The sequence below is a fragment of the Danio rerio genome, chromosome 25 (assembly GCF_049306965.1).
Source record: "Danio rerio strain Tuebingen ecotype United States chromosome 25, GRCz12tu, whole genome shotgun sequence".
Classification (NCBI taxonomy): domain Eukaryota; kingdom Metazoa; phylum Chordata; class Actinopteri; order Cypriniformes; family Danionidae; genus Danio; species Danio rerio.
In genome coordinates this window covers 21,480,664-21,769,021 of record NC_133200.1, presented here as the reverse complement: position 1 = coordinate 21,769,021, position 288,358 = coordinate 21,480,664, and the positions used below count along the sequence as shown (strand labels likewise).

Sequence of the window (288,358 nt, the reverse complement as noted above, 5' to 3'; positions counted from 1 at the left end):
AAGATTTATTTTTTAGATACACTTAAACACCCGATTGGTTGGATGGCCCAAAAATTACGGTTACAGCACATGTCAATAACCTATTGTTACTTTTGTCAGATGTCACTATTGTAAGGACTTTTTTATTGGGTTATTGATTTCTTTAAACTGATGTCATATGAATTGTAGTTGTAGATAGTTGAAAAGGTCAACCAATCAGATCTGTAACAAAACAAAATCCCCACATCAAGGGGCGATACACACAGTTAAATGTTGTCAATTACATTTTATAACACTTTTTACAACACAAATTGATTCAAAGCAGCTTTATGTAAATTCCGGATGTCAATAAACTAGCTTCTTTTCATGCTAGATTAATTTTCTGTTAGATAACAGTTCTTTCTACAGAGAAAGATGGTAATTGTGTCTCTAATGCATTAAAAAAGTCACCAAAGTGTGTGTCTTTTGGAAACGTGCCTAGAATAGATTTGCCATACTTTCAGGCAGTCACACATACCAGTTCATACATTGCATGGCTGATTAATTAAACAACTGAAGAACAAGCATGATGTGTTTTCCATTGGCAAGGCAACTGACATACAGAATAAATATAAAACCCTTAAATAAGATGTAGCAAGATACTGTATATACATGTGTTGAGCCACAAACTACAGGGCTTTTGTATATTTAAAATTGTTTTCTTTTGTAAAATCACTTGGAGTCAGCTTTTTCTTTTTCACTAAGGCAATGGAAGCTGATAATAGATTTATGCATCACGCATGAGGTGTGAGATGATGTTGAGTTTTGCTCAGTATTAAAGCAGAGAAAAGCATGTGAAATGTTTGGTGGGACTGTTGTTTAAAGATCATCCCAAGTAAACATCTGTCTTTGAAGAAGCGTGCCACTGCACAGTAATATTAGTGTGTAATTTATTTCCCTCCAGGGCCGCAGCACCTCATGTGTAAGAGAGGTCAACATATGGTGCTGAGCTGTACGGTGTGTATGTGTGTGTATCCGCGTGAACGAGAGGGGAAAACACATGAGCTGTTAAAACAGAGTCAGAATTACATTGGCAAGCAAGCAGGGAGTGTATTACGCATGTACATTGGATGAGTGGCCGAGCGCGTGTCCGCCTCAGTGCAGTGGCTGATGTAATTTACACTGTCACAACAAGAGGCCGGTCGCAGGATGACAGGGGAGCAAGGGAGAGCAAGGCACAGTGATGACTGACCTGTCAGCACTGATCATTTTGTTTGTCATGTGCAGCTTGGTAAAAGACGAGAACCTGTAGAGCTGGAAGGAGACCTGGGCGAGAGTTTCTTCTGGCTGATGGTCATTCGCGGTGAGCGTGATTCGGTCAAGCAGGACATGTTATTGAATCAACATCATATTAACATGGAAGCCAGGGTCTAAAATTAGATCCTGCCAAGTAAGTAAGTAAAGGTCAATGTTTGCAACAATGTTAGTAGCAATTTAGATGGTGACTTTTCTTAATTATTTTAAACAATGCCGGAGCACATGATATGATTCAGCATGATTATCCAACTGTAAATATGTATGTAAATCTGATGTTCCGCATGCTTCAATGGTCTTTTGATTCAAACAGCTTATGATAACAGTGTTTTCAGAGCCTCTGAGCAACTCAGATTGTGTTGACTTAATACTGTGCATGTGAAAGTGCAACACGGACAAAACATCTTTCCAAGTTACAAATGAGAATGTTTAAAAAAAAATCTGTTGTCAACAACATAGAAGTACTCGAGAATATAAATGTTTTCTTGCAGTTTACAGCGAAATAAAATCTCTATGGTTTAAAGATGTTTTAACCAAACACATTTTGCGAATTTCAATGCTATCTGTGAATGTTTTTCGTAACTATGGATTTGGCTTCATAAGATCATTCTGAAAACTTAGCCCTATATACATTTCTGGAGATCGTGTATTATGTATCCAGAAGTACATTGGCTGCATTTCGTCTTTAAAATGAATGCTACGGGGCGCCATGATGTCAATCCTTTTTATATTTATCAGCTGACCGCTTACCTCTGTATGGTCAGCATTCCTGCTGTTACCAATTTTTCCATTAGCTTGCCATGTAAGATGGCGGACTTCAGACATGGAGAGGAGTTGATCACGATGATGGTCAAATGGTACCAGAAAGTGGGTAGGACGTAAGCAGAAGTCAAAAATAATTTAAACGAGTAAATAACTTTAAGACTATGGTAAAATCTGAAAATGGGGTAAAAATCAGGTGAGAGCTTTTTAAAACTGTCGGTTGGGTTTAGAGAAGTGGATGGGCGGGTTAATCTGAGTTTTTGAAAACACTATTGGTTGGGTTTAGGGAAGGAGGAAGATGAGTCAGTCGATAGGTCAGTCAGTCAGTCAGTTCACATCGGCCTCTGGTGGATTTCTGCAAAAACAGCAGCAAGAGAAATTTGAGATCTAAAAAAGCAAACACATTGACTTCTGGTGGATTTGCGAAAACAAAAACTGCAAAAAAAAAAAAAAACTTACCTCCCGGGACGTTTTTGGCACTTTCCAGAAATGTATGTAGTGGTACGTTTTCAGAATGAGCCTGGGTTAGGATTTGGGATACACAAAATTGTTCAATTATCTTGGTTAATGCTGAAACTTGGTCATTTCTCCTTAGAAAGTAACTGAAAGTGTTAAGAAAATAATCACAAAAATAATCGTTAAGGCGCCTTTCCACTGCACACGACATTTGGACACAACTGTTGGAATACGTCCCCTTGTGGTAGTCGCACAGAATTTTCATGACTGAATGTTCTGACGTGCCTTTATTCTTTGTGCGTTTATCATGGTTGAATGAATGAATGAATGAATACTAGAAACTCATAGACCTCTAAAAATATTGGAGGGAATGTGGAGACAACATTAAAATAATATTTTTATAACTCATTTATAAATAGAAATGTTTTTTTTTAATATAGACTTTTTCTTATTTAAAAAAGAACCAAAAAAAACTACTATTTCTCATCTCGCGCACATGGACCTGCTTGGACAACACCAGAATACATCACATCCGGTCGACTGGTCGCATACGGTCTAATCGCAGGAGTTCAAATATTTCAATGGATCCGCAGCTCACTTCAGTTCCGAATTTTCCGCATACGGAGATGATCAGAACTCCACGCAGCTCCCGGACTACTCTCCATTGGAAATGAATGACTTCCGGCCTGTCGCTTGTCGTTTGTCATGTGCAGTGGAAACAAGGCTTTAGACTAATTTATGTTAGCATGTAACATATTGTCAATATGTTTATTGCAATAATAATAATAATACTATTAAATGTACCTGCAAGCAGCAATTCGGGGCCAAGTAGTCCAGAGCCTGAATGAGCAAGCTAGGCAGCAAACACCAGAAGAACTAATAAAACAACATTTTAAGTAAAATGTTTTAAATGGCTCAACTGCTTATTTCATTTTACTAATAGATGGCACTCTTACCAAATGTGGGAGATGTGGTCAGTGTGAGGAGATTCATTTTGAAGTTTGAAAAATGTTGTTTTTACATCATAACAACATTTTAAACCTTTTGTGTTAGTTTGAATTGGTATGAGCCATAGATCGAGTGAAAAAAGGATTTTGATTGTGCTTATGGCTCAAAAGTTATTAGTTTTTAAAATTTGCAAATTTGGAAAAGTAGTGGTGCTAGAGAGTTAGAGGCTCCGAACTGGCTGTGGTTAAGATTGAGGCTATCTGTGTGCCAAACTTTATATGTTTCATGCAAGCGATTATATAGGCTGCCATTCAAACTGTGGCTGAATAAGTGGAATAAAAAAAAAAAAAATAATAGGAATGCCAATGCTCCTTGACCCCTAATAATAGTAGTAATAGTACTGCTGCTGGCACTAAAAGGAAAAATAACAGCAATATTTATTCATCCATTTTCCTGCAGCTTAGTCCCTTTATTCATCAGGGGTCGCCAAAGCAGAATGAACCGCCAACTTATCCAGTGTGTGTTTTATGCAGCAGATGCCCTTCTAGCCACCAACCAGTACTGGGTAACACCCATACATTATGGCCAATTTAGCTTATCCAATTCACCTATTGACCTTATTCTCCGCCGATGAGTGGGCGCTGCCATTTGAATCTTTTTGGCTTGAGACTTCCGGTCTCATTCACTTCCATTCATTTTTAGACATTAAAAACTGCTCATTACGCTGCTTGATGTTGCAATTTGACAATTCCTTGTTATATTATTCTACTTGGTCTGTGTAGTCATGCAAACATTTGTTTGTAGACCAAGTAGTTTGACCGTTTTCTGCCGTTTATTATTCCTAGTCATTTCTCCCATAGGCTACTGAATCGGAAGTTCTAAGACAATCGCGAAAACAGGCGCACTTCTGCATTTTAGAATAAGGTCAATAGCGCATGTCTTTAAACTGTGGGGGAAACCAGAGCACCAAAAGGAAACCCACGCGAACATGGGGAGAACATGCAAACTCCATGCAGAAATGTTAACTGACTCGGGGCTTGAACCAGCATCCTTCTTGGTGTGAGGCAACAGTGCTATCCAGTAAGCAACCGTGCCACCCTAAACAGCAATATTGCTAATTGTAAAAAAAGATAAAAATAAATATAAAGATAAAGATAAATCTTTTAGTCAATATAATATTTTAATGGAATCTTGACAGGAGTGCATTTCCATGTTCCAACAATAAAAAAAACATCATGCTTCCAAAAACAGTACTAAGCTTTATGGTTAATAGAGGGATAAGAGGACCCGAGTGAGAGCAAGTGAAAGACATAGCATCTGGAGACCCGCATGGGGCCGGTTACTATGGCAGTGAGTCTCTCAGGACCTCAGGGAGAGCAGCAGGTTGCATCCTAGTTGAATTAGGCATCATTTTTAATTTGATTCAAAAGGAAATGAGGCTGTTACAGATTTTTATTCTTTTATTAAGACATTTATAAAGGTACTTGTAGATATGTAGACCTAAAATGGAGTCGGAAATATGAGATTTTCTTACAGGACACAAATAAATTGCATTGTTTTATTTAAAAATGTAATTTAGGAACCTATTAATATACAATAATGGTGCAAAATGAATACACATAATAAATAAATATTAATAATTCAAAAAATGGAAAAATCAAAGAAGCTATAGAAAATGTTAAATTAAGTTAATTTATTTGCTGATTGAGTTAAATATATGACGTTACTTAAAAATGACACTTCCCACATATTGCATATAATCTGTATATACTGTATGTGTGATTCTGCACACTGCACAGCTCTTTAATGACTGATGACAGATCGTCTGTACCTTTCGACATGCCATTTTGTGCTAAACAGATCAAACTAAATCCCAGTTTAACAATTCACATGCTTCAAGCAATTACTAATGGGTGACAGATGTGGATTTTAAAATGGGGCCTACAATGTCAGCAAATACAGTGGCAATATTCACAGTATATGAAATCAAAATGGGTGGGTGTTTTAGAAGCGAGATGAGATTTGAGAAACTCCTGCTGTTTTTATAGATTCTCCAGTATATGCATGCAGAAAGGGGCTGATGGATGAGGGTTTTGCACACCCAGGACCAGGTTCAAACTCGCTCTCTGTCCTTTCTCTGATCCCCAAGTAATCACAGCCCTTCCTCCATCTGTCATGTTCACCAGCGAACAACCACCAGATGTCGCTGGTAAACACTCACTCATAAAACTACATATCTGCCTTCTTCTGGACTACATATGCATACATGCACTTCTCCTAGACACTCACACCTGCTCACTCATCCAGCTTGATTACATTTGCACACCTGAGGACTTTCAGAGACTGATTAACACACACTATTTAAGCCACACATTCACCCCTTCAGTTTGCCGAGTCTTGTTTATCTGTCAGGTGACATTACAACGCGTTATCCTGGTCTTGTTTTCCCGTGTTTTGTTCTTAGCCCTGTTTATCCTTGTCATCCTGTTTAGCCGCCTGCCTTACGACCTATTGCCTGTTTACTGACTACGATTCTGGATTGTCTACATATATCTGTTTGCTCCCGTATTGACCACTGCTTGCCTGACTGTGAATAAAACCTGCATATTGGATCCTACCTTCTGTTGTTGGTGTCACTCCCCGGCGTTACAGAAGACTCGGCCACACAATGGATTCAGCGGGTATCAAGATCATGTGTCTGCGTCAGGAAGCCCGGTCTATAGAGGAATACGTGGAGGACTTCATCCAGGTAGCCCATTTAACATCTTTGGATGACTTATGCCTAATGATTTTCTTTCGTGGAGGACTTTCTGAGCCCCTATATTCCACAATGCCTTTGCATGACCCCCACGGGACTCTAGAAGGTTATATTGATCTTGCACTTCAAATGAGTGGGTCCCCCTTCACTGTAGGAGAGGTGGAGGACACCCCTAAATATTTTTTTGGGGGGGGCAAAGGACAGCAAGACCCGCTGGCAACGGGGCTTGCTGCTCATTCCATCACCACACTCCCAGCTCACAAGATGGCCGACTCCAGTCCTCCAGCTCACAAGATGGCCGACTCCAGTCCTCCAGCTCACAAGATGGCCGACTCCAGTCCTCCAGCTCACAAGATGGCCGACTCCAGTCCTCCAGCTCACAAGATGGCCGACTCCAGTCCTCCAGCTCACAAGATGGCAGACTCCAGTCCTCCAGCTCACAAGATGGCCGACTCCAGTCCTCCAGCTCACAATGTGGTCACAACCAGCCCTCCAGCTCACAATGTGGTAAGCGCCAATCTGCCACCTGCTCACAAGATGGTTTCCTGTTCCTTGTCCGTTCCTGCCATAGTTCCTGTTTCAGTTCCTGAAATACCATCACCTGAGCCACCAGAATGGCCACCACCACCTGAGTTACAAGAGCTGATGCCACCACCAGAACTGTTACTGCCAGAGCTGCCACCACCAGAGCTGTTACTGCCAGAGCTGCCACTGCCACCTCCAGAGCTGCCACTGCCACCTCCAGAGCTGCCACTGCCACCTCCAGAGCTGCCACTGCCACCTCCAGAGCTGCCACTGCCACCTCCAGTGCTGCCAGACCCTCCAGTGCTGCCAGACCCTCCAGTGCTGCCAGACCCTCCAGTGCTGCCAGACCCTCCAGTGCTGCCAGACCCTCCAGTGCTGCCAGACCCTCCAGAGCTGCCAGACCCTCCAGAGCTGCCAGACCCTCCAGAGCTGCCAGACCCTCCAGAGCTGCCAGACCCTCCAGAGCTGCCAGACCCTCCAGAGCTGCCAGACCCTCCAGAGCTGCCAGACCCTCCAGAGCTGCCAGACCCTCCAGAGCTGCCAGACCCTCCAGAGCTGCCAGACCCTCCAGAGCCGCCGCCACCTGAACCTCCTGAATGGCCGCCGCCTCCTGAGCTCCCTGAATGGCCGCCGCCTCCTGAGCTCCCTGAATGGCCGCCGCCTCCTGAGCTCCCTGAATGGCCGCCTCCTGAGCTCCCTGAATGGCCGCCGCCTCCTGAGCTCCCTGAATGGCCGCCGCCTCCTGAGCTTCCTGAATGGCCGCCGCCTCCTGAGCTTCCTGAATGGCCGCCGCCTCCTGAGCTTCCTGAATGGCCGCCGCCTCCTGAGCTTCCTGAATGGCCGCCGCCTCCTGAGCTTCCTGAATGGCCGCCGCCTCCTGAGCTTCCTGAATGGCCGCCGCCTCCTGAGCTTCCTGAATGGCCGCCGCCTCCTGAGCTTCCTGAATGGCCGCCGCCTCCTGAGCTTCCTGAATGGCCGCCGCCTCCTGAGCTTCCTGAATGGCCGCCTCCTGAGCTTCCTGAATGGCCGCCGCCTGAACTTCCTGAATGGCCACCGCCGCCTGCTGAACTTTCTGAATGGCCGCTGCCGCCTAAGCTTCCTCAATGGTCGCAGCCTCATGATCCAGAGCCTCCGCAGCTCCACGCTCCAGGCCCTCCGCAGCTCCACGCTCCAGGCCCTCCGCAGCTCCACGCTCCAGGCCCTCCGCAGCTCCACGCTCCAGGCCCGCCGCAGCTCCACGCTCCAGGCCCTCCGCAGCTCCACGCTCCAGGCCCGCCGCAGCTCCACGCTCCAGGCCCTCCGCAGCTCCACGCTCCAGGCCCTCCGCAGCTCCACGCTCCAGGCCCTCCGCAGCTCCACGCTCCAGGCCCTCCGCAGCTCCACGCTCCAGGCCCTCCGCAGCTCCACGCTCCAGGCCCTCCGCAGCTCCACGCTCCAGGCCCTCCGCAGCTCCACGCTCCAGGCCCTCCGCAGCTCCACGCTCCAGGCCCTCCGCAGCTCCACGCTCCAGGCCCTCCGCTGCTCCACGCTCCAGGCCCTCCGCTGCTCCACGCTCCAGGCCCTCCGCTGCTCCACGCTCCAGGCCCTCCGCTGCTCCACGCTCCAGGCCCTCCGCTGCTCCACGCTCCAGGCCCTCCGCTGCTCCACGCTCCAGGCCCTCCGCTGCTCCACGCTCTCCGCTGCTCCACGCTCCAGGCCCTCCGCTGCTTCACGCTCCAGGCCCTCCGCTGCTTCACGCTCCAGGTACGCCCCCGCTGCATGGTCCTGGTCCTCCATCCCTCCCCCAGTTCCGCCTCCGCTCCACCTCCCGCCTGAACAGTATTAGGAGTGTCTGGAAGCCACTCCTTAGAGGGGGGGCTCTGTCATGTTCACCAGCGAACAACCACCAGATGTCGCTGGTAAACACTCACTCATAAAACTACATATCTGCCTTCTTCTGGACTACATATGCATACATGCACTTCTCCTAGACACTCACACCTGCTCACTCATCCAGCTTGATTACATTTGCACACCTGAGGACTTTCAGAGACTGATTAACACACACTATTTAAGCCACACATTCACCCCTTCAGTTTGCCGAGTCTTGTTTATCTGTCAGGTGACATTACAACGCGTTATCCTGGTCTTGTTTTCCCGTGTTTTGTTCTTAGCCCTGTTTATCCTTGTCATCCTGTTTAGCCGCCTGCCTTACGACCTATTGCCTGTTTACTGACTACGATTCTGGATTGTCTACATATATCTGTTTGCTCCCGTATTGACCACTGCTTGCCTGACTGTGAATAAAACCTGCATATTGGATCCTACCTTCTGTTGTTGGTGTCACTCCCCGGCGTTACACCATCATGTTCTCCAAGCGGTTTACTTAATGAAAAAATGCTGTGATCTGTAAATGAAAAGGCTTTGGCGGGTCTCTAATCATTAATCCACGCAGGTTAATATCACACATGCCCGAGAATCAATACGCTTCTTCCTTCTGCAAGCACAGAAAGATTGGCCCAAACTTTTTATTCAGGACTTTTATATAGTGCTTTTTAAACCCTTTTTTATTTTATATGTCCTCACATGCCACTAGCAAATGCTCAGATGAAAAGTGCTGTCCTTATTGAAGCTTTAATTTAGAATAGAATGACTTAATAGTCATTTTATAGTTTTATTATAATCAAGTTGATTTAATGACGGATATCCTTATGAGACGTATGTATAATGTAGTTATTTTCCTGCTTGAATTTAGTTAAAGCAAAAAATATTGTGAGATTGGTATACTTTTTGTTCATCATTTTTATAATAGTAATATGTCACTAAAGGCAATTTTTGCACTTCAGATTTTTTAGAATAGTTTGTTATAGTATTTAACAATGAAATGGTGTATTAACATTTTTATTATATATAACATTAACAATTATTTATTTATTTATTTTAATTAATTATAATAATTAAGAATACTTCTGTTTATAAGTAAGTTTTATATAAATTCTTTATTTTATTGTATGATTTTATATGTTTAATACAACTACTAAATACTGTTATTACAACCCAGGCTCATTCTGATTACATACCTCTATGTACATTTCTGGAGATTGCGAAATACCTTCCAGGTGCTACATTTTTTTGCAGTTTTTGTTTTCGCGAATCCACCAGTGGCCGCTGTGTATGCTTTTTCAGATCTCAAATTTCTACCGCGTGTGCTATTCGTGCCTGCTGTTCTCAAATAAATCCACCAGAGGCTGCTGTTGACTAACTGACAGACTGACTGATCAACTGACCACTATCCCTACCCTTCCCCTTCTATAAACCCAACCGATACTGTTTTAAAAACGCACCAATTGAGCCACCCACCCACTCTCCTAAAGCCAACCACAGTATTTTGAAAAGCAACCCAGTAAAAGAAAATTCTCACCCTATTATTTACTTGTTTATTTTATTTTTTGGCTTCTTTTTGTATCTTACCTGATTTCTGGAACCGGTTATCACTGGACTTGAACCCTGTTGTCATGGTCAGCTCCGCTCTGTTTCTTAGGTCCGCTGACGTATGTGTCAAGCTACTGGTAACAGCCGATAAGCCATCCACATGCAGGTAAATGGTCAGCTGGTAAGTAAGAAAAGGAACATTGTCATACTGCCCTGTAGCGTTCGCTTTAAAGATGATATGCAGCCATATTGTGCAGCCATATATCCGGTGTGTGACCTGCATAAGGCTGCATTTTGTCTTTAAAACAAACGCTACAGGGCGCTCTTACCAGCTGACTGCTTACCTGCACATGGTCGTCTTTTCTGCTGTTACTAGTTTGTCCAGTGGCTTGCCATGTACGTTGGAGTTTGTTAATCAGTGCTTTTATAAAGCAGGGAAGGAGGAAGGTCAGTCATTCAGTTGAAAGCAGCTTCTGGTGGATTTATACAAGAAGAGCAGGTGTGAATGGCGCTTGCAAGAGAAATTTGAGATCTCAAAAAGTGTGGTGCATTCGCAAAAACTACAAAAGAACGTAGCTCCTGGGATGTTTTTGTCACTCTCCAAAAATGTATATTGGGGAACATAATCAGAATGAGCCTGGGTTGATAATACAGTATATTATCAGTTTGATTAGCAAGATTGACATTAAAGTCTTTTTTTTTAGAAGTTAAATACTCTCTGGTGTATACAAAGCACTTTTTGGAAATCACTTTCCTAAAAGCCTGTATGACTGGAAAGCATGAGCCGTGAGTCATGCAAACTGCAGTATCATTTTTATTCAGTGTGAAAGAATCACTGTAATGAGACATCTTTCATTCACTCTAGTAATACCTAAGGAAGTGGGTTGGAGAATATTTCAAGGATAAGCTTTTTTTCCTTTGATGTAATGTATAGAAGATAAATGCGCAAGTGGGCATTAAAGCAGATTTTCTGATAGCCAAGTTAATAATGCAAAGACATCCCATATCTCATTTATATAAAGATCAATTGATTTCTGTCGGTGCAGTGAGAGTGATTTATTTCACCATTTCAGTATGATTAGGGAAGAAAAGTTTTTTGTAAAATCAAGTCATTTGTGTAAGCATAATGTGCAGGCTTTTCGCTTTCAATTTACATTTCAGTAGAAAAGGGTGACTTTTTTCCCAAAAGGGCCAATCATTGTAAAAATAGTATCAGGTTTAGTCTTTCTTTTCAGTGATTTTTCTTTTATTCATACTCTACATTTTTGGGCTGATTTGAGTAAAATGCTAATAGTAATAAAGTAGTGCGGAAGTGTGGCTCAACTTACACTGAAAAAAATAATGTCTGCAAACTTGTCTCAAACTATTTATATGTGTTAAATTTAAACAAACAATATCTGTTGAATTTGAATAAACTTGAGTAATGTTCAAATTGATTTGTTTAAATTCAGCCCAAATAAATAGTTTACAACCACTTAAATAAAAAAAAGTTGAGTAAACCAAGGAATCATTGAGGAATATTTTTTTCTGCATATAAATTTGTAGAATTTTCCCTTTTCAGAAACTAAATTTATGGGAGGATTTATCAAAACATTATCAAAGGTTTAGCGGTAGTCATATTACGGGTATTTGCATCATTATTTGACTTCCAGAAAAAGCTTGCCCTTGACCTGCTGTGATGGTTCCCATAAGAGGAGGGACTCATACAATAAAGAGAATTTATTCCCAACCACAACATTTATACCCGTCCAATTGCATTGATTTTTGGCCAAGATCTTGTATTGATGACGGGAGAGACACAGCACTGCCCAGTCTTCTCCAGCACATTCCAAAGATTTTCAATAAGGTTAACATCTGGACTCTGTGGTGGCCAATCCATTTCTACAATTTTACATATTGAGCCCCATGAATCTTGCCATTGTCATTTTGGAATATGACCATGGCATCACGGAAGAAAATTGATGGAAAATACTGGTCATTCAGTATATTCACGCAGTCAACTTACCTGATTCTTTAGGCACATAATGTTGCTTAACCTAGACCTGACCAAGTGCACTATTTCCAGGCTTGTATATAGGCACTAGGCTGTATGGTGCATCACTAAATTCTCCTCTCTTCTTACCCTAATGCCCCATTACACTGAAACAGGGTAAATCTGGACCACACACCAGACCACACAACCTTCTTTTATTGCTCCAGAGGACAATATTTATGTTCCATAGCAAATTAAAGCATTTTTTCAAATAACTGCACAGATTTATTTTTTGTAAAATCAAGTAATTTGTGTAAGCATAATGTGCAGGCTTTTCGCTTTCAATTTACATTTCAGTAGAAAAGGGTGACTTTTTTCCCAAAAGGGCCAATCATTGTAAAAATAGTATCAGGTTTAGTCTTTCTTTTCAGTGATTTTTCTTTTATTGTATATAGGCACTAGGCTGTATGGTGCATCACTAAATTCTCCTCTCTTCTTACCCTAATGCCCCATCACACTGAAACAGGGTAAATCTGGACCACACACCAGACCAATCTTCTTTTATTGCTCCAGAGGACAATATTTATGTTCCATAGCAAATTAAAGCATTTTTTCAAATAACTGCACAGATTTTTTTTCTAAAGGCTAAATGGCTGTTTAGTTCCAATCAGTGAAGTCTCATGTGCATTGTGTGTGTGTGGAAATGCTCATGCTCATGCTTTTTCATGGTTTTGACTTCACCAGATGTTTATGTGATCGCCGATCTCCATCATTCTGTTATTTCGACTACATTTTGCTCTCAAATATGATAGTTCCCACAATCCTTCCAATTCCTAATAAAGCACTGGACAGTTCTTAACCCAATTTTAGGAGTTTTACAATCTCCTTAGATGTTTTCTTTACTTGAGGCATGTTAATAATTTGAAAACTAATAATCATCCATGGAGTTAATATCCAATGGGAATATCTTGTTTATTTGCTTAGTTAAATCCAGGTGGTGACTCTTTTTTGGACAAGCAGTTTGTATACATTGTATAACATGTTTATTTGTTTGCAAAAGTGAGGTTTGCACTAGAGGAACATTTTCGAAGTTATTTAACTATTTGAATTGCAAGTCATAGGAACTCATAGGAATTTTAGGTATAGGAATGCCTTTTTGACGAAAGATAATAAGCTCCAACTTTAGCATAGGATCTAATCCAGCACAACAGGTACAAACAGTGGCATTAGAGTGAAAGCGTCAGCTAAATTTTCAGCTGCCAATCATCATCACTTATGTACAGTTGAAGTCAGAATTATTACTGTTAGATTCTCATAGAAATCAGTCAAGTTTGGTGAAGGAAAAATTATGGTTTGGGGTTACATTCAGTATGGGGTGTGTGAGAGATCTGCAGAGTGGATGGCAACATCAACAACTTGTGGTATCAAGACGTTTGTGCTGTCCATTACATTACAAACCAGAGGAGAGGGCAAATTCTTCAGCAGGATAGCGCTCCTTCTCATACTTCAGCCTCCACATTAAAGTTTCTCAAAGCAAAAAGGTCAAGGTGCTCCAGGCCAGCTCAGTCACCAGACATGAACATTTTTGAGTATGTCTGGGGTAAGATGAAGGAGGAGGCATTGAAGATGAATACAAAGAATCTTGATGAACTCTGGGAGTCCTGCAAGAACACTTTCTTTGCCGTTCCAGATGACTTTATTAATAAGTTATTTGAGTCAGTGCAGAGATGTATGGATGCAGTCCTCCAAGCTCATGGGAGTCATACACAATATTTATTCTTTTCCCACTGCACCATGACTGTATATTCTATACTGTACATTATTTCTGTTAAGTGACAAGAATTTTGTCTAAGCAAAGTCAGACTTTACTGTCCTAATTAAAGAATTAATAATTGAGGCATGATCATATTTTATTTGGATAGGCGACAAGCCTTTTGTCAGGTAGTGTACTTTTGCTCTGATGTTTTAGACATATTTAGACAACATTTGATATGCTGCTATTGAGATACAGTGGTTAGTCAACATCATCAAGCTTGCTAAATGTGTTTCCACCATAATTAATGTGCATATTGTTTCATAGGGGAAAAAAGAGACTTAAAAGAGCGCATACAATTTTTAAAAATAAGTACCTTGGCATTTCTATCCAGCATTTTTCTAAATGTGCTTAAAATTATGAAGACGCAGACATAGCTATGACCGACTTGTAATTTTGGGCTGAACTAACCCTTTAAGTTTCTAGGACAAATCTCAAAACAGCTAAAATGCAGCACACAAACTACCCGTGCACAGAGAATCATCAGCATGCACTAAAATGGTTTTACCTTTGAAAGTGAATTAATAACATAAAATAAGCATGTGGTGACAAACGCCGCTTTTTTAATAAGATTACACCGAGATTATGTTGACAAATCAATGCAATACGGTTGCTATGTTTGAACGTCGTAAACTGGATCAATGGTTTTAATCATTTCTAATTTCAGAATAGCGATTCAACAGGGTAATAATTGTGAAAGTGAGGTGTAATATTCAGAGCAGTGATGAATGTGCGTTCGGTAAGGAAGGACACGGGGGAAAGAGACGGTGGGGGAGCTCACAGTCGTATTGATTCCCGAGTATGTCCTCCATCTGTCACCTTAATGAATGTTAATGTGACACTACACACAACACGAGCTCAAAGGATTGGGTGAACCAGTAGCGTAAGACTCAAGGCTCTTTTTAACTAGTCTTCTCATTGTTTAGTTTCATTAACCCATATCATTCATTCATTAATTCATTCATTCATTCATTCATTTTCTTTTCAGCTTAGTCCCTTTATTAATCAGGGGTCGCCACAGTCTGAAAAAAAAAAAAAAAAAACACCAGAGAAGAAACACAGAGGAACATAAACACCTACTGTCAGCTAGCATTTTGAAAGTAATATTGCACAGATCACTTGACGTAGAAGTATAAACCAGGCTTAAGCCAAAGGAAAATTAATGAATGGATGTACAGAATCATGTACATATATATATATATATATATATATATATATATATATATATATATATATATATATATATATATATATATATATATATATATGGTTTGTTTGCATTTTTTTGTTTTTAAATGTATTGTAATCAATTAGTTATTGCTTACACATATCTGTTATTGTAAATTAGCTCTTTAGTTTCATAAATAGTTTTTGTTTTCTTTAGTTTAGGTGGAGGCTTTGGGTTTTCTGCCTCTCTCTTCAGAGTAAATGGGCTTGCTGTACTTTTTTGTTTCATTTTTATAGAATTGATTGTCTTGCAAAAATAATTAAACTTGCGCAGAACTCAATTTATGTCCATCTACACAACCTTGCATCTTTCGTAATTAACATCTGTCCTAACAAATGAGTCAAAATTGATTTTGTCTGTTTATGTAAATACAGAGATTTAATTTCTGATACCTAATTGAGCACATCTGGTCTTCGTGAGCCTGTGATGCGGTTATTACTTCTAAATTTCCACCCACTTGCAATCAAACTTGATTGAAACAGGCAACTGTGCTGTATCTGAATTACCCAGTCATTAACATTATCATATGACTTAAGACTCTACTGTAAATTATGACCGAACGATTTAAATCAAGCCTATTTAGTTTCTTAATCCATATTCCTGGTGTAACTGTGTGTAATTTACCAGTGTTATTTAAAACAAAAACAAAAAGGTTTTCTTAGTCTTTCATCAGAATGTAATAACCTGCTCTCCCTCTGAAATTGCTTTTCTTTTTGGCTCACTTTACTAAGGCCAGGGGTTTTCAAACATTTTGATGCTGTAGAAAGCGAATGCACAGAAAAATAGATTGCAAACAAAACCACATAGAAATTGCTAGTAAATTTGAAAAATTAGTACAAGAGTATGGCAAGTGGCACAAAGACTGAAATAGTATTTATTTGTTTCTATACCTTACATAATGTATGATGTTTAAAGAATATTTTTATTACAAATTATAAATATTCATAAACCAATATTTTATACTAGTCATCAGAACTTTCTGTTGTGTTTATACATACATATATATAATAGTACACAGTGGTCGTCACGATGGCTCAGTGGTTAGTACTGCCACCTCACTGCAAGAAGGTCACTGGATTGAGTCCTTGCATTTCTGTGTTGAGTTTGCATGTTCTCCCCATGTTCATGTGCTCTGGTTTCTCCCACAGGCAAAAAACTTGTGCGATAACTGAATTGAATAAGCTAAATTGGTTGTACTGACAGTGCTTCCCACAGGTTTGAAATATACTTGCGGTGGAGGCCCAATTAAATTTATCCCCATCACATAAATATATGCGACAAACAAAACAAAATACAATTTTTAACAATAATTTGTTAAGAAAAAATTATTATGGCTAAGAAAAAATTATTGTTAAAATAAAAAAGAAATCCATTATTTCAACTGACAGGTAGAATCTGGTAAAATCTGCTTCTCTCTCTTTCAAGTTCAAAGCAAACTTTAATGCCAAAGCATTTTAGATTTGTATATAAAATAGCCTGTAATGCAGCCTAATGAAATCATCAAACTAAATAAATATACAGCAAATGAGAAATAAATGACAGAAGAATAATAAAAACAGACAGTATCTCTAAAAATTATAATAATTACAAGATTAAAATGTGTAGATTATTTAAATAATGCAAATGCATTAATTAACCATTACTGATGATGTACATATATTTTGCATCCACTTTTAGACCAGTCATTTTATCCTCTTTGAGTATTCATTCATTCATTTTCTTGTCAGCTTAGTCTCTTTATTAATCAGGGGTCACCACAGCGGAATGAACCGCCAACATGCGGAATGAACTTGCCCTTCCAGCCGCAACCCATCTCTGGGAAACCTCCACAAACACATTCACACACTACGGACAATTTTGCCTACCCAATTCACCTGTACCCCATGTCTTTGGACTGTGGTGGCGCAGTGGGTAGCACATTTGCCTTACAACAAGAATGTTACTGATTCAAGTCTTGCCTGCTTTTTGTGTAGAGTTTGCATGTTCTCCCCGTGTTTGTGTGAGTGTCCCCTGGGTGTTCCGATTTTCCCCACAAGTCCAAAGACATGTGGTACAGGTTAATTGGGTAAGCTAAATTGTCTGTTGTGTATGTGTGTGAATGAGTGTGTATAAGTGTTTCCCACTGAAAGGTTGCGGCTAGTAGGGCATCCGCTGCGTAAGACATATGCTGGATAAGTTGTCAGTTCATTCTGCAGTGGCGACCCCAGATTAATGAAGGGACTAAGCTGAAAAAGAAAGAATTGATTGAATGAATATACTTTATGTAGATACAAAAAGTACAAATGAACTAAACTAAAACTAAAAATTACTAAAACTAAATTACAAGGAAAATAATAAAATAACAGTTTCTATGCATAACCTAAAGAGGAACGTAAACTAATTATGATTAGTCTTTTGATTTCTCATTCCTATAAAAAGTTTTCAAACTAATTTTATTATTATTATTTTTTCTCTAAACCTGTGTAACAAACAGCACAGTTTATCACAAGATAATAAGCTAAATGATTATTAAATCAAACTTAATAAATAATAAAATAACTTCTAAGAGATCCAACCCTCTAATTTCCATATTTCACATGAATATTAAAGCCTCTATGACAAAAAAATGGCAAAATAAGAACTCACTTAATAGAAGCCATAATTACTTAAAACTCTGATTTGTTTTAGCCCTTTTGACCTGAGTTTGAATAAGAAGTATAATCAGAAGTGGAAGTCAAATGTAAGCCCTTAAATGGCAGGGTAGCATCTGCCGAAAGAGCTGTTTTCATTAGCAGAAGATCCTCTGGCTTTAGATTTCATCCACAGGTTTCCTGGTGCTACTCAAGACCTTTTTAAATCCCACTATCATACAGGTCAGGGATCAGCAATATCCTGGGACTGGGGTAATGGGGGAAGTGGTCCAATCCAGGGAAAAGCAATCAAGCTCGGATAAAAGGAAAGGAGGCGTGGATGAAGGAGCAGGTGCACGGGGTGTTTTTTTACTCAAAGCTGTTGTTAAAGAAATCTACCCTCCATCACCTCAGCTGTGATTGCCTGCAAAGATGCGACTGTACACATCAAGCTGCAATTTCGGTGTTTCGATGTGGGGAAGAAGATAAGGCCGCTTTCTATCTGGCAAAGGCTTGCCGTTTGGCTTTACAGTGGAAAAGGCAGCACTTACATTTAAGTGCTGGATGGAAAAGGCTTTCAAGCAAATGAAAATGACTTTGCAAAGCAAATGAAGCCACATTCACAGGGCTACAAATAATTTCTGTAATTGCATGGCTTTGATTTATTCTGATGACTTGAGACCAGTTAAAAGTATAATTTGGGGTTTGTCACGTCAGGGAATTTTAGACTTTCAGAAGTGTATTCAATAAACTGTGCAGGCAGGTTTCTCTAACCCAAAATCACTCATTCATGTCTTTATGAACCTTTGCTTTATGAACTGGTGCCCTTTTTCAACGTTGGGATTATGCAACTGTCCATAATGTCTTAAAATGCTAAAGCTCTAAAAGTTTCTTTTACTGGAACTGTAAGATGAAGACGCCCAGCGCAACCTTTGAAAAGCAACACCATAGTTCCCTCTCTACCAAATTTTACATTTGACACAATGCAGTCAGTCAGGTACCAATTTCCCTGAAACCACCAAACTCAGACCTGTCCATCAGATAGCCAGACAGAGAAGCGTGATTGGCCAGAAAACATATGTGCACTGTTCTATAGTCCAATAGTGGTGCACTTTATACCACTGCAAGGCTTGGATGAAGCTGCTTGGTCATAGAAACCCATTTGATAAAGTAATTTTCTGGAGCACTCTAAAGGCTACATGGAGATTAGAGGTCTGTACTGTACAGTAGCTACAGCATTGGATGCAAAAAGTTGGTGACTTCTGTACACTGTGCGCCTCAGCATGTGCTGCCCTCACTCTGTGATTTTACATGGTCAATCACTTCATGACTGAGTTGCCTTTGTTCCCAATTGTTTTCACTTTGTTATGATGCCACTTACAGTGGATGTAGAACATTTAGTTGTGAGGAAATTTGACGAATAGTTATTATGGTACCACATTGAGCTTCTGAGAGGGAATGTTGTGTATTTATAAAGTCATCATGGCATGGAAGTTAAGATTTTCTGCTATCCTGACGTACATCCACTTGAACAGGTGATGAATGATTTCATTCTTTGGGAACTAATTGAATTGTTCAAAGACGAGCTTTGCTAACAAGATGAAGAAAGATTGACAAATGAATGAATTCAGAGCAGATAATAGGGAACAATGATGAAGTGCACAAATACATTGTTTATAATTGTACATAAATTGCTCATACATGAGGTGAATAATGCAAAAAGGTCCACATTTTGAGAAAAAGACCCCTTATAACAGGCTGGCTATGGGCCTGCTGTGGAATAACCAAGTAGCTGTTTAATGGAATAACGTTCGAGGTTACAGAAGTAACCCTTCGTTCCCCGAGGAGGGGAATGGAAGTGCCATGAATGGGAGGATTCGGATCAGAAGCCGCTTATCTGGAGAGTATTGAACGGGCCAATGAATGAAATTAATTGGCAGCGTAAGCTTGCGCAGGTGTGCGACATCTGCAATTATCTCAGCATATAAGCACACCTGAAGCCAGCAGACGCCATCCTTTTAAGCTGAAGAGACTTTCAAACAGCTAAGGGACAGTCATTATGGCGACGGAATATGGCACTTCCATTCCCCTCCTCGGGGAACGAAGGGTTACTTCTGTAACCTCGAACGTTCCCCTTCGGTTGGGGAACTTCAGTGCCATGAATGGGAGAATATGGAAAGCGCCATAATGACTGCACCTTACCAACACCCCCGATGAGGAGATAGTCAAGCAAGCGTGACGCACCCACATCATGGGGGGCGCGGTCCTCCAACGTGTCCCTGGCCCTAATTTATCCTACTTCAACAGAAGTTTTACGGATTTAGATATATTTTTTGGGAAGTCGTGAGCATCTAGATAATTCTAGGAAATACGACAGTACGTTGGGAAGCGTGCAATCCCGATAGGGAGGACGCTGCGGAGGCCATCCGTTACCCAAGGGGGGGATAGATGGCAGAATTTACATATGGACTAGCCCTAAAAAGGGGGAGTACGCATAGCAAAAGAGTGGTTAGCGGAGAGGGAAGACACGGGTCCGCCCAGGGGGGGGACTTAACCGTGGCGGAATAAGCATATGGGATCGCCTAGTGGGGATCACGCATAGCAGGCACCTATACCCAAAACGCGGGCTGACCAGCGGGCAGACCTACAACGTAGTGGGCCAGCAAGTGACTCCTCCGCTGAGTCAGTGCTGGGGGCCACGGAGGAATCTGCAGGGCTCACCTGACGGGGAACTTTACTGACAGATAAAAAAGGCGCACGTACCTCCGTGTTAGGGAGAATGGCGCAGCAAGCGTGTTTCAACACCCTACCGAGTTGTCTCCTCAATCACCAAAGGGTTACCTAATACCCTTGAGGAAACCGGCTCCACTCGCAGATTGTAAAACCTTGCAAATGTGTTGGGTGTCGCCCAGCCCGCAGCTCTACAGATGTCTGTTAGAGAGGCGCCGCGTGCACGCGCCCAAGAGGATGCAACGCTCCGAGTGGAGTGTGCACGAACTCCCGGGGGACACGGCTGACCTCGACTCGAATAAGCGAGTGAAATGGCATCCACAATCCAGTGGGATAATCTTTGTTTTGATACGGCACTTCCCTGCTGCCGACCACCATAACAGACAAAGAGCTGCTCAGATGATCTAAAATTCTGAGTACGGTCCACATAAATGCGCAGAGCGCGAACTGGACAAAGTAAAGAAAGGGCTGGGTCTGCCTCCTCCGGGGGCAGCGCTTGCAGGTTCACTACCTGATCTCTAAAGGGGGTGGTAGGAACCTTGGGCACATAACCGGGGCGGGGTCTCAGGATGACGTGAGAGTAATCCGGCCCGAATTCCAGGCACTAGTCACTGACCGAAAATGCCTCCAGGTCCCCGACCCTCTTGATGGAGGCCAACGCAACCAGCAGAGCTGTCTTCAGGGACAGAAATCTTAGAGATACTGATTCGAGTGGCTCAAAGGGATCGGATCGCAGACTCGTGAGAACGAGGGCGAGATCCCAAGAGGGCATGAGAGGGGGGCGAGATGGATTAATTCGCCTAGCACCCCTAAGGAACTGGATGACCAGGTTATGCTTTCCCACGGTGCCGCCAGCTACCGCGCTATGATAAGCGGAGATGGTGGCCACGTAAACCTTGAGAGTGGAGGGCGACAGCCTGCTGTCCAACTTCTCTTGAAGGAAAGAGAGCACAACACTAATCTGGCAATTTCGGGGGTCTTCTCTGCGAGAGACGCACCATTCAGTGAATAGACTCCACTTCAGGGCGTAGGTGCGCCTCGTGGAGGGGGCTCTAGCCTGAGTGATGGTATTAACCACCGCAGTCGGTAGGTTACCTAAGTCTTCCTCGCGTCTAGGGACCACACGTGGAGGTTCCAAAGATCGGGGCGAGGGTGCCAGATGGTGCCCTGTCCCTGAGAGAGTAGGTCCTCTCTCAAAGGGATCCGCCAGGGGAGGGCCGTCGCGAGGAGTGAGAGCTCTGATATCCAGGTCCGGTTGGGCCAAAGGGGCGCAACTAGCAGAACCTGTTCCTCGTCCTCCCTGACCTTGCACAGAAACTGCGCGAGCAGGCTCACTGGGGGAAACGCATACTTGCGCATGCCCCGAGGCCAGCTGTGGGCCAGTGCATCCGTGCCGAGAGAGCCCTCGGTCAGGGAAAAAAACAACTGGCAGTGAGCGTTCTCGGGGGAAGCAAACAGATCGATCTGGGCCTCCCCGAATCGCGCCCATATCAGCTGAACAGACTCGGGGTGGAGTCTCCATTCTCCAGGGCGTAACAGCTGTCGTGAGAGCGCATCGGCTGCACGATTGAGCGTGCCTGGGACGTGAATGGCGCGCAGCGATTTCAGCCGCGGGTGACTCCAGAGGAGCAGACGGCGGGCGAGCTGAGACATGCGGCGAGAGCGCATACCCCCCATGCGGTTGATATACGCCGCCGCCGCCATACTGTCCGTCCTGACCAGCACGTGTTGCCGCTCCAGCACCGGTAAAAAGCGGTGGAGAGCGAGGAACACTGCCAACAGCTCTAGGCGATTGATATGCCAATGCAGCTGGGCACCCTTCCAGAGGCCCGCAGCCGCATGCCCGCGACACACGGCCCCCCAACCCGTGTTGGAAGCGTCTGTTGAAACAACAACATGGCTGGACGCCTGTCCTAGAGGCACACCGGCCTGTAGGAACGAGGGGTCGTTCCAAGGGCTGAGGGCGCGGCGACACAGCACAGTAACCGAGACCCGGTGTGTGCCCGCGTGCCATGCGCGTCTGGGGACCCGATCGTGAAGCCAGTGCTGAAGTGGTCTCATATGGAGCAACCCGAGCGGCGTGACGGCGGCTGCGGATGCCATATGCCCCAGGAGCCTCTGAAAGAACTTCAGTGGGACCACTAGTTTGCTGTCGAGCTCCCTCAGACAGTTCAGCAACAGGCGAGCGCGTTCCTCGGAGAGGTGCGCTACCATGGTGATCGAGTCCAGCTCCATCCCGAGAAAAGAAATCCTCTGCACGGGGGCGAGTTTGCTCTTTTCTCGGTTGACCTGAAGCCCCAGTAGGCGGAGATGCCGAAGCACCTTGTCCCTGTGCATAATCAATTGCTCCCGCGAGTGGGCTAAAATCAGCCAGTCGTCGAGATAATTGAGTATGCGAATGCCCGCGAGCCGAAGGGGCGCTAGGGCACCCTCCGCGAGTTTGGTGAAGACCCGCGGAGACAGAGAGAGCCCGAAGGGGAGGACCTTGTACTGCCACGCTCGACCCTCGAACGCAAACCGCAGAAATTGGCGGTGGCGTGGAAGAATGGAGACATGGAAATACGCGTCCTTCAGGTCTATGGCTGCAAACCAATCCCGAGGACGAACGCATTGGAGAATGCGCCTCTGCGTGAGCATTCTGAACGGCAGCTTGTGCAGACAGCGGTTCAAAACGCGCAGATCTAGGATTGGCCGTGACCCACCGCTCTTTTTGGGTACGATGAAGTATGGGCTGTAAAACCCACTCTCCATCTCGGCTGGAGGAACCGGCTCGATTGCACCCTTCGCCAGGAGGGCAGCAATCTCCTCTCGCAAGACAGGGGCGGACAGGGGGTTGACCCTGGAGAAATACACGCCCGTAAACTTGGGGGGCCGTTTCGCGAACTGAATCGCGTAACCGAGTCTGATTGTGCGTATGAGCCACCGCGAGGGGCTGGCCCGCGCTAACCAGGCAGGCAGAGCCCTCGCTAATGGAGTCATCGCTACAATCGCTGACGTACCAGCGGTGGGGCAGCGCGGAGTGGGTGTGCTGATCCGGGAAGCACGAGGGTCCCGCGGAAGAGCTGGAGGAGAGCGATTCGCTCTGGCTCCGCACCCTGACTCCGGAGAGGGGGCTGGAGGGCTGAGGAAAGGGAGACCGTCCCCCCAGCGCTCGTGAGCCACTGGCGAAGCACGTAGAGTCTGCGAGCCGGAAGGCAGCGCGTCCCGGACTGGCAGAACTCGTGCAGTCACATCCGGGGAAGGGAAAAAGTGCTCTTTACTGATGTTTTGGTGGCACTGAAAAGTACCGTTGTTATCGGGGCCCCGCCCTCCAGCGGGGAAAGAGCAAGTTTCCTCTTCTCCGGATGGCCTGTCTCAGGGACGCTTCGCGGTCCGTTTACCGGACTTAACGGCGCCCTGGGCAGGAGGGGCTGCCTGCTTTCGAGGTGAACGCCGCGCCCGCTTGGCCGGAGGCGCAGGCGGGGGCGGGGCAGCACTCGTTGGCGGGCGCCCTCGGCGAGGAACAGCGGAGGTGGATGGCTCAGCGGGCGGAGCGGGCTTACGGCCACGCCGATAGATGACATTGCCCATCGCATCCGACTGCTCTTTCACCGCCTTGAATTCCTGGGTGAATTCACCGACGGTGTCGCCGAACAGGCCAGCCTGGGATATGGGCGAGTCAAGAAAGCGAACTTTGTCAACGTCGCGCATATCGGCCAGGTTTAGCCAGAGGTGGCGTTCCTGAACCACAAGTGTGGACATCGTCCTCCCCAGCGCACACGCGGCGGACTTAGTAGTCCGAAGAGCATAGTCGGTCGCGGTGCGCAGCTCATGTAATAAGCTTGGGTTGGACCCGCCCTCGTGCAGCTCGGCCAGCGCCTGCGCTTGGTAGCGCTGGTAGGTGGCCATCGCGTGCAAAGCAGAAGCAGCCTGGCCCGCAGCCTTATAAGCTCTGGCTCCGAGGGAGGCAGACAACCTACAGGCTTTGGACGGGAGGCGGGGCAAACCCCGCCACGTAGAGGCGCCGCGCGGACAAAGATTGACCGCGATAGCGCGCTCCACTGACGGGATCGCCTCATACCCCCTGGCAGCTCCGCCGTCAAGGGCGGTGAGGGCGGAGGCACTCGCAGCACGGGCAGAGAAAGGTGCCCTCCAGGACTGCGTGAGCCTACTGTGCACTTCCGGGAAGAAGGGGACGAGAGGCTTCGAAGGCTTCGCCTTCTGGTCCTCTACGTAGCACCCATCTAGTCGGTCCGGCCGCGGAGCTGGGGGATAAACCATCTCCAACCCCACGGCCGAAGCAGCCCGGGAAAGCACGGCTAACATGTCCGCTTCAGGATCCGATTTGACAGCGCTCACCTGCCCGGAGGGGGCGAGCGGGTCCGGATCTTCGTCGGACAGTGAAAGCCCACCCTCCGATGCCGCGGAGGACATCTGATCTCCGGTGTCAGCGAGTGTGAGAGCTACCATCTGGTTAGACGGATCACTCTCACCACCCGAAGCTTGGATGGAGCGCCGTGAGGAGCGAGAGGTCCGCGAGCCTGTGGGCGGCGGATTAGCTCCCGCTGAAACCCTCAGATCTGCCCGAGCGCCCGCTGCTTTTTTAGAGCAGGAGGCAACTGGGGTGGCTCGCTCTCTTGCGAAAGTTAGCCGCAATCTTAGCTGTGCAACGGTCATGGCATCGCAATGACGACATGAACCGCCCGCGAGCACCGCATTAACATGCTGGACCCCCAAACATGCAATGCAGTGATCGTGTCCATCATCCGGTGACAGGAAACCCCCGCATCCAGAAACGCACAGTCGGAGCGCCATCCTGAAAAGGACGTGCTGCACGACTGTGTTGCTCTTTTAGGAAAAGTTGCAACTATACGCACCGATCTGGAGGACCGGACCCAAAGAACCGCAGGCAAGGGAGTAACCCAGCTCGACCGTCTGCCACCGCGAAGACCCACTCTGGACCGGGAGACACACTCGTTCGCTCTGAAGTGCTGATCAGCAAGAGGAACCCTCATCGACTCACTCAGAAAGGATCTGAAGCGAAAAGGATGGCGTCTGCTGGCTTCAGGTGTGCTTATATGCTGAGATAATTGCAGATGTCGCACACCTGCGCAAGCTTACGCTGCCAATTAATTTCATTCATTGGCCCGTTCAATACTCTCCAGATAAGCGGCTTCTGATCCGAATCCTCCCATTCATGGCACTGAAGTTCCCCAACCGAAGGGGAACTGATTATCCCAGTACATATTAGTCATTCCCGCTGTTAATCATTAAATATATAACATTTAAACGTTTTTTTAACCTTAAAATCATAATATGGTATTTACACACACACACACACACACACACACACACACACACACACACACACACATAATATAATTAGGCAAGTCATTTAGGATGGTTTGTTTTGTAGACAATCAAAAAAATATATTGCTGAAGGGGGCAAATAATATTGACCTTAAAATGGGTTTAAAACAATTAAAAACTGCTTTAATTCTTGCTGAAATAAAACTAATCAGTTTCTCCAAAAGAAAAAAAATGTATAGGAAATACTGTAAAAAATTCCTGAATCTGTTAAAAAATTACAGGGCGGCAAATAATTTTGACAAACTGTATGTGTGTGTGTGTGTGTGTGTGTGTGTGTGTGTGTGTGTGTGTGTGTGTGTGTGTGTGTGTGTGTGTGATTGTGTGTGTGTGTGTGTGTGTGTGAGTGTGTGTGTGTGTGTGTGTGTGTGTGTGTGTGTGTGTGTGTGTGTGTGTGTGTGTGTGTGTGTGTGTAAAATCAAAAGTAGCTAGTGACTAATTACTTGAGTAACTTTTTCATAAGGTACAGTTCTATCTATCTATCTATCCATCCATCCATCCATTGCCTTTAGGTGATTTAGTTAAAATGATATTTATACACAATTAAACTGGTGTGCAATTTAAGCAAAACTAATACCTGTTTTCTTTAAATTTGGTTTTGTAGCTCAGGTCCAAATAAATATTTGTTGCATTTTTTAATCATTTAAGTTCGTTTGATTGACTATATAAAATCTTAAAGCTATGTTTTAATGCTTCACTTTTGAGTTAAACATTGTATTTTTAAGGGTCTCTGATACATTGTTTTTATTGTTCAACTTTATTTTATTAGTTTTTCTCAGTCTCTTTGGTGCATTTCTCACAACACTATTTACATTTGCACAACAGCATTTCTCAAAACAATTAGTCATTTGTGCACATCAGGGTAGCAGTTTCTCATTCCTTCCAAAAATTGCTAATGCTTTTGGACATGCATCAGCTGCTTTCATACAACTCTCTGCTGCTTTATAACATTATTATTTGCTTATGTCCTGTCAGTCGAAATTAACTAAACCTGTGAATGCTGAATAGTCATTCCATATAAAACTAATAGTCCTCATTTCATTACTTGAGTCATTGCATACTAAAATGTTGAACTTCTCAAAATTTGTCAAGCTAATTTTATAAAACAATAAAAAATTTTTCCTGAAAATGTCTTCTAAAACGAACAATTTCATAAATGATTTACAGACCTGTGTGTGTTGTATGTTCAGTTGCAATATGTACTGCAATATTGTTTACAGTTGTGCACAGCTCTCCCGAAGGAAGTTTATGTTTGTTATAAATAGGGGTGTGCTTATTATTTTGCACAATGCTGTGAATAAATAAGAATTGCAAAAAGCAAATGCAGTAAAAAAGTGAACCATACATATTCAATGTCTTGTACTCAGATACCTCACTAAATGCAGTGATGTCCAACTTTACTGAAGTTTTTAAATGGCTGTGCACATAGTTTAAAGTGCTGTCTTGATCATTTTCAGGAAGTGTCACAAAAATCTGACTTGTTTTACATTGGAACAAATGTCCGGAGTAATCTGTCATAATAAAATCATGACAAAGCCATTTGACTATCTTGTTTAAAAACAATAGTGTCAGGACTTTTCATCTTGATGACACTGACACTTTCATTGAAATCAATATTTGCTTTTGAGGAATGAACTTTCCATTTTGAGCTTGTGACACGCTTCTGCAGGTTATCAATTAGATTTTGCAGTTTGTACTAATTGTTTTGAGAAATGCATTAACTGTTGTGCAAATGTAAATAGTGTTGTGAGAAATGCACCAAAGCCACTGAGAAAAACTGTAATCAACTTAACTGTGTGCGTCAGCAGGCAGTTTTTGTTACGTTAATTTTTTAACATAGACTCCCTCAAAACATACAGACACACACAAGATGGACTTTCAGCATAGATTATAATTTTATTACAATAATAAATTAATTTTTAAAAGTTTTTAATTTGTAAACTTTCATTATTTCCTATATATGGCTTTTGTGCTTTTATAGAATAGGAGTTGGTAAACATAATCTAGCATAGATGGGTAGCATTTTGATTGTAAAAAAAATCACAACTCCTGTAAAATTTAGTTTGACCTTCTGGTTGACTTCAATCATTTTCTGAAGGTTAAGCACTTCCTTTCACAGTTAATTTGTTTAAAAAGAGTTTCAGGCCCTATTTTGTAGCCTGTTTGTGGTAAAGTGGCACTTAATGTGGATTTAATGTTATTATACGCAGTCCTATTAATAATGTTAAAAGCAAATTAATTCACATCAGTCTATAATTTCCTCCTCAGTGCACCAGATTTGTTTGGTGTTAAGCTCCACGAGGCGCACTGTATGATGAATGTGTGTAATAAGAATTTTTGTTTGTGTCGGTCGTGTGAGTCAGGCAGTCTAATCTCTGATAGTGTAGAAGATACACATGGAACAGGCAGGGCAAGATGTTTTGTGTAGGCTTCAGGTCCCTATAGGCTCAGAGCACATGATTCCTTATGCTGCTCTCACCTGCTGAGAACAGCAAACCTGGCACACACTCGGAGCACAAATGTGCCTCCCTTTCTCTTGTTCTTATTCCGTGTCTTGCATCGTGTCTTGTGGGAAATGGGACCTTGCTGTCAGCAGAATATTCATCAGATAGATCTGTGAAAACACAACATACTATTTATATAAATGCATGCTCATTGTAGTATGTGAGATGCAAAAGAAAAAACACGTTTACAAAAGCCTGTTAGTTTGCTCTGTTCAATTTTCTACTGAGAAAAACTAATAATTTTCTGGAACATTAACTCGATTTTTTTACATCTGGACTTAAGAGGGCACATTTATGATTGAAAATAGATGAAATATGTGTTTTTCAAGCAGGGTTTTAAAAAGTTTGTGTTATATAAAAAATCTTATTTATGAATTTTAGAGCCTTCTTTTTTTGTCATTTTAAAGAATGGTCATTGTATTTTGGAAGTCTTCTGCAGGTTTACTCATCCAAGGTCAAAAACACTTTCATTTTCCATGCTCTAAAGCCCCTCCTGTCTGAGAGTTTTCTGTACTCTGATTGGTCAAATGGTACAGGTTGTTGTGATTTGTTTAATGCTTAAGTTTATAGCACACAAAGGTTGTTTCTCGTGTAACGTCATCATCAATCTCCAATGTTCAGTTCCAAAACTCAAGACTGCAACAACGGAGGATGCAAGAAAGTTTCCGGATTTGTTCTCGGTGTCGACATCAGACTTAAGCACCGACCTCGCTCTAAAAGTCCCAGAAGTCATTGCAACTGAATAAAGGAGGTCGGAAACACAGCATTCCATATATATTTATTATTAAAGTTTGGAGATATAACTTATTTATCTTAGGAGTTTCCCTAAACGAGATGGTAAAAGTAAACATTAACATTAAAATCTTAATAGGGGGTGTTTATTTGGTGAAATTCGTGTTAAAATCATTTTATTTGTATTGTGCAAACTATATTTGGTTTTTGTGCATGGTATTTATATATATATATATATATATATATATATATATATATATATATATATATATATATATATATATATATATATATATATACATATATATAACAATATATACTATATATATTTATATATATGTATACTGAAAAGAGTAAAAACAATAAACCGTTGTATAAATGCTGCAATGTTTAAATAATTTTACGTTAAAAATTAAAAAAGAACGTAGCATCTCAATTCTCACAGGATGCGTTCTGTGTTGTCTTGTGGTCTCCCGAGATCGTTCTTCTGAGGTGACCAGGCAAGACCAGTCTTCACAAGAATGCAAGTCCTTTCTCTGCCTTCTTGAAAATTGAGGAACAGCCAGACTCTGAAGTTTCAAAATCTCCTGTGCATGCAATGGTTTAGATGGGCAATATTTCTTCTTTGTTTTTATCTGCAAAATATTAATTAATACAAGTTAGACAATTTTTTAGGATGCAAACTCCTTTAACTGTCATGATCACCAGCAATCTAACCCTTAAAAATCGCTGGAGAACATTCACATTCACTCAGACTGCAATTCTGCCACCATATAAACTACAACTCTCTTCAGGCACCACACACACGCACCTGTCCTGGTTCTCCATTGATAACACACACACACACACAGCTGGGAGCTACTTTAAAACTGATTACATGGAACATATAAACAGCACTCAAAATTACTGACATTGCTGACTCTAGTTGGTATTAACCTTGTAACTTTTTAAAGCGGTTTCTGGTCTTTTCTCACCATGTATTATCCTTGCCTTGTTCTAATGTTTATATTGTCTGCCGCCTGCATTGACCATCTGCCTGTTTCCCGACTAAGCTTCTGGATTACCTTGTATTTGCATTTGTGAATGACCATTACCTGCTTGAATATTCTTAATAATAAAGAACTGTAGTGGATCCTCAAGCCCGTTATCTAGCACCCTTGTGTTACATTAACACATTTACGACTTTAATGCAACAGTAACAAAAGGTTACCATTTATCACGGTACTGTATACTGTATGTGCCTTCCAGGCTTACCATTTACAAATATAGTGTTTCATGGTCAAAATAGACATTTTTCACTAACATCCATTGAAGGCTAAAGACTAGTATTATGCAAATCATATCCAAACTTACAGTGTAGGTAGGTTTAGTAAGAGTGGAACCCCGTCATCTGCTATTTGTTCTTTGTTTGACGGTCGTCGCAAGAGAAGTCGCTATGCAGGAGTTGTCTAAAATCATTTGCTGCCAGAATTTCAATGTAGGGCAAATTTAATTGCAAAAGCCATGTCAAACTTATGATTAAAGACCACAAAAACTTGGATTATGGGAATCTTTAAGGATTTCCAGAATTTGTCTGAGATGACCAAACCTTGACCAAATTCCCACAGTTTGATGGGCTTCAGTGGATTCTTTATTTTGGAAGATCTTGGTTTGGTGACCTTTTACATTCATAAACTGCTATATTACACACAACATGAAAGGTCATGTAAGAAGCACCATATGGGCACATTAAAAGTTTTAAATTAAGGAATAAATATGTTGGGCCATTAATTGTTTTATGATAATTACATTGCAAATAAGCAGTTTAGGGCAAATGCCAATATTGCATGTCCCTAGTTTTATTGGGTTTTACTGCTGTACATCAAGGTTACATTAGTTTTCATTAATTTTAGTTTTTATTTCATATTTCATTTTGACTTTTTGTTTTCAAATTAAGTTAGTTTAATTCATTTTTAGAGGTAGATGTATTTGTTTTTGTTAGTTTTTATGTTTTGAAATTGCTTACTTGTAGTTTAGTAAGTATTATTTTCAGTTTTAGTTTTAGTTTTTTGGTTTTATTTATTTATTTATTTTTTATAAATTAGGATATTTGTTGGGTACAAGATTCAAAATCATCTGAGTAAATATTGTATAATAAAAAACAAAGACAGGCTACTTTTTTTTTTAAACACAAGAACACTTCCATCTACCTCCAACACCTACCCATCATCAAATTCAAGTACAACAGCCCACAAGATAGCAGCCTTAAGTAAAATGTGTGTGCAAGGCTGTCTCTGAGGTTAGATACACAGTAGTAATGGAATGTTCGGATCTTTAATGTGAATCGGATCATTTGAGACAATCTTTCCATGTTCGGACTCAACATATAAAAAAATATGTCTGCTATAATTTCAGTAGGTTAAAACATCACCATGATCTGAGAAGTTTCTTACAATTAAGTTTTGCAAACCAACTTGCCAGATCCTCCATGTAAGCCCTTGGTTTATTCACATACCAGTTGTTTAAGTTTAGTTTACTCAAAGCAGGCTGTCAAGTACTGTTTGTGTTTGATTCACCATCTGCTGAATCACGCATAAGCAGTATTATCGGTTCAGTATTATTGGGATATCAGGCACAGTATTGTCGATTCAGTATTATCGAGATATCAAGCACAGCAATATTGGTTCAGTGTTATCAGTGTATCAGGCAGTATTATCGGTTCAGTATTATCTGTGTATCAGACACAGTGTTATCGGTTCAGTATTATCGGGTATCAGGCTCAGTATTATCGGTTCAGTATTATGGGGGTATCAGGCACAGTATTATCGGTTCAGTATCATCAAGAAATCAAGCACAGTACTATTGGTTCAGTATTATCGGGCTTTCAGGCACAGTATTATCGGTTCAGTAATATTGAGATATCAAGCACTGTATTATTGGTTCAGTATTATCGGTGTATCAGGCACAGTATTATCTGTTCAGTATTATTGGGATATCAGGCACAGTGTTATCAGTTCAGTATTATCGGGAAATCCATTAATATATACAGTATAATAAGGCACAGTATTACAGGTTCAGTATTATCGGGGTATCAGGCTTGCCAAAAAGTAAGCTGTTTGTGGATATTGGTGAATTGGTTTAACCAGTTAGAAGATCTGGTTAAAAAAAAACAATTAGTTTGCGATCACACTTACTAATAAAAAAAAAAAAAAAAAACATTTTTGGGCACAGTTGTGTTAAATTAAATTAATACTTTTCTGCTCGGGTTGTATATAATGCTGTCACTATGCTGCTATCATGTCTACTCGTTGTTTTTGTCATGGGAGCAACAGCAAGGATGACTTGAGGAGGACCAGCTTTTTGATGTGGCCAGATTACAGACTCTGAGGTGCCATACAAGTCAAACACCTGTTGTAAAATTGGTTGCGCAAAGCAAATAGATTTACCTCTAATAAGCCTATAGTATATATTAAATATGTTTTTGCTCTAATTTCAGTTAAAGTTAGTTTTGTATATCCATAATCCAGACTCAGTTCTAGTTTAAAAAAATAAACAAAAAACAAATTTTTATTTCTATTTCAGAGAACGAAAAAGATTTTTATTTTAGTTCTTTCTTTCTAGTTTTTTCGTTTGTTTTCATTAACTATAATCACCTTGCTGTACATGAATGTAAAATTTGCTATTTCAAAGTGAAAAAATGTTTTTAAAATCTCATCCATGCATTTATCAGTGCCAGCCTCATTTGTTTTTTGTTCAAAGTTTTTTTAAACTGTGAAACAGCTCTATTTTTTAAAAAGAGAAATTATTTTGCATCAGAGAAATTTACAATCAAATGTTTCAGCATGATTCATTGAAGAAGAAGAAGCATATTTGTAACATTTACAGGCCCAAGTATTTTGCATCTGAATGGGGAATTAGTGAAATCTCCAAAACAACTTGACAAATTCATAATTAAAAAAACATTTTAAATTGTCTCATAGGTGTTGTTCCTTATTCTCAAATGGTGTTAACAAAATGTCGAGGCACTCTCTGAGAGGAAAGCAATTGTTCACCAAACTTGCTAGAAAGTTCTGGATGGGTTACTAGAAAAAAAATAAAGCAATTTTAATTCCTAACTCGTAACAAGACAACAAGCATGCGAACTAGCTAGTCCTGCAGAACTAAAGCAGTCACGACAGCCTTGGTTGCTAAGGCACTGTGTTGACGTGTTTTTCTTTATGTGTGTGTGTGTGTGTGTGTGTGTGTGTGTGTGTGTGTGTGTGTGTGTGTGTGTGTGTGTGTGTGTGTGTGTAAATGTGTATAGGTCCCACCGTCAGGGCCGTGCGTCACAGGCCGTGATGTGGGTAGAGTGTAGGGTGCTGGAGGCTGCTTTTGGAGGCAGAAGAAGGTCCCTTCGCTCCACAGTCATGAGACTCCCCTGCTCCTTCTGGTTCCTGCTGCTTTTAGGCGCTGGAGGTCTTCTTCTGCTGCATCTACAGGACCTCACCGAGACACTCCAGCAACAGAACCAAGGTCTGTCTGACATTTGGCTTAAGTTTTTTTAGAGATGCAGCTTTTTGCTTAGTGATTTAAAATGTTTTGCCCAGTTGTTACATGATTGTAAAAAAATAGAGGTTCTAAATTTTATGTGATAGATTTTAGCTGCTGCAAAGAATATAAAGTATAGTGGATCAACAGGGATGTAAAAGAGGATTCCAACAACAATTACAGTTTTACATGATTACATGTAAATAAATAAGATTTAAATAATCGATTTTAATGTTTTTATTAAAAATGCTTATATAATATATATTTACTTCTTTTTTAAAGAAAAGTTCTTTTGAGATGTGGATAAATTTTGATACATGAGCCTTTTAAGTGCATTTTTTGTATGCAGTGATCCTTTGTTAATCGCCAGAGTTACGTTTTAAAAATAACCCGCAATAGGCGAAATCCTAAAGCAGTCAGCTTTAATTTCCAAAATTATTATAGATGTTTTAAGGCTGTAAAACCCCTTACTACACACTTTATACACTTTTCTCTGACAGCCATTACCATTTTCACACTTTTCATGTTTAATTACACTCAAAGTTCAAACTTTAGTAGAAAATTAAGTCCAGTATTATAGAATGAAACTAAAGACCAAAACCTGTTGTCAGGGCCTAACATTCATCGCTGTCAGCAAATATTCATAAAGCTTTTTAGCTTTTGTGCAAATGATGTTGGTTTCCAGTGTAATTCTCTTTTTTCTGCTGTCACTGATCCACAAAGCAAAAGCAGACTCCATCCTTAAAGGGCTCCCTCACCGGATGTGTTGCACACATGACATTTTTAAGTAGAGATCTGCACGGGATAAATTTTTTAGTCCTGCTCTCACAAGGTATTATTCAGCCTTTGTTCACCTGCTGCCTGCCCCGCCCTGTTTTCTACCCAACCCGACCGTTTCCACAAAATTTAGATCTGGTTTTTAAAAACTGACGTTTAAATTAGGTACTAACAAAAGAGAGAGATAACGGATAAAACTGTATGTTGTGCAAGGATTGTAGGCAAAATGTCTGTTTTCTTTGCCCATTTGTGATGAGACATGAGTGCCACCCTAAACCTGAGGTTCCAGTCCTGCGACTGCTAAAGGGTAAAACTTTGAGGTATTATCACATCACGCAAAGGGTCATTTTTTTTTCCATATGCGTCTATGATGCATAAAAAAAAAAGACTTGCAGAAGGTCAGCGAATCTTCACTTTGCTCTTCCATGTTGGTAAAACCCGCTCTGCCGACCGTTATGCAGATAATATGCTCGCAGACTGCACGTTCAGGATGTGTAACAGTCATGAGCACTAGCTGCATCAGTTCTCAAAAAGCATGAGGAAATCACAGATATGCTGTTCTGAAATAACGTCTGGACTCAGACGCGCTATATTGTTAGACCGCCTGCTCTCTTTCAAATGACACCAAAGTTACCGTCCGCTACTGTGTTTTATTTGGAATTTTATTCCCACGCCGCAAGAAATCTGGTCGGGTCCTGTAGTTGTAATTGGGCTGGTTTAGTTTAAAAAATGCAGACCTCTAGTTGGAAGCGACTCCCACCAGACACTCTCATTCGCATGTTATTTAAAATGAAATAATTCAGATGTGTCGTGGCGTGTGCAGAAATATGAACAGTGTTGTATCTGGACACCACAGTCAGTTGCTGACTTGCTGCTCTGGTGTGTGTACCCTGATATAAACCTAAGTTTGCATGCGGTTTGCGACCCCCTTTACGATATTTTTTTTTTTTCTTTGGACAGTTACAACCCTTTTTGCATCCTTGTTGAAACTCAGACAGCTAGCGATGGAAGATTTATGTTAATTCGGCAAGCTGAACGCTTTCTGTACTGTACAGGAGACACAGAGGAGATTGATTGACAGTTGTCTACATCAAATCAGAATGCAGAACACAACGTGCTGTAAAAAAAAGCTTGTCAAATTGCACAAAAAATGCATATAATTGTGAGTGCACGAAAAGTGAATCAAGTTACAGCGAGGGACTGTATTTGCATTGTGTTTTGTCCTCCACAGAGCTTTGACTGTAAAACTATCTATTTAAATATTAGTAAGACATATTATTTCAATATGCTCTAAATTATGGCCATTTCATTTTAGTAGTCTGTAGTATTTTATGATTGATTTATATTACAAGCTATCAGAATTTTATCCTTTTTTAGACCTATAAAATATATTTTAGCAACAACTAATTCTAAAATACTGGTTTGTTAAGGTTGAGGGGAAAAAATATGGAAAGTTTTTTTTGACAATATTAAATATTTATTGAACGGTTTGACAGACAACTAGAGGCAAAGTTCAGAACATGAAGATCTAACATACAGTATGATATGAATAGCAAATACTGTATGTGTCAAACAGACTCAAGTTTCTTTCCGATCAGCCTCTGGTCCATGGTTTTCAAGATACACCAGTGCCCTGAGAGACATAGTTGGCACCTTGAAGAGAGCCAATGTTAAGAACAACTATTGGTCGAAAACTACAAGCATGTTCACGTTTTTTTTTTTTTTCATGTTATCATGCCAGCAAGTCACCAAACTTTAATTTACATAAGCCAGTTATGTGGGACACTTGACGGGTCATACTTTTCATTTCATACTTTTTATCATTGTAGCGCCACCATGGAGCTGATCAGGGGTACGTTTCTGAAAACCGTCGTTAACCAACTAAGGTTGCAAGTTCCATCATTACAAACATAGTTTATTGAATTGGCATTTTCCAAATCCACAATTGTTGTGGACTATAGAGCTGAAGTTAGAAGCATAGTTCTTGGTTATGTTCTATTCCCAATTATCACCCAATGCCCTATTTCTTTTTTGCATTCCAACATTTAAACTTGAAATAATTTAAAAAATAATAATAATTAAAGTAATCTCTATAGAGTCAATCTACGGCCGTATATACCTGTGAAATAAAAGAAAGCTTTGCAAGCAAAAAAATAAAGTATTGAGCCAAAAATAAATAAACAAATGCCAATCTCAAAAAAATCGCAAAGCGAAAATGTATTTTTTAGTAATAAACATTTATTTTGCAACCGAAAATAAAGAACTGCAAAAGGAAAATTAAGTTTTGAGGGTGCTTTCACACCTGTGAATCGATTCAGTTGTTCCGAAACAGAGATTAAAATTGTTACATTGTTGCTCTTTGCTCTTGGAGCGGTTCGCTTTCACACTGCAAAGTTTCTAATCGGACCAAAAGAGCTAAAACAAGTCACGTGCGAGTAAACTCTCCTTACATTGGTCAGAGTGTCAGGGTTTATTTTGCAGCGTCCCACTCAGCTGTCAGGAGAGGTGGTGGTTTGGTGGTGATTGACAGGGTGCGCGCGCGCGATGTGTCTGAGGAGAGACACGGTGGGGAGGGGTGAGAAGGGTGCGCGATGATGCCTATTTGAGGACTGGGAGAGAGACACGAGATTACCGGGAGATCATCACTCGTTTGCGGGCATACGGAGACTCGCGAAACTTCCCGCCATACTCATAATTCTCTCTACATATAGCCGTAAGCCTATTACATATCCATAAAACACTGTGATACAACCGCGCTCGGATCGGATCGCTTTCTCACTGCAATCGAACCGCTCCAGGGTTCGTTTCAATCGAGCCGAGACCACCTCATTCAAGCGATCTCGGAGCGATTACTTTGGCGCGGAACAGAGCGCGATTGCCCTGTTCACATATGCCAAACGAACCGCGCTAACTGGGCAAACAAGATACGTTCCGAAACAAAAGTGTAGGTGTGAAAGCACCCTGAGAAATAAAAATAAAATTTACAAACAAAACATGAACTGCAAATAAAAATCAAGCGGCACAAAACAAAACAAAACAAAAATATTTGCAATTACCTTTACAAAACCTGTCCAGTCAATTGCAATGCTCCTTTTGATTGGCTTTTTAGTCAACCATGAATTTGCGATGCTGTTTTCACTTTGCACATCACGTTTCTGCATGTTTCACTTTGTAGTCATGATTTGACAAGGGGGTGGGGCCTGGACCAGCCTTATGGCAGGCCTGGACCTGCCTCCATTTAAGCGACTACATCATCTGGTATCATCAGCAGGGTTTTGTAAAGGCATTGCTATAAAGAATGTTTTGCAAAAATAAAATCTTTTTTTTTTTAATTGCAAATATTTTAGATATTTTTTTCACACTGCTTGATTTTTACTTGTTCTTTTTTTGAAAATTTCATTTTCATTTCTTTTCTCAAAAATAAATTTTTGCTTTGCGATTTTTAGAGATTTGCATTTATTTATGTAATTTTGCTCAATATTTAATTTTTTGTTTGCAAAACTTTTATATATTTTGCAAGTATATATGACCCTAGACTGACTCCATACATCTCTCTTAACTTGATTTCAAAGTATTTTTTACAGTTCAATTTTGGTAATCTTTATATTGACAAATGTGTTCCCTTCGTAGTGCACTTTGAAAACATTTATATCATTTTGAACGCAGCCATAGATCATGACAAAAGCTATAGGTGACCTATTATTTAAAAGCGGAATTTACGTTACATCTCCAAAGCTTGTGAAAACAAAAATATATAGCATACAATAATGTTTTTTGTTAAAAGTAGGTTATTTAATAATAAAAAAACTATTATCTGTACTGTAGGCCTATATGAAATGGACCTGTTGGTTAGAACATTTCTGGAGTGGTTTGAATGTGTCAAATTGTAAAGGTATAGACTTTTCAAAAAAAAAAATTTATATTAATAAATAAACAATGTGGATGTCCTGATCAGGTTTTTTGTTCTTGAGTCCGAGTTAGAGTCATTTTATTTTCAGTATCTACCGATACCGAAACCCGATCCAATACTTCTACATAATACATAAAAAATAATTAAGTGCAAAGAAACAGATTTAGGATTATCCTTATTTTTTATTTAATTCACCTTATTTTAACATTCAACATTAAACATAGCACTTCTGTAAGGTAGCTTGAACAATCAAGAAATAAATAACCTAAATCCTTCACTTTTGGACTTTAGTGCAGCAGTAAATATAAAAAAATCTAATATAAAAACAAACAGCAGTTTAACTTAAAACACCCGGCAGGCAATCCCAAGATTACATATCTCAAAGTTTGCTATGGCAATGTTGTCGTCATCAACTTTGTAATACCTCCAGACCGCAGACATACTCACGCTTTCTGCTTTAAGCTGCTTCCGTGTTCTACTTTGCCGGCATTTAACCAATAGCATCTCTGCAACAAAGTGATGTCATGCCAAGTGCATTGCTGTGTGACGTCAAGAGGTCTAACTCTGTGCCACCGCATAACTATAGATGTGTTAAAAAATAATGAGAATATATATACAGTTAAAGTTATTAGCCCCCTGAATTATTAGCCCCTGATTATTTTTTCCCCTAATTACTGTTTAATGTAATGATTTTTTTAACACATTTCTAAACTTAATAGTTTTAATAACGTATTTCCAATTAATTTATTTGATCTTTGCCATGATGATAATAAATAATATTTTACTAGATATTTTTACTAGATATTTACGGTATTAGGAAATACTTTTCACTATATCGTTTTTTTTCCCCAAACGATGCATCTCACTATCCCAGCAAACATGTGAACATCCGATAACCGTTAAAAAGACGCTCCTTAAAAAGACACGTTGCGTTTTCTGGTTGTTTGTAAATTGCCTTGTAATTTAAGTGTTTAATAGCTTAATTATACATATAAAATAATCACACTTATTATTTAAAGCTGTGAACGGCAATCAGGTTCTTAAAAGGTCAGATATAGCGTCTTTATACCATTGTAATCGTGTGAACATCATAATTAGTACATTATTTGAGCATTTATGCAGGAGTGTTACAATTTAGCAAAACTATTCATTGTGCATATTAGTAGTTGTGCATAGTTAAAAAACTTACATCACATTGTCGTCGGAGCAATGTTTGCTGAGATATTAGTTCAGCCACGAGTTATGACGTTGTTTGGGAAACGCACCCCATGGCAAGACTTGCTGACATTGCAGACGTTGTTGATACTATCATCCATAAAAAAAACTTTCAATTCTCCACGACTTATGGTGTGGTCTGCCCAGTCACTATAACTGCACAATGTTGATCTTTGAAATCCTAGCAATAACATTAGAGTTTGCAATAGTTTTCCAGCACCAGCCGTTATTTATTGAAATATGCAACTCCAGCTAGAGGATTCATTTGGCAATGCATTGTCCCAGCATACACTGCAGTTCTGCCAGAGCTAATGCTGTCTGTGTTTCATTACTGCCATTTTTCGGTTTATGTGAAGTGCTAGCATGCGGTGAAGTGGGCTTTAAAACTCACTGTGTCCTCCCTGCAGAGCCATCAAAGCGGCTAATATTGTCTGTTTTCATCTTGCAACAGAGGACAATTGTTAGCTGAGCTGAGGAGCTCATGAGAACGATATTATACTGATTGCGAGATACGCTGGGGAGATATAGCGACGTCGTCTCTCAGAAAATGTGGGTCAAAGAAAAACAGATAGAAAATCTTAAAGGAAATTCGCCTTTCAACCTTCCTGCCGCTTGCAGATGATGCGCTTAACCTTTGATTTATTGAGAATATTTTATTTGTTTTCCTCCTTCAGGGACATCGTCTGATCATTTTACAAATAAAATATAATGTTCACGAGACTTGTCATTCCTGACAGTGACAGATTTCAGTGGCAACCTCAATAATTGAGCATTTACATAAGCCTCGAGCTCAGATGCTTGACAAGACATGCATATTATATGTTGAAAATCCCTAAACGAATTACATTTGAGGCAGTTTGTTGCCAAAAAGTAGAGCACTTTGGCGCATTAGGATCTAATTAGGGGATGACTAACCTGAGATGATTGAATCTTGCGTTACTATTGACTGAGGGATTGTGTAAGCAGTCATTGGAGGGGAAGCTAAATAACAGTTCAATAGTGCCCTGAAAAGGGAGTCTATTCAGTTTCATCTCTCCTGTGCTGATTGATCTGTCTCTCCATAACCTCTGATCCAACCCGCCCAGTCAATGACAGCTGTCTCTGTGGATATTCTGAATCATTGGCAGGGAAACCGCGGTTCAGACTAGGTTTTGGCACAGAGGTGTTTCAATCTGCTGAGGGCTTGTGAGGATTTTGAAAATAATATTGCTATTGAACATTGCTGCATTCATTAATTGGTTAAGTGTAGAAGTAGGAAGTTGTGTTATTTTATTTTACAAATCCTTTCCTTTTTTGCTTGCAATTTTGGGTTTAGATCTCACGTGTATTAGTAGTGAAATATGAACTCAGAAATGCTCAATATTAAACTCAGTGCTGTAAGAAAGATGTAAAATATAGAAAATCCAACTGAGAAAAGTTTATTGGCTTTGTCTTAATTCTGACTTACTTTCTTACAATTATATACTTTTTCCTCATAATTAAGAAACTTGTGAGATTTAAATTACAGTTCTGAGAATAAAAGGCTGAACTGTGACAACCTCCAAAAATGCAATTAGTGGTAGAAACAAATTTCCTAGTTATATATTTAGATGTGTTTTCAACTATAGTACATTAATCCAGATAAACTGAAAACCCAGTTAGCAATTGTCTTTTTTTGGTAATAGATGTTCAAACATATGTCAATACTAAAACGAGGTTAAATTCAGGCTTCCAGACAAAATCTAATAAATGTCCAATAATAGACTAGTCATTATATTTCTATTTGCCAAACGTCACTTGTAGTATTATTAACTCCGGTCTATTTTAGTTAGAAGATTGTCTATTGTTAGAAGTTTGTTAAATTTCACAGACCTCACGGACATCTATTTAGATGTTTAAACACAAGATGTGTTTGGCGCAACTTGTTATTTTCAGCCCAGCGCAACCCTAATTTTCACATTTTGCACCACATTGTTTAAATAGCAAATCCAATTGCACCATTTTGTGGACTCATGAGTGTTAGGCGCATTGTTGGTATTGTTCCTATTTTGAAGAACTGCTAAATACTCTTTGTTGGACTTCAGACCAGCTTTCAGTTAATCATGGCAAGTTAGTCATGGCTTCTGGAAGCTGGTCTAAAGTCCAACGCAGAGTACGTTAGCAGGTCCAAAACTCTTTAAGCAGCGATACACAAATATCTTTACATATGAAAAAAAAAAAAGAATTAAAATGTTGCAAAAATATTTTTTTCTAAGTAAATAAAAAAACCACTGCCTCCATGCATCATCTTATTTTTTTTTCTTCAGTTTTTCCATTACAATTTGTATAATGTTATTATTATAGTATAAGTATTATTTATTATTTGCATATTTCTATTTTTTTTTTTTATAAAAAAAAACTTGGATTTGTCTACCTGTCGGGTTTTTGAGAAGCATCACCATATGGGGCATAAGAATAGGATGTGTGTTTGGATATAACTCAGTTTTTTGACCACACTTCGTTATTTTTGTTCTTTTATTCATTTCCTGGAAATTAGAACTGAATTTAGAAACAGTTTTGAAACAAATTTTTGTGCTTAAACAAAATAAAAATGAGTAGACTAATAGATGTTTTCAGTGGAGCACGTACAATGCTGTTTCCTTATCCAGGAGTAAAGTAAAGAGTAAAAGTAAACTAAAGAGAAAGCAAAGAGGCCGAGTGGGGGAGGCTTATTCTTTATCCTTACACTGTAGATGTGTCAGGGTTGTGGATGGCAAATGGGGAAAAAGGAGCGAGTTAGCTCGTTGTGTAGGTCAGCTGTGCTGAGAAGAGGAGGGGAGCCGATGGCTATGATTGGGTTCGAGTCCGGGGAAAAGCAGTTCCAGAAATCAGTTAAGACAAAAACAGAATCCAAAAAATAAAGTGAACAAGTTCATAACAGGGCGAGAATGTGGTAAAATCCAAAAACGCGGTCAAAATCAGACGAGGGCTTTTATTTTTCTGGACGGCTTTTGTAAATCGTTGCTTGGGTTTAGGGAAGGAGGAGGAGGGTGGCCGCCTAGTCAATCATTCAGTCAGTAAGTCGGACAGATGGTCGCTCGACAGCAGCCTCCGGCGGCTTTAAGCGAGAAATAGCGTGAGCACGATGGTGCGCCCTCACGAGAGGTGCAAAAAAACGCACACATCAGCCTCTCGCGGATTCGCGAAAACAAAAACTACACAAATACGTACCTCCCGGGACTTATTTTGCGTTCTCCAGAAACGTCCGCGGGGCTACGTTTACAGAATGAGCCTGGGTTGCTCTTAAATGGAACATGAGATGAGACTCTGATTGGTTTACACCCATACACCCATAACTCATTAAGAGAAAAAACACAACCCTGTTAGACCATGAGCCTCGGCACAAACAGTATTTTTCCGTCTTTTAAAATAAAAAAAAGTGGATTAAGACATGCTCTTAAAGTTTTTTGTGCCTTGCGCTTTAGACTTTGCACCTAGATCGTTAAAATAGAGCCCAAAATTACGTAGCGCGAATGCATATTTTGATTTTGATGCATAATTAGTCTGACCACACTGATATTTTATTATACAGCGTTTTTTTGCTGCACTGTGTAAAGCATTGCACAATAATTCTATGTAACTATAAAAACAGAAATTTTGCTGCGACTATGGCTGGAGGGAGAGTAAAACCAGCGGGCTGCACACTGGGTGGTGTGGCACAGTATAGTTTTTTGTTTCTGCTCCTATTTCTTACCATTTTTGTCTTTTGGCCGAAAATCTAAAACGCCATGTTCGCAAGCTGAAAATTCTGTGCAACCTTACTCAGAATATCTCTCCTGTTTCAAAACATGGGGAAAAATGTGCTTTAGGTTTTGAAAATGCAGTTTAGTGTGCAGGCCTAACTAGCATCAGAAAAGCATGACTGAATTATAGGACTATTGGTCCGGGCTTTGTACAGAGTTCCTAAAGGTTTGCTAAACACCCTTAAACTAAATACAAGAGCATTCTTAGTTGAAGCTGCATTAAAAAAACAGTCAAAAAATAATGTATGTGTTTGTGCTTCAAAATCCACACAGTACCTCTCAATATGGCGAAGTTTCTTATATTCCACATATAATCCAGTCAGTTCTTCATTCCTTTGCTTCTCATGCTGCTAAGAGGACAAATGGTCTCTCCACTGCACGATATCTGCATATAAATGTGGGAATCATTCTCAAAATAAAGATGATTGACGTGCGGATAATCATAGCTGTAAACTTGGAAAATATGATATTTCAAAACAGATGTGCTTTGACGCTAGAGCACCCTGCTATTTTCAGAAGCACCTTTAGTGATTTGATTCTAGAACTGAGCTGATTAGAGGTAAAAGTGGTAATTGAAATAACAATGAGTTTAGTGAGATTTTACTTCACATTACCTGACATCACTTAAACATTTACTGCAATGTGTGTTTAACTAGCACTGATGTGTGTGATGTGTACTTTTTCTTATTTGATTTAATGTAATGGGGGAAGAAAGGTCTAATTCTGACGTTCAGGAAACCAAACCTTGATGGTAAACCAGTTACTTCAAATGATGTGATGTGATGTGATGTGACATGATTCACACCAGATCTATCAAATTTCATGTTAAAGGTAACAATCTAAAATCTAATCTCCTTGCAGGCAAAAAAGTAAACAACAGCACAAACCGAAATATTCATTTACAATGAGCATCATTGCATTTGCCTGCTCAAGAAGTTTATGGGGAAAAAAGCAACACTCATTGTGGAAACGTAGCCCCGCGGACGTTTCTTGAGGCCGCGAAATACGTCCTGGAGGTACGTATTTGTGCAGTTTTTGTTTTCGCGAATCCGCAAGAGGCTGCTGTGCCGCGGTTTTTCGCGTCTTGGATGCCACTCGGGAGTGCGCATCGTTTGCCCCGAGCTGTTCTGTAGGCTGCTGTTTAGCGACCGTCTGTCCGACTGTGGGACTGAATGACTGAACAATCAACCGGGCGGCCGGCCAATCGGCCAACCCAACCACCCTCCTCCTCCTCCTTCCCTAAACCCAAGCTACGATTTACAAAAGCCATCAAGAAAATAAAAGCAAAAGCCCTCATCCGATTTTGACCGCATTTTCGGATTTTGCCGCATTCTCGCCTCAAAGAAGAGGAGCGGCGTCACACCGCCCCGTAGCGTTTGCTCGAAAAAAACAAATGCGGCCATAGTTACCTCTCTCCACGTAAATCGTGGTCTCCAGAAACGTCCGCGGGGCTACGTTTTCAGAATGAGCTTGGGTTGGAAAAAAGACACAAAGAAAACTTTTATGCATGCCATCATTGCTTTTAAGACCATCCCATCTTAAGTTTTACAGAGAGCTCCTCAGATGTGTGGTATGCCACTGGTTGCATGTTGTAAAATTACATCCCGTTTTTGGTTTGTATAGATACTTCAGTCTGTCTTTCCCTTCAAACTGCACCACAGTTTGTTTGAAGCAGACTAAGACATGTCTTTTTAAATTGTGCTCACCAAGATTTGGATGGCAGCATTCACTCTGTTCTAACAAAGTAATTACACCAGAGTTTGTTTGGAAACAGACCGAGACCCTTCTTTTTTAAGAGTCTTCTGTAGATTTTTCAGATAAGGGTTATGAATGTTAATTTAATTGAAGCCCAATAGCAGAGTAATCACAACAGAACTCATTTAGAGAGGACCAAACCCCATCTTTTCTGGGGTCTCAATCAAAACGAACTCATTTAGTGTACACCAAGGCTTGGATGGCAGTTTTCACACTTATTCAAATGGACTACAAAACAGAGCAATTGATTTTCAGGGGTTTGGTTCACTTGTTTGTTGCCACTAGAGATGCCTTGATTAACTGACATTAATATAACTATTAATCACCCTTGATATCGTCAAAATTAGGGCTTTGCAACAAAAGATTTCTGTTGAACAGAACAGAAGTAGTTAAGACCATTTTTAATGCGGTGATGTCATTGGCTTGTAAACATTTCCCACTTGTTGGTCAACTCCTAACTGTAACAAAAGGCAATTCAATCATCACTTGACATTAAAACAGTTCTCATAACATTATGTATCAATATGTGGACCTTTGGATTCTCTGAAGCTATAGAAATTAAAAATGTAAAACAGAACATATGTCAGGATCATTGTTATTGTTTCGTCCCTCAAAAGGGTCTTTAATTTGAGCAAAATAAAAGCAAAGTGCAACAGCTTAAAGTTTATATGAGGCATGGAGGCGATTTACCAGGTCCTTAAAAGATAAGCCTATGTAGAGATGTTGCTTGGTACTGCTCTGAACAGCCATCCTGCTATATTCATATATTCATAAACGCCCCTTTTTTCAAATTTGAAATGTATTTTACGTATGTGTACTTATTGTTTTGTTGCCAAAAGTATACGTATAGCTATCCATCATATAAATCCAGAGATGTGGACATTGAAAAAATTGTCAAAATTTCGAACAATGTTGTAATACAGCTGATCAAAAGAGCTTTTCACACAGGGGTCCAGCACTCTTTGACAAATGTTAATGTCTATTATATTTAATTCCAAAAAATAAATAAATAAATAAAGATAGTTGTATAGGTTGATTACTTTTTATTTTCAGTGTTAAAGCATTACTTATGTTTAGTCAAAAACATTTTCATTTTCTTTATTTCCAAAGAGAGGAATTTACCTTACTTTTTATTATTTTGTGCTGTATTCTTCAGCTACTGAGCAGCCGAAGCAATAAATACCACTTTAAAATATAAGGAGTTACCACGGAATTGCGAGAAGAGAAAACATTACCTCTTGCCAGAAGGTCAAAGGTCCACAGAGAGAAAAAGAAAGATGGAGCTTTACAGCTTCCATTTCCACCCTAGCAGTGAAATAGGGGGTCCTGGGTTCTACTATATTTTTAGTGTGAGTGAAAGTAGACTCACAGTCTGTAAAACTGTACACAGCTGTCTGCTTCTTAAGTAGTTGGAGTATTTTAATTACTTGCCCAGGCCTCTCTCACCGTAGTATGTTACCATGACATATAAGATAGGATATACACTCACCGGCCACTTTTTTAAGGACCCCTTACTAGTGCTGGGTTGGACCCCATTTTGCCTTCAGAACTGCCTTTGTCCTTTGTGGCAGAGATTCAACAAGGTACTGTAAATATTCCTCAGAGTATTTGGTCCTTATTGACATGATAGCATTACGCAGTTGCTGTAGATTTGTCGGCTGCACATCCGTGATGTGAATCTCCCGTTCCAACACATCCCAAAGGGAGTCTATTGTATTGAGATTCTCCTCTGACATCAACAAGGAATTTGCACCTACAGAACTGCTGCTCACTGGATATTTTGTCCTTTTCTGACTATTTTTTGTAAACCCTAAAGATGGTTGTGCATGAAAATCCCAGTAATGTAATGTAAAGCCACAGGAAAACTATTGGTGGAGTGGAGAGACAGTGATAGAGCCAATTCAGTGGAAGGGGATGATTGGGAGACCATGATGGTTAAGGGCCGAGAGGGAATTTAGCCAGGACACCGGGGTTACACCCTTACTTTTTTACGAGAAGTGCCATGTGATTTTTAATGACCACGGAGAGTCAGGACCTCAGTTTAACATCTCATCCGAAAGACGGTGCTCACAGACAGTATAGTGTCCCCTTCACTTTTATTGGGGCATTAGGACTCACACAGACCATTGGTTGACCGCCCCCTGCTGGCCTCACTAACACTACTTCTAACAGCAACCTAGTTTTCCCATGTCGTCTCCCATCCAGATACTGACCAGGTTCACCCCTGCTTAGCTTCAGTAAGTAACCGGCCTTGAGCTGCTGGGTGATATGGCTGTGGCCAGTAGATCAGCAGTTTCTGAAATACTCAGACCAGCCCGCCTGGCACCATAAACCATGCTATGTTCAAAGTCACTTAAATCACCTTTCATCCCCATTCTGATGCTCAGTTTGAACTTCTGCAGATCATCTTGACCATGTCAACATGCCTAAATGCATTGAGGTGCTGCCATGTGATTGGCTGATTAGAATTTTGCGTTAATGAGCAGTTGGACAGGTTTGCCTAATAAAGTGGCCAGTGAGTGTGTACGATGTCAATGCATAATATCTGGTTATGATCTGCTTCTGAACCGATACCAAGTCATCTGCGTCTGCATCGTTGTGCATTAAAGAAACAATTAATTTTGACACCCATAATGTAGGATGGTAAACATCTACAGGATCTCCTTTAAGAACTGAACTCTATAAAGTTATGTGCACTCCTAATAATTATACAATTATCTATTGTATTCAGGCTAATAAATTAGCAGAGAAACATTACACAATACTTTCAGCAATGATTGTGTTAGTGAGAAAACTTGCAGTAATTTCTTGAGTGTCTGTTTGAATGTGGGCCAACAGGAACAGAAAGAAATACGGGGGGCTCTGGAGAGGGCAATATCTCTGTTCATTAAGACTGACTCCTTGTGCGTGAAAGAGAATAAATCGCATAACTTGGGTCTTAACTACCCAATTACAGATGTGGATGTTCTCACAATTGTCAAGTTCAATGTCTAGCTAAAATGTGCAGTTCTTGCAATGACTTTGCTGATGTGTTTAACGAGACGTAGAAAATAAACTGGAATGGTATTTTCTTACATAGACAAGGACATGGTGTATTATGCTGACTGGAAGTAAACTGGCATCCTCCAAACCCAGACATTTAATGCTGTGTTGTAAAAAGCCCAGCCTAAACCTTTTAGCCCTCTTCACAATTATCAGGTTAGTGATGGACACTCCATTATGAGGTAATTACTACAGATTTACAGCGATTCCATTGCAAAGTGCCTGAGCAAGAGATCTCAGCTGCCAAAAAAGGGGATGTGATCAGTCACAGGCCAATCAATTGTATTGCTTTCAGACGGTCTATTGCAGTCAATGGGATTATAAAGAACTACATCATAGCACATGCATTTCCGACCGTTCCCCTGCCTAATTTGATTGCCGTTGAGCTCACTTTGCACACCACTTAAACAAGATCAATACTCGTTTACAGCCCTGCTAGATTTACAAGGCAATTTGGAGCAATTATTCAAGTCAATTTTTACCCCACCTCTGCAGAACATTAACAAACTTGACTTCCTATTTGCGATATCATTATTGTCAATAATTTGATGAGTGCTTAACCTTTGACCCTCACGCCATCGCCTGAAGTGTGTCAGACAGTAAGTGAATAGCTAATATTTTGTTAAAGACCATTCACAGGTCTAGCTGAATAGAGGCATGTACAAGTGCATACACCAGGATTACACATTAAATCAGTCAAAAGTGACATTTTATAATGGTACGAAAATTGCTATTTCAAATCAGCTTTGTTCTTTTGAATTTTAAATGGTAATGACACAATCAAACGACAGTTTTCACTAAGTTAATGGCTGCTTAAAATTCTGTTTGCCCCAAAAGAAAATATGTTTTAAATGATTTCATAAGTACTTAAAATTGAAAACTGCAATAGTATTTCACAATCTTTAACATTAATGTGTTCTTTTCAATGTCGAAAAAGTAATCTGTAAGTAATCCAAAAGCTGTAAGAATACATTGCCTTAATCATTGTTTCCCAACCCTGTTCCTGGAGGCACACCAACAATACATTTTTTGGATTTCTCCCTTATATGACCCATTTATTTCAGGTCTGAATCTCTTCTAATGTTCGCATGAGTTGATTCAAGTGTGCTTGATTAGGGACAGGCTGAAAATGTGTACTGTTGGTGTTTCTTTAGGAACAGAGTTGGGAAGTACTGGTCTAAATAATTATTAGATGAGTAATACACTACTAATAATGTAATAGGTTACACCACTGACAACATTTAATTAGCAATCGGTTGCACACTACACTATGTATGTTAATAAAAAGTAGTACTAACCATATTTTCAAGACGAATACTATATAACCTGTGTACTAGATACTAAATTTACTTTTGTACTGTTTTTGATTGATAAGCCACAGCTCAGGAGGTTTTTCATTCTGAGAATGGTTTCTCTGAAAAGCGTTCATTTATTTCCATGTACCTTGGCAATCTCCACATTGACTTAACCTTTTGTTTTGGCATGCCATTCAGATATGAAACAACATGAGGATGTGTGAATGATGATGGTCTGTCCCATTCAGCCAAGATGAAACTGTCTTTCCACTTCACATTGTCTTTCTTTCCACTGCGAACGTGTGAGGCTGTAGATTGCATTTCTTCCCCCAAGGTTCAAATCTCAGTGAGGTGAGAGGTGTGTGAAAATCTCCAGCATCCGGGATCAACACGCAAACATGTCTCTGCATGGGAAGGTCTCACTGGAGCATCTTCCTTTAATTAGAGTTCATGCAGAGTGGACGGCTCCACAGACAGGTTTCAGAGGAGAATAGGAATATATTTTTGGGTTTAGCTCCTCTGGTGATTTAAAGCAACTGTATCTCAGATCTGCCCATGTCTAACATTATGCACACATTTTATGATATTGTATCTGCATAAACCTGTTTAGTTTGTTTTTAAAGTATTCATTTTCAATGGAAAGATGCATCGGGGGAAATGTGGTCAGATTAGAATAGAACTTGCTCCACTTGTTCAAGCCAGAGTGCAAAATCAACACTTGCAACCCTCTAAAAAAACGGTGTGAAAACACAACCCAAAAAAGAGGGGATGTTTTTAGCACAGTGGCTGGGTAAATATAGGACAGAACACATTTTGGGCTAAACCAACCCAGCAACTTGGGTGGTCTTACTGTATGAAACCCAAACTATTGGGTTGATTTTATTAAAGGGATAGTTCACACAAAAATAATAGTCTAGACTGTTATGAATGCACTCAGCATCATTTGCAGAGGCTGTGGATTAGAGGTTGTATATAATGCTTTTATTTCTTGCTAGTTAAGAAAGTGTCATCAAGAGCAACTTGTATTAAATTTAGTTTTACCTGTATTTATAAATTATTTGATTCTCAAAGTGCAGATAGCAATTGAAATGTAAATTCAATTAATTTTTAATGCAGGCTTAGGTGCTGATCACACAGAGCGAGATTTTGAACAAAATTCAACTGTTTTGCGTTATTTCAGTCACGTCTTTTTCATTCTCTAATCAAACAAAAGAAGAGGTGGGGTTTCCGTTGAGGCGACAGCAGTGTTTGTGTTGTCATGGCGACTACGGAGACCTTTAAAGATGGAGGAGAGACTAGTGATTGCTGTTTCAACTTTTCCAGAGCTCTGTGACGTTACAAATCTTGAATATCACAATATTATAAATATTACAATTATAACAATATCAACAACAAAACTCGCATGCAAAAAACACTTGTGACATAATAAAGCACATCATACTTATTTTTTTCTTGTCAACACAAAGGGCGGTGTGGTGTGCTTCACGTTTTTGAAACGTAAAAGCACATTTGGTTTGATCAGGCCTGCTCTTTATTTTACCTTATTAATAAACAAGAACTTTGAGATTAACTTACAAACCATTAGTGTACATTACATTTTTCGTTATATTTGATCAGTACACTTTTTAAAAACAGCATAAATTATTGCCAACATTTACACTTAAATAATTTAGAAGTAAATGTGAAACATAAAAGTATACAAGAATAAAGTTAGGACTATTGTCATTATTTAAAAAAAATATTTTTATCATCATAATAATATTTTTATTGTCCGTCAGATCACTAGAACACATATTTATATATTTTGCTGACTCTCATGTGTAGAATGAAGTCACATGAATTACTCAGGTGTGATTGTTTTCACAGACTATGACAGAGTGTAAAAATCATGATGGTTTTTGTCTATCCAAACCGATCTTTATTCTGTATTTTCTATTGGATTCAAGTCAAGTGATTGGATGGGCCATTCTACAGCTTTATTTTCTTTCTCTGAAACCATGTTTCCTTGGCTGTGTTTTGTATCATTGTTTTGCTAAAATGTCCACTCTGGTTTCATCTTTATCATCCTGTTAATGTAGCTGTTGAACTGAAGCAGCAGATATTAATTTACAATGAGGAGAGGTTGAGGATTTCTGGATAACCTCTGAGAGGTTTCAGCTGCTGTCAGGGCTTTCACTGCTTTTTCTACACCTCCCCTTCTTTATGTGTTCAAAACTTTTTTCTGCATCATTTCATTTCTATTACACATAACTTAGTTGTACACTAATTAGATTTGTTTTCTTTTTATATATGTGCTTCTTTTGTTGTAACCAACATCTGGTGAAAATTTGAAGTCAACAGCACCTTTAGAAATATGTTTTCTGAGAAAAACGATGACATGTTGAATACTTATTGCCCCCACTGTATATGCTTACATTTTCCCAAATGTTTGAAGAATGTTCAAATACAGAGAAATATATCATTTTAACTAGTGACACAGACCATTTGTTACTATGACAATGATGTCACACATCCTCGATTTCCAGTTTGATTTTATAAAAAATATGAAAACGTTAGGGCTGGGCGATAAAATCATTATTGAAATTTATTGACCGAGCATCGTTGTCAATATCGATTAAAAAAATATTTGGTATGTAGTTTCCGTATGAAGCTCTATAGTTTTATAAAAATGTGGCTGCTGGGTGCACGCATTGGAAGTAGTTACAATAAGCTTAGTGTGTAAGTTTGTCATCTTGGCTTTTTGGTTGCTTTTCTTGTGCATCCCAGCCACTAGCTCCTCATCTGAAAGTTTTTTTAGCATGGGTGTAATGTAGTCATTCAACTTCACAATTTGTAATGTTGCAGTATGTATTTAAATAATGATGGTTAGTTCCTTTACTTGAAAGGTCAGATTTGATAATCATAATTTGTGTTGTTTACAGAGTTGGAGTTTTACTGTGTCATTAATATTCAAACCTTAAAGTTTGCTTTGATTGTTCATTATTTCCGTTTTACCATTGCTCACACTTTGTAACACTTTATTTATTAAGTTTAAGAGTCTCGTTAACACTTATTTAACGTTTAAGTTTATTTTATTATAAAGAGATCAGGTATTTTGTTTAAATAAATATTATTTGCCTTAGTAATGTTGGTAATTAAAATAAAGTGGTTAAATAAAAAAAAAATAATATTCATAAATGTATTGTTAAAAAATATTCAATAATTATACAATTTTTTTTGCAATATTGCCCAACCCTAGGAAACATACTCTCATTCACAGCGTCATCAAATGCACTTTTGTTTGTTGTAAATATGCACCCTCTAGTGGTGAAAATTACATGCTGTACCTTTAACGTGTACATATTCTCAATTGCCTAGTGGTTGACAGATGTGAAGAACTAAATCCCACCATTTGGGACCCACCAGTCAATACTGAAACATTACATTATAAACAAAATATATGAAAAAATTAAGTGAATTTGAGGGAGAAGCAGTGGCGCAGTAGGTAGTGCTGTCGCCTCACAGCAAGAAGGTCGCTGGTTCGAGCCTCGGCTCAGTTGGCGTTTCTGTGTGGAGTTTGCATGTTCTCCCTACCTTCGCGTGGGTTTCCTCTGGGTGCTCCGTTTTCCCCCACAGTCCAAAGATATGTGGTACAGGTGAATTGGGTTGGCTAAATTGCCTGTAGTGTGTGGGTGAATGTGTGTGTGTGGATGTTTCTCAGAGATGGGTTGTGGCTGGAAGGGCATCCGCTTCCCCAAAAAAAAACTTGCTGGATTGTTGTTGGCGGTTCATTCCGCTGTGGCGACCCCGATTTAATAAAGCAACTAAGCCGACAAGAAAATGAATTCAATAAAATTCAATAATAAATCTAAATATTATCAATAATTATTTATTAATATCTAATTATTAACACTCATTTATTAAAATATTACATTATATACAACTTTGAAATCGTTTAGATTGAATATCATGTAATATTGAATATTATATTCACTTTATAAATGAATAAATATAATACTTTATAAATTTACTGAACACTAGTACATTTTCACAATAGCCTTGCAAATGTTGAATGTGGAAATTGTTAGTTTAGATGCATTTGTTAGCTCAGTCACCAAGGGTTGTGGGTCTTTGAGAGCCTAACAGTTCACGGCCGAGCTTGCTGTCTCTGTTTCTAAACAAAATATTCTTTTCACCTCAAAAACTGCACACAAACAATTCTTTCAATGGCCCCGGAGGTGAAGCATCTTCAAGGAGACGTGAATGTGTAAATGGCCTGTATTTATTATTTTTCAACAAAATATCTTCAGTCTTGAGTCGGCATAAAAGCAGCTTGATGCTTCTTTCCTCCATACAACCACTGCCTCTCACATGTCCTTTTAACCTAAAAAAAAAAAACATGTAATGATGGAAAAAATATGAGGGAAAGCACAAACAGAGTAGAAAAGGAAGCAAAGAAAGACTGCTAATGGTTTTGTGAAGCGTTCTTTCAAACCCACTCAAAGCAGTAGGCATGGAGGTCGTCACATTCGAAAGATGTAGAGCATACGCAGCTCATTACCATCCAGTCACACTGCTCGTTACGTTCGTTTAGGCATGTGACACGAAGGTCAATTAGTTTCTCACTCACTATGCAATTACCTTTCTTGTAGGTTGGAAATTTTTAAGTTTGCATACCATGCCTGTTGTCCATTTAACTATGTGACACCTATAACATTATAAGGTGGGGGTGATACTCTGTTCATGGACTGAATTAATGGAGGTAAATTACCAGAATTTGGTTTTGATTAAGGCCTCGTGCTTCATTCTTTACTTTGCTTCATGCATAAATTGCAGTGTTAAATCAAATAGGTTCAATACCCTCCTTCGTGTGGTAAAAAAATGCAATTTCAATCTATCTATTTATAGAAACCCTGATATTCGACTCCCTCCCGTGGCCCAATGAGGGTGCAGCGGTTTGTGGCTGGGGTATTTATAGATGAAAGACGACAGAGAGGCTTGCACACTGTGTCGGCCGGGGCATGACTTGTGGTATTTAAACAAAAGGCTATTGCATTCCTTTGAGAAAGGGGCAAAACATTCTCACCCACTAGTGTCTGATCCCAGTTCAGATGCACAGTGGATGTTGTGAAGTCGCAGCCTCCAAAAGCAGCACGTTTTGACACAATTAGGCCACTGGCTGCTGTCCATACAGCAGGTGTTTCCCTTAATTAAGATGAGAAATGAGGGAGCGCACAGCATACGCACGTCAGCATAAGCACAGCTTTATGACTTTATGTAGATATGAGTTATTGTTGTTAGACTAGCCATGATGAAGTGGCTCCTCCAATTATTATTTTGTCACGTCACACATACCTACACTTATAAGGATGTGCATGTATATATATCACTCTGCCTGCTGCATTCCTCATTAAAAGTGTCTAGGACTACACTATGGAATGTTTATACTTTTGTCATGCTTTGGTTAGTTTGCCAAGATTGGCATAAGTCTTATGCAAAAATGTAGGCACCCCTCCTTGGCTGCATAATAATGTGCTCTTTCTTTATGAGAGAAGATCGCAGGGAAATGACATTCGGTTTCTAGAGAAAGCTAGATAATTGCATTTTTTTCAGACAGAAATATGTAGTGTAGCAGTATGAGATATGTAAAATTCAACTGAAAATAGCCAATGCAAAAGTTTGGGCACCTTCTCTTTTGTGTGGATTTTAAAACATAGTTACTTAATGCTAATTGATTACAACAAAATTTATTTGAGTGATTCAGTAAACCCTAACAATACCAACACAAGTGCACCCAATCATGAAAAAGGATATTTAAGATAGCTGATTGCTAGTTGTGCTCATCCTAAAGCTGCGGTCACTCGAGTTTGAACATGTAGAATTCTGTAGTTCTGCGCTGTGAAAAGAGGTGGGATTAAACAAGGTGATTAGACATTAAAAAAAGTAAGCGATTGGTCCATGTTTTAAATTTCTGTCCAGAGAGGTCATGTTTTGATCTTCGATTGGTCTCACACAGTCATGTGATGTGATTTTGCAGGTCAGTGTTTACCAAGCTTAAACTTTCCAAATCAGCGAACTGGGAATCTTGTCGCACGAGCTTGCGGTCTGAAGCATTCGTGTGCGTTTAAAAGGAAGTCTATGGGGGAAAAAGTGCAATGTGACCGCAGCTTTACTGTGAACCTGAAATTAGCAACATGGGAACCTCAAAAGAACTTCAGGATGAGCTAAAGACTAGGATAGTTCACCAACATGAATTAGGAGAAGAATGCAAAAAAGCTATCCCAAGTCTCTATCACCACAGTCAGAAATATAGTAAGAAAAGGGAAGGCCACAGGAACAGTTCTTGTGAAGGAAAGATGTGTTAAACCAAGAAAAATATCTGAAAGGCAAAGGAGAAAAATGGTTTGATTAATCACAGACAAACCACAGACCACCACCAAAGAGCTCCAGGAACATCTTGCTGCTAATAATGTGATTGTACATCATTCCACAGTTCAGCGCACCCTTTACAAAGAGCAGCTCAATGGAAGGTTATGCAGAAGACTTTTCTGCATTCTGCCAAAAGAATAGTCATTTGAGGTACTGTATGCAAAGGCTCATCTGGACAAGCCTCAATCATTTTGGACAAATATACTGTGGACAGAAGCCACTACCATAGGTGCTTTGCATGGCGGAAAAAGAACACAGCATTCCAGGAGAAGAATCTGCTCTCTACTGTAAAATAAGGTGGAGGGTCCATTATTATGTGGGGATGAATGTGTGGCAAGCACAGGTGCTGGAAACCTTGTCAGAGTTAAGGGTCACATGGATTCCACCCAGTATCAGCAGATTCTAAAGAACGATGTTCAGGAATCAGTCTAACCCTGAAGTTATGACAGCGTTGGATGTTTTAGCAGGACAATGACCCAAAGTATAGTTCCAGATCTACCAAGGAGTTCATGCTCAGACATGATACAGTGTTCTACACTGTTAGCCCTTACCAGACTTTTTTTACAGTAGAATACTGGCAACACTGTTGCCAGCTACTCACTGTAATGGTTTGGTTACAGTGAGCAGCTGGCAACAGTGTTGCCAATTAATTACTGTAACTGAACCATTACAGTGAGCAGCTGGCAACAGTGTTGTCAGTTAATTACTGTAATAGAGCAGTAGCGGTAACTAACTGGAAACTGCTTACAGTTAATTACTGTACTGCAGTGTTACAACTCACAGCATTATACTGCTTACACATTAATGGTATGTTATTTAGAGTTATTGTAGTGTTACTAAAATTAATCAGTATTCTTAAGTGTTATTAAATTAGAAAGCATATAAATTATCCAGACAAGTGTATTTTACAGTTTTGGCAGCAAACAAATACTGTATACAACAGAAAATGTTCAACAAAATTAAAGAAATCAGCAGATATCAATACATTTTCTATTTACAATGAAACAAAAAGGTTCAATTAATAAACAACACATGCTGCGTGCATAGCACAGGTGTCAAACATTTAAATGTCATCTGACATATAACAGAAGGCCACAGGTCTGCACAGTTTAGCGGTAACTCCAATTAAACACACCTGATCAAACTAATTGAGGCTTATTAGAAGTCTACAGGTAATGTTGAAGCAGGGTGGGAACCAAACTCTGCTGGCTGCAGCCCTCCAGGAACAACATTGACAACATTTAAGCAACTGCCAACATTTATCACAATCACATATCCAAAAAAAAAACAAAACAAAAAAAAACAACAATATAAATTAATTAACAAACTCCATCCAAAGCAAAAAATTAAAAAAATGATTCAGCACTGATCCTCATGTTGTTCCAAACCTGTGGTAATAAAAACTAAGCAAATCACCTGATTTATGAATTTATTTAAGAAACACTTTATTCTAGAAATATCACTTTTACTTACTTCATATGTTTTCCAGTCAACTTCATTGAGCCTCTGCAAAAATTAAGAGAGAGATTTTAAAATTTCGCCCTTAAATGTGTGCCCGTTCATATACTGTATAATACTTACCTTTGAATAAGCTCTAATGTGGCATTACTTGACTCCTGATTTACAAGGTTAAAGTACTAAAAGGTTAAAAACATAAAAAGATGCAAAAGAAAAAAGACACAAGTTTTGTTAAGTATCAAATAATTCTAAAAAAAAAAAAAGTAATGTAGCATATCAAAAGAACACACACACTTATTTTAGATATGGTTAGAAACATGATTGTAAAACAGGCACACGCATCAATTCACAATAAAAAAGTTTAAAATAATTGTAAAAACAAAAAAAAAACTAAAATAAAGTCAGCAACACAGAGAATCCAAAGGCTCCAATCTTATTATTATTTACTTTAAAAAGCTCAAGAAAACAAACGTTTTTATCGTCTTTGGGAATTCACATTTGGAAACACAGCTCTGAAAAATACTTCAACAACAAATTCACAACTTGGGACCTGACAGTAGAGGTTGGCGAATCCCTGTGATGATTCATATGCACGCTAGCTACCTCCCTGCTGAAAATCCAGCTTAAACCAGCCTAGGCTGGTTGGCTGGTTTTAGCTGGTCGGCCAGGCTGGTTTTAGAGGGGTTTTGGCCACTTCCAGGCTGGTTTGCAGCCATTTCCAGCCTGGTCTTACCTGGGAGATGACCAGCTTAAACCCGCTTGACCAACCTAGCCAAGCAGGGAGTCCAGCCAAAACCAGCTATATCCAGCTTAAACCAGGCAGGTCAAGCTGGTTTTAGCTGGATTTGGCTGGTCATTAACCATTAACCTGACCAGCTAAGACCAGGCTTGAAATGGCTGGAAACCAGCCTGGAAATGGCCAAAACCCCTCTAAAACCTGGCTGGTTTAAGCTGGATTTTTCAGCAGGGCTAACTGAGGAGATTGGAATTTAATGGTTTTTATGTATATACAATCTGTTATTTGCCAAAAAGACTGAACATTATGAAAATAGGCAATATCCAATGAATAAATATACTTAAATGAAAGTAATGTAGGAAGTTATATGAGGAGGCTAACTAGCTAACAATGTAGCCATCAAGCACACAGTTTAAGACAACAACAATATAACTTAATACACACCCTCAAAAACATTTGAACATGTTACTTACTCATTATAGATTCATATTTATGACTTAAAACATCAGACTCTGTATCTGAACCGCTAAACAGAGAATGGAGCACTCAGAAGGAAATTAAATCCAACATCTGGCTCCTTTAAAGGGCCAGTATATTCTAAAAACGTTTATCACAAATTTGTGTTTAGAATAAGACAGACATTCTCTGTATTTGTAGGTCAGTATCTTAAACATTTTTCCAGCATTAAGATAAGTGCAATATTATATATATAGCACCATAAAGCATCAGAGTAGATGAGGCAGTAATGGTTGAACAGTAATTTACCATGTATTATCACAGTTACTACCTGTGATGGATACATTAAGTATTAGTATTAATTAACTGTAATTTATTCTTTGCACTACACAATTTCATACAAATCCTGCTCGTTTTACAGTAAAATACTGTTTCATTTTATTACAGAAAAACACTGGCTATTATACAGTTATTTACTGCATAATCTACAGTAAGGGTTAACAGTGTGGAATGGCCATCCCAGTTTCCAGACTTGAACATCATCAAAAATCTGTGGATTGATTTAAAAAAGGGTCATGGCCCTTGCTTGGCACCCATCAAACCTGACCGAACTTGAGAAATTGTGCTTGGAAGAATGGCCCAAAATGCCTTCAGCAAGAATTCAGGCACTTATCCCTGACTATAAGAAGTGTCGGCTGTGGGGTGCCCACATTATATGTTTCCAAATTCTAAATATTTCCAAATGAATTTGCTGATTTGAAAGGTTAGCAGAATATGGCTGCAATCATGACAATTATCAGGGGTGACAAAACTAATATATATAAACTATATATATTAGTGCTGTCAAAATTAGTACTTTAACACATGCGATTAATTTGAAATAAATAATTAATAATTAATGTGGTCGACGTGTGTTTAACATGCAAATATGGGTAAGACTAAGGAAGCACTTTTTAAAGGTAAGTTTCAGGATAAAGCAATTAATGTCGCATTACCAGGCTCTCCAGACGTTCATGCAATTTCAGGTGTGTCATTTTTAAATTTCGACTTCTGTTTTAATGGAATTTGATACCGCATGGTGAATGGAAAGAAAAACCTCCGCATTTCATGACTCGGTGATTTTTTAAGATAATCAAATCGCTGCTTTCATGATAGACTTTTAATAAGAGTATTATCTTAATCATATTAAAATCAGAGTATTGGTGCCCATGTAAATGTACTCAGAAAGTGTAAGATGAAGTCACAAGCTGTCAAAGACATTCCAATGCCCTCCATGTTTCAATAGATTTGACGTGTTACCTCCTTAAACGCAACGAAAGTGTATGCTTCGCGTTGTTGTGTCAAAATTTGTGAAATACAGCCATTCTTTAGAACGCTAAGTTTAATCAGATTTGATGAATGCAAACATGTGTGTTGAATCTGAAAGGAGTCGTTCCAGCTGCCCTGTCATTGCGCACGTTATGTGTGTGTGTCAATCCCGTGCACAGAGCACAGACCCTTACAGGGGCAGGTGCTCAACGCGATCGCAAAGTGAAGAGCAAGTGCCTCCTGAGAGGGGAGCATTTCTACTTTATAATTAATGTTCTCAACTCACAGCAATACAGCGTTTCAATGAGTACAATTGTTTGTATTCAATACTTTATAATTATTATATTATTATGATAATTTTCTATTTTCAATATAGGTAATGCCTGTATTTTGACATTTTTTGCAGTCCACTTAGAATCCAACTCGGAAATCTTTTTTTTTTTTTTTTTTTTGGTATTGATTGTTTTGAAATTCAGACAGCATTAACATGCCTGTGTTTTAATTTCTGTAAATATGGCTGTCAAGCCAGGATCTTGGTGGTTTATTGTGGGTTTGTAGTTTACATGAAGAACAAAAAGTGTGAGTAATTAGTATATATATATATATATGGGGCGAAGCAGTGGCGCAGTAGGTAGTGCTGTCGCTTCACAGCAAGAAGGTCGCTGGGCTGCTGGTTCGAGCCTCGGCTCAGTTGGCGTTTCTGTGTGGAGTTTGCATGTTCTCTCTGCGTTTGCGTGGGTTTCCTCCGGGTGCTCCGGTTTCCCCCACAGTCCAAAGACATGCGTTACAGGTGAATTGGGTTGGCTAAATTGTCTGTAGTGTATGAATGTCTGTGTGGATGTTTCCCAGAGATTGGTTGCGGGTGGAAGGGCATCGGCTGCGTAAAAACTTGCTGGAGAAGTTAGCGGTTCACTCCGCTGTGGCGACCCCCGATTGATAAAGGGACTAAGCCGGCAAGAAAATGAGTTAATATATATAATATAATCCCCCCCCCCCAAAATATGCTGGGCACATACTGCAGAGAATGACTTTGCAAGCAAATAAGGTGACATATTTTGACAAGCTGAATTTAACAGGCTCTGCTTGATTTGTTATAACTTTTTTTTGCAGTATTTGGTAGGTTAAATTATTTTTTTGTTCATCTGACCGATTAGTACAGCCTAAAACATGACAATTGATCATTTTTTTCAGCCGTAATGAGCAAATTATGCACATTTTGTTTGGTTCAGTGACATGTTAAGCTCTCCATTATGCCGTGTCATGAAAACACTCTATAGTTTGGCAAATACTGCTGTCATTGTGTCAAATAATAGTTATTTATACTTGAAAATGTGTTTTGGTGATTTTTGATGTCAGCTGTTGTTATGTGATATGCTGAGAGCAACCTTACCTCAGACACTTATTCTGGAATCTACTGTGGGCTGAGATGTATGTCACTACTGTGGTTTGTTCAAAAATGTAAAGAAGTACAAATGTGCCAGCAGCGATAGCCCCGTGGACTACCTTAATCCAATTAAAGTCATAATCTAACTAAACAGAAATCGAATGAGAACATTGAGTATGCCTATTTTAGTAGCATCATTGAAGTGCAGTACAAACATGCAAACACCTTAATCAAATTATTACCTTCGTGTAGGATTTTAGACACATTTTGCAACAGGATAGTATCACACAGCTGTTTGACACTATTCTCTGGACCTACCGAGTCAGTAAAGGACTTTTTTTTTTCTCATATGGCATGCGGTATTTAATTCCATTAAAACAACATTCTTCCAGCAGCATACTCGAATCCAGTATCTCGTTTGTCACTGGGACCATAAATGAACTGCAGTTAAAGTCAACAAATTAAAAATGAAACACCCAAAATAACTTGAAACTCTGGAGGAAATGTGGATAGTGTGGTGATGCAAGGATGTTAATCAATATATGCGCTACAACATGTAAAACGGGATCATGGAAAGAAACACCTAAAAAGCAACCCATGTAAACAATTTAATCATATTATATTTTTATTAAGTTTAAGGCAGGACATCGTGGTGGCACAGTCTATAGCACAATCGCCTCACAGCAAGAAGGTCGCTGGTTCGACCCTTGGCTGGTTCAGTTCGCATTTCTGTGTGGAGTTTTTATGTTCTCCCTATGTTCGCGTGGGTTTCCTCCAGATGCTCCGGTTTCCCCCAGAGTCCAAAGACATGCTCTATTGGTGAATTGGGTAAGCTAAATCTGTATTGTATGTGTTTGAATGCAAGAGTATATGGATGATTCTTAGTAATGGGTTGCAGCTGGTAGGGCATCTGCTGCGTAAAACATACAGTATGCTGGATGAGTTGGCGGTTCCTTCCGCTGTGGCGACCTAAGATTAATAGAGGGACTAAGCCTAAAAAGAAAATGAATGAATGAATGAATGAATGAATGAATGAATATTAAGGCAAATAATTTGATGTAATCGAATTTCCATGTGAACATGGTCAATGTTGTCAAAATGACTCAAACATGGTCTCAAAAAAAAACAGTCTCTTATTAATTATGCATGCCAGGCCAGTAGATGTGGCTGTCTTTTTGCACCTGTATACATACATGTCTTTCAAGTCATTGCTGATTTAGTTGTCAAATCTATATTTTTAAATATACATTAACACATTAACACTTTAATATTTACACACTATGAATCATCTATTTAGCAATAGCAAATAGTTAATTCATTATCTGTTAAACGTTACCTCTACATTTTTAGACTTTTTTAAGCAGTTTATAAATACAGCTACAAATGCTGTATTCTTGACGTATAAGCAAATTTATAATTGTAGTTTCATACTTTATTACTCATTAATTGTTAATTATTTACAAACCATTTCTATTTAAGAGTAGTTGTTGGCTTTTAGAATAATTCAGAATAAGTTAGTAAAAGATTAATAAACTATTCAAATCAACATTTAGATTTTTTTTTATTATTAAGGCATATAGTAAAGGCTACTATGTATGTTAATAAATGCTTAATTAACTCAACTTCATCCAGGTTTGTGACCAAATCTAATGAGGACTATTTATGCCTTATAAATTTCTTATTAATGAAAAGTAAAGACTTAGCCTCAAATGAACAATTGTTTGCAATCTTATCTAAAAATAAAATTACTGTAAACTCTAAACATTGCAGAATAGCAAGAGTGTCAAAATACAATTATAAATACAGACAATTAAATAAAATTGGATAAAACAACAGCAGTATATTAATTTAACAATATACTATGATACAACATTTCAAAGTTATTTAGCAAAGTTTAAACTGCACAGTTATTTTATTTTTGGTAAGTTTGCAAAGATTAATTTTTTACTTGATACAATTTCATTTGTATAAATAAATAGAAATGAGTCTTTAATTGTCATTTATAAATCATATATAGCCCTCACTTTAAAATAGGTCACAAAACTGGATAAAGTTGACTTAATAAAGCATTTGTTAACATACAAATTAGCTATTAGTAAATGCCTGAATAATAAAATATATAAATGTTTGTTTAAAAATTGTATTAATAATTTACTTATGCACTCTAATTGATTTTTAAATAGCACCAACTATTATTATTTCTATTATCTCAACTATTGGTATATTATTATCTCCATTAAATTATTATCTCTCTGCTACCCTCAGGCAGACGGTTCCGCTGCATCCGGTCACACACTAGCCGACTGAAAGAAAGTTTCTTCCCTCAGACCATCAGGCTGATGAACACTTAACACACCTCACACAGACTCTTCCATACCCCTCACTGCACACCATCAATATGTAGCATGCACTGCACTTTAACCTCTTGAAACAATACTGCTATGAGGACACCTATTTATTGTACATATCGCTGTCAATTTTGCATTGTCCTGTTTTTTATTTATTTATTTTTTGAGGAGTATGTTGTACTGTCTGGAGCCAGTACCTAAGCTTTTCACGCATCATAGCACACGTGCTGCTGATAATGTGACAATAAAAGTGCTTTGATTTGATTTGTTTTTGGTTTGATTTATTAAATAAGTAGTTTGTAAATAATGCAATACTTTAAATGAATCAATAACAAGGTATGAAAATACAAATATTTAGCACATTGTAAATGCACTTAAGTTATAAATCAAGAATGCAGTGTGTCTAGCTGTATTTATAAACTGCTTACTAACGTCTGTTAATGTAGAGCTAATACTTAACAGACAATGACCTAACTGTTTGCTATTGCTTAATAGATGATTCATAGTGTGTAATTATAAAGTGTTACTTAGTGAGGGTGATTTAAAAGAGCAATGTTTACGTTAAATATAAATAGATTCCTTTATAGGTTTGTAGCTCTTTTTAAAAAAATTATAGTTGTAGCAGGACATCTAAAATGAATGATTCATTGGTCAATTATTAAATTCAAGAGGTCTAAGAATGGCAATTTAACCAGTTATGAAACAGCCGATGTCTTCGTAACTGAAGTAATTAAATCATCCACTGAAACCAATTGTATTCGCATTAATTCTTTAAATATTTGAACAGTCCGTCAATTAGCATTCTTTTCAGGAAATTATGTTGTTTTTGTTAAAATAAAAAAAGTGATTTTTAATTTTTCAGGAATGGTCCTTCTTCATTGTTATGATATTAAAATGGCACATTCCCTAAATAAAATGATAAATTCTCAGGATTATTTATCACATTTACTCTGCATTTCTGCTAGAAATGACTACATCTGGTGTAATTTCGAGCCTACAGCGTCTACATTATGATTTTGCCTAAATTAACTCACAGCAATCCTCCGAGGCCTGAAATGTGCTGATGCCGTGCAAGTGTATCTCAGGCATGTGGATGAAGCATTTATTCATGGTAGGAGAAGCTTCAGGCTACCATATTAGACCCTAGCTGCATCGCATGTAAATATCAATGTCAAGTAATAAACAAAACACCTGTGTTGACAGTATCTCCTCTCCCAAACAACTTTCTCATAAGCTTTGCAGGACGAAATAAGAATCTCTGCAAGGTGTTGATTAAATCAAACCTCCAGGCCATGTGTGAAGTGATAGTGTTGTCGAGCATAAGCTGATTATGTGTTCGTTTAAAATGCAGCATCAAAACAACAGGTTATTTCAAGTGATGCCAAAATTAACACAAAGACATTATGCATATTTTAATAGAATGATTCATCCCAAAATTCTGTCATCATTTATTCTCACTCATGTCATTCCAAACCACATGACGTTGTTTGTTCAGTGGAACACAGGGAATTTGCAGGACATTGTTTTAAAATTCAATTTAACCCATTATTTATTTATTCAGTTAACTCATGATTTTTGACATCACATTTTGTTGAAACTTCTTATTTATATATATATATATATATATATATATATATATATATATATATATATATATATATATATATATATATATATATATATATATAAATTTATTAAAGTGATATGGTTTGTTAGAAAAATTATGTGTTTTTATATCACTGAAATAAGGCCAAAATAGACAGTAAAACTAGAGAAGCAGTGTTGGGGAAAGGTACTTTTGAAAGTAATGCATTACAATACTAAGTTACTCCACAAAGAAAGTAAGTAGTTACGTGACTTAGTGACTTTTTATGCAAAGTAATGCCAAACATTACTTCTTAGTTACTTTTTCATACCTGCCTGAGGCTTGAGCTCTTTCAGAACTTGCAGGGTATTTTTCTTTTTTTAATTAGGGGAGCTCTGCCTTTAACAACATACTGTATAACCTATACACCTTCATTTACCTTAAAAAAATAATTAAACAAAATAAAATAACTTTACCCTCTGAGAACTTCCTGATGCTATACATGCCGTAAATACAGATTAATAAACGTTGAAAGCAATGTGTTTGCTAGTATTTTTGTCTTATTTGTTCAGTAAAATCCCTATCTATTGAGACTATAATCCCCTTTTCTTCCATGTGTTCAAAATTATGATAATACTTCCAGCAAAGAAATGTAAGGCTCTGCCATCTTGCTTTTTGTCTGTTACCATGGGGAGCTCATTTTCTCACTGAGTGTGATTTAATGTGATTTCACTCATTTTAATTCAGCAAACTATTTTTAAAAGTTTATCAATTAATCTATAAAGTAGCTCGAGTTACATTTTTTAAAGAGTAACTGAAATATTATTACTTAATTTTTAAAAGTAATTTGTTACTTTACTCTTTACTTAGTAAAGTAATACTATTACATAACTCGCATTACGTGTAATGCGTTACCCCCAACACTATTGGGAAGTGCTTTATCTGAGTAGGTGAATGAAAGTTACAATGTGCTAATTAAATCTTGCTTCTCAACAGTAAGATAAATATATATTTTAATTATTCAAGTTATGCATAAGTACGTAAACATTTGATAAAATGTGTTGTCTGTAACTTTCTTATTGTAAAAACATATCCCTGCTGTGTGTTTTTAATTGATCAACGACAAAAGATAATGAAATCTCTCTGCTCTTGACTGAATGAGTGTTAATTATATACACATCGGCCACTTTATTAAGTACACCTGTCCAATCGCTCGTTAACGCAACCTTCTTATAAACCAATCACATGGCAGCAACTCAATGCTTTTAGGCATGTAGACATGATCCAGACGATCTGCTGCAGTTCAAACCGAGCATCAGAATGGGAAATAAAGGTTACCTAAGTGACTTTGAACGTGGCATGTTTGTTGGTGCCAGACGTGCTGGTCTGAGTATTTCAGAAACTGCTGATCTACTGTGATTTTCATGCACAACCATTTCTGGAGTTTATAGAGAATAGTCAGAAAAAGAGAAAATATCCAGTGACCGGCAGGTCTTTGGGTGCAAATGTCTTGTTGATGGCAGAGGTCAAAGGAGAATGGCCAGACTGGTTTCAGCTGATAGAAACGCAACAGTAACTTAAAACCGAGGTATGCAGAAGAGCTCTGAATGCACAACACTTGAGGCAGATGGGCTACAGCAGCAGAAGAGTACCCCGGGTGCCACTCCTGTCAGCTAAGAACACGATTCTGAGGCTACAATTGGCACAGGATTGCCAAAATTGGACATTAGAAGATTAGAAAAATGTTTCCTGGTCTGATTAGTCTTGCTTTCTGCTGCGACATTCAGATGGTAGGGTCAGAATTTGGCATCAACAATATGAAAACATGGATCCATCCTGCTTTGGATAAACAGTTCAGGCTGCTGCTGGTGGTGTAATGGTGTGGGGGATACTTTCTTGGCACACTTTGGGCCCATTAGTACCAATTTAGCACAGCCTACTTCTTAAACATGACAATAAGTTCACTGTACTCAAATGATCTCCACAGTCACCAGATCTCAATCCTGTAGAGCACCTTTGGAATGTGGTGGAACAGGAGATTCACATCATAGATGTGCAGCCGACAATTCTGCAGCAACTGTGTGATGCTAACATGTCAATATGGACCATAATCTCTGATGAATTTTTCCAAAACCTTGTTGAATCTATGTCATGAAGGATTAAGGTAGTTCTGAAGGCAAAAGTGGGTCCCACTTGGTACTAGTAAGGTGTACCTAATAAAGTGGCCGGTGAGTGTAAATTATGCAGTGTTATGTTTGATTTTATTTTTCAGGTTATGTAACTATTTCCTATACTATTTTTTCATGGAGAAAGTGCTATTTAATTTATATTTAATTAATAAAATTGCAAGTAAAATATGTACTGTCATCATGGCAAAGAAAAAATAAATTAGCTATTATAAATGAGTTATGAAAGACTATTGTGTTTAAAAATATTTAAAAATTCTCTTCACTAAACAGCACTTGGAAAATATTTGAAAAATATTTGGAATTACTGTTGTTTAGCAAACTAATAAACATATGCACTTCTTTGGAAACATTAAGAATTGTTAAAATGGGCTAAAGCTTTCAAGCTTCACACAGACACACCATACAAAAATCATTTCATACAGTAGATTTGTTCGACTGACAAGTATGTAAATAATCCGTCTTTTTCTCACACAGAGCTCGCAAATAGTTTAATAAAAGATCACACCTATCCAGTACGGTTCAGTGGGTTAACAGGGTCAGGGAGATCATAATGGACAGGAGGAAGCCTGGCTCAGCTGTAAGTCTTTTATCTGATCTGTCCTGGGGATTCTGGATCATCGGTACAGGAAGCATCACTCAACACGTAGTTCAGGCAGAGTTCAGGGGCATGGCTGTTTTTCTCAGAGATGGCCTCTGTCTGAACTCTAAATTGGCTCTTTGATCTTTGAAGTCAGCAGAATGCAACACGAGTAGGATTAAAGTTGTTTTCATTTTGTTCAACATATGTCTTAAGGTTTTTTTTTATACTTTTCATAGATTTTTTGAAACATAAATTCAAGTATTTCAGTGCAAAAACCTTGCACCATTTTGGCTAAGCACAAGCTATTCAGTTGATTTGTGCTAAAAAGGAAGTCGTTTGGCTCTATTTTGATGATCTAGGCGCAAAGTCTAAAGTGCATGTTTCTCTTCATTTTTACTCTTTACTGCTTCACTTTTGTGGACAGGGAAACAGTGTTGTACGCATTTCATTGAAGACATCCATTACCCTACATATTTAAAACTATTTCTAAACTATGTTTCAAAAAATTTTCTTAATTCAGTTCTAATACCCAGCAAATGAATAAATGAACAATAATAACGAAGTGTGGTCAAAAAACTGACTTACATCAAATACACATGCTATGCCCCATATGGTCCAAAACCTGACTGGTGGACAAATCTAAGCTTGTTTTTTTAAAACAAATATCAATATGCATATAATAAATACTACTACTACTAATAATAACATTATACAAAAGCACATTTTCATGAATAAATTGAAATCCCCCAGGAGATGAAGACAGTGGTTTTTATATTTATGTAGAAAAGAATAATTTTTGTAACATTTATATCCTTTTTTTCATTTGTAATTATATTTGTGTGTATTAAGCAATGTGTTCGAATTCAAGGTACACAATAACATGCTCTGCGATGGACTTTAGACCTGCTTTCAGCTGGTCAATTGAGCAGTCTATTTTAGTTCCTCAAAATAGTATCGCACATACAATGCACCATAACACACCTCTTTTAGACCGGAACACCCATGAGTCCACAAAGTGGCGCAAATGGATTTGCTATTGAAACAATGTGGCGCAAAACGTAAACATTTGTGTTGCGTTGATCTAAAAATAGCAACACATCTCGCCAAACATGTCTTTCGCCTTACTGCGCCGGGTGTATGATAGGGCTCATTGTCGTTCTTCTCAGCAAAAACACATTTAATATTTGTAATAACGATAAAATATTTTTATAAATGTAGTAATTCTCGACGTTGGACAGCAAGACTACAAATGTGGTCATTTAATAAAGCTGTAATTTATGTTTCAGACACAATATTGCTTTTAAGTTAATTTTTGCATGTTGAAAACAGTTTCAAATAAATCTAAAGATTCAGAAACTTGCAACACACTGTATTGATGTTTCATTCTTCAACGAATCAGCATTTTTGAATAAATTAATGATGTTGAATCAATTTAATGACAGTCACTTATATTATTTCTGGTCAGAATCAGTCTCTTTTAAACATATTGGTTGATCAAATAATTTAGTTAATCCCTCATAAAGATGATATTTTGTTTAGTTCCTGAATGAATCAGCGTTTTGAATGAATTGAGTGAGTGAAGTATTTAATTACTTACTCACAAAGACAATTTTAAGCTTGTTTTTGAATGAATGGATTGTGTAGTTCGTATAATTTCCTATTGAATCAATGTTGCTTGTGAAATCATTGAAAAATCTGTTCAATAAAGCCATTTGTTTAGTTCCTGAATGAATTGGTTAAGTAAGCGTCCACACAAAGACAGCCTTTTTATAATACTTAACTGAATACATTTTCTGAAAAAAAGCATAAATGAATAAATAAATTACTCATGAAGTGGTATTTTTTTAGTAATTCAGTGTTTTTGAATTAATCATTTGACTAATTAATACATTAACACAATCATAAGAACATTGACATGTTTATACACTGTAAGAATGGGTTTTAACCACAGCGGTTCGAACTGTAGTTCTGCCGAGAGACTAAAAAGTTATCAGCATGATGGTAAAAAAACTGTACATTTCTAGTCAAACCATTCTTCTGCAATCTCATACCAAAAACGGAAATAAGGGCAGTATTAATAGCTATAAATGTGGGAGAGCATTGATATTATGTGATTGTATTTTATTGCAATGTGAAACAATTAAGTGTTGATGTTAAATCATAAATAATTCACAAATACTTGAAAACGAGATGATTTAATAACAATAATTCTCTATGGTTACAACTGAATTAATTACAAAATGAGTGTATAAAATGATAAAATACGAAATGACAAAACATATGATATAAATTGTACCCAGCTTAAATGTAAAATTAAAGTTACCAGAGGTAGAAGGAGAGACAAAGGGGGAGGGAGAGAGACAAAGAGAGCAAGTAGGCCTCAAAGAGGCAGAGAAGATAGACTCTAGAGGAGGAGAGGAGCAGAGCAGGAGAGAAACAGACCAAGAGAAGACAAGGCAGGCAAAGAGACAGAGCAGAGTTTTCCACCTATTTTGTGTCTTTCTTGACCATGTGACTAAAGCCCAAATGCTGAGACATTCAAACTGACCAATCATGTGACCACATCATTAAACCCCCAAAGTCCACATATCAGGCCCTGATCTTATCAGTATCTGCCATTGGAGTCAGTATGGACCTTCTTGAGTCAAAAAGACATGTTTTGTCATATAATCAAATGCATATGATAATTTAGCCTCTTACAATCCTCCCCTGGCACCGTTGTGAAACATAAAGAGGCAAAAATGTGACATTAATGATAAAAATATGCTTTGTGATGTGTGCTGCTGTTATCTTCGGACTTCCTGTTCAGGCTGGATGCAGGAATAAGCATGGTCAGTCTTTGTTGCCCTTCAGCCCTGTGTGAGAGGCTTTATTACAATTCATTTAAAATGAATTAGTTGTCTTTCTTCTCAGAATAAGCATCCATTTATTATTTTTATCAATAGAACAAAGCAGAAGCAATGACCTTTAACAAGTGTTGTTTTTTTTCTTATTTTGTTAAAAAGCCTAAAATCTTTTTAAAATAGTAAATGGGCATGTTTGGGTTGAAATGGAAGCTACTTTTAGCAAATCTGTGCTAAAACAAGACAGTCCGCATCTGCAAATTTAATAAGAGCCAATAAGAGCTTTTCAGTATGCGATCTTTGGTTTTCTGCCACTGACAACTCTTTGAAAATTCAACATGTATTCTAAACCTGTGAAATCCTGTCATATTGTCCCCTACCGTTAATTAATTTGTTGCACGCAGACTCGGTTAAGACTCAGCAGCCAGAAATAAATGTCAGCTAAATGTCATATTTTAAATTACTGTGGATAAATGGATCCAGCAGAAGAGTGTTGCAGTCAATGATTTCACTAATTAAATTGAAGAAGGGGGAAAAAAAAGAAACGTGGATGCTCTCGTTTGATGGTAAACACGTGGCCATCGCATATTCTTTCCCCTGCATCATTATAGTGTTTTCTGAATCATTAGAAGACTGTAATCGTTCAAATAGGATGGTATACTTTCAAATAATCTTGACAATTTGGTGTCATTTATCACTAACGGTCGTTACTCTAATTAGTTGAAAGCAGCATCACTGCACATCGCTTGTCTTGTCTCACTAAAAATGAAGGGAAATTATTTCAAGAAAGGACTAGGTCGTATTTTCTTGAAAGATTCTTGAAGATGCCTCTCAATGGCTTTTTCCATTTTAAACTCTTAAAATAGCGGCGAAAGGTCATGAGTTTTTTTATGTCAGGTTCATTAAAGCTATAAAGCCTGAAATGAATTTCATTGTTAGCCCAGCTCCAAATTCAGTTTAGAGGCAGTAGAAAGGCTCATAAATGTGATATATGTCAACCTTTTAATCTATAATCATGGCTTTTTATAGATATGCAATTCAGTCAAAAGATTAATAAAGCACAGAAAGATGAGTCCTTTTAAAAGCTAAACAGAATCGCAACATGAAATTAGCATTTTGTGCTCTTTCAGTTTCTCAGCTTTTAAATCTGTAACAAAACAAATGTACCATTTTTTCACATTTTTAACCAAAAAAAGTGTTTGTGTATATATAAAAGTTCTGTTCTGTTTAGTTCTCGAATCTGATTGGCTGATATTCCCATAAAAACAGCACTTGCACAGCCTCGTCACCCTTGTGTATTACTCCACCCATATAGAGTGACAGCAGATCAATAAACTCACTACAATTTGACAAATATTGCAGCTGTTGGACAACATTATATAGTTTTGAGGCTTTTTAGGTGAGAATGTAGTTGTTTAGATTGCAACTATGCAGTTTATTTATAAGGATAGTTCCTATTTTAAATATTTATAATTTCTGAGAGACAGCACGTCGGCATCCATCAGCCTGTCATACTTAGCAGAGCAAAGATGGTTGATGTTCTGCCACAAGATGGCAACAGAGACCGCATAATAGGCCCTTTGAGGAGAAAAACTCAGCGTTATATATGGGCTGTACAATATTGGAGAAATCTGATATTGCGATATTTTATTTTTCTGTTATTGTTATGTGATGTGGGACACTGACAGAGGTGCAGATTCAAATGCAGGCTTATTAGAAAGGTCAGGCAAGCAACGATCACCATCAGGAGCAAACAGATGTTTGCAGGCAAATCCAAAGTCGTGGTAATTAAACAGGCAAATGGTCAGTACATGCAGCAAGGTATCAAAATGAGAAAACAAAGCAGAGATCAAACACGGAAGGACAAGACCAGGAAAATGTATTGGAGTGTGCACAAAGATAGAGAAAAAAATACTCAGCAACGTCTGTGTGTTTGTGTGCTGTATAAATAGTCCAACTAATCAGTCTCTGAGCAGGTTTAGCTGTGTAAGTGTAAACGGGATTATGAACCGGTGTGTGTGTGTTTGTGTGTTTGTGTGTAGTGCATGACTATAACTTGTAGTTCTTGAAATGGCAGATTTTTAGTATCTGTGTGTATAACAGTGATCTGCAAAGGCTGGATCGCTGGTGACCGTGACAGCTATAAATATTACAATATGAACACAGTTTCACAAGATAGTTGTAATAGCACTATTTGACGGTTTTGAATAATCAGAGCAAAAAAATATATATTTTCTTACTTTGCTTTGTCTCGTTTCCAGTCCAAATATAAAAAATTCTTAGATCATGTAAAAATATTGTGATTTTCTGAATGATTTTTTCCTTAAAACAAGCAAAATTATCTGCAAGTGGAGTAAATAGTTTAGCACTTTTTCTATGAAACATAGATATTTAAACTAAAATCAAGACAACTTTTTGCATAAATCTTATAAATTTTGTATAAATAGAGTAATTAAATACAATTCTTTAGCTCCTCCTGGTCAGCTATGATCCAGACTCAACATTGCATATCTCGTAATGTGACCGTACACATTGCAAAATCGATGTTGAAATGATATATTGTGTAGCTCTAAAAAAAAAAAAAAAAAAAAAATATATATATATATATATATATATATATATATATATATTTATATAAATATATATATACACACACACGCACACACATATACGTTTGTCAAAACAATATAATGTGCAGTATATATTTATACTTTTTTATAATGTATTAAAATAAAAATATATGTGCTACACAGGGATTTTATTATGTATTTAAAAAAAATTACGCTTTAAGGACGCCTGATATTGATCAAAGACATGTTTATTGTTGCCAAAGAGTTTTAATTCAACAAAAAAACATCCTTTAAAAATATTATGTAGCAGTATTTAACATTAGTAACAAGAATTATATCTGAAAAATTTATAAGTATTATTATTATTAAAGATAAAATCGCCTCACAGCAAGAAGGTCGCTGGTTCGAGCCTTCGCTGGGTCAGTGTTCATTTTTGTGTGGAGTTTGCATGTTCTTCCATGTTTGCATGGGTTTCCCCCGGGTGCTCTGGTTTCCCCCACAAGTCCAAAGACATGCGGTACCGGTGAATTGGGTAGGCTAAATTATCCATAGTGTATGTGTGTGAATGAGAGTATATGGATGTTTCCCAGTGATGGGTTGCAGCAGGAGGAGCATCTGCTGCATAAAACATATGCTGCATAAGTTGGCGGTTTATTCCGCTGTGGCAACCCCAGATTAATAAAGGGACTAAGCTGAAAAGAAAACAAGTGAATGAAGAAGAAGAAGAAGAAGAAGAAGAATATTAATAACAATAAGAAGAAGATGAAGAAGAAGAAGAAAATGATCACCAAATCAGCTCATTAAATTATTTCTGGAGGAAAAGTACTAATTAAAAATATATATATTTTGAAGTATGAAGATATTAAGACCTCTACTGAGCACCAAGTAAGCACACTGAAATGAATTCTGATGGGTAAATATTAATAATACCAATAAGCTTTATGCCTAAAATAAATTTTGTACCACTATAATGTGACAAATATTCAGTTCCATCAACTTTTTTTTTTAACATAATTTACATAAATACTTTTTTACCTAAAACCGCGGTCCGGATTCATAAAATGCAAGTTGACGGCTACTCTCATTTTGAGATATATAAATGAATTCAGACAAACCAAAATTAATACCTTACACTTTTGATGATACATATAGAAGAACCCTCTTTTTTGGGGGGGAGGGGGTGAACAATCACTTAAAAATCTGGCTTTGAATGCCTTTTGTTAAACAAAAGAAACATTAATCAGCCTGCTGTATTGCAGGTTTCCTTCAGTGTACAGTTTGTACAATTCTTTTGTGTCTGTCTGTGCTCATCCATGTGCATTGGTGCGTATATATTTTTTTGCTTGTCCGTGTTTTGTATTTGTGTCTCAGCATGTCTGACTCTTTCGGCCGTCTTCATCTCGCTGTGAGAAGTTTGTGCACTGGAGCTGTTTACAGATTCCTAGCAGACGCCAGCGTGATGTACAGCAATGAGGCGTCGCCGGCTAAAATTGATAAATGGATATGGGTGGGTGACCATAATGGCAACAGTAAGAAATTGGATACTTGGCATTTCCAGATTTAATTTACTGTAGGGCCAGTGTTAGAGTGGTATGCCAAAACCCACTTTCTCTTGACAAGCACCTAATTATTTTCACCCATCCAAGTGTAGACCTGATTCAGCCATGGCTAGAAAAAAAAATTGCTAGCCCACAGAGGAGATGGAGGTGAATGTCGAGGTAAAAAAAGCAGATTTTTTTTATTTTTAAAAACTTTCTGTCAGTCTAAATAATAGTTTATTTGATTTTTCAAGTGAGACTTTCTTTGTTTTAATTACCGCATGATTTTGTGGGGTTTATTTATAAACTAATTTCGAGAGGATCACATGCTTATGATCAACACGGCTGGCTTCTCATCAGCTCCGTAATCTGCATTATTAGATGATTACGGAAGCATTTTAAATAACCAGAGTTTGTCACTCCAGTTATCTTTGTCTTTGTCTTGTAAGCTTTCCCCCCTTCCACCCCTACATCCTCCCCTTTTATACAATAGGGTGACAAGGTGGCCCAGTGGCTAGCACTGTTGTCTCACAGCATGAACACCATGGTTGGTGTTTCTGTGCATAATTTACACTTTCTCCCCGTGTTTGCGTGGGTTTCCTCCGGGTTTCCCGGTTTTCTCCCACCGTCCACAGGCCTCAATCAATTTTGGTTTTTGGCCTTTATAAGAAAAAGATTGGGCACCCCTGATTTAAATCTATGATGTTAAAATGATTAATTATTAAATGGTAATTATGAATGGTAAGAACAATGACGTGTTGAATGGTATACAATGACGTGCCTAATTACTCTAACTTGTCTAATAAACCCAATAAACCAGTTAGGCCCATAAGTCACTTTAAGCTGTATAGAAGTGTCTTGAAAAATATGTAGTAAAAAGTGAAATATGAAGAAATCTAATAAGTACCAAATCAGCAAACTAAAATCACTTCTGAAGGAAAACAATTCAAATAATATTTTTTGTTTATTTTGATTGATATGTTTTCCATTTGTAAAAAAAAAATTATATCTGAACTAAATCATGTTGTTCTTTTTAAAAGTATTGTTAGACATCCCATTCTGGATTTGATAATACTGCATATGCAATAAAATGATGTACAGCAATCATCCTGTTCTCTGCTTGTGCTGCATCTATTATATGCATGATTCGTCCTTGCAGTTCCCTTGAGTCCGTCAGGATGTGCTCAGCCTTCCTCCATCCTCTTTTCTCTCTATCCCTTTACGGGGAATTCATTGCCGTTCGCTCCCTCAGGACCGTAATCCTTGTGTGGGCAGCATGTGCTCTGAATTTCAGTCCAGATCTCCTCAAGGCCTCGACAGTCAGAGGTCAAGCCATTTCATTTCCAATCTGAGTGACCAATGCGTCACTTCACCCAATGTCAGGCTCAGACGACTTCATCTTGTTTTGACGAGATCGCATGACAACAGCCAATATCTGGAACCGCCATGCATTTCTATTAAAGGTGTAGCAACATATGCTGTTTGAAGCGCTGCATGATGTGACTGCAGCAGACTATTAACTAACATTATCTTCTATAAGCAGCAAGTCACACACACTTCTGACGATGCAGAAAATAATCATCGCACAGCTTTATCATAACCTGGCCAATGATCAGCAGATGGTAGCAGCTTATATAATTGCTTAATGCTATGCTTTTGATTCTGATTGGCTGGGTAACATTCTGTAGCGTGCTATTATTTTCAGAGAAATACACAGCTTATGTTGTTCCAGGTTGGTGTTGTCCACATTATTGTTCCATATCACTACACAAACAGTTTCAGATATTTGAAAGCAAGTCATTTCACATTGGTGGTCTTTGAAAGGTCTCATGGACTTGCAAGTGCAACTCCTACCCTCTTGTATGAGCCAAGTTTATGATTAAATCTATATTTGAATTCCTATAATCTGACATAAATTTCTGTTTTTAAAAATTTCAATAGATAAAATGCAGATTTTGGGGTGGCGCAGTATAAACGCTATATCCACCTTTGGCTATATTCTACTACAGTAATACCATTAAGAAAAGCAAGTGAATCAATGTTTTGTTTAATAAGTAAGATTAAGTTAGTTAAATAAACGACTTTTAGCTTGTTACAGAAAGAGTGGACGGTGGCTCCTTCCACACCACTGCTGAAAACAAAACCTGTATGATCAGAGCGGGCGAAGCCGCAGTGTCGCAGAGTCTGCTATATATATATATATATATATATATATATATATATATATATATATATATATATATATATATATATATATATTTCACTGTAATAATAAAAATAATAATAATAATTTTTTTTTTTTTTTTTGGTTGTTGTGAAAACCAAAACAACAACAACAAGAATTAACGTGAGGTTTTAGGCTATAAATAATAGGTGCAACCGCATAAATAAATTTTTAGATAGTCTACTCAGCTACATGTAAGCAATTATTTAATAAATAAACTTACAAAGGCCACTTAGAAATGTCACTTTGCAGACAGGTATCTTGTGATGGGGAGAAACGCAGAAAAAAGGCGCTCCCGGGCCTTCCTCTTGACATCAGCGGAGACTCGTTCCCTGCTGCATTTGGGTATTATTGTCAGATGCAGGAGGTCCACTGGTCCACTTTGTAGTGTTTTTATACATTTATGTGAAGTTGAAGGCTTCATCTTCTATCGCTAAATCAATGAGCAAGGATGCTGAGCTCGTGCAGCATCCTGAACGTTCTATAACTGTTATATCGCACTTATAAAGAAATTTGTCTGGAGGATATCTCGTTTTGTGAAAAAATACATTTTGTAGTAGGCCTAAAATGTACATTCTTAAATGTTATTAATTGCAGCAACTCACACATAGATTAAGGTACATCTGAACAGTGATTTCCAATAATAAAACCCAAATGTCAAAAAATGGCGTTTATCGCGTTTTGCATCCAAACTTTTCATATATATATATATATATATATATATATATATATATATATATATATATATATATATATATATATATATATATATATATATATATATATATATATATATTTAATTTGTAGTATGGTACTAACTATTACTATGGTAATACTATTAGTTCATGATAGTTGCTAATGATATTACATTAAAGTGTAATTCATCAATAAAGCATTGTACATATATTTATACATACATATATATATATATATATACAGTCATTTACATTAACACCCGCCAAATGCGGGAAGATTTCAGCTTTGGCGGGTTAGACAGATGCTCCCACTATCCACTTTGGCAGGTTGGAAATAATTTTTACATTATACGTTAGTTTTCTTGAAGCAGGGTTCAACAATAGGGATGGCCCAATATGCGTGCAAATGTGATCTTAGAATCGAGAAGCAGCATGACTGACAAAAACAACTGTGTACGCGCGAGCAAAAGCAGGTACCGTATGAGAGGATGATTACTCGCGCGCACAGGGGATGTGATGCGCGCGACTGTTAAAAAGCGCGCACGCTCCCTTTTACTTGTGCAAAACAACCATGTTAAGAGGAAGCACAACTGGTGCGATTGGTTCTCTTTGAAATAGACTTGACAAAAAACGATGCTTGTGTACCCATAGTCTTGCTGATTTTAACAGCTCAAGATTAAAAAAAAAAAAATATATATATATATATATATATATATATATATATATATATATATATATATATATATATATATATATATATATATATATATATATATATATAAATCTTTTTGGAAGTAGCAGCAGCAGTCACTGCTTTCATTTTAATTATTATCAGGCACGTAATCCTCATTTCATTATGACTCGTGATATGTTTTTACCTGCTTTCTTTTGCCTACAGTTATTTTTGTTAATATAGTTTAATTATCATCCTTTACAATAACATTGCTTTAATATGAGATTAACTCCTCATTTATGTGTAGTAACTGCTGATCTGGGACCTTGCTTAAACTTGCCTAGCAGTTTATTTTATTGTGAGTGCACTATTATATTTTAAGATAGATATTATCTATAGTTCCCGTGAAGATTCTCTGTATAAAAATACATTAACATCAATACTGTACAAAGGTAAGCATGTAATGTGATTCTTTTTTCCAGCCGCGGCATTGCAGAAATAGAAACCATTTCTAAAATAGACCGTCGCAGATGGTTAAGACAAAAACTCACTTTGAAAATGGAAAACACTTTGACACACATAGCAGCACCGTGTGTGTTATCAGGACACGGTGTAATATATTTAGCAAACTGAGGAGCTCTGGTTTATAGATAAGTGATGATGATGATGATGACAGCAGTGAAGGATGAGCTTCACTTTAATTTGGAGTTTTATTACATGTCATTAAAGTTTATACTAATTGCTTAATTGTAATCCTCCTTACCTCAACTTTGAACATTATGATATTGGGGGCGAGACGTGCGCCTTGAGTACGCTCGATGCTAAGGAGGATCCTTAAAAGGTCATACGGCAAGATTTTGTTCTGTTGTTGTAATTGTACAGAATTTGCATGTTTCTAGTTGAAAAAAAGGTAAAAAGCCCGGCAGTTTACCACCAATATGCTATATATCAACCCCCACAGTCCAAAGTCATGCAGTACTGGTGAATTGGGTTGGCTAAATTGTCTGTAGTGTATGAGTGTGTGTATGAATGAGTGTGTGGATGTTTCCCAGAGATGGGTTGTGGCTGGAAGGGCATCCGCTGCGTAAAAATGTGCTGGATAAGTTGGCGGTTCATTCTGCTGTGGCGACCCTGGATTAATAAAGGGATTAAGCCAACAAGAAAATGAATGAATGAATGAATAATAAACAATACTGCTAATAATAATAACACTATACAAAAGCAAATTGTCACGAATAAACTGAAAAAGCCCCCGAGATGAAGAAGGCATGAAAGTATGGTTTTTATATGTATGTAGGCTAGAAAATAATATGTTTTGTATTATTTAAATCCGTTATATTTTTATTTAAAAATATATTGTAGTTATAGTATTGTACTTTCTCAAAATATCAACGCACCAACAGTGCGCTTTAACACGCCTCCTTTTTTCGATTAAAACATATGTGCCTATGGGCGCACATATGAGCACAAATGCATTTGCTATTCAAACAGCATGGTGCAAAACGTCAATATGACTCTTGCACCAAGCTGAAACTAGCAATTAACAGTTGCGTCCGCCTTGCACCACATTGCGCCGGGTGTATGATAGAGCCCGAAGGCTGGGCTTCTTTTCCCCTAAGCAACCATATTTACAATTGCATTTTCCCTTCAAAAGCATACAAGTGACACTTGGGCTATTCAAGAGTCTTTGTTTTAAATATTTATAATAAAAAAGATACTCTCTCTGTAGTTATTTTAGTATCCCATTAGCCTGCTATTAATAGTTCAATAGCCTTTGTGATAGAAGAGCTTTTCTTAAAGGTAAACTTGGTTTGAAAATTGTGTTATATACACAGTGGCTTAGTGGTTAGCACTGTTTTCTCACAGCAAGAAGGTCGATGATTCGAGTTCCGGCTGGGACTTTCTTTACAAAATCTCCCTGTGTTCGTGTGGGTTTCCTCTGAGTGCTCCGATTTTCCTCTCAGTTCAAGCATATATGGTACAGTATAGGTGTATTGGGTAAATTAAATTGGCCTGAAGCTGGAAGGGCATCCGCTGCAAAAAAACACATCAAAATAAAAAGCAATTGGTGGTTCATTCTGCTGTAGCGACCTATAAGTCGAGGTGAGTGATTTATCTACTTAGTTAGGGCAGTTGTTAGTCCAATGGTTACAGTTGGAGTTTCAGTACTGGCAGGGATAATAGGTGGGGGGAATGAATGTATACACTCTCTCTTTCATCCTCAATTTCATGACTAATGATAGAGCCTTGAATAAGGCACCAAACCTCAGATTATATGTGTTCACTACTGAATTCTGAGTATGGGAGTCCACACATGTCACATATTTCCTTTTCCATTAGTGACTGTTGTGAGTCACACAGACATATGCAATTCACACACATTTAATCTCTCTCTGTCTCTGACTCATAACATGATTAATAACTGCTTTAATGTATTTATTGTATTTATTTATCTGCTATCAATGACTCAATCCTCCATTACTAACTCTAAAATTAAATTTTACTTGAGATGAAACTAAAAACTAGTCCTACACAGACGAGCAGTATGAGTACATAAACTTGACAGATGTTCTGAAATATGCAGTGATGATGAGATTTTGCATGGTTTGCATGACCATATAATTGGTCAACTTCCGATAAGGTTTTCAATTTTTTTTTTGTTTGAAATTGCTCTTTATTCCTCTCAAAAAATGTAAACTATGACCAATGATTTACATGTTTATCCAAAAAGAAAAAAATGCTTGCAGGATTAAACGGCGGCAAAAAATGCAACATATACACATGGCCTAAAACAATTAAAGCCAAAGTGTAGCTAACAAACCTTTATTCTTGAGTTAAAAACATAAAACCCATTCTTACCGATTTACAGTATCATTTTTCAAGAGGCCACACAGTTTTGAAAAAGCATTGATTTTTTTGAGTGACTGCATTTCCAGGATGACGAATGATGTGTCAATGTGTCAAATGTGGCATTTACCGTGGGTAAACATATCTACGGTAACTGACAACAGAAACGTAGTGCTTCTTTCATTGCTGTTCCATTTTCAGAAAGGTCTCAATTATGCAAGGTGTGTCTGAAGCACTGGTTGTTACACAACGTTTGTTAATAAATGAATGAGGGATATGTCACTGTGTGTTTTCTTCATGATGCACTACTCGTATATATTTATAGACTTTATTTGAGATTATGAGTCTGCAAAAAATGACCCTGAAAGGTGATATAGAAACAGTTTTCACTCTGAAATTGCTTGTACATTGCATAGATAATTACAAAATGTTGTGTCCATGATAGGGACAATAGTCAACAGTACCTAAACATTAAAAATGCTATTGTTAATATGGATTACTTAATATTTTTATACTGTAAAAAAATTAGGTAATTACAACGCTATCTCACATCAATTCGTAGCTTTTGATTTTGTGGCTAATTCGTATGAATTTGTACGATCTCGTTGGTATAGTTCAATACAATTTGCTTATCCCCATATGTTTACATCCACCTATTTTTATACACATTTTGGATATGCGCATAAAAAATCAGTGGATGGAAACGCCATGTTGCGCATAAGTTTTGAAAATGCGCATAGAAAACATATGCGCATAACGGAAAAGGATAAACTTTTTACTCAATAAGAAAAGATGCCCATAAACTATGATGGAAACACTTTTACCAAACAAATTCCAGTATGCGCTTTAAAAAAGTCATGTGATTGTGTTATAAAAGATCATGTGATGATAAAAATGTGTGTGAATGGATAACCCAGCAGGCTGAGCACATTGTAAAGCATCTGAAATGTTGTTTAGGTCATTCTAAAATGCCGTAACCATTTCAGTGTTAGTGTTTTTATATTTTTAAGTACCTCCAGAATCAATAGTGCCTTCAAACAGCATCATGTGTTTATTGCGTGTCGGCATTGTCTTCTGAGGCGCAAGTAAATTATTAAATAAAGAAAAGATATGCGCAGCTTCTGATACCTTAGCAAATTCTGTTTTTATTTTTTATTTTTGGCGCTAGTTAGTCAGGAAGTGGTGATTTTGTTCTCTTTGACTAATTGGATGGAAATGCTGCTTTATTCGCACATTTTTATGCTATATTCTAGTTTTATGCATAAATTTAATTTGCATCGTTGGATGGAAACATAGCTGTAGACGCTTGGGTTTAGAAGCAGCGTTGGATAACATGCCTCTTTTTTAAAATCTTACATTATCGAACGAATGAACTTGTACAAATTTGCCACTAAACCGACAAAACATAAAATAGTTACATTTCCCCATGAGATCAGGCTGGTAATTAAAACTTTCCTACATGCAACAGGGCTCGAAATTAACCTTTTTGCTTGGTAGCACCGGTGCTCCTAACTTTGAAAATTTAGGCACATCAGCCAAAATTTAGTCACACTTATAAGCACCGTTACTACAAGTTTTATACAAACATATTTATAGCAATTGAAATCAACACTAATCAAACTATCAAGCAAAAAAATATATATGCACGCGTGAATATATGTCTTAACCAAATCCCGTTTTGTTGAGACCAAAAGCTACACGGAGCGCTCACCGGCCCTGCTCGCACTGCTTGACATGAATGAATCTGTTAACGATATAACTGTGCTGTTCTTCCGGGTCGTGTATGATATTGCACTGATGATTTTGACATATACTGTACCTTATTATATGCATAAGTCATGTTGATAGCAATACTTTTCATGTGTAGCGATATTAGTTTAGTCAGTGTAAGCCCGTTCGCGATGGTGTACATTGTGTTAAATTTGACATATAGCTGGCCCTTGCATGGCGGACAGCATCTGGCGATTAAATAAAGGTTTAAACAGAAGCTCTCGTGCTAGATGTGGCACGCAGTTACCTGAAAATTACATCCCACAGACTTTTCATAGCGGACTTGAAGCCAATGGAAGGCTTTTATCCACTCTTCAAAAAGTGTAGATGGTGGATTAACATTCAGCACATGATCACTAGTAAGATGTGTCATTGTAACTTAAGATGCCATGGTTTCTAAAAGAAAATCTGTCAGAGTTATCTTCATTCTCATCTTCAGTGCTTTACAGTTTTTCGCTCTAGTAGCTCTCTTTGTCATGCCAAGCCAGAAGGCATTGACTGCGTGATTGACAACTAATATTTCAGTGCTAGAGCAGTAGTAGGCCAATAAGAAGAGCGCAAAGGCGGGGCAAGCATTACGGACTTGGCTTTGTTTACTGCAGCAAATTGACAGGACAACTGTTTTAAACCACCTGAGCACAGCGTTTCGCGTTTCAAGTGCAGAGGTGCATTCGGTCTCCCGAATCCGCGCATGTGGTGAACATTTTGCAGTAAAAACTGGTCGCACACAACAATTTTTTGCACTCTCACACATGCTCCCTAATATATTTTTAAGTCGTATAGGTAAAATTTCGGGCGCATATGTGACCACAATGGTCGCAATTTCGAGCCCTGTGCAAGTTAAACAAAGTGACTTTTTTTGTATTTTGAAATGATTGTCATGTTTAGTCATGTAAAGTACAAAATAGTACAAAATCACTTATGTGCTTCTGGTACCTTTATTATTATTATATATAGATTTTTTTAAAAATATTTCTTTGTCTACTATAAAGTCCAAAAATTTAATTTGTTAAACTGTGATTAAAATTTAATTTCGAAAAGCAAAGTAAAAGCATTATCAAACGCAAAACAAAATAATATATATTTTTTTATTTGTATGTATCATAAAAAAATATACACGCACATGTATCGCGGGGGTGTTATGTGAGACTGTGACAGTATTGATGTCTGGTTTATGAAGAGGACAACAGTAGGAAGATTATTAGTGTTGGGTTATGTATTTCGTGCCTTTTTAGGAAACTGATGATATTTTTCATCCAGCGTCTTTTTTGATTAACCCTCAAAATGCATTCCAAATCTGTCTCATTAATGAGTACTAATACATTTAATCATTATAATTATATTCATAATAATAATAATAATTATTATTATTATTATTAATAATAATAATAATAATAATAAATTCCGTAATCTAAACTGTCAAATTACACATACACATTAACCTATATATATATATATATATATATATATATATATATATATATATAACACATATTTAAATGGTTAAGCACTTGCTGCTGCATTGAATATGATAAGAAATTAGAATTTTGGGCCTTGGATGGATGTAAATTTATTTTAGGAACATCTAAAAAGCATAATAAGAGATTTTTAAATATTTAATGGGGGACATTTTTAACACCAGACCAAAAGAAATTTTTTTGTCAAAATGTAGCTTGCTTTTGATCTCAGTGAGCTGCGCATATTGACGTTAATAAAGTTAGCACGAACATGCATAATAAGAGCTTTTAAATGATAAAGATACATGAAATGTCGCCTAAAACCAAATTATATATGACCGGTCAGCAGTTGCTGGCAGTGTTGTCAGCAATGTTCTGCTTAGATGGCCAGATTGAATTACGCCCCGCTGAATAGGACTGTTACAGCTGAACTAAAGGCTTCATTTACTGCATAAAGATTTCACTTTATTGCATCTCTCTTTTTTGTGCGCCTTAATCTAATACGCCATTTGGATCAATCTTATAGTCCTAATTAACTATAAAAGCCAAAAATGAATGAGCCCCACAAGTTGGACTGACCTTACACTGAACCAGATTGAGATGCTGATTCAGACCTTTAATGAAAATCTGTTAAAATATGCTGTAATGTTAGCACTGTCAGTTGATTAAAATGATATGCTGATTATTTAAAGGGATAGTTCACACAAAAAATCAAGCTGTTGATTTTTTTCTCATTTGATGGGCATCCAAGGTTTAAGTGGCTTTTATTTAAACAGGGGTTCTTGGTTGTTCATAAATTTCAAGTTTAAATTAAAGCTGCAAGCAGCGACAAAAGGGACCTTGCACCCAGGCTCACCATGTGGACAATATTAATTTTTGCTCATGAATAAAACAAATTGACAAAATTACCAATTTATTCCAAACATCTTTATGTCAGCAGGTGGCGCTATGACTGTAACTCAATATTGGCATGTAGATGTCTTCAGGAGAAGAATTTCGTTGAACGTGAATTTTCAAGTAACTATAAATACTTTTTTTTCCACAGCGAAACACTGAAATTTGTCAGTCCACCAAGGACATGACCTTCGACAAAAACTCTAGATCTTCACAATGTAACATTGCTAGAGCATTTAGATGGCAAAAGTTTTAGATGACAAAGCCCAATTTTGTTGTTGACCTGACAAAATCGCTAGGAGGAGTTTGAGTACAATGCCTGGAAATGGTAAAAACTTCTTTTTTGGCAAAGGAAGTTAAAAGTATCAGAATTTTTTTCCCCGAAAAGTTACAAATTTTGTCTGTATTGGCATGTTTAATGTGTGTGCCAATTTTGATATATGTGCGTGAAAGTACTAAAGTACTACTTGGCCATTATAAAAAGTATGTTCTATACAGTATGAATGTAAAATGTATCAACAGAACTCGGACGTACTACATCCGCCATCTTGTCATGGTCACGTGACCTATCTGCATCAGTTGCGTCACTTCAGTCCCATTCATAAATTCTCTCGCAGTGTATCATGGGATAGCGCAGTGTGCATGGAATGCGCACTTCAGAATCTCGCCGGAAGTAGTAAGTCATCTGGGTACTTCTTGCATACTGATTTTCGATTTCTATAAATTCAGACATAGAAATCTATGACAAAGCCCAATTTTGTTGTTGACCTGACAAAATCGCTTGGAGGAGTTTGAGTACAATGCCTGGAAATGGCAAAAACTCCACTTTTTTGGCAAAGGAAGTTAAAAGTATCAGAATTTTTTTTCCCGAAAAGTTACACATTTTGTCTGTATTGGCATGTTTGATATGTGGGCCAATTTTGATATATGTGCGTGAAACCGAAGCATAGCTCGGGCGCTACTTCGTTAAAAGTGCATAGGTGGTGCTTTTGAGAATTTTTTCCACACCCACTTCCGAAACATATTAATAACGTAAATTTTTGTCACTTCTGGTTTGTCTGCAAAGTTTTGAGAGTTTTCAAGCATAATTAGACCCTCAAAAATACTAATCATTCTAGAGAATAATAATAATAATAAAGTAAATAACTGGAAAGAGGAAATATTGTCTCCTTAACACAAACTTTTCTTTTTCCTTTTATTAAAAACTTGCTCAATTATAATTATTATTATTTTAATTTTTTTTCATTTATTTTTTATTATTTTTGAATTATGTTATTTTTTTTTTCTCTCCGAAGATATGTTTGTTTTTAGTTAATAATTTTTATTTATTTTGAGGGGATAGTGGGAAAATTAAAAAACTAAGACAGTCAGTAATTTTTCCTATGGTTGTAATGTATACTACTATGTATGGTCTTGTTAAACACCAATAAAAAATAAAATAATAATAATAATAATAATAATAATAAAGTAAATAGCTGGAAAGAGGAAATATTGACTCATAATGTGAACTTTTCTTTTTCTTTTTTTTCACTCTTTTATTGTAAACGTTCTCAATTATTTTTATTACTTTCATAAAAAAAAAATTTATTTTTATTTATTTATTTTTTTCTCTCAGAGGATGTGTTTGTTTTTAATTCATAAATTAGATTTATTTAATTTTGAGGGGATAGTGGGAAAATAAGAATTAAGAAAATAAGAAATAAGAAAATAAGAAAAACTAAGACATTTAGTTATTTTTCTTATGGTTGTATACTACCATGTGCCAGTGTTCTTGCCTGGGTGTTTCAAGTATACCTAGGCTGCATCCGAAACCGTCTATTACTCAGTAGGTACTGCATTTGAATTTGAAGTACTACTTGGCCATTATAAAAGTATGTTCTATACAGTATGAATGTAAAATGTATCAACAGAATTCAGACGTACTACATCCGCCATCTTGTCATGGTCACGTGACCTATCTGCATCAGTTGTGTCACTTCAGTCCCATTCATGAATTCTCTCGCAGTGTATCATGGGATAGCGCAGTGTGCATGGAATGCGCACTTCAGAATCTCGCCGGAAGTAGTAAGTCATCTGGGTACTTCTCACATACTGATTTTCGATTTCTATAAATTCAGACATACTACTCGGCTCGCATACTAATTTTAGCCTACTGTATAGTATGGAGGTATGCGGTTTCGGACGCGGCCCTTGTAAGACCTTGAATAGCTTGTTCAGGTGTGTTTGATAAGGGTTAGAGCTAAAATCTGCAGGACACCAGCCCTCCAGGAACAGCTTTGGTGACCCCGAGTGTATAGACTTCTTAAACACCAATAATTAAATAAATAAATAAATAAATAAATAAACAGTTAATAGAGCAATTCCAACAGGGCCTACGCACCATTTCGGTGCTTGGTCCCTAAAAAACACAAACTTCATATCTATGGTTCTTGGAGATACGTTGAAGTTTGATAAAGTGAAATGATTGGTCTGTGCTGAACATCATTTCCAACATTATTACCTTCACAGCTATCTTAGAATTATATATAATGTTAAATATAATAGTTAACCAAAACGCTTAACAACATAAGAAACATTATTTTGGTCAGAAATTGCATAAACAATTACATTCTTATTGAATTACTAACCTTGCCGTTTGGAAGTGGAAGTTTTTCTTATAAATGTACTACAATAATCTTTTATCCATCTTGCAGCTTCAAAAAAAGAGCAGATTTTACAGTGCACGTCTGTCATTCGGAAAGGATTTACAGCATTAAGGTTTCCCAGTAGTGTTCAGGGGACAGTAACAGATGCTATTGTTTGTTTTTCAGACTTGACAGGAGATTTTTCAGGTCTGCATTATTTTTGCGTCTTCTGCTTTGGGAAAACAAGAACTTTGGACCCTTGATATTCAACATTCTGTGATTCGCTGCGCACATCCTCAACAGACAATAATCCTTGCGTGTCTGCATGCCGCAATATCCTGTGCAATATCATTATGAGAGGGAAAGAAAGGGAAGTTGCTTAAGGTTTCATTTCACTGGTGTGACATTTATCGGGAAGGCAAAGGTTTTTGGCTTTAATATAGTATGGTTTTGCAATGCAGCGCCAAGATTTCACTGTTTCCTTATGAAACGCCTCAAGGTCAGAGAAAAGCCTTTTTTGTGAGCTATAGTAATGTTCGCCCCTCTCTTCAGACTCATCTTATTTGTGGCGCGATGTGGATTTCAATCATGGAATAATCCATTTTCATTACTTATTAAAATTGATCCATGCAAACAAAAGGTGGTGCGGAGATGTCGTCCTCTGGGAACAATTGTAGCTCTCAAGCCTCGTAAAATCTGAAGCTGGAGGTTATATGTGGAGGTGCGTGTGGATTGGATTTTAAAGGATTCGGTTATTTTAGGACATGCCGACCATCTAGTATCCAGATAAAAGTTGGATACGTTTTTTTTTTCTGGATGCTACATTTGATCAGTTCTTTTAATGAATCAGAGATTAAATGATATTTTATTTTATTTGAATGAATTTTATGCCATATAGGACATGCAAACACTGATAAATATTTAGCTATAAACTCTACTGACTGGCTTCTCCACTGTACACTTTCACATGAGAAATGTAACTCCTTTCCACAAACTGAACTGTAATTTTTTTTATATGTAGTTTCTGGTATCTCTTTTTTTAAGTTTCACTTTCATTCAGAAAGATTTTATTCAGTCCCCAGGACAATCTCTGAACTACTGGATGCTGGACACTCGCCCGCCCAACCAAGTGACAGGCGCAACTCCGAGGCCAGCCTGGAGTTGCTAAATACACTTATCGCAACTGATTGTGAGATTTAAAAGCAAACCCTGAGGGAAAATAGTTTTACAAATTATCTATAGTTTTTCTCACCTACAGCTCTAAGGCTCACCTGGGTGTGGGTCTTGGAGGTCTTGATTTCAGCAGAATTCATGCTGTGTTTAAGTTCTGACCGACTCCTCCTTCACTGTGAATTATACATGCTGTGTGTGTTCTGGATGCAGATAACAAATAAATGTAAGTCACCGGGAGAATGCATATAAGAGAAAATTGGAGGAAAACAGGTTTATATCTTGTGGCCTCATTAGTGTAACTGGAAAGGGAAAAAAAATGTCATTTTCATAAGGACAAGTAATAAGAGGAAGGATATGGCCTATAACCCAGCTGCTCTTCGTAAACAAATTGGAGTCTAAATAATAGATAGCCTGGTAAATAAAATATTTTACTGTGGGTTAGTTTCTTACTTTAGTCTATGTACTGTATAGGAAGACAAAAGATCAGCAAAGGTCATCGAAAGGGCTGTAGATGGGGAAAAAGTGTTGGTGAGAATTGTAGAGTGAGTAAGAGACAGATATAATGTCAGGGAAGACACAGATAATTTGTCATAAACCCCATGTTCATCATAGCTTTGTTCTTGCAGGTTTTTGAGGTTTTCAGGATTGTTGTGGGTCTGCTCTAGTGAAGCTCATGTGTTTTTTTAGTGAGGCCATTCACACAGACAATTCTAGTGTAACTTGTATTAAAGAGCCTCTATTATGGGTTTTTGAAAATGACCTTCTATGCTGTGTGTAACAGCACTAAGTGAATGAAAACATACAGCTGAGGTTTAAATCTGAAAGTGCACTGTGTTTAAAACTATTGATTTTTTAACGAAATAGTCGACTTAGAGTGGAAAAAATGAATCCCGGTTGGGTTTGGATCTTTTGCCTGACCGCATCATCGTCAGCACTATACATCTTCAAATATGTAGTACCAGTTCCGGGAAACCGTGAACGCACCTTTCCCTTCAGACACTAGTGGAGCACGGGGGATCACGGGATTGTTCATGGTGCGAAGATGAATATCACTGACAGATGGAGATTCAGCTGTGGGGAATAAAAGGTTAAAGTTCGTTTTGTGTAGTTTGCACAATATGTGTTTAATTGTGTGTTGTATCTTATAATGGCTTCACGTGGCTTGTAATCACTTATCTTTTATAGATCAGTGCTTGTACTGTATCTTTCAGGGTTAAATTAAATTAAAAATTTTATAAGCAAGAGATGGGTTTGGGGAAAAACGAATCATATGGGAGTTTAATTAGGTAAAAATAAATTCATATAAATTAATATTATAAGACAGTAAAAGTGTTTTTTGACCTTGCAGGCAGATCAGTCTGTTGTTGAAGACCCCCAAAACAAAAATATGACCTTAATGCAAAATAGGGGCTTTTTAACTTTTTTTTTACTTGGATTACAAAAAGCAGTTTAGAAAACTTTTTAAAAGAGACACTTTTTTCCACACAATTGTTATCTGGTTAGCTTTTTACAAAGTAACACACAGATGCTTGAATTGTGACCTTCAAATGAACTTGTTGTTAACAAATATCAAGTCCAAAATCTTGACGGACGATGAGGACTTATTTGAACATCCAACAAGTAAGTTTTTGCGCAAGCAGGACTTTTTCTGAATTTGTTGATAGAAAGCTATTAGTCTCCCAGTTTTTCAGCTATACATTGTGTTAGCTTTGTGAGTTTGTACAAATGAACAGATTGTGATGCTATATAAACAACATAGGCTCATTCTGAAAACAAAGCCCTACATACATTTCTGGAGATTTCAAATTATGTAGCCAGATGTATGCATTTCTTGTTTAAAGCTAATGCCACAGGGCGGTATGACACTATTCCTTCTCGCTTACAGCTGACCGCTTACCTCCGTAAGGACAGCTTTCCTGCTGTTATTAGTTTGTCCACTTAGCTTGCTATGTATGCTGGCATTACTTGAGATGCAAAGAAGAGTTGACCACGATGATGGGTTTCGAGTCATAGAAAAAGGGTTATAGAACGTGGGTAAGACAAAAACAAAAACCAAAAAATAAAATAAAAGGAAATAACAGGGTGAGAATGTGGTAAAATCTGAAAAAGGGCTTTTCTTTTTTCTGGATTGCTTTTTAAAACTGTCGGTTGGGTTTAGAGAAGTGGGTTGGTGGGTCAATCTGTGCTTTTAAAAACACTATTGGTTGGGTTTAGGGAAGGAAGAGGGTAGGTCAGTGAAGTCAGTGAGTTAGTCAACATATAAATTCTCTGGTGGATTTATGTAGAACAGCACTCATGAATGCTACTCGCGAGAGGAATTTGAGATCTAAAAAAGCGTACACTGGTGTATTCACGAAAACTGCACAAAAACATACCTCCTGGGACGTATTTAGCACTCTCCAGAAATGTATATAGGGTACGTAATCAGAATAGGCCTGGGTTGGATTTAAAGTTGAGTATTAACATCGGCGTAACAGTGGAAACAAACTGGAAATGTTTTATATGTATATATATTGTAAAAAAGAAATAGACCAAGAGTTAAGCCCTGGGGTACCTCAAGGTGTACTTTGGATTAATATAATGCTTCTGCCTTTACTAGTACAAATTGATAACATTTCAATAGGTAAAACATAAATTTACATTTAAAGCTTAAATTAATGTAAAATCACCAACCCATTACGGATACGTACCTAGGTCTACAATTCTCAAAACAGTGAAATACATAATTGGAGGTATGTCTGCTGCTTGCAGTTTTTGTTTTTGCAAGTCCACTAGAGGCCGCTGTGTACACTTTTTGATGATTTCTCTTGCATAATTTCTTCTCGCATAAATCTGCCAGAGGGCACAATATACAATTCCGTCGACCAAGCCAGCTTGCTGTTGACTGACTGACTTATTTATTTGTTTATTTTTTTGCTTTTGTTTCACCTGGTTTCTGGAACCATTCTTCACTGGACTCAAACATCGTTTCAGCCCCGCATCCCAAGTCTATTGGCGTACGAGGTAAGCTTCTGGGCAAACTCGTAACACTGGAAAAGCTGTCCGAACAGAGGTCAGCAATCGGCGGTAGCGTGAAAAGGCACAGAAGGCTTCGGTGGAATCATACTGCCACAAAGCATTCGTTTTAAAGATGAAAGGCAGCCTTACGCACTTCTGGCTATATAATTTGCCTTCTCCAGAAATATAGACAGGGGTACATATCCACAATGAGTGTTAAAAACACTGTAAACTGTAATATTCAGAATATTATACAATTCAATTTAGCATATAATAAAATATCATATCACATAGTTTCAGTGTGGAGTTTGCATGTTCTCCCCGTGTTGGTGTGGGTTTCCTCCGGGTTCTTCAGTTTTCCCCACAGTCCAAAGACATGTGCTATAGGTGAATTGAATAAGCTAAATGTGCCAGATAGTGTATGAGTGTGAATGTGAGAGTATAAGGGTGTTTCCCAATGCGGGGTTGCAGCTGGAATCAGCTGCATAAAACATATGCTGGATAAGTTGGTGGTTTATTCTGCTGTGGCGACCCCAGATTAATAAAGGGACAGCTGAAGAAATTTGAATGAATGAATGATTTGTTGATCAGTTAATATGGTTTATTAAATGCTTCAAAATCTTTAATACAGTTGAGCAGTTTTTTTTTTTTTTTTAGGATATTTGGATTATTAATTTTACACCTCTGATTTGTATCTTTTGAATATTTTTGTGACACCTCAAACTCTTTACTGACATCTTTTGATTAATTCATCATGTCCTTGATTCAGTGGAATTACTAGAACACTTGGCATATTTAAGAGGTTTCAGTTGTTTTTGTTAAAATGAATGAAATATCAACAAAGCCATCATTGTGCTCTATAAACCAAAGAATAAAGCATTCGTGAGAAGATTCGGCTGCAAGCTTTAGATAAAAAACAAGCTAGACCTATTTGACTGTCAGTGTCCCACAATCATGTTCCTTCACATAATTCAAATAAAAGCCAGAAGGCATGGGAGAAAATTAGAGTTGAAATTCTCAGGAAATATATTGACACTACGCCAGTAGATGTGTGCTGCTGTAATTGCTGCAAAAAAGCAGACATACCAAATAACACAGTTTAAAGTGGATTAAAACAGCATGACTTCATCTGATATTTGTTGTGCTCAGATGCACGGTCTGCATGTTTTATGAACATCATAAAATCAAATCAGAATTTTGGGCCACCACTGTTCATTTCTTGCCCAGATTTATCAAAACAAATCAGAAAATCTAACACTCATCCACCACACAACTAAATGTTATACACATGCTCACAAGCACACTATATATTTTTTAAATACTATATTATTAAACATTTTTATAGATTTCCAGCAAACAATAGTTGAAAGTGTTATGAAAGACAGCACCAATGTCAAGTCAAACTCCCAGCGCTCAGCTCTCAGGGCTGTGTAAGTTAGTTAAGAAGCGGGTAGCTGACAGCATGAGGTAAAGGAAGGTGGGACATGAATGTTAATCAAGCTAATGAAGTTCTGGAGAGAACGCAGACTCATGCGGCGACACACACACACACTTAAACACACAGCGAACAACAGACGGCTATGCCACCAGGGGGCCTGCTGGTACACAACAGGAGTAAACAAGTAAACAACTTGCAATAAATGAGTCTTTTTACACATTTCCAGCATGTCTGGGTTAGTCAAGGACAAGCGCATCGATGAATAGAGTGCGTATATTTGTAAATAAACGCCCAAGTGTGTGTGTCGCCGTGGGACAATAATTGGATGTCGAGTCGACAGCGTGTTCATCAGACGCCAGAAGGACACTTGACTGGAAATGGGCCGGATTTGAGCGGGAAATGGCCAGACACAAATTGCAAACTACATTCTTAACAACCATATCCATCAGGTCGTCCATCCTTATAGCCGTCTCTAACCGCTCCTCTGCCCAATCAATCAGGAAATCTATCAGCCCATCAGTCTGTAAATCCCTCCATCTCGCTGCCGTTCGCTCATTTTCTCTTCCGCTCGTGTAGTTCATTCGTTCGTCCTCTTTTTTGACGGTGGCGGATGGAGGTGTTTACTCTTCTTGGGACTGCTAGGTGTAAATATTGATGGGTGGACAAGCTGTCATGGTTAATTCATGAGAGACGAGATGTTGTTTTGATACTTTATAGATTTATTAATGATTTGCATCAAGTGTCTATTTCTAACACTCGCCTAAAAAGTATAAAGACTTTATAAAATGAATATAAAATCTTTTTTTTTTTTCATTTTCGTTTTTTTAACCACTGGGACAGAAAGTCTCTCAACCGTACTGTATTTATTTATTGAACATTGTAATATTGAGATTATGTGTTAGAATTTGAAATAGTGTGTGGCATGTTGGCTCAGTGGTTAGCACTGTCACATCACAGCAGGAAGTCCACTGGTTTGAGTCCAGTGTCTGGTTTGAGCATTTCTGTGCGGAGTTTGCGTATTCACCCAGCGTTCGCGTGGGTTTCCTCCGCATACTCCAGTTTGCCCCACAGTCCAAAGAAATGTGTTATAGATGAATTGAATAAACTAAATTTTCTGTAGTGTCTAGGTGCAACTGAAAGGTCGCTGTGTAAAACATATGTGTCACGGTCGGTGAGGGAAAAAAAAGGAGTGCAGACCCAATTGCAGAAAAAATTTAGAAATATTTATTATAAACTACAAATAAAAATAAAAGGCAAAACAAAACTACCCCGAAGGGGAAAACATTAATAAAAAGGCAAAAACAAACTTGACAGGGCTGGCAGGACAAAACAGGACTGGAGACAACAAGACAGGGTAATATTGACGACGAACTGACAAAGGACTGAAAACATGAGGGGGATTATAAAGCAAAAAAGTAAATTGAAACACAGGTGAACACAATTAACTAAATATGGGTTAACAAGGAGGGTGGGACTAGACAATAGACGGGAGAGCGCATGACACAGAGAGACAATACAAGCCATGCGCTCACATAACGCAACACTGAAGCACACGACAAAAGCACGTGACCACAATGTAAACACCAAGCCACGTGCTTTGACAAGAGACGCAAGACACGAGCACACGATAGATAAATACCTTACCGTGCGCTCACACATAAGCAACGCGCATGCTTCATCTCAGCGCCAACCAAAACTGAAACCAACTAGACGGAGGCGCCGAGAATAAAGCAGCGCGCTGCTGACAGAACAAACACAAACACTAGTACAAGAGCACACGCGTCTGAGGGACGCAGAGCGTGCGCGGCCACATCAAGTGGCAGCGCGCACACTCTGCGTACACCCACGACGGCGCGCGCGCGCACACAGAGACAGAAACAGGACCAGACGTGGAGTAGTGTCAGAGCTCTGCCACCAAAACAAGAATTTACAAGACCAAAGTGGCAGAACCCTGACACTAGCCCCCCCCAAAAGGGACGCCACCTGGCGTCCCTAAAGGGAACATCCAACAAGGTACAAGACAGACAAGAAACACTACGAGACAACAAAACTGGCAACATCAACAGACACAAGACAGGGAGGTGAACAGGCAAGACGACATGAAGGGGGGGAGGGAGGGAAGCCAAGCCAGACCCAAAACGACAAACAAGGGAGGGATGGGAGGGCAAGACAAGGGAGGATCAGTCCAGGGTGGGACCGGAGGAACTGTCCAGGGTGGGTCCAGCGGGTCAGGAGCCCCAGCAGGGAACCAGGGTGGAGCCGGTGGGTCCGTCCAGGGTGGAGGAAAGGAACACCAGGGAGGAGCAGGAGGGACGACCCAGGGAGAGTCTATCAGGGGAGACAAGGCAGGAGGTCGGTGGGGAGCCGGCTGGGCTGGAGGCCTGTGGGGAGCCGGCTGTGCTAGAAGCGGCTGGGCTGAAGCCGGCAGGGCTGGAGACCAGAGGGGAGCCGGCAGGGCAGGGAGCTGGGCTGGTGCCGGCAGGGCTAGACGTCTGGTTGGCGCCGGCAGGGCAAGGAGCCGGGCTGGGGCCGGCAGGGCAAGACGTCTGGGTTGTGCCGGCAGGGCAAGGGGCCGGGCTGGGGCCGGCAGGGCAAGGGGCCGGGCTGGGGTCGGCTGGGCAAGACGTCTGGGTGGCGCCGGCAGGGCAAGGAGCCGGGCTGATGCCGGCAGGGCTAGACGTCTGGGTGGCGCCGGCAGGGCAAGGCGTCTGGGTGGCGCCGGCAGGGCAAGGAGCCGGGCTGATGCCGGCAGGGCAAGGAGCCGGGCTGATGCCGGCAGGGCAAGGAGCCGGGCTGATGCCGGCAGGGCAAGGAGCCGGGCTGTGGCCGGCTGGGCAAGACGTCTGGGTGGCGCCGGCAGGGCAAGACGTCTGGGTGGCGCCGGCAGGGCAAGGAGCCGGGCTGGGGCCGGCTGGGCAAGACGTCTGGGTGGCGCCGGCAGGGCAAGGAGCCGGGCTGGTGCCGGCAGGGCTAGACGTCTGGTTGATGCCGGCAGGGCAAGGAGCCGGACTGGGACCGACACTGGAGGGCGCTCAGGGGCTGGAGCCGACACTGGAGGGCGCTCAGGGGCTGGAGCCGACACTGGAGGGCGCTCAGGGGCTGGAGCCGACACTGGAGGGCGCTCAGGGGCTGGAGCCGACACTGGAGGGCGCTCAGGGGCTGGAGCCGACACTGGAGGGCGCTCAGGGGCTGGAGCCGACACTGGAGGGCGCTCAGGGGCTGGAGCCGACACTGGAGGGCGCTCAGGGGCTGGAGCCGACACTGGAGGGCGCTCAGGGGCTGGAGCCGACACTGGAGGGCGCTCAGGGGCTGGAGCCGACACTGGAGGGCGCTCAGGGGCTGGAGCCGACACTGGAGGGCGCTCAGGGGCTGGAGCCGACACTGGAGGGCGCTCAGGGGCTGGAGCCGACACTGGAGGGCGCTCAGGGGCTGGAGCCGACACTGGAGGGCGCTCAGGGGCTGGAGCCGACACTGGAGGGCGCTCAGGGGCTGGAGCCGACACTGGAGGGCGCTCAGGGGCTGGAGCCGACACTGGAGGGCGCTCAGGGGCTGGAGCCGACACTGGAGGGCGCTCAGGGGCTGGAGCCGACACTGGAGGGCGCTCAGGGGCTGGAGCCGACACTGGAGGGCGCTCAGGGGCTGGAGCCGTTGTGGTGGAGGAGCCCTTTCTCCTCCGACGCTTCCTTGGTCTGGGTGGCGGGAAGCTGGCCACCTCTTCAGACACTGCAGCATACTCCACTGCCTGCTGGACTGATGCAGTGTCTGTTGCGGGTGCTTCACTGGGTGATGCTGCAGCCAGTGTTGTAGCTGGGTGGGCTGCAGCAGGTTCCGTCACCAATAGAGGGGTAACAATAGAGGAAGACCTGTTCCTCCTCCTCAGTTTCCTCTTCTCTGTGGGAGGCAGCAGTGAGCTGGGTTCAGGTTGGTCTGTTGGTGGAAGAACAGAGCAGATTCTCTCCTGACGACATTCATGGGCAACTTGATTAACCATATGGTCCACAAACTGTTTGTACGAGTAGCCCACCAATCTCTGTATCTGCAGAGGATAGAGGGGTTTATCAAGAGCGAAGTTCAGGAGATTCAAAAGAGCCCAGTCATTGAACCCAAGCCCCTCTGCTGCCATACGGAACCTCTCCGCAAACTCCTTTAGCTCAGAGCCATGTTGCCGCAGCGCATGCAGACGGAGAAGCTGTGGCATGTGGCTGAGGAAGGAGTCATCCTTCTGCTGGGTCCTCATTTTGGTCAGTTCGTACTGTCACGGTCGGTGAGGGAAAAAAAAGGAGTGCAGACCCAATTGCAGAAAAAATTTAGAAATATTTATTATAAACTACAAATAAAAAGCAAAACAAAACTACCCCGAAGGGGAAAACATTAATAAAAAGGCAAAAACAAACTTCACAGGGCTGGCAGGACAAAACAGGACTGGAGACAACAAGACAGGGTAATATTGACGACGAACTGACAAAGGACTGAAAACATGAGGGGGATTATAAAGCAAAAAAGTAAATTGAAACACAGGTGAACACAATTAACTAAATATGGGTTAACAAGGAGGGTGGGACTAGACAATAGACGGGAGAGCGCATGACACAGAGAGACAATACAAGCCATGCGCTCACATAACGCAACACTGAAGCACACGACAAAAGCACGTGACCACAATGTAAACACCAAGCCACGTGCTTTGACAAGAGACGCAAGACACGAGCACACGATAGATAAATACCTTACCGTGCGCTCACACATAAGCAACGCGCATGCTTCATCTCAGCGCCAACCAAAACTGAAACCAACTAGACGGAGGCGCCGAGAATAAAGCAGCGCGCTGCTGACAGAACAAACACAAACACTAGTACAAGAGCACGCGCGTCTGAGGGACGCAGAGCGTGCGCGGCCACATCAAGTGGCAGCGCGCACACTCTGCGTACACACACGACGGCGCGCGCGCGCACACAGAGACAGAAACAGGACCAGACGTGGAGTAGTGTCAGAGCTCTGCCACCAAAACAAGAATTTACAAGACCAAAGTGGCAGAACCCTGACAATATGCCAGAATAGTTGGCGATTCATTCTGCTGTGGCAACCCTTAATAAATAATTGACTAAGCCGAAGAAAAATGAATGAATGAATGAATTTAAAATAGCTGTAATGTCATTATTAATGTCTTATATTTTTTCAAATGTCATTTATTCCTGTAGTTTATTCCTCAGTTGTTTTCTTGTGGAAAAAAAGTCATTAGAAAAAAAATTAATATTGTATTTTTTACAAATGTTTTAAACACATAACTATATAGTATACTATATTTCTATATAGTATACTTTTTTATACATAGTTTATTCATTCATTTTCCTTCTGCTTAGTTCCTTTATTCATCAGAGGTCGCCACAGCGGAATGAACCGCCTTTTCTAAATAGTATAAAATCCATATAAAATCTTTATTTTAATGTAAGAAAACATTGTTTTTACCCTCAGGGTATACTGACTTCTTTATCAGAATAGGATGACTTTTGGTTGACTTTTGCCGCACTAGTTATGTGAACACAAAAATATATATTTATTATTATTATTATTATTATTGATTGATTGATTGATTGATTGATTGATTGATTGATTGATTGATTAAAGCTAGATTCATGAGGCCTCTATTTTAAATATTGCATTTTATTGTACACTACCTGACAAAAGTCTTGTCGTCGATTCCAGCTGTAAAAGTTCGGAAAAGTGGCAGAAGATAAATTTTTCAGATAATTAATCTCTTGAACCTCATCCCAATCATCACAAATACTGCAAAAGACCTATTGGAACCTGCATAGACCTAAGATTCACAAGTTTGGTGAAGGAAAAATCATGGTTTGGGTGTATACATTTATTATAGGTGGGTGCACAAGATCTGCCGAGTGGATGGCAACATCAACAGATTGAAGGTAGACATTTGTGCTACCCATTACATTACAAACCACTGGAGAGGGCAAATTCTTCAGCAGGATAGTGCTTCTTCCCATACTTCAGCCTCCACATCAAAGTTCCTGAAAGCAAAAAAGGTCAAGGTGCTCCTGGATTGGCCAGCCTAGTCACCACATATGAACATTATTGAGTATGTCTGGGGTAAATGGAGGGAGAGGCATTGAATATGAATCCAAAGAATCTTGACGAACTCTGGGAGTCCTGCAAGAACGTTTTCTTTGCCGTTCCAGATGACTTTATTAATAAGTTATTTGAGTTAGTGCAGAGATGTGTGGATGCAGTCCTCCAAGCTCATGGGAGTCATACACAATATTAATTCCTTTTCCACTTCACCATGACTTTATATTCTATACTGTACATTATTTCTCTTAAGTGACGAGACTTTTGTCTAAGCAAAGTCAGATCTTACTGTCCCAATTAAATTATTAAAAATCAATGCATGATCATATTTTATTTTGCTAAAATAAGCATAATCTTGAGGCCTTTACCTTTCATATAAGCCACTTCTGATACCAAATGACCAACTACAAGTCAGGTTATTACTTGTTACTCCTAAAACTTGGATAGGCGACAAGACTTTTGTCAGGTAGTGTATATGAACATGTGAAATAAAGAAAACACCCATGAATGATGCAACTGTTAATTAACAGATTTTCTTACAGTTTAAAATTAAGTCAGTATGGTCATGTACCATTGGAGTAAAAAACCTAAAATAAAGCTTTACATCAATGAAACACATTTTGTATTAAATTCAGATAAATTAAAAATGAAAATAATTTTAGTAACTTTAATTTTTTTTATATTTTTCCTATATTTTTTATCAAATTTAATCAAGTGCAGCCAAGTTTATTGTAATAATTCTGGTTCATACTGAATGGTCGATTTAGAGTTCCAGGCAGGTTTTGAACGCAATATCGTTCCATATCATTTCGCCAAATGATTTCATTTAGGGTGCATGTGCATTGAAGATTTTACCAACTGAATATTTAAAAAAATGTGAAGAAATGTTTGCTGGTATTATAAAAAATACATCGCTCTCATTCAAAATATGTTTGTCTGGGAAAAAAAGCTTTGGTGGACATGCGCTCTTATTTCATGGCATACAACTGTCAAAAATTTAATTAAAACAAAACAAAAAGCTGTGAAAGAAAATAGTCCCACGCACCAGAGCAGTTTAAGACTACAGAAACCTGACAAATCGTCACATTGGAATTATAAGGTGCTATCTGTGTTTTGAATGATTTTGAGATAATAAGCTTCAAAGTTTTTGAATTCCTTAGCAAACAGCATTTGTTTTGTAAATGAAATGTCTTAAAATGTAAACAACTTATAAAAAAACATCTCATAAGGAAAATAAGAATATGACATAAGACAAAAGAATGTCAATAACTCAATTTTGACAAAAATGTCACATAGAACCTTATAATTTTAAGGTGAAAAAAATGCCTTTAAAAACAACATCTGAGCAATAATAAAGCAGAATGAATGACTCAGGTCCATTGAATTATTAGAAAATAATGTGCACTTGACATTGTGGGACATCACCATCTCGGATGTGTGTGTGTGTGTTTTTTTTTTTTTTTCGAATAATTGAATAGCTTGTCCTCAATTATTCCCTACATGCGCTTTTATCCCGCGTACTTTAGACCACAAATATAAGCGTGTTATCAAAAATAAAAGGTTGACTTTGACCCTGATTATACATGAATTAACACATTCTTTTGTGAGGGATAAATTAAAATAGTTTTCCTGTGATAGACAGCATAACTTGCTTTGAACCTGCAACATTCAGGTTACTTGCTTTTAAATTCATCTTCCTGCAGCCAGGCAACAAATACTTCTAGAGCAAGGTGAAATTCTCAGAAACACACATATAGACTCTTATACACCCACTGTCTGTCTGGCAAAAAAACATCTTTACATGCATAAAAAACTCACACTCTAAAACCCCTTTTTATAAACCCATTTTGCTTTAATAACTGATATGAGCTGTCTGCTTGCCACAATTTTTGCTTATATTGACAGCTGAATCTGAAATCCCATGATATGGCCTTAAGCTGAGTTGGTATTTAAAGGTGAGTTTAAATCATTTCTAATTTACTCATATGCTTATATACCATCTTTATTGCATCAAACTGAAGTCTTCCTCATTTACTTGATGCTAGATTTTAACCGGATTAGACAGGCGATATTAACAGAAGTGCATTAAGTCTTCTGTCTAATGCTATATGTATTATTATAGTCTCTCGTAACATCCTGTACATTTATTATTGATAATGATGCTAAATACAGTAACAGACCCCTCATAATGAAGCTCAATCAGTTTTGTAATGTCATTTCAATGTCTTTTGGACACACAACTGTAGGCATGACACCTTGTTAAACTCTAGCTGCAAACAATAGTCCAGTGCATTTGTATCTAGATATAATATAATAGTATAAAAGTAAAACAAGATAGTAAAACATTAATGATGGTGGCATTTTGTCTACCAATGCTTATCCAAAATGTTGGTCATTTGTACAACTTGCTAAATCTTTGGCTGAAATGGCAAAGTAATTAATTAATCAAATAACTCCTTGAACAATACTGCAGTTTCATTACAGTATTTTAACCAAAGAGCATGATCTGATATCATATTAAATGGGGCATATGCACAAGAACTTTTATAATAAGCCAGCTCAAGCGCTTTCAGTGAACTGTTATCCCATTATACAACTGCCACGTTTAAGATCTGTAAAATCAATGATCTTCAGTGTCTGATTGAGGTACAATATAAGTGTGTCTCAGGCTTGACAAGAAGCATTGAATTAAATTAAATTGCTCTGCGCCATGTCTTTAAATTATGGAAATGTATTTTTCTACAGTATTTTCAATGGAGTTTCAGCATGGCCTTTCATCTCGTCTCATGCTTAATCAACTAATTGAATGCTCAAGTCTGTTTAACTGATTATATTTGATTTAATTACATTATCGAGACTGTAAAAGGAACCTTATGAAACTGAAAATAGTCACATCAACCTTTCACCAGAAGTTTATCTGTGGCTGACAACCTCTTGCATATAGCCCATTTGGCTAAGAAATTACTATCAAAAGAAAATAGAAGTCATTATTGTTTTTAGAGATGTACTCGATTTCTTGAAATATGTCTGAAATGTGAACTGGAAAAGGCTGCACTTGACGCTGAAACCCATTTGGTTCAATGGCTAAAACCACACTAATGGTTTGTTGAGGAAAACAGCAATCATTTACAAAGAGGAACTAAAAATAAATATTGTGATTTAACATGAATTTATTACTCAAACGTTTAGGGTACAGCGACCATCATTTCAGTTCTCCTCAGAAGTTTACATTTACATGCATTTACCAGCCATTTATTGCATTTAGGCTGCCAGTATACATACATACATATGACATTTTTAAATTAATTAATGAATTTATTTATTTATTAAGTAGTTAGTTAGTTAGTTAGTTTGCTAGTTAGTTTAATGTAAATAAGAAAGTCATAAAATTAATTTTTAAATACTGTTGTAAACAAAACTAATTTGCACTGATATTATATACTTTCTACTGGTATGACATTGCTTACAATAAGTATATGGTATAAACACTTTTACCCCACATATCTGAAATTTAATCATCAATAAACTGTGGGTGCATTAATTGCTGGTGTATTTATTGCATTAAAAAATCTAACTTATGTTTGTTCCACAATGATTTAACTCATGCTTTAAACTGCCTTTATATACACTACCGATCAAAAGTTTAGGGTTGTTTTTTTTTTTTTGTTTTTTTTTTTTTTTGTTGTTCTTTTTTTATCAAGATGGCATTTATTAAATGTAAAAAAAAAAAAGTTAAATACATATTTATTAAATATAGATTTTATTGCTTATTGTATGTATTTTAAAATGAAATTATTAGTCCAGTCATTATTGCTTTTATTACAATTATCATTAATGATAATAATAATAATGATAATGATGACAATAATAATGATAATAATAATAATAATGATGATGATGATAATAATAATAATAATAATAATAATAATAATAATAATAATAATAATAATAATAATAATGATGATGATGATGATGATAACAATATTCCCAGAGATAGGTTGTGGCTGGAAGGGCAACCGCTGCGTAAAAACTTGCTGGATAAGTTGGCGGTTAATTCCGCTGTGTCGACCCCGGATTAATATTATTTATTATTATAAATAATAATAATAATAATAATGATAATAATTCTACTACTACTAATAATAATAATAATGATGATAATGATGATACTATTACTACTACTACTAATATTAATAATAATAATAGTAATAATAATAATAATTATTATTATTATTAATATTAGAGTGATTTCTGAAGGATCATGTCACTCTGAAGACTGTAGTAATAAAGCTGAAAATTCATCTTTAAAATCTCTGGATTAAATTATTAAGTACTATTATAAACTACTTTTGATCAGTTATTTTACAGTGCAAAAACATTTCACAATTTTACAATTTGTACTGTATTTTTGATCAAATAAATGCAGCCTTGATGAGCTGGAGAAGCTTATTTTTAACCATTTAAAAATACTGCTGACCCAAAACTTTTGACCGGTTGTGGGTATGATATAGTTGTAAGAATAATTATTATGCAGACAAGATTTATTCTCACATTTTCAATCATAATCATTTTAATAACTAATTTCTTGGCCATAATGAGAGTACATGTTTACTAGTTATTTTGTAAGATATAACATTCAGCTTAAAGTGCAATTCAAAAGCATAACTGAGTTTTAATTAGGATAACTAGGCAAGCCATTGGACAACTGCAGAAAATATCGAAAATAATCTTTTCTCAACGAGGCTAATGATCCTCATTTATTTATTTATTTTTAATTAAAAACTGCTTTCATTTCAGCCAAATTAAATAAAGTTTAGTCTTTCCCCAGAAGGAAAAAGATAATTGGAAATATGTTGTTGTTGTTGCCGCTCTGTCAAAAAGCACATATTTTATTCAATAAATAAATAAAAAAAATAATTTAACAAAAATAATTAAAATTGTGGCCTAAAAATTTTGCATCTTTATGTTGTTTTGGTGCTCCTTGATAATCAGTATAAAATATTTGCTTTCACTTATTTTTCACGAGCTCGAGTTGTATTTTTTGTTGCATTTTTATTTTGTACACTATTTACAAAGACCAAGTGACCGTGCTAACCTACCAAACCTTGACCCTCATCTGCTGTCGGAGAGTAAACTCTCTGTCTCTGTCAAATCAGTAAGATCTCTTCGTTCCGGAGACCGTCGCCATGTTTATGACATATTGATTTGATTTAGTGGAAAGCTGCACCGTGCTGAACAAAGAGCTCCTGCATTAGATGTGACAGGAACTCAGCTTGCTTTTGTTCTTCCCTGCCTCTTCAGATGTCGCTTGTAGAACTTTATACACATATACTCCAGCTTCAATGACGGAGAATCTTAATGCATATCAATAGCATGTGGCAGAAAAGAAACCAACAAGAGGGTGTATTCTTTCAGATGATGCTTTGCTACTGCTATAGTGTTAGGAGTGCTATGTTCGACAGTAACGTGATATTATTGCTGTTTTTCTATTATAAAACACAGAATGAATCATGCAGAAAAAAAAATTCCTATTATATAGCATTCTTTAGCAGGATTAACAGAAGACAACCACTAAAATTACATTAGCTATGTTTCCATCAACCTATTTTTATGCGCACTTTGGATATGCGCATTAAAAAAAATGGTTGATGGAATTGGCAAGATGCGCATAAATTTAAAAACTGCATAATTGAGTAAGATAAAATGTTGTTTTGGTCATTCTAAAACGCCTTAACCATTTCAGTTTTAGTGTTATTATATTATTTATGACCTCCAGAATCAAGAGCGTGCTTTGTGTCTCACACCTTCAAACACCACCGCGTTTCAATGCAAGTCAGGATTGTTTTGTGAGTCATTTAATAAATGAAGAAAAGATTCACACAGCTTCTCTTACCACAGCAAAATCCATTTTTACTGTTGATGTTTGGATATTTGATTTGATTTGATTTGATTTGGCACCAGTAAATCAGCAAGTGACGATTTTGTTTGCTTTAATTCGTTGGATGGAAACGCTGCTTTATTCGCACATCTTTTATGCGATATTTCATATTTGCGCATAAAGTTAAGTCACATTTTTGGATGGAAACAGCTATTGTAATATTGTTTGTTTACCAAAAGTGTAAATGTCAGACGTGAGATATTAAAAGACTGCTTCAAGATCACAGTGTAGACTCACAATACTAAATGTGTTTACATTAAAAAAAACATTATAATTTGTTACTGTCCTTCACTATCATTTGAGATTGTTTCATGATTACAGCTCACAATAACTTTGTTTAATTTTTTCATAAACATATGTTATGAATGACGGTACAAAAGTTTTTCATTAAAACCATTCAAATGCCTAAAAATAAGTAAGTTGTGTAAATTGTAGTAGACATTTCTAGCTTTTCTCAGTTGCTTTGGTACAGTTTACAAAACAGAATACAAATTTGCAAAAAAGTAAGTGCATTTCTCAAAACAACATGCACAAACAGCAAAACATCATGGATTACCTGCAAACGCCAGTCTCTTGCTCATAATCCTTAGTTCATTTATCAAAATGCTGTCAGAATGACAAGTCCTGGTGTCATTGTGTATGGATAATTATTAAGTCATGTTGTCAATACAGCAGTGTACTATGGAGGTTTGTTTGTTGTTGTTGCTGTTTGTACTGTAATTTTTTGACAGATCATGTCATTAGCCGCATTTCCACTGTCGGGCCAGTACAAGCCAGGGCTTTTATCGGGCCGGCCAGCCTTGCCAATAGCCGAGGAGCATGAGCAGTGAGGCCGAAACCATTTCGTGTTTCCACTGTCGGGCTAGTAGCTTGCAGCGTGGCACGCAAATTAAACCTCACACAACCTGCCCAGTTCAGCGGGACACATAAAGCACCATCACGAAACAATTCAAATGAAGACCAAAACAAACAAATGACACGTTACATTCCATGTCTATACGCACAGGCCTATTTCTTTTCATTCATTATATTTGTTTACTCACCGGCCGACTGTTGGCATTGTACATGGAGTGGTCTCGTCACTATTGAAGGAATGACCCAGCGCACCATCCATAATATAATGTAATATTATACTGGCTGCTGTGTCTTTAATATGGTGTAAAGATTATTATACATTATTGAAACATCAAGGAGGACGCAGCAACGAAATGTCACTTATTAAATTAAAACTACCTTATTATTTCATGCAACAGCCTTGCATTTAAAAAGGAAACATAAGAGCGATCATAAGCAAAAGACCCCCAGCCTATAATGTGTTTTATAGAATCGCCTATCTTAAACTGACCAGCTATGATTTTCTTTCCCTTATTTATTTATTTTGGCGCATGTACCCCTGTGTGATCGGAAATCTAGTGTAATGGTGCCATGCCATCTATACCAGACTCTGGCAAACTCCACTTCTCTTTCAGAAAAAAAAGGAAATATATAGGTACATGCATTTTAACAAAATATTATGAATACTTGTTCAGCCATTTTGCATGTAAAGACTTATGCCACAAGCAAACTATCAAATGAAATGGAGTGGAAGGTGAGACTATTCAACAGAGACCAAAATAATACATTTTAATTAACGTGACATAAGCAAATAAGAATGTATTAAACTTTAAAAAATTGCACTTAATAATTTGCATAAATGTACAAAAGCATTTGAAACTTGTTCAAAGGAATGAGAAACTGCTTTTCTGATGTGCACAAGTGACAAAATTGTAATAATACTTTTTTTGCATTCAATAGTTGCAAATAGACTTTATCTTGTATTGCTAAGATTCAAGCTCTTTTTTTAAAATTACATTTTACTTGTTTTTTTACATTAGTCATTGATTAGAGCTACAAATATCCTTTAAAATATTGTCATGTTCATTAAATTGTTGTAGACACAAATGTAAAAAAAATGTCAAAATTACTGTTGCTCTTAAAAAATAAAATAAATAAAATAATTTTTGTTTTGTAAAAAATGTACAGAATTTTAGACAGAAAACATTTAAATTATAAAGCAGTTGCAAAATGACACCAAATATTCAAATATTCAATTGTTTTTACAAAAACAATTCCACTATAATGCTTTCAATGAGAAATATGTACACAGTCTTGCTAAAAAGCTCCCCTTTCATCCTTCCCTCTTATAAAATGTCACTTTTCTCAGAACAACTATGCACTAGATCATTCCAGCAGATCAGACGATGATGGAACCAGTGTGAATCCCTCGTTCCATGTTCTCTCTCTCTCTTTTTCCCCGGATCTGAGTTATTCATAAGCAGTGAAGTCATCAGTCTGCAGTGCTCCATTACTGCAGCTCCCACCGTGAATCTCCCGCTCTCCTGCTTCGCCTCGTGTCGTTTCAGTCTGACGAGACTCTGATCTAATAGACCTGAGTGATCCGCCGCTGCCAGCAGGAGGGAAACACACAGCGCCACAGACATTAGCTGTTTACAGGGATCGTCTGTTATCTTTCACACCGTCTCCTGCTCGACTCTGAGATCTTGCAGGCTCGTGGAGCGTGAGAGAATTGCTTGCGGTCGGGTCAGTGCATCCGTGCGAACACATACTTCCTTTTCATCCTGCGCTGCTTGATATTCAATTGCAAAACTGCACTATAGAACTTTTAGACCTCTAAGGAGAAGCAGGTTCATTTGAAATTGCAAAATGTTCAATATTAGGTGCTAAATAAAGGTGGGATTTGGCAAATATGTTAGGGGAGTAGGGGTTAGGTGTATTGGTTTTTATCTTAAGAGTAAATATAATGAAAGACTTTCAATGAAAGTGCAATCATCAATTCCTCCTCATGCTGGTAAAAAACAAAAGACATTTGTTTATTTTAGTGATACAAACAATATATATACTACTTTCTATATTAGCAGTTATTTGACTTATTTCAGTCTAATTTAATAATGACTTTTTAGCTTAATATTCATATATTTATAAAAAGATAACTCCACTCATTTGTTTTTACTGTGATCCTAGTATTACACCTCTTGTGGTAAAAAAAAAAATTGAAAGATTCACAAAAAGTGGTGCTGTACGTAAGTTTTTGACTCTTCTAAAGCATAAATATATGATAATATGATATTTAGGAAACATGCTAAGTGAACATTCTTGTTTATATGATAAACAATGTCAGATATTCTGCTTTAAAAATGTGCGCTCTGTGCCAGAACGTCTGTCTTTGTTTTGGTTTCTTTAACCCGCCCAATGCGAGTTTAGTCAGTTATATGATTTAATAAATTTAATCTGCTTGTATTCTAGCCGAAATAAAATCAAAAAAATATATAGCTTAAAGGGGCTAATAATTTAGTCCCTAAAATGGTGTTTAAAAATTTAAAACTGCTTTTATTCTAGCCCAAATAAAACAAAAAAGACTTTATCCTGTAAAAAATATTATCAGACAAACTGTGAAAATTTCCTAGCTCTGTTAAATATAATTTGAGAAATATTCTAGATATATATACATACAGCTGAAGTCAGACTTGTTAGCCCCTTAGAATTGTATTCTTCTTTTTTAAATATTTCCCAAATGGTTTAACAGAGCTAGGAAATTTTCACAGAATGTCTGATAATGTTTTTTTTTCTGGAGAAAGTCTTATTTGTTTTATTTGGGCTAGAACAGTAGTTCTCAAACTTTTTTCATCAAGTACCACCTCAAAAAAAAATTGTCTCTGCAAGTACCACCAAAATGAGCAGTACTGAAATACAGTAGCGTAGTAGGCCCAGTAAAGCAGCTACAACTCTGCAAAGTAAAAAAACGTGGCATATTACCTCAGAAATATAGGCTATTTGTCATATATGGCATATTATATAAATAATTTTTGATAAATTTTGAAATGTGTATAGCATGTACATGACATATTTCATTCCTCTGCGTACCACTAGAAGGAAGCCTGCGTACCACTAGTGGTACACGTACCACAGTTTGAGAACCACTGGGCGTGAATAAAAGCAGTTTTTAATTTTTAAACACCATTTTAGGGACTAAATCATTAGCCGCTTTAAGCTATATATTTTTTCGATAACCTACAGAACAAACCATCATTATACAATGAATTGCCTAATTATCCTTTTCTGCCTAGTTCACCTAATTAACCTAGTTAAGCCTTTAAATGTCACTTTAAGCTGTATATAAGTGTCTTGAAAAATATCTAGTCAAATATTATTTACTGTCATCATGGCAAAGATAAAATAAGTCAGTTATTAGAAATGAGTTATTAAAAGTATCATGTTTAGAAATGTGTTGAAAAAATCTCTCCGTTAAACAGAAATTGGGCAAAAAATAAACATGGGGCTAATAATTTAAGGGGGCTAATAATTATGACTTCAACTATACATATATATATGTATAGTAGAAGCGGTTTCTAAAAATGAAATTTTGTTCACTGCCATTGTGGATGGTTAGGACAAAAAGCTTTTACTCCATGTTGTAAACACTGACGCAAGTTTCAAACACTGATGTGGAACTATTTTTATTTTAAAAACATATTTGTTGTTGAGCTGTAGTTTACAAAATAATCATTTTATCATTTTATATGATTCATATGAAACATTATCCAGCAGCATTGACAGTCTTCAAGAGAGCTTAAATCCTTTATAGGGCACTTGAAATATTGATTGGAAAAACACTGGAGGGTTACTGGGGGTTATTACAAGACGCCTGACTTTGAACTGTAATCAGTGTCATTGAAGATACCATATATAGTTCATTGCCCGATAAAGAATTTAATTGGTTCATGTTACAAAGCCACTATGGTTTTTTTTTTTTTTTTTTTTTTTTTACTAAGTGTTTTGGGTGATTAAACTTCAATTAGGGCTGTAGGGATAGTAGAAAGTTTAACTGAGATATTAAGTTTTGCTTAGATAAACAAATGATAGTGATTTAGAAATACCGAATTTGTCCCCGCATGACACAAATGACATTATTTGGATATAGATTTGTTATTGGAGTTATTTTGTTAGGGAGTTTTCTGCATGAAAAAAAAACAAGTATTGAAAATAAAAACACATGTTTTTGGCAAAAGATTTCAGGGGGATTTCAAGCTGCTATTGTTAGCTGCTGTTTCACTTTCCCTCTCCATTTTTATCAATTGGGATTGTTTGGGTTTCTTGCCACTGTCGCCCTTGGCTTGCATAGTTATGGGTCGGTAGAGTTGCCCAACAGTGAGGTGCATCATTCAACACTGACATTCATATTGAGCTGAACATATTGAATCGTTATTGAACAAGCTAGCAACCAATCCAGCATTCCAAAGAACTGCATGTTGGTATTGAACTTGATTCACAATATTCACTCTTCCTGCCTGACTTTCTTTTATTACCCGTTTCTCCTCTCCTTTTTTTAAAACACTTTAGAAATAAAGGCGACTTGACTTGTGAAGGAACATTTCAAGTATTGGGTTATCATTTCCCAGCAGTGTAGACTTAGCCATACACATGATTTGGCATGAACAACTCAAAATATAATTGTTTTTAATGGCAACTATCACTATTAGCTGAACCACTGGCTCCAGTATTAAACTGGATAAAACGCGGTTTTAAACATGGATGATTCACCATTTTTATACACTCACTGGCCACTATAGGTACACCTTACTAGTACTGGGTTGGACCCCAGTTTTGCCATCAAAACGGTCGTTATCCTTCATGGCATAGATTCAACAAGGTACTGGAAATATTCCTCAGAGTTTTTGATTCATGTTGACATGATAGCATCACACAGTTGCTGTAGATTTGTCAGCTGCACATCCATGATGCAAATCTCCCGTTCCACCACATCCCAAAGGTGCTCTATTGAGATCTGGTGACTGTGGAGGCCTTTTGAGTACAGTGAACTCATCGTCATGTAATTTAAGAAAGCAGTCTGAGATGATTCACGCTTTATGACATGGTGCATTATCCTGCTGGAGGAAGCCATCAGAAGATGGGGACAGTGTGGTCATAAAGGGATGGACATGGTCAGCAGCAATACTCAGCATGTGGCATTGACAAAAATATCCCCCAGACCATTACACCGCCACCAGCAGCCTGAACCGTTGACTCAAGGCAGGAAACATCCATTCTTTCATGTTGTTGATGCCAAATTTTGACCCTACCATTCGAATGTCGCGGCAGACCAGGCAACGTTTTTCTTCTATTGTCCAATTTTGCTGAGCCTTTGTTCCTCTGACTTCTGGCATCAACAAGGCATTTGAGCCCACAGAACTGCAGCTCACTGGATATTTTCTCTTTTTCGGACCATTCTCTAAACCCTAGAGATGGTTTTGTGTGAAAATCCCAGTAGATCAGCAGTTTCTGAAATACTCAGACCAGCCCGTCTTGCACCAACATTCGTGCCACGTTCAAAGTCACTTAAGTCACTTTTCTTTCCCATTCTGGTGCTCGGTTTGAACTGCGGCAGATTGTCTTGACCATGTCGACATGCCTAAATGCATTGAGTTGCTGCCATGTGATTGGCTGGTTAGCAATGTGCATAAACGAGCAGTTGGATAAAGTGGCAGGTGAGTGTATATCTGCTCTGTGAAACATTGGATATGCTGATAAATGATTAACAGCTTTCTTATGTGCGTCTATCATGCATCATGTATAGTTCAACGACACTACATACGCAAAGTTTTCTAGAAACTTCTTATCCTGGAATACACTGTATATACAACAGCAGACAGCACTGCAGACAGATTAAGTGAAATAATGCATAATGACACGAATTGTGCTGGATAAAACAGGCTCAGCAGCAGGATTCTGTGAATTTATGAATAAAAGAAAAGAAACACCATGAATATTTTGCAGATTCTCTTTGAAATTCGTCCTCATGCTCGTCTATGGGAAATTACAACCTATACTGTGTCCTCATTGCAGGATTACAGTGTACTCTATATTGTTTTCAAGAGCTTTGTATGACAAGATTGACTGTGTATTTACTTTACAATAGTCTCTACAGTTTCATTGGCATCTTTTATACACTTACATTGTTATACAATAATGCTTTAATGAATCAATTAAAAGCGTCTAATGAACAGTGTAGCGGAGAATTGATTTACGTTTAATTACATTGTCAAAACTAAAGTCAATGTACAGACTAAATGTAAGGTTAGCATGCCTTCTGCAACCTATTTTACGCCTGTAGGATCATAGATTTCTGAGGGGAAACAATGTTAAACAGGACTTGAATTAATCAGGAGTTCATTGATTTTTAAGTGAGTGGTCAATATTAAAGTTAAACAGACAGAGCAGTTTCCATTTTTGCAGAAAAAACGTTCATTGAGTCAGAGGTGAAGTCAGTAATTCTTCTGAATGATTCATCTTGTCTGCATGATTTAATTTAGGAGTGAATCTTTTTTTGACAGACTCAAAAAGAGTCATTTGTGTGTGTGTGAATTGGAGATTGTTTTTATTGTGCAACTGATGTCATTTTGGGGCGGCACGGTGGCATTGTCACATCACAGCAAGAAGGTCACTGGTTCGAGCCCTGACCAGGGACATTGTATTCTGTTTGGAAATGAAAATGGGGTTGATATCAGAACGACGTCATTGTCCAACGGCCAACCTAAAATCAACGTCCCCAGTTGGCATTTCTGTGTGGAGTTTGTATGTTCTTCATGTGTTTGTGTGGGTTTCCTCCGGGTGCTCCGGGTTCCCCCATAGTCCAAAGACATGCGGTATAGGTGAATTGAATAAAATAAATTGGCCGTTGTGTATCTGTGTGAATGTAAGTTTTTATGGGTGTTTCCCAGTGCTGGGTTGCAGCTGGAAGGGCATTTGCTGCGTAAAACATAAGCTGAATAGGTTGGCAGTTCATTCCTCTGTGGTGACCTCTGATTAATAAAGGGACTAAGCTGAAGGAAAATGAATGAATGGAGTGATTATTACACTGTTCCTAATAAGTATTTTGCCTCTTTTTTTTTGTAAAGCTGCTTTACTCAGTATTGTATGAAGCACTAGAGAGAAATTAAAGTCACTTTAGGGAATAGTTCGCCCCAAAATGAATAATCTGTCATGATTCACTGACTTTCTGCTTAATCTATTCTGCATTTTTTTAAAGGCTGGTTAAAAAGCAGTCATTGACTTCCATAATGATATTACTCTACTGTAGATGTCAATGGTTACTGTATCCAGCATTTTTCATATCTTCTTTTGTGTTCAGTGGAAACAAATAAACTCATCAGAGATAGGAACGCATAAAGAAGAATAAATAGAAAGTACATTTTTATATTTGGGTCAACTATCTTTTTAAGAGTAATCTGACGAAAGCACAACGGTCTTTTCCAGACTGCATATACAACCCCAAATCAGAAAAAGTTGTGTGATTTCTAATAGCCCTTTTCCACTCAGTGGTATGGTGTGGTACCAAAGGGGTACCAAAAAGGCAGAGCTAAACGCAAAGCTATGCTATTGGTTTACAGAGTAAACCAACGTCTATCGTGTATACGCAAGCAACAGAATGAAAACAAGGAAACCACCATTTTTAAATACACAGCGGAGACATTACATCGTAAAAATATATGCATAAAATAATGAGCCATTGTTGACCCAAGCTCAAGCAAACCTTGTTGTTGTCTTGATGTACAGCCACAAAGCCAAGAAGAACAAAATGTGCCATGTCCTGTTTTTGTTTTACGAGGCTGTCTAAAAGTGAGAGCGGTTTCACGTTCTCCAGGGAGTACGCAATTGCTCGTTTGCACGTCTATATTTGAAATAACAAACTTCTTGGGCTGATGAGAATAACATGCGATTGATTATTGAAGTGCTTCTGACATCCAATCCTTTCAGAAACCATTAGTACCCTTTAGGCAGCGGAAATGCAAGAGTGATAAACGTGACCCGTTCTGACCAGTACCAGTCTGTGGAAATGGGCCAAAACTTTACTTTGACTTGTATTTCACTTCATTTTTTTTTAATAAACATGTATTCCAACATTGGTTCTTGCAGCACATTTCAAAAAAAGTTGAAACAGAAAAACATTTGCCACTTTATGATGTTGCCATTTTTTCACAACACTTTAAAAAAAATAGTATTTCAAGTGTATTTTTGTCCTGTTCTTCCTGCAAACATGTCCTAAAATACGCCACACTTATCTAAACGATCAATCTTTGCTCCAAAAGGACTAGACCTTTCTTGGATGCTGCTTTTGTACCAAATCATAATTACAATCACCTGTTCAGTTATTTATCAAGTTATTTCCTTTATTTATCCAGGAGATCACATTGAGACAGTACTATCCTTCCAGTGAGACCTGGTGAAGACGGCAGCCCATAAAGTTTCACACACAAAAAATCACAGAAAACAATACCACAAAATTACTAAATCATCATTCGTAAAAAAGATCAGATCATAAAAAACAATAACAAGGATCCTTTAAGACGTTGCACAGAAGATCTTTAAAAGTACTCAAAATACTCGGAAATGTGTCAAGATTAAGCCGATTTTGCAGATCATTCCAAGCTTTATTGGAGCTTAAAAGGAAAAAGCACGTTTGCCAAGTTTTGCCAATACGTTGGAAATGTTAACCGAATACAGGAACTAGATCTAGTGTGTTGGTTATTTACGTAAAATATTCGCAAATTAGAAAGATAGAATGATAGTTTACCTAAGAGAGCCTTTAAAGTAAATAAGTAAAAATGTTATGTTCACCTTTTGATATAAAGATAACCCATTTAAGGAATTGTACAGAATACATTGATTCATCCATGAATATGCACCTGTGACAAAGCGTATTGCTGCATGATAGACAGGATGTAGTTTTCTGAGGAGCGGCTGCATGCATATATACAGTTGAAGTCAGAATTATTAGCCCAACTAAATTATTAGACCGCTTGTTTTTTTTTCCCCAATTTATGTTTAACAGAGAGATGATTTTTTCAACACATTTCTAAACATAACAATTTTAATAATTCATTTCTAATAACTGATTTATTTTATCTTTACCATGATGACTGTAGATAATATTTGAGTAGTGGATTTTCAAGACACTTCTATACAGCTTAAAGTGACATTTAAAGGCTTAACTAGGTTAATTAGGTTAACTAGGCAGGTCAGGGGAATTAGGCAAGTTATTGTTTAACAGTGGTTTGTTCTGTAGATTATCGAGAAAAAATATAGCTTAAAGAGGCTAATAATTTTGTCCCTAAAATGGTTCATAAAAAATTCAAAACTGCTTTTATTCAAGCCGAAATAAAACAAATAAGACTTTCTCCAGAAAGAAAAATATTATCAGACATACTGTGAAGATTTCCTTTCTCTGTTAAACATCATTTGGAAAATATTTTAAAAAGTAGAAAAAAAATCGAAGGGGGCTAATATTTCTGACTTCAACTGTAGATGATCACCATAATCAGTTTTAAACAAGAATGTACTCTCTAGTCTCTACTAATTTCTTACAGACCTTATAAGGAAAACAATTTTTTGGTGTAAGAAGCCTAATTTCGGCCTAAGCACTTGTGAACGTGCATATCAAAGGCTAATCTCTCGCCAGTCCAAATGCCTAGATATTTATAAGAGCTAACTCTTTCAATCAGATCATTATTTAACCATTTTACCTGATTATTAGCCCTAAACTGCTTCTGTTTTAACTTTTTTGGAATGTGTTGCAGGTCTGAATGACAGGAAGGATGTATATTTACAAATGAAATGAAGTTGACCAGATTAAACATGAAATATTGTGTGTTCATATTGTCTGCAATGAAATACAAGTCAAAGTAAATTTGGAAATCACTATTTTCATTTGTGTTTCCATACTGTACCAACCTTTTCTGATTTGGGGTTGTATTATAAATTATTGCAAATGTTTAATGCTATTTTTGTTTACTGGTTGCAGCAATTTAGTCACAGTCAGGAGTGTTGTGAGAAGTGTCGTGAAGAGGAAACGTAAAGGCTGGTTCTTGCTGAATGCCTGTTTGCGTTGTTCAGTTGTAAACAAAGTTTAATATGACAATATAAAATGAAAATAAAATGTTACATTCATATTAAAAAAAATCACTAGTTTCAAAAGAAAATATTTCTTATTTTTGTTCAAGGAGGAGTTTACAATGGAAAAAATGCTGGGTTCCACACAATTCTGTCATGTTGTCCAAACACAAATCGATTAAGTTAAGTTGATTAAACATAAAACAGTTAAGTTTTCCCAAATAAAACCTGAAGAATTGTTTTTTTTCAGCTCATTTTAAATAAGTAGTTTGAACAAACAGCAATCGTGAGTTTTTTGAGTGTAAACACCACTCCTACCAAAGTCTTTTGGCTGTTCATTTACAGTACACAAGCTAATTTTTGTTTCATTCCGCTGTGGCCACCCCAGATTATTAAAGGGACTAAGCCAAAAAGAAAATGAACGAATGAAGGAAGTTCCTTTTTGGACCTGAGTGTGCAAAATTCTGAAAATGTGTTTTAAAGTTTGACAACAACACATTTTTAGTCTCTGTACTGTATAAATAAGAAAAATGGGATTTTTTTTTTTTTTATAATTATGTCTTAAATCTTGGCAGATTTTGTACAGGCTGTGGTTTAAAGGTCATTACAGTATGTTGCAAGTAATGTTGCTCACATAGACTGATCTATGTCATCAGGAGCCACAGAAACTCAATTTATTTTTATTTATTTATTTATTTATTTATTTTTTCCTGTTTTTGGTTTTTGACAGTATCTGTTGACTTTTGCATTTTAAGAATAATCAAGGTTTACAGTTTCAGATAAAAAATATATGGCATTTTTCTTCCAGTGAAAAGGCTGACAGACACCATCTGTTCAAACTAACAGCAACTTAGTGCAAAAATAAAACTGTTGAATGTTGAAAAAAAAAAACCGGCACCCTCTTTCACCTTTCAATTTTGATTTAACAGGATGTTTTGATTTAACGGTACGAACCGATTACATTAGGAAAACCGTCCCTGGGAAGGACAGCCTGTAAATAACCTGCTGTGCCTCTCAAATCCGTGTCTGGGGCTGGTCTGCAATGAATCCATCAACAGAAGTGTCAAGGCTTTGGCATCTAATCGATGTGAGTTTCTGCCCTTCCATAGGTCAGTGTCAAAGCATTGAGACGTCTCTGCCAGAGCTGCAAAGTCTGATTCAGTTTGACTCAGGCTATCTTCTAAACTCATTCCCCATTACCAAGACATACAATTCGGTCTTTTCCCAGTGGTGAATGCTTGAGCTATGTCACATCACATAAGTCTTGAAATACTGCCTTAAACTGTTTGAAGTAAGACATTTGTTTCTCTAAATATGTTTTTGTTCATTGTTGGATCTTGTTGAAAGTAAAACTAATGTTCTTGTAAATTCCACTATGATTTTTAGGATTGCTTGTGCTCCCAATTAAAAGAAATTTAGGAGCACAGTCAAACATTTATGGGCACAGAAAATTAAGTTATTTTATTAATGCAAAATGCCAGCGATAGTAAGCCAGTATGCTCACTAGGAGCGAACTACAGTACAAAAAATTACATTTAGATATAAATAATTCCATTTAGATAATTTTACATTTTAATAAAACCTTTTGGTGAGCACTTGCAATCTTTTTGGAAAGAAGTAATAGGTGTAATCTTTAAAACTATTAGTAAAGAAATCCCTGTTTGCCCTAAAATTTGTATTTTTGGTCTTTTCCCACCTGCCTTATCTCCGAAGACATATGAACAGAAGTTTATAAATCTGTGTCTATAACATGCGAAGAGTCTGATCGCCATTCACTAGAAAAGTATTCATGGTCCATCTTTGTCACTCTGGATTAAGGAAACGACTTCTTGTATAGTAATGGAAAGACAGATTTGCACATATTTTACAAGATTTGGGACTTCTTCATTTTTTATATGAGTATAGACTTCCCATTTAGTAATCCCAAACAATGTGACTGTGTTAATATGTACACTGTGTTTGTTATGACTAACTTTAATATATTTTTCACTTTCATTGGAATGTACATGTGTTGAACTGTCATTGTCTTAATGTTTTTTTTAGTTGTTGTTTTACAAAATTGCTTTTTTATTATTTTTTAAGTTATTTATTTATTTTATTTATTTATTTTTTGCATGTTTATATTTTTTATGGCTCTGTCGGGATGGATTGGGTGTTCTTTATGGAAGCCCATTCCCTACACTGAGTAAAATATAAACAAACAAACAAACAAACAAACACACACACACACACACACACACACATACATACTTACATAGATAGATAGATAGATACATACATACATACATACATACGATACATACATACATACATACATACATACATACATACGATAGATACATACATACATAGATAGATAGATACATACATACATACATACATACTTACATTGATAGATAGATAGATACATACATACATACATACATACATACATACATACATACATACGATAGATACATACATACATAGATAGATAGATACATACATACATACATACATACTTACATTGATAGATAGATAGATACATACATACATACATACATACATACATACATACATACATACATACATACATACATACATACATACATACGATAGATACATACATACATAGATAGATAGATACATACATACATACATACATACACACATAAATAAAACTAAAAATTGAAAAGCCGGAATCCAGAGTTATAAAGTTGCAATTAGGAGTTATAAAGTCAGAATTGCGAGTTATTAACTCAGAATTCAGAGTTATAAAGTCTTTATGCACCTTTATAACTCGCAATTTTGACTTTATTTTTTATTTATTTTACTAAATTATTTATTTTATTATTCAGTGGCAGAAACCACTCAGTTTTTTGCTTGGTATTTGGTTACGAATAAAGAATGTATGCATCACATTTTTTTGAAACAATAGGAATTACAACTAAAATGTTATTGTACATGCATAAATTGATTTACTTTTTTATGAACTTTATTCATTACTACCTTTTTACACACAAAAATATCTATAATATAAAGATATAATATCTGCATTACATTTAAAGTTTTATCTGGTAAATTGACACAGAATAGATTCCCGATGGTCATGTTGCTTCAAGTGTTGGTACTGCTGGTACTTAAAGTGCTGATAGATAGATAGATAGATAGATAGATAGATAGATAGATAGATAGATAGATAGATAGATAGATAGATAGATAGATAGATAGATAGATAGATAGATAGATAGATAGATAGATAGATAGATAGATAGATAGATAGATAGATAGATAGATAGATAGATAGATAGATAGATAGATAGATAGATCGATCGATCGATCGATCGATCGATCGATCGATCGATCGATGGATGGATGGATGGATGGATGGATGGATGGATGGATGGATGGATGGATGGATGGATGGATGGATGGATGGATGGATGGATGGATGGATGGAAGGAAAGAAAGAAAGAAAGAAAGATGAAGACACTATATATACACTTATTATACAACAATTATATATATATATATATATATATATATATATATATATATATATATATATATATATATATATATCTTCTTCTTCTTTGGCCTTGGTCCCGTATGGTTGCGGGGTTGGCCCTTTGGAACAAGTCCTCCATTTAGACTTGTCCATATGATAACAACTTTTTTAGACATTCAGGCCGGCCTGTCATCTGGGCCTGTCACCCTCATACACTCATACACTACGGACAATTTAGCCCACCCAATTCACCTGCAGCATGTCTTTGGACTGTGGGGGAAACCGGAGCACCCGCAGCCCCTCACTGACAACTGAGCCGAGGTTCGAACCAGCGACCTTCTTGCTGTGAGGTGCCAGCATTACCTACTGCGCCACTGCTTCGACCATATATATATATATATATATATATATATATATATGGTCGAAGCAGTGGCGCAGTAGGTAATGCTGGTACCTCACAGCAAGAAGGTCGCTGGTTCGAACCTATATATATATACACACACACACACACACACACACCACACACTGTATATTCAAAACAAATTATATGTCATGTTGCTGTGATTAGATGCTTTCCTAATGGCTGCTTTCCAGTGTTGCTAACTATGTTGAATGAAAAGTAGCTAAAGCCTGCCCGAAAAGTTGCTAAATGTTGCCAGATGACGTCACCCACTAATCTGCATATCAGTGACGTCATCATGTAGTATCTGAAAAGATTAAGCCCATCATGTTCTTCTCTCTAAGGCGCTGTGTGTTATATTTTATTAAAACACTCCAGATGCACTCTTATTAACATATAACTTTGTGTGATGACGTCATAGCATAATAGCAACTCAAAACTATCTTTATGTAGTATATATATATATATTGACTGGCCATCTCAGCAAAAACGTTATTTAAAAAATGTCTATTTAGATTTGTATGAAAAATATAGTCAACTATTTGTAAAAGTAATACAAACAACACTTTTTGATAAATATTTTTTTAATTTTAAATATAACACCGATAATGACCAGTTATATCCTTTTAAACAATCACAGCTTGTGTACTTACTCTTTTTAACTTGTGAAATTAACACATTTGTGAAATTGACAACAATTGTTTCACTATTGGAATATATTGCTACGTAAATTAATAACAATTATACATGTTAACAAATATCAGTAAATGAACAGTTATGAAAAACAATATGAGCTAGCAATTAACTCTACTGAGTGAAGCCTGCAGACACTGCTCTTTTGAGTCACTTTTTTTTAAATTGCTAAAAGTAGCCAAACGAATGTTTAAATTTGCTAAATTTGTTGCTAGGTGCTTTTAAAAAAAGTTTTTAGGGTAGGATGAAAAGTTTCTAAAATTGCTAAGTTGGCGACACTGCTGCTTGCTCAAGTCATTTTTATTTAGTTTTTTATTCATGTACAGTTCATAACTCACAAACAAAAGGAAATAAACAACGTTTTAATACTATGGAACTTGTTAACTTGTTAACTGCTATAGAGACATACACCAGAGTCAGCAGTAGATTCCAGAAAAAGTGTCCGAGATAAGGCTACTGTCTGCAGGTTCCTAAGTGCTCAGTATCGGCCGCCTTGGTGCTCTACACTAAGCATTCAAGTATTCACTATCTTTTAAATAGACAGCATACTGTATGTGAAACCAAAACAACCAAGTATAAGAATCTCTTAAAGCAACAATTGGTAACACAAATGCACTAGTTTTAAATGTTTAGCCCTCCATCATGACACTCGTCATGTAGACTGGTAAAATACTGCTAGAAAGACTGCTCAGCCAATCAGATTTGAGAAGCAGACCACACTGTTGCATAATATTGAATACATTTAGGAATATCTTTTGACAGGCTCCTCCATTCATTCACAATAACCTTCGATGTCATGATAGTGTTTGTCAGGCTGCTGTGAGACCATCTGGAGCTGCTGCAAACATTAGCAGTCGAGCCCAGGAGTCAAGCTCGCTACGTTTGCCTGCCCTTTCTCTTTACTTCCTCAGTGTACAAGAGCAAGGACAACACTTTTCTGAGCCATATGCGCTTTTTTTCAGCATCTTTTAGTTTAGGGTGGACTGCACTTTCAGTGTAACTTCTCGTTGGTTACATTAAGAATGCGAGCAGCAAGATGAAAACTCCTGAACCCAAAAGTTCACTTTCATGGTGCGTGGCTTGTAAAAATGGAGAAGCCCGAAATGTCATCCTAACGTTCCATTTCTTTCGTTTTCCCTCAGGTGCAAAGGTCATGTTCTCCCAAGTACAGGCTGTAAGAAAGGTAAGCCTATTTGAATCACTGATCACAGGGGTTTTGCTGTATGTTGTGCTGGGGCTGCTGAAAATGTTGTGCACTGGCTCCACTTGGTGGCTGCTTTTGGAGAGACAAGACTTAAAAAAAAAAAAACTTCTTTTATGGTATATTAGTTTCTATCAGCCCTGACTTGCATATTAAACACTCTTAAAATGACACTTTTACCAAGATTCAATTCAGTTCAATATTTAATATAATATTCAGTTTAATTAGCTTATTTCTTTTGTCTAATAATAGTATCCAGGAAAGAGTCCTGGATTTGTCACATTCAAAATATGTCAATTTTACTTTATTAATTAAAAACTGTAAAAAACCTATTGTTTATAACATACTCTTTGCTTTATTAAGAATACTTTCATAGCTGGCTTTTATGTTTCCAAAATAAAGAAAAAATAAATAGCACACATTTTGTAAACAACTGTGCGACAAATACAGTTTTTTTTATGATCATAGCTTTTAATTGAGATGGCTTTTTATAGATCTGGGACAAGAGCTAAACAATTTTCAGTCGGAAGTTCTTATAACAACAGACATACAGTAATCAAAATTAGCCCCTGTGACATTAACGACTGAAGAGTACTTATCAGACCCCTTTTTTTGTGATTTTTTGCGATAAAAATTACTGATTTGTGGTGGTAATTCCCAGAAATTTACAAACAATTTTGTGTGTGTGTGTATATATATACATATATACATATTATATAATATTATTATACATATTATATATATATATATATATATATATATATATACAGTTGAAGTCAGAATTATTAGCCCCCCTGTATTATTAGCGCCCCTGTTTATTTTTTTCCCCAATTTCTGTTTAATGGAGGCAAGATTGTTTCAGCACATTTCTAATCATAATAGTTTTAAAAACTTATTTCTAAAAACAGATTTATTTTGGTTTTGTCATGATGACAGTAAATAATATTTGACTAGATATTTTTAAGACACTTCTATACAGCTTAAAGTGACATGAAAAGGCTTAACTAGGTTAATAAGGTGAACTAGGCAGGTTAGGGTAATTAGGCAAGTCGTTGTATGATGATGGTTTGTTCTGTAGACTATTGAAAAAAAAATAGCTTAAAGGGGCTAATAATTTTGTCCCAAAAATGGTTAATTAATAACTACTTTTATTCTTGCCAAAATAAAACAAATAAGACTTTCTCCAGAAGAAAAAATATTATCAGACATACTGTAAAAATGTCATTGCTCTGTTAAACATCATTTGGGAAATATTTAAAAAAGAAAATCAAAATCAAAAGGGGCTAATAATTCTGACTTCAACTGTATATATATATATATATATATATATATATATATATATATATATATATATATATATATTATTATTCGCCCCCGTTTTTTTTTCCACCAAATTTCTGTTTAACAAAGAGATTTTTTCAACACATTTCTAAACATAATAGTTTTAATAACTTATTTCTAATGACTGACTTATTTTGCCTTTATCATGATGACAGTATATAATGACAGACATGAAATTCAAAGGCTTAAATAGGTTAATTGGTTAATTAGGCAAGTCATTGTATAAAAATGCTTTGTTCTGTAGACCAGCGGTTCTCAAACTTTTGTCATCAAGTTCCACCTCAGAAAAAAATTGTCTTTCCAAGTACCACCATAATAAAGTGTATTGAAAAACAGTAGCGTAGTGGGCCTAATAAAGCAGCTACAACTCTGCACAGTTCAAAAACCAGGCAGATTCATTTCTATTATTAAAAATATTTATTATTGTCAGCCACTTTAAACATAAATAGTTTGAACATTAACACTGCCCTGTGCTTACAGGTAAAAAACAAACAAAATAAAATGGCAATGCTTTAATTAAAATGTGCTTTTAAAAGTTAAATTAAAATGGAAGTCTATTGTTAAAAAAAAAATAAACTCCTGGACTTAAACGTAATGTATTAACATATAGTCAACTATTCATTTAAACCTGCATACGTTGCTTGGACCTCATATTCATATATAAATAATTTGTGATAAAAAGTTTTGAAATATATTTTGCATGTATTTATGCCATATTCCTTCGCGTACCACTAAAAGGAAGCCCACGTACCTCTAGTGGAACACGTACCACGGTATGAGAACCACTGCTGTAGACAATATTGGTTAAGAGGGCTAATAATTTTTGAAAACTGATTTATTTTATCTTTGCCATGATGACAGTAAATAATATTTGATTAGAATTTTTTTAAGACACTTCTATACAGCGTAAAGGCAAGTTTTTGTATAATGATGGTTTGTTCTGTAGACTAACAAAAAAAAAATGGGTTAATAATTTTGACCTTAAAATAAATACTGCTTTTATTCAAGCCAAAATAAAACAAATAATACTTTCTCTAGAAGAAAAAATATATATTATCAGGCATACTGTGAAAATTTCCTTGCTCTGTTAAACATCATTTGAGAAATAATTGAAAAAGAACAAAATTCAAAGGGGGAGCTAATAATTCTGACTTCATATATATATATACATATATATATATATATATATATATATATATATATATATATATATATATATATATATATATATATATATATATATATATGTATACACCATGTGAGGTAGCCTACTATGTTAGATGTGCAATGTGACACAATGACAGTGACAAATCATAAAGATAAAGCTTCATTTTGGTTTCTTGTCAAGCTAAAATCTATAACATATCTAAATTGGCAGGGATTAAGCCAAAGGAAGGTTGTATAACTCTTATTTTTACCCATTATGTAACTTTCTCACTCAGGACATGCTTTTAGGCTTCCCCTATCGTATTACACGAATTGTTGTAAAACCCGTCAATGGCTTGGAAGCGTGTTTCATGTAAAACAATTACTTGCAAATGGAAATAAATTAGAATTGCATGATTTATGAGATTATTTACATTTTTTGCAATTATTTATAAGGATTGCAAAAATTTTCGACTTTCGATTTAGTGTTGGATTCAGCAGTCACAAAAACAAGAGGGGGTCTGACTTATTACAGAAGTATTTAACACTTTAAAAGAAAATATCTTATATACTCTACATCATTTTTTTTATTTGACTTTATAACAAAGTGTCTTTATAAGAGTGTTAAGAAACATTTAAGCACACTTGCTGTAAATTACATTCAATGTCATTACACCACAAGTACAGTGGCCTATAAATTCTTCACACCAAACATACACTACAAGTACAATAGCTTTTTGCATTACAGTAAGAGTGCAATGACCCTTTAATTTATTACACTACGAGTATATTTTAGTAGACTACCAGTACACTAAAAGTACAGTTGCTTTATTTATTGTGCTACGAGCATAGAGACCTTTAAATTATACAACTGGTACACTACAATCCAACTGTCCTATATTTTTACACTGCAAGTACAGTGGCCTTTGTGCTATGCTACAAGCACAGTGGTCTTATCAATACATACTTATCATAAAGTGGTCTATAATTTCTTCACACAGCATGCACACTAACAAGAGCAGTGGTCTTTTATTTCATTATAATACAAGTACACAACAAGTACAGTTGCCTTTAGTTTCATTATACAAAACGGACACTACAAGGACAGTGGCCTTTTTCATTACAAGTACACTATAAGTGCATCAGCCTTTTAATTACATTATAAATACAGAGGTCTCACACTAAACATGTATCACAACATTTTCACATTGATTATAATTAAACACACTTTCTTCACAAAGGTGTGCCTGTAGATGAATAAAGTATCCTTGCTCATGGCTCCTTATTCTCTTAACCACAGGACCAGTGTCCTTACTGTCCTGACAATGACAGACAGTCGGATCCAACCGAAGACAACTTTCCTAAACCTGCACAACCTGTGCAACTCCCAGTCTTCCCATGGGTCCAGAGTTCCTCTCCAATCAACCCCAGAGAGATCGCATCAGCACACATCACAAAGAACCACCGTAAACTCCTCCTCAAGAGCGGCCCACTCGTCCAGCAGCACAATGCTGACCCTCCTGGCCAGACCAGAGAGAGTCTAGAGCAGGTGCTGCGGTCCCGCCAGAGGCTCATGAGGGAGGTCTGTGCCAAATACACAAGCGGAACCATTAAACAGACGATAACCCGAATGCACGTGTCTCGTATCTTTGTAGAGGACAAGCACAAACTGCTCTACTGCGAAGTTCCCAAAGCGGGATGCTCCAACTGGAAGAGGGTGCTTATGGTGCTTCAGGGTCTCGCTTCTTCTACCGGAGAGATCCAACATGATGAGGTGCATTATGGGAATCACCTCAAGCGTCTAGACTCATTTAATCAAAAGGGAATCATCCGGCGTCTCAAGACCTACACCAAAGTCCTCTTCCTAAGGGAACCCTTCGAAAGGCTGGTGTCCGCTTTTCGGGACAAATTTGAGAATCCAAACTCGTACTACCATCCAGTTTTCGGGAAGCCCATCATCTCTAGGTATCGTAGCAATGCGACGCAGTACGCCTTGCGGACAGGAGCAGGAGTGACCTTCAAGGAATTCATCCAGTACTTGTTAGATGTGCATCGGCCAGTTGGCATGGACATCCACTGGGAGCCCGTCGGCCATCTCTGCAGCCCCTGCCTGCTGGATTATGATTTCGTCGGGAAATTTGAGACTCTAGAAGAAGAAGCCAATTTCCTTTTGAGAAGCATCGGTGCTCCTAGCAATTTAACATTCCCTAGCTTTAAAGACAGGAACCCTAATGCGGAAAGGACGTCCTCGGAAATCACACGGAGATATTTCGCGCAGCTAAACGTGACCGAGAGACAAAGGGCGTATGACTTTTACTACATGGATTATCTGATGTTCAACTACTCCAAACCGTTTAAAGATTTATACTGAGGCCTTTTACCGTGAACTTTCTGTGGGCCTTTGTCTTAGTGAGGTTATTTTATTACTTTTAAAATGTTGTTTATCTGTCGACCAATTTCAATGTGATATATTAATCGCACTCTATAGTTACCTCTGCAAGCTGGTCCTTGCGTTTAGCTTATTTATAAAACATATTCAATTCTGTTCAGTGAGAAACCCCTGAAAGACACTGTTCACGCATTTGGTCATCATTATGCGGGTAATGTTTTATTTTGGGGTGAACTTTAAAACGTTGTGTGTCATGTTTTCACAGACTGTCTAGAATACATAGACTCTACTAAGAATGTCTAAAACTTGTCATGATGTTATTTATTAAAGTGTTGCAGGCAAATGATTTTATGCACAGCTTTGAGTATCACTTTACTCAGTATAACATGACAAAACATGGTCAACGATGTAGTGGTTGGGTTTGGTGCATCTGATAATGACAACATCTGCATTTTTGTGAATGTATAGGAACAGTTTGTCTGCACAGTGTGTCATGTATCAGAGCTTGACCTACCACACCTTTGCCTTACTTTCACATTTCTTTGTTTTCTGGATATCAATAAACGTTTCCACCATCTTTTAATGTAGATAGATTATTTCTCTGCATTATTTTTTAAATACTAATGATTGTTGTTGTGTTGACACCCTATCATAAATGGCAAGTATTGTTTGCGTCTAGACCTCAAGTTATCTTAGAAATGTGTAAGAAAGTCATTAAGTTCTTCATTTTTAAAGGCAAATAGGTTAAAATGCTATACTGCGTTTGTTTTTGTTAGGTTTCCCTCTTTTTTTTTTAAAGCTATTTCCTTTCAGTGTGTCTGATTGATTTGTCACAGGTAAATAGCTAAAAGAATTACAAATTTAGTAACACAGGCATTGAAATCAACTGTTTATATGTACAGGTAATATAAGTTGACAGAAGCACCAGAAGGAAATGTGAAAGCCTTTCACATTTCAGGTGAAGATGGCAATGCAAGTTCTTGGTAAAAATGAGGTTTACAGAAGTGATATGGAAGTAGCCCACTTTTTCAGAAATATGTTTTCAATTAATTTCTCACATTGGGATTTTTAATAAGTCTTTTTTGTATATTTAAGCTCTGAAGTTAGTTTATCAGCTAGACAACATTACAAACCTTCCTTTAAATAAGAAACACGTATTTGGAAATTGGACAGTAAACGGGGGTATGGTCTTTTGGTGAAATTTGCTCATGGCAACTCTCTGATTGAAGGAATTTTGTGTACAGCATCCTGGGTAATGTAGTTTTTCCACAATGAATGCTTGTCAAATACTAAAATAAGCTGAACTAAATTTGACAGGTTGCTTAAAAATACTTATTATTATCGATTAAAACTCAACACTTCTGTCTTTATCAGAATGAGTTTTAAGTGAATGAAGTTGTTTACTACACTCTGCTCTTAAATATTTGCTTCTACTGTAGGTGGTCAGTTGTGCCAATAGTTTAAATCAGAGATGCCCAAAGTAGGGCCGTGGGCCAAAGTTGGCTAACTTTAATTTGGCCCACCATGCCATTTGAGAAAAGAATGAGATGGATGAAGAGGGTTTAGGTTAATGCCTTTGAAAGAGATCATCATTTCTAATTTGACGTAACCTTTTTTTTATTATTATTACTGAGCTACAAAAAAAACAAGCAAACAAATGAAATGTTTCAAATGAATTAGTTTTTTATGTAAATACTGTCACTCGACAGATAGAAGACAATGCCTGAAGCATATCAGGCCAAAAACTCCATTCTGTTATAAATGAGATTGTTTTTAATATGTTCATGATAAAGTGTCAAAAATGATTAAATGTATTAGTTACTCTACTTTAGTTATTTTAAACATTATTAAATAAATTTGAAAATTACAAATGGCAACGTGTTGGCCCTTCATAAGAAATATTTGGGCACCCCTGTTCCAAAGTTTAGTAGCTATTAGAGATTATGTGCAACAATCCTCCACATTCAGTAAACTAAACTATTTTCTCCAGTTCTGTTCTTTTAAATTAGAGCATTGTTACAAACAGAGCTGTTTTACAGATTGGGAGTAAAAATGTTGGTCTTCTTCTCACTAACCTTTAGATATTAAAGTCAAATGAAGCATCAGCTCAAAACTCCACACAGGCAACAAGCAGCAGCAATTCTGTACTTGGTGAATGCACTAAAAAAGTTGAAGTCCATGTAAACCGGAAGTTGCTGAGACATTTATGTTTTACTATCTTGATGCACTTCCAACTGAAACAATATAGAGTAGGGGGTGGGACTTTATTTTTATGGATCAACATGCAACATCCATAAACTATTCTCTTAAATAAAGGAGAATGTCCTGTTAAGTGACATATAGCCTATAGGAAAAATTGGTATGTTAGGACTCTCCAGAGCATTTGGGCTGAGTCTGACAGCCGAGGAAGTAAAAAAAAAATGTTTTATAAAGTGTTATTACAAGAGAAATTCTGTGCTTTTATTTTATGGATGGTGCTCTGCTGGTCATCCCTCAGTTAGTGGTGGAACCACTTGATGCACGATGCCAACAATCAGTCGGTGAGTAAACAAATATATTGAATTAAAACAGTGTCATGGGCAAAAATGAAGAGTTTTGTTCACAGAAGCATTTGAGGAGGGGGATCAATAAAATGAGGAGCAGGATCAGATTTCAGAAGTGCCGAATCCAGCTTGTTCCGGCACAAATTGAGCCCTGGGCCTATGCATATAGGCATATCATGTAATGCTGTAGCAAGTAATTTGTTTGTTTCGGTTGTCTATATTTTAATGTTTTCGTGATGATGCGATGGTGTGCTTTCTTCTTTCCGCTAAACAGGGCGGATTGTGTGACGTTTGATTTGGGGGACATTCAGGGGGTGAAGTTTTGCGCTGCGAGCTACTGGCCCAACAGTGGAAACCCGACATGATTTCGGCCTCAGTGCTTATGCTACCGAGCTGTTGGGCTTGCATAGCCAGGATTCTTCCGTATTTTACAATTCTATCCCACTATCATCCTATCAAGGTATTTTCCTGTATTTCTCTCGCATTTTTAATCTTTTTATGAAGGGTGGCAATAATATACGCAACCCATACAGCCGTACCACCAGAGGATACGCCTTGCTCTTAAATGTCAGTCTGTTCTGTGCTTTTCGTTTTATTTAGGCATGAAAACACTTTTAAATGCATATAAAAATGGCGAGATTCCCTTTTTTCGATTTCATTACAGGTGCCTTCATCCCTCCTAAGCAATCCTCAAAACAGTCATATAGCGGTGCGTGACTGTCAGCTGACATGCTCATAGTGATTAATAGACGCTGTTTCTCAAACAAATTCTATACACGCGATTTGAAGCAAAAGTCTGGGTTTTGGGTGCGTGTTTGAAGAGACATATACACATTAAAAATAATAACATCTAAAGATGTTGATCTTGGTGGGTTTTTCAACTAATTTTGTCCTAAATGAGCAAAAGATTCAAAAAGTATGCTTCGAATCGAATGCTTTTATTATAATGTCAGATGTGTGCATTTTTTATGTAATCAAACTAAAAAAATTGATAAATGAGAGATTCATTTGTTGCTCTTTAATGAGAATGTTTAAGTTATACAGTGAAGAAAAGGTTAATAAGATTTAATAATTTGATATTTTTTTATAATAGCTATTAATTTTACTAAGTTAAACTGTTTGCTAATTTATTTGCTGCTTATGTATACTTTTGTTCATTTGTAAATATTAATGGTATAAAATATATTACTGACTGTTTAACTGTTTATTTAAAATAAAACAGCTACAGATTAACATATTTAGTAATTGCTTTGATGTTGTTGGAGGGGGGAGGGGGTTATGGTGGGCATATCCTTTTTTTTCATCCCAATGTTGACAGGGATGTACTGGTCCGACAGTGGAAATGCAGCTACTCCCTCATAGCATACTCATTAACGGTTGTAGGATATTATGGCTGACAAACGGACACAAGACCAAATGGTCAGACTTTGATTGATGATTACCAAAACAAACAAAAATTTTCAGTAGACTAACTTGGATGGATTAACAGTTCACCTATTGAATACGTTGTAGCAAAATAAATATAGTAAATTGAGATTTCAAGTGGACTTTAATGTAGTTCATAATGGTCACTTTCTCGCTCAGGAGGTCGCTTCCTAAGACCTCAATTTATCATCAATGCAGGATTTAATTTTGGTTTTCCCTTTATGCGTTTCATAGCAAGTGAGGACACTAAAATGTTGCTGAAATTAGATTTTTGTAAGAAAATATAGCAATGTCTGGTCACCCCAATTATTAGCTAATTCAAAATCAAATCAATAGTTCTATATACTGTAGACTATAGCTAAGCCCATTTTGGCTAAACTAGCTATCCAGATGTGGATATAAACTATGTATGTATCCTTTATTTTTTTGGTGAAACAAAAGCAGCAACCCCCCTTGCAGCAGTCAAAACTGGTGTTGATCTTTACATCTTGTCCTCCCACTCCATTAAGTCCCGCGCCGCCCGGAGCAACTGCGGCTTTTTTAGCTCCACCCCCTCGTTACCCCCTCCTTATCTCGCAGAGCCCGAGGCTTTGACATCCTGTTCTCTCTCACAATCTACTGACTCAAAGGGCACATCAAATCAGCTACCATTTGTCACGTGGAAGACAGAACAAAGAAAATCTTCATTTCTCTTTCTTCAGCACCGAAATCATATTTAAAAAGGAGGTGGGGAGGTGGGGGTGAAAAATTAGTCTCTCCGCGTATGATTGGGTTTGGGAACGGAAAGAAGCTGGAGGCAGGAGAATAAGCTCTGAAGTAACTTTTAGAAATTAAGTTATTACAAAAAGACTCTGGAAAATCTAATTAGTGGAAGAAGTGTAGACAAAATGCAACAGCATCAGAAACGTGGAAAGTTGTTTCAGGTGAGAGGGGCGAGAAATGTTTGACGTTGCGAGTTCCGACCACCAGATGGCGCTGCGGATTCAACGAGGAGCGCGGAGAGAGAGAGAGAGCGCATGCTAAAGAAAATATGTATTATTTACGCCTTTATGAATGTTACACGAGTCTTACAAATGTCTTTTCTTGTGAAAATGGTGTAATAATTTGCCATATTAGACTATATACATAAAATATTATAACTATCATAATTTAAACACTATTAGTGGTTATAAATGAAGAATGTTAATATTAATGTCACTGAGGCGAAATTAGTTCACGTGAATTGAGAAAGTTTTCGATTTGGTTTTATTCAGGTCGTTTTAGTTTCTCTGTCTTCGGGCTGTTTTGTTAAACTCGACTGTAAGACCAGGGATGGTAAGTGTTACTCGGATATATAGTTTGTTGGCATGATGCACATCATTGGGATAACCATTACTCCCCTCATCTCTCTGTAAATTAAGGAAATGAAGTGCGGGCGCTCGAGGCAACATTCTAAGCTATTTAAATCTTTAAATTTACATCTTCCTCCAGCGTCAAGTAATTGAACTAACTCCGGGCTTGTTCCTTTAATTGAACAAAAATATCTTGTCTTCCTGCTGCTCGTCTGATGTGGGAAACTAATTTGAGCCAAAGGCGAGAGAAAAAAATCGGTTGTTAAGTCCAAATAGTTTGCAACATATCCCTGTATACAAACAGATTTGCTTTACTGTGTTTTCACTCGAGAATGTGGGCTATTATGTTAAAGGTGATAACATTCGATTCGTGCTATGCGTTTAAGGTAGTCGCGAAATATTAAATTTGACAGAAAAAAACTCTTCTTAGATTTGTTAGCATCTTTTTAATTCGATGTTCAGGTTTCATTTTAATATATTTCTTTTTAAAATCAAATTATTCATCTCATCTTAAACATAGGCACAGATAGACTAGTTCAAACGTTTAAGACGTCTTAAGGTCTCAGGAAGAACAAGACATTTCATGTGATCTCAAGTGTTTCAAAGAACCATTTTTATGTACTGTATGAACATTTTCATAATCTGAAGAATCCATTATAACCTTTCCACACTGTAAAAATGCTGGGTTCCTCACAATCGATTTGTGTCGGGGCAACATAAGGGAACTGAGTTAATTTATTCTTTTTTAACAAATGTTAGTGGATTAAACATAAAACAATTAAGTTGTCCCAAAAACAAAACTCAAGAATTGAGCTCATTTTAAATTAATTGTTTGAACAAACAGCAAACATTATATTTTTTTTAAGTAAAGAATCTTGTAGAATAAAAAGGGCCCATATTAAATGTTCTTCATGAACATTAATGCTATATCTTTAATTTTAAAAAGTCAGTTTTAGGAACCGTTTTGTTATCACTAAAAAAACATATTTTTACTAGTTGTTCAAATTACTTTTTGAAATGAGCTTAATCAAAAATTCTTAAGCCTTTTTGGGACAATTTAATTGTTTTACGTAAAACTAACTTAAATTTGCAAAAACAATGATGTTAACTTATTCGACTTTTGTTGGGACAACAGGAAGGAATTGTGTGGAAGCCTGCATCTTTTTACAGTGTTTTCCCCTGTTTTTTACTTTTAACCATTATCCTGTTATACATTAACTCATTGCAAATTAAATAATAAACTAAATTTTAAAAAAGGCCAAAAAATAATAACGGTTGTGGTAGGTTTGGTCACTGGTTGGCGCCAGATGTCAAGGTAGAGAATAAACATTTCCAGAGGGACAACATTGCAAGTGTCAAATGTGTTGAAATATGAATTCTGGTGTCCTTGAAGCATTTATATGATATCAAACAAGAACAAGAACGCACATAAAAGCGACTTTTAGGTCATGAAACGTTTATTTAAATTATAGCCTATATAGTTCTCAAACTGAATTCGTGGAGGGCCGCACATCTGAAGTTTAGCTCCAACTCTAATTAAACACACCTGATCCAATTAATCAAGACTCTTTTGAACACATTGATTAATTGGATCAGGTGTGTTTTATTAGATTTGGAGCAAAACAGAGCTACGGCTCTCCAGGAATTCAGTTTGAGACCCATGATTTAAATGTGTAGTTATCTCATTTGACTTTAAATGTCCCACAAACATTAAAGCTTGTATTTTTTTATTTTTATTTTACTGTTTCTAAAACTGTTGTATTTTTTTAGCCTATTTCAATTTACCTTTTTCTAAGCGTCGACATAAACCTATATTCATACAGAACTCTGAATATATTCGTTGTGGAAATGCTGTAAACCCGTTTGTAGGCTGCGTTCACTTTGGTCACTGGTTGGCGCCAGATGTTAAGGCACAGGGCATTTCCAAGAGATGGAGAGTAGTATTAAAAGGGTCTAAAACTGTCAAATATGCTTTTTGTTAAAGCCTTTCCTTTTCAGCACAATGCGCCCGTCTTTCCACCTGAAATCTGTGTGCCATCGAGGCAGACATCTCTATCTAGCCGCGCGCAAAAATTGAAATGGCGCGTTTGGCCCGAGGCGGTTGTGTGGGCGCCTTTGCAGAGGCACAATGCATATCGATATACGTCATTTAGTTTTCATGGCCAGCAGAACATTATTAGGGCGCCGAGAGACACGTTTGGAAGCAAATTAATTCTTCCATTAAAATAGAAACATCAATCAAAAAAGACGTTCGTAGTTAGAAAATACAGTAGGCTATATTTTGTGGGTAAAGTGGTTTAATACAACAGCCTTCTTCTTTTTCCCACTGAAGGTTAGCCAAAGACATGCACACAGGTAAACCGTTATCCTCACACGCGCGCGCGCTCATCATATCTTTGTTCAGACGATGAATAAATAAATGACGATAAATGCGACGAAAAGACACACATACGCATCCTCCCAAATGCGAATAGCAAGATCAAATGTTGTTCTTGTAACTCGCCCCAGCTCAGGCAGGGTTGAGCTAATTGTAGCCTAATCCTGCCCCGGGGCGTTTGGAGAGCCTTGAGCAAGAATTCTTGTTCAGCTGTCCTCTGTTATTCGGGCTGGAACGCTGTGCCTTCAACGCACTCTCACGCTTCAACAAAAAAGGAGCAAGAAAGAAAAAAAGCGAGGCTAAGACACGCCACCATCGATCTCATGTTTTAAAGAGGGCTGAAGATACATTTACAGCTATGTCTTCCAAGGTAAGGACGCAGCCTTGACTGACTCCCCTGTGTAGCTTTTGTGGAAAGTGTCTATAGCAGTCTGTGTTTTAGGCGAGTTTTTAAAGCCACAGCGACCTATATAGCGCTGCGTTCGCACCGGCGTTAGATTTCCGCTGGATTCCGAACGGATTCTGTACGAAGAGCTCTTGGAGAAAATATTACCAAAAGTTCTTTCTAGAGGACGAGCAAGCTTCATCGGAGAATCCTCCTCAGATTGCGTCGGACATCCTAAAATGTTTGAAACGGTACGGTACAGATTCTGTCAAATTCTCGAGTCTTTTCTCTTTATTGCATTCGTTCTCAGTGTGTCGTGCTTTTGCAGTTTTAGATCAGGGAGGGCTGATTTGGGTATACAATGAGAGGTCAGAGCACTACTGTATGCCCATTGCGTACAGGAAGTGCGGTACATAGAGTTGTAGGGCTATTTTACGCACTCCTGAGACCTGGCGCAGTTATCATCAACTATTATTTCGGACTTTGATGAGATCTTACTTTGCACTCGCTCGTAGCGGCAGATTCCTTTTCACTACAAACATCAATAGTTAGCTTTTCAAGTCATGACATGATGTTCATACTATTGAAGCGTTATATATATATATATATATATATATATATATATATATATATATATATATATATATATATATATATATATATATATATATATATATATATATATATAACATTAGACATTACTCACTAAAAATGCAGTTCGTATTTTAGTCAGTTGTTGATTCAACCCTTTCTGAAAATGTCTGTTCATTGAATGAAGCATTTGGTGTTTGACTGATTCCAAGTTATGAGGCTTTTGAGTGACTCATTGAATGATTCGGCTCCCAGGAGTCGTTACTTCGTTTTTCTAAACTGCTACTGCTTTTGAAATATGGGTTTCTTATTACTGTGGCGCAGTATAGTCTTATAGGAACGAATGGATAAGGACAAATTAAAACATATAGCCTTGTAAAAGTTGTAAACAATTTTATAATTAATATAATGTCTTTAGCCGTGACTCTGAAGATTAATTGATGTTTTTTAGTAACAAAAATGTAAATTTTATATATTAATTCTATTATTCAATTTCACTTAAACTAACCATAATAACCTGCAGTTCATTGACTGAGATGTTGATTCAAACCGTTCTTGACAAATTCAGCGTTCATTCATTGAATAATTTGACACGTTGATTCTAAGTTATGAATCTTTTGTGTGATTCGTTAAAAGAATTGGCTCATAAGAGTTGTGCTACAGGCAACCTGTCAGGCTGTGTTTGATTTTTCGTAATTTATAAGAAATTTATTTGAAATGTTTATTTATTGGTAGACAATTTTTTAAGTTCAAATTGAAAATGATTTATTGCTCACACGTGGGATACAAAAAAATAAAAAATAAAACCTGATGTTTTAGATGCAATTGAAAATGTTTAGCTAATATTGTAGCTTATTATTAACGTAGTGTTCAAGTATTATTAATATTGATTTTTATGAACAAACTTTTCATTCAGTTAAGAATTCAACAGATTTGCGTGACTCATTAAAAAAACGACTCATAAGAGTCATTTGTTCATCATTGGAATGCATGGGCTTCATTTTGTTTGTCTTTTGGATCTTAACATTTGAAATTTGCATTCTTGAAATTGTTTCACAGTATTTTAATAACATTTTAATGACATTTGATAAAAATTATCCAACATTCATGTCTTTATACAAAATAAAATTAGCAGTTTTTTGGCTAATGTGAAAAGTGTGTCAGTTTTCTGGACACTGCTATTCAGGTCAGAAATCATTTGTTGACCAACAAATACGATGAATTCGACTTTTTAAGTGACTCATGATAAGAACCAGCTCAAATTAAGAGTCATTTGATTGTTATGATTGTTTGTTTTCACATAGAAGAAATTGAAAATCTATTTTTCCCATGTAATTATTTGGTGGTAGTCAGAATTTTAATCAAATATAATTCAAATGAATGAACACTAACATACTGAATACACATTTTGTCAGCTGTTATGCTGCGAGTCCATTTTTTCGTAAGTAAATCCTGTTTAGTTTCAAAATAAGTCTTTAAGATATCTTTATATTATTAAACTTATTAATTTCAGTAGCTTTAAATGCAACTATAGCTAAAACATGGATACATTTACATTATTTGGCCTTTCATAGATAAATCTAAAGGCTTAGACACAGTCCACAAGTCTTTGACGTACAACTATGGGCAGACTTTGCTCCAGGCATTGTGCTTCCAGAAATGGGACTTTAACCATCTGTTTAGGCAGGATTGTTCATTTCTCCAAACAAAAGGTTGATTCATGCCACAACAGCAGTCAAGCATGATGCTCACTCTCTAATTAAATGTAAAGTTTTTAAATGTTACATAGTAACTTTTTAACACCGTTAGATTGTAATACTTGGCCTTATGGGAAAACAAGTCTTATTTATCCTCGTTTTTGGTTTCAAAATGTTGATTCGCAGAAACTTTTACAGAAAGCTGTTGGAGAAGAGGTGTTTTGCGTCTCACATGTTCACCCAATATCTTTAATTAGGAGTTTACACTTTTCCCCCTCTCTTTCCCTGAAGGTAGACACCTACAGTACTAGGATCCATCCATCCCTCTCTCTCTCTCTCTCTCTCTCTCCTCCTCTCTTGCTTTCGTGCTCGCTAATAAGCATCACTCCATTTCTTCCCTCCGGTTCTATGAAAAAAGGAGGAGGGGGGAAAAAACGGCAGGCAAATTTTCTTAATTAGACTTGTGGTGCTAATTCTTAAGGTAAAAAACCCAATTTAAGGGAAGATGTGGAAGTGATCTCCAGCGTGTTTGCAGGCCAGAGTCACACCTCAGATCTCGGAGACTCAACCGGCAGCTGTTTATTTGACACTGTGCTGTTTGTACAGGAGGGAAGGAGTATGTCTCGGCTGTCTTTGACCCGGTCCCCAGTGTCTCCTCTGGCCGCTCAGGGAATCCCACTGCCGGCTCAGCTCACTAAATCCAACGCTCCAGTCCACATTGACGTAGGCGGACACATGTACACCAGCAGTTTGGCCACCCTCACCAAATACCCAGACTCCAGGTAAGATGACTCGAAGTTTGAATATTTTTTGGGGGGGTGGTGTTGCGTAAATATCTTGTAATTTTGTGCTTCATTTTGTGTATGCACTTTTAAATGACTCAAAGTAGATGTTTTGTGACCACTTGTAGAGTCATGCAATTGCTACCTGCTGCATCAATGCCAGCCATTGATAAAGAGAGTTAAACGGACGCCACCTGTTAGAAAAGAGCATGTGTGTGTTGGGTAAAGCGCGAGAGAGCTTCGCCACATCTGTTCAGGTTAGCAGAGAGCGTGGCTCGCTCTGATTTATTAATGGATATGGAGCGAGAGAGCAACGAGAAGGAGGGAGGAGAGGAAAATGGGGGGAGGGTGAAAAGCAGGCAGCATTTTAATTGCTTTTTGGAGGGAAAAAAAAAGAAGCTGAGATGAAAAACTAAGATTGCCTAAAGCTATATGGTGAAATTCTAACTGGGGGAACGGCAAGACCATATGAGAAAAGGAGCACCCGAGGCACAAAAGGGGGAATTGGTTTTCTTATTAAGTGTTTTGCATCGGTTTCCAGAATGAGAGAGAGAGAGAGAGAGAGAGAATGAAAGAATGGAGGAATGAAATAGGATGAGAGAATGAAATAAGAACATTTCGCTAAGATAAAGTCGATTTATCCCAAGAACAGAAATAGCGGACGACATCATTCAAAAAGCTTGACCTCATTCCAGCAATTAAATCAGGTTAAATAATCAACTTCTCCAACTTATTTCAAATGTAACATGGTGTTTTTTTAACGAGAAAATTGGTAACAGTCAATAAACTTTGGATTTGAATAATGTTGATTGTATGATTATTATTGTTAAATGCTGTACAAGTATTGATCATGCTTTAGATTAAAAGGACAGTTCACGCAAAACAGAATTTTCTGTCATCATTTACTTGTTTCAAAACTGTCTGACTTTCTTCTGTTGTACACACAAGAAGATATTTAGACAGAAACCGGTAACCTTTAACACTGTATTTGTTCTTCCTACACTGTAAAACACAAAATGTGAAGGTAACTCAAACCATTTGAGGAATCCAATTGCAACAAATCACTTAAGTTCAAAAACTAATCCTAATGAGTACTGTGAATTTACTCAATTTGAGTAGATGAAGCAGTTTGAGCACAGTAAAACCCAATAAATGAAGAGAACTCAAACCAAATGAGCACTGTAAAACCCAATAAGTTAAGGCAAGTCAAACCATTTGAGGAAACCGATAGCTACAAACCATTTAAAAAACTAAGAGAGTTAAAAAACTAATCTATACGAGTACTGTGAACTTACTCCATTTAAGCTAGAGTAATGAGGTATTTAATTAACTCATTACCTTCAATACTGAGTTGAAAAACTCTTTTCAAATGAGTAGAATTCACTTTCAGTAATTTTTGAGTGAACTACACACATTTCATTTGATAAAGTTGACTGTTGGGTTTTACAGTGTACCACTGAAATCAACGATTGTTCATAACATCAACATTTTTTGGGTGTGCTATCCTTTTAATGGAGCCTTATCATAAAAAAATATTCAGTTCACATTTTTATGTTGTGTATTTAAGCAAAGAACATTCATTGATCTCCAATCTTCTCCCCTCAGAATCAGTCGTCTGTTTAACGGCACCGAACCGATTGTTTTGGACAGTCTGAAGCAGCATTACTTTATTGACCGAGATGGAGAGATATTCCGCTACATCCTGAGCTACCTGAGAACCAGCAAACTGCTTCTTCCTGAGGACTTTAAGGTAATCTGCGCAAGTCCATGCTAAATGACTAAAGTCCAAAATTTTTTTTGCATCACATCAATCCGCTCCAAACACATTAAAGAGATTTACATTGACTCACACTCATGTGGTTTTAGACTGTTTTTCTTCTGTTAAAAAAAGCCACCATTAGCTATGTTTCAATCCAAAAATGCTAATTAGGTTTATGCGTAAAGTTGGAATATGGCATAAATCGTTTGCTAATAAAGCACTGTTTCCATCCAAGGAGTCCAAGGGAACAAGAATCGACACTTCCTGATAAACCGGCGCCAGATATCAAAAACACAAATGGAATTTGCTATAGTAGAGGGAGCCACTGTGGGCCTTTTTTCTTAAATGATGAATTACATGAAATACGAAATTCAGTGAATGCGTAGCGGTTTTTAGTGGAATGAGATCACTCTTTGGGAGCACAGATGATCAAGAAGGTTCTTGAGGGTAACAGTACTGAACCACTTTGATGAAAGACTTTGGCTGAGGGATTTTAGAATGACCAAAACAACATTTCAGATGATTTACAGTGTGATTGGTTGGCTGGTTTATCCATTAATGCTGTCCTATCATTTCTATTTTATCCCATGATGTGTTCAAAAAAAATCACATGACTTTTTTGAGGCGCATGCTGGAGTCTATTCAATATTTTTCAATATTATTCAAAATTTATTTAGCTTCAGAATGTATGTGCATGTTGAAATTTCCATTGAGAATTTCTATTTAATATTTCCAAATGTGTATAAAAATCGTTAGCTGGAAACAGCTATTGAGGACCATAGTAGGAAGAAAGAGAAAAAAAGATTTTTTTTCCAGCATTCATTAGAACATCATGATTTGTGGTAGAAAAAATAAAAAAGAAACTCAAATAGGTTTGTACAGGGAGGAGGAGTAAATTAGGAGGAGTAAATTAGGACATCATTTTGGGTTTTTAATGGAAGACAGAAAACTATAATGAATATAAACAACCAAATTAACATTAGGTCCACACCATGTGTTTGGAATAAGCTGTATTTTAAAAAATGGCACATGTTTCTGGAGGTTTGTTGAATACTCATGTTGTTCTACCATTTTAAATTCACTTCTGACAAAGTGGGTTCATCTGGAGATGAAATGTCTCAAACTTGAGATATTTGTCGTATGACATTGTTTCTGAGAAATTCCTTAATATTTTTATTGGAAAAGACTGGCATTTAGACAAGTTGTCTAGCCAAATTCTCTTGCATTAAAACTTTTGACCTTGGTTTAAAAAATAACACCAAGTAAAATACCAAATTCCAAAATAAAATACAACCAAACTAAAGTTGAAGGAAAAGTTAACATTTAAACACACAGAGTTAATAATAACTTTTATTTTGCCTAATATTATTTATACTATGCTTTTATAGTTATATATTAGCTATATTAGTACATTTCAAATTCGTACATTAACAGTGTTAAATTATAAAGCAATTAAAAAAAAGTTTCAAACACACTTGGTGTACATGTTGGGGATTACTTTTTACTTTAAATGTAGTTAATTCAGACACACTTATCTGCAGCATAAATATATAATATAATATAATATAATATAATATAATATAATATAATATAATATAATAGCATGGTATATAATAATATAATATAATAATAGTATATAAAAAAATTATATAATAGTTTATAATAATATAATATAAAACATCAAATTATACCAATAAAATACAAAATGAATATTGCCAACAGAAATAAAGTGTATAAATATTATTATTGAAAATGTCATTACATACTAATTGGCCTTGGAATTTCAAACATATCAAAACCAAATCAAAATAAACGAAAAACAGAATGGAAAAAGAATAAACCCTAACGCCTAAGGTAAAGTTTAAATATGGACTCAAAATAGTGTGAAATAAACACTCTCTGACTTCAAACACGCATAGCTGAGAGTCTTTTTTTCTCAATGGCTGCAGATAAGTTGGTGAAGTATTATTCCCGCCTCAGTCAAAAATCAGATGGGTAAAGGTATTTGTGTCAATGGGATTAATTAGGGTGAGACTAGTCATTGCAGCCTCAGGCTCCGTGGGCAGCTTTCCTCTGCTGCGCGAGACCGTTTGATAACAGCACATAAAATATGTAACTGCACAGAAGCACACCATTAGATCCCATTATGCTGAACTTTTCACATTTCGCCCATCAGAACACATCGTGTCCTGACCTGTGATAGAGAGCGCCAAAACCCAACCACTGCTAGCCAGTGCTGGGATCAGCTCTGTAGTCTATAAATCAACTTAAAGCCAGAATGACTACAAAATAACTTCCCTTAATTTAATAGATATTAACATACTAATATAATACAGTGTTTCTCACCCATGTTCCTGGAGGAACTGTCTTTTTTGTCTGTCAGGTCTTTCAGTCTCAGCTAATGAGTTGATGATATGAATCAGTTGTGTTTGCAGACATGGCAGAGCTGGTGATCCTCTAGAAACGTGGTTGAGAAACACTGATAAAAGAAATATAAAGCAGCAGCTCTATTTGACAAAACATTTAGCTATTTCTACAGTCACAAAATATTTTCTGTTTAAGTGCTGTTTAACAGAGCAAGGAAATTTTCACAGTATTTTCTATAATATTTTTTCTTCAATTAAATGCTTGTTTATTTTTGTAGCAATTTTACAATGTAGATGGTGTCAAAGCCGCTTAACATAGAAGTTCTTGTAAAATCCAGGTTTCAGAGTAGAAGTTTAGTTTAGTTCAGTTCATCGTGGTTTAAATTTCACTGCTAAAAGTCTAAACACTGAAGAGCAAATCCATCCATGCACAGCTTCACAATTACCAAACCAAGCAAGCCAGTGGCAAGGAACAAACTTCACCAATTGATGATGTAAGGAAAAAAAAACTAGAAAAACCAGGCTCTGTTGGGCAAGACCATTTTTCCTCTGGCCAAACCTCCTCGTGGAGAAAGTTTTTATTATTTTGGCTGGAATAAAAACAGTATTTATAGATATTTTTCCTATTGGCTACAGAACAAACAATTGTTGACCAACAAATTGGCTAATTTACCTAAATCACCTAATCAACACAGTTTAGCCTTTAAAGACAGGAGAAATGGTCATTCTCAACAGAGCCTGGTTTCTCTCAAGGTTTTTTTTCCCTTCACTTTTGTCAATTCGTCACCTTAGAATTAAAAGGTTCTATCTGACATTTTTTGTTGTTGACATTCTAATTAAATGACATTTTATTTACATTATGGGATGTTTTTTTTATAAGTTGTTTTAAGGCTTTTGATAAATGTTACAAACATACTGTTATCTACATGGAATGCAAAAATTTTAAAGCTCAATATCTCAAAATCATTGAGAACGCAGATAGAACCTTATAATTCCAAGATGATGAATTGGTAAAGTTTGTTCCTTGCCACTGGCTTGCTTGGTTTGGGACTTGTGGAGCTACACATCGATGGGTTTGCTCTTCAGTGTTTGGACTTCCAGCAGTGAAATTTAAACCACACTGAACTGAACAAAACTCAGGTTCATACACATTTTACTACTAAAATTCCATAAATTTTCCATGATTTTTCCAAGACTTTCAAGTCCATTTTCATGATCTAATGTTTCATGCAATGTCTATATATGTCTCTTCAGTTTAAACTATATTTATACCTATATAAAATTGATTTAGATAAGGCTTACACTGCACTAATAATGTGAAAGTATGTTATTGGCCAAAGACAGAAAAGAAGTAAGGACAACTAACCTATATTCAAGTATACAGATATCTGTTTTCCATGACTTTTCCAAAATTTTGTGGGTTTTTCTGTTTTTCCAAAACTTTCAGGCAAAAATTCCATGGCTTTTCCAGGTTTTTCATGACTGAACTCTGTAAGCTGAACTTTAACTCTGAAAACTGGACTGACACAGTTTCAGCTTTAACTTCTATGTTAAGCTGCTTTGACACAATGTACATTATAAAAGCAATGTAGAAATAAACATGAATTATATGAGAAGTGCACTAAACAGCTGAATACTAGTATCTTGGAATACCATTAGGTACTGCCATCATGGCAAAAAGAAAAGAAATTGTCTTTTTTTATATTGTAAAAAAATTCCCCTATTAAACAGCAGTTGGGAAATACTCAGAAAAGATTTTCAATTTCACAAGAGGCCTAATCATTGGAATAATTGGGATTTTGCAGATTTGATTGATCATCTTGAACTTTTTTGCCCTCATGTGAAACTCTTATAATCGCACCACTCCTTTTGGGTAGTCTGGATTTTGTGAATTTGCCTGAATAAATTAAATGTCTCGTGAAATGAAAGTAAAGCTTTTTAGATGCTAGTTTCAGTCTGTGAGTTTTAAGGATATCTATATGCTAGTTATATTTAGAAAATATTAAAGTTTAAAAGCGGTTACTCACTGAAGCTAAGCAGGGCTGAGCCTGGTTAGTACCTGGATGGGAGAACACATGGGAAAACTAGGTTGCTGTTTTAAGTGAGGCCAGCAAGAGACACTATACTGTCAGTGAGCACCGACTTTCGGATGAGAAGTTAAACCGAAGTCTTGACTCTCTGAGGTCATTAAAAATACCATGTCATTTCTCGTAAATAGTAGCGGTGTAACCCTGGTGTTTTGGCCAAATTCCTTCCATCGGCCCCTACCCATCATTGCCTCCCAATCATCCCCATCCACAGAGTTGGCTCTGTCTCTCCACTCCACCAATAGCTGGTGTGTAGAGAGAACACCTGTGCCATTGTCCTGTGGCTGTCATCGCATCATACATATGGATGCTGCACACTGGTTGAGGTGTGAAGAGACCCCCTCTAATGATTGTGAAGTGCTTTAAATGTATGGCCATAAATGCACTACATAAATACATTCCATTACAAACACCCAAAGTTTGCACACAGTAAAATTTACTCAGTCCAGAGAGTATTTGGTCCCTCTTTAATTAAAGGCAAACAGGTTGGTAACAAGTAAAGCTGCTGTTTGTGGAGTTGCTTAATGATCTTCTGCTGAGATTTTGAGAGATTCAATTAATTATATTTTCAACTGATTTCATCTAAGGCTATGACTCAAGTCAGTTGTAGTTTTGTGTTTTTCTTCTGTGTTTCCACTTATTAACAGAAGGTGTTCATCATCAGTGCTCAACCACCACCTAATTAATCTTTTATCTCATTAACTTGAGTAACTTTAACTCAATTTAGAGAGGGACCAAATAACATATAATTGGAGTAAATTTTACCTGGAGGATATTGTTGTGCAGTTTGTCACTTCCGCCTTCAGTCTCTTGTCAAATATTGACCAATAAAATGTTCTCTAGTATCTGAAATGCCTCTGCCCTTTAAGGCGCTTTTCTTTTGATGCGCTTGAGCTCAATCACTCAATTTGCAGAGCTATGAGACAAACAACACTATTTTCTGTGCTTCATTTTTGTTGTCAAGTTGAGATTAAGTCAAACATCGAATAAAATAATGTACATTTCAAAGCACTTCATGGGACTTTTAAACATAGCAAAATCTGTTTGGTTAAATCTGCCTGGTGAACCTTATGACTTCATTAAAACTTAAAATCTCTCAAATTACTGCAGGAATGACTATATTTCATGAATCTGCATTACCAGCTTGAACTAATGCAAAATCAGTGCGATCTTTTAACCATCATGTGAAACTCTATCGCATTGATTCCAATTCCTACTGGAATGACTCGATTTTTAAAAATTGGCAAAACCAAGTTGAGCGCAAGTGAAATCTGCTCTCTGTACTTTTCGCCCTCATGTCAAACTCTCAATCCCACACGCTGCGTTTCCAACGACTGTATTTCGCCCACAAAATGGCACAGAACAACAACATGCGACTGCACCTAAAGACCCAGCTCATCGTCTTAATTTGTTCTTCTAGAAGAGTTTGCTTTTGAAAGGCGTGCAGCGCATCCAGCTTCATTTGTCCATATGGATATGGCCTAAAGACGAAATGTGTTCTTCTGTGGGACGTTGCTTTTACATTCTCTTTCCCAAAAGTGAGTCACAGAAGGAGCCCTGTTAAAACATACCCAGCCTTCACTGCAGACCTGGGAAAGAAGCGGAGCTTGTTTTTCTTTGAATTAGCAAGAGCCCGAAGGCCTAAAGTCTCTGTATCCATGTTGTCAGCACCAGTATGGGCTAAAGAAAGGAACATAGGGAATAAAGGGGAGAGCGTGAGGGAGGGGTGTGGGTAAGAAAACAACTCCTTTTCTTGTGGTAATTGTAAAAGAGCGTTGTGTCTGAGATGGTCGGTGCTATTGTTCTCCGTGGCGTAGCCTGCAGTGGAATGAGTAGTTTTACAGGGTGGGGATGAAGAGGGTCCGGATCCAAGCTGTATCTCTCTCGGCCACCAGGCACACAACTGAAGAAAGGTATCAGAGGGGTTGGTTTTAACCCTTGTGTTTGGGGTCTGAGAGACCCTAAGGCACTTTTAATATCTCGAGAAACATTAACATTGAAGTGTCAGGTTAATTCTTCTTGACTTTTCCTAATCTAATGAGAGCTGGCAAAACTGTAACTTGAGAACATCCATCAAACCTTCTGAATGCGTGAAAAATATTAGCTCAGGTTTAGGCATTCTGAGACCCCAGGAAGTTTTCACATAATTTTCAGATCATTATTATTATTCTTTTAATAAAAAGTGGTAGATAACAGATTTACCTATATGTAGAGGTATATATACATAGAGTTTGCACAATTTTTATATATTATTAAATCATATAATATCTAAAATAAATATAACACCAAACTAAATAATAATGATACACACACATGCTCACTTGAGCACCATTTTGTTAATATTTTGAGTTGTTTTCACTTTCATTTTATCTAAAGATTTCACAGTTGACTATTTTTGCCATGTTTGTATAGATTAAAAGATTGTAGTACTTAGAATAACTTTTATTTCAAGTCAGATTAATGATAATGTGAAATTTTATTTATATTTTATACATATGTACACACATTATATATAATAATTCTCATAAATCTAAAGCTCACACAGACCCGAATTGCAGCATAAATCAGCATTTATGTAACACAAACAACACTATCTTAGCTTTATCATTTATTTCCCTCCGTATGCCTATTCCAGCATGTCTATATTGGAATTATTTGGAGTTTTTGCAGTGTTTGTAATAGCAGGACTGAGGCGCGTTGCCATCTGCTTTAGTGGTGAATGAAAGGCGAGTGTAAGCGGGGTAAATGTGCTGGAGGCTGAGAGACGCCTCAGGCAGAGGCAGCAATCTGTGCTTTCCGACCAGAGAGTCTGTGAGCGAGGGGAGACCCGCGGGGCCAACCCCCCGCCCTCCTCCCCTCACCCAGCCCTGGATGAAGACGGGTCAGATGGGCAGAACTGCTCCATGTGTTGGGCTCGGTTCATGCGAAATGCTAAACGACATGTGCTCTCAAACGCACAGTGCTTGATTAGTGTAGGGGTTTAAATTCCTGCTTTCATTTCTTTCTTTTTTTCTTCCTTGTAACGTGTTATGCTAGTGGGGGAAATTGAATTCAATTATATTTCTATAAATCTAATGTGTCATTCCTAATGGATTTATAAAGTTATACCAAAAATCTGAAGTCTATTTTTTTTATTTGTTTTTATGAGTTGTTTGTCTAAATGTTCACTCATTTTATAGTAAGTTTGTTTGTTTGCTTGTTTAATGGGCAGTTTGTTTGTCCATTAGTTCATTTCTTTGACCAATTTAATGTGGTACAAAATTTGTTGTCCATTTGTTTGTTTGTGCGTTTGTTTGCTCAATCTGAAAGAATTGTTTTTTTTTTTTTGTCTAATCATCTGTTGTTCACTGATTTGCGTGCTGCTGGTCATTTGTTTACATTTATTTATTAGATTTTTGTCTGTTATGTTTGTACATTTGCTTGTGCTCAAACTTTTTTCCTTTTTCATTAATTTATTCACAAGTTTGTTTACTCTGTAGTTTGTTTGCTTACTCAAATTTCTGTGGTCTGTGCCGAAGGGATGCTCCAATAGATCGGTCGAAGATGGGTATCAGCCGATAATCACAATTCATGACTTTTTTGCTGATCTGGCCAATCTCATGAACCGATCACAAGTGCGATTGCTTATGAGGAAGTTCTGTTTTTCACAACATTGCAAGTTCACTATAACCTAGCTGGAAACATACAAAATAAAAACACTTATATAATGTATTTTTTTATAACTTCTATAAGGTTTTATAACCTCTATATACTTGAATTGACCCATTTCATTTTAGTAAATAAGTAATGGATTTATAGGTGCGCATTTTTTTCTCATAAAACGTTTTTATGTTTTATTTATTAATTATTTTTTTTGTAAAGCTGCGTCTGACCATGATGTTGCGTTTACACTAAACGGTTATAAGATAAATGTTTAAGGAATTATATGCAACATTCTTAATTTAGGTTCTCTTAGTTTAGGATTGAACACACTCTTAGCTTAGGTTACTTACCTACAGTAAGTATCATACTTGAATGAAATAGGTGCTTTATGCAATGGTACAGTTATATAAAGCTTGAAGCATCAGAATCGGTACTCGGTTTCGACCAATTACCATGACCAAAATAAATAAATAAATTAAAATACAAAAAAATGTTTACTCACATGGTGGATGCTTGTTTGTTTGTAATTCACTTGATTATTTGCTTGTCTATTCAGTTGTTTTATTCGCAATTGTTAGTTTGTTCACTCAATCGCTCACTTGAGTTGTTTTTTAGTCCGATATTTATAATACAGTTTTCACCCTGCTTACTCATTCAAAAATTTGCTTGTGCATTTATTTGCTGATTTGTTTCCAAAGTTGTTTTGAGCGTTCCTTAATTTTCTTAGGGTGTTATTTAATTTCTAATGAATTTAAGTTGAAGACTGCTCATTCATTCACATTGTTCTGCATTGTAATATCTCGTACATTCATTTAATCATTGACCGATTTGCTGTACGAGTTGTGTTTGTTTTTCATGTTCATTCATTCATCCCTCCATACTTTTTCAATCCCACATTGACTTACATATGCTGTTCCTGCAGGAGTTCCAGCTGCTGTACGAGGAGGCTCGCTATTACCAGCTGACGCCCATGGTGAAAGAGCTAGAGCGCTGGAAGCAGGAGCGGGAGCAGCGGCGGTCGGCTCAGCCCTGCGAGTGCCTGGTGGTGCGGGTGACTCCTGACCTGGGCGAGAGGATTGCTGTCAGTGGAGACAAGTCTCTTATAGAGGAGATTTTCCCAGAGACAGGAGACGTCATGTGCAATTCAGTCAACGCCGGCTGGAACCAGGACCCGACCCATGTTATTCGCTTCCCACTGAATGGCTACTGCAGACTCAACTCTGTGCAGGTAAAGCAATGTCAGTTAGTAACAGCAGTATCTGATTATCAGTTCCTTTTCAATCTCAATTTTGTATTAAGATTATCTGAAAAATAATCTGTATTTATTTGATTATATTTTTTATTTCATCTGTAAACTTAATCTATGTCCAAAATGTTATTGATTAAATTTATAAAACTTTTTAATTAGTAATATGCATGCTGATTCAAAATATCCTAGTCAAACATAGTCCTTCTAAACCAAACATAAAACAGTATTTATTCAACTTTCAGAAAATACATCAATCAAATTTTATGTATTAACTGTAAAAAAATAAATAAAAAAAAACACTTGTGACTAGTTTTTTGTGGTCCAGGGTCACATATGCTGATTTGATGCTCAAGAAACATTTCTTCTTAAAATCAATAGTAAAAAAATTGAAAAGCGTAATTTAAAATGAAAGTATTTTGTATCACTTTAGATCAAATGAATGCATTATTTCTTAATAAAAACAATACTTTTTTAATAATCTGACTTTTAACTATTGCATGGGTCAAAGAAATATGGTAACACTTTGGTTTAGGTCGCAATTCAAGGTATTAAACCATTAACTAACACTACTAGTTTAATTAACTACTAATTAGCTGTTTATTAATAGTAAGTAAAGTAGAAGTTTGGCTTAGGTTTTGAGTAGAATAAGATCATACTTTATAACTACTAACAAAGACTACAGAATACACAAGACGTGTCACTGGTATAGTTTTAAATGGGGAAAAGTGTAAGAGTCAATATGTCGAATGAAACCCTAACTCTTGTACGGGAGCCAATCAGAGATCAATATAGACTGCCGTTTCTGCAGGGGAAAAGCTTGGACCTGACGTTTGCTTTTACAATAGTTTTTGTGATCAACAAAGACACTGAAATCTCAGTAAATACTTGATTCACAGACATGAGTAATATATCGAAATGAAGCTTTAAATCTGTGCTTTTAAATTAACAAACACTTGAAAACAAAAGTTTTTTGGTTTTGTAATCTGTATTAAAACATGCGAGGTACAGTCCTTCCTGTCAAACGCACATCACATGACAGTAACTACTCAATTTGTATTGTATAAATACAAAGCTGAATTATCTTTGAGTTACATACTAGAGTCTGAGTATACGAAATTCGGTTGGATAAAACGAAAGTGCTGGATAAAACAAGATGATGTGACACTGCTAAAATGAGTGATTGCTCAATATTTCTGATGTCTATTTCATATTTTTGGTCTTAAACACTAAAGTGATGGAAATTGACCACAGTTCACCAAGCTGGAACTTTAGAAGTTTCACATGTCCTATGAGCATTGCGTTTCGCATGCATATGAATTCAGCATGACTGTGGCTTAATGAAGTTGTAAAGGCTCTAAAATGTTCATTTTTGATCACTTCCAAAGGTACTGTAGTCAAAACTTCTATGACTGGATTGCCATTGTTACCCTCATGTGGTAGAATTTGTTGAAACAGCTACAAAACTGCTACACATACTGCCCGAACAACACATAGCATGTGTGTGAGGATATGCGATTGGGTGATTTATAATCACGTCACTGGAAATAAAGTAAAGCCTCATTCACATTACGAGCACCTCGTAGCGGCAAAGCAACGGAACAATTGACCGTTCATCTCAAAGGAGAGTGAGAGACTTCCGGCGACCCTTTGTCTACGAAAGCGACAGTTGAGGTCCAGGTGGGCGTTTCTTCAACTTTATGCAAATGAAGAGCTACTTTCTTGAGCGACAGCCAATGGGAGCACCAGTAGAGCTCAGGCGTAGAGAGGCCGGTTGTATTCTCCATGCTGTTACCTACACAGACCTGTGTTTGCAGCAGGTCGCCACCGAGAGCTATAGGTGTAGTGTGAATGAGGCTTAATACCAGGCAAAAATAGCCTCACCTATTTTGCCGCATTAATGAGCTCAGCATCAACTTTAAAGTTTAAACATGGACTTTTGATATCGAGCATGCTGTGCTGATGTGCCTTGGAAGCAGATTGCCTGCTGCCTGCCAACAAGCAGAGAGGGTGAAAGATGTGATAGGCAGGTGTGGATAAAGGTGTAGCTCCACAGCAGGGAAGATGCAGTTCTGCCCCATTCCATCTTCTTACATGCGCCACAGTTTAGAGGCGCTAAAACAAGTCACACATCCTAGCGCATTTTTATAATGTCCGGTACCTAGAATCCTGGAGGCGATGCTAATGTGGGGAATATGTAGTCATGAAACCGAGGAGAAGAGAGGGAAATGATATGCATAATTTATTTTTAACTCATCCTTAAGACAAATCTCTCCGTTTGAAAAAGTGCTCCAACATTTCTGCGCCTCGAGCGTTTTAAACACACATGCTACATTTTTAATACTGTACTTTGGTTTCTTTGAACAACCTAAACTGGTTTACGCTACTTTTTTACACACGCCTAATTGACTTGCTGTATAACTAATTAGTGTGTCTGATGACACCTTTTTTTCCCCTCGCACTTTCGCACACTAAATCATTTTAAAGGGGTGTCTTTGTCGCACATCTTGGGTGTTTAAGAAAACCCACCTATGAAATATGAGAAGGTAGATCAGAGGGAAATGACAGAGGACGAGAGATGTGGAAAAAGACAGAAGAGAGAGAGAGAGAGAGAGAAAGAGAGAGAGAGAGAGAGAGAGAGAGACTTTGTTGCCAAGAAATTGTAGCCGTTTACTGTAAGAAAGTTAGTAAGTGATGCAACCATCAGCGCAGTGAGTGTAATGTCAAAATCATAAGCCTTCAGTTATCAACGCATGAATACTTGAGAGGCTTGTGACACCATATATATATATATATATATATATATATATATATATATATATATATATATATATATATATATATAGAGAGAGAGAGAGAGAGAGAGAGAGAGAGAGAGAGAGAGAGAGATGTACACACACACACATATATTCAAATGGCTTTACTAACAGCTCTCGAAAAGGATGTATCTTATTAACTACTTGGATTAAATACAAATTAAACAAATAGTCGGCCAAGAATTTACGTTTGTTAACTCAAACACACAGTACTTGGAATGGAAGCCAGTTGGGGTCTTAAAAAGTGGGTTCTGCCGAGTTCAGACTGGATAATTTTAGCCCAGATTTTGACTCGCCGTGGTTTTAGAGAAATTGGCAACAATTTTTTAGAAATCGCAGACAAAAGCCTAAAATCAAAGGTAAATCTGTGCTCATTCACATGAGTAACAATCAGATGCCATCTGAGAGAATCGCACATGAGTCGCTAACACCAGTCATAAATATCTGAATCTGTCTGCAATACAAAACCATACTGTAAAAAATGAGTTCTGACTGAAAATAACTTCTGCGATTACCTACAGCCAATGAGAGTGGCATCCACTAGTGTGGGTATCTACAGGCCAGCGGGAAACGTTAAAAGGGTCTCTTATCTGGCTATTTGGACCAAAGAAATGGAAGAAAAACTAATGTAAATCTGGCAGGAGCACCCATGTGGGTTTGACATGTTATCTGAACTATTTTTATCTGAAAAAAGTTGAGAGATTCCCAATTCCCTTTCAAAGGCCAGGTGAGGTACATTTTCTACTCCACTAAAGGCTTCTTTCTCAATTTGTAGTTAGTAACAAAAGATATTCTACATGACATTGTGTTGTTTTCATGACGCTTTTCACGTGTGTTTGGTTGTGAGAGACGTAGGCTAGTTTGCGGACTGAGAAAGTTGTTGGCGATTCTTCCTATTGTAAAGCCATACAGTGTGAAACCCCCTGTCGCCGATCCATCTTGCAGTGTAAAAAAAGCAGCGACAAAACGCTAGCCCAGATAGTCACGCAGTGTGAAAACATCTTTGACATGTCTACTTTGAAAATCCTGCAGTCTAAACTTGGCATTAGCGGACACCTCAGGAACACAGTTTTTCAAAATATCTTCTTTTCTTCAAGGGTGAGGATGTTTAAATATAATCCAACTGGGAAAAAAAGTTACAAAATCACATAAGATGAAGAACTTCAAAGTTGAACGATTCTCGTATTAAAAGTTGCTTCTGTAACACTGATGCAACCAAAAGCTACCATGCGTCTTAACGGAGATACGTGTTCTTGAAAAGATGCACCAAGACGCAATCTTTCTTTGTGCAGGGTAGGCCCTTGAATCATCTACGGATGTCTTTCATACCTCATCTGTACGTAAGTCATAAGAAGTGTTCATTTCCTCTACAAGTTTCTCTGCAGTCTCAACTTCCAAAGTGAGGATAAGGGTGGACATTTTTTTCTCAGGCCCTGCGCAGTTCAACTGATTCCTTCGTCTTCTCTCTCCTTTTTTTTTTTTTTTTGCGGAGGGACTTTTATCTGGCTCTGTAGCCCCGAGCCAGAACTTTCATTTTCATGTGAAGCACACTTGAAAGAAGTGCAGGAGTAAGTGAATACTCAAGGCTGCATGTATTGAATTTCAAAAAAATCTACAAGCGCTCCAACAGATAAAACATTTCGTTGGCTTTTTGCGGCGATGGCGGCGGGAATGACAGTGACAGCGGCCGCCCAGAGACGGCTCTCGGTGAGGGATCTCTGACAGTAGCTGAGATTGTGTGTATTGGGTTCGTAATGAAAGAGTCGGGCGGCTTCAGTGTGGGCTGTCAGTGGGGGAGCCTATTCTCATTTGACTCTGCATCAAACCCCTGTAAACAGCCCAGGGGATGTCTGCTCGCTCCTTCTCATCCCGCGTGGATGGTCTGGAGTGAGAAACGTCTGAGGGGTAATGCAAGCGTGAAGTTGTTGATAGCACTGTTACTGAGATTGCACATTTTAAATGCGTCTTGATGCAACTATGTGAAGTGCTGATAGAGTGGCATAAATAGGAGTTTACTTGGAAAAAAAATAGAAACTTGGACCGAGTTTTTCATATTTGACGGAAAACTTGCTCACTGACAAACACTGCTGGTTTCTCTCAGGTTCTGGAGAGGCCATTTAAGTGCTGTTTTGATGCAGTAAGATGAAGTGCAGATAGAGCAGGGGTGCCCAAACTAGTTCTTGTGAGGGGCCAAAAACCAAACTTGATGGAGGCTAGTGGGCCGAAGGTAAATAAAGTTGGGTAATTTCTTAGTTTATTTATCAGTTTAGAAATGACTAAAAAACATTGCTTGATATTAACAATAGAGGTTTTGATTAAATTTAACAATGTACATATTACAATAAAAACAATTTCATTTATAACAGAAATACACTTGTTTTTACCTTGGTTTGTTTGCCGACGTCTTCTGCATAGTCCTCTATCCGTCGAGAGACAGTATTTACATTTTAAAAAAAATTAGATTCATTTACAATATTTTGCCGAAATTTTTAATTTCAGTTTGCTTTTTTTGTAGCTCAGCAATAAAACAAACAAACAAAATTACATCAAATTAGAAATGACGATCTTTCTGTTAAAGGTGTTTGTCTCTATCATACTCACTTCTCCTCTCAGATGAGATGGTGGGCCAAATCAAAGGTAACAACGGGCCAACTTTGGGCATCTCTGAGATGGAGACAAGATTAGTGAAAAATGTGTCCCCTGCTTCGAGACCTTTTTCTTGTTGGAAAAGTGTGCCATTTATACAAGTGTAATCTTGGTGTACTTAGGTTGATAATTTGATGGAGATGCAAAAAGGAGCATAAAATGTTGACCTGAAAAAAAAGTCCATAAAGTCCTCTAGTTTCTCTTTGATGCTGGAGAGATTAAAAGGGTTTGGTCTTGTGCTGTCTTGATACAATTAATTGAGGTATGATTAGAGTAGCATGAGTTTACTTGATGAAAAAATGATCTTAAAATATAAGAAACTGTATATAAATTTCCCTGGTTGCATGTAGGTACTGAATAGACTGTTGCTATCCTGATTTAATTAGTTTGGTATCTTGATGTAATTATGTATAGAGTAGCCTAAATAGGGCTTTGGTGTTTTTTTAGGGAATAATATTGCAAAAAATCCCTTGGTTTTTCTTAGGGTCCTTTACGAAAGAGTTTAGTCCTTGTGGCATCTTAATGAAATTTTACTAATATATTAACATGTTTGTTTTTTAGAAAATGCTATCTTAAAAATACTCAAGATTTATTTTATGTCGAAAATAGTTTCCATCTTGACGTGGTTATGTAATGATTAACAGGACAGGATAAATTGTCTAATTTAATTCAAATTGTTGTCAAAAGTCCTGTAGTTTTCCTCAGGTCCTTGAGAGGCCAAACAAGTTTAGTCTCGCGCCACCTTGAAGCAATTAAAAGAAACGATAATATTAGCATTAGTAGAAGTTATAAAAAAGAAAAAAATCTCAAAATAATGAAAAACAATCCTGGTTTCTCTTAGGTCCTGGAGAAACTCTTGCAAAAGGGCTGTGCCATTTTCCCACAATCAAGCGAAATGCTGATGGAGTTGAGTAAATGGATTTAATCCTTAATGTGAACATAATATCAAAATATCTTCTGGAGAGAGGGTTTCAAGGTTTTGGGGTTTGAGATTTGTCTTGAAGGAACATTATGATGTGGTGATACGGTAGCATAAAGAGTGTTTGTGTTGTTGATGCCATGGTTCAACTATTTAAAGTACTGAGATTCTCATTTTTGTAGTCATAACAGTATCCATAAATTTTTCCTTGGTTTGTCCTAGGTCCTGGAGAGACTGTTTCAGAAAGGCTTCAGCATGGTGGCGTCATGCGGCGGAGGCGTGGATTCCTCCCAGTTCAGCGAGTACATCCTGAGTCGGGAGGACAGACGGTGTCAGACCAGCCACACACCCATCAGGATAAAACAGGAGCCTCTGGACTAGCCAGCTTTGGCACCAACCATGAACACCTCAGTCTGCTTTCGAAAAAAAAAAAAAAAATGTCAGCAGACAAACAGAAGACTTAATTTGCCAGAAAAAGTTTGCTTCAACTCTTTGGACTCAAAGAGGACTGAAATCTTAGTAAATGTACGAGTAATTTCATCCAAGATCCCAAATCTCCTTCAACAGATGCTTTACAAATCCAAGCGAGTCACAGGATGGCTTTTCAGCTACTGACCTCGAGTTGAACTTTCCGGCTCCAGTCATGAAAAATGCATTCACTGATCTCTATTTCCACAGTACAGAAGAACCATGTCATAACTTCGCCGTTGTTTGTGCGCGCAAAAAGAGGAACTCTACAAGGAAGTTGTGTTTGTGGCAAATTCACCTTCCAGCTAGAACACTTTCAAATGATGCACCAGTCAGATCTCCAAGCTCTGGGGCAAAATTAACTACGAAATACAAAGTCTGTACTCTGATCCATTTTTAATCTCGATATCTAATGTTCTCATTTTCCAGTCTCATCTATGTAAATCAGTTCTTTTATGACCTACAGGTTTATTGCTGTTGTCTCGCTACATGAAGGATATGAGAGCAGTTCTCAGAAGTCATTTGGTTGTAAGTGCGGTCTGGAGTTGGCCGTGTAGAGGCTTTGACTTGAGGCTACAGCGGACAGTCTGCTAATGCATTCAGTGCTGGGCAAAGAGGCTTTTTATTCGAGCATGTCTAAAGGGAAACCTGGACTCATATGGAAGAGCTTTTCTGATGGCAACTTTCTTTTGGGTGCCCATTTTGTTTTCACGACTAGCCCTGAATGTACCAGTTAATACCAGTGATTATATAAGATTTAAGTGAACAATTACAAGCAAATATGTTTAGATATGTAACCCCTTTGGTCCCACATGCTCCCCCTGCCCCGAGCTAGATCCAAACCAGTGTTTCTCTACACTAACTAGCGACTTGCTGGTTTTTAGCATCTTTGTTCATCTCTGGAGATCAAAGGAGTAAAGTTGATTTCCATTACTCCCCCAAACCTCATTCCCATCTGGGTCACGGCACCACTATTACTCCTCTGCTTCAAATCTACTAGTCCAGGTGAGACTGAACCAGCATTTTTATCTTGGTAAGTGGCAAGAGTAACAAGTGGGGTCTCTTGAAGCAAGGAAAGTAAGTCTAATCACACAGCTCCTTCTAGTTCACCACTGTTACAGTGCCCCCAAAAACACATCTGGGTCACGGCACCAACATAACCCCATTGTTTCTACTCTCCTGCTCAAAGTAGAATTTGAACCAGTGGTTTTAAAATTAGAGGAGACATTAACAGTGGGCTTAAGACGGCAGAATCAGTTGCATAGACAGCTCCTACAAGTTGGTCTGTGTTACAAATTAAATGACGTGTGCGTCCAAGACAACTTGCTTGATGAAAGCAATGAGATTAGTCAGATAGTTAATGAATGCAGCACTTTCAGGGGGCACTGCTTGGACCGGAGATGAAGGGGATTACTGTGCCCCCTTGAGGCCTGGAGACTGAGGGGCTACGGGTCAGACGTCTCTCCAGGAGTTAAGGTCACTTTCCCACAATCTCTTTTGCTCACTCTCCCTTAGCAAAACAACGCAATCAGAGCCACTTGGAGAGAGACTGAGGGAGAATAAACTTGAAAGGTTAACTCGGCAGGCTTGTAAACAGACTGAATTGCATAATGTGTTGTAAAAAGACACAGTTAATAAGATGGCTTTTTAAGGCTCTCGGCCTTGTCATTTCAAAAGGAAGGGTCATGGATATTTTGTTATGCTATTTGGTTGTCTTAAATGGCCAACTTTTTTTTTCCTGCTACGTGTTCAGTTTTTCAAACATTGTACATAAAGGCTCACAGACGCTTCACAGGTCCTCCTGAATGCATTTCGCTGCCGTGCAACTGCCATTTTGGGTTTTGATTTCATGGACAATTTACAAAGACGATCTTGTCTCCAGCGCATTGATGGTCAGAGAAGATGTTACCTAAATCTTTAATTTAAATACTGCTCTAATGGATGTTGTGTCAAGATGTATATTGCAGTACGGTCCAAATGTATATTATTTAAATAAAACTTTTTTTTGTAATGGATTATTATTGATATGAATCATAGTGGTATGTCAGGCATGTGTTTATTCGAATTGTCACATTCTTTTTGTAATCAGTGTTGATAAATGAACTTTTAATAAATTGTTGAAGTTCTTCCCCTATTTTAAACCGCTTACAACATGCATGTGAATGTGTTGATACAAATGACACAGAAGAAAATTCTGCCAACATTTCTGCTGCCTAAAGTAGAGTTTTAGGGTAGTAACATATTAAGAAAAAAGCAGGGACATAGCATGAAATATTATTAAGAAAAATAAATGGGTGGAGATGTAGTTCTGTGTATTGGTTGCTAAATGTATAGAGTGGATCTAAAAAACGTAATGTATGGATAAATTACCAATAACATGCATTTAGGAAATTGGGTGAATTTTCATTTGACGTCAAAAACTCAAAAAATGATAAAACTAAAAAAAGAGGAAAGATTTTAAGATCCTTACCTGTATGAGTCTGCCGTTCACTGTCAGAAGAAAAATATCTGTTCCAGGAATCAGGCCACATTTTTTTGGTAAATCAAGTGCAATAACATTCAATTAAACATTACATTAAACACAGTACAACAGTTTTGACCTGCGTCAATATTATGCCAATTTCAGACTACTACAACAATTTTGGCAGGATCTGTTTGATGTAGAGTGTCATGTTATTTTACAAACAACATTTATGGGATAAAAGACACTTGTATAGAGTGTCATCATAGAGGATGATGACTAAACTTGTTATTATAAATAATGCCATGTTTATCATGACGTGTCATTGACCAATAGGAGCACAGAAGCGATACAACAGAGTTATTAAGATATCGTTTTAGTAGCCCACTGTTCGTTCACGTTTGATTCTGGTTTGACCAGTCTGACATGTTTCTTTTCCATGATAAAACAAAAAAAAAAAAAAAAGTTACAAAAATTTTTTGAGTCTGAATCTGGCATATAAGATATCATGAAAGTCGCAACCAAAGTATAATTAGGAACTTTATTCTTTTACAAAAGTACAAATTTAATAGAGATGAGCACTTTTTTTCCAAACCAACCAAACATTCAAAAAATTGTTAAATTTAGCAAAAATAGAAATTCTAATAGATATGTTTTTTTTAGACAAAAGACAATCCCTTGATCAGCAATACTGTTTGTCCGAACGCCAGCACAAACAATACGGATTAAAAGCAGTCGAAGAGATGGAAAAAGATTCAAAGGAATCATTGCACGTGACATGAACGCTGACCATCTCCCAACATACATCTCTGTACAAACGCCAAAACGTAAATGTCAATGTCTCTTCCTCTCCTACTGCATGTCATAAAGGGCAGTATACAAATACTTGAGACATAAAATAATGCCCGATGACCGATACTAAATTTATAGCCAATGTGAATTTCAAAACACAAAAATACAGGATTCAATATGCAACATTAGTATTTTAAAATCATTACTGCAGTCTGTCAAAGCCACCCCATTTTTAATGTACTTAATTAAAAAACAAAATGGTCAAATTAACGAAACGTACAAACTGCCATTTCTCCACAAATAAGTTACGAGAGATCCTGCTCTAGAATCGTTGTTGAAGCGATGCATATTAGTATTAGCATATTGGAGAATTCCATGCCGTGGATTTGCTTAAAAACAATGGTGCCCCAGGAGGGCCACATAAGGCACCATTTCACAGTATACTTAACACAGACACTAGTGAAACCGTACACACCTAGAACCCCACACTGAGTGTGCGAGACAAAACCGTCACTGAAGTTCAAAAGACCATCCAATAGGATGAAAGACAGTCAGTGTTTTACAACACAGAGTTTCTTCATTTTGCATAAATCAGTAACAAAAAAAACAAAATCGACGCCGTTCCCTCAGAGACTTAAAGATGCGCTACTTATAAGTTACTAAAAATACCTCCGACTCGTTAGACTTCTTAAAACCAGGAGCTTTTGCATTCACATTTCCAGTGTCTCTATTGCAAATGAGGCGTTCCGTTAAAAACAAGTCGTCCAGCCGCTATCCGTTTAAAACAAGTCTCTATCCTGAAACGTAAAACCATACAGAGTCCAAGTTAATGAATAAAAAGATCAACATTGCTCAAAAAGGATGGCTCATTAATCCGAAACAAAGGGGAAATAAAAGCATTAAAAGGGCGACCCGGAGGGGAGGAAATATCACATGATGTCCACAGCCGCCTCCGTACGGGCTTTTCCAGAACCTTCTCATCCCCAGAACACCAACGTTTGGAAGATTTACAGCAACACTCTAGTACTCAAAGAGTTTATGCCACAGGTGAGTCTGAAGGCACAGACTGGAAATGAATGCGGAGAAGGAGAGGAAGACTTGAACGCGTTACTGAGGGAGAAGCAGGAGTACCATTAGCGCTAGCGTGCTACTTCAAAAGGGCCTTGTAGAGCAGCGTGGACCTAGCCGTGGTTCGCTCCTGCTCCAAGCAGAAGATCAAGTCCCTGAGGTTGACCCGGGTGATGCGCTGACGGGTCTGCCTGACTGAGGATGAAGAGGATGAGGTAGAACCGGTCGCTGATCCGGAGGAGCCCGCAGGAAGCTGTGGGAAGGAAGAAAGAATTCATTAGGTCAGGGTCATTGTTTAGCTGCCATGTCAACCATGATTGAACTGATGTTTGAAAAGGCTGTGACTGATGACTGTAAAGAGATGAACTATTCAGGTGGCTTTTTTTTTTTTCTTTTAAACTCAACTGAACAGCCAACATTTCGATTTTTATTCTTTTTGTTCTCTGCCTAGTAAAATGGCTTAAAGCAACAAATAATCATTTTTAAATAGTAAATAATAAAATAAAATATCAAAAATTGAATTAAACAGCTCCCAAAAATCTTAACTCACTTTTTCATCTCACGTCAAATAGTTTTAAACCACAATGCATTTCTTTATTCTATTGAAAAGATATTTTGAAGAAAGCTGACAACCTGTAACTATTGACTTTCAACAAACACTATGGAAGACAACCATTTCAGGTTTTCATCTTTCTTCAAAATATCTTCTTTTGTGTTTAACAGAAGACAGAAATTCATAAAAGTTTGACAAAGTTAGGGGTAACTAAATAATAGTGGGCAAAGCAAGGCTTCATTAAACACTGAAACAGTCGAAGCTTTGAAAAGTTTTGAAACCCGTCTACAGTGACACCTATTGTTTTTTTTTTCCATGTATTGCTCTGGAACAGCTTCAGCAACAAACACTTAAGCAAATTGAAGTATTAAATCCCACGTTGTAGAGTTGAGGCTTCAAATGATTTAGATCCGAATAAACACTTTGTGAATACATTTGTCTTGTTTTGGTAAAATTATTACAATACATCAAGTTATAATTTCAGAGTATTTGAAATTGCTCGTAGTCGTTCATTTATACTTCTGTATGCTGTTTGTGTTGCTCTTCAATAACACTTCCAAAACGCTAGCTAGGTAATGTTGCGTTCCACTGTATCGAGTTACTTTTTGAGTTTTTTTTTTTTGAACGCTGCTTAAAGTACAAGTAGCTAAAACTTGCTCATTCAGGGATGGGAACATGTGGACGTGCAATTACATTAATCATAAGGTAAACACAAAACAAAAGTTTCCATGTGGAGCTATTTCATGGGACTATACACTTATAAACACTCGCTCCAACAGGTTTGCGCGTCTCTCAGTCCCCAACCACACTGGTCACAGATTCCAAGCCGACCAATTACAGAGCTTGCGATACGCGTCAGTGCAACATGTAGTTACATGTCAGTCAAACGCCAGTCAACACTTCTGAAATGACCAATGCTTTGAATCCTTTTAGTCACTTGAACTGGGTCTTTCCAATAACCTTAGTCCCATGACCTGGGTGTTTAAGATTTAGCTTCAGTGCAGCGTTTCAAACCACTTGCACTTCTGGATCTCGACACTGTGTCGAAACGTTAGTTACATCAGCCATCCCTACTAAATGACAGAATTTTCTATTTTTAGTGAATTATCCCTTTAAGTCAGATCATGTTGACCTTTAAACTGTAAAAAGGGCACACTATACACATATATTACCTTAGTTACATTGCTTTGGCCACATATACAAAAGTAACAAATAAAACATTACCAAAACTAACTACTTATATCCAACTAAATTAAAAGCCAAACAAAAGAGAACTACACCAGTGCAGGCTTCGCTTTAATACCTTGCTCATTTTTCAGTTGTCAAAGCTTCTCTGCTTTAGTGCTTTTGTGTGTTTGTCAGCACACCTGCACAACATGTGATCATGTGTTCTGAGCTCGAGGCCATTTAGAACCACACCTCATGCCTCGGGCAGCACACTTTTGCTCTCCACTTCAGACGCCAGCGAGATCACAGCAATACTCTTTCCAAAAACCATACTGAAAATCCATATGCGCATAAAAACAGTCAACATAAAGAAACCGAGGGATTGCAAGCGGCCGCAGAAACATTAAGATAGTGTGAAGACCTTCCATCTAATTTCCTGAGGGTGAAGACGTCGTTGTTTACGATATTCATCATCCATGCAGGGGGTCTTTAGTGTTGCATCACTCGGTGGGAATGAGGTTGAGGGTCTTCAGTCTTCACTGAACATCAAGTATATACAGAACGTGAGAAGGTGTAAGATGGCCTTGGGGCACAAAACACACACCACACCCTACAGAAACAACCTGCAGCTCGGTTGGGATCAATATCACCCTCATACATGCTCCTCCACACCCTGGATGATTCCCACTCTCACACACACCCAGGGCTGGCAGAGCTCACCACATGTTTACGCGGGCAGGTCGCTGCGCGGTCTTGTACGCTCTTAATGTTAGCTCATTATTCTGAAATTGTCAGGAGGACTTGAAGGGAGGAATGAAACGCGAAACTGAAATCAGAGATTGGTGCCAAAATGTTTCAGTCATGGCCGCGCCCTGAGGAGGAAGTGGAGAGCAAGATGCGATCAGGTGATAGTAAGCCGCTGGTTATGTATTGTAGACATTTAAATAAACCTGAAATCAATGCTGGATATTGGATGCTGTGTGTGTGTTTCTGTGTGGTTTCAGCGTCTGACTCAACGCAGCGCAATAGTCGAGAAATGTCATATCAACAAACACTTAAAGACAGAGGTGCTGCATTTAATGATTTCAAAAATGGGTCAATGATATGGTGCCCAAAGTACGGGTCTTATTCATTCAAATATGCAACTCTTATATGAAATTTACGAAATACATATCTTCTGGTGCATTCAAATGACAACTATGTGCTTAAAATAATCCTGGCTCACAGTTCAATAAAAAAAGCTGAGTTCTGCATGCCAGGCCAGTTTGTGGCGATTTGACTTTTTACACACCTGTCATATATAGTCCTGTAGTCCGTTGTTGTTTTGGTTCTCAAGTACTCACGCATAACTATAGACTGAACCTTTAATAAACATGATTTTGATCAACACTTCCGCCAAATCCTGTTTTTATAGTTTGAGATGATCATGTTACGGTTTGTTATTGTAAATAGAAATATTAATACAAAAAAAAAATACAACAGACAAAAGTACATAAAATAGTTAAAATGACCCATCTGGTGCTGACAGAAAGAGTGGTGCAATATTTTACTTCAATACTGTCAATGTATTAATATATAATAATAATAAATGATATATTTGTCTTTAATAAAAATCCAATCATCATCTATTAATAACATTTTGAGCACTGAACTAAATATACACTTTAACTGGTAAAAATCATGAATGATTCTGAGATCAGACTTAAGTTTGGTCTCTTTCTAAAGAAGACGTACAGCAAGGCTATTCAATTAGTTTGGCATGGGGGCCGGTTCATGAAAAGCATCCCAAACGAAGGGCCAGAGAGATATGACTTGCTATGAGTGATGACAAAACAGCATAGGAGCCCATATGCTGTATTTTTGCTCCTTAAGACACCCACGTTGGCTTTTTCTACCTTAAAATGTTAATTTATTGTATTTTGAAACTACATAACATCACTGCATTGTACAATAGGCTTTTTTTTTTTTTTTTTACAAACATTCAAATGTTGTATTTCAGAGCACAACAAAAGCAGTGCATTGCTGAAGTAGGCTTCTTCTACATTCAGACACATTCAGATGTTATGTTTTGAACTGCATAACAATTAGGGATGCAACAATTATAGATTTTGGTAGTACAATTATATAGTCTGAAGAATAATCATGGTTTCACAGTTATCACATCTAACATAAATTTAAGCTTTATATCTTTTGTTTACATTGCACTGAATGGCACACACAACTCTAACTGTGAGATGTTTTCTACTGCGTCCTCCCGGAAAGCCGCAAGCGTGTTGCTCTGCTTGTGCGCACATATCGTCATATATTTTTACATTGGAAATAACAAACTTGCAAGCTGAGAAGAAGTGATATGGGAACGGCCGCTGCTATAGTTGATCCTGTGTGTGTGTGTGTGTTAGCCTCTGTGTACATACCTGGAACTTTAAACTAGCGCACAGTTGGCTTGGCAACTTGGCATAACTTAGTTTAATTCGTTTCGTTTTGTGCAGCAGAAATGCGGCTTAGAGAAGCCTTTATGATTAATTAACTGTGACGAAGAAAGCGCAGTTAATAGTGAAATTGGCTAATTGTTGCATCCATAATAAAGATATCAGTGCATTGTACAAAAGACCTTTTCTACAAACATATTCTGAGCGAGTGACTCTCGCTCTGCGCAGCCTTTAGCTCATGCTGTATTGAACAGACGCACGTCACTTCATAACTATAGCGGCCGTTTTTCAACTGAACTATTATTTTTGATGTCTTGGACTGGTCACACTGTTTGGAGGGCCGGAACAAATTACCTCAGGGGCCAGGATCGGCCTGCGGGGCGCCAATTGAATGGCCCTAACAACAGAATGGCAGATTGTGTTAAAGTTGAAAGCATAACAATAAAATGAAAGTAAATGAATGTGCAAAGGCACAAATGACTATATTAATTCTATTCTATGAACACATTTTCCAAAAACAAGAGAAAAATGACATCCATAAACAAAACATTAATTGTGATTTGAATCTAAGGTGATACCTTTAAAAATTGCTTTTATGAAGATTTTGTTTGGACAAAGTAGCAAAAATCCTTTAACCTTTGCAGATCATCAGAACGTGATTATATTCTTTGTACGTTCACACTTTGCATAGCAAGTGCCAAAACAGGTGACAGACCAATACCAAACAATTAAACTAAATATAAAAGCCTGTATTAATATATGAAAAAATATAGCAAAAGTATAAAAGTATTACTGAAAAAAACACTGCAACCAACATGCAGATATAAAGCAGAAAACACATAATTAATGGGACCTTTGCAGACTCAATTGATTATATTAAAATTGAAAAAAAAACATGCATAAAAAACTAATATTATTAGTTTTGTTAAATATTTTTATAACTATTTTAAAGAAGGATGTGTACACAAGGTATTTGAAACTGTTTATTTTAAATGGCTACATGACATAACATTAGTAAAAAAAAAAATGTAAGAAAAAAAGTTCTTAAAAACATATCGAAAGCAAAGCACATTTCTAAAAACTTCCTACTAGTAGCATTTTAAACTCCATTATGAGTGGACACTTCATCTTTCCCCCATAACAAATATTAACAAAAAGCAAAGCTGCCATTATCTGTAAAATAATTCATTTTTGAATAAATATCCAATATGTAAGCAGCACCTAAACTCTAGCCTTTAGTAAGAGACTGTTCTACTTGCTCAACTCGACACTGCAGTACAGGAAGACTGCGTTTCACAGTTAGCATGTGTGGGTGAACACGCTCAGGGCATTTTGCCACTATCCTAGTGGTGCGTTAGAGATGGAGCTTGTTAAGCCTGCATAAATGTGTAAAGATATGGATGAATATATTACAGATGTGAGCATTAACGTGCCCCGGGCGCACAGAGAAATGTATTTTTTTTAAAACCACATTAGCTGTGGAGTGGAATGTGTAGGGTGCACAAGCTATCTTTTCGAGTGTCATTAGGGTTAAAGTGTGTTGTAAACCCTTCAGTTGAGTTTGTGTGTAGGACAGCGAACACCTCCAGAGAAACAGACTCCAAACCCTGAAGAGATGAGGCAGCTTACGCTTGTAGCTTTCTGAAAGGCATGAATTGAGCAGAATGGCACAAACCTCTCCTTCAACCAGACATCTTAAAATGTTCAAAACAAGTACAAGTCGTAAAAGAAATCAGTGCTGCTTCGATGCTAGCCTAGACCTGAAAAGCCCTTCAACTAAAAGGTGACCAAACTACCACAGAGAAAATCTTCTCCAGACAAAATGGAGAGAGAAAGAGAAAAAAAACCTTATTACTCCACCTTATTCCTCCAAACGACTGTGAGCACTTCTGGCCTCTAAAGGTTAGAGAGTGCCTGAGGGTGCTGTGTGTCTCCAGCGTTTGGGGAAATGACTCGCCTTGCCTCTGCACGAACACAGCCCAGTCTCTGCAGAACTGCCGCCTGGGGCTACGCAACCCTGCTCTGCTTCACTTTAACCCTATACTAGCCTGCTTTTTGATGGCGGTCTTTTACTTTGATCCAGGACCATCTAACCTTGTGCAATTACAAAACTATGAGGGACAAGGTTGGGTTTCAAAAACAAGCTAAACTTCAACCACAAAATCTTCATACTGTAGTTCTTTGGAGAAGATCTGAAGTTGCAAACACACTTAAAAATAGGGGTTCTTTGGTATCATTTTCAAAAAGAAATGTTACCCTCCATGGAATCTTTCCAAAGTCTACATGAAATCAAAATTTACAAAGTTTTATTGTTAGTCTTAAAGAGCCCCTATTATGGGTTTTTGAAAATGACCTTTTATGTAGTGTGTAGCACAGCTCTAAGTGAATGAACTAGGGATAGGAAGATTAACCGATATGTATTGATACGCGGTCATGCGCGTGCACGATGCGAGTGCAGCGGTAGAGCAGCAGAGGATGAATTAAATTTTGGAAGCAAATCGAGATGCATCAGTTTTTGCGAGATGCATCGATTTTTCCAAGATACAACTTATATTTTTAATATAGAATGTATTTTTTATTTATTAACAAGTGTTGTCAACCTGTTTTTGGCGCATAATTTAATCGACCTACATAAAGTAAGCCTTAGCAACGGATTTGCGGATGTGTACACTTACACTACAATTCAGTGTATCAGGTGTGTGGATGAAGCCAGTGGAGCGCCCTCAGAAAGCGCGAGAAGCAAAACAAACATTTTATTCCTCACTGAGTTTTAAATCTTAAGTATGGCAACATTATGGATTTAAGGATGGACGACTTGACAGGACAGATGCAATTTGCAAAATGTGCCACGCATCTGTTAAATACACGGGCAGTACGACTAATCTGATATCGCACTTGAAGCGGCGCCTCGGTGTTGTTGTGGAAGCATCTTCCAGTGTTCCTGCATCCCCGGCTTTCTGCTCTGCTTCAACTGTAGCTACCAGCTCCAAAAGTGGTGAGAAAAGCTTTGAAAGTTTTCTCCATGCGCAACAGTTCTGCTCGTTCTACGCCAATAACGAATGCTATTGCATTGTTCATCTGCAAAGATTTTCAGCCTAGTGTCACGGAGAACGAAGGTTTTAAACACCTCCTGTTAATTTTTATTTATTTATATTTTTATTAGCCTGTTGTTTACAGTGAAAGTGATGTTTCAAAGCAGCATAACACTGCTAGTTCACGACCTTAAGTTTTGAATATTCAGTGGCACAATATATCTTTGTAAAACTTGTTTTCATAGTTGAAAAGTTAAATCACAATTCTTGTTGTGCAATGGTAACTTAAACCTTTATGTTGAAAGAGTGCAAATATATACATTTATAATATATATTGCACTTATACATTCTGTTTATCTTGAAAATCTTTAAATAATATGTGCTATAGGTTCTAAAATGGCCCTCTATTGTAAACTGACACTCTGGCTCTGAGAGAAAAGCCAGTTTGTAAAAAAAGTCTTGGTTTTACTTGGTTAATAAATAATCAAACTAATTTAATGGCACAGCATCCTTTCTTACATCATCTCATAAACTTAATCTAATAAGTTAGTGCTGAATTATCGCATTGTATCGTGATATGGGTGTAAATCGTATCTTGTTGCATCGCAATGTCACAAATGTATCGCTAATATATCGGATCGTATTCTTTGTATCGAGATGCGTATAGGATCGGCATTATAGCTTAGATGCCCAACCCTAGAATGAACACATCCAGCTGAGGTTTAAATTTGAAAGTGCACGATGTTTAAAACTATTGATTTTTCAAGGAAAGAGTCAACTCAGAGTCAAATAAATGATTTGTTTTGTGATCTGATCTTTTTTCAGCTTGTATCAACATCAATACGACACATTGCCAATATGAAGTGCCGGATCCGGTAAAACGTGAATGTGCCTTTCCCTTCAAACACTAGTGTAGAGCAGGGGATTGTTAATGCCACGAAGGTTACAATTATTAGTTATTAATTATTAGTTAATTTCACACAAAAAAAATCACAGTATGCCATGTGCTGTGTTTGTTTCTTTAATTTTTCTGATGATTGATACAATAGCCTACATTGCAATGCGGTATTCACCTGCCATTGGTAATAAAGGAGGGATCAGCAAAGACTATTAATGTATGGAACTTTGTCAGTAACTGTTACACAGTTTATACAGACCAGCTTCTTGTTACTTCAGATCCTGTAAGTGTTTCTCCTTTTTACATAACCTGCAAGTGGGATTGAAATAGTTGCCTCATTTTCTATAGTTTGCAAAATATGTATTTAATAATGTGTTGTAACTTGTAATCATTCTACATGGCTTGTAATCACTTATCTATTATAGATCAGTACTTGTAATGCAACTTTTAAATTAAATATTTATGGGCTATTGACATATCAACATGATACATGCTTTCATCAGCTGTTCCTATACACACACGACATGGCCGATTTATAAAAAATATTTAAACCTTTGCCATGGTGTGGAATAATACTAAAAGTTTGTCGTTGTTATGGGGTTATGGTTAGGAATAGAGTAATGTGCTGCTGTTTAACTGCTTTGATTTAATTTACTCCTGCATTGGGCTCACACATTTACTCCGAACTCTACTTCATAACCATGGTGGGTGTTTCTTACCATTTCACGCTGAACCCAGTTGACCAATCAAAACAGACTGGGTCATCCAACCAAATCAGCGCATATTAGCATCAAGCAAGGGAGGAATTTGGGAACAAAAGGAGTCGTTAGGATAAATAGGTAAAAAATTATAAGATTATGAAAGTGTTTTTTGACTTTGCATGCATGTTAGTCTGTTGTTGGAGACCCCAAAACCAAAATATGACATTTTATAATAAATATCGCAGGATTTTTAGGATGAACTTTCCATGATAATCATTGGTAATTTTTAATCAAAAACTGAGCATTTGCTTACAGTATTAAGTTGCAGTCCTTCTTTTATGACATTTTGACGGCTTGGACAAATAGTTGCTATCTCAAGCCCTTTCAACTGTTAGTTTGCTGCAAGTAGAAATTGAGGAGCGCAAAAAAACCCACCCATCTACTCAATAGCAGTCTCATTTAAGAGGCTGTATGCATTCAAAAGCCTTTTTTGTCTTTTTTATGGCATGGTAACGTCTTAATTCAAAGGCCCAATTCAATTGTAGCCACCAAATGCATCCTTCATTGCCCAGTTATGAAGTATGCAACCAGTGGATCCGTTGCGGCCTTGAACATCCCAAGATTTATTTTGCGCTGATGGTATTGGAATGGGTTTCAGTCTACTTTGATATCTAACTAAACGAAAGGTGGTTTAAACCTTTTTCTAAATAGATCAAAGGACATGTAAACACTTGACAGGAATACAAAATTAAAATCGGAAAGTTTTATGCATGTGTAGAAACTGTAAATGGCATATGACGCACAAAAGTAGTTACTGATGAACATGAGAGAACGTATTTCACTCTCTATAGCTTAAGACAATAACGCTTCTGTCTTTCATCCATAAATGCCTTTTGTTCACTGAATGGGGCATTTTACTGCTCGATAAACAGGCAGTGCAGCATAAAGCTTTTTATGTACCTCATCTCCCAAAATGGGAAGTCTTTTGAAAACGGAGATAAAATGCAGGAGTATTTGCTAGTATGTACATCTTGAAACAGCAGGAAACTCTATATTCATGGAGTGTGTGCATTTCACAAGATCAAATCCAATTGGAAACTTCTGACATCAAGCATATCCCTTTATTAAACATTCATTTAAACAATATTTGTGGATTCATCACCTGGAAAGAATTTATTACAGCTGATTGCAAAATTTATGGTGTAAAGGTAGCTTTAGTGTCTGTTACTGAATGTGGTGTTCATTTTGATGTTAAATCAGGGTTGTGGAATTAACATCTGTAACAAAAAAAAAAATTTTTTTTTGCATGATTCTGTGCATGTCAGTGCAGCTTAAATTGTCCATAAAAATATTAAAAAGAGATCAGATCATTAAAAGGTTCTTTGGGGAACCTGAAATAGTTTTCTTATGGCAGCTCTATGAAATAATGCCAAGATGGTTCTTTCACATATACTTAAGGACACCATAAGGACCCAACTATGGTCATTTTTCTGGTCCATTTATCTCACACTTCTAGTTCGTGGCTTGGTGTGTATTAACCACGGATTAAATCTGTAAACTAGTTGACACTACACATAATTAAAAAGTCTTGCTGTGGGGAAGGGGATTTTCTAATTAGTGAAATAGCGACAAAGCTCCAGTTCCTTTGCCTCTAGTGAAGTTGAGGAGCTGAGGGGCAGAGCTGGGATAAAATCCAGGCCCGCGGCCCAAACCAAAACACAGGCATGTGAGGCTTTGTGGTGTTCCATCATTACCTCACCACATAATTAACTACAGACACAACAAAATGTATGCATGCTAGTAAAACTGATGAAGATAATATAAACCCAGAATCAACCCTAAACCCAACACCACCAAATACTTTTCAGATGTTTTGTTTCCTTCAGTCTTTGGTAAAAAACCAACTGAGTGGTTCAAATAATGATAGATGTAAAATGCAGATAATATCTGATTCTCAGAAAAAAAAGTGATGAATAGCAGATAATAGATATTGCCCATTTAAGGTGTTAGCAGATTGCTGTATGGTTGTTAAAACAGTCAGACCACCACAGAAACACATTAGCAGTGCTAAATTATCCAAAATACCTTCAAAGCAAGTCAACATGCTTAGTGTTTTGAGTTATCTTTATCTTTATTCTGTGTATTCTGTGTGGTTGCTTTGACCATTCTAGGGAGTTTTGTTGCCAAACATTTTTTTTTAATACTGCAAATTCTGTCACCATTTACTCAACTTTCAATTGTCACAAACAAAGTTTCTTTCTTCTGTTGAACACAAAAGAAGAGATTCTGAAAATGCTATCAGACAAAGAATACTCAAAGATATGGAACCACCGGAGGCTGAGTAAATTTTTAATTTTGGGTGAACTATAGCCCCTTTAAGTTAATCTGGCTCTTATTTGGCTATTAACATGCTGTTATGCACCAACTGGTTCTCATGCTTATGTGATTGAAGGTGTTAAACTGCCATAAAAAAAACATATAGTGTCTGAAAAGTGACCGATAATGCATGTAGGATTTCCATGAACAAACAAAACCAAAAGAGTAATTTATTCACAATGCATTAATACGCTTGAGTGCACGCCAAAACTGTGACGTCATCGCAGTGTTTGCTGATAATTGATTTGGGTACGTGCAACATGATTTCTGCTGGTGGAGCGCACAAATAGTTTTTTTTTTAATTCAAGCAATGACTTCATGTGGCATCACATTTCATTTGAGTAGAATATGAATCACTCTGAAGAGATTTTGCCTGAAACAGGTACGCTTGTACAATGATCCGTCCATCCCTGATCATAGGGATAACGAAATGGCCAATAATTCTTGGTTAGAAATTGCAACAGCCATGGAAAAAGAAAGTTTTTTGTTAATAAATTTAGAAAAACTTGAGGGATAAGTTAAAACCAAAAAGAGAGGTCATGGCAAAAGTGAAGACCCATGTAGCTTTAATAAACAAATAAAGAATAAGTTTTTTTTCACCATTCATAGGTTTTACACTGATGTATATATTAAAATTTAGAATTTAAAACTCTTTAATAATTACAAAACTAAAACAAATAAACATCATTACTTTGATAACTGAAAAAGAATATTTGAATCGGTTTACAATACACTGATGCACTATTTTTCTAGGATTTATTGGTGATAATTGTCAAGAATGGACCATTATTGCCTTTTTAACATATCGGTTCACAAACTAGCCCGACAGTAATATGTGAATTGTGGAGAGGGCTAAATAAAAAAGGTGTCTTTAGGTGTCCTTTTTCTGCTTTTATATATATGTGTGTATATATATATCCGCGATATATATATTTGTAGAGTAACCCATGTTCTTTAATAGGTATAACTGTCAGAGCAAAAAAGCAAGTGATGCATCAAAGTTTGAATTTAAAAAATGTTTAATCATTTATAAAAAAAAAAAAAAAGTTTAAAAATCTTAAACGATATTAATGAAAGTATTTCCGGAAACCTACTTCTATGTTTATACGTCTGACTTAACGGTCATATTCTTTTGAACGCCCCTTGGAATTTTAAGTATATTACAATGGCGAACGCGTCAAGCATAAAATCCTTGTCCATTTTTCGAGGTGAGCGTGCAGTTAGCAGAGGCCCGCGATGCAGAGCCAAGTGAAAGTGTAAATCAGCCTTAAGGTCCTCCGGGTGGTTTTCACCAATGTTATGCAGTTGCTAGGGTATTCTGGATGGTTGGTTTTGGTGGAAACTTATGGCCTACTATAAGTCTCAAGCATAGAGATGTAGAATAGGTTCTAGTTATATGACGTTCTCTACTTGATCCATAACCATTGCCAATAACCATCAAATTTGCAACGAATGCCAATTTAGAATAGCTCCGGGAAAATCTTTACTGTAATAGAAAAGTGCAGCGAGTATGCCAAACACTTGGGTCAGAGGAGATATGAATGTCAGAAGATGCCATACACCATGATTCATCCAGGCTGTGGGAGTTGACATCTTCAGACCTCTCCAACTCTGTTTTTCGAAGATTAAGCATAATTTAAGTGTCTAATTTGACAACATACATCTTTCCAATTTGTGTGGTAAACATCCACGCTGCAGATTCGAGAATATTCTGCACACGTTTTAGAAACAGCATATCCTCTTTTTTTTTCACCCTCTTTCACTCTCTCAGCACAAAGAACCGGGATGCTTCAGGCAACACTTGCGGGAGAACGAACATTCTGCCTACATCTGCCTGCAATTCAAACAGCTCTCCCACATTGTGTTGCCTGTATAAAAAAAGAGCACTTGTCAACAGCTTACATGGCTACAAGGTACAAATTAAGCTCGAGGGCGATGCTATACAAACACATAAAGTAGCTCAACAAAGATTGTGGCATGATGTCTTTAAAACACTCTTTTAGTTTGGAGCACAAAACAAAAATGTTCTATTAAAGCAAACAGGATGGTGAATGACTGCGTTTCTACAGATTTTGTGTCTCATATAGCTCTCATAATAAGTTAAAACATTTTGCATATTAGTGAAATGGATTTAACAAATAACATGGCATGCGAACTGCAAAATACATGTCAGTGTTTCAATCTAAAATATACGCAATGTATAAAGAGCAATACTATGAGCTGTAATGGTAGCTGAACAGCTTGAGGGAATCAGGAGGGTAAGCCGAGATGGTGCCAATACCCCTCTGGCTTCTACATACACAGAGGGTCATTGCAGTAATATGAAACAGATTATTTACACAACCAACCAGAAATCTCTGGCAGTGGGGAAAGAAAGAAAATTGTATTTAAAAAAAATAATACATAAACGTAGGAAATCCAAGACCAAAATGTATAGAACCATTGCGAGTCACAGCTGTTTTTACTCTTACATTCAACAACAAATATGCTGGAAAAAGTTCTGTGGTCTTTTTACTTACATGAATAACAACACAAAGATGAATTTTACAGTATTTCAAAATAGTTACATCCGTTATGATACAAATGAATAATGCCCTCCAAAACCATGATTTAAAAAGACCTGATAATGTAAAAGCTGATCAAGAGAGTTTACAACCTTGATATGTATAATAACCAAGAAAACTCCTACACTGTAAAAAATTAATCCGTTAAATTTACTCTAAAAACCTGGCAGCTGTGGTTGCCAGTATTTTACTGTTAAAAATTTGGTACAAACCGTAAAAGTATTTTCATTTTTACAGTAAACTATTGTATTTGATTAATTTATTGAGTTAATATGTCTGTATTTTGAATTAACAACATTCTGTATACACATCTTTTGTTACACAGGTATACATGTTAACACATATGCAGGTGGTGATGAGAAAGCTAAAAAATGAACCAATGCTCATCTCAAGCAACTTTTCTCACAAGCAGAAACGTGTATCAGTGCCCATTGTTATTAACACAGCTACTAAACACCAGTATGGTAACATGCATAAAACTAAAGTCATGAAATAAACATTGTTCATGAACATTAGATGTAACATAAATCTCTATTGTATATTACTAAAGGGGACACAACTAAAAAGATCCATAGTAATGTCAACAATAAGCATAAAAAGTAATGTGCCATGCAGGGAATTCTGGGAAAGTCAATTTACGATTATTCACTGTATATATTAGGGAAACATACTTTTAACCAGGTTATGGATTTTTACAGTAGCATTTTTACAGTTTTTTTTTTTTTTACCGTTGAAATCATAGCATTGTTTACAGTGATAATAAATCTAAAATATATGATCATTATAAAAATAACTGTTCAAGTTAATAACTGCAGAAAGGTGTTTACATTTAAGATTTAAGAAAAATACTCAGATAGAGATACAGAGCCTGTGTGACTTCTGTGAGGTTGTAACTTATTCCAACTGATGAAATGAAGTAAACTAAATGTATGGAAGGACACAGAGAAATAGGAAGGAAAGCGATAGAGAGAGAGAGAGAGAGAGAGAGAGAGAAAGAAGAGAAGTGGTAGAGTATGACTTGAATTTAATATTTCATGATTGCCTGAAGGATTTTTCACAGATCAATGTGACTCTGTACCCAAGCCAGTGTCAGCCAGAGAGCGTCAGGAGAAAGCAAGAGTGAGAGAAAGAGAAAACAGTTGAAAGTATGAGATATATAGAGTAAAAAGACAGAGAAAAAGAGTTAAAGAAGGACAAGCGTAAAAAAAGAAGACCGAAAGAAAGTGACAGTGAAAGAAATATTTGGCTCATCGGTTCAGGAGACTGTTAGTCTTCTAAACACCAGTGTGTGTTTGCTCCATGAGAGATACACCCTCCACTGCCTCTGTGGCCGAGGGCTTTGCCAGAGGCACACATTACCTCTGTTAATGGGTTTCCATTTGAGCAGCAGAAAGGAAGCCAATAACCTATCCACACTAATGGATTAGTCTACATGTAGGCAACCTCTGCAGCTAATCTTGGACCAACTGTTTTCTTTCTTCGCAGATGAAACAAAGGATGTATCCATATGTGAGTACAAAAGTGAAATTACAGGGAAAAAGAAAGTAGAAACTTCAAGCCAACAGATCCACAAAACCCTCCTGCTGTTCTGACTGGCGTCACTCAAGCCAGTTTTCACAAAACTCTAGCAGTTGGAGGCAACTTGGTGAGTGTTGTCCTTCCACGGCCATCATGAACCAATAAACTTACCATTTTAATTAGCGAAGATTAACAAGGGAGGTAATTAATTTCTGAGATGGGCATCTTAAAAGCGCCAAAGGCTTGACTTTGTTGACGGAGCCGAATGCTTTTTCATTGATGTGGGCAAAATAGAGGGGCATCATTATAAGCTGGCGAAAAGCATGCACTTGCATTCTAAAAAAGTCGATGGCTGGAAACGTTACTTTTTGAGAGCTATTGTGTTGTTATTATTGGAACTTAATATAGTAGAGCACCTTATTCATTTCATCAACCCCCTGACTGAACCTTTATTAGAGATAACAGGTAAATAAAGACAAAAGGCTGCAATAATCACACAGATCACAATCCAGGAAACAAAGAACAGCAAGTAGTAAATGTTAAGCCTCTAGTTATATTTCCACCAAATTTTTAAGCACATTTTATAATATTGGATAAAATGTTCAATGGGTAAGGTGCACATACATTTAAAAATGCAAATGAAAAAAACCCTAAAAGTTTGGTAAGATAAAACTTTTTATAGGTCAAAAAGTTTGATGTCTTAAAATGTGTATAAACTATGACGGTAATGTGAGTTTGTGATAAGAGATCATTTGCAGGCCCGTAGTCAGCCTGGTAAAAGGGGTGGTTCGTTTTTCTCAAAAAGTGCACCTTTTTGCCTCATTTTCTATTTAATTATGAGATTTAAATTGTCGGATGGATCATAACCGCACTTTTTGATACAGCAAAAATATTTCCTAAAGATGAAATGTGCAGAGGTGGAAGGAGTACAGAAAAATCATACTCGTGTAAAAGGACTATTACTTGCTTAGAATGTAGTGCAAGTAGAGTAAGTCAATGTCTAGCCAGTGTCCTAAGATTTTAGGTTGTGTTAGAAACGTGACCAAAATCCAACATCGAGCCAACATCTTATACCTACATCCAATACTGACATTTATTCGTCAGGTATGACAACCAAAATCCAACGTCTGATAAACGTCATAGTGGTAACGTCCACACAACATCAAGCTTTAACGTCATTAGTATTTGGTTGATTTTAGGTTAGTCATTGAACATTGGGGTTCTGATGTGATTTAAGGTTGAACGTTGGGGTTCTGATGTCAACCTGATTATCATTTCAAAATAAAATGCAACATCCTCACCCGCGGAACAACGCCAATCTTGTGTCAAAATTGTGTCTGCAGGGTGTTTAAGGCTATTTTTATCATCATACAGTGAACATCTGTCATCTTCTCATCAGTGACATGCATCTAAACAGTCTCTGGGTCAGTGCATGTAAAGATTTTGAACATCATCTTGGACACCTTTAATGCTTCCAAACAGTTTGCTGCAATTATAAATCGTCCATGTCTTGAGGTAGTTCATTATGTTGCGATTTCCCTTCTATGTGCGATTTGATAGGACAGGAATCACAAGACTACTCAGCCAATACCCATAGACAAGAAAAAAATAAAGAAGTGACTGCAGGTTGAAAGAAAGAAGTGGAGTAAAAGTACAGCTACAGCACTAAAAATGTACCCAAGGGAGAGTAAAAGTGCATATTTTTAAAACTACAAGGTAAATTACAACTTCTGAGAAAAACTACCCAACTACATTAGTTTGAGTATTTGTAATGTTAAATTACGCCACTGGAAATTTGAAATAATACTTATTTTTTAAATGCATATTATTCACATCATATATCATTAGGGGAAAAAAAATGAATATGTTAAAGTTTTAAATAAAACCTTTTTGTCAATTGCCATATATAAGGCAAATAACAAACAGGCCAGCATTTTCAACTTTCCACAGTCAGAATTTGGCCATTTTAATAATAAAAAAGTAAGTATTACATAATAATAATAATAATAATAATAATAATAATAATAATAATAATGTAGGGCTTCCCGATTTGTCTAACCTCTCTTGTACAAAAGTACATTTAAAAACTCATGGATAACAACAGCCAAAATAGTATTCAAATCAATTTCAATATGGTCCGCTTTTAGTGCTTTACAACTTTTTACTGCTGTGACCAGTCTTTTTAGTTATTTATAATAAATTTTAGTAATAAGGTCCAAGATTTAGAATAAAAATTACCTGTAAAATGTTTTCTCTGTTTAAAAACAATATAGTAGCGAAAAAAGACTTCTAAAATGAAAATATTTGTTAGCATTGGCCAAAACTGAATAGCTGAAGTTTCACTGAAGCGACAGCCAACTGAGGATTCCACTTGGTCTTAAAACCTTTTTCAAATGGTTATTTTCACTATTTTTAAAGACATAGCAGTCAAAATAAGACAAATGAGCTCATGTATGGGATAAATTTTGGACCTTTGTCAATGAGGGGTAGGTCTTTTGAACCACCCGAACCCCCCTCCGTGATAAGGGCCTGATGTAATAACAAAAATGGGTGCAATGGGACAGCCTTAATGGACAAAACAACAGACCAATGACATTATTAAGCATTGGAAATGTTGATCTGGTCATTTGAAAAAGTGCGTCATCAAAGTGGTTTGATATTTTTTGATATAGAACTGAGCTCCCAAAGAATGCTCTCATGCCTACATTCCTTACGCTTTGTCTTCTGAGGCGACTACCAAAATTCCATTTTTCCTTTTGGTATTTGGAGCCAGTTTATCAGCAAGTGACCATTTTGTTCTCTTTGACTCACTGGATGGTAACGGTGCTTTTTTGGCAAATGTTTTGAGATATTCAAGTTTTACATATAAGTTTAATTTGCATCTTTGGACGGAAACATATCTACTGGCATATCTAAGACACACCAAACAAGAACAGGTCATGAAAACTGAAACGTAGAGCTGCCATTCTGTAATAGCAAAACGGCAACAAAAGATGCTTAAAGTGTTGCAAGAACAACACCCAAAGCCCAGAGCAATAGGAAAAAGTAATAAGTTCTGATGAGCTGTATTTCTTTTTTCATATATATATATCCCGACAGGTATAGGTTTTGATGTTACGTTTGAAGTCGAGATAAGGTCAAACGCATTTATGGTCTCACCAAGTTCCATCATTGAACCACCATGTGAGGTTCATGAGCACACAGTAGGAATAGTAAATCTCATCTCCATCCTTCAAGGCACTTTTTTTTCTCATGGAGAATGATGCAATATTCCACTCTACACACACTTCAAGAGTTTTATAACAGTATTCCAAGAAGGACTGAAAATGTTCTGGAGGCCCTGCTCTTCATTTGATCATAGCTACATACTGCAAGGGATTTTCCATTCTGTCAACTCCCTGTACAAGCTACAGTAAGTCTACTGAGTGTTACGCATTGCATGTGTCTTTATTTAAGGCTTGTATTGTCAGTCAACCTTTTAAAGAAGCTTTGTTTAACAAAGATTAGCACTGTGAATCTAGAAAAAGCATCATCATATCCAGATCTACAAAGAAATATTTAATGCTTAATAAGAAAAAAATTGTATTAAATATAATTTTTTTGATAATTTTTTTTTGACATTTTCAGTTGAATTTTATATGAACACAATGATAAATGGTCCTCTACTGTTTAAATCTTTTTTTTTAGCATGACAAAAAGATTTATCAGGGTCGAACAAATAAACCCAATTTGACCTCCTCTAATATATTGGATGAAAAAATGCCTGTCAAAGGAGGACTTAATCAATACAAAATTAAAAAAAAGCAGAACACATCATCACTCTTTCAAAGCCCTAAACACCAACAGAGACCTTCCTCTTCTTGCAAAGATAGCCTGGGGTCGGAAAGAGGCAATTTTTGGCATTACGTTATTCCACGCAACCCCTACAAACTGATAACAGACTCTTCATGCTCCTTCTTATCATGTCAAAACACATGCAGATAACCCACAGATAGCGCACACACACAAGACTCATCGCATCACCTCGCTTGAAAAAACACTGGCACTCCAATCAACCGGCAAAATCTGCCACGGGAAACAAGAGAATCTGTGTGAGTTTTATATTAATGATCTAACTTTACACAACAGTGACAAACCACAGAGATGAAGCATCGTTTGTAGGCCAAGGTGAACCCATAGAGACTGCTTGGAGCATGAGGAAACGGATATCTAAATGAGGAATATCTGTAAACCACCAATTTATTGGGATAATTTTTACAAATTTGCATTTAAACAAAATACTTAGACAATTATAAAGAGCACAAATAAGATTCGAAAGATCAATGAATAACTTAAATTGCAGTCTATTGCCTTTAAATGTCTGGACTAATATATATATATATATATATATATATATATATATATATATATATATATATATATATATATATATATAAAACTGTAAAAATGTTTTTAATGTGAATTTAGGAAAACAATCATCTCAATTAATTTTGAAAGAATAAAGTTGCAATGAATTAAGAATTTCTTTTATATTGTAAATAAAGATGTTTACATCAGCCATTACATACCATCTATTTATAATGATCCAATCTAATAATTTAATATCATAACAAACTCAATTATAACCTTTGACATCTGAACAATTGAGATGAACAATTTGACCGATGTACCACCTGACCAATGCAGTTTTATTTCTTTACAATAAACAGAAACACACAATTTTGATCTAATGTCATTTCTCCTTGATGCTATGGTAATTGCGACATGGCATGAACGCAGCATTGCATCAGAGTAAATATTATTTAAAAAGAAAACTTATATGTGTATAAAATTTGTTAGTTATTGACTGCATTGAGGAAAGACTTGAATGTGAACTTGCAGTGGGTTGGGGAAAAAAGGTGTGGGTTTAAAGTTGTTAAAGTTTAAAGGTGCGGTGGTAATTTTTAATCAAAACCTGACATTTCCACGATTGGAGTGGTGGTCCATCTCGGTTGACATGCGTTTAAGGGCTTCTGCCACAATATCATTAGTTTGCGATGAAATAATTATGCACAAAAACGAAAGCTCCTTGCCCACGATTCCATTTCAGTTAGAAGTACAGTACATCAAACTAATGAAAGGTCTCAGCTACTTCCGGTTCACATGATGGACTTTTAGCCTACTAATTGACTAAAGAATTCTAACATACATCAACAGAGAAGTCTGTCACCACATAGTCTTTTTGTGAAATGTGGATTCATTTGTAAATTAAAACAGGCATATTTTTAGATTTTAATTTTAATTAAATTTTCGCATTCAAAGACTAACTTCAAATATGTTAGAGGATGACAGCAGAGGTCACTTGAATATGAAAATAAGGTAAATCAGGATCTCTGCAGGTCTGACTGAGTCAAATTTAAGACTTTAAGGACTTTTTAAGACACTATGAATGAAGTTTCAGGCAGGTCTAAACCATGAGGATTTTTACCTGAACCATTAAAAAATACAATTTACTTATTAACAATTGACAAGCTTTAAAAACTATAATAACCTAAATGAACAACAGTCTTTTCAGGTCAGTGTCCTCACCCTATATGGTCTACTAATACCTGGAGAACTTACAAATGTTTTTAGAGAGGAACCATATTGTTAATAGAGTTTTGTTAAAAGTTTTATTAAGATGTGTTGTTGGTGACTATACTGTATACAGGTGTTGGCCTGATTGGGGAGCTTAACATGGACATTGGAAAATAAGACCCATTTGAAATTGTTTAAGACCAACAGTTGTATATTTCAGCATATTTAAGACCTTTTACATTTTATTTTAGAAATGTTAGACATTAAGACTTTAAGACCACGCAGACACCCTGCAAATACAGTAAATCTATTCAAGATCAAGGTTGAATGTCTCCCTTAGGAGAAAAAAAAAGTACCCTGTTTTAGAAAAAAAAAGTTTATAGACACCCGCAAGACAACATATAACATACAGCACATTAAAAATCTAATGCTAAAATACATCCTAATATGAATACAGTTCCGTTAAAACAATAATTTAAAAATGTGCACCCACTGCCCTGTTATGCCATCCAATTTTATCTTATTCTTTTGACTGCCATACCCTACTTGCTCATTGAAAAAGGAACAAAACAATGTTTATATCTATTTTACTTGCATAGAGGGAACATATATCTTCTGCCAGAACTCATCATCTTATACTTCAAAAACAACACATGAGAAGAATCAGCAGATACCTTGTTGGCTTGTTGAATTATGCACAACTCAAATATGTCCTGTGGCGAAACAAGTGTCTCAATTCCCATAATTTTTCCTGCCACCGTCATCAAGTTATTTACTTAGCTTCTCATTTTTACTGTAAGACTTTCAAACCAAACAATAATTACACATCTTAAAATAGACTTTATTGCTGCTTTGTAAAAAGTTAGCATTATACTCCAACTCACCCCAAATAATCCTAGTCTTCTTAAAAAGTGTAAGCGCTGACGACTTGACACCTGAGAGTGTCAATTAAGCTCACAATCAATAATCACCCCTAAATATTTATATAAAGCAACCTGCTTAATATCTTTATCATAACCTACAACAGAGCTTCTATCGCCCACTAGAGCTGCACGATTCTGGCTAAAATGAGAATCACGATTTTTTTGCTTAAAATAAAGATCACGATTTTCTCAAGATTCTGTAGATGTAAAATAAAGCTTAATATGAGATTATTGTTTTTTTCTCAAATATGGTAAACAACAATATTAATATTATGTGTAGGTCTACTGGTTCCTATGAATAATTCCAATCTACATAAAATAATTCTGATGTTGAATTATGTTCAAGATACATGGTTGCAATTTGTCATTGACAACATTCACTGGTAAAATCAGCATTATATACACTAGAGTAGTTAAACTGACACTGTAAAAATGTATTTTCATGCAGAACTATCTTCTTTGAAAGAAAACATATCAAATGCTTGTCGCAATCATAACTCTGAAATGCGATATGATTTTTTAAAATGATGTGCACGCTTTCGGTTTAATTTTTACTGCTAAGTGCTGTTCATACTTCGAGCGCCGCTCTCAAACGATCACTCTGTGCCACAAACTGAATATTATTTACAACTTTATTACCTGTTATAATATACCTTTATAAATACAGTATGTGACTCTTTTAACATCATTTGGAGTTGTCCATGCCGCTGAGCAATGTGTGTGAAACAATGAAAAGACTCGTGCAGCCGCCTTTGCTTCTCTCCTGACCTTGAAAATATGATTGGCAGAATCATAGAAATGCTGGATTAAGATTGTCTAGGAGTTTGAATCAAGATCGCTAATCTTTTTTTTTTTGATGTATTGTGCAACTCTGATGCCAACTGACCTAGTGTCCATGATGACCTCCTCCATTTATTAACATTAATTTCCAAATAGTGGTCATCACACCAGCTGATAAACCATTTTACAGCCGCTCTTTATTCCATAATGCTGTCATCTTTTGTGAACAGGTGCAATAGTAGTGTCATCATAAATGAAAGAATATATTGATTTGTCTGCTGACTAACAAATCATTTGTATAAAGAGTGAACAAAAACTTACACACACACCCGAACTTATTGAGTATTTCAGTCTGCATAGTGTTTGTGTTCTCAGAAGAAATTCATGTGAAGATGAGCAGATGATGACATTCATGTTCAGGCGGACTATCCCTTTAACTGAAGCAGACTCTCAGTTCAATGACTGGTAATGTTTAAACTCCAGTCCACTGCTGCAAAAAGCTGTGCTTTGGTAGTGCTCATTACTGACTACACATTTGAATCTGCCTTTGGTATTCCATGTCTGCCCCCACGTCTCCCTCCCTCCTTCCCCCTTTCAGTCTCTGCCCTCTGGCCGATCTGGCAGAGGGGGAGATTTTAATTGTGGCTATAGAACTCTGCACGGTTCTTTGCCTGTGAGCGAGCCCTCACTTCAGTGAGTGAGAGCTTGCTTTAGTGATATTGGGTCCAGTCCATCCCTTCAGGCTGCTTTTAATGGCCCTCTCCTCTCTTTCATAGCCGGAGCTGAGATTGTTTTCCATGTGATGCCTGTTAATTCTGCTGCAGGGAAGGGCAACCGTATATCCATTCTCCTTTTCTGAACAAGAGATACATTTCTTCTTACTTTCCGTCTCCATTTTTCCTTTTCACAACACTCGTTTTTTTTTTTTACACTTAACTGAAAGTTAAGGTCAACATGCTACAGGATGCACATGGGCTGAGATGAGGCAAGTTGAGAATAAGGTAAGCCAATAATCATGGTGATAATCAAAAATGATAGTTACAATAATACAATAATAATGCTTAATTCACTCTAATTTAACACTGATATATTGTGCGCTAACATATGCAATTTTATCTGTGCACTGGAGAAGTATAGTAAAAAGCCTCCTTGGGCCATTGCAAATATACTGTCCACCTGATTTTCATCATCATGAGGGTCTGTGGATGTCTACGAAGACCACCTCAAGGTGAGTGTTAAACAAGTCCACTAGGTGGTACTGTCATGTACTGAACTCATCCACCAATAGATGAGCATAAGCTGACAGAGTGATAGAGAGACAGAGTGGAATGTGAAAAAATAAAACCTGAGCATGAAGAACAACATTACGGTGCCTTCTCAACTTGATCTGAATGTTAAAGTCAACATGTTACACTAACAAAAGCCATGCAGAGCAAGATGCTTGTGGTTAGCTGGCACCAAGAAACATGCTGATCTTCACACACAAAATATATAATAATACTAATAACATAAGAAGTCCACCAGACACAACAGGAAAACATCAGCTCTCCCTCTTTTTCCACATGGACTATTTCTCAATCCGTCGTTCTCTTCATCCCCTAGCCTCAGGACTGGGATGAACATGTTAATATGGGCTGCCCATGTTAGGACAGCTCAACTCTGAACCCTCATGTGTGTGATCTGCCTGTAGGCTCAGTCTGGTATGCAGGCCCACAGGAACTCAGCGGCCTTTATTACAGCGTGCCCTAAAACTCGCCCTTCAGAAACGTCCTCATCACCTGCCCTTGTGACTAATCTACCCTTGAGCAGCTCTGCAGGGCTGCCTCCTAGCCTAAACGCTTCATCAACCCAAAGACAGACGGAATAGCAATCAAACAACCAACTGCCTGGAGGGCGTCGAGGCCAGACAAAGGGCAAAGTGAAAACTGTGCCCTTTTCTCAACCGCTGCAAACACGGACTTGACTATTTTATCTTGACGCAGTTCCTCACAGAATGACACCGCAGGAAGCTTTTATTTAGAAGTGAACGGGGAGCAAGGACGAGGTATTTTGCTGTCAGGACGCGGGGGTGGGGGCAGAATGAGTGAAGCCATTATGACATGGCTGCCTCCTGCTTTAGGCAATGCTGCCCTTCAGGCACATTGCTGTGGAGATGAAATCTCTGACTGGACCCTTCAGAGCAGGCCCAGCCACGGACCCCTGGGCGAGTACCGACCCCTTTAGAAAAGTCATATTCACTTTGCTCTACATCAAGGGGTGTGTGCGTGCGCGAGTTTCTGTGCACGTGTTGGGGGAGGCAGCGCCAAAGGCAACGTTGAGTTGGATGTGAAAGACAGAAATGATGGGCTGAAAATGAAGAGAGAAGACGTCTACTTGCCTTCATTTTAGACATCGCAAGACCCAAACTCTCATACCTGTATCGCCAAACAGGCATCAGCTGTGTAATCAAGGTTTAGCTGTGTTTGCTGATCTGTTTTAGTCATGTTTTATGGGGGTGGATGAGGGTAATACATAGTGAAAGAGGTCGGCAGTGCATTCATAGAGCAGAAATAATGCTTTTATTTGGTTATTTATGCTCTCCATAAAGGGACATTTAGTGCCCTCTACTACAGCAGATTGCTGCAATGCAAGTGAAGAGAAGATCTAAGCCATGTGGCGGGTCATTAGAATGCAACCCCTACTGTTAATGTTGATAGTGGTAATGATCGCTTATGTGCAATATTGTGTGGCGTGTCTCTTATTGATAAACTGCCATGGGCAGCAGCATGTGAAGTCACAGTATTTATATACAACTGAAATGACACTTGCTTGATTTACTAAACTAGCACAAATAAAATTTGCCCAAGCAAAAAAAAAAAATCAGTGAGCATGTGACCGGTTGGGGCATTTGTTATGGTCATATATTTTTGATCTTGTGAGTGCAACAGTCTGTTCCCATGAAAAATAAATCTGTTCATTTCCCCCACAGAAACATTTACACAAAATTGTTAACAACCAACCATGGGCTCAGAGGCAATAGCTGATAGTATACACAGTCATATGTTACACTTACAAAATAAACATATTTATTCCAGGAAATGAACTGTGTTATTTATAAATACTGTTAACAACATGGTACCTATTAGAAAGTTGAGGCAAACAGAATTAGTGAATATAAATAAGGACAACTACCATGATGTTGTTATACTCCTAGACACTCATAAAAACACAAATACAGACATATTACACTTATGCCAGGCTCACACTACAGAAGTTGTCAGCCTGTCTTTCTTTAATTTCCCCATCAGGACAATAAAATGTTTTTTTTTTTTTACCTTGGTCAGTAGTGCATGTACAGTGGGGGAAATAGGTATTCAACACATCACCATTTTTCTCAGAAAACATATTCCTAAGAGAGCTGCTGATTTGAAATTTACAGCAGATGTTGATAGCAACCAAAGAAATGCATATATGAAAAGAAAACAAATCACTTTACAAATTATGTGTAATAAAATGAAATGACGCAAGAAAAAAAGTATTGAACACATGAAGGGAGGTGTAAAAAAGCAGAAAAAGCCCAGACAGCAGCTGAAATATCTCTATAGTTATTTAGCAGTAGTTATTCAGCAATTCTCTGCCTTTCATTAGTGTAAATTATTATTGGCTGCTTCATTCCAACATCTACATTAGCAGCATGATGAAGATGAAACCAGAGTTTAAATTTCAACAAGACAATGATGCAAAACACATGCAAGAAAACTCTCAAATGCTTTCAGAAAAAGAAAAATCAAGCTGTGGAATGGCCCAACCAATCACCCGACTTGAATGAAAAGAAAATTGAAAATAAATAGAAAATGCAAAATAAAGATCAGATTTGATAGACAAAACCCACTGAACCATTAAGCTTTTTACACTTTTTTTTTCTTTTCATGTGTATTTTTTTTAGTTATTAACATCTGGTAAAAATTTTAAGTAAACAGCATTCTTAGAAATATGTTTTTGCTGAGAAAAATGGTGACATGTTGAATACTTATTCCCAACACTGTATATGCACAGAACCGCTGGCTGTGGATAACAGGTAACAAAGTTGCTGCTATGAATAACAAATAACACAAACTGCTCTCTGCACATCAGCATTTTCAAGCTTGTTTGACAGCTGTGCAATTGTTAAGCATTGTTGCACCTCTGTAAAATATGTGCTGTAAATAAAAAAGCATATTAAAACTTGATGCATACTCCACCTTCAAATACAAATATCGAAATACACCATGGACTATTTTCTTTTGATATATCATATACATCGCATAATCTCACTACATCAATTTTGGGGCATATATATATATATATATATATATATATATATATATATATATATATATATATATATATATATATATATATATATATAATTTTTCTTCTGGAAAAAGTCTTATTTGTTTTATTTCGGCTTGATTAAAAGCAGTTTTTAATTTTTTAAAAACCATTTTTGGGACAAAATTATTAGCCCCTTTAAGCTATTTTATTTTTTTCAATAGTCTACAGAACAAACCATCGTTACACAATAACTTACCTAATTACTCTAACCTGCCTAGTTAACCACATTAACCTAGTTAAGCCTTTAAATGTCACTTTAAGCTGTATAGAAGAGTCTTGAAAAATATCTATTCAAATATTATTTACTGTCATCATGACAAAGTGAAAATAAATCAGTTATCAGAAATACGTTTTAAAACTATTATGATTAGAAATGTGCTGAAACAATCTTCCCTTCGTTAAATAGAAATTGGGGAAAAAAATAAACAATAAAAATTCAGGGGGCCTATATATATATATATATATATATATATATATATATATATATATATATAAATATAATTCACCTGTGATTCCCACTCCTAATCAGTTGGAAAGTGGAGATAAAGGTCTATTTTGTGGAAAAACATGACTGGCCAGAAGACATGTATTGGGAGATATACAACCATAAGAACAAAAATAATTGATGAGTGGGAAATCACCAATGTGAGAAAAAGTTGCACACTTGCTGACAAATAAAAACCATACTTGTTTAAACATCATTGATGATCTACTGAGCTGCTCCCTTTCCCAAATCATTTTTACAATACTCTGTACTGTGTGACACATGTAACGTGTAACACTTTTAAGATGTGCTTGAGAAAAAAATCTGGCATAATTTGTATTGTATAAAAACTTTGTGGTTGGTTTTATACTCAAATGTCTATACTACAGATGTGCAACACTAACTGACTAGACAGGAGTGCCCAAGCTTGATACTGAGTCCACTGTCCAGCAGAGATTAGCTCCAACCCCAATCAGACACACCTGAACCAGCTAATCAAGCTCTTAATAGTCATATTAAAAGCTTCCTGGTAGGTGTGTTGAGGCAAGTTAGCGCTAACCTTTGCAGGTCATCGGTCCTCCAGGATCAAGTTTGGGCACCCCTGGACTAGAAAGTACTGCTGTTACTATTTCTTAGACTCACACATACACTCTTTTTGAGCACATTTATGGTTCTTTATGACTATAATGTAACATATCTCATTTTCATCATTCCATTATTTATCAGACATATTATCAATACTCCATGTTTCTGAAAAACATCCTGCAATTCTTAGTGCTTCACGCAGGTGAAGTGGTCTTGACAAACAATCTGTAGGTGATACTCTTTTCCTCTCCATATGTACCATATAAGCAAATGTTTAGACTTGTCACAGCTTTTATAAACTGCTACTTTAATGATTTAAAGTTCTTCTTTTATCCTCACTTAAAAGTCGATTTGGATAAAAGTGTCTGCTAAATGAGTAAATGTAGAGGTGTATATATATATATTTCATGTTGTACATTTTATGGATTCATTTTTTTTTCCCACTGTCACTCATGGCAGATTCTGAGGAACACCCAAAAGTCCTTGCTCTGTTAAACATCAATTGGGAAATATTTGAAAAAAGAAAAAAAAATTCACAGGAGGGTGAATAATTTTGACTTCAACTCTGTATGTGTGTATGTGTATATACGTATAAATATAACATGCATATTACCCATATTACTTCAAAATGCTTTTTCAAACTGTTAAACTCTGTGATTTTTCCTTTCATTTATGAATATTGGGCACACAGTATTTCAAAGCCTCATTTGCAAAAATCTAGGGTAGTAGGAGGGTTCTCTCAATACTATTGGGCAGCTAACATGAGGGCTATGATGTTTAACCATAAGTGTAATTAAGTTGCTTACGATCAGTTAGAAATATATCCTAAGTGGGTACATTTTTAGTCTAGTTCAGTTGGTAACAATCCTTTAGCTGCTATTTTGTGGTCAAACACTCTATCATTGAAGATGGTGCAGTGCAAAAATATAATTGTTCTTAATTTATTAAAATTTAAAATCAAGTGAAAAGGCGTTAAAGGTTGAATATCCCTTCATTTATTTACCTTTTATCTTCAAAAATCATGATTTTGTGACTAGACAACTTGATAAAGTGTTTACTTTTTGAAGTGACAAAGGAGTGCGTTCAGTGAAGGAGTTTTATGTAGATGACAAACTGGCCACATTTGAATACTTATATAAACCTTTTGGCCTTTCACAGTCACACTTTTTTCATTATTTAGGTTCGTTATTTTATCAAACACAATTTTCCTTAGTCTCTCTTGATAATGGTCTATACAAGCTTTTGAGGCGGTGTCTAATGTTGAAACATTCGGTGACCAACTTTATATATCTGTTTGTTTCTCATGTGTCCTTCTCTAATGCACACAATAAAAATTCTTGGGAAAGGGAATCAGGAATTGACATCTCGTCCTCTACGAGGGAGGAGGGATTGAGATGTATTCACTCTTGCTCAATAAATGTAAGACTACAGCTCATACAATTTACAATTTAAAGTGATGCATATATTACATAAATGCATAAAGAAAAAACTTATTAAGCTGTATCCCCTTCTATCTCTCCTTTGAGTGATGGATGCAAAGGCATGGTTGAGACCTATGGTCATATATTCTGGTCCTCTCCAGAAGTATCTGAAGTTTGGAAAAGTATCTTCGGACTTTATTCCCAGGCTTTTGGAATGAGCATCAATACAGATGTAGAATTAGCAGGACTTAGATGTTCAGAACAGGCTCTAACTTGGCCTCAACATTAACAACTCTCTCTTATGTTTGGCATGGTGCTGGCCATGAGAGTGATTCTGATGTTGAAATCGATGAAACCTCCAAGCTTTTTTAAAATGGTTTCTGTCCTCAAGCTGAAAAGGTTAAGTTTCTCTATATTTGGAAGATGTATGATAAAATATGGGGTGCCTTCTTTAGATGTATATTTTAACGATGTCTCCTAATGATTTTTTTTTTTTTTTTGTAATAATTTTTTTCTCCTTCCTCCTCTACTGCGATTTTTTTGATGGTACAGCATAATTGCTGTATTGTTTGTTAGTGTTTTGGTGCATATTCTAAGTGTTAATAGTAATTTAATTAACATGTATACACAATGTACACTATTATGTGTTATGTTTTCATAAAAAGTAAAAAAAAAAACATATTTGGAATCTTGAATCTTTAATTTCCAGAAATTAGTTTTTATCAGGCTTAAAGAATTCCTTTCTAAATGTTTTGTGAAAAGAAACAGCTTTCATTTCAGGAGCTGACAAGCTTTAATCTACTTGGCACTGGTCCACATGAACCTTAGTGTGGAGGTCCATATAAATAGGGGGCCTGAGGGTCTTACCTCTGCACCTGCTGAGGCCCCAGGAGAGTCGAGCTTGCGTTTCTTGCGGGGTCCAATGGCGGCAAGGGCTGTGAGGTTGGCATCCCGCTGTCTCATCTGGGCGAGTTCCTGCTGCTGCATCTGAATGGCAAGAACATTCAATCAATATTAATTGCTTGAACGCTACATCAACCCAATACCCGCAATTCATACATACATACTGAAGATCTGCAAATAACAAGTTCCCAAATAAGAATAACTGTATATCACATTCTCTTACTTGAATTCTCATTTTCAAATATTTGTGTGCGATGTATTTTACATTCATTCCAAACTGCCCTGAAGAGCTCTATAGAGCAAATGAAGCTTCCAACATCACGCACAGCTTCAATGCAGCAAATAACTCTGAGCTTTCGCCGTATCTGGGTGCTTAATTCAATTTCTTTCCACGAGGGAACGAGGGAGAAAGTGAGTGAGTGTTTGAGAATGAGAGAGCGAGCGGTTTTCAAAAAGCACAGCCCGCAGGTAAAGTCATCTCACCCTAGCAGGCAGTGACAGAGCCAGCCATGCCGGGAGGGGTGGATGAGGAGGGGGGCTGCGCGTCCTCTGTTTCCCCGCTCCGAGTGAATGCTGCCGGGCACAGAAAGCAGAGAGAGTCCTCACCTCTCCTCACCCTGACACTCACACCACTGCGGCCATGAACTCACACAAAAAAACACTAGCAGCAAGAACGGCTTTGTGTGTCATCGACGGCCCCATTGGAAAGTGTATTTACTTAGCCGCTGGACATATGAAGCGGGGGATATGTGGGAGTCAAATATTGCAGGTGGGGTACAGGAGGGATGACGTTTAAAAAAGAGATTCCCAAATAAAAGGACCTAGAAATAGTTTAGATGTGAGATAAGCATTCTTCAGTGTTGTGGTGGTAAATAAGCGAAACAGCTTTTGGATGGTGCAAATTTAGAGTGGGGCTTGAATTAGAAATTGATTGTTTTATCGGATCACGATAATTTGCATGTGACTGACAGGCTGTCCATAAATGAATTATATATTTGTAATGTTAAGAGATGTAAAAGTTGCTGTATGCAAGTTTTTTGACACTTTTAAAGCATAAAAATACCATCATATGTTTGCAGATATTTAAGAAACATGCTAAGTGAACATTCTTTTTTTATCTGAAAAACAATGCAGAAGTCAGATCTTCTGCTTTGAAAATGTGCGTTACGTGCCAGAACGTCTGTCTTTGCTTTGTTTCTTTTAACTTTTACAACTTTAAATTATATTTCAGCACCCTGAGTTGCCTTGTTGGAAAACAGCTTATTTCATTAATTCATTCATAAAGTTTTTAAATCATGCCCGTGACCAAAATGCGACCTCCAGTGGACAGTAGCAGACTCCAAAATGAGAGACAGATTCAGAGTTCCACATGAGGTTATTAATTAACAAATAACATATACACATTATAAACGTAAACATTTGTTGAGTAGGTTACATTGTAACTGCTTATCCTAACAACACGCTACGTGATGAGATTTGCAGTGATGAGAAATTTGGCTGTTTGCACCAGACGAAACATGACAGAAATTAAAATACAGCCATTCAGAAGCACAGAGTATGCCTTTACTTGCGAAATAGTTTATAATCGAATTAATACATATAAAACCTCTTTAACATTATAAATATAGATGCTGAATCACTGATGCTGTGTGTCTTGGTTTGCATTATTTCGTAGTTACTTCACATTCTTACAGTTTTTTTTGGCTATATTTTGTTGTAATTCCTTGTTATATTCTGTTGTGTTTTCGTTATTTTGTGATGTAATATTAGGGATTGTTTCTGTATTTTCATTTTAAATATTTGAGTTGTATAATTTATAATTGTTTATTTTTCAAATGTTCTTGCTGTGAGATAATATGGGAGATCATGTGATCCAGAAGTGTACAAAAAGGAGCAACTCATTGTGATGAACACCGTCTGATAAAAAATGTTTTCTTTGAGCAGGTAAAGTTAATGGTAAAGTTAATTTATCTGACTGCTTCTATTATAGGACAACACTGTATTACAAATACATATAAAATGTATTTTAAAATGATACATTTTTATACAAGAACTAATGTGCTGAGAAGTAAAATATAAAATTGTGTATGAAAAGCATTGTCAATGTACCATGAAGCATCGAGATATCAAATTGAACAGAATCGAACTGTGAGACCAGTGTAGGTTCACATCTCTATTATACTCATTATTTTTTAACTACTATTTTTTATTTTTTAATCTTTAATCATGCGATAGCACAGAGTTAGAGCTCCTTCTTAACTTCACACAGAAATAGCAACAGGTGTGGCATGACATCACATTGTTGAAGAGACGCCATTGGTTAAATGCAGTCTAAGTAGAACACGGAAGCAGCTTAAAGAAGAAAGTGCGAGAATGTCTGCAGTCTGGAGGTGTTATAAAGTTGATGATGCCAACATTGCAATAGCAAACTGTGAGATGTGTAAACTTGGGATTGCCTGCCGGGTATTTTAAGTTGAGGTGCTTTTTACTTTTATATTAGATTTTTTATATTTACTGTTGCACAAAAGTCCATAAGCGAAGAATTGATGTTATTTATTACTTGATTGTTTAAGTTACCTCACAGAAGTGATCTGTTTGTTAATGGAAGTGTTCAATGTTAAAATAAGGTTAATTAGATAAAAAATAGGGAACATCCTGGATCTGTTTATTTGCTCAATTTCTTTTAATGTATTATAGAATCAAATTGGGTATAGGTATTGGCAGATACTTAAAATCAAATGACTCTGACTCAAGGGCAAAAAAAAACTGATTGGGACATCCCTACATTTTATTATTTATATAAATGACACCCATATCTATGGTGTGTTCAGTTAATAGAAACACTTTTCTGGCTTGGTGTGGATTGCCTTGTAGATGAATCTCTATGGGAATGTGAAGCCAAACATCTGTATTGCACAAATGACGTAAATCAGTCACAGAGTAAAACACTTTTAGCACGCATGTGCATTACTTTTGATTGACTGAATTTCTCACTTGCTCTGCTAGAAATAAATTGTCCAAATTATAGCGCCGCCTGCCCGTCCCTCCTTTTGCAAAAAAAAAAAAAAAAAACCTAAATAACATAATAAAGAGGGGGGGAACTGACAAAGCGCTAATTCAAGGCAACGTTTACATGCTAATTAAGTCAGGGTTATGCTAATCGGAAGGGAAGTTGTGCACATTGCATGCACACGCATGGATGCCCCGGAGAGAGCGAGCTGACACGTAAACACGGCCCGCGCGACTGCTGCATGTCAGTGATCTGGTGCACTGAACTTTCACCTGACCCTCGCAGACACGGTGAATGAGCCTGAGGACACACACAAAAAAGAGACATGGACGGCCTAGTGAGCGAATCTATTTGAAGTAATGAGAGGTAAGGAGGATCCGAATGGACAATGCCGCACTAAATGGAAGGTTCTGGGAGGACAGGCACTGTTTGGTGTCGCTGCTGATCTTCTGTTTGCTGCCTGCAGCTACAGCACTGACTTCCGCTCATATTCGATTATTTGATGAGGAGTGAAAAGGGAACCCAGTTACGCCATCTGTAATCCAGAGTGCTGTGGCTCCACATAATCACTGTTTAATGACTGACCTCAATCACAAAACCTGCTGCTCAACTTTACCACGGCTGTTCGCCACTGTGAATACTGATCAAGGATTCTCCACTTGCCGCATTAACATCAAAAGTCAAGTGTTCGGGAGAAAAATACTGCAAAAAAAACAAAGGTTTTTGTGTAGTATATGTTGTGTACTGCCTGTGTTTAAGACATGTGAAGCATGCAATAATGATAGCATCTCTATCACATAATAAATGTAAATGTTAGTGCAGTTAACACTCTGAAACTACAGCTCAAGAGTGCTAAGAAATGAACGATTAAAGTTCAGAAGTGGGACTACTTGTTTCAAACACCAATGGCAGAAAGGGTAAGATTTACAGAGCAATGATGTGTACTCACTTTACATTTAAATGATTATTATTGGGATTATTTTTAATCAAACAGCACAAATAATGATAATAATAATAATAATCATAATATTAATATTAATAATACCTTACATTTAAATATTGTTTTTAAAAATTGCGCAGCATTTTCACACAATGCAAACAATTTACAAAACACTCAGCAACAACACTTGCAACACATTAGAACACGGAAATGTTTCAAGTGGACTCAAAAACATTGGACCCATGACTATTGCTTGGTGAAGTTGTAGGTGCTCTTTGAAAGGTAAGTTTTTTTGTTTATTTATTTTAACATCTTGATTTTCTTGTCTTTTTTATTTTATTAGTCTGAATAACCATAACGTAAATAGCCGGCTCTGTCACGTTTTAAGGTCCTCTTGATATATTTTCGTTGTGTTCAGTGCTATTTGAAAGTGTTGTAAGAAAATGCTGTGTTTTTTCATAAATTGTTTGTGTTATGAGAAAATGCTGCGCGTTTTCGGAAATTGTGTTGTGAGAAAATGCAGTGTGTTTTCATAAATTGTTTGCGTTGTGAGAAAATGCAGCATGTTTATTAAAAATATGGATACCTTGTGAGGATTTGTAGCACGTGTGCTGTCAAACTGATGAAGATCTTTTCTTAATTTGCTGGCATTTTTTGTAATTGTGTTTACTCTTAAATTGCAGCATGTTAAGCTCTCTTGGCCACCGTAAAAATTACATTAAAAACAGTAAAATTGTGAAATACTTCAATTAAAAATAAGTGATGTCTATCTGAATATATTTAATGAATTTAATGTAATATAGTGACTTTCAAGAATAATTCATGAACACAAAATTTAAAACTGCAGCGATTACTTACAGTAGAAATCGTTCATAATGCAAGAAATCACTCTCAGTGCTGATCAACTGCATCCTTTCTGAATCAAAGTTAATAACTATAAAATAAAAGTAGATCTGTTTTTGGTATACCGTCTATGTAACATTCAGGCAATGTTGATGTGCTCTAGCCCTAACGGCCAAGTTTAGAAACGACCAGTTTGGTCGAAAATGCCATTTTCTCCCAATAGCCTCTACCTGTCTGTTGGAGAGACGGAGAGACAGGAGGCTGCGAAGAGCGAAATGCTTGTAGTCTATAATCATTTACAAAGGTCAGGCTTTAGAGAGAGAAAGGCAGAGACGGTGAGCCTGCCAGCGCTGCTCTCCATCTCTATTGATCCCTATCTGCAGTTCGGCCCACCAGAATGACTCGCCTGAGAGAAACACCTCAATAACCGCACAGCTTCAATTAGGGCTGCTGGAAGAAGTCAAGGACGTGAGAAAACATGAACACGACTCCTGATCCTAATGCTGGCATGATACGGGAGTCTTTGATATGCTGAATATCAGCTGCAGAGTGTTTTTTTCTTCAGTAAGTGAGTGGCAGTTCTCGGCTCAGGGGGGTTCGGAGGATCTATCACCTTCCAGAACTCCTTATTAACAAGGTGAAGCACGCGCCGTAAACGCTTTATAATGAGCCAAAAACCCAAAACAAGAGCAGAGCAAGTTTCCAAAGACGGTTTTCACATCCCACCAGCATCAGAGTACGCATTTAACTGCTGTTTATGAAAATCTTGGCCGCTCAATGAGGTTGTCGATTGGGTGATCAGCAACATGTTGAAATCAATCGATTTAATCTGCACAGTTAAAAATAAAATGTAAAGTCATAATAACTGACAAAAAAGCTATTACACAGCCATAACAAATATTGTATCAGAAAAATTAAAAAGTATATTTAGCAAAAAATAAAGATAGAAATGATAGCAAAAAAATTGGCAACATTTAATGAAGTGCAAGATTTATATTTCTTCTGACATATGCACATAGTATGCATATTATATATGTGCATTACAGTGTTGGGAAGTACGTTACAAAGTAATGCATTACAATATTGTGTTACTCACCCAAAAAAGTAACTGATTTCGTTACTTAGTTACTTTTTTTGAAAAGTAATGTGTTACAGTTCTTTTAAGTTAGTTTTGAGTTCTTTTCATACCTTCCTGAGGTTTGATCTCTAACAGAACTTGCAGGGTATTTTTCTTTTTTAAAATAGAGGAGCTCTGCATTTAACAACAGACTGTATAACCAACACCTTCATTTACCTTTAAAAAAATATTAAATAAAAATAGAATAACGTTACCTTCAGAGAACTTCCTGATGCTATACAGAACATGCCGTAAATACAGATTAATGAAATTTAAAAGCAATGTATTTGCTAGTTTTGTATTTTTGTCTAATTAGTTTAGTAAAATCACCGTCAATTGAGAGAATCCCATTTTCTTCCATGTTTAAAAAAATGAGAATACTGCCATCAAAGAAATTTAAGGCTCTGCCATCTTGGTTTTTGTCCGTTCCCACGTGGGCTAAGGCTCTCACTGAGTGAAAACATGATTACACTAATATTATTACAGCAAACTATTTTTAAAAGTGCAGTAATTAATCTAAAAAAGCAACTCGCATTACATTTTTTTTAAAAAAGTAACTCTAATATTACTACTTTTTATTTTATAACAAATTTTTATTCGTTACTCAGAAAAGTTATACTATTACGTTACTCGCTAAAAATGGTTTATTAGCTTGTTTATGAAAAACAAACTATTTGTTTTTAGCTTAACACTAGAACTACTGAGGCAGTCATTTTGACCGTTTTTAATTGTTGAAATTTATTAACTTTGTTGAAATAAAACAGATATATCTATAATACCATGACTTTCCTAAACACGTGTATATTCCTTTCTAACATAGTTATTTTATTAAAATTACAAAACATAAAAAGAGTTATGAGCTAAATTGAACTGAATTAAACTAAACGTCAACTATGACAACAGAACTGATTTTACTAGAACTTAATTTATGTTAATATGAAGTTGTTCCTTGCCACTGTTGCCACTGTTGGTACTTGTGGAGCTGCGCATTAATGGATTTGCTCTACAGTGTTTGGACTTACAGCAGTGAAATTTAAACCACACTGAACTGAACTAAATTGATCTTTACCCTCTGAAAACTGGACTGACACTGTTTCAATTTACTAGAACGTCTATGTTAAGCTGCTTTGACACAATCGATATTGTAAAAGCGCTATAAGAAAAAAAAACGAATTAAATTGAATCTGCTTGACACAATCTACATTGTAAAAGGCACTTTAGAAATAAAGATCAATTGTTCTACCTAAAACTAGCATAGATGTCAAAATGACCTTGCATATTAATGTCTGCAATTTTTTCCTTTGACTTTAAATATGCATGTCTCCGTTGCCTAGCAACTTCCTGCTAACAAAAACATAACTTTCTGTTGGCAAAAACAGCTTTGAAAAAGCCTTCTCCTCAGCTCTCTGTGAAAGTGAGGCGCGAATATTGTGGTAACCCAACTATACATTTATAGGCTGTACAACCAAAAAGATTGTATTCATAGGGTGATTACGTAGTTAAATTTGATGACAGACATTCAAAGCTTAAATTTAATACCTCAAAAGAAGCTTTGTATGTAAATATGGTGTAAAAATATGACGTCTAAAATGAGAACCATCAGAATGACCGCTATGTTAATTCTAGTAGTTATGGAATTCTGCTAGTTCCAGTGTTTATTTCAACAAAATAAATTACTCAAAATCTGAAATTTGATGTATATGAAGAATTTTTATCAGATTTCTAATTTAAAGTAATGTCTTCTAATTTAAAGTAATTAAGAATTTATATTAAAAGCCTTTGTAGGAATAAGTGGTTTAGTGGTAAGACACATGCTCTCCAGTGCTTACGGCAACCTGAGTTCAATTCCCGACCTTCCCCTCTCTCTGCTACCTATGCTTTCCTGTCAATACTCTCTACTGTCCTATGCATTAAAGGTGAAAATCCCCAAAAAATAATTATAAGAAAAAAATTAAAAATCTTGAAAGATAAATATAGGCTATAATTAACAATTATAATGTTATACATATAGAAAAAAACAACAAAATGACAACATTTAATCTGCAAAAGACATAACAGCAAAAATGTATATTTAAATGTATGCATATTTATATTTATTTATTTTGCACATTTTAAATTACACAATTCCGCTATAAATTGCATATTAATAGAATATTCTTGAATAATATATGGTTTGCATTTAACATATTATGAACAAATTTCACTGCCCTGTCTATGTGAAATAATCATCTGAACTATGTGCCCAACCGAAATCCCTTATTTAAAATAAGAGACATCCCTTCACCCCTGTCCCACTCCAGTTTCTTATTTCAGCAATATTATGGTGAAAAGACAGAAGAAAAGGAGGAGGAGGAGGCAGCTGTCTAGGCTTTCAGACAGGTCTTCAACAACTGTCATTCTGCTTTGAGGTGAACCATGTAAATAAATATACAGAACTGCGGCGTTCAGCGCTTCTCTTTACTAGTCTCGTTAGCTATATTGTGATGTGAAAAAAGGAGACGCGGCAAGACCAAAGAAGCTTCAAGAAGTACTTCTGTTTCTCCATAACGATATGCCCTCAGGTAAGAAAAACAACAGAGTGCTGAAACAAACAATATATCCAGAGCTACAGAGACACAATGGGCTATGATTTGAATAAAACATGCTTGGAATGATCAGAAACCATCCTCTTTGATGGATGAGATTCGAACGTGGCTGTCAATGCAAACAGAGCCATATGGTGACATGGCGACATATGGTGTGTAAACTGCTTATTTACAAAAAGGGAGGAAAGTGACAACAGCGCATTTGTTTGTTTGTTTTTTTTCTATAAAAAAAAATGGACCAGTTGCTGTATCCAAAATTTAAAGTTCCAACTTAGCACTCACTTCCTGGTGCTAACAAGAAATAATAAAAAGCAATAAGCTGAGTCTAAAGAGATAACTTTTAAAGAAAAATGTAGATTTAATACAGAAAATATGACATAAAAATGGGGTAAGAGTGAGTGCAAAAATAAAATGGAACAAAATAAAAAATTTAATTGGGCCTTAACTTGTAGGAACAAAAACACATTTTATTTATTGATTCATTTTTTTTTTTTGCATTAAAACATTGCAGGCTTGATACACTGCGACCTCTAGACATGTTCACTATATTTTATGGAAATTACATTATTTTACAATTTATTTATACATTTTTATTCTTTTTTTTTATTTATTCTTTTACAACTGTTTGTCAATATCTTAGAATTAGACTTTTTTATTTATAATTTATGCATTTTTATCATCTATTTAAAGTATATGTATAGTTAGTAAAGTTAGATTACTGCTCCGTTACTTATAGGTTTTCAAATAGCTCTTATGTCCAGTTTTGTGTTCATAATGATTAAGGCCCAATCCCAATTCTATTTTTGCACCACTACCCCTTCCCTTGGCTCTTACAATTGAGTGTGAAGGGGAAGGGCTTCAAAATTTACTTCTAAGAATTGGAACAGCATTACAGCACCAGCACACGTCATCATATGTCATATCGCGGCCTCTTGCTTCATCAGACGATCGCGACTGCTGTATTTATTCCAGTTGCTTTATTTTTTGGTATTTATCTTCAGGAAATCACTTAAGGCATATATTATGTTATCATAACGATCTAATGCGCAATAAGATCGTAACTGTACTGTGTATATACACAGTGGCCATATTCATCTATTTAAATACACGAAAACAACACTAGCATTATAGCAGACACTGTAATGCTGCGTTCACACCAGACGCGGAACGTGCGTCAAGCACGAGTGATTTACATGTTAAGTCAATGCAAACGTGCAAATAGACGCGGATGTAGCGAATTGCGCGAATTGAAGTTTGTGTGTTTGACTGGCTTAACGCGTGTTTTGTGCGTATCGCTTGAGTTTGAAAATCGGAACTTCAGCGGACATTCGCGCTGTGTTAACCAATCAGGAGCTTTCTCTTGTGGGGGCGTGATTGTGAAGTATCGCCTGTTGCTGGTGTCCCGGCGGAAATCCTCCAGCCGACACCGACAAAAAAGTTAATCAAACTGGGCTCAGCTCAGTCAGAAGCACCGCTAAAAGCTTCCATCATACAGGTTAAGTTTTTGGAGGAGTTTATGAGCTCACAGAGCTGGATGCACCTCTGAAATGATCTAGTGGACTCAGACACGGCCCTAAATGTATCGATGCTGTTTTTTGTGAATTTGACGCGCGAATGAAGCGAGTAAACTCAAATGTTCACACAGCTATTTACGTGCGAATATCGCGATTTATCTGCGCGTTCCGCAGGATACAGGAGTTATGATTATGGATTGTAGATCGCGAAATTTAGCGGGTTTTTTTTTTTTTTAAAGCATGACGATATATATTAAAACATGTTTGTTTGTCATAAAAATTAGGGACACCCCTACCCCTTGATGTGAACGCGCAAAGGGGAAGGACTAAGGGGTAGAATTGGGATTGGGCCCAAGTTTGATTAACTAACATGGTAGTCCTACAAGGCACAACATTTCGTTCCACTGTATGTCCACTCATGTAGTGGAATGACAATAAAGCATAACTTGAATTTACTTGATTTGATAAATAATACATTTTTTAAGCATGCATTATTATTAAGATAATTAAAATTAATGGTTTTTAATTTAAATACAGAAACAAGGTCCATAAATATGTTGCATGTATATGCTCTAAAAGTTGTGTGTATATATTAGGGAGTTAACAATATAATATCAAGAGATCGCTAAATAAAAAGGTGCCAATGTGTATTGCTGATGTAAACTATGGCTGTGTCCGAAATCACCTAAAACTCAGTAGGTACTGCAGTTAAATTAAAACATACTTGTTTTAATTAAAACATACTTGTTTCACTAGAAAAGAACGTTCTATACAGTATGAATGTCAGTTGTATAAATGGAACTCAGATGTACTACATCCGCAATTTTGTCAAGACCACGTGACCTACTCACGTTGCGTCACTTTACTCTCATTCACAAAGTTTCTCATGGTGCATAATGGGATAGTGTAGCGTCTGTCCGATGCACACTTCAGAATCTCACTAAAAGTAGTAGGTTATCCGGATACTTCTCACGTTTATCAAATTCTATAAATTCGGACATACTATTCGGCTTACATATTGTTTTTAACATACTATATAGTATGGAAGTATGCGATTTCAAACGCAGCTTATAAGACTGGCGAAACTGAGCTTGTTTTATCCAACTTTTTATTTATATTTAATTTATGAGTATACTTCACTAAAAAATGTATTCATTGTATCCAATTCAGTATTCATCGCATAATAACATATTCGAAGTCATTAAAGTCATGTTTTTGAGCTGGTTGATCTATATTGGTTCTAGTTGAAGCATCCATAGGTGATTTCAAGATTATTTAGGAACAAAGTCACATGATCTGTTAAATCAAGATCTTTAACAGATCATGGAATATATGATATCAATTTATGCAACAGTTCTGTCTGGTCCTGGAGCCTAATAGCCGTGCTAGTAATCTAGCCGTGCAGAGGACTAAACTCACTACAGTTTGACAAATATAGCAGCCGTTCGACGATTTAATGTACTTTTGATGCTTTTTTTAAGCATAAATGTAGTTGTTTAGATTGCAACTACTTAACTTATTTAAAAAGATAGGGCCTATTTGAAAATAAGTTTGCATAATTTCAGAGATGCGACGCTCAGTGCATCTGTGACCATCAGCCTGTCATATTGTTCAAAGAGCAAAGAAATTAGCCCCTTTCACACATACAGACCTTTATATCCAAAGCTTGTATGTGTGAACAGGTCCTTTTTGAAAATACCGGTAAATTCGTTCTGGCTATTTTCCGGAAAGAGAAGTTGTAACATTACCGGCAATTTGCCGGAATGCTGCGCTGTGTGAATGCAGAAGGAAGATTCCCGTAATAAGCGCGTGCACGTGTAGAACGTGCTGACGTGAGACGTCTGCTTTAGCCAATCACAACAGTCAGACGCATTTACGTCCACGCGGTTTGTGAGGATAAAAGCCTTTGAATATTTTTCCAGACACATTTAGCTGCTAGAAGTTAGTCAGATCACGTTTATATGTTCTTCTTAATGCCAACTGTGTAAATAATCATCGATGAGATGCTTATGATAAGCCGTTGTTTGTTTACCTTCAAGCTTTGCGTGCGCCTATGAGCGCCTGCACACGCACATATTATGAACATCTCGACATGCGAAAGTGATCCTGCGAAAGTTGTTCACAATATTGATCATCCACAGATTTTGTAATGTAGTCAAATGTTTACAAATACAAGCGCAGCCATTTAAAGCTCATTTGTGGTGAATGATGTCAGAATTTACCGGTATTTTGGAATGGATGTGTGAATGCTCTTTTCCGGAAAATTTCCATAACGTCCTCGCCTGTGTGAACAGCGCTTTTTTCAATATACCGGTAAAGTCGTTCCGGAAATTTTCCAGAAATTTACCGGTATCACTGTGTGAAAGGGGCTATTGACAGCTGACATTACAAAACAAGATGGCAACAGAAACTGTACAATAAGTCTGTTGGGAAAGAATATATTTTTGTTTTTGTTTATTTATTTAAATTTTTGATTTAGATTATTTTATTGTCCTTCACTATCAATCTCAAGATTGACAGGTCTCCAGTTTTCCACATAACAAACATAGACCTAGCTATATTTTTAATTTGTTTTTTTTTTGTCTCTTGTCCTTCACGAGAAAAAGTAATTTTGCTGTCATTGGCATTAAACCCAATGAAAAATTCATAGTGCTCAGATGTGCCGTGCCCCCCACAAGTCAAGGATTAGCCCATATTAGACTCATAATGGCAGCAGAATGATGACTTCTCCCCCATGCGGTAATAAACTTGTTAGGAGACGTAGAAGACCATTTGTCTCAATGTCAGACTAAATGATGTCAAAGTCATAGCAATGGCGTAATCATGAAAAATGTATGTCAAGCACTTTTATTAGTACTATTAAATAGTCTTCCATAAAGCTCACCTCTTTAGCTTTCTGCTTCAGCCGGGCCTGTTCGGGATCCTCTTGCCTCGAGCGACTCTGCAGGCAAACAGAAACATTACAACTCAAATAGACTGCTTTGAATTATGTAGAGGATTCAGACAAAATGAAAGCTAAAGTATGAATAGAAAACAATAAAAAAAAATTTGTCACTATTTATTCTAGTAAACTGATCTGATATTGATCTGATGCTGTGAAAATCTATTTCAAAAATCTCAACAACAAAAAAAGACACAATATTGTGTATTAAATTAATCATGTTGATTTTATTGTCAAATTGATCTTGATGATGACCGTCTGACACAAGAGTTTCTTTGAAAGCACTAAGTTAATCTTAACACCTTTTCATATTATATGTTACTGTTACAATACCTTTTAGGGAGTACTCACACTACGTACAGCTGCCCTGAACCGGGCCAAAGCACACTTGTCCCCCCACCCGTCCCCCCACCCGTCTCCCCCGACGGCCTGCACTCACATTACACATTCGGACCTGGGCATGCTTACGTCATCGATGATCCGCTGTTCAGTAAGCGATCTCGCTTAGCACAGTGGAGATTTCTTTAGTTATATTGTTTAAGTCGTTTGGGATGCAGTGAAACACAGTCAAATATTTTGCCGAACAGATCAGCCACTTTTGACGCTCATAAACAACCATAAAGTCCCCGTGCAGCAGGAATTAGGAGGTTTGCTGAAGGTGCAGCTGTCATGCAGTGAGGGGTTTGCATCTTTAATAATCTACAACAGTTTGTGTTCATTGAACAGGAAGAATGATTAATAAATCCATATGAAACAGTCCCCTAAAACTCACGTCTCTTCTTCAGTTTCGGGCTCTGCTGCGCATTGCAGTCACACTATAAGCGTGCCGCACCAAAGCCCAAGTGAACCACACTCTGGCACACCTCTTTCAACGGGGCCAGGGTCGGCCAAGTGCCCGATCCAGAGCTCTCACACTTCTCAAACAATCTGGGAAACGGGGCAGGGCACGGTTTGAATAGCATAGTGCGAGCAGGCCCTTAATGCAAATGTAGCATCTAAACCTGGATTTAGTATGAAGTGTTAATAGTTATATATTTTTCTTTTTGTTTTTGATATTTTACAGTTCGTTTTCATTCTTTGTTATAAATATATATTTTTTTGTAGTTAAATTTTTTCTCAAAACATTGCTACAATTTAGATATTTGACAATTTATGAATATTTGTATAATTTATCTTATGGTTTATATAGTTTTATTTTATATTTTTACAATTTCAAATTTGTCAGATTTTAAATTATTATTATATAAAAACTAATTTACATAAATATATTCTTGAAAAGCAAACTTTTACAATTAGCATTCTAAATACATATTTAAATATTTTACACCTCATATTTAATATGGCTGACAAAAGTATTGTCGCCAATCCATGGTTTAGGAACAACAAATAATAACTTGACTTCTGGTTGATCATTTGCTATCAGAAGTGGCTTATATGAAAGGCAAAGGCCTCTAGATTATGCTTATTTTACAAAAATAAAATAAGATCATGCCTTGATTTTTAATTATTTAATTAGGACAATAAGGTCTGACTTCGCTTAGACAAAAGTCTTGTCACTTAACAGATCTAATGTACAGTATAAAATATAAAGTCATGCTGCAGTGGAAAAATAATTAATATTATGTATGACTCCCATGAGCTTGGAGGACTGCATCCATACATCTTTGCAATGACTCCAATAACTTATTAATAAAGTCTTATTAATAACCTATTAATAAAATCTGAAATGGCAAAGAAAGCGTTCTTGCAGGACTCCCAGAGTTCATCAAGATTCTTTGACTTAACTTCAATGCCTCCTCCTTCATCTTACCCCAGACATGCTCAATAATGTTGGTGACTGGGCTGGCCAATCCTTGAGCACCTTGACCTTCTTTGCTTGTAGGAACTGTAATGTGGAGGCTGAAGTTTAAGAAGGAGCGCTACCCTGCTGAAGAATTTGCCCTCTCCTGTGGTTTGTAATGTAATGTGCAGCGCTCAAATGTATTGATAACTCAGGCTGTTGATGTTGCAATCCACTCTGAAGATCTCTCGTAGGCCCCCATACTGAATGTACCCCCAAACCCTGATTTATTCTTCATCAAACTTGACTGTTTTATGTGAGAATCTTGGGTCCAGCGGGTTCTAATAGGTCTTCTGCAGTTTATATGTGATGATTGGTGTGCATTTCAACAGATGATTCATCGAAAAAATCTACCTTCTGACACTTTTCCAAATAATCAACAAGAAGTCAAGTTAGTATTTTTTGCTTTTACAACTGGGATCGATGACAATACTTTTGTCTTTAGCCTATAATTTTTTTGTCATTTATTCATTTAAATGACTTCTCTCTTTGCTTTGTGTATACACTGGCTGAATATTAAGAACACATTAACTTCTGCAACCAGAACCTGTGACTGTCTAATATTCCACCTTGATGATAAACAACTGCTATACAGCGATGTGGATGTAAATAGGTCAACTCTATTGCCAAGCACATATTTATATGAGACCAGGAACAACAAAACATAAGAACAATAATCTCCTGGCTGACGTCTCAATTATCCGCCTGCATTAATTAGAATGGGACCGGCGCTGCACTGGGAGTGCGGGACATCGGCAGCGTCATCATCTGCGTTTGTCGTTTAAGTTGACTAATTACCTCGGCTTTCATGTTGCCTTGTCCTTCTCCTGTGGGGAATCGTCACACCCGCACTGTATCTTAAGGATGTGAAACTTCAAGGGGGAGCAGTGCATGATGGGAAGTTGCTATTAGCCGTTTTCTGGCACTCTGGAATCTATATGTGAATCTCAAGCGTCGCCAGTGTCACAAATGAAATGGTTATGAACTGGTGGGTGAGTGATATGAAATAACACTAGGGTGGGATTGAATAGGATTGGTTAACTTATTCCAGTGGAAAGACATGAGTTACACTGCTAGCATTTAGATATGTTGAGTGCACTGGCTTCTGAATTGTGTGCTATTAATTTAAACAGTTTACATAAATTAAGCCTATTTTATAGATAATAACAGGATGGACTTTAAACAGTATTTGCAAATCTTTAACATTTTATTAATATTAAGGCTTGTCGCTCCTCCTTACTGATTATTAAGGAACAATTTACTGTCTAACCCTAAATTAGACTTGATAATCAGATCATTTCTAATTAATAGATTATATTCTGGAATAAAAAAAATGCAATTAATTATTAAAGTAATTAATGGCATTAAACAATTTTCAATATTTAATTGTATTAAGCTTTATTCCATTTAGGTTAGTTACCACTGCAAACACTCAAATTTATTGTAATGATTGAAAACAACTGAAGCAGACTTTTAAATGCTTTTAAAAACTTTAAAGAAACTCCATAACAAATATCCATTTTTCATTTTGTACATTTGAAATGTAGATTTTATCAGCAACTTGTAGCCATTTCATGGTAAGATCAATACACAGAAATGTACATGATAAGAGCAACTTTATATTTCAATAAGAGATGATTCACATAAATATAAATAAATACAATTCATTAAAAATGTATATAAAATTTAAATTTGATATGGAAAATTTGATAAATTTAAAGTTCTTTCTGGTGACACCTTTCATATATAGTCATATATTGTATTAATTTTGTATCATTTTGTAGCACTTTTTTATTTAATATTATTTGTATCGGTTAATATTAGATTTCACTACACTATCTGACATAAGTCTCGTCATTGATCTCAGTTGTAAGACAAATACGAATTCTTCAGCAGGATAGCGCTCCTTCTCATACTTCAGTCTCCATGTCAAAGTTTCTAAAAGCAAAGAAGGTCAAGCTGCTCCAGGATTGGCCAGCCCAGTCACCAAACATAAACATTATTGAGCATGTCTAAGGTAAGACAGAGGAGGCATTGAACATGTCTCCAAAGAATTCTAATGAACTCTGGGAGTCCTGCAATGCTTTCTTTGCCATTCCAGATGACTTCGTTAATAAATTATTTTAGAATTTTTTAGTGTACATATATTTTATGTACTGCACATTATAATAATAATACCAGACACAGCATAACAGTTGTAGTTTTTTAAAATATAACAATTTCAGTGTTAGATTTCAGTTTTATAGATATTTTAATACTCTTTGGGGTGTTTATAAAAACATTAAGACATAAATTTGATCCTTTTTAGCATTTGCTTATTTAAATTATAGAATTTTAAGCATTTGAAAACCTAATTAAAACCAGCATTTTACTATCATTGCCTACCAATGTTTATAAAACTACAAATTCAATTTCAAAAACCACCCCGCAAGTCCATCCAAAAACCCTCCACTTGTTTAATACCTAGAAAGCGCCTGTAATCCTCATGTCTGCCTACATAGCAATTTGAAGCCATATAGCCTTGATTAATTTATAAGCAGTGTTCACTTTGATTGGCGCCAAAAAGGTAAAGGTAGTGGCGCCTTAAGCTTCATCCATTACATATAACGTGATTTCTTCCTCTCAACAAACTCTGTGAGTGAGATTGTGTCACTTCCTTAGAAAGAAAGCAACTTGGAGGCAAATTTAAAACATCCTCTCTCCGCTCCCTAACAGAAGACTCATTCCCTTTCCCCTGATGTACTTCGGTCCAGGCAAAAGTACAATCAAATCAACTTGAGACTGCAGAAATCCCTCTGGCTTTGCCATTACTGCAATTTGCTACAGTATGAAGCTGCAGAGTGCAATCTTGTGTCTTAATAACACTGCCTTTTCTCTCCGAGGCTTAAAAGCACAACCAGTTTTCTTTTAAACGCCGTCCAACACGTGCCCGTGTTCGCTGGATGGACAGAGACTGGTGCCAAGGGCCACTCCCGTATCGTTTAAACCTACTTTTGCGGCTTTCATTAGCAGCTCCCGTTCCTCGTCATCTTTCCTCTGCTTCTCGATCTTCTCCAGCTGCTCAAAGAACTTCAGTTGGGTCCGAACATCTGACGTCTGCTCGTACAGATCTTCATCCTGAGGAGACACAACATTGCAATAAGTTCAGCACATTCACTAACTTTTCACGCAAACAAAAAACTTTCACCAGGGTTTCTGCATGTTTTATGAGACTACATTTAAGACTTTAACACTTTTAAGACCAACTAAATAATTAAAAGAAAATCATAATAAAAAAGGAAGGCATAACAATACAGCAATAGGTTGAGAACTACATATAATGTCAAGAGCGCATGATAGCAAAATTTTAAAGTAAAGATACAAAAAAACTGATATGACTTTAAACTGACAAATCTAAATTGATTTTAGTTGAGCATTTCATTGGTATTTAAATACTCATTTCAATGTTCACATTTCTTATAAATAACGCAGTGCATTCTAATGCATGAAGACATTTGCAGAATCTAAAACAGTTGACCTTGAGTGTTTCATTGGTATTTTAAAATATAAAATAATATAATATATAATAGATTAAACATCATTTTGATATGCGATATTGTGCTGTCAACCAAATATTAAAGTAAACATTGACAAGTTAACATCTACATGTCTGTGAACATATGTGTCTGTACAGTGTATATTTATAACAAACATATAAATAAAAAACACCACATAAATATACAATAATGTATTTACTAGAGCTGGAAAAGATTATTCACGATTAACTGCATCCAAAATAAAAGCTTGTTTTGACATAATAAATGTGTGTCTGTTATACATATTTATACAACAGTTCTGTCTGGATCTCAAATCTGATTGGCTGATAGCCGTGATATATTTAAGTAATATCAGCATTTGTACAGCCTCTTTACCATTAGTGTATTACTGTGCCCAAATACAGCAAGGAACAAGCAGACACTACAGTTTGACAAATATTACTGCTGTTAGACAACCAAATGTACTTGTAGTTGTTTACATTGCAACTATGCAGCTTATTTGCAAGAATAGTGCCTATTTTAAAATATTTACAATTTTTGAGAGACAGCTCGTCGGCGACAGTTACGTTAGAACACAGGTGTCAAACTCCGTTCCAAAAGGGCCGCAGCTCTGCACAGTTTAGTTCCAACCCTAATTAAACACACCTGATCAAACTAACTGGCTAAACTAACTAACCTTCAGGCTTGTTTGAAACCTACAGGTAAGTGTGTTGGAGCAGGGTTGGAACTAAACTGTGCAGGGCTTCGGCCCTCCAGGAATTGAGTTTGACACCCCTGCGTTAGAAGATGTAACAGCCAAATTTTTTCTAACTATAGCAGATTAAATCAATATTAATCTGGTAAGCACACCTGCCAACACTTCCGCTATTCATGTGAGTATCCCGTATTTCAGACTAGTTTCCCGCAAACATCCCGTTTTTATTTCTTTCTAAAAAAACTCCCGTAATTTCACCCAACCCCCTCCTTGGTACAATCTGTAAACTAAACACCCCCGGGTTGCCAACTTTGGTAAAGTACCCGATCAAAGCGGCCGCCCAAAACCCACTGCATCCTTTTCTCAACCTCAACCCCGAACACCCCCCACCCCACACACCAGGGTTTTTAGAGACATGTTAGCAGGTTAGATGATCTCTCTTTTTGTGTGTTGTACTGCTGTCTTTATACCGATTTGCTCGCATATCAGGAATGTGTGTTGGCAGATTGAAATAAGCAAAGTCCGCACGTGTTTCGCATTTTTCCTTATCGCAAACACAACAGCAGTCTGGTAACACTAGTGGCTTCGTTGTTATTTTTGGGGTTATTTATACTGTAGACTGTAACACTGTAAGAAGATATCTCTAGATGGATGGCATTTCATGTCACGTTCATTATAATCTTAAAGTGAACAAAATCAGCTGCTTTGTCATCACTTTAGACAGAAAATCATTCAAACACTAGCTCTTATGTAACATTCATGAATTAGTAACAGCTTCTGCTGTTTTGACATCAGCTGCAGATGTGAATGAATGGTGAAAGTAGTTCCTAATACAAAAGAGTTTTAGACTCTCTGTGCTTAATTTTCTTTCTTATGTACAAGATTGTGCTGTCGAACTGTTGTATAAACGCAATATTAACTAATATAGACTGCACAATTAACCAGCAAAAAGCTGGTCTAAAGTCCAGCGCAGAGCACGTTAGTTGTGTGCAACTATATGCAAATATCTTTACAAATGTAAAAGAATTAAAGGATTAAAATATTACAAAAATTATTATTTTCTATATAAATATAAAAACCCCTGTATCCATGCCTTCTTTGTCTCGGGCGGCTTTTTTCAGTTTACTCATTAAAATTAGCTTTTGTATAATGTTATTATTATCATTTATTATATGCATATATATATTGCAATGCAAATATAATTTCTTTAATAAAATCAAGCTTAGATGTGTCTACCTGTTGGGTTTTGGACCATATAGGGAATAAGAATTGAACGAGTGTCTGGATATAACACTTATTCGTAATTATTACTCATTTATTTGTTAGCTGGAAATAAGAACTGAATTTAGAAATAGTTTTGAAACAAATCTTTGCGCTTAACAAACAAAATTACATTTGTAGGCTAATGGGTGTATATACATGCATGTGTTTTTTTACATATAAATAAAATATAAAAATCCAAACTTTCATTTTGGATGCAATTAATCACAATTAATCTTTTGACAGCACTAATATTATCCGTTATTCATATTGTACATCATTACATTGCGATACATCACTTATTTAAAATTGTGGTTGTATCGCTCCTCATCCTGAGGAAACTAAACAACAACTCCTCATCAACAAGTTCATCACCTCCACAAACTAACTTTTCCCTCAGCTCGCCTAAAGTTTCACTCTTGTTTTTCCCCTCTTTCGTACGTAAATGAAAGTGAAGTTAGTAGGTCACCCAGAGCTAATGGGATAATTGTGCGTTTCGCAGTGTTTCTGCAAGGCAACCCTGACTCTTTTCCCTGCGATGGTTCAGGTAAAGGAGCTGCGCAAGGACCAAAGCAGAGCGACACACACACGCATTTTCACACACTTCTGAGGCTATAGCCTATTAGCGGCAGGAACGGCACTGCTCTTCTCATCTCTCCTCGCATGCTCTCTTTTGCCTGACTCGCAGGGCCAACTTTTCCCCGTCTTCATTCAAGTTTGGCTTGTTTTTTTGCTGATGTCAACAGGCTGACTTCATACAGCCGAGCTGGTTGCTCATTTTCAACAGTTTGTTTCAAAATCAGAATGGGACAAATCGCAACATGACACCGTATTCTCGTTTTCTACTTAGTGAAGAGCAAAAGTCTTAAGTTTTTTTTTTCCCTCCCTCAAGCAGCATTGCATTTGTTTTGTTTTTTTGTAATAACAAGGGCAACAAATCTGGGAAAATTGTAGATATGACAAAAAATGAATAATACAACACATTCTTAATAAACTTACAATAAACACAAATAATTTTACACACATTTAAACTAATTGGAACATGCATCTTTAAAGTGGATGTGTAGAAATGTAAAACCCTTGTTATAGTGACTTGAGGCCATTAAATGAACTGCAGGTAGTAATTTGTTGCTAGTGCTCCATGAGTAGTGTCTGTCTGCAGACTGCAACATGAAGGGACGCAACTTATAGTTGAAGAGTAACTTGAAGTTATGGAGACCCATATGTCAAAACTATGTTGTTGGTAAGATGGTGCTGTACCCATCAGTTATTAACATCTACACTTACCACAAACCTAAACTCAACCATCACAGTTATTAACATCTAAACCTACACCTACCCCAACCATCACAGTTATTAATGTCTACACCTACACCTACCCCAACCATCACAGTTGTTAACATCTACACTTACCCCAACCCCAAACCCAACCATCATAGTTAACGTCTACACCTTCCCAACCCTAATCCCAACCATCAGTGATTAACGTGTACACCTTCTCCAACCCTAAACTAAACCATCACAGTTATTAATGTCTACACCCTTCCCATCACTAAACCCAAACATCACAGTTATTAATGTCTACACCTATCACAACCCTAAACCCAACCATCACAGATATTAACGTCTACACCTTCTCCAACCCTAATCCTAACCATCAGTTATTAACGTGTACACCTTCTCCAACCCTAAACTAAACCATCACAGTTATTAATGTCTACACCCTTCGCATCACTAAACCCAAACATCACAGTTATTAATGTCTACACCTATCACAACCCTAAACCCAACCATCACAGATATTAACGTCTACACCTTCTCCAACCCTAATCCTAACCATCAGTTATTAACGTCTACACCTTCTCCAACCCTAAACTAAACCATCACAGTTATTAATGTCTACACCCTTCGCATCACTAAACCCAAACATCACAGTTATTAATGTCTACACCTATCACAACCCTAAACCCAACCATCACAGATATTAACGTCTACACCTTCTCCAACCCTAATCCTAACCATCAGTTATTAACGTCTACACCTTCCCCAACCCTAAACTCAACATCAGTTATTAACGTCTACACCTTCCCCAACCCTAAACCCAACCCTCACAGTTATTAATGTCTTCACCCTCTCCAACCCAAAACTCAACCATCACAGTTATTGTCTTCTATGCCTTTTCCTTTAACCCAACCATCACATTTTTTAACCTACAGTCCTGAGATGTGAAGAATTTTTATACATGACACTCTCCCCATTGTACTCTTATTTGCAACCGCAGGGGGTGACACCAAGTAGAGTAACTGTCAAGACAAAACAGATAAAGAAGTCAGCGAATTGAAGAGTGGAGTTGCTAAATGAATGATTATAATATTATATCAAATGAATAAGTTGTGGATAAATTTAGTAAAAACGATGAAAACATTTGCAGAAAATGTTCTCTGTTAAGTATTCCGCCATCTTGCAACAACATCTCGTCGTGACATCTCCATGGTTCAATGGGATCTCGATAACTGCAAGTTATCCCTCTAACTTACTACAAGCTACACCCCCTTCATGTTATGCCCCTCTCTTGCAGTCCGCAGACAGATACACTTGGTACATAGCATAAAAGAGATTAAAACTACATCTACACATCAATGATGTAGCCAACAACATGATGATGTAGCCTCTGACAACAACACTTCCAAAACGCTAGGTGGCAGTGAGGTTTCTATGTTCCTCTGTGTTAAGTTTTTTTTTGTGGGTGTTTCATTCAGAGGCTTGAACCGGCAGATGTGCATCAACTTTAATCATGAAGAAAACACAACACCATACACAAAACCATCTGAAACTTAGGGATTTGACCTTTGTTAAACACCAGCTTCAACAGACATGCAGCTCTTGGCCCCCCACACTAGTCACTGCTACCCAAGCTGACTAATCACAGTCTGCGAGATTCTATACCCAAATATATTACTACTTTAGATCTTCATCTTTCCTCATGATTACAAGGGAAAAAAAGCTTATCAATGCAGTAATATACTAACAACATACACCTGCTTTCGGAATTTGCTTTGAGATTGACATCTGAAAGTCTATGCTTACCACAAATCCTGTGTGTCCCACAGGTAAACACAACATTTCGGCAGTGCTGCTGTGTGCTCATCTCATAAATACAATCATTTGGACATGACTTGAAGGCAGTAAAAGTAAAAGCTGAGAAACATTTATTTACTTAGCTACTGTTTTTCACCACACAGCACCCATAAAGAACACATTCTGCAACCATTACATTCAGGGATTCTAATGCTTCAGGCAATTAATAAATTATCATTTAAATTATGCTAACGATAAAATAAATCAATATAACAAAGAAATTCAAGGACAAAATTAGATTTTTTATTTTAAAAAAGGGTGAAAAAACACAGTAATTAACATAAAAGTTGTGAAAATTACTTTAAAAGTTCACCAACCAGTAAGGTAATTTTAATTTTATTCAACAAGTTGTGTTATGATATTAAAAAAATTGTAATATCTGTATATTGGTCAAAGATGAGACCTTTTATATACATATAAAGCATCAAATAATTGTGACGTAAATAAAACATTAAAACATGGGTGAAATAACATTTCATTGTATCTTTCTCATATACAGTATTTATTTGAAGGATAATAGTAAACAACACAAATTTAAATGAAATAATTAGAGTTGTTGTGGCTGCATTGTGATCTTCAACCCTTATCTAATGTGTAAATTTACTACCCTTCTGTTGGTGTTGGTGCTGTTTTGCCCCATTGACTTCCATTATAACGACATATTATGATTGCAAAACCATAACACCATATAATCATACATTCTTGAATGTTTGTAGTTTTCACTCTTGGAAAGAGGCACAAGTTGTCATTTTTACTGTTGATCGTCAGTTGGCAGCAATAACCCTTAGATGGACCCGTTTAAAAAAGGTTCTTGCTTTTATATTGATTTATATGAGAAAAAACAGCAAATTATAGTGTGCATAGATAATTACACTTTCTGTGTCCGCTTTTTCCTGAAAGCAGAGGTGCTTATTTTGATTGTCTTAGACATATCAATATAAGTGTGCAAATATTTCTCTTGCACTCACACACACAAACTACACTTAACATAAAAGACAGAAACTAAGCTTAATTGCTAATTTTACCTCCTCCCAAGATGGAAAACTACTAACAATCAAGACTACATATTAATATAGTGTCATGGCTTTAGAGCTAAGATCGAGCCAAAAAATTAAAGCTGACCCTAACCGAACACCTTGTGCCTGAGCCCGACTCAGTTTGACACATTAACTGTAATTACAGTGCATCTTGAAAGTATTCATAGCGCTTCACTTTTTCCATTTTTTTATGTTACAGCCTTATTCCAAAATAGACTCAATTAATTTATTCCCTCAAAATTCTACACACAATACACACAATAATAAAATGTGAAAAAAATGTAATTGTTGCAAATTTATTAAAAAATAAAAAAAACCTGAAAAATAATAAGACAACATAAGATTGCAAAGATTTATTTTTCATTTGATACGGTTTAATTTCTGTACCTTCAAATGAATAGAAACTAATAAACTGAGCCTTTAATTGTCATTTATAGAGATTTATAATTCATATATAGTCCTCACTTTAGGTCACAAAACTGGATGAAGTTGACTTAATAAAGCATTTATTAACATACAAATTAACTGTTAGTATATGCCTGAATAATAAGATTTATGAATGTTCATTTGAATTTGAATTGGCAAATTGGGACTCAAAAATCACCCCAGAGTGAATGAAAACCTCCCCAACAGTCCTCTGGTGTTAAATATGAGTTTATAAAATGTCATCAAAACAATTCTTGCTCTAAATATGCCTGACAAATGTACCAATTATGTACATAATTGTGCTGTAAATAAAGCACTAAAATATGGGTGAAATATGTTTACAATATGTTTATGAATAATGTTTGTGAATCTTTTTCATATATATAACCTAGTGGTTTGAGGGACAATGGTACAGTTCACAGATTTTAAATGACAATAATTGGAATCGTGTGGCTGCATTGTGATCTTTAACCTTTGTGTATTGTTAATTTTTTTTCCTTTTTGTTGTCTTGGGGCTGTTTTTGTCTTAATAACTTACATTATAACAACCGTTCTTTGATTGCAAAGCAATGACACCAAATAATCATGCATTCTTGATTGTTGGTGGTTTTCCCTTTTGGGAAGAGGTAAAAATGGTAATTTTTACTGTTAACTGTCAGTTGGCAGCATTAACCCTTTAGATAAACCTGTTTAAAAAAAGGTTATGGCTCAAAATTGGGACTCCAAAATCACCCCAGAGGGAATGAAAACATCCTCAACAGTTCCCAAGAGTTAAATATAAGTTTTATAAAATGCCATCAAAACAATTCTTGCTCTAAATGTGCCTGACAAGTTTTTTTTGATATATAAATAAATGTTTAAGTGTTTGTATATTGTGTTTAAGACACAATAATGCAATACTATCACAACATATTACTGCATCAAATTTCCTTTAATCAGCTGTATACGTATTTAAAATATATACATATACAAATCAATTTAAATTAATATGAATCATTTTTTCCAACACCAAAACTAATCTTTAATCAAGTGATCACTAAATAATAAAAAAGCATATAATGACTTTAGAGGTATAAAACTAATCTATAACCAATTAGGATGGTTTAGTTAGTGCAGTTTAGCGTGCTGTCCAATACAAGTCTTCTATTAGTAGTAGACTTAACTTTTACTAATGTATCTCCAGTGATCAGAAGTCAGGTTAAGGTTACTATTACCAGTTACATTTCCGGCATGAAGGACGTATAATGAGAAGTGCTCGGTGGTGAAACTCAGTCTGTGGATTCTCTTTGAAGTACTGGAGTGTGTGGTGTTCAGGTATTGGTTCTTACTTTACATGAATCGGCTCGGTGTTGCGCAACGGCCGACACTTTCTCCAGCATGGAGCGCAGCCTAGACTGAGTAGCGTGAGAAATGAGAGTGACCGTCTCCATTGACACCTCCGTCACGCCGAACTTCTTGGCTGAAACGAGACAAAGTTTGGTGTTAAAAAGTCACTCGGGGAAGGTAGAGAAGGAAAAAAGTTAAAAGAAGAGCGATTCTTTAAGCCTGGAGCATCAAGCCAATTAAAAGACGAGTATTATTGTTTTGCTTCTCAATCCTGCCTCGTGATATGACCTAATTTAACTGGTAAACACTTCAATGCCACACTTTTGCATCTGTCACACCCACACACTCGCTTTCAATCACTCGCTTTCTCTTTCCAGCAGGTGGCGCTACACAGTTTCCTCCTGCAGCCATCTCACACACACACACACACTCACACACAGAGAGAGAGAGAACTCCCCCGGAGGAAGATTTACATTTTTAACACACTCCACCCCCCTGGCGACAGCATAACAACCACAGCCGGGCTCCATGTAATAGCACATATCCGCGGGCACTCATTGGTATGCACTGTGTGCTAAATCAAGCGCACGGGGGGAGAGAGAGTTTGCTTAAATACAATAATGGAGGGAGCTTTTTGGGATGAGAGAGATCCAAAGACTTGCCTCGTGTCTGAACCACAGTCTGCTGTCTCTTCGTGGTGTTTAGGATGTCTTTAAAATTATTTATATGAAGGTGAACTATTTATTACTGATGAGACTGTATGTGGAGCTTTTGAGTGTCTGGTCTTGATTGTAGACTGAATTTTGTGTTTATATGCATCTTTGCCTATTAGTAATGGGAAAAAGGTAGAGGAATTATAGGTAATGTTTAAACTACCAATCAAATTTCAGATAATTTCGATTTAAGTTTATGCTCAACAAGTCTGGATTTATTTGATATAGCTATGAAATTTTATTACTATATCAAAGAACAATTTTTAATGTTTTATTTTTTGTAATAACTCCTGTGATGAAAATAGCATCATTGGTCCAGCCTTCAGCGTCAAAAAATTATTAGGAAATTATTCTTGTTTGCTGCTAAAGTAACATTTCTGTTTGTTTCTATTGATGGAGAAAACAAGAAAAGGTTTTGGTGGAAATTTTAATGCATTATTTTTTAGGTCTCTTTGAAGAATAGTGATTTTTATTTGAAATTATACATTGTGAATATTTTTTACATCTTTTTTAATTCTTTTTAAAAAAGGAACTTTTAACCAGTCATTTATATATATTCATTCTACCATAACAAAACATTTATAAACACTATAAACATTTTATTTATACCTTTTTTCTGTTGTGAATATTTTTAAGTTACATGTTGTTTGTTTTGGAGTAAGGGAGACTAAAACACAAATATAAGACAGACAAAATTCAATATACTACCATCTAATTACTAGTACTAATGTTATCTAATTATTGGTGGGGAGAGTGCAGTTGAAATGCATCTTATTCTGCACCAATGCAGAAATGTGTGTACTACATTATTATAAAGTTATTCTGGAACATAAACAGTAAATGCAGTACATAGCATGTATACTCTGCGTGTTATTTTGGAATACCATACAAACCCCTTAACAACACCCTAGCTACCATGTGGAATACAATCGGTGTGTCCCAAATCACATATTACATGTAAAAAAAGTTTGCAAGCACAGTAGTATGTCTAAATTTATATTTTAAAAACAGTAAAGTACCTGGATCAGTAAAGACCTACTACTTCCGGCGAGATTCTGAAGTGTGCACCCCAATGGACACTTTAATATCACATAAGGCTACAGGAGAGAGTTTATGAATTAGAGAGAAGCAATGTAACTTATATGGGTAGGTCATATAGGGATGCAACGATTAACCAATTTCACTCTTAACTGCGCTTTAATTCATCACGGTTAAATAATTGTAAAGGCTTTAACACAGTGTTGCTGTATGGAAGAAAAACTGCTTCAACAACAGGTTATGCCAAACTGTACGCTAGTTTAAAGTTCTTACGAACACTGTATTAACTATGGCTGAGGCTATCAACTGATGCCTATTTCACACACATGTAAAGGGCCGTTCACATATTGCGTCTGTTGCAAGCGCAAATTTTGTTATTTCCAATGGAGGCACGTGGCTTGCACACGCATATTAAGAGCCACACGCATGCATCACGCGAGTGGCATGCACTTTCCTTATGTACCAAGTTGAAAACATCTAAATTTTTCAGAATGCCACGAAAGCCCCATGAGTCACATGACAATAACAAACCGCTCAGCTTCATACTTTCTATGGTATATACACATTTTAAAAGAAAATGAAAATACCAAATGATATTGCGATATAGTTGATCAAAAGACAGAAGTTTAGCAGCCTTTGACTACATTTGTTCTATTTAAAAGGGAAATACTAAGCTAATATGTAGCTTAGATTTACATTAGACAAATACTATTTTTTATTTATTCTTATTTATACAAAGTTGTGTAGATGTTAGTACTTCAAAACAAAAAGAAATATGGCAGTTTACCATAAAATGTTGAAAAATCATTCACATTGCGACTGTATTTTTAACAGTTCCGGCAACCACAGCTGTAATTTTTTAATGTAAATTTTACTAATTTTTCTATTCAAAGAGCGTCCATTTGTGAACAAAGTTGAATCAAATCTTGTTCCTCGCAGGACTACGGTGCAACCTAAACAATCAGAAATATAAAAAAAACACTGAACGTAAGAGTGCCACACTAGACGTAGGAGCATAGTAGAAGTGGAATTCAATGTTCTACATTCACCATTTGTCTTTATCACATGACCTAATAGCATCCGTTGCGCCTATTCATCATTTTTCTCGCGTGGCATCATGGGATAAAGTCTATTGGACGAGTACTTCATAATCTCAGCTGAAATAGTCGTTCATCCAAGTTCTTCTTGCATATGGCTTTTCAAATACAATAAATTCAGACATACTACTCAGCTCACACACTGTTTTTCACAAGCTACGTACATAGTAGGGAAGTTGCGATTTGAGACGCAGCCCTCTTTATACTATATAGAATGTCCTTTTCTAAAGGTTGTGCAAATTAAAATAGTACCAACTTAACTAGCATTCCATTTCAAACACAGCTACTCGTTAAGTTCAGGCAAGCATTTTCTTCACAAAAAGCAGATTATGACATTTGTTTACATGTAGAATGTGCAGGTATGTCGATCTAAATCCATCTGGTGCTTAAAATGTGCATTGTTTGTTTAAGCAGGGACATTCTGAGTGTGCAAGCAAGTGACCTTGTCAGGGAAGAGGCCCGAGGCAACCTTTCATTTCAGCACATAGCCGACTAACAGCGAGCCATCAGAAGACGGCATATAAAGTACTCATATACAGATTGAGGAGCCCTTGAGCTCACACACAGGGCATTCATTATGATGAATGAGCAAGTGAGTGACCAGCTCTAGTGCACTAGAAAGAGGACTAGTCTTTGGTGGAGATCAAGAAGAAAGGATTGAGGGATATCAATCAACAGATCTTTATGTAATGGTGGGTTATACTTAGAAACTATTTGATTAGTAAGTCTAGTAAGTTAATTAGTAAGTTTAATTACTTCAAATTAAAATGACTTTAGTTAAAGTTTACTTTTGAGTTAATTTTTTTTTTTTTAATTGAATCATTCCTATAACATTGATTTAGAATTTTCAACATCATTACTAAAGTCTTCAATGTCACATGCCCCGTCAGAAATCAAATAATGGACCAGACGGTCATCATAATCTAGAATCCTTGAAAGTTTATAATATTTTGATTTTCAAAAATGACATATGAACATTTATATGCAACTATTATATATTTAACAAATTATAAAAAACTAGCTACCGATTATGCGAGATGTTCCTAATGCAGTGTTTATGGGGCTGAGAGTAAGTGTTCTTCTCCTCTCTGGCTGTCGTCAGTAGTTTTTCCCTTTTTCTGAAAGTCTTGATAACACCGTTGTGGTGTTTTACTTTTATTATTTCAGCAAATAAGATAGTAAAAAATACATTTGTTGTACTCTCCGATTCTCTTCGCTTTAAGTTTACCAACTAATGTCTGTAGACCATTTTGAGGGATGTAAATAACAACAATGGTCCCAACGTATTTGCCGTTTTACATTTTTAACTTCTACAGCTTCCCAGAATCCAAAAAGAGCCACATATTGATATATAATGTTATGATAGCTGTTTTAACGTAAATTTATGATTGAATTGCCTATTGTTAAAGTTATGAAATAGTTTAATAACAAGCAGGAAATGTTCATGGGCCAATGACATGACCACATTGAAATATGTGCTATATGCTGGTTTGCTACTCTTATTACTAATATTCCTTTTATACTCTATATAATAATGGTTTGTAATATCAATGCTTTAAAATCTTATCAGCTTTATATTTCTCTGGATACAGACGTTCATTTCCTTTTTTAGGATTCTTTGATGTTAAATGTCAAAGTAGCAGCATTAATTTATAGAAAAAAATTATTGGGAACAACCTAAATCTCTTTCCTAACACTTTAAGTGATTTGATTACAATTAATTATAACTAAGAAATCTCAATGTTATTTTTTCAAAAACATGTTTAAAAATAAAAGAAAATGAAAGAAATAAAAGAGAAAATATTAATAATAAGTTTTCCTGCGTGACTGTTGTCATTACATCCAGTGATCATACGAGGCTTCACGTGATTGAGCGGACTAATCACGCACGCACCTGCTTTAACAGCACAAAGCGATCATTTGAATGGAGGAAGATGACGGTCTCACAGAAAAGAAAACCTGATGAAGAGAATTGACAGTTTAAAGCTGAATAGACAGATAAGTATGTGTTTATTTTGAAACAAGCCAGCACAAAGCCATCCTGCTTGACTTGTAATGAGACAATCAGAGTAAAGAGTGGAAATGTGAAACGCCACTATGAAACGAAACACGAACATTTTGAATGACAGTATCCACAAAATGCATATATAAGGACCGCAAAACTACAACACAAAGTGTTCTTGAGGGTGCTTTCACATCTGTGGTTCGGTTCATTTGGTCCGGATCAAGGGCAATAAATGATACATTGTTGCATTTTCTGCCTTCTTTGGGTCATTTTCACACCACACTGCTGGCTTTGGTCCGAACCAGTTGAATTGAACCAAAATGCAGTCATCTGACAAAATCCACATCTCTCATTGGTCAGATGTTGTTGAACATATTTCCTAAACAGCTTATTAATTGGTCGGAATTCAAGTGCGGGAAAATGCAAATGAACTCCCGCAAGTAAACAAAACCGGCAGACAAAAAAATGTCCTTTTGTTGACTCGACTGCGCTGACTGACTGTATGCCTGCTTTAGACAAACTATACATTTCGAGAATGAAGCGCAGCTGCGGCTGGAAAACACTGTTTTAATGCATCGCTTGTCACTTCAGGAGGAGGCGTGAATTAATTTAGCTAAACTGCGACATGGTCATCTTGCGGAAATATTACCAACGATCCATTAGGTAATGTTTTCCCCTCTCTCTGTTGGTAAAGTGCTGTAAACAAATATTTTTCCTCCATAACCCATAATGCACAGCGCATCGGCCTATGGTAGCTGGATTAGTCCAAAAGACGCAGTACTTTTTGCGGTTGGACCTGTTTTAGTATGGATCACATTCTCACCACAAACGAAATGCTCCAGGGTTCGTTTAAAAGCGTACCGATACCACCTCGTCAAGCAGGTCTTGGTACGCTTATTTGGTCCGCTTTTGGTACTTGAGTACGATTGCTGCATTCACACCTGCCCAAACGAACCGCAACAAAAGGGAAAACGAACTCTAGTGCGACTCAATCGAACTAAATAAGGCAGGTGTAAAAACCATTACACCTCTTTTGTATTTTTCACTTTTTTGAAGAGAGGTCTGGATGCAGACCTGGTGTAGTTGGCCTGATTGCAATGCTTTTTAATGCACGCACCTAACCCTACCCTTTACAGTAATGTCACTCGCTCCATTGAGCGTATTGTGTCTGACATTAAGATCTCTAAGATATGCAACCTCAGCTATCATCATCATGGCTCCATCTAGATACTATTGGGCCTACCTTTTGTTGCATTTTGTACAAAAATGCACTTCTATTATATTAGTGGTTTTGCCACATATGCATTGTATAAATGTGTTTTGAATGCAAATGCCACTTTATTTAAAGAAAAATAAGTAGTGTTGACTAGTGAAGCATGGATGTTTATTAAAACAAGTTATGTAATATCATTCTTCAGTTCTGGACCTTTGACCTTAATAAAAATTCAGATTTGGAAACTTTAATGTAGACATTGAGAACACCTGATTTAGGGATTTGATAAGTGTTTAGCTTTTTTTTGCTAATTTTAAAAAAAGGTAGGTTTGTTATTAAAATGTCTTTTTTTTAATAAACCTAAAGACTATGTTTGACTTAAATGTAAACAATTGAAAGTTTAATTTACACTGCCTAAGCATTGAATTTTAAGGATTAAGTAATACAGAGTCAAGAAATTAAACTACTTATTGCGAAATTTAATCAGTTTTTCTTTTCTATGATATAATTAGTAATTAATATCTTTGTTAAAGTAACTTATCCAACATTGATTTGCGGGATCAAATCATCATATAAAACTTAATTCCAATGGATCACGAGACACTGTGTTCTGTCATGTGACTGAATTACTGAAATAATATTTAAACTACAATTTAAAATACATTTACGTTATTTATACACACAGTTACTTTTTTCTTTATATGCATGCGAAGAAATTACCTTAATTATACAGCGTTTCTTAAGCTGTCATACAAAGTGTTAATGTGCAGATTCCTTTAGTAATCTATTCATACTTTCAAATATTAGCTCTCTGTGTGGCATTTAAATCAAGCAGCCGAATCCTGATGCTTATAAAAAGAAATGACACATGTTTCCTGTCTCATCGGGCCAGCTTTCATCAGCTTTTTGTTTAAATCCATTCATAATCCCACACCCATTTGAAAGATCCGCCCTCAAACAACGTCAGTCAACACTGATACAGTAATTAGACAGAATATTAACTGCCCACACAGTGGCGGTGCAGCTTAAACCTCTTTATGACTGTAAACCTGCCAGGAGAAACTGATCCTGACAATCACATTGCCAGACTGCCGCTACGGTATGTGTGAAAGGGTGTTGTGGTGGCTTAAAATATTTGGTACCGGTTTCGAGGAGTCGTTTGTGGAGCAGGCTGGCAGGAAGGAAGGCCTCATCCTTACAGGAGCGGATTTGGGTGCCCACCAGCTCTGAACCCGTGGCCAAGATACGGGCGTTTTCCTCGTTCAGGTTTACACCAGCCATGGATGCCACGTCATTGATGTCGTCATCATCCCTGTGGATATAACCCAAGGAAACAGAAGATGGGTTTTTCCATGCATTAAACAGGTATATTATCATAACATATTTAAATCTAACAATTTTAAATATTTTTGTCAAATATTTTTATCAAATATTATCAATTTATGATTCTATTATTAAGCTGGGAATTATATATGTATAAAAATGAAATAAATATATAGTAATTTTTTATCATAATATTTTTAATTTAAAGCTTTGGAATTACATTTTTAAGATGTATTTGTATGCTGAAGCATATTACTACATACACAGTTGTATGGTAAAATCTTTGTATATTTGAAATAGTTGTCCTTTTTTCCCAATTTCAAAATTTTTTTATGTATGTAGTAATGCTACTGCATAAAATACCTACCCAAAAATATAGTACCGTTAATGACTGTATATTCTAAATATTTGTCATGTTTTCAATTTTAAGAATCAACATTAATAAAGAAAAAAATCTTAACACTTTATTTTACAAATAAGTACTGTCACATATTTATACACAGAAAACAAAACCTTTATTTTGTACTAAAAAATAATTAAATTTAAACAGTTTTCATAATACTTTTTTATTAAATTTTATTACAATTTTATGATACAATTTATAATAATAATAATAATAATTAATATTAGAGTGATTTCTGAAGGATCATGTGACTGAAGACTGGAGTAATGAAACTGAAAATCCCATTAAAACCACTGGAATAAATTATTAAAATAAATTATAAACTAATTTTGAATAGTTATTTTATAGTGCAATAACATTTCACAATTTAGCTATTTATTTTGAATAAAATAAATGCAGCCTTGGTGAGCAGGATAAGCTTTAAAACATTTTAAAAAAATCACTGTGTGTGTATATATATATATATATATATATATATATATATATATATATATATATATATATATATATATATATATATATGATATAAAAATTTATAAGATATATATAAAATGTGACAATACTTTATTATTTGTATAAATGAATAAATAAACATTCATAAATAAATACAATTAAATATATACACACATTTTAGTAAAATATTAACAACAAAAAAACTAAATGTATAATGAATTTCAGAAATCTTTCACTATTTAATTTCTTTATCATAATAATAATAATAAACAGTGACAAACTTGACTTCATTCCATCACACCCATTCTCACATCCTCATATTCAGCTCCCAAATGTCAAGAAACAAGCAGCAAATCTAGAGAAATGCTGCCACCTACTGGACTATTAGAAAAGCTACCTGAAAGTCCCGCCTCCGGGGTCATTGAGCTTCTGTTTCTGATTGGCCGAGGCATGAATGGCCACACCCATGGGGCTCCTCACTTGCAAGGGTGTCCCAATAGCACCTGCAATAAAACTTGCAATTATACTGCGGTACCTTCACTGGACTCTTGCATGAGAAAAGGAGCACTTAAGCCTCCATAACTTTCCTTTAGTGGGTTTAAAATGGACTCTAAGCTCATTAAGTCTCTCAATAGCTTACCTTGAGCACGAACTGTCTGTGTAATCACCACCGGCATCCGTGTCGGAGTTGTCTGAACTCCAGGCCTCTTGACAGCCTGGGGACACAGAGGATATGAAAAATGGTAGACAAGTGCTGGCTGACTTTTGTGGGACTTTTGATGATTTTTATTAAGTTTGTAAATGTGCTCTGAAAAGTTTTTTATCAAATAAATGATTTTATGATTTTATTTAAACAGTCTTTGCTAATAAAGCTTAGATAAACTTATATTTCCATTTAAAAAATCCTAAAATACAGATTATATTCATGCAATTTTTAATAAATCAAACAACAAAATTGCTGACAAAAAATTTAAATAAGTCTACAAATGTTAATCAGTGGTACACAAAAATGTTACTTTAACTCTTCTACAGTTTAGAAATGTATTACAATGTATTCTGGTCAAGTCTGAATCACCATCATTTGAGGTTCTTTTTTACTTCCATGGCTTAAATTTATTATTGCGTGAATAGAGATGTTTTTATTAAAAGTAATACAATTTGAATGAGCTTTTATGCTTTTTATTTCATTTTATTTGACTGTAAAGTTTAAATAATACATTTTAATGGCTTTTGTTTGCTATTTTTAATGTGCCTGGATTTATTTTTATTGTAAAGTTAAACTAAATGGAAATTAGCAGCAACTAGCTAAAATAACATCTTGCATTTTGTTACATAGTACAAATCCTAAAATTCTAAGGCAAAATTATTATCCCTTCTGTAAATTGCAATTATTTAAATTAAAAATATTTCCCAATTACTGTTTAACAGAGCAAGGAATTTTTCACAGTATGCCTGATAATATTTTTTCTCCTGGAAAAAACCTTATTTCTTTTATTTCGGCTAGAATAAAAGCAGTTTTAAATTTTTTAAACACCATTTTAATGACAAAATTATTAGCCCCTTTAAGCAAATTTTTCTGACCGTCTACAGAACAAACCACTGTTAAACAATAACTTGCCTAATTACCCTAACCTGCCTAGTTCACCTAATTAACCTAGTTAAGCCTTTAAGCTGTATAAAAGGGTCTTGGAAAAAATCTAGTCAAATATTATTTAGTCAGTTATTAGAAATGAGTTATTAAAACTATTATGTTTAGAAATGTGTTGAAAAAAATTTCTCTGTTAAACAGAAATTAGGGAAAAAATAAACGGGGTCTAATAAATCAGGGGGGCTAATAATTCTGACCTTAACTGTATATATTTTTTCCCCCTAATTTTTATTATTTTGCTGGAGCTAAATAAATATTTTATTATATTTTTTATTTGATTATTTTTTATATTATTAGCCCTTTTTATATTATTTTCTTTTATATTAATAGCCCCATTTTTAACTGCTAACTGCTAAAGAAAAAGTCACTGTTGTCCAGATTGCCTAATTAACCAAACTTGTTTAGTTAACCTAATTAACCTAGTTCAACATTTAAATTTAACTTCAAGCTGAAGACCATTACTAATTATTTGCACATTTAAAAATTGCACATATTCATCACACATATTAATCGCACTAATCCATTTGGAATTGTACAGACCCACTGTACATATACATTTGTAATAATGTTCATATCTATCTGGATATTTCTGATTATTAATCGCAACCTGTACATATATTAATCTATTGTTAATCTCTGTTCATAGTTAATACAATCTGTTTATAATATTTATAGTACATCCATCTATAAACATCACCATAGATTTTTTTTATAATTGCACTTCATAACTTATACCTATATCCTGCACTTGCTGCCATTGCACTCCTGGTTAGACCTAAACTGCAATTGGTTGCCTTGCTTGTACATGTGTAATGACAATAAAGTTAAATCTAATCTAATATAATTTAATCTAAAAATACTATGTTATCTTGCAAAATAACTAGTAAAATTTTATATACTGTCATTATGGCAAATACAAAATAAAAGCATTATTAAAAATATTACGTTTTAAAAATTGTTGGATAAAAATCTCTCCATTAGGCAGCACTTGGGAAATAATATTTGAACTTTGAAAAATAACAAGAAAATTCACAGGATGGCTAATAATTTTGCCTTCAACCGTTTAATTTTTTTTAATTACTTTTTTTTTCATTTATTTAAAAGCTTTAAAAAAATAACAGCATTATGGCATTGGTTTATTTTCTTAAAATAACTACTTAATTTTTACATGAAATTAATTGCATGTAAGACTAAGTATATTAAATGGTCTTTAGGAAGTAATGACTAAACTTTGTTGTTTAAACTAAATAAAATGATTCCAATTTCACAATGCAATTTCAATGGCAACATTAAAAATATATATAATTCAATATATTCCAATGACAGGAGAGCAAGATTACCAGTGCTGAGGCGGGCGTGAGGGCAGTGGTGGGTCTGATGGTTGTGGATAACGTGCTCGGTGCCGGAGCTTTAATGGTGTTGACCGGCAGAGGAGCTGCTGCTGTAGCAGAGGTCTGAGACAGCTGAGTTAAAGACTGCTGAGAGTTCAGAAGGGTCAGACGCAGAGCAGGCAGGCTTTTCTGTACAAAGGCAAGGACACATTTCACACTTAAAAATGAAAATCAAGTCATCATCTCACTCTCATGTCAATAAAAACTTGTATTGGAGAATGCTAATAACCAAACAGTTCTCACACACATTGACTTACAAGGCATTTTCTATCTATACTATGAAAGTCAATTCTTCAAAACATCTCCCAGTGTTTTACAAAAGAAAGGCATACAGGATTGGCCATAAAGTGATGATAGAATTCTCATTTAATTGTGGTCCATTCAGATTTCCGAATTAAAAAAAAAAAAAAATGAGGCCATGTTTTATAACAAAAGTTTGATTACTACCTTCAGAAAAGGGATCAGGTACGGCTGAGGAGATGATTTCAACTCCGTCTGCAGGCGATTTGTAAACTCCTCTGGCTCAATTTTTGCATCCTTTGCAGATTTTAGGAGGCAAAACGCACATTAGTTATTTCAAATAACACCCATGCATGACTTATGAAAGGATTTGTTTGTTTTACGTCTACTGTAGACTTCAATGCACATTTAAAGTTTGAAGGAAACAATTCAGGGCTTAAAAAGAAAGACTACCCTTTGATCAAATATATTTGTGTTATACTTTATATGCACATTCATTTAACATTCAATGTATTGTGTAATGTATTAAAGTTAGTTAACTGTGTTAATGTAAAAAAAAAAAAAAGTTTTTTTGTTTTACTTTAAATACTTTACACTATTAATCGTGCTACAAAGCTTTAAACAACATTTTAGATGGGAAAAGTGGCATTGTGTGTGAATACACATTTTTATTGCATTCTGCATTTTATAGTATTAAAAGTATGTAATTCTATTTTACATAATGTAGATAGATAGACACAGAGACAGGCGTACGTACAAAATAGGGATGCAACGATTATAGGTTTTGGTTGTACAATTATAGTCTGAGGAATAACCACAGTTTCAAGATTAACATGATTATTATCCATTTATTTATTCTAAAACACTACTAGTTTAGAAAAATGTAAACCCTTTATATTTTAGTGTTATTTATTGCTGCTCAGTAACTATATAATACAGCACAAAATATTAATAAAAACAATAATAGTCCATTTCACTTTGAACTTAAGTGAAAATAAGTGGAAAAAACAGTTTTTGTCATTTAAACACAAGTAATAATTTTACACTGAAAATAAATTAATAAATAATTAAAAATAAGAATGAATAAAAAATTGTATTTATTTGTCTAATGTAAATCTAAGCTACATATTAGCCAAGTATTTAACTTTTAAAGAGAACAAATGTAGTCAAAGGCTGCCGAAATGCACTTTTGATCAACTATATTACAAAAGTTGTTTGGTATTTTTTGACCGGTCCAGTTGCGGTGAGCTCGCAGCATTCTTTCAACTAGGGCGTCTGAAAAACATGCGCAAGCCATGCGCCTCCATTGGAAATAACAAACTTGCTCGTGTAAAAGACGTGATATGTGAACGGCCCTTAGGTAATAGCCTCAGCTATAGTTAGTCCTGTGTGCGTGGGTATTAGTCTCAGTGTATAAGCTCAGAACTTCAAACTAGCCAAAGTTGGCATAACTTTTAGTTGCAGCAGATTTGTTTCGAGCAGAAACGCGGTGTTGAGAAGCCTTTACGATTAATTAACCAATACGAAATAAAGCACAGGTTATAGTGACATCGGTTAATTGACTTCTTTTTTTTTTTTCTGAGTTGACATTTAAGTTACTTTACTCTCTTATAAGATGACATAAATTTACAAAGAAAAAAATGTGTTTTTGAGCCCTGCAATTGCAGAAAAACGTCAGAAATAGTTTTAACAACCCTTTTATATCAAATCAAACAATAATAAAATGGCTAACTCAAAACATGGCAACTAGTGATAAAAAAAAAAAAAAACCTTTTTAATACTAAATGACAGACTCACCAGCAGATCCTGTACAAGTGCTTTCACGTTACGAGATGTTTCTGGCGAGGGGGAATTATGGGATGCCAGTTTGATGAGCGTTGCTAGGAAGTTCTTGCACTTCTTTACATTCTCTTGCATTTCCTAAAATAAATTTAAAAATGTTATAACACAGTGAATTAGCATCCTTATCTTTTAACAATGAGAGTGATGTTAAATAAAAAAGGAGCTTTAATTTAAAAGCCAGTTCACAGCTCACCAACAGACATACAGATGGAAAAAAGCACTGTGTGGTTTTTTTGATCTCTCAGTAAGTTTACATGGACAACAATATAGTAATATTAATGTGATTAAAACAATACTTTAACAATCTTCAAAGTAAAAAGAAAGTTGTTGATCACCGTAATCTGGCTAAATTCTAAGACATGAGGTTTCTAATATAGCCGCATTACTGAAGTGCAGAATAGGCATGTTCACGCCTTACTCACACTATTACAACAATGATAATCTATTTACCTTACTTTAAGTTTATCTAAGGTTATATTAAACATACCATGTATGTAGGCCTTTTACTCTGAAAATGTGAGAGGCAGGTAGGCTAAAAAGGAGCATCAGAAAGCAAAATGTAGAATATATAAGTGGGATTAAAAATGTATTCTGCACCTCTCCAATGAGGCATAAGGTCCGTTTAAGTTTATATTTTGTTAGTTTAATGTGTTTATTGTGAAATTTGCTGCATATGTTTGTGATGAGGCAACAGACACATGTATGCTTATAAAAAGGAAAGAGGCATTTAAACAGCTTAATGTAAGTGTTTAATGCACGTTTATGCATCATGTCATATCACACAGCTCTTACTGTAATTTTTCCAAAGTGAAAGCACATGAACAAACTTCAAACCATTCATCTATTTTACCAGAGGTTAATATTAATTCCTGCCTGTATTTTTATATACGTTGAAGCTTTCAAAGGCATCTCATTCTGTCCCTTTTGTTGAGTATAATTATAATTTAGTCTATTTTTCATACAAAACAACTCCGGAGCACACTAGATTACTCTGGTGGCATAAAGATACCTTACTCACTCCAAGCTGCATGTTATAAATAATGCAGTAATACATTTATGATTATTTTACATGTATATTTCCAAGTTCATCATGCTGTGTATGTGTGAGTGAGTGAGTGAGTGAATGAGTGAGTAAGTAAAAGAGTGAGTGAGTGAGTGAGTGAGTGAGTGAATGAGTGAGCGAGTACTGACACAAGCTGCAGAGATTATTTCTAATCATATGCATACCAAATATGGTCAAATCTGAGGCATTTAAAACAGTTTCTGAAGAATTTCAGAACTTATCTGAGCCACTTACCTATTATGTATTTATTAGAGAACAATCTAACATATTGAATAAATGCAATCTATGGCACCTTTGACATATGGTGCTACATAACTATATTGATGTGTGAAATTCTGGATGGAAAGATATATTATTATGAAATGTAAACAGGCCACATGAAAGGAGCATTTTAAAAACAACACTTCTAAACAGCTTAACCATTTTATTGGTAGAATAACAATCCGACGTTCATGTAAACAAACCCAAAGCTTGTTTTGCCAAATGAACATGATGAATTGCTGTTTGCCAGGTTGTCTTAGAGCTGATGTGCTCCACATTTGTAAGTGTTGTGTAAATTGGTATGAATAATACCTGAGAGAGGACAGGGGCTCTGTTAGCTGAGACAGTGACAGGGGGGGTGACAGGACTCTGAGGGGTCACGGAGGGCTTGAGGACTGTCTGTGGGGCGGGCTGCACACGTGCTCCTGCTGTGATGACTGTGGTGGTGGGCTTCTGAGCCGAGGTAATGGTTACTACTGCGGTCTTCTGCTACAAAAACCAAAAGTAATGCAAGGTCAGTTTCAAGTTAGTTGCCAAAATGTTTCAAGAATTATAGTTAATCCATTTTGTTGCAATTTTGAGTTATGCAATAAAAAGTACACATATGTACTTTATTTGCATTGGAAAAAGTACATCTATTTGAGTTTGTACCAGTATGTTAAGTTTTGGGACATACTACTACATTAGCGAACCACTATGTTGCACAAATACATGCTTGTCAATCATCTCAACGCATTATCCACATTTCCTTCATATTTAAGTTCCTATCGTATTGAAGAAGCAGCAGCAGGTTAATCTTCCATTTGCATTCTTTCATGCAGAGAAATCTCCTCAGGGGTTGGCATAATTATGCATTCAGAAGTTAATGGCCAAACACATCTTCATAAAAGTGCACATAGTTGTTGCAGATGAAATATAAAGCAGAAAATGTGGTTTGAATATTTTCCAATCGGTTTGATATTAATTAACAGTCATTCAAACTTCTTTACCAAAGCCTTTACTTAACAGTTGGTTTTGCAGCCATGTTTGTAGTTTCTTAACACGATTAACCCATTTTTGTAGTTGTAAATGAATTCACGTCCAACTCGCAATGTATTATGGGCATAGTAATTGTTAGCGCAAGCATAGATCTGCACTTCGAATTTTTACCTGAAATAGAAAAGCATTCTTGTAATGTATTTTTTTTTTATTTAGTGCCATGTCAGCAACCAAGGCTATCTTCATGGCAGGAATCTTTCAACAATAAATATACAATTTAAAAATCAACAAACTAAATAAAACATAAATTAAATAAGATTTTTTGTGTTAATACATGATAAAAATTCTAAAATCTTTTCTGGTTCCACTTTGTCAAAAATGTCCTTAAAAGAGTTAATTTCATAAAAAGTCCTTCTGGAATCAGTAAAAGCAGGACAGTCCAGTAAAATATGTTTTACAGTAATAGGAGTTTTGCAGCACAAACACTGAGTGGGGTTTTCACCTTGGAGCAAAAAACCATGTGTAATTCTCGTATGCCCAATACGGCATCTGGTAAAAACTACTTGATCAAATCGATTCTTAAAATGTCTTAAAATTCTGTGTGAAACTTCAGGTTGGATTTCATGTAGTTTATTAAAAGCATTCTTGTAACTTTGGAAAACTCATTTTAACATACTATAATTTGTCACATACCTATTCTATTTTCGAATACTTAGGATAGATAGTATGCAAATTGAGACGCAGCACAAGAAATAAAACAAAGATGAACACATTTTCAAGGAAGTTTACTTAAAAATAAAACAAATTGTATTGTTTATTCACTATTCAAAATCGTTTACATTTATCTGGAGTCTGTTGATCTTTGAACCCTTAATAAAACTTTATATAACAACCATATTTTATCAACCACAAATATGAATGTAAATAAGATGTTTGTTTCCTTTCCATTTTCCTTTGAAAATTGTTTTTGTTTGTTTTGTTCTGAACTGTTTAAAAAAAAATAAATAAAAATATATATATATATATATATATATATATATATATATATATATATATATATATATATATATATATATATATATCTACATATATATATATATATCTACATATATATATATATATATCTACATATATATATATATATATATATATATATATATATATATATATATATATATATATATATATCTACTGAAAAAAATCTGTTATTCCTATGAATTGTAATTATTTTTTATTTTCATTCATTTTCTTGTCGCCTTAGTCCTTTTATTAATCCGGGGTTGCCACAGCGGAATGAACCGCCAACTTATCCAGCAAGTTTTTGCGCAGCGGATGCCCTTCCAGCCGCAACCCATCTCTGGGATACATCCACACACACACACACACACACTCATACACTACAGACAATTTAGCCTACCCAATTTACCTGTACCGCATGTCTTTAGACTGTGGGGGAAACCGGAGCACCCTGAGGAAACCCACGCGAAGGCAGGGACAACATGCAAACTCCACACAGAAACGCCAACTGAGCCGAGCACTGAGCACTAGAGTTTGTTTTCCCTCTTGGTGCAGTTCGTTTAGGCAGGTGTGAATGTAGCAATCACACTCGAGTTTGCACCAAAAGCGGACCAAAACGTGCTTTCAAAAGAACCCTGGAGCGGTTCATTTGTGGTGAGAACATGATCCGAACTAGAACAGACCTAACTGCAAAAAGTACTGGGCTTTTTCAGACTAATCCAGTTGCCATAGTCCATTGCACTGTGCATTAGGGGATGTGGAGGAAAAATATTTGTTGACAGAGCTTTACCAACAATTTTAAACAGTGTGAGGGAAAAACTTCACCTGATGGATAGTTGGTAATTTTTCCGGAAGATGACCATGTCGCAGTTTAGCTAAATTAATTCACCCCTCCTCCTAAAGTGACTTGCTACAGTATGTGCCTTATTAATGCATTAAAACATTGTTTTCCAGCCACAGCCACTCTTCATTCTCAAAATGTACAGTTTGTCTTAAGTGATGTATACAAACTGTATAGAATACAATGACCAGGGATACAATCAATCAGCGCTGTCGTCCCTCAATTGTAAAAAGCAGCATTTTGTGTCTGCCGGGTTGTTTACTTGCAGGACTTCCATTGGCATTTTCCCTCACGTTAATTCTGACCAATCGGAAAGCAGTTTAGGTTCACGTTCAGTAACATCTGGCCAATGAGTGAAGTGGATGGGCACATGACTGCATTTTGTTTTGTTTTTTTCATCTGGTTCGGACCAAAGCAATCAGTATGGTGTAAAAAGGACCCAAAAATGCCAGAAAATGCTACAATTTTTCATCTGCTGCGTTTGGTCCGGGGCAAATGAACCAGCCACAGATGTGAAAGCACTCTTAATCTCAATTTTTGCATGATACTGTTTACCATCAGCCCTCTGCACTACAGTAAACTCAAGTTCTTTAAATCTGAAAAAAATTGAAATTGATTGAATTTAAAGAGCCCATATTATGGGTTTTTGAAAATTCCCCTCCATGTAGTGTGTAACACAGCTCTAAGTGAAGTGAAGTATCCAGCTAAGGCTTAAATCTGTAAGAGTACAGTGTTTAAAACGGTTGATTTATCTATAAAAGAGTCGACTCATAGTGCTTCAAACGAGTCGCCTTGATACCGACTTATTAGGTGTTTCGCCATGACGTACGAACGAAACCAAGTTATTCACGTGCACGCGCAAACCCGGGAGATTTCAAACCTGAGGCCCCGCCCTCTGACGCAGAAACCCAGACACACACACGCACACACGCACACACACACCCACAAACACACGCACACCCACAAACACACGCACACAAACATGCCGGTCGATTGAAGTCACACTGCAGATGGATATATTGAGTCTCTACCCAAAGATGAAACCTCAGCATTATAACCAAGCAGTTGGAAACTTCTGGAAGCTACATGCTACAAAGAATACTTCATCTGAGTTTGTTAAAGGAAGGATCAGTAAAGAGTAACTGATGGACGTCAGGATGGGTTTCTTCCATTTCTCAAGTGTAAGTACGTGCGATTAAAGTTGTTGCCTCGTTGACTCTAGCTTGCAAATGTATTTAGTTGCGATTTGTTACTTGTAACCGCGTGTACTGTATCAGGTTAACTGGATATTTTATCTTATCGCGTGCAAAGTCACGTTAAAAACGCGACGCGTGCTGTTTGTTTATGGAGCTCCGTGCTAGAGTTCTGCTCCCGCGATTTATTCGGAAATTTATTCCCGCGCCGCAGAAATCTGGCGCGGGGACAGCCGCGGGAATAAATTTCCGAATAAACCGCGGGAGCGGTCGGTAACGGGTTTAATTTGGGACGGGAGCGGGCTGTCTAGCAATATCACGGATATTGCTATGCGAATTAGAAAGAGAGAGTCTGCGTGATGCTTGTGTGTGTGTTAGTGCGCACACGCGCGTATGAGAGAGAGAGAGAGCGAGAGAGAGAGCGAGAGAGAGAGAGAGAGAGAGAGAGAGAGAGAGAGAGAGAGAGAGAGAGAGAGAGAAAGAAAGAGAGAGAGAGAGAGAGAGAGAGAGAGAGAGCGAACGAACGAACGAACGAGCGAGCTTTGTGTTGTGTGTGTTTATACAGACAGCTTGGCTGTCTGGACTGTATACTGGGTGATTTTTGGTTGTGTTCTCCGCTCTAGCGGGACCGGGCGCGGCGGGCAGAAAACGGAGCGGGTTCTTAGGCTAAAACCTGGCGGGTGCGGGCGGAAGCGGGAGCGTTGTCATCCGGAGGTGTGTGTGTGTTTTTGTGTGTGTGTGGTATGGCGAGTACACGACTGTCTCCTTCGTTCGGTTATCCGTGGCACTATCCACTCGCCATAGTGTGGCAGCTAAAATCCACGTCTACACTATCGAGCGTGTATGAACTGTGATTACTTTTTAAATTGCTGATTAGCTATTGGCCATTTCCCTCTCTGACTGAAGGCAGTCGACCAATCGCGACAGACTGTCATCGGTCCAATCAGCGCAGATTAGCTTCGCGCTAAGGAGGGGTTTGGGAACAAATGAATCACTGGACGATTCATACAGGAGTTGCTGGGATAATTAGGTAAAAATAAATGCAGATTATAAGACCATGAAAGTGTTTTTTGACCTTGCATGCATATTAGACTGTTGTTGGAGACCCTTACAACCAGGATATGACCCTATTTCATGTATAATATGGGCTCTTTAAAGATACGGTTCCACTGTTATCATTGTGGTGAGAATTTCTTTTATTTTTATTATTTATACAACACAGATCCTGATTTAAACTTTCTTTAACATTCACTGATGATAATAGTTATAACCTTAAGTTTTGACCAAGCAACTGCAAGCAACTGTCTGAAATCAGTAGACAAGATATTATTTAAGCAGAAAATGCTGATTTCCACCAAGATTTGTCTTTCTCTTACCTGGGCAACTGGTGTGGTGACTCTGAAAGGTGCTCCAGCAGTGGGTGTAGCAGGTCTCGGGGACAGGGTGCCTTTATTTTGGTTCTGAGCTTTAGCCTGAGCCAAGACCTGCTGAGGAACCAACGCCAGCTGACCAGCCTCTGTACGGACCAGCACCATACCTTCAGAAAGACACAGGCACAAAATCATATATCAATCATACAGAAACTGAGCAGCACTTAACTCTTATAGCAAATAGAATGATTTTTGGTGACAAATGTTATTTTGACCCATATTTTGGGAAAATGCTTTGAAAATGTAAAAAAATTCAACAAAACACTCTTGGCAAATTTAGTACACTTTCGTTGCGGTTGTGGCTGTTTTTGCCCTATTGACCACTATTATAAGGACACTTATTTTTAATTGCAAAGCCATGACACCAAATGATCATACATTGTTGTTGCTCTTTTTCTTTTTTCCCCTGTTGGGAAAAGATCAAATTTGTAATATTTACTGTTGATTATCAGTAGCAATGTAAAAAAAAACTTCTTTCTGGATTAAAATGATTTAATTATATAAAGTATAGTGTGTATGTATGTATGTGAGTGAGAGAAACCTTTGTGCACTTACCTTGATGTGTTTGAGAAAATATAAAATAAGCAGCTCAGCTCTCAGAACATAGTAAACACAGTATGTGTGTTTATGCATGCACACTATAATTTGTTGTTTTACTCCATAGAATTCCCAATAAAAGTCAGAAACTTTTTGCACAGGCCTATCTAAAGGGTTAGTGGTGCCAACTGGTGGTCAACAGTAAAAATGAAAAGTTTTACCAACTGGAAAAACACCAGCAATCATGAATGCATAATTATTTGGGGTCATGGCTTTGCAATCAAAAAATGTGGTCATAATGAAAGTCAATGAGGCAAAACAAGCCCTGAACATACCAAAAGGATAGTCAATTTGAACAATACACAAGGGTTAACTAGATGTCTCTTGGAGCACTAATATTGAAACAAGCCAAAGCCTATTCTGTCTCAGTTAATTCATAATACTTTTTTTATTATTATTACAATTCACCTTTCAAAAGTTACTTTTTTTTCTTAGATGAACCAGGCGTACTTTTTTTTCTTAGATGAACCGGGCGTACTGAAAACCCTGTATAAATGAAGTAGACAGATTTTAAATATTGTATATGATAAAACAACTTTTCTCAGTAGCAATTTAAAGTAAGGCTGCACAAAATATTGTTTCAGCATCAATAGTGTAATAAGTGTATCCAAAAATAGTGCATACTGCAGAATCTGCTATCTTAGGGTTATAATAAAACAGTTCAGAACACCAGATTTGTGGAGTTTCTGAAGATTTTCAGCATGATGGAGCAAAAGTTTAATTTGTATGTATTTTAAAGGCCTGTGACTGTGTGAGTATTTCAAGAGAGTTTAAAGCATTTGGGCACAAGAAATTGTACTATTTATAACTTTAATAAAGAGTATTTTATTGAATTATTTATATATTGAAGAATATGCAGTCAGTGATTTTTTCTTTTTTGTTCAAATGATAATTAAATTTTTGTACCTGAATACTGTTTGACATTAGACTAGTTTCATATATTTTGCAGACTTGCGTACTTACATTTTCCTAAATGTTTAATAAACAATTTTAACTGGTGACACTTTTCATGAACATCCCATTGGATGTAATGAAGGCAAATGCAAAGATTCCACTGCCGCTGCATCATCAAAAAAAGCTTTGATTTAGTCCTATTTTTCCTTTAACATATGACAATTCTTAAAAACAGCATTTTTATTGCCAATGTGTAAACAGTTAGTCACAAAACTTCAAAAATAAGACTAGTTTCCCTAGTTTGTCTGAAAGTCTGTAGACTGAAGGATGTTTTGCTGTTTGATGTTTTTGTCTGATTGTGATGTTTACTCAAGCAAAATCACAAATGCTAATAATGTTCAGAACAATCCTAAAATAACCCATCTGTATTGTAATATCAACATTTCATCTAAAGAAAAGCGATTAATTTAAACTAGGGTCACACTTTAGTGTAAATTGACATGTATTTGCAAAGTTTCTTATAGTCAGTTAAATGTCTGTTGAAGGAGCGCTATTAATAGATGGACCATCAAAATAAACTGTTACACAAACTAGTCATAATTAGTAAGCTCAACATAGTTTATCTGTGGTCTCAAATAAAATCCAGCTAAAAGTGTATTGTTAATGACCGCAACTGTCAACATGAGGCTAGTGAATAGCAGAGCTTGTGCAAACATCCATATAACTACGATCAGATAACTTTTTAATTGCTATTAGCTTATTATTGTAGTGCATTTATTTTGCTATAAAAAGGTAAAAGACAATTTAATCTAAATTTCCCAAAAAATAAAAATAAAAAAGCAAATAACCCTATGGCTATTGTTATGGACAACAAGGGGCCTTGAAGTCAAAAGCTTAGTGAACCATTAATATGGGTTTAAGTAAATGGACAGTTCACCCAAAAATAAACATTTTCACACCATTTACTCACACACAAGCGGTTCTAAAGTTGTATGTATTTCTTTCTTCTTTTGAACTCAAAACAGCATATTCTAAAGAACGTTGGGGGGAAAATAAATCAGCCAATGACATGCATAGTAGGAAGGAACAAAATGTATTATGAAGTCAATGGCTTTTTTCAAAATTCTTCAGTATACATCCCTTTGTTTTTAACAAAATAAATAAACTTTTTAAAGGGACAATTCTTCCAAAAATGAACATTTAGTTACATTTCATTCAGCAAAATATTAAAGAAAATTGAGTGATGATCAAAATGCAACAGAAATCGACACTTTGATGGTCAAAAATAACACATACAGGAAAAGGTTATGTCTACGGCTTTTAAACAATACATTGAGGTCTTACAAAGTGAAACTATCAGTCTGTGTGAGAAACTGAGCCTTATTTACAACATTATTACCTTTAATCAGCAGCTTTACATGTTCGGTAAACAGTCATGAGTAGATATATTCTGATTTTCAATAATACAATTTATCGTGGTAATGAATATGCACAATATTGATATTGTTGGCACTTCAAACTACAGTTGGCATTTCTGTGTGAAGTTTGCATGTTCTTCCCGTGTTGGCGTGGGTTTCCTCCGGGTGCTCCGGTTTCCCCCACAAGTCCAAAGACATGTTCTATAGGTGAATTGGGTAAACTAAATTGTCCGTAGTGTATGTGTGTGAATGAGTTTTTATGGGTGTTTCCCAGTGATGGGTTGAAGCTGGAAGGGCATCTGCTGCGTAAAACATATGCTGGACAAATTGCCGATTCATTCCGCTGTGGTGACCACTGATTAATGAAGGGACTAAGCCAAAAAGAAAATTAATGAGTATTTAGATTGCTATATTGGCAGTGGATGTCGCACCAAATTTTTTTTTTAAACCTTAACATTTCTGTGACTATTAATAACCTTTTTATTATTCAACTCTGTACAGTAAGGTTCCATTTGTTAACATCAGTTTAACAATCTTGATGTTATTTTCTTAGTTAATGCTAAATAACACATTTAAAACGTTGTAATAATTGTCTTATACTTTTGTTATTATACCAGCTTATCATGATTCATTCATTCGTTTATTTTCTTTTTGGCTTAGTCCCTTTATTAATCAGGGGTCGCCACAGCGGTATGAACCGCCAACTTATCCAGCATATGTTTTAAGCAGCGCATGGATGCCCTTCCAGCTGCAACCAATCACTGGGTAACACCCATACACTCCCATTTACACACATACACTACGGACAATTTAGCTTACCCAATTCACCTATAACCTGTGTCTTTGAACTGTGGGGGAAACCGGAAACCCACACAAACACGGGGAGAACATGCAAACTCCATACAGAAATGCCAACTGACCCGGCCGGGGCACGAACCAGTGATCTTTTTGCTGTGAGGCGATCATGCCACCCACCCCAAGAAAATAATTGAAACAAGAAAATCTGATACCAGCAGAAGCCTTGTCCTGAGCATATTTAGAACATCATCTGGTGTGCGTGATGCCTAAAACATACAACATTACAACATAGGTTTAAAGGTAATGCTACTGTAAATGTTTAGTTTCTCGAAGTTTGCTGTGCTTCATCAGACCTCAATGCATCATCAGCAGTCAGAGGTATTCATTTTGTTTTGCCCGATTGTTTGTTTTACTATTAAAAGGGCTGTTGACTTTTTCTAAATGACCAGGGTCAACACTTTCAGCGGAAAGTCTTTGTTAATGTTATGCTAAAGAAAAACATAGTAATCTACAATAAATTAGTAGGAAATTTAAGGTGATCCCATCTGCAAATAATGTAGGAAAAAGCTAATTCACTTGGTAATAGTGTAGCCAAACACAAATAACAAATAGCAAAAATCAGTAAGAGACTTGAAGAATGTGGAGGCCCAGTTTTAAGGAATAGCCATGTCAATGAATGCTTTTTATAGGGATCCTCCAATCAGAATTTTTGCAGCCAATACAGAGAAGAGTTACCTTGTCATGGGGATCAACCAATACAGAGTACCGATTGTAATGCGTCAAGCTTTAGGATGCAAAAAACACATTTACCCACTAAAGTACGATACTTAAATAGACATCTCTCCTTACCCAAGAGAATAAATGACGGATGCTGCATATAATCCCTAAAACATGTCTCTTTTAACCATTTAGATGTGAACATGTCATGGTCAGAAGCAGCTTTACAGAACATATTAAACAGCAGAGACAAAAAAAGGTAAGAAATTCACTAACAATGCAATTTGGAAACATTGCAAATGGTGAAAGAACGAGTGAACACGTCTCAAGAAAAGGTTTTGGAGCGCATATTTGATGCACAAGTTAAAATGCACAGCTACAAATCCATTACTTACTAAAAGGAAATAGACCTATAAACTAGGGTTGTCACGATACCATTACTTAATCTTACGATACTATACCAGCTGAAGTATCACAATACCTAGTAGTATTGCGATACTGTAATTCATAACTCAAATTGTAAAGAAAATTGACAGAAATACTATATTTTATGTTATAATTAGTCTACGTTAATTTAATTCATAACTTTCTTAAGGCCAAAAAGTATTATTTTCACCTCACTTCACGTATAATGCATTCATTCTTTTTGTTTATTTTGTAGAAAACTGACCAACAAAAATACATTAAAATAAAGATACAAATTATACCGAATGAACTTTTTTTCCCAACGAAATTAGCCTATATGAAGGTCAAAAATGTTTCATTTTGCTATTTCGTTTATCTATTTTATCCCAGTCTTATTAGGTAACAATCTAAAGTGATTTAACATTTCACTACGCGAGTCATTCTTTTTAAGAGATTATCACGGTTGTTGTAGCTACTAAATCATATTAACAGAATCAGAAATGAATCGATTAAGATGTGCATTTGAACTAAAGCTCTAAAAAATATGCAATAGCCTACCATAAAATGCGCATATTCTACAGTTTGGCAACCTTAAAGGGCTCCACATACTATTCAAATAAAATGGCTTATTGTTGCACAAACATGTGAGCATTTTAGTGACTTTTCCACATGCAACATTATTTAATGTAGATAGACCGCTAATGATGATACTGTTTACAAACTACAATGGCACCGCCAGTATTTTGAACCCATAGTATCATGATACTACTATAGTACCGGTAAACTGTGCAGCCTTACTATAAACTACTGTTTATTGCAATGAGTAAATTACAAGTTACATTATTATTAGTATCCATGTTAAAAAAATAGAACTTTTAAGTTAATCTAATATTTCCAGCCAGGTTTTAATAAACTTGCAATATTGTGAAAAAACAGAACTTTCAGTTCTTATATAAAGGCCTAAATACATGCAGTAGCTGCTTTGTTTAACCCAGGTGCACTGCGCACATGCATCTTCCTCTGTTTGTAAACACACAAGCAAACATTTGCGATCGGTTCATGGGATCTGCCAGATGAGTGAGTACGGGTCGAGTCATTAAATGTGATTATCGGCCAACACCAGTCTCTGGCAGAGCATCCCCATGTCTTTTTTTAATATATTTTCCACATTCTTTGAGTGCCTTGGATTGATTTTTGCAGTTTATTCTGATGAATCCCTCACTCAAAGAGTGCAGGCACAATATTTAAGCTACCCCTCAGCACTTTTTGTTTGATTTTGGATTTTTACAAATAACACTTTCTACCCAAGACGTTTTCTGTCAGTCACTTGGTGAAATTCTGTGAATTTGTGCAACCCATTTGTTTCATCCTTCCTATTAAAGAAAGCAGACTCTGACTGCCAAAATTTGAAAAACAGATGTTATTGTAACTTTTTTTACAACTGAAGTCAATTGGGGTCCAGAGTTGTTGTCTTGGACCCCACTGGCTTTTATTATATGCACATTTCTCTAAATACATCCCCAATGTACGCATCATACGGGTTTGGAATGACATGAGAGTAGACAAATTTCACCTTTGGGTGAACTGAACTAACCCCTTTTTGTGCATCTACTCATTCTTGAGTGGTTACCTGGTGGTATGGTGAATCCCGGTGGTAACTGAATGGTGGTTTGTTGTGGTGGTCTGACAATCAGCTGGGTCGTAGGAGCCCCCGGGCGCTGTTGGGGTGTCGCAGTTGGTGTCCCTTGAGTGGGCGTAGCAGGTCTCAACAGGGTGGTAGGCTGTCCTACAAGAGCAGTTGCTGTTGGCTTTGGAAGGGCAGAAGGGGTGCTTGCCACAGGAAGTGAGGTCACCACAGGACTGGACGACACAATTATTTGAGTGGGTGTGCTGGGGTGCAACCCTACAGGAGTCCCTGGGAGCTGGTTCGGGACGATGGCTTTAATCTGGTTTTGAGGGTCAGATTTGGGCTCAGTGTTTGTGAACGCCACAGGGGTGGGCACAAGAGCAGCCCCCTGCACGGGCAATCCTGAGACTTTAGGGTCACCTCCGTTGTGGACGACACTAGTGATGGTGTTTGGAGGCCTGTGCAGTGCTATGGTGGGATTTGCTTGACTATCTAGTGACACATTCGCATGTGGCAGTGTGCTGTTGGGCTGAGCGGGCACAAAAGCAGTATTTGTAGAAGTAGGAGCAGACATGTTGCTTTTATTACCACTACCTCCACCTGAACCAACGTCAATACCGTTCACAGAAGCAGGAGCAGAAGCGATAACAGAAGAGTTTAACGTGCTACTGCTTCCGTTCACTGGCTGTGTTCTGGCGGGAACCGTCCGGACAGCAGACGCAATGTGATTTGTGTTGGGATGAGAGTCTGTTGGTGCTGCTGCGTCACTTGAACAAGTTGATGGATTTGATGAATGATATTGCGCCCGGTTCGCGGCGGGAACCAAATTCGCAGAAGTGTTCGCGGGCAGGTTCGCGGTGGCAGGGACACAATTGGACGCCGGTATCCTGTCCGGACCGTTTTCTTGAGAGTTTCCCTCCTGGTTTCGTTCTGCTTGCCGCTGCCGCTGCTGCTGCTCCAGTGTTGTTCCTACTTGGGCGGGCAGTAATTTCCCCAAGTGTGGATTTAGCGCGTTCGAAGCTCTCCTGGCGTCGCCTTGAGGACCGACTGTCTTGTTTTGTCCACCTAATTGCGATTCTAACGAGCCTACGAGGTCACTGACGGCTTTTTCGTCCACTTCGGAATAGAGCATATCTTCCAGTGGATCGGGGACACCCGCCATCTTTGAGAGACGCTTGAGAAATGCGTACGGCGCGTGCGTTGTTTTGCTGCTGAGGCATTGTGGGAAACGTAATGACATCATGGCCAAGTTTTGCAGCTGTTGTCATAATAAGCCTGTCACTTTTAGATTTCATTTATAGAACGAATAAATAAGTTTAAAAAAAATAAATAAATATATATATATATATAATATATATATATATATATATATATATATATATATATATATAAACGCTTTTTGAATGTTTTGATCTATACAATCAATTTGATGTCAAACTAAATTAGATATTGCCACTGTGTTACATATAATATTTTCTTGTTGTAATTATGATATAGAATGTAATTATTTACTAAGTTTTATATTTTATCAATATAATTTCTATTTTTATAATTTCTGTTCTCATATATTTCTACTGTCTATTCATTCATTAATCTTTCTTTGGCTTAGTCCTTTATTTATCAAAGGAATGAACCATTAACTATTCCCAAATGTTTTACACACAGATGCCCTTCCAGCTGCAACCCATTAATGGGAAACACCCATACACCCATTCACACACACTTTAGTTCACGGATCACATGAGACTGTAGGGGAAACCAGAGCACCTGGAGGAAACACATGCCAACACGGGGTAAACATGCAAAGTCCACACAGAAATGCCAACTGACCCAACCAGGACTCGAAACTGCGAACTTCTTGGTCTGAGGCGACAGTGCTGCACAGCTACTTTCTATATAACAATACCACTTTTTTTTTCTCTGAATATTTTTAAAAAACAAATCTTAACTGTGAAATGTTATTGCAAATTGTGAATGTATAATGATTTAATCAATAATTTATTGTTTTAATTTTTTTTTGTATGAAATCATGCTACCATATGTACCTATAGCCAGGACCAGACAGAATCTGGGGACATTTTTCACTATTTCTGCGTAGAATTGTGTAAAAAAAAAAAAAAGTCTGCAGAATTATGCAGAATGATTTTGGGAGTATCATAACTAAAAACTTAAAATATGAAATAAAAAATAATACCTGTTTAAGTTTACAATGCAAATCCAATTAGATCCACTTATTTGGATAATAAAGCAAATGTCTCACAATATATCATATATAAAATTTTCATATTAATCAATAATGTTACCAATAATTATTTAAAAATTGAATAAATATAAACGTTTACACATTTACACTAGTAAATAAATAGACTCAATGATGGGCTAAATATCTGTGGAAATCTATTGCTAATTAATTAAATGTATCTTATTCTCTGAGTTTTGTGTGTGGATCTGATCCTTTGTTCTTCATCTTAAAATATACTGTGTTAAAATATACCATTGTAATGTAATTAAATATTTTTATCTAAATTAAAACACAAATTTCTATGCATACATTTATAGAGTTGTATGTAAATAATCCTATTTTTGGTTTTAGTCACACAAATTTGTAACATCATAAAAGTGTAACATGTTATAACAATATAATTCATTCATTCATTTTCTTGTCGGCTTAGTCCCTTTATTAATTTGGAGTCCCCACAGCGGAATGAACCGCCAACTTATCCAGCAAGTTTTTATGCAGCGGATGCCCTTGCAGCCGCAATCCATCTCTGGGAAACATCCACACACACATTCACACACACACTAGAGACAATTTAGCCTAATTCACCTGTACCGCATGGCTTTGTACTGTGGGGGAAACCGGAGCACCCGGAGGAAACCCCTGCGAACGCAGGGAGAGCATGCAAACTCCACACAGAAACGCCAACTGAGCTGAGGCTCGAACCAGCAACCTTCTTGCTGTGAGGCGGCAGCACTATCTACTGCGCCACTGCTTCGCCCCATAACAATATAATATGTAATATAAAAAATATATGATTATTTAAATTACAAAAAAGAAGTAAACATGGCAACCGTTCAAATCTTAAAAATAAAACAAAAATATACATACATTTTAACTTATATATAAATATAGCATACTCTTCTTTATTTGTGAAGTGTATATGTGCAGAAACATATTTAAATTGATGTTTAAGTTCGATTAGCTTGCCTTTGGTCTGAATTCCCCTTATTTATTAGGAATCAAAAATTCAGACAATTAATAACATGTATTTTTCATTTAAATCATCTTTCAAAGTTTTTTAGACTTGCCTATTTGTGAGGTGTGCGTTTTAGTACTTTAAATGTTCTGACTGGTCTGACATTTACTGTTACACAATATTGTTTTATTCTTGTATCCTTTAAGTTTAAAGCACTAAAAAAGAAAAACAGTTATTCTATGATTATTATTTTACCATAAATGTTCTTATTTTCTTTAAAAGTACTTTTAAACAATGTAACAGTAGAAAAACAAGAAAAGTGTAAATTATTCTTGGATATAAAAAAAGACTTATCCAGCGTATGTTCTATGCAGAGGATGTCCATCCAGCTGCAACCCAACACCGGGAAACACTCATACACGCTTACATTCATACACTACAAACAATTTAACTTATTCAATTCACCTATACTGCATGTTTTCGGACTGCGGGGGACACCGGAGCACCCAGAGGAAACCCACGGGAGCAAAAGGAGAACATGCAAACTCCACACAGAATTCGAGACCCAGCTGGGGCTAAAGCCAGTGACCTTCTTGCTGTGAGGCGATTGTACTACCCACTGCGCCACCGTGCTGCCGCAAATTTAGTTTTATTGTTTTCAATTTTTATCTTTTATTTATGTATAATGAATTTGTGTCAAAGATACTGATAAAATAATAAATTATGTACAGTAACAGGGTTATATACAGTTCTCAGCATATATGAGTACACCCCCAACAAATCTCTCATTTAAATCAATATTTTCTATAGGAAGCTATAAAATATCATATTTGTGCATATACATTTGACCAGTCAGTCCTGAAGCCAAACCTGAAGCTAATCTAGCAAAATAACTTGCCATAGTGGTTTCTTTTTGTAACACTGAGCCTGGAAGTCTTTACATCTATTTTGTACTTTTGTAAATTTTCTGATGATTTCTGGAAACAGGTTTCAGGGTTGATTTTTGATTCATTTTACAAAGTAATTAACTTTGACGAATGCATGATTCTTTTTTTGAATTGTAAAACTGGCTATGATACACTCGATAATGTTTTGAAGTTGATAATTTTTCTTGGGAAGTTTCACATACAAAAGGCAAAAGTAATGTCAAACGTCTTCTTTATTTTTTTCTGTAAAGATTTAAAAATTTTTTATGATTCTTTACCTCAATTACAAGAAACAAGACGGCTATAAAAACCTCTCTAATAATGGAAAAAAATCAATTGTACAATCTTATAATTTAAACATGATGGATCCCCTCATATATGTAATGTGGTATTTTTTAATGTATGTTCTGCATCACAGCGTACATTTTGTGTGACTGTTATGATATTATATAATCCTGTATGCTTGTCAGTTTTATGCTTCAATAAAAATAAAAAAAAACTTGCAATAATGGTTCAAAAATGAGTAACTCAAATGTATATAGTATAGGGAAAAATATTAAATAAAAATTCCAAAATAGCAAAGTAAAGAGAAACAAAATATATATTTTGGAGAGTTTTTACAGGTTTGTAAGATTTTGCATGAATCTAAATGTATTATCTTTCAATTTTTAAAGATGTTCTGTGACTAACATATTATTTTAATATTTACAGTTGAAGTCAGAATTATTAGCCCCCCTTTGTTTCGTTTTTTCTTTTTTAAATATTTCCCAAATGATGTATAACAGGGCAAGGCAATTTTCACTGTATGTCTGGTAATATTTTTTCTTCTGGAGAAAGTCTTATTTCTTTTGTTTAGAATAAAAGCAGTATTTAATTTTTTAAAAACCATTTTAAGGTAAAAATTATAAGCCCCTTTAAACTAAATATTTTTTTTGATAGTCTACACAGAACAAACCATTGCTATACAATGACTTGCCTAATTACTCTAACCTGCCTAGTTAACCTTTAACCTAGTTAAGCCTTTAAATGTCAATGTAAGCTGTATAAAAGTGTCTTGAAAAACATCTAGTCAAATATTATTTACTGTCATCATGGAAAAGATAAAATAAATCAGTTATTACAAATGAATTATTAAAACTATTATTAAAAATCTTCTCTCCGTTAAACAGAAATTGGAGGAAAAATAAACAGGAGGGACTAATAATTTAGGGGGGCTAATAATTCTGACTTCAACTGTACATAACACATAGGCCTTCATTTCATTAGGCCCTGCGTAAACACACCGCAACATTGAGGTGTCTAGTGTCTGGTTCGTATGAAGGTCACGCGGTACGGTGATGGACCAATAGGAATACGAGTCGTGTTGTACTGCCCAAATATTAAAACAACTGTATCGGTTTAGGTCATTTTTACGGTGCTGTCAGCGAGAGTAAGTACGTGCTCCAAATATGCCTGCATTCACTTTTGTGTATTTATTGCTTATATTTATGTCCAATATTTGAACACAGCGAGTGTATCTAAATATCTGTTATTGATCATGTTATAAAATTAAGTGAAAATTAGACATAATGTTAGCAAGCTGGCTAATAATAGTTTATCATTCATAAAAGTTGGTTTCGAACAGCGTGTTGATGAGGCTTTTATATTGTTTTACAATAAATAGAACAATATAAAGAAAATACAGAAAGATAGTACAATATCTGAAACGCACAGACTGTTTTACATGCACTGCAAACGCGGTATTACAAACATTGATATAATAAAACAACAATTAATTTATCGTTATCTTTAATAAAATGTTCATTTAATATATTTTATACAATTTTATTTCATGTTTTAATATGAGTGTATTTTGAAATACTTAAAGCAGTTAATCGAGGGGGCGTGGTGCATGTACATCATGAATATTACCAGAACAACACGTTACCAAATTTGATGCATGATTTCTATTAACGTTATACAAACATATACAATTGCATTACATAAGGGAAATGTAATTTTACTGTATTATTTAGAGGTAAATATTTTGTGATTCGCGTAATTTAGTGTTTATATATTTAAATTCAATTAATAAATTCCATCTCTTTCATCCGTTTATCAAACAGCCAGAAGAAGCATGGCCACTGCACAGTCCACACTGATGTTTGCAGTCTGCATCTTGATGATAACAGAACTCATACTGGCCAGAAAGGACTACTATGACATCCTCGGTGTGCCAAAAGATGCTTCTGAACGTCAGATTAAGAAAGCTTTTCACAAGCTTGCCATGAAATATCACCCAGACAAGAACAAGAGCCCTGATGCGGAAAACAAATTTCGAGAGATTGCCGAAGGTAGGTTTAAAAGTCAAAAAGCTTTGTATATTTTTTTTTACATTTAATATATAGTTATATATACACAAGTCAGAAATATTACCCCCCCCCCCCTGAATTATTAGCTCCTCTGTTTATCCCCCCCCCCAATTTCTGTTTAACTAAGAGAAGATATATATATTAAAAAAAAAATTAATAGCTCATCTCTAATAACTGATTTATTTTATCCTTGCTATGATGACAGTAAAGCAGTAGCATTTACTGATAGTAGCATTTAAAGGCTTAACTAGGGTAATTAGTTTACTAAGCAATTTAGGGCAATTAGGCAAATTATTGTAAAACTATGTTTTTTTCTGCAGACAATGTATGCATGTGTGTGTGTGTATATATATATATATATATATATATATATATATATATATATATATATATATATATATATATATATATATATATATATATATATATAGCTTGAAGGGGCTAATCATTTTGGCCTTAAAATGTTTATTAAAAAATTTAAACTGCTTTTATTCTAGCGAAATAAAACAAATAAGACTTTCTCCAAAATAAAAAAATATTATCAGCCATACTGTACAAATTTCTTTGCTTAGTTAAATATAATTTGGGAAAATTTAAAAAAGAAAAAAAAATCAAAGGGGGGCTAATAATTCTGACTGCAACTTCATCGTTATTTATTTAATTATTTATTTATTTATTTTTCATTGTTTTAATTGTATGGCCAGTAAAGGGTTTTGTACCTCATTTGGGGTTACAAGAGGTTAAAAAAATTAAGCAAACTAAGTAAATTCAGCAACTTGCAAACTTGGCAAACAGTAAGCTGTCATCTGTGGAGCTTCCAGCCTCACTCGCTGAGACTGCAGCTCTGCACAAGACTTTTGGCCAGCGAGAAATTAAAATGGTCGTGCCGAACTGAGTCTGGTTCTCTCAAAGTTTTTTTTTCTTCACTCTCCTATTGGTGAAGTTTTATTTCCCTCTCCGCTGTCGCCTCTTGCTTGCATGGTTCAGGATTGGTAGAGCTACGCATCGATGAATTTGCTCTTCAGTGTTTGGACTCTCAATAATAATTTCAAACAACACACTGAACTGAGCTAAACTGAACTGAACTTAAACACTAAAAACTGAACTACCCTGATCCAATTACTATGACCATTTATGTGACGCTGCTTTGACACAATCTACATTGTAAAAGCGCTATTCAAATAAAGCTGAATTGAAAATTGAATTGAACTGTGATGAGAGTGGCAAATAATCCTTTTCTATCCATGGAAAAAGACAAGCAACTACTTCAAATTTTTCAGACCTGATAATTTTCCTCCAAATTTCAAACATTTTTATTTTTATTTTTTAAATAATGAATGGGCAGAATAACACATTGTACAGGGAAACGTGTTTCCTTACTGTGCACATGACAATAAACAGTTGAATTGAAATGTTTTCATTTGTTGTGATTGAAAATCAGGGTTATTCTATTCCACTAAATCCGGATTCCTTTAGTAAAATAAAACATTTGTAACATTACAAGTACAGTTTAAAGGGATTATTTACCCAAAAAGGAGCATTTTTGAGTTTCCTTTTTCTGTTGAACACAAAAGAAGATATTTTAAAGAATGGTAGAAACTGGTAACCATTAACTTTTATAGTTTGAAAAACAAATACTAAGAAAGTCGATGGTTATCACTCAGTTAGCACAATTTATATATATATATATATATATATATATATATATATATATATATATATATATATATATATATATATATATATATATATATATATATATATATATATATTTAAGGGCTGCACGATATTGGAAAAAAATGGGTATTGCGATTTATTTTGTTTATCTGGAAAATATATTGCGATATGAATACAATACAATTCCAGAAGATAACTTTAGTAACTTTATCTGGAAATATTTACCTATTAATAGTTTGACTTAGCCCAAAATACATAAAATCAACAAAGTAAAAGCATGGATGAAAACAACAGAACAATGTAATTATAATTCTTTGTGCACAAATGGTTTAAATTCACCTGAAACCTTAGTAAAAGGCCTTGAAAACTATATAATCAAAAATAAAAGTCATTCACACTATTATTTTAGGGTTAAACTTTTTAAATCATGTGCTCTGTTCTGTAGCTCCTAGTTAATTATAATCACGTTAAAGATCCTGAAACAATGATACTGAAACAATATATTATGCAGCCCTTAAATTATATATATATAATTTATAGTTTTTACAACAGCTCAAATTAAAACTGATCGTCTGCAGTTAAAGCACATCTTGTTCGTTTCATTTTAAATTGATTGTGTTGGTGTATAAAGACAAAAAATGTTAGAATTGTGTCAATGTCCAAATATTTATGGACCTAACTTTATATCTTTTAGGGCTACGGAATATATGGTTTCAGCATTTATATCCAAATGTGTGAATCTGCAATAGTCACGTTGCAGAATCTTAAATGTCAAGTTAGGATTATAATTAACCAGAAACTACAGTTCAGAGCACATGATTTGATTGCAAAGTTTAACCCTAAAATAATAGTGTGAAAGATTTATATATTTTATATATGAATCAGCATTTTTTAATTAAAAAATAATAATTAGAATATGTATTTTTATGTGGAATATCCCTTTGTTTTCACTCATCATTTTTTGCAAAACTCATTCGGCAGCATACGAAACCCTGTCGGATGAGAAAAGACGGCGAGAGTATGACCGGCTAGGACACAGTGCATTCACCAATGACGACACGAATGGAGGAGGAGGAGCAGGGCAGCGTTTCCATCATTCCTTTGATTTCAACTTTGATGACATGTTCAGAGACTTTGACATTTATAGCCAAAATAGGCACGCTCGCCCAAAACGGCACTTTGAAGAGCACTTCAGGGCCCACCAGCAACAACACAATCGCCACAAGAGACACTTCCAGGGTTCTTTTGGAAACGGAGCCTTTGAGGATATGTTTGAAGACATGGAGAAGATGTTTACATTTGACCGACACGTAAAGAGGACAGATAGCAGGTTTCAGGGCACAACCAAACAGCACTGTAGGACGGTGACCCAGCGAAGAGGAAACATGGTCACCACGTACACAGACTGCTCTTCATCCTGAACGCCAACCTGGATAGTTTAAATTGAGTTATTCATTTGCTGCTGTGACAAACAAGGATTGGTTTTGTCCTTGACTGATCTGTTTCATATGATGAGGATTGGGCTATTTGGAGATTTAGTTACTTTGACTGACATCTATAATTAACACTATGTTGTGTAGCGACCTCTGTATGCCTAAAGTATACTTTATTTACACATGTTAGCGTATGCGCTTAGTTGAAAGCAAAGCCCTTTAAAAGATATGCTATTTAATAATATTTACAAAAATAGATGTTTGGCACTTGCGCGCTAACAAGATTTTTGCTTATCCAGAGTATGCGCTTTGTCTCTCCAAAGATTATGAGCTCTTAAAATGTCAATATGTGTTCTTTGATCTCATCGCACATTTACTTGGCTTTTGTAGTTTTTGTTTTACTTTTTTTTCCTGACTGTGAAACAATGGTGCAGTGTTTACAGCTTGTGGACAAACAAAGCAGTGCAACAACAAATGTGTATACATTGTGCACACATTTAAAATACTTTTACATATTATCCATATACCCTTGCCACGTGTGCATAAAAATGAAAGTAAACTTGTTTTTACACGTAAATTTATGTACGTGCGCCGCCATGTAAAATTTACTTCATGAGTGTTCAAGAACCCTTAAGCATCAAAGAGCTTCATCCTAGTCTGCGCTTTGTCTATTTAAAAGATCTTAGCAATAAAATGTCTTCGACTTTGTTAAAAAGAAAAAGTTTTAAACGTCTTTTAATTAATTCACGTATACATGCAGTTGCCTATGTAGGCATCTATTTTATTTTTGTCATCTTTAGTAATTTGTTGTTGTTGTTCCTTTCTTTTCTAACTGCGAAACAACAGCTGGCTCATGAGTGACCTTGTGGGCAAACTAAGTAGTGCAAAAACTGTTCAAAGTTTGAATTTTCTCGATTAGTAAACTAATTTCACTACATGTGTGCTTTGATGACAAAATTGTACGCATACCCTAGCATATGTGTAAAAACCAGTGTAGACTTGTTTGTAGCAAGCACACACTTAAACGCAAAGCCCCTGCTACTGTAAATATATAACTATGCTATAAGTATATATACAAAATCATGCATTCAACATATGCACACTAGTCATTCTCGTCCAGTGTCTGCACTTTTTCCTCTCCAAAAGTTATGAGTGATTATAAATCTATGTTCTTTAATTCCATCATGCATTGCGTTTGTTGTTTTTGCCATTTTTAGTTGTTTGTTGAAATTTGGGTTGTGCAATTTGCGCATTGCCTAGCATACATGTGGAAATTAAAATATACTTTGGGCTTAATATTCAAACTTTAGATTATTATTTTTTTTCATTCCAAAACATGAAAAAACATGGTCATGAATTTATTGATGACTTAACATAGTTGATGTTTCTCTAATAGTAGTACGCAAACATTTAAATCACACTTTTTCCTGAACATATGACGTGCATAATCTCCTGTTTTTACTATACTAAAAAAAACGAATGTGCTGAAATCGCTAATTATGATAAAATGCATCATATTTAGCACTTCCATTTGCTTATTCACTTATACCAAGTTGTATATTTTGTTGTGTTGTGCTGAATGCTTACTATATGAGTCTTTGAGATTCCCTCATCCTTTGTTTTTATGTGAAGCTTAACAAATGTTTGCTGTGAAGAATGTAGTTCATCATATTGAAGTAGTTTCTTTCAAACTCACACTTGCTAGATAGTGCCTTCCCCACTCATTTTAGTAGATCAAGTTAAACGTAATCAGATTGGAGCACTTTTATGACCTCACATGTATTATTTACTTTGCATGGCAGAGAGAAAGTAGTTTTTTTGTCGTGTACAGCGATTATCCAGTTGGGTTGGTAAACAGCTTTTGTTTTAGGAAAGTACAAGTCTGGCATTGTTCTCTAAGCCAGAGTGTGTTTGGGCTGAACCTTTTCTATGTTTGCGACAAAACAAAAGAGTTTAGACTGATTTCAACTGGGGAATGTACCAACTTGGCTTTTGCCTGCAGATGTAAAGATGTGGGTTTTTTTGTGTGTAAATATGATGTATAATCCAGCTGTGTTCCTGTGTGACATCACCTGTGACCTGTTTTGTTGAACAATCCTATGTGTGCAATATTTAAAGGCAGCTCTCCTGTTGGTTTACCTGTCATCTGCTGACATAGTTATGTTCTGAGTCTCCGTAGACTCATCTGGCACTTTCCTTATTTTAATCCTATGGATGAAAAATAAATCTGACATAACCTGTTTGACCCCGGATGTATGTACAGTATACTTGGGTTAACAATAAAAAGTGTTCAAAATACACATGTTTGTTCTTCTTTTGTTGTGATATTGTAGCAGTTTAATTACAATGTTCATACTTTGTTTTTAAGACACACACAAAATATGTTATATATATTATGGCTGTATTAATAATATTACACCAATAATTTTATTCACAGGTGAGTTTTGGCATAAATCTATGTTCTGAATTACTTATTTAATGTTTTACACAGTGGGTGGGGCAGTTATTAGCTAAATTTCTGTATTTATGTGACATATTTACATCTTTATATAAATATATGGCTAGGTCAACGAAAATTAACAAGTTTTTCTTTATAAACTATTAATATAATCACATCTGAAGCAGCCTTTCCAATTTTATCAGTGAGATCTGGCTAACTAGCATGCTAACAAGAGTCTTGCTGATTTACTCAGTCCTGTTTGAATAATGGACGCTTCAGGTATTTATGTGAAAGTTTCTACTGCTAGAATTGTGATTTTCATTTAACAGAATGAGCGGTACTATTAATTGGTTTAATAGCCACAGCGGAATGAACTGCCAACTCATCCAGTGGATGTCCTGCAGCTGCAACCCAGTACTGGGAAATAACCATACCCGCGCAATGACACAAATACACTACACCAGTTTTATTCAATTCACCTACAACTGCATATCTGTGGACTGTGGGAAATTGGAGAACCCGGAGGAAACCCACGCAAACACAGGGAGAATATGCAAACTTACACAGAAATGCCAACTGACCCAGCCAGGTCTTGAACCAGAGACCTTCCTGCTGTGAGTTGATAGTGCTAATCCTATGTTCTGACTATCTAAGGCAATGTGTTTAGTCATGTTAGAAATATCTTTGCAACATCTTATCAGTGCCGCAACGTGCAAGTAGTGTGATCAATCATGTTAACAACCTGTTAAAATGTCAGAAGTGTTTAATGGTAGAAGATTATTAAAACATTAGTACAACACACATGCTAGTAATGTGATATGATATATTATAAACATGATTGCATTGTACTATTTAACAAATTTCAGAAACATGCTAACAACATAGCAGCATGCTAAATCATGTTATATGTTGAAATCTTTTACAGTCTATGGTTGAAACATGCACAGCATGTTGGGAACGTGCTATGCTAGCTTTGTAAATCACACAAAAAATATGCTTCTCGTGCTGTGTGGATTGTGTTAGCAGTATTTCGAATCCTAATACATTCTAACAGTGTTTACTCTTGCTAGAAACGTAACAATGTGCTAACAGTACAAAACTATTACCAACACTGATTGAAAATTTTCACATTTAATTTATTTAGTTTTTAACACTGTGATATCTTATGTTTACAGTTTTTATTGAAGTCAGTACCTTTTCTAGTTATCTATAAAATTTGTGCAAATGTTTTGCTTGTTTTGCATAGAAAAATTGAAAAAGTGTATATATGCAAATCCAGTAGATTTTGATAAATAATTGTTTATAGTTTGAGTCCTTCATTCATTAATTTTCTTTTCGGCTTAGTCCCTTTATTAATCTGTGGTCACCACAGCGGAATGAACCGCCAACTTATCCAGCATATGTTTTACACAGTGAATGCCCTTCCAACTGCAACCTATCACTGGGAAACACCCATTCGCACTCTTTCCCACTCATACACTATGAACAATTCAACTTACTCAATTCACCTGTACCGCATGTCCTTGGACTGTGGGGGAAACTGGAGCACCCGGAGGAAATCCACACGAACACAGGGAAAACAAACAAACTCCACACTGCCCTTATAGTTTGAGTAAAACTTTATTTTTGCACTATTCTGTAAACTGCTGATCACTTTTCTCAAAAACATAAAATAAAAAATATTTAATTTTAATCATTTAATTGTATAAAGTAACAGAAAAATTTGCCAGGTTTTTTCTTCTGTTGAACACAAAACAAGAACCGGTAATCATTGACTTTCATATTATTTGTTTTTCTGGGAGAACTAATATATATATTCCTTCTCTAAACCTTCTCTAGGTTTTTTTTTTTCAGTTTCAGTTTACTATAATCTTCTATGTTAAGCTGCTTTGACACAATCTACATTGTAAAAGCGCTATAGAAATAAAAATGAATTGAAAAAAATTACACACACACTCATATATATATATATATATATATATATATATATATATATATATATATATATATATATATATAGAGAGAGAGAGAGAGAGAGAGAGAGAGAGAGAGAGAAAGAGAAAGTGTTATTTGCTTTATTACGGCTAGATTAAAAACTGTATTTAATTTTTTTAAAACCATTTTAAGGTCAAGATTATTAACCTCTTTAAGCTAAATATTTTTTGATCGTCTACAGAACAAACCATTGCTATAGAATAACTTGCCTTACCTTAACTTGCCTAGTTAACCTAATTAACCTAGTTAAGCTTTTAAATGTCACTTTAAGGTGAATAGAAGTGTCTTGAAAAATATAAAGTAAAATATTATTTACTGTCATCATAACAGATACAATAAATCAGTTATTAGAAATGAGTTATTAAAACTATTATGCTTAGAAATGGGTTGAGAAAATCTCTCCGTTAAAAAGAAATTGGGGGAATATATATATATATATATATATATATATATATATATATATATATATATATATATATATATATATATATATATATATATATATATATATATATATATATATATATATATAATTTTTTATTTACTTTTTTTACAAGTTTGTTGACTGGAATCAGGCTTTATCAAGTTATCAGGTTTATCAGACCTTTATAGAATAAAACAAATACTAATATTTAATTCAAAGTTATACGAGAAAGAGAAACTGAGTTGCTCAGATTATCATATTATTACAACCTTTCGGGTACTAATGAAAAGCATTTTAAGTAGGCAAATATTGAACCTTTAAACTGTTTTTATGACATCTCACCCAAAACATTTTTTTTTCTGCGTGCACCAAAATATTTTTGTTGCACCCCATAGTTACGGTTGCCTTGACGCATTCACTCAGAACAATGCTTGGAAATGTAGTTTGATTCCAGAAAATTCTAAAGTGGGTCAACAGCTGTCATGTCGCCTAAAACTACAGTTCCCGCAATGCACCGCTGCGCAGTTTTTCCGCGGCCGGGTTGGTTCATGGTGGCTCAGTGAGGGACATTGGATGACTTTGTGCCGTGTTTAGCCGGGGTGTTCGCCTTAGCTCATTCATTTTGACAGGGGAAGAGATCGTCAACGCGATGGAGGCTCTTATTCCTGTCATTAACAAACTCCAGGATGTTTTTAACACAGTCGGGGCGGACATTATCCAGCTGCCTCAAATTGCAGTGGTGGGGACGCAGGTAATATTTTAGTTGCGGTTTTCATTCAGACTGAAACAGGTCTTTGCAGGAGTCTCAAAACCTAGCGAGTCACCTATGAAGGCAGCATTTTGAGCATGAGAGGTTAAAAATGGAATCTAAAGTTTGCGCGCGCCCGTGAAGCCCCCTAACCAGGCAGTTTAATTATTTTGAAACACAGCCCATTACTAGCTACATTTATGTATTTATGCGACACATTTTTATCTTTATATAAATAACAGTTATACGACAAGGTCAACAAATAAACTAATTTCTCTTTAAATTAACCAACCGTTAAAACAATAAAACCAAATCTGAAGCGAGCTTTCAAATTTTATCAGCGAGATCTGGCTAACTAGCATGCTAACAAGAGTCTTGCTAATTTGCTCATTCCTATTTGAGTAATTGACACTGCATGTATATAATGTGAAAGTTTCTACTGCTAGGCTTTTGTTTCTGATTTAACAGAACGAGCAGTACCATTACTAGGTTATTAAAACGGTGTTGATGTCAGTACAGTAGGCTAACACATGATAAGATGCGCCATGGTCGGTCTGAACTTGACAGTTCTGGCAGCATGTTTGGGCTGAACAGCTGCAAGGACTCACTGTATATGAAGGACAAAATAGATTAGTATTAATGTGCAAAGCATATTGAAAGTTTTCCATGCTGATGTAACACAAGATATCTGTCAATTCATTGTGGAAATATAGCTTTCTTGAAAATGTTATCGTGTAAAAATTTAAAGGATAGTTCACCCAAAAAATGAGAAGTTGTTGTTAGTTTACTTCCCTTTAGGTCAATGAAGATGTTTACTTATTATTCTCTTTAGTAGAATGTTAAAGAAGATTTTTAGATTAGTTGAAGCACTTTGAAAGTCAAAAAAGGGGAAAAAAACTCTAAAAACTGTTGGGTTCCACACTATTGATTTGTGTTGGCACAACATGAAGATATTAAGTTAACTTATTAGTTTTTATGAATTTAAGTGGATTGAACATAAAACAATTAAGTTGTCCCAACAAAAAACTCAATTGTGTTTCATAGTTGCATACAAACAGCAAATGTATTTTTTGTTGTTGAATGCAGTGTGGTCTAATGAAGCAAAATGATCGTTCTATTTACAAGATGAACTTTAGTACACAGCCTCTTGAAAGTCTTAATTTAGTTTTCTGAATGATCAAATACCTATTTTTGCTTAAAACAATCTATTTTGATGTCATACTGAAGAAAAATGATCTTAGATGGTATTAGGGTGAGTTATATTAGAGTCAAATTACATTTAATATACTATCCTTTTAATAAAAGCAAACCAGAAATTGATGTGATGTAAAGCAGTTTCCCGCCGTCTGCCTGACACATTGGGTATAAAGAGGTTAAGGAGTCTTAAAGCAAAGACTTTCACTGACCATTTAATTGGATATGGCTGTCTGAGTCTTGAAGATTGTGTTAACCCTGAAAAGCCTGACATTTGAGGTGATAGTTACAAAAGTAACAGTTTATTGAACATTTAGGCAAAGTATTAATTAAATTGTATGAACTGTCAATCTTTCAGGTACATGTACAAGACTGCAAAACTTTTTTTCAGGAATGTTTTGTTCAAGATGATGATTTAAAGAAGATTGTGGGCATCGTCTAACATATTACAGTAGAAAATAATCAGAATATATAATTAGCTAAATTGTGGGAGAGACATTTTCATCCTGGGGTTAAAAAACATGAAAATGCACCAGGAAAGTGCTTAAATTTGACTTTATAAAAGATGTAAGAACGCTGTAACTATATCATATCTGATAAAGAACAAAAACCCAAACAGTGGTAAATTTAAATTTCACATTCACATTGAATGCTTTAATTTGGTCTCTGATGTTTTTTTCAAAATGCACAATAATGTCAGTTTGCAATTGTGTATTTTTAAATGTCCCATGAAGTGCTTTGAATTGTGCATTTTTTATTAGATTTTTGACGTAATCTTAACTTAAAAATTAAGAGAGGGTGGGACATAGAATAGCTTCTCCTCTTTAAAAAACAGCCAGTAGCATTTTGTTTTTATCACAGCTCTGCCAGTGAGAGTGTTTTAGCTGCAGCACATGAAACGAAAAGCGTATTGAAGGGGCGAGGCGTATCAGATACTTGAGAGCATTTGATTGGTCAAGATTTAAGGAGAAATTGAAGCACGAGATGATGTAAAAAAAAAGGTAGATCCATCTAGGCCAGTGGTCTCAAACTTAATTCCTGGAAGGCCACAGCTCTGCATTGTTCAGGGGTGGCCAATCCTGTTCCTGGAGATCTACCTTCCTGCAGATTTCAGTTGCAACCCTTATCAAACACACCTGTCTGTAATTATCAGGTGGATTTCAGGTCCTAATTAATTGGTTTAGCTGGGATTAATCAGGGTAGGAGCTAAACTGTACTGGAAGGTAGATCTCCAGGAATAGGATTGAGCACCCTTGGTTTAGATCCAATCACCTCCAGCTCTGCTTATTAGTCTCTGGTAGTATTGAGCAGGGGTTCTCAAACTTTTCAGCCCTCGACCCCCAAAATTACAATGCCAGTGACTCATGACCCCAAATATCCTCTGAGGTGGTTATAAATATATAAACCTGACACACCGGCGCACATATACCAATAGGTCCTTGTCTTTTCATTATTTAATTTTGAAGGACATCACTCAAGACCATCCTCCATCTTCAGATGTGGCCTGTATTAATAGCTGCTTTTCCACTATCGTGCCAAACCGTTCTAAGAACACTTCGGTACGGTTACGGTTGTTTCTCCACTGAGCCTGGAACGGCGCGGCACGATTACAAACCGTTCTCGGCCCGGAATTCTCGGCACGGTTAGACAACCGTGCTGAACTGTGCTGACAGATTCTGTGTGTTGACGTCGCGACTCGGTTGCTAAGCTACCACAGCTGGCTCAGCAGAAGCGCGCTAGTCATCAGACATCCTCAATAAACTACAGTACATTTAATATAAAATAATGATCCAGGTCTAAACGATACAGTTTGAAAAGGGTTTTAAAACCATAGCGTAGTCTTTGGCAGAGAAGTGAATAACTCATCACATTTTTACGAAGATATTTTATTCATTAAAGTTATTATTTTATTGACTTTAATACAGACCCTTCTTCGCCTGCCTGAAAGTGAGTTTATTGCACGCAGCGCTATATTTCACAGCACAAAACTCGCTCTGATCCGGGAGAGACATGACAGCGACTTGTGCTGCTGACTTTTTTTCCCTGCTGCGCATCGAATAAAGCGAATAAAGTCACGCTTTGCATCGTCGATGTCCAAATTCCACAACAACATCACTATATCCATGGAACACGAACTTGCAGACTCTTTTAACAACGAGGAAATAATTGCACTTTTTGATTCAAAGCCAGGACAGCTTGTTAATACCGGCGAGACCACCTGAAGGACGGCGTGTTCGTGTTGTAATGTCGGCCGTCCAAAAGACTTTGCTTGAAAGCTTTACGGAGCGGCACTGTAACTGTCCAAGGTACTGTTGTATGATTTATATTATAGCATATGCACTAATAAACAAGTCAAAAGAATGAATGAATTAAATAAATATGGATTCTTAAATGTCAGTATTGCTTTTACTCAAAAAATATCAATAGCTACGTTTTGACAAATGTTTTATAAAAATAAAATGAGCAATTTTCATCATTTCAGCTATAGGCAATTATATGATTCAGTTATACATAAGTTATATGACATTTATGAGGCATGTAACATGTTTCTGTGTTTTTGTTTTTTTGTGGTGATCTTTAATATAGCTACGCAAATATTTTCTAAAACGTCTAGCAATAATTCGCCTACAGCTTGTTAGTTAATTATGAACACAAAATTATTATAATAATAAAAATAAAATGATTAAAATAAAAAGATAATAGAGCAGCATTTTGCTAAATATAATAGTGCTTTATATGCTTTAAATCCTGCAATATATGTGTTGATTCATATTCGTTTTTTTTTTTCACTTGCTGCATTCGTTATTTAATGTTTGAATAGTAAAACAAATAACAACCAGCGCTTAATTGGTTTCATTTTACCATCAAAATGTAGTATATTTTATATCATTATCAACTTTTGATATAAATACGCAGTGTAATTTAATTAATTGTTAAAAATGAAATAATTTATGTGCTGTGTTTTTGTGAAAGTGCCCGCTCACCTTTGACAAGGCCTGTCCAAAATTATATTTCTGCCACTATAATGCAAATGCACTATTATTGTTGTCTTATTGTTTATTTTTCTGTTATGTTCAGAGATTTTAAATATTATTTATTTCCCCTTCAATTATTTTCAATCATCACGTTACATTTTGGTCATTTTCCCTCCAAATAAAATTTAGCCAGAGCTGCGCAACATATAAATAAATAGGGGTGCACATTTAGAATAACAGTGTTTAGTCACATGGTTGCTTTTGCTTTTATGAAAAAAAAAAATAGTTTCGGCTCTTATTTAACTTTAATTAAACAAAGGGAGCCGTTTACATTGCGTTACCAAGGCAACTACTGATGCGTTTTGTGTAATGTTTTAAAGAGCTTTGTTGCAGTATGACAGTGGAAAATAAAACCGTATCCGTGCTGTCTGGCCCGGTTTGGCACGGAATGGAACAGTTCTGTTTAAAGAACGATTCAGCACGATAGTGGAAAAGCGGCTAATGTTTACTGTACATGAGTGTCGTAAAGATGTCAGAAAGTTTAACCAGGTGCCTTAAAATCAATGTGCTGTGTCTTTAATATTACATAATCACCCCAAGGGTCACAAAAAATGGGAAGGCTGATGGCTTTTATTTGCATGGTGTTTTTTAATATAACTGGTAACTACTGTTTATTTCATCTGTAGGTTATAGATAAAATATGGTAATTCTAGTAGTTTAATAAAATGAATTAAATTTTTGGAAATCCCCAAGCGACCCCTCCCCCCCCCCATCATTGTCTCATGACACACTGGGGTCCCTACCCCCACTTTAAGAACCACTGGTCTTGAACACCTTGATTATTTGGATCAGCTGTGTTTGATTAGGGTTGTAGAAAAACTGCAGAGCTGCGGCCCGCCCGGAATCGAGTCTGTGACAAACTGCAAGTTGTGCATGTTTATATAAGTTTTATATCCAGAATCTGTTAATTGTCACTGTTTTGGAGCACACTAGCTAATAGATATCCATAAAACTAACAGACTAAAACTAAAAAACATCATTTTAATTTCATGGGACCTTTAAAATGATCTTAGACAGTAAATAGTGCACACCCATAGGACTTAATTTGTATGTCTGATTTACAGAGTAGCGGGAAGAGTTCAGTTTTGGAGAGTTTGGTTGGCAGAGACCTCCTGCCCCGCGGGACAGGCATCGTCACCCGCAGGCCCCTCATCCTCCAGCTGGTGCATGTAGACCCAGAGGACAGAAGAAAAACCAGCGAGGAGAACGGTATTTGCTTTTTTTTTTTTTTTTTTTTTTGTAAAGCATGAAAAATTGACCTGCAGTGTGTGTTTGTGGGATCTAGGAAGTTACTTTGTTGCTACTTTGTTTCTAATTTGCTTGCTCAATCAGTGGTGTCAGGTCATGAGAGAAAGCAGTGATCTTTGGCGAGTTGATTTTCAGTACACTTACAGTAAGAGTTTGGAATAGTTCAGGTTTTTAATGCTGCTTTTCTTTAATTAAAATGCTGAAAAACAGCAGCATAATTACAATTAAAGTAGTTTACTTTTTGTTATATACTGTATATTTGATATATACTCTAAAACAAATTGAAATTAGTTTTCATATATTCTTGTTTATTTTAATTTTAGTTACAGTTTAAGTTTGTTTATACAGTTTATTTATATACAGTTTATTTTATTTTTATTTTTATTTATACCTTTTTATTTTAGTTATTTTAATATGTCCATATGTTGTATTTTAGTTTTTTAAAATAGTATTTTAACTGTAATTTTGGAAATAAATGTAAGTTTTTTTTTATTTTTATTTAATGTTTTTGTTTTCAGTATGTTTAAGTTGAAATACATTAAAACACTGTATGTTTTAAATGATATATAAAACCAATTAAAATTAGTTTTTTAATATTATTTTTTATTTTTGTTTTCTTGTTTTATATTGACTTTAGTTACAGTTTTAGTTGTGATTTTTGTAGATTTTTTTAATTTAAGTTTTCTTTTTATTTATCTAAAAGTTTTAGTTTAGTTTTGTTTTAGTTTTTATTTATTTTTATAATCTAAATATGTAATTTTGGAAATAAATATTATGGGCCTTATCATACACCCGGCGCAATAAGGCGCAAGACGTGTTTGCCCTGGTTTGCTCCGACGAGTTGCCTTTTTCAGACCAGCGCAACCTTATTTTTCCTGCTTTCTGCCATGTTGTTTAAATAGCAAATCCAATTGTGCCACTTTGTGGACTCATGGGTGTTCCGATCTAGAAAATAGGTGTTTTAATTGTTGGTGCGTTGCTTTTTTGTGGGACTAAAGTAGACTGTGCAATTGACCAGCTGAAAGCAGGCAGAGCGTGTTAGTTGTGCGGCTCGCTTACACATTTGCTTAAAACATACAGGATGAACAGCAATACACAAATGTTTTTACAAATGAAAAAGAATTAAAGTATTAAAATGTAACAAAAATGATTACTTCTACGTAAATATAAAAACCACTGCCTTAATGCCTTCATCTTGGGGGACTTTTTTCAGTTTATTCACAACAACTTGCTTTTGTATAATGTTATTATTATTAGTATAATTTTTTTATTATGTGCATATTTATATTTGTTTTATTAAAAACACCTGTCAGGTTTTGGACCATATGGGTAATAAAACGTGTGTTTGGTTATAACTTAGTTGACCAAACTTCGTTATTATTGTTCATTTATTTGTTTGCTGGAAACTAGAACTGAATTTAGAAATAGTGTTGAAACAACTCTTTGCGCTTGAAAAACAAAATTAATCATGTAGGCTAATGGATGTTTTCAGTGGAGCACTTACAAAAACGTTTCCTTAACCCAGAAAGAGAGAAAGGGAAAGTAAAGGCTGATTGGAGGAGGCTCATTTTTTTATCCTTGCGCTGCAGGGGGTTTGTTGAAATGTTTTCTCTCTACTGAAGCGTTCAGTTTTTCCACTTATAAAGTCGCAATGTAAATAGCAAATGCGCCATAGTGAGATGCAATTGGCTCTTAAAGGGAATGGGAGATGAGACTCTGATTGTTTTATTTTTGAAACACACATAGAACTCATTAGGAGAATGAGCACAACCTTGTTAGACCATGCGCTTCGGCGCAGAGCGTATTTTTCTGTCCTTAAAATAGCAAAAGTGGTTTCGAACACGCCCTTAATGTTTTTGTGCTTTGGACTTTGTGCTTGGATCGTCAAAAAAAGAGCCCAAGTTTTTTTTTCAGATTATTTAGTTTTTATATTTTTGTTTCATTTTTATTTTTTCAGTTTGTTTTAGTTTAAATATATTTAAACTTACTATATGTTTAAAATTATATATAAAACAATTTTTTAGTTTTGATTTTTCTTGTTTCATTTTGATTTTAATTACAGTTTTAGTATTTTAGTTGTGAATTAAATTTTTTATTTATAAATTTGTTATATTTTTTATGTATGTCTATACGTTTTAGTTTATTTTTGTTTTTATATTTGTTTTATTTTTGGAAAAAAGTTACATTTTATTTCTTTATTATTCATTAATTCATTCATTCATTTATTCATTTATTCATTCATTCATTTTCTTTTCGGCTCAGTCCCTTTATTAATCTGGGGTCCCCACAGCGGAATGACCTGCCAACTTATCCACCATATGTTAGTTATTTAACTAATATCTATTATTCTACTCTTCAGTTACACATGATCCTTCAGAAATCAGTGTATGTATACGTATATGTATATATTATTCAAATTTTTTGACAGTAGTATTTCATTACTGTGAACTATTTAATTAAATAAAATATCTGAACTTCCACTATACATGCAGAATCCAGTCCATAACAGTTGTGTGTTTCAGTTGAAGCTTTTAGCATGGGTGTCTCTGCATTTGTGTGCTACAACACTAGAGTCCTCTAAAGACTGCACTGCTGCAGGCTAACCCTCTGTCATCTCTCTTTAAACACAGAACCCAATACCTGGAAAAATGGACGCCTTTACAAAGGTCTCCTTTTCCTTGTTCCTTGCCTGTTTGCTTATTTTGAGCAGCTTTGTGTTTTTCCTTCACCCTGCTTCCATGATCTGATTAAATAGCTTTGGTTGTGCTGCCAAAGCAATGCCTTCCTTTAAACAAACTCATTTTCAGTTCAGTTCAGTTTTGGTTTCAGTGGTGAGTATGAATGATTTTGGACTTTAAATGTCCGTTTACAATTCAATAACTCTCTAACTGTGATCAGCTGCTGTTTAAATGTCACTGTAGGTTAGTGTGTGTTGAGCTAAATAGGCTGTGCTACCCACAATGCACTGCGCTTGTTTTTTGTTTTGTAGCAGTTTTTGTTTAATTTGCTGTAATGGTGCTTTTGCTAAATAGAAATTATATTTTGTAAAATGCCTCTCCTATCTAGTGGAGCAAACTCTTTGAAGAAAGTGAAATGGGTTATAACTCAGTATTGTGTCATTGACAATGTTGGTCATTATTTTTCCACAGGAGTGGATGGAGAAGAGTGGGGGAAGTTTCTACACACCAAAAACAAGGTATGGAAAGCAGTACACAATAGATGCTCAGAGAAAGAATTCACAATTAGCACCTGCTGAGGTCAAATGCGAGTGACCATGTGAGCGGTTTAGGCATTCATTTTGAACAATTCTATTAAGGCCAAATATAAAGTTCATATTGTATATTATGAATATATTTTTCACCCAATAGTCACATCACAGCATGTGCAATGTTAATTCTTAATTTGATTTGACCAGGACCACACTTCACACTGCAAAAAAAAGCTTTTCTTACTTGAAGTTTTTGTCTTCTGTCTAGATTTGAATAAAAGACAAATGCAATGATAGGATTGAATCTGGAATGTAATTTTGAAATTATTTAACTAGGAATTTACTCTTCAAAAATACCTAAGTTTGATGGATATCTTCTTAATACACTACTAAAAAATAGCAAAAAGAGCCATTACAAAGATATGGCTCAAGGAAGATCCTACATCTGTAGATGAATGGCATGATATTGTAAAAGAGATATATGATATGGAAGTACTGACACTTTTCTTTAAGACAACAAACCTATAAGATTTCTGCATACTGGAGTAAATGGCTGAGAAGAAATGTACTGTTTTAATTTTATTGCTTTTAATTGATATTGGTATAGCTATATCTGGAGCCTGTTGGTCTTTGATATGTAACCCTTAACAAAATTTTATATAGCAACATTTTATCAACTATAAATATGAATATAATAAAGATTGTATACCTTTGACACTTATCTTTTTTTGTTTCCATGTTCCTTTGAAAATGTTTTTGTTTGTTTGTTTTGTTCTGAACTGTTTTGAAAAAATAAGTAATAAAAAAAATAATTGTATGGATTTGAAAAAAAAAGAAGACTTTGCCGTGTTATTTTACATCTGATTATTGAATTTCTGCACCTGAACACTGTTAGAATTTCCCAAAAAACAAAATAGAGCTATTCAATCTTTCTGGTGAAATTGTATTCATATTGCAACATGTATCGCAGAAAAACAAAATATTACAATGTTAGATCTTTACCAATATTGTGTTGCTTTTCTGAGCTGCAAAACACAATAAGTTAAGGTAACTTAAACCATTTGAGGAAACTGAGAGTTACAACAAACCATTTAAGTTTAAAAACTAATCCTAATGAGTACTTGAATTTAAGTGAACTTAATCCCTTTAAATAAATGAAGCAATTTGAGTACAGTAAAACCCCCCAAAAATAAGAGAACTCAAACCTACTGACTACTGGAAAACCCAATAAGTTAAGGCAACTCAAACCGTTTGAGAAAACCAATAGCTATAAACCATTTGAGTTCAAAATTAATCTATATGAGTACTGTGAACTTACTCCATTTAAGTTGAAGCAATGAGATATTTGATTAACTCATTACCTTCAACACTGATTTCAAAACTTTTCAAATGAGTAGAATTCACTTTTAGTCAATTTTGAGTTAACTGCACGGATTTCATTTCATAAAGAAGACTTTTGGTTTTTACACAGTAGTTACTCATTCTTTTTATTGTTTTAATGTGTATTATATTTTTGAAAGAGTAGCAGTGTGTACAAGTTGGTTGTGTCTGATTTTTATTTGCATCATACATTTTTGATTTTTTTTGATTTTTAGATAATTTTAGATTTTTAACTATGCATAGTTTGCATAGTTATTCGTAAATCATGGTTTGTTTGTGAAGTTTGGTATTCTGTTAATTCCATGTTATTAGTGTTTACCAAATGTTAATACTGTGTCTCTGCCTTTCAGATCTACACAGATTTTGATGAAATCAGGCAAGAAATTGAAAATGAAACAGAAAGAGTTTCTGGCAATAACAAGGTACAAAGTCACGTGATGTTTTTTGCACACTGAACTGTATGTAGTGGACACTATTTTTCGTGCATATATACACATATGTATGTACAGATTATAAATTATTGTAATGTATATTAATTATTATGAGTGTTAAAACATTAAGAGGGCAACATGGTGGCTCAGTGGTTAGGACTGTCACCTTACAGCAAGAAGGTCGCTGGTTTGATTCCTGGCTGGGCCAGTTGGCATTTCTGTGTAGAGTTTGCATGTTCTCCCCATTTTTCCTCTAGGTACTCCGGTTTCCCCAACAGTCCAAAGACATGTGCTATGGGTGAATTTAATAAACAAAATTGGCCGTAGTGTATGTGTGTGAATGAGAGTGTTTCCCAGTACTGGGTTGTGGCTGGAAGGGCATCCTCTGTGTAAAGCTGTGGTGACCCCAGATGAATAAAGGGACTAAGCCAAAGGAAAATGAATTAAAACATAACACATTAAAATGAGTAACAACAAACTAATGTGTTTCAAAATAATTTTTGAAATATTTTTTTAATTGAATAATTTTAATTTATGAATTAATTTGAATAATCAAATATTTGGGATCACTTTAATTTAAGTCACAATTCACTCTATAAACTACTACTACCTTATTACCTGTTAATTATTAAGATGATCAACTGTTATATCCAAATTTTCCAAACCTTTCACTAAAATCTCAACTTGACCAAATTTTTTAAGTACTCTTAGATTAAAAAAGGCATATTGTCTATTTAATACAGGTTGAACTCCTCTTTCTCTTTCTTTTCTCTACTACATCTCTCTTTCATTTATTAAACAACAGTGGGAGTCAGACCTTAATCTCACATTCAAGGACAAGAGGTGGGACCAGATTTTGTCCCGCATTCATACCTCCTCTGTGCACGACATTGCCTTATCCAATTTAAATTTGTTCATCAAATATGGCGGACGAACGTGAGGTTGGCAAAAATAACTCAAGACTTGGACTCTAAATGTGATCGCTATAATTAAGCACCTGCAGACTTAATACATAAGTTTTGCCTTTTAACATCAATCACTTCTTTTTGGCTATCAATTTTTTAGTGTATTCTTTTATTATATAAACAAAGATTTCCCCAGAGTTTTGATAACTGCGAGAGGCATTGAGCTTCATCCATTTGTAAAAAATCAGGTTTACAAAAAACGGCAATACTAGAGATTTTTCTGAAATATGGGACTTATTTAGATTTTTTGTTTTTCTGAGCATGTCAGCATCTCTACAGACTGTCAACCTAAATCTTAGGGCCTTTCAATTATAAAGCAAATGTAATTAAGTACTTTGTATAAATACCAGAGGATTAATGTTTATAATAATGTGTTATCAATGTATATGTGTATTTTGTACAAGTTTTATATTGTAATTTATTTATTTATTTATTTTTATTTCGTTATTTATTTATTTAAATTTGTATTTATTTATTTTACTTCTTTTCTCTCTTAGATAAATGTAATTTCAACTTGTGTAGAGGGTAGGGGTGGGAATAATAATTGCTTAATTTTCTCTGTAAAATTACTTTGTTATATCTGTAAAAGTTTAATAAACAGAAAAAAAGATAATTAACTACTTATTAGCGCATATAAAGTATAATCTTATTTTACATCCCTCATCTTACCCAATATCTAAACCCAACTACTACATTACTATTAATAAGCAGGTAATTAGTAATTTATTGAGCTAATAGTCTTAGTGGTTTGTTAATAGCGTAAATTGTAACTTAAAATGAAGTGTTGCTAAATATTCTTTTAGATAATCGAAAATATAAATGATTAGCATTCATTATTTTTCAAATGAATTTAAATCAAGGTGTCGCCGTTGTCTTAAAAAGTAATAAAAATTGATAAATCAATTTAGAGAAATTTATGACCCTTAAAAAGTATTAAAAATTTAATTTTGTCTCTGTATGTTACAGTTTGCCTGAATTTAATCTTTGAATATTGGGATGCTGCTGTGAAGTTTATTAAATCAAACAAATGCTGCACTGCTTTGTTTACTGCAGTAACCAGGGAAACACTATTAATCCTGCTGCTGTAAAGGTGCTACCTGCTGGATTAACATTTCTATTCAGTATATAAATACAGTTTTACTTTAAGATTCATTTCTTGCTATTATTTAGTAAATATACTGCAAGTTAAAATGTTGGCAATGTTACTGGTTAAAACCTGAAGTGTTGATGAGGTCTTAATGTATGCATAGACTCATAAAAGGTCTTAAAAGGGATTAAAGTTTAATCTCTAATTCCTGTATATATCCTGTAAATATGTTTTCATAACAAATGACACTAAAAACTGGAATAATAATGATGTTGAAAATTCAGCTTTGTCATCACTGGAATAAATTACATTCTAAAATTTGTAACAATAGAAAACTGTTATATAGATTTTAAGTTGGTAAAATGTTACCGTTTTTACTTTGTTTTTGATCAAATAAATGTTTTTGATCAGTTTCTTTTCAGCAGCTCTTTTTTTTAGCTCTGCATTTCAACCAAACAGAATATCCTTAAAATCCCTCTTGTGTCATTTTTTCTTAGGGCATCAGTGATGAGCCCATACACCTGAAAATCTTCTCTCCACATGTTGTCAACCTCACGCTGGTGGATCTGCCCGGCATCACAAAGGTCTTTTATTCAATAGCATAACCATGCTTGTTTGAATATTTATTTTGAAGATTTATTTTTTTAATGCTGACACTGATATATTCACGTTCAGGTCCCAGTGGGAGACCAGCCTAAAGACATTGAGTTGCAGATCCGTGAACTGATCCTAAAATACATCAGCAATCCCAACAGCATCATTTTAGCAGTCACTGCGGCCAACACAGATATGGCCACGTCTGAAGCCCTGAAAGTAGCCCGTGAGGTGGATCCGGACGGTCAGCACATTTACGCTTCTTTTACTGCATAATTTTTGCACACAATGTCTGTGTCTTTCAGTTTGAGCATTGTGATGCTTTATCGCATAGCTGTGTGATGCAGATTTTTTTTGGAACGCTGCACTTTTTAAATTTTCTACTGTTAGGTCGCAGAACACTGGCTGTAGTGACTAAACTAGATCTGATGGATGCCGGAACCGACGCAATGGATGTACTAATGGGCAGAGTCATTCCTGTGAAACTAGGGCTGATTGGAGTGGTCAACAGGTAAAAAAAAACCAAACAAACTATAAATTATATATTAGTATGTTATTGTGTGTGTGCGTGTTGAATGTCAGAACCCCCCTTTGAGTTCTTATTTTTAATTTTAATATTTGCCAAAAGAACTTTACTAGAGCAAAGAACTTTTCACAGTATGTCTGATAATATTTTTTCTTATTTGTTTTATTATGGCTAGAATAAAAGCAGTTTTTAATTTTTAAACATCATTTTACAGTCAATATTATTAGCCCCTTTAAGCTATTTTATTTTCGATAATCTACAGAACAAACCATAATTATACAAAAACTTGCCTAATTACCCTAACCTGCCTTGTTAACCTAATTAACCTAGTTAAGCTTTTAAATTTCACTTTAATTGTCTTGAAAAATATCTAGTCAAAAATTATTTACTGTCATCATGACAAAGATTAAATGAATCTGTTATTATAGATGAGATATTAAAACTATTATGTTTAGAAATGTGTTAAAAAAAGCTTCTCTGTTAAATAGAAATTGAGGAAAAAAAACAAACGGGGTCTAATATTTCATGGGGGCTAATAATTCTGGCTTCAACTGTATATGCAGCCGCGTGCATTAACCACAACTCATAAAAATACAATGAAATAGCACTTTAGATATGCTTAAAGCCATAATCGTCATAAAATGCAATCGAATTAAGTAATGTGGAGTATTTCTATTTCAGTCGCATTTTTAAAGTGCAGTACAGACATGTAAACGCCATAATCAAACTATTACCGTTGTGTAGGACTTCTAGCCACATTTTTGTGAAAAGATAAGCCAAACACACTCAACTGTTTGACACTTCTTTGCACCCGTCGAGTCAGTAAAGCTCCCCAGACACACATCTCCTCCGAGTCAGTGTACGGCACACACTCCGTGAACTCCCGGAGATATATACACCCGTCGTCGTCATTATCTTCAGCACCGAACAGACATTTATGCTGTCCAGAAAAAAACGGAAGGTGTTGCTGAATGAAAGTGAAACTGTTACAAAATTAAAAATCATTGATGACAGGATTACATATATTTTGTTTTTAAAAAGTTCAATTTGTGGAAAGGAGTACGATTCCCGTGTGAAATTATACAGGGAAGAGGCTAGTCAGTAAAATAAATGTAAAAATAACATTCATTACAAGTTTATTTAAAAAAAAAAGCACCACAGTTGTTTCACATTTAGTGATTTTTTTTTTTCTGTTGAATAAAAATCTATTTTCCATTCATATATTAGCAAATATTTTGCATTGTTTGCATGTCCTTTACTGCATAGAATTCAATAAAGTAGAAGTAATATAACTTTTATTACAAGTTGATTTTAAAAAAGCATCTAAATAGGTTTGCAATTTGTGATTTTTTTTTTTTTTTCAGTTGAATAAAACATTTTCCATTCGTGTATTTCATCATTGAAGATTTCCTAAAAATACTGTAAAAATCTCGTCTCGTTCTCGTAACCCCAATCTCTTGTCTCGTCTCGTGGAGTAAGAGTCTCGTCAAACCCCTGAGATATATATAATATATGAATAATAAATATGTTCATTTATGACATTAACAAATGACTAATTAAATTCTAGTTGATATAATATAATAGTTGATAATGATAGCATGTATAGACCATTTTGAGGGATGTAAACAATCACAAAAGTCGAAACGTAATTTATGTTTTACATTTTTAATTTCCATAGATCCTAAGAATTCAAAAAGGTCTGCATATTGATAAATAATGTTATGAATATGATAGCTGTTTTAATGTGAAGTTATGATTGAATTGCTTTTTGTTATAGTTATGATATAGTTTGGCAACAACCAGGAAATGTTCAAGGGTCAAATACAGTTGAAATATTTTAATTTTATTATAAATATGTTAAATAATGACTAAATTCTAATAAATAATAGCATATATATTTGTATTATTATTGACATTATCAATTAATATGTATTGTCAAATATAATATAAATGGAGAAATTACAGTTTAGAGATATAAATAAAGGATTGTGCATCTGATGTCTCATGATAATGTCTGATACTATACATTTTAAATAGGTTTAATATTTCCATGAATACATTAATATTATTATATTATTAAATAAATTGGGTAAGACTGTATTAATATATAATACAATGATATTAAAATTATTGATACAAAATTAATTGAGGTTACAAAAATCTATATTAAAGCGATATGTGTGGGTTTGTGCGTATGTATATGTACATTTTTTATATTTAATATTTAAAAAGAATGCATACACAGGGTGAATATTAAATTGTAACAGATTATTCAAAACTGCATTATGCTATTAAAAGTTCACATTTATATGAATATATTTACAGGCTACTCACATGTGTATGCGCACAGTCAAGCAATATATTATAAATTATTTGAATGAATAAACTTGCATACACAGAGACCTTCTTTATTAAATATGACTTAATGTTTTAATATAGGAGTCAGCTGGACATCAATAATAAGAAAAGTGTGGCAGACTCCATTCGTGATGAACATGGCTTCCTGCAAAAGAAATACCCTTCTCTTGCAAACAGAAACGGGACTAAATATCTGGCCAGAACATTGAACAGGTGAGAGTTTACACCTGAAACAACTCTATTTAGTGGTGACGAGCTCATGCGTTTTACAGCACTAACTCCTGTTCTTTCCTTCAGGTTATTGATGCATCACATTAGGGACTGTTTACCTGAGCTGAAGACCCGTATCAACGTTCTGTCAGCCCAGTATCAGTCTCTGCTCAGCAGCTACGGAGAGCCAGTGGAGGACATGAGCGCCACACTGCTGCAGCTCATCACAAAGTTTGCCACAGAGTACTGTAACACTATTGAAGGAACGGCCAAATACATTGAAACGGCTGAACTGTTAGTTCCCTTTTCATTCAGTTACTGAGTTAATTTCATTTGTTCTGAATTGTATTAGTACTGCTAGTGCCAACCACGGGTGCTGTTTATTTCAGGTGTGGTGGAGCCAGAATTTGTTATATTTTCCATGAGACGTTTGGTAGGACACTGGAATCAGTCGATCCTCTTGGAGGACTAACAACTATAGATGTGCTTACAGCTATTAGGAACGCTACGGTAGGTTGTCTACTGATTTAATTTGAAAGACTTTTACAGTGATGATAAAAATTAGGTTACGTCAAACATCAAAATACATTAAAAATCCATTGGATTTTTGTTTAAAAACAATCCATGTCCATACTTTCAATTCTTTCCATCATCTACACTAAAATGACTGAAAATGCTTTTGTTAATGTACATCTATTTTAGACTATTTTATTTATGTCGTATCTCATAGCCTGGAAGTTTATTTAATTTTTATCTTTTTGAAATGTCTCCCAGGAAACATTTTGTGTTCTTTAAAGGGAGGCAATATTGAGCATGTACGAACTGACTATAACCTTTAATAAAGCTGTAAAATTGGACAGTAATTGGACAGTATTTGGACAGTATTTAGACATTTGGCACACAATGTGTGGAAATTTATAAACACTTATCTATTAACACTAGATTTTTGTTTTTGTATTTATTTTTTATTTCATTTCTTAAAGAAATAATTTGAGCTTTGTTGTTCAAAATTTCAGGGAATTTCAGTTGTGGCTGTACCATGCTTGTGTTTTACTAAATAACCAAGGCACTTCAGCAAAAGCTGAAGATGTGTGCCATTTGCTTTAGAATTTAATCCACCATGTTAGCTAAATTGGTCACATGACTAAAATGTGTTATCATGTTCGAAAGCCGCTATTTTATATTACACACTGCAACATAAAAACTGTGTTTTCATAGGCTACGTTCACACTGCAGGCAAATGTGGCCCGAATCTTATTTGTTTTCCCACATCTGACTCTATTTTTGTCTTGACAGTATGAATTGCTCAAACCGCATGGAATCTGATCTTTTTAATTCAGATGTGTGCCACTTATATGTAGTATTAAATCAGACACAGATCTGATTGTTTGCCGTGTGACTGCAGTGTGAATGCTTATGTAGGATTTGATACGACTTTAACATAATCTTTAAGCAACTTTTGTCATCATTCTGTGCTGCAGACATCGTCTATTTCTCAGCAGCATAGTAGGATGGCACACAGGGAAAATACTTTACCACTGAAAGTTGGTTGTTTGTTTTGAAAAAAAAAAAAATTAAGGCAAAACTGGTGCTTGTTAGCCAATCTGGTTAACGATTGGGCACAGGATGATCAACAAGCTGAAGAGCGTCAGAGGGTATTGCGGATAGGGGATCCGTGCACCAAGTAGGGGCCCTTTCATTTGGGGGAACTTTCTCTCTGAGAGAAAAAAGGGCAGGTGCTCTTGCTAAGCCTCACAGTGTGAACGTAGACATATTTGTCCACTTTGGAGAGTGTTTTTTTTTTTAAGACACGTTTTTGTTTTCTAAATATGCCTTCTAAGAATGAAGGGCAAAATTGACAGAAAAATATGCGTTTTTAAATAAAAATGTATAAGTGTGGAAATTTATAAACACTTATCTATTAACAATAGATTTTTGTTTTTGTATTTATTTTTTATTTCATTACTTAAAGAAATAATTTGAGCTTTGTTGTTCAAAATTTCAGGGAATTTCAGTTGTGGCTGTACCATGCTTGTGTTTTACTAAATAACCAAGGCACTTCAGCAAAAGCCCTTTAACTTGTGGAAAACTAAATAATCAAAGTTAGAAAACAGCAATTATGGTTGCACAAAAGAAAGATTGCACATAAAAAGTACAGATAAATTACAACTCAAGACATCTATATTCTCTCTCAGGACATTATCAAATCAAATCAAATCACTTTTATTGTCACATCATCAGCAGCACGTGTGCTATGATGAATGAAAAGCTTAGGTGCTGGCTCCAGACAGTACAAAATACAGTAAAATACTAGTCTCGCACTGACATCACACACATTAAATGTATGTGCAAAATTGGAATATTGCATAAAAGATTTGCGAATAAAGCACCATTTCCATCCAATAAATCAAAGAGAAAAGAAATTGTCACCTTTTGATAAACTTACGCCAAATATAAAAAAAAACTGCGGTAGTAGAAACTGAGTCTTTTCCTAATTTAATAAAATTCCTATTTCACTACAGAAGACAATGCTGACATCCAATGAACGCATGATGGTATTTGGTGGGTTTAGACGCATACCCTTTAAGACAGTTTGGGAGGATATTAATATAATACTAATACTGAAAAGTCTAAGCCATTTTTGAATGACCAAAACAATATTTTAAATATTTTGCGACATGGTGGGTCCACTGGTTCATCCATTAATGCATCCCATCACACACATTTTTATCATCACATGATCTCTAATAACAAAATCATATGATATTTAATGTGCATACTGGATTTTTTTCCCGTTATATGTCTTTCCATTGTAGTTTATGTGCAAGTTTATCCTACTCCTTTTACTACCTACTTATTTTTGGATTATCGCATAAAATGCTTGACAGAGATGCCAAGATGTGCATACATTTTAAAATTGCCATTAAAAAAAAGCATATTTTCAAAACTATGCTCATCTTGGTGTCTTCATCAAGCATTTTTTATGTGATAATCCAAAAATAAGCTGATGGAAACATTGCTGTAGACTCTGCAGTGCCCTGTGTTGTGCCATGATCAGCTGAAAGACTGCAGCTTTCTATTTTAGCACAAGTCCTCTGAGAGTCTTTTAAATATTAGAGTGACTTAAACAGGCTCTTGTGTGGCGGCATATTGGAAGATGCACAGCAATGTCAGATGTACACAGATAAGTCAAAAGTATTATGAAACCTCTGTCTAATTTACTGTGGGACCCGTGAAGGTGCCTTGTGGTGGACATTATTATCAGGTCTTTCAAATGCTGTAGGTTGCAAGGTGAGGGCAGTGTTTGTGTGGTTGATAATGTAGGTGTTGTGTTTGTTCAGGGTCCGCGTCCTGCTCTATTCGTGCCTGAGGTGTCGTTCGAGCTGCTGGTGAAGAGGCAGGTGAAGCGTCTGGAGGAGCCCAGTCTGCGCTGTGTGGAGCTGGTGCACGAGGAGATGCAGAGGATCATTCAGCACTGCAGCAACTACAGCACTCAGGTACACTGCACACATTGGATGAGCGCTTCAATGTTCTATTTTTCCCTCACAGAATTTGTTTTTCACTGCTATTCTTTTACAGCTTGTTATGTAGCACAGGCCAAACAGAATCTGCTGACATTTTTTGCTATTTCTGCTGATAATTTAGTAAAAAATATGCAGATTTATGCAGTAATGATTTGGGGGGTATCATAACTAAAAGCGTGAAAAAAAGCACCTTTTTAACGTTTTATTTCATATTAACAATGCAAATCCAATTAGATCCATTTATTTGGTAAACAAAGCAAGTCCCATATAATATGTCTACTAAAAGACTTGTATATTACTTATAAGTAATATATTACTTTACAAACTTTATTGTAAATAAATCTTATGAACATTTTATGAAATTAATTTAAAAACTGAATAAATATAAATTTACACAAGTAAATAAATGCTCGATGATGGGCAAAAAATCGGAGGATTCTGTGTGGGCTTACACAAGATGTTTACATCAAGAAATATAATTTGTTTAAGGTTTTTTAAGCTATGCTAAGATCATAAAGCTATATTTAAATAATTTTCTCTTTAATTTTTGTTCAGGAGTTGCTTAGGTTTCCAAAGCTCCACGATGCCATAGTAGAAGTGGTCACATCTCTGCTCCGGAAGAGGCTCCCAGTCACCAATGAGATGGTTTGTGTCTTTCTCATGTTCTCTTTATTATTTGAGGCATTATTGTGCAGCTTAAGTGCATATATTTCTTCTCCAAAGCCGCATTTGCACTCTGTTCCAGGTTCACAATCTTGTGGCAATCGAGTTGGCTTATATCAACACCAAACACCCAGACTTTGCTGATGCTTGTGGACTCATGAACAACAACATTGAGGTTTACAGACATTTTCATGATGATGTTTTGGCTAAAAAATACCAAATGAAAAATATTTTCATTGTAAAAATTATTTTCATAACAGGAGCAGAGACGTAACCGAATGAGAGAGCTTCCTACTTCTGTGCCTCGTGATAAGGTATGAAATTTAGGTTAATATTAAGTATTGTGTTTTCTTACAGGAAAAATGTGACTGCCCACCTCTGCTATTTAGTTTTTTAGTTAAAAAAAAAACCTTGCTTCTTTTTCCTTTACTTTTTTCTCAGAGTTAGTCTAAAACCTGCTGCTTTCCTCTTTAGGTGACTAGTTTCTTGTCTTCCTGTGTCTCTCTGTAGTCTTTAAAAGGTCCTGGTGGGCAGTCAATGTCACCCACTGATCAACCGTCTGCTGAGGGCGATGGCCCTAAGGTGTGTTTCGCCCCCTGTGTGGAGGGGCAAAGCATGGAGTTGATTTTTTAATCAAACTCTTATAATCCCCAACTGCATGATCGCAAACCACTAAACTGACAGCAGATGATGCTTTTGCTGGGCAGTTTTGGTTTTACTGATCAGGACTTTCTCAAACCTCTGTTGTGTGTTTGCTGAGTTTACTTGAAGACCCTCTGCAACTGCAAGTGTAATTTTGCAGTTGTGTCTTTTCAGTTTGTGGCCCGAATTGGTGTTTTATGTGTGAACTAATGCGTCCGGATACTTTAACACACTGTAAGTATGTGACCTCTATTGTATTGGTGTCATTTCTAAGAATTTGGCGACCATGCCTGCAACCAAACGATTTTTTTTTACTATTTACTAACCTGCCTAATTAACCTAGTTAAGCCTTTAAATGTCACTTTAAACTGTAGAAGAGTCTTGAAAAATATAAAGTAAAATATTATTTACTGTTATCTTGGCAAAGATAAAATAAATCAGTTATTAGAAATGAGTTATTAAAACTATTATGTTTAAAAATGTGTTGAAAAAAAAACCTCTCTCCATTAAGCAGAAGCAGGGGAAAAAATAGACGGGGACTAATAATTCTGACTTCAATTATATATATGTATGTGTGTGTGTGTGTGTGTGTGTGTGTGTGTGTGTGTGTGTGTGTGTGTGTGTGTGTGTGTGTGTGTGTGTGTGTGTGTGTGTGTGTGTGTGTGTGTGTGTGTGTGTGTGTGTGTGTGTGTGTGTGTGTGTGTGTGTGTGTGTGTGTGTTTGTGTGTGTGTGTGTGTGTGTGTGTGTGTGTGTGTGTGTGTGTATGTGTTTTATTAATTCATTTTCTTTTTGGCTTAGTCCTTTTATTAATCCGGGGTCGCCACAGCAGAGTGAACCGCCAACTTATCCAGCAAGTTTTTAACGTAGCGGATGCCCTTCCAGCCGCAACCCATCTCTGGGAAACATCCACACACTCATACACTACGGACAATTTAGCCTACCCAATTCACCTGTACCTCATGTCTTTGGACTGTGGGGGAAGCCGGAGCACCCGGAGGAAACACACGGGAAAGCAGGGAGAACATGCAAACTCCACACAGAAACGCCAACTGAGCCGAGGTTTGAACCAGTGACCTTCTTGCTGTTTGGCGACAGCACTATCTACTGCGCTACTGCCTTGCCGTGTGTGTGTGTGTGTGTGTGTGTGTATACATATATATGTATACATATATATGTGTGTGTGTGTGTGTGTATATAATTTATATAATTTATATATATAATATTTATGTATATATATTAATATTATATATATATTAATATATATATATATATATTATATAAAATTTATATATATAAATATAACACAAGTAAACACATGCAGTTTTGAAATTAAGTTTGTGTTAATAAGGGCAAACAAAATACAAAATAGTGTATTAATAGTGTGCAAAAGAATTTGGCACCCCATTAAAACTCTGGAAACGTAAATTTATCACACCCAAATTCAATTTCTCAAGCTATATTCAGACCTAATTACTACTACACCTGTTTGCAATCTAGAAACATTCAAACAGGACCTTTCTGACAAAATGAAGTAGACCCCATGATCCTCAAAAAATAGACATTATGCCGAGATAAAAATAAGGAATCAATAACGGGGCAAACACTTTTTCACAGACTGTATAAAAACACTACATCATGAATAACTGTTTGCAACTGTGAATGCAAGAATGTATGGGTCTTTCCCAGTGATGGGTTGCAGCTTAAAGAGCATCTGCTGCGTAAAACAAAAGCTGGATAGGTTGGCCATTCATTCCACTGTGGCGACCCCTGATTAATATGGGACTAAGCGGAAAAGAAAATGAATAATTGTTGAAATGAACATTAATTGTTCATGTTTGTAAACACATTAACTTAAAGAACTCTTTTACAAAATGTGACCGTTAACAGCATAGTCGGTTGTATTCTTAGTACTCTGCAAACCCGTTTCAAATTTCAGTAGTTCTGTTGCCAAAATATGACACTTTTCTCGAAACTTTGCAAGTCCTGCCCTTTCACAAGCAAATTTAAAATGACAGAGTGCACAATATGTTTGACTATAAACATAAGAACCAGTGTTTTGAATCCATTCTTTCACTGAAATGCAAATGAAAACAAGCTCTTCAGCATTTCCAAATGTCTCTACATTTGAGGATTGAAAAACTTGAAAGTATGCTAAAAGTTCAATTAACAACAAAAACACACTAGCGTAAATGTATCCTCCATGCGCTCTCGGTTTATTCTGTCTTTACACTTTTGATAATGAAAAACCATTGATTACATGAACTTAGATCATTTATTTGGCTGTTCGATATATTTCACATCTAACATGAATGCATAAAACACCAATGGACTGCATGGCGTGGTATATACTGTAAAACACTAGTGGGCACTGTACAGTAGTGTCTTGTTCTTGTTTGTGTGTATCAGATGGCTGGAGGAGCTCAAGCGGAGCAGGAAGGAGGAACAGGGACCTGGAGAGGTATGTTGAAGAAGGGAGATGAAGGCCAGGGTGAGGAAAAGACCAAACTACAAAGCTCTATTCCAGCCAGCCCTCAGAAGGGGCACGCGGTGAACCTTCTCGATGTGGTGAGTAAGGATGGGTGACATCCATGATAAACAATTATGTTTTTTTTCTACTGTAGTCTGAGCACTTACAAGTGTTTCTGGTAACACAGCTTTCTATCTACATACAGTTGAAGTCAATATTATTAGCCCTCCTGTGAATTTTTGTTGTCCTTTTCAAATATTTTCCAAATGATGTTTAACTGAGCAAGGAAATTTTCACAGTATTTCCTATAATGTTTTCTTCTGGAGAAAGTCTTATTATTCGGCTAGATTAAAACAGTTTTTAATACTATTAGCCCCCTTAAGCAATACTTTTTGACTGTCTAGAGAACAAACCACTGTCACACAATGACTTGCCTAATTACCCTAACCTGCCTAACTAACCTAGTTAAGACTTTAAATGTCTCTTTAAGCTGAATACTAGTATCTTGAAAAATATCTAGTCAAATATTATGTATTGTCATCATGGCAAAGATGAAAGAATCAGCTATTAGAAATTATTTATTAAAACTATTATGTTTAGAAATATGTTCTTTCTGTTAAACAGAAAACTAGATGATGAAAATTACAGGCGGGCTAATAATTCCTCTATATTTACAGTTCATTTACATTGACACTTACATGAGTACTTTTGCATGAAAGTTGTTGCGACATTGTATTTTTACAGTGGTCCAAAATGGAAAAACTTCTTAATCCAGAGGATTTTGTTTTGTCATTGCTGTTTTTCTGGCTTGGTGTTTTAAGAGACGGGCACACCAAGCTGACGGTCGGCCATTGGGTTTGTCAGGCCATCATTTTACATCAATCTGGCTAGTTGGTTTAGTGTGTTCCATAGGTTGCCTCTCGTAGTTACTGTCGGATCGAATTGGCCAGATACAGCATCTAGAATTTATATATGTAACAGAGAGCACTCTGATTGGTTAATCCATTATGAATCAGAGTACTAGATCAAAAACTGATGTGATGTAGCAAGTAAACAATTCAAGTCCAGAAAGAACACAAAGTGGTCGGCTGTAATTTTGCTACATTTCTCAAAGATTTGCAAACGATTATTAGACATCCTCTCCCAAAGGTGCAAGAACATGCACTCTCGTTTACTTGGTTGCCATCCATTTAGTGTGTACATAGGCAGCTTTTTGAACCAGAGGTGAGCCGACACAAAACGACAACACAGTTGGCTTGTTTTGCCACTAGTTGTTTGGCCTCGGTTTGGTGTGTCCTTAAGAGGCAGATTTAATTGTAAGATTTGTCATCATGTTGAATATGCACAATAGGGTTGTCACGATACTGGAATTCGAAACCAGTCGGTACTGAAATTTTCCACTACTGAAACGTCCAATTCCCACGAATATTTAAGCACTATGGAGCACGTACTTAAACAGCGCTGATTTGCTATTGTGTTCACATGTTCAACAGAAAAGACGGATTGACCTTGAAGGTCATCGTTTCCACAAACTCACTGTTGTTTACTGAGTGTAACCACAGATACAGGGACACTGAAGCGTTTTAAAGCCGTGATTCATTAGCGGATCGCTTATAGATAAACCATCTGAACAACATGACTCCAGTGTCTCTGTATCTGTGGTTACACTTCGTGAATAACGGTTAATTCAGTGAACCTGTTGAGCACGTGAACACAATGGCAAATCAGCGATGTTTAAGAACGTGCTCCACAGCGCTTAAATGTTTGTGGGAAACGGACAATTTTTTAATTTCAGTACCAATCAGTATCACTCATTCGTTCATTTTCTTGTCGACTCAGTCCCTTTATTAATCCGGGGTCGCCACAGCAGAATGAACCGCCAACTTATCCAGCAAGTTTTTACGCAGCGGATGCCCTTCCAGCCGCAACCCATCTCTGGGAAACCAATCAGTATCGAATTTCAGTATTATGACAACCCTAATGCACAATAAAGAGAAGATAACTAACAATTTGTCAAATATGAGACTAGGGTTGTCAAAGGTATTGACTTTACCAATCGATACTGAAAATATACACAGGCACTGGAGCATTTGAAAGTCACATCAATCAGCTGATCCATCAGCGGATCTCATACATCTGCTCATAGACATTAAGCTGATAGATGTGGCTTTCAAATGCTCCACTCTCCATGTATCTGCAACTTCAGAGTCAATCACAGTCAAATCTGTTGAGCAAACACAATGGCCAATCAACAGTGTTTAAGAAAGTGCTCAACATGCTCAAATGTTAGCAGGAAACGGACGTTGTTAAAATGTCGATATCAAAGTTGATAATTTGATATTATTTTGCAAAACAAATAACCATGGACTGAACCAAATAATGTTGGACTGAACCATTGGTTACAATTCACAACCTTACCACTAGATGATGACAATTTACACACTGTACCTTTAAGAGCACCGTAAGAAAACCCCTGGGTTCCACTCAATCAATATGGATTGGGACAACATAAATAAAAATATTAATACTAATAATATAGCTAACAGTTAACTTAAAATTAAAGTTAACTTAATAGTTTGTACAAATCTAAGTGGATTGAACATAAAACTATTAAGTTGTCCTCCCAAAAATCTCAAGACTTTTGTTCTTGCAGCTCATTTTGAATAAGTAGTTTGAACAAACAGCAAACCTCATTTTTATCAGTGTGTGTTTGTTGACAGTGAGTTAGTGTTCAATGCTTGTGACCTCTCTCCAGCCTGTGCCGGTCGCCCGAAAGCTGTCTGCCCGTGAACAGAGGGACTGTGAGGTCATCGAGAGGCTCATCAAGTCTTATTTCCTCATTGTTCGGAAAAACATCCAGGACAGGTACGTAGAAAACCATGTCAAAGAGTTTTTGGTTTTGGTGTTTTAAGCAGAGTGCCGATGCTGTCTCGGTGTGTCTACAGCGTACCAAAGGCTGTGATGCACTTCCTGGTGAACCACGTGAAGGACAGCTTACAGAGCGAGCTGGTGGGACAGCTTTATAAACCTGCCCTGCTGGATGACCTGCTCACCGAATCTGAGGACATGGCTCAACGCCGCAACGAAGCAGCTGATATGCTCAAGGTGATGTTAATAATCATCATTTATTTAACCCTTTCATGCATGAAATGTTCGTATTATATTGTAAAATTTCTGTTTCTCAGATTCTCAATATGTGAAAGAACATATATTTTGACTTTGGTTAGTTATGCATTCATGAATTAATGTATGCGTAATTTCATAAATAATATAAATACTTCTAGTAACCTTCCGATCACAGCTGTATCCCTTTAAGCAAAAACTGCAGGAGAGATATGACCTGCTGTATTTACGTCATGTTTATTTATAATTTTTTTTCCGAAATACATGAAGGTAAGCAACTGTTTCTCTGGAAGAGGAATAGAGAAAATATTCTTGTAACATAAACAGTGTGTATCTTAGGTGAACAAAGCACATCGTCCGGTTATATTTAAAAATAGTTATTATTGCCATCTCTATAGACATCCGCTTGTATTTTACAAACCTTAAATGGTATGCTTTGCTCGTAGTTATGTGTATTTGAATGTCTGAAACCAAAAATAAATGTTATTTGTTTGAAAGCATAGATAAATTGTTATTTATGACAAGCGATGCGCACCTCTTTCTGTGCTTCAGCAAGGGCCGTCAGATTTGAGTTTTAGCAGTTGATGACGTACGCTATCAGTGTTTTAATTCCGCTGGTGTGATCATACGTTTTAGGGACCAGCCATGGCTAATCACACAGGTGTGATTGTACGTGTGAAAGGGTTAAATAGTAATAATCATGCAATAAAAATATAGGTTTTTATGTAGGTAATTGTTTAATAATTTGCCTCTATTAATGTTAATCAAATATTATTTTTGCTTGTAAGATGCGCAAGAGAATCTGTTAAATAATGATACCTAACTGGTATAATATTCTTATATGGTTATAAATAATTATTAGAATTACTTTAATTATATTGCCTGTAATTACTGTCATAATTGTAGAATAAACACATATATAAGAATGTACATGAATGTAAACACTTAATTACATTAGTTAATCCTTTTTAATTATACTAATGATTCTTGTATTAATAATATTTATGTACATTTTTGGTTGTGCCAAGTAGCCTTCATATTAAGATAATGCATTGATGTTAATATTTAATGACTCTTTTTAATGTAATAAAACACTAATTGTAAAATATTTCAAAATACTTGTCAATGTGTAATTCATAGTTGTTTTTAATACTTTTAATCATTAATTTTAATTGTTTATTAGTTGTGAAAAATGGTAATATAATTGGTAATTGTAATTAGACAAAGTAGTGCATATTAATGGCTTTCACAATAATATCATTATTATTTATTGTAGCCTTTGTATCAATATTAATTTAATAATGCTATTATCTATTACTTCATGTTGAATAATTTATATATTTATTTTTAAATATTGTTATAAGTAATTATTAAAGTACCTAATATGTTATTTAATATTAACTATTATTAATTGTAACTTATATTGTTTAGTAATGCAGTATAGTTTTTAAATTAATCATACTTTATTTAATTAATAAATTATCATATATTACTAAACTATAATTAAAGAAAAACAGAAAATAGAAATAATTTCTATTAAGTGATTATTTACTAACGGTAGAGTTAATATTACTCAGCTGTGAATTAGGAGGATTTAAAGTTATTGAATTTTTAAGGGTATATTTAATCATGCAAAGGAATATTGCAAATATTTCCAAACCTCTCTTACACCCACAGGCCTTGCAGAAAGCCAGTCAGGTGATCGCCGAGATTCGAGAGACGCACTTGTGGTGAACGTCCCGCCACTGATGTATAGCCCCTTCCCTTCACGCGAACCCTGCGCTCGGAGTCAGTCTCTTCTGTTCGGATCTCACAGACAGCCAACTTGAAAATGCACTGTCAGTTAATGTCTATTGAATATAGTTTTATGTACGCAACGGACTCTTAGTGAACTACATTGAGGGCAGCACATATCACAGCACACCTGCACACCGTCCCGTTCTGAGATCTTACATGTACGTGAGCTATCATGTGTTCCTGATGTAGCCTAAATTAAAGGTAGTGATGTAAACTGATCCAAAGGTGTGTTGTTCTGTTTGGCCTTCATTTCTCGGTTTTTGCATGGTTTGATATTTAAAGGGTCACAAAACCACCAAAACACATTTTTTGAGATGTTGACATTCATATGTGTGTCCCACGTTGCTAAAAGCACTATTAGGACACATATATTTCACAAAAAAAGAAAACTGGTTGTTTTAAGCAAATTCGTTTTTCCAGTTTCAAAAGATAATTTGAAGCTGTGTCACGGCCATGAGATCATTGTGTAAAATCCAGCGTAGAGATTGGCTGTCTGTACCGGACGGTACAGCGTGACCACTTTGAGGGTTCAGCATTAATTCATAAGAAAGACTTGGTTCGGACCAATCAGCACGCTCTATTGTGAATGAGGTGCAACTTTATTAGTGTGCATGATAGACAGTGCATCTGGAAAGTATTTATAGCGCTTCACTTTTTCCATTGTTTTATGTTACAGCCTTATTCCAAAATGGATTAAATTCATTTATTTCCTAAAAATTCTACACAAAATACCCCATAATGACAATGTGACAAAAGATTTGTTAAAATTGTTGCAAATTTATTAAAAAACTTCATAAAAAAAAATCACATGTACATAAGTATTCACAGCCTTTGCTCAATACTTTGTTGATGCGCCTTTGGCAGCAATTACAGCCTCAAGTCTTTTTTTAATATGATGCCACAAGCTTGGCACACCTGTCTTTGGGAATTTTTGCCTATTCCTCTTTCTTTGCAGCACCTCTCAAGCTCTATCAGGCTGGATGGGAAGCGACGGTGTACAGCCATTTTCAGATCTCTCCAGAGATGTTTAATAGGATTTAGGTCTGGGCTCTGTCAAGGCCACTCAAGGATATTCACAGAGTTGTTGTGAAGCCACTCCATTGATATTTTAGT

At 36.4% G+C, this 288,358-nt stretch overlaps 5 protein-coding genes across 15 annotated transcripts in view; 4 read left to right on the top strand and 1 right to left on the bottom strand.

Annotated features, from left to right (window-relative positions):
• Window positions 1–127,732, top strand: part of si:ch211-269c21.2 — a 142,064-nt gene extending 14,332 nt beyond the window's left edge. Inside the window, exons 1-4 of one of the 3 annotated variants that reach the window (XM_073943118.1) lie at window positions 947–1,408; window positions 33,349–33,557; window positions 122,211–122,251; window positions 126,057–127,732. In XM_073943118.1, the coding sequence (XP_073799219.1) occupies window positions 33,383–33,557; window positions 122,211–122,251; window positions 126,057–127,127 (1,287 nt within the window). In that variant the 5' untranslated portion in view covers window positions 947–1,408; window positions 33,349–33,382 and the 3' untranslated portion in view covers window positions 127,128–127,732. Of the gene's footprint in view, window positions 1–946; window positions 1,413–33,348; window positions 33,558–122,210; window positions 122,252–126,056 lie in introns of those variants that run through there. The other 2 variants (XM_073943117.1, XM_009298018.5) reach the window with 2 other exon arrangements.
• Window positions 127,733–134,722: 6,990 nt separating this feature from the next.
• Window positions 134,723–158,366, top strand: kctd15a (potassium channel tetramerization domain containing 15a). Of its 2 annotated transcripts, none has more exon segments than NM_001006012.2 (5): window positions 134,723–135,191; window positions 138,101–138,276; window positions 139,882–140,026; window positions 149,053–149,358; window positions 155,980–158,366. In NM_001006012.2, coding segments are annotated over 5 exon segments (798 nt in total). In that variant the 5' UTR covers window positions 134,723–135,179; the 3' UTR covers window positions 156,139–158,366.
• An 849-nt stretch (window positions 158,367–159,215) lies between these two features.
• On the bottom strand, window positions 159,216–244,787 carry si:dkey-219c3.2. Of its 2 annotated transcripts, none has more exons than XM_005163068.6 (14): window positions 243,605–244,787; window positions 237,092–237,252; window positions 231,999–232,175; window positions 230,318–230,440; window positions 228,728–228,817; window positions 228,230–228,409; window positions 225,882–225,957; window positions 225,639–225,744; window positions 224,205–224,374; window positions 216,999–217,129; window positions 208,571–208,696; window positions 203,683–203,739; window positions 190,754–190,873; window positions 159,216–160,799 (listed from the first exon to the last, which is right to left on the bottom strand). In XM_005163068.6, the coding sequence occupies exons 1-14, from the start codon at window positions 244,761–244,763 to the stop codon at window positions 160,626–160,628; spliced, it is 2,850 nt and encodes a 949-aa protein (XP_005163125.3). In that variant the 5' UTR covers window positions 244,764–244,787; the 3' UTR covers window positions 159,216–160,625. The 2 variants fall into 2 exon arrangements, with proteins under 2 accessions (XP_005163125.3, XP_017209673.3); XM_017354184.4 differs by having other exon boundaries at window positions 231,999–232,172.
• Window positions 244,788–249,094: 4,307 nt separating this feature from the next.
• Window positions 249,095–255,485, top strand: dnajb9a (DnaJ heat shock protein family (Hsp40) member B9a). 3 transcript variants are annotated; one of them, NM_001025184.1, is given in 4 exon segments: window positions 249,133–249,157; window positions 249,830–250,057; window positions 252,734–253,365; window positions 254,434–255,485. In NM_001025184.1, coding segments are annotated over 2 exon segments (657 nt in total). In that variant the 5' UTR covers window positions 249,133–249,157; window positions 249,830–249,840; the 3' UTR covers window positions 253,174–253,365; window positions 254,434–255,485.
• Window positions 255,486–258,563: 3,078 nt separating this feature from the next.
• dnm1l (dynamin 1-like) lies at window positions 258,564–287,463 on the top strand. Of its 5 annotated transcripts, XM_005163048.5 has the most exons (20): window positions 258,564–258,795; window positions 264,086–264,230; window positions 266,900–266,935; window positions 267,419–267,465; window positions 269,208–269,279; window positions 271,838–271,924; window positions 272,016–272,178; window positions 272,325–272,445; window positions 274,900–275,031; window positions 275,116–275,322; window positions 275,418–275,538; window positions 278,370–278,525; window positions 279,108–279,197; window positions 279,298–279,390; window positions 279,476–279,529; window positions 279,726–279,797; window positions 282,265–282,423; window positions 285,081–285,190; window positions 285,271–285,430; window positions 287,126–287,463. In XM_005163048.5, exons 1-20 carry the CDS (start codon window positions 258,694–258,696, stop codon window positions 287,180–287,182), a joined length of 2,184 nt encoding a protein of 727 aa, XP_005163105.1. In that variant the 5' UTR covers window positions 258,564–258,693; the 3' UTR covers window positions 287,183–287,463.
• The last annotated feature ends 895 nt before the right edge of the window (window positions 287,464–288,358 follow it).

Excerpts from the sequence above, each read along its gene's own strand:
- dnajb9a (XM_005163063.5), top strand. The coding sequence starts at position 249,841 with ATGGCCACTGCACAGTCCACACTGATGTTTGCAGTCTGCATCTTGATG. Across the intron at positions 250,058-252,733 it reads ATTTCGAGAGATTGCCGAAG|CATACGAAACCCTGTCGGAT; the intron begins GTAGGTTTAAAA and ends CTCATTCGGCAG.
- dnm1l (XM_005163048.5), top strand. The coding sequence starts at position 258,694 with ATGGAGGCTCTTATTCCTGTCATTAACAAACTCCAGGATGTTTTTAAC. Across the intron at positions 269,280-271,837 it reads GAGTTTCTGGCAATAACAAG|GGCATCAGTGATGAGCCCAT; the intron begins GTACAAAGTCAC and ends ATTTTTTCTTAG. Across the intron at positions 285,431-287,125 it reads AAGCAGCTGATATGCTCAAG|GCCTTGCAGAAAGCCAGTCA; the intron begins GTGATGTTAATA and ends TTACACCCACAG.
- kctd15a (XM_005163052.4), top strand. Across the intron at positions 140,027-149,052 it reads TTCTTCCTGAGGACTTTAAG|GAGTTCCAGCTGCTGTACGA; the intron begins GTAATCTGCGCA and ends CTGTTCCTGCAG. Across the intron at positions 149,359-155,979 it reads GCAGACTCAACTCTGTGCAG|GTCCTGGAGAGACTGTTTCA; the intron begins GTAAAGCAATGT and ends GGTTTGTCCTAG.
- si:dkey-219c3.2 (XM_005163068.6), bottom strand. The coding sequence starts at position 244,763 with ATGGCGGGTGTCCCCGATCCACTGGAAGATATGCTCTATTCCGAAGTG. Across the intron at positions 232,176-237,091 it reads TCACCACACCAGTTGCCCAG|CAGAAGACCGCAGTAGTAAC; the intron begins GTAAGAGAAAGA and ends TGGTTTTTGTAG. Across the intron at positions 160,800-190,753 it reads GGGCCTCAGCAGGTGCAGAG|CTTCCTGCGGGCTCCTCCGG; the intron begins GTAAGACCCTCA and ends TCCTTCCCACAG.